The 288,358-nt window shown below is 41.8% G+C and overlaps 1 protein-coding gene across 1 annotated transcript; it reads left to right on the top strand.

Moving 5' to 3' along the window:
• Positions 1-88,586: 88,586 nt before the first annotated feature.
• Positions 88,587-279,825, top strand: LOC134205960 (protein serrate). The gene is made up of 18 exons (XM_062681658.1): positions 88,587-88,640; positions 136,597-136,714; positions 136,822-137,102; positions 199,167-199,221; positions 199,572-199,677; positions 199,789-199,937; positions 200,541-200,601; positions 234,795-234,928; positions 244,148-244,633; positions 256,808-256,921; positions 256,997-257,221; positions 257,482-257,609; positions 267,925-268,075; positions 276,214-276,351; positions 276,430-276,891; positions 276,953-277,308; positions 277,376-277,585; positions 277,663-279,825. Exons 1-18 carry the CDS (start codon positions 88,587-88,589, stop codon positions 278,515-278,517), a joined length of 4,083 nt encoding a protein of 1,360 aa, XP_062537642.1. The 3' UTR covers positions 278,518-279,825.
• The last annotated feature ends 8,533 nt before the right edge of the window (positions 279,826-288,358 follow it).

The raw sequence follows: 288,358 nt of genomic DNA, 5'->3' as shown, positions 1-288,358 counted from the left end.
GGGCCTGCGCAAACCTCCTGTCTCGTCGGAGGGCCGTCGTGTCAGGGCTGTTTAGCGTCCCACCTAACACCAGGACTTGGGCTTGTGCGCTTTGAGCGGCACACGGTCGCTTTGGTGGGGCCTACTTGCGGATACATGCAGCTTTTTATAGAGGTTTAACAGGGCCCACTGTCAAACCCCACCACATCCTAGGCAAGCCCCACAACTCGCAGATGGCCTGGGGAGGGATCGTCAAGCCCTTGGACAACAGGAGCTTGACTCAAAACCCGCCTACACAATCAAAATTCAAAACAGAACCAAATTTTTCTCGGAAAACAGTACACGAAAATGAACACACCCAACAAAAACCCCATTATTCGAACAAACAAAACAATCAGAACCATCAAACGAAATCGGAAAATACTGTTGAACCAATGGACACGAAATCAACAAACTCTAGACTAACTCTGAATAGACGTATAATCCACAACAACGAAACTTACATAAACCCAGATACAGAAGACGATCAACAGGAATCAGAGTCTGAGTCAGAAACTGAAATAGATACAAATTTTCAACTAGTAACATCAAAACCTCAAGTAACCTGAACTTTCTGCCCTACTTAGAATGTTTTAACAAAGAAAATATGAAAAAAAATCCGGCTACTCATTGGTACGGGACCTAATAAAAATCTAATCAAACCAGGGCTTCTTAGAAACCGCAAAGAAACTTCTGAAACAAGAATCAAGAACGTTACAGGATGTCATATAGTCAATAAGAAAGGAAAATACAATCTTCTTGGATTAGGTATCCCAGCTCAAACTTATTACGAACTTAATTTCCATGACTTTTTTGATGGATTATTGGGATCTGAATTTCTCGCCAAAACAAAGTCGGAAATAAATTATCAAAAAGGAACTATAACTATTTCAGGCATAGAAACATTATTCAAAAAGTACTACCCAAACAAAATACAAAATTTCTACCACGCCATAACCTTACCCACTCAAAATAACTCACTCAAAATTTTTCAAAATTGTCCGACAGTATCACAATATGCCCAGGTCTCTATAAAGCTTCGGATAATAAAACTACTGTACGAGTAACAACGAACAGTAACGAGTCTCCTAACCTTGGAACCGAGAATTTGAAACTTCATGTGAACAATTTCGAAACATTAAGCTCAATCCCTACAAATAAACACGAAGCGCTCTCTGTTGATGCCATTAATAACCTCATTAGATCCAATCATTTATCCAAGTTTGAAAGAGACCAACTAACTCAATTGATCTTACAACACAAACAGACCTTGTTGAAATCTGATGAAAAACTTACTTCTACAACAGCAATCAAACACAAAATCCTTACTCATAACAATCAGCCAGTCTATTCAAAGTCATACAGATATCCTCATGCACTAAAAAGATGTAGAAGAACAGATCGCAGAAATGCTAGATCATGGCATAATTCAAAATTCCATCAGTCCATACTCCTCCCCGTTTGGGTTGTCCCAAAGAAAATGGACGCATCGAGAAAACGTAAAGTAAGAGTGGTAATCGACTATCGTAAACTCAATGAGAAAACGATAGACGACAAGTATCCGATTCCTCAAATCGAAGAAATATTGGACAGTCTTGGCAAATCTGCCTATTTCACAACACTTGATTTGAAATCAGGTTTCCACCAGATTGAGATGGATCCTGACCATATGGAAAAAACAGCATTCTCAACAGCACAGGGTCACTTCGAATTTACCCGTATGCCGTTTGGCCTTAAGAATGCTCCCGCAACCTTCCAGCGGGTGATGAACAATGTACTATCTGGTTATATCGGAGTCATTTGCTACGTATACCTGGACGATATCATTGTCATGGGATACAATCTTCAAAATCATTTTGAAAATTTATCCAAAATATTAGCTCGTCTTTCTGAATTTAATCTGAAGATTCAGTTAGATAAGTGCGAATTCCTCAAGCGAGAAACAGAATTCCTTGGGCATATTATCACACGACTTGGCGAGCGTGGGGCGTATCCGAGGATGGAGAGATGCGGCCTCGAACCGTGTATTGTGGCGTCAAATTGTTGATTCAGTGTTATCTGTTTAGATGTTAACTAAATAAATGAATGAAATGAATTATCACACCTGAGGGAGTTAAACCCAATTCAGAGAAAGTGAAAAAAATCCAGGAATGGCCTATCCCCAGAAACCAAAAGGAAATCAAACAGTTCCTTGGACTGACAGGGTACTATGGGAGATTTATCAAAGACTACTCCAAAATAACAAAACCTCTTTCTAAGTGTCTTAAATTAGAAAGCACGGTTGACATAGAAAACGTAGAGTATCAAAACGCATTCAAAAAATTAAAAGAAATTATCGCGTCAGATCAAATTTTAACGTACCCCGATTTCGAATTACCATTCATCCTCACCACAGACGCAAGCAACTATGCACTCGGTGCTGTATTATCACAAATACAGGACAAAGTGGAGAAACCAATAGCCTTTGCTAGTCGGACGTTAAATAAAACCGAAATAAATTATTCAACAACCGAAAAGGAAGCACTTGCAATCATGTGGGCAGTGGATAAATTTAAACCCTATCTACATGGAAACAAATTTCAATTGGTAACGGACCACAAACCGTTAACATTTATACAAACAGCTACCAAAAATTCAAAGTACTTTGCTGGCGCCTCGAATTGGGTACATACGACTTCGATATTTCGTATAAGCCTGGAAAAGCGAATGTTGTCGCTGATGCTTTAAGTCGAAAAACCGAAGATAACGATAACATCCTGGAGGTACATGCTAATACATCCCATGATAACAATCTATCCGATGACGATACTGTCCATTCAGCAGTATCATTAGATGATTTTTTTATACACTTCACAGAGAGATCGATATATAATTATAGAAACCAAATTATATTTAGAACAACAAATTTTAATAGTATTCTTACCGAGCACCCTTTCGAAAATTTCCGAAAAATAACTATTTGTTCCCCACAACATTCATTCGAATCCATAACCAATAACCTAAAAACATATACAAATGGAAAACAGACAGCAATTCTCGCTCCAGAGAATATGCTACAACTAATTCAGGACGTCTATAGAGAAAATTTTTCACTTCGTAATTACCCAAAACTTGGTAGAGGATGTTGCCCTAGAAATAGGACAAGATATGATCATTAAAAGGAACACGAACGGGCTCATCGTGAAATTTCTGAAGTAGAAAATCAAATTGAACGTTCGTATTTTTTCCCCAGAATGGCAATGAAAATTCGAAAATTTTTAAATTCTTGTCCAATTTGCGCTCAACATAAGTATGAACGCAAACCCTATAACATTAAGATTTCACCTCGTCCGATTGAGAATGGACCATTCCATAGAGTACACATGGATATCTTTAGTATGAACAAGTTTTACTTTTTGTCCCTTATATGCGCCTTTTCGAAACACCTACAGCTTATACAAATTGATTCTAGGAACCTAACTGACGTTAAAAATGCACTCTCACAATATTTCAGAACGTTCAGATCACCCAAGAAAATTATTTGCGATCATGAAGCTTCGTTTACTAGTATCCAACTTCGAGATTTTTTGGCCAACTTTGGTACAAACATCGAATTTGCATCCTCTTCAGAGTCAAATGGTCAGATAGAGAAAGCGCATAGCACAATAATTGAATTGTACAATACAAATAAACACAGATTCAACGAAATTTCCTCCCCAGAAATAGTCCAAATAATGACTTCTCTTTACGACACGATACATTCTGCAACAGCCTTCACTCCTAACGAAGTTATCTTCAATCAGAGAAACTCTATTAACCCAGATGAAATTGCAGTAGTTACAAATCGAATCTTTGAAAAAGTGTCGAAAAACCTTCAAAAAACCGCTAACAAAATGCAAAAATATAACCAATCTAAAGAGGAACCTCCACAAGTGAACGAAAATAGTAAAGTTTACATAAAACGAAATACAAGAAAAAGCTAGATCCGAGATTCTCAGAAACAAAATGTATGAAAAATATGGAACGAACTTTTATAAACCCAAGGAATGTTAAAAGAAATAAAAATAAAATGAAACGTATAAGAAACACAAACTAATCTATTACCTTTCTTTTTTCAGGAAAACCCTTTCACGGAAAACTCTTGGATACCTATCAACTAATAATAATAAAAACAACATTTTTTTTTGAAAATCCTCTAATACAAAAACCCTCTGCTCTTTTCATCCGCAGCTAAACCAATTAGGAGAACTACATATCACATTCTCATATTCTATTAACATAATTCGTAAAAACACGAACTGAAAGTCAAAACTTTAGAAGAAAAATGTATTTGAAAATTATCTTAACAACCTTACTATTGAATTATATACATTGCCAAAAATTGGAAATATCAAACTTAAACGATCAACCATTATTAACAATTTTAGCAGGAAAATGTAGGATACAAACAGGTACAATTACCATAATTCATCCTATCAATATAACCGATATTGAACTTACTGTAAATCTTTTGACTAATGTAGTTTACCAAAAAACTAATAATTACCTAACTCAGATTGCAAAACACAAAATTAAGGAACTTTATTCCAACCTAGTAGAAATTAGGCCTAGGGATCACCGTGGACGAAGAAGTATCGAGTCGATTGGCACTGCATGGAAATGGATAGGTGGTAGCCCGGACGCCACCGACCTCAGAATAATCAACCAAACGATGAACGAGCTAATCATCAACAATAATCAACAATACAGAGTGAATGAGCAAATTGGCAACCGATTACAGGCAATCACGAAAACCATCAACGAGATTATAGAAAATAAAAGCAAAAACAAAATTTTACTCGACGAAATGGATACTATAGCAACCATCATGAAGATAGACATTATAAACAAACTTCTAGAACATATTGCAGAAGCCATCACACTATCAAAAATGTCATTATTGAGAGATGGAAACAACTATCATACAAGGAGCTATGCATAACCTGATCTTAAGTCAACATCCGGAAGAGGATGCCTTGGAAACAAAGAACAATTTAACGATAGCTAACAGGAAGAAAATTGATCACGTCTATCTCATGCAATTCAGTAACAAATTATGGGATTGGAGTCTTCTCGGAGAAATCTCCATATCAATGATACTGACCATTACAATATCAATTTTTGCTTTTCTAAATTAAAGGAAATCTTTTTTTAAAGTCTTATCTAAACTATCAAGGAAAAAGAAAGCCAAGATGCCATCACCTACAAACAACACGCAGAACCAGGACGCGTGAGGACACAAATTTTTCACCCCCCGGAGGAGTTACGTTGGCACCAATTACCAATGTGCTGACCCAGAACTTAAGCTTGACAACAACGTACACCACGCAACCAGTGGAAGGATGCCGCGTCAGCAAGTGGATCGAATGACCATCGACCATCGAACTTCGGACTCTTTGGAGTCAGCAGATTTAGAATAGGCTGTGAGGTTTCGAGGTCTATACGATCGTTAATTAATTCAGTTCAGTTCATGTACGCGTAGTGTTAAGATCGATGAAAGTGTTTTAAATAAAATTATTCTTTGAACTAAATCGATCCACGACTCGTTAATGGCGCTACCGTGCGGTGTTCAGTGTAAAAGTTTAGAGTGAACAAACAGTGCTTAGGAAAGAAGTGCAATTTTCCATAAAGTGTACTCCGATTATTCACAAGGAAAAAGAATTCCTGGAAGACATCATCGAACAAACAGTCAACACCCGATCGACTTGTGGGTACCGCCGCCGTTTCACTGGAAAACTCTAGACGAAAGAAACCTAACAAAACCGCGAGGAATTAATTTATGCTTTAAACTTTTCTTCTTACTCACGTCCTCGAGAGGCACTATTAGATAGACCTTTCGAGTAGTGCTTGTGATAAAAACATTTTCCCGTTTTATTCACGAACAAACCCTTTGCGATTACTCAAGAGGTGTCACATTGTAATTGACCACCGCACTACAAGATAGACGGTTCCCGGAAAAATTATTTCGAACCACTACAAGATAGAGTTCGTTTCTTTTCAATACCCCACATACTCTGCTGTGTCAAAGCGTATTTGGTCAAAATTCATGCCAAAATGCAAAACTTTAAGAGAGACACGAAAGTTACTCGGTGATCCAACCAACCGTCGAAAGCGTCAACATGAAAGAGCAACATCAAACACAGGTGAACCACTTAGAAATTCTCGCCCAGCAGATGCAAACGATGATGCAGGCGATAACGGATCTCACCGCAAAAGAAACCATGTAGCTATGCATCACATTTGAATGACGGTTCATCGACCAGCCGTAGTACCAACGCTAGTAATACGAGAACAGCGATCCGTTTAGAATCCCTGACCCCATAACAATGCTTCCATCTTTCAACGATAATAAAAAGCAATTGGAAACCGCCGAAAAAACCACTTGACAACTTCCAACCTCTGGTCTCACCAGAAATTGTTGAAATCTGTCTAACTGCGGTTAGTAATAAAATTGAAGGATATGCCAAGGATGTTTTATGCACCAGCACCAACGACAATCCCAGCACATTTAAAGACATAAAGGATATATTGATTGCGGCCTTAGGGAACAAACAGGACTCTTCCACTTAAAATTGCCAGCTTTAGCACAATACAATGGATGGCAGTACACCCAGGTTTTTTTTCGCGGTTGGAACTCATTAATTTTTCGCTAAATCTGAACTTTCACAGCTTTTCAAATGCCCATTGATTTTATTTTTCGTGAATTTTTCGTGGGTTTAACTCATTGTTTCACTTACGCTGAAGGTCTTAAACCAAACTGTGTAAAAAAACTTGGGTGTATATCTAAACACTACCAGCGAACAAATCAATTATTCCAAAGTATAAAAGCTCTAGCTAAACAAAGGGTTAAATTTATTGATGAGTATTGCTTAGCGGCTTATGTCAGCAGCCTACAGAAACCGTATTTTAGATAGTCCAGGCTGCGGAACCTAAGAACATAGAAAGCGCATACGCTTTCCTATGCAAATTCTCTTCGTATGAGTCCAACAGAAACTTGACTCAAAACCTATCTACACAATCAAAATCCAAAACTGATCCAAATTTTTCTCGGAAAATAGGACATGAAAATGAACACACCCAACAAAAACCTCAATATTCGACACAAAACAATCAGAAGCATCGACCGAAATCGGAAAACACTGTTGAACATCCATTGGTCCACGAAATCAACAAACTCAAGACTAACTCTGAATAGACGTATAATCATTTTCATTCGAACCATGTATCGTCTATTAGGGAAGTGTTGTCGGGCCTTGATCTCGAGTACATGTCCCTGGTCCACAAAATTCTGAAAGTTGCTGATGTAAGACTGTAATCATTGTCTGCCCATTCCCTTGACATGTGCACTTTACGATCCAATCATATTTAGAAATAAGTGATTGAAATTCAAAAGATTCCCAAAAACTTACTAGGGTATCCAGGATTCATAATATATGAAAGTTCAAAACAACTCGAAACATTTCGGGCTCAAGAATTTTCCTTGAAATCCTCCTAGAAGCTCCCCTGAGAACTTTTAAATTCCTCCGGAAAATTATCCACAAATTCCTCTGAAAATCGTTCGAAAAGCCTTCTCATATATTTGTAACTTCTCCTTATATATTTCGCTCTATAATTTCACTTGTATCTTCAAGAAAATCCTACGGAAATTCATCTAGGAACATCTCCGGGCATATGTACCTCCAGCAACTCTTTCTTTAATTCCTCCAGGATAACTTCCAGGATTTTTTCCAGGAATATATCCATAAATTCAATTGCGAAATCCTCTAGGATTTCATTCTGGAATTTTTTCCCCAATTACTTCAGAATATCGTTGAAGAATTCCTCTAGAAATTTCCTTAGGAATTTCTCCAGGAATTCGTCTAAGTATTTCACGGAAATCCTTCCAGATATTTTCCCGGGACTTCCTACAGGTACTTCTCCTGGAATTACTTTAGGAATTTCTCCGGGAATTTTTCCGCGGAATTGTCCTAAAATTCTTCCTGGACTTCAATCGGAATTTACTTCATAATTTCATTTGGAAATTAATTTGAGAGTTCCTCCAGGATATTTTCGAAGAGTTTTTCCTGTAATTTCTTAGAACAAACCTCCGGGAATTCATCTGGAAATTTCTTCAGCAATTCATTTGGGACTTTCAGGATCTCAACTGGGAATTTCAGCATTAACTCCTCCTGGTATTTTTCGGGAATTTCTTCAGATATATCTTCAGAAATTCTTTCATGAACTTCTCCAAGAATTATTTCAGGACTTCTTTGTGATAATTCCTGTGGAAGTGCTTGTGGTTCCTCCGGGAGCTCCTCCAGGAGTTTTTCCAAGAGTTCCTCAGGGAATCCCTCCAGGAATTTCACAGGGAATTCCTGGTTGATATTTGGCAGGAATTTCACGGGAAATGGGATTTCGGAAGTACCTTCAGAAATTCAACTCCGATATTCCTCCGACTTTTCCCTTAAAAACTTCTACAGGAGCTCCACCAGTGGTTCCTCCGGGAATTCATTCAGGCTTTCTCTGCGGCAGGTCCTTTAAGATATTTTCCAGAAGTTCTCCTGGAATTCTTACGGAAGTTCACTTGGGAGTTCATTCAGGAGTTCTTACGAGACTTCCTCCTGGATTTCTTCGGGAAATTCTTCCTGTAGTTCTACCAGAAATTCCTCCAGCAGTTCCACAGGCAGTTCCTCCGAAAATTTCTCTGATAATTTCTCCATGAATTCCTCCAGAAATTCCTCCGGGAATTACCCCGGGAGGTCCTTCTCAGAGGAACACCCGGAGGAACTGCCGGCGAAACTCCAGGAGAAATGCTCATAGAAACTGCCGGTGTATCTCCCAGAGGAATTCTCATAGGAACTGCCGGAGGAGCTCTCGTAAGAACTCCAGGGGGAATTTCAGGAGGAACTCCTAGAAGAATTCCTAGAGGACCTCCCGGAGGAACTCCCAGAGAAACTATCGGAAGAACTTCGGGAGGAATTTCCAGCTAAATTTCTGAAGAAAGCCTGAATGATTTCCTGGAAGAGCTACTGGTGGAACTCCCGGAGCATTTCCCGGATGAATTGCCGGTGGAAATCCCCGAAGAACTCTTGGAGGAATTCTCGAAGGAACCTCCTGGAGGAATTTCTGAAGGAACTCCCGGGAGAATTTTCAAAGGAACCCCCGAAGGAATTGACAGTGAAACTACCAGAAGAATTCTCGGAAAAAAAATCTTGTAGAATTAATCTAATGTATCGTATGTAGCTGGACCATCATCATCATCAGAGGACCCCCCGGAGAATTCCTTGAGGAGCACCCAGAGAAATTCTCGGAGGAGCTTCTGGAGGAATTTTTATATAAATTCCTGAAAAAGCCTAAATGAATTCCAGAAAGAAAGCCTGAATGAATTCCTGAAATTCTGGAGAAATTCCCGGATGAATTTTCAGAGTAATCCCCGTAGGATCTGCCGATAGAACTAACGAACTAATTCTCGGAGGAAATCCTGTAGGAATTCTTGGAGGAACTGCCGGTGGAACTCCTGGAAGAATTCCCGGAGGAATTTTCAGAGAAACTCCTGGAGGATCTCCCAGTGGAAATCTTGAAGTTTCCACCGGAATTCTTTCAGGATTTCTTTGGGAATTAATCTAGGAATTTCTCCAAAATTCCATTGTTGATTTCATTTTCGATTCCTGGAAAAATTCTTTGAAATTTTCACAAGAAACTTATAGCACTTATAAAAGAGTTCGTAGAGGATTTAATGGTGGAATTTTCGGATCAATTCCCGGCGAAATTGATGGTGGAATTCCTGAAAGCATTGCCGAAGAAGTTGCCTGATAGAATATCAATAGGTAGGTGAAGGTTTATGCTACCTGTTATGGCGTTAGTTTGCGTTGGAATTCTATCAGATTCGTCATATCGACCTTTGAATCCTTGTTTACAACAGCAGATAAGTCGTTTTAAAATTTTTGTCTTGAATGTATGATTTGCGATTTGTTGACATCTTATCTTTGTTAGGGGTCATTGTAATCTAATTGTTCATTTTTATCGAGAAAATCTTGGATCATCCACCCAAAAAAGATAAAAGAAAAAAATAATGCCACCCGATACTGGATCGTGCGAAAAACTTCTTCCAGGTCACACGACCTGTTCTGGCCACTGACTGCAACCAACGCAACGTGATTCCACACCGAAAGCATTTGCATAATATTTCAATATTTCATCACAATATTTCATCGCGCTTGCTTTCGGTTCATCCATCGAATAATCGGAACGATGGCCAAGTCCGGTCGATCGTTACTGCCGCAGCTGCTAAGAGTTCACTAGCTCACACCATTTTTGGACCCCATATGGATACACAACTTTATTTACGATTTCCCGCACCAGGAATCTGCTCCACCACGGCACGGCGAGGAAAGTAACGGAATCCTAGGATTCGCACCGTACCAGGCACAGGCGGCTGAAGGAAGAGGACGAGTGCGGTATTGTGATTTGTATTTCGCACCTAAAACAGTTAGCACCCCACTGTGTGGATGCACGGTGGCGAGTCGTCGTTTGCCAATCCCGGAGGGGGTTTCGTTTAGTATTTCAAGTTTTGTCCGACAGTGGGTCATCGCCGAATGTTCCGTATGCGATGGAAACACGACCACTAGAAAGTGGGCGTTGTTTATAGTTGGAAAACAGAAACTTTCCTACTAATGGCACACTAATCATTTCTTAGTTTTTTTTTATAGGGGAGGAATGCCGTCACATCGGTGTTAGAAATATGGTGGGTGTATTGTTTGTTAGTTCTTTCGAAACTGCAACCGCCCAATATTTTATGGCATATAATCGTTGTAATGCGCAAATATTATACTTCTGGAAAATATGGCTCAATAATCGAATTGTTTATGACTTCGAAACAATAAATCTAGACCAACATTTGAAAAGGGCGTAACAGCCAAAATTTATTATTTCTGATTTCTTGGTCCACATAAATAGCTATATATGCAGACTGCCTCATTTGTGGTTAGCTTCCCTTCTGCTATGGTAGTCCATCGTTCAATAGAGTAACTTCAAACATGTTTATTATACAACGCCCTGTAATGAGAACACTGATTCTAAATCACTCAAAGTGAAACTGCGAAAAACCTGTAAACATGATTTTTAGAAATCAGTTGAACCAATCTTGCATCATCGCCGGTCATGTTGTAAAGTTGTTCAAAATCGACACGCTTGTAAACCAATAACTGCACAAATAGCGACAACCCAGGTGGACCTGAAGAAGATCGAACGGACGACAACAGCAACTGCTCGCATCTATTGGGTGTCCTCCAACAAGTGCCATTAAGATGATCGAAATGCTTCATTTAGTTGAACAAGTCCTACTTGGATGGAATGTGACGGGGAAAAACTTTCCCACTCGCCTGTTTCCAGCAAGCCATGAGATATGGATTCATCAGCGAACGAAATCCAATGCCTACTTAGAACACAGCCACGTCTCTAATTTCGACTGAAATACGTCAAAAGTCGCGTGCAATTTTCCTGTTAACCGATCCCCGTCTTCGTGACTATCACTCGCTTGCTGCCGACAAAATCAGTTTATTAACCTGCCATATAAGGCACGGCAGGGGGCGCCTCACGTCTTGATTTGCTAGAGCCACTTGCGGGTCATTACCCGCTCGACCTTTTCAGTTCCCGTGGACGCGGATCGGCCTCTTTAAATCTAATTAACCGGAAAAATTTGCCATTCATCAGTCCGGATTTCATATTGTAATGCCCGACCAAGCGACGAGTGCGGCGTCGAGTACGAGAATCGAGAATCGGAATTTAACCTTCATTAGGCACGTTGTAACTCTCGTCCGGGCTCCCTGTCGGACGGTGGCATCACTTTTCGGGATGGATTTATCTCCGACGACAGATCAGAATGGTCTCATTTAACTGACAATCACTGCTCTCCGGGCGCGGAACGCGTACGGATCGACGGAACATATTGGGTGCTATCCGCCGCGTCCGAATAGAAGAACTAGAGGAAGCGATTCTCGTCCTGATGGGCGACGACGACGCCGAGGCGCAATCAGTCCTAAATTGCACCCAAAGCGCTTAATTATGTGAATATTGCACATGATGTTGGCTTCCACAAAGTAGCAAAGCACGCCGCACCGATCTTGTCAAGTCCACCGAGGCGCTGAGGCTCCTAACGGTAGTTGCTCTTCCGTTGCTGTGGCTGCTTCTGCCGGGCAGGCTGACGTTCCTCCATTCCAGAAAGATGCAAAACGACTTCGAGAATCGGGATGAAATGGTGTACGGCGTTGGACTTTTCGACTATTTGCGGGCTCCATCTCGCATTCGGGACGCTACACAAACGCAGTTGGTTTGAGCGTGCCATGAGGATGGTATTCATCAAAGGCGCTTGAAGTGGGATATTTAGGAGGAGTGCCAAACTCCGTTGTTTTTACAATTTTGTGTTAGTTTAAAACCATTTTGATATTCTTAGTAGTATAAGTATCTTGTACAAAGTTCCTAAACTTTTATCGGCAGACTCATACACTTCTCCTCATAAACTGAATTCTGGCATCTAATTTAGAAGTTCGTTTCTCAACCCTGAAGCTTAAATTTTAAAAGAAAGTTCGATTCTAGGATTCCGGCATTCTCAACAGAATTCCAGAAAGCCGATTTACTAAATTATTTTTGGAATCCCTAAATGAAAAAGCATTCTTCTGAAATTTGTATGGCAAAAGTGATTTAAAGTAGACCTGTGCGCCGTCGTCAGTCATTTTCTCACGCCGCTACCCCCATTAAAAATAAATTGTCCCGCCGCTGCATGAAAAATATCCACGCCGTCGAATATTTTCTACCACGCCGATGGCTATTGAAGCAGGTTAATGTATCACGTACATTTTATTTTAAAAATTATTTTTGCTGGTAAGTTCATCCTATCGGAAATACAAATTTTAATTGAAATCATATTACATTTATATACTTCCTAGTATTTACCTACCAGCAACTGTAACTAGCATTGAGCTTTTTTTGTCTTTCCTCGTACTACAAAGTTGTACTGAAAGTCTATTATTTCACTCCGAATACGATTTTTTTTATAACAGCCTAGAAGACCCATAGGGAAGGGGGTAAAATGCCTAGCTAAGCAAACACTGCTTTATTGTCTCATTTGAACCGCTATTCATGGGTACATTATGCAACAGTAAAACCGGATAGCTAGTTGATGCCATTCAAAAATTGTCAAAAATTTCAATCATATTGATAATTTTCATATTTCAAAAAAGTGGTGATATTTTGTTGCCGGAAAACTCATGAGGCAAAACCCCTTTTAGCTGGTAACTACTAGGGAACAAAGTACCATGCGTCGGCGAATCAGCAGTCTGGTATGGATAGTGCGTGGAGACGCAAGTACATTGTAGGTTAGCGCCACTAGGGCGTTTTGCCTCGCCAAAATGTTAGATGTTTCTCCAAAATGTGGAAATTTTCGGTTTTTCCGACCTTCCCATACACTATTTTGAAACTTTTTTCGCCTAACCTACATAATTTTAGATATAGTTTTGTTACGGCCATCTTAATGACGGTAAATATGACGGAAACCACAAAAGGCGTTTTGCATCGGGGGGCGTTTTGGGGCCTCCTAGTGTTATATATCAATCGACTAAGCTCGACAAGCTGAGCGAATGTTCGTCTATCATTCTAGAGGACTATCCGTCAAAAAACCTAAATAATCCTCACGTATATTTCTGGAGGAATTCACGGGGAAATTTTGTAATAATTTCTATGAAATTTGTGGACCCCACGAATTGTAGGAATTCCGGGAAAAAATTATTGAAGGAATTCCAGGAGAAGCTTCCCGAAGAATTCTTGGAGGAACTTCCCAACTTATTCCTATTCCAGAGCACCTATCAAAGCAATTCATGAAGGAACTACCGGATGAATTTTTGGAGGAACCTCCAAAGCAATTTTTGGAGAAAGAACTTCGGGAAGGAATTCCTAGAAACTCCTGGAGGAACTTCCGAATAAATTCTTGAAGAATCTTCTTCAGTAATACCTGGAAGAATTTTAATAGAACCATTTTAGGAATCCTGGGAGGAATTCTTGGAGAAATTTTCTGATGGTATCCTGGAGGACATATTCAATTAATTTTTGGGAGAACTTTCCTGCCGTAATCTGGCAAAGTGATGGATACGCCGTTTTCCAAAAAGTGTGTTAACGAGTAATAATTGGGTAAGTATGCCCTGAGCTATGCTGAGCCTGAGACTCCCTGAACCAATGGCTTCAGGGTCAGTACGCTCACCTCAAGCTACTCGCGGGCAGAGAACTCTCGCAATCAAAATGTAGGAAAACCACAGAGCTTCACAATGCGACACTTTATTTCCTCCACTCTTTCACTTTCTTAAGTCTAGCTAACCTGTCTTCCTCGGGGCCCCTCTTCCTGGCAGCACTCCACCACTTCACTTCTTCCTTCTTCAACTCCTGTCCTTCCTCGTCCTCTGCCTAGCTCTCCTTCCGTCCTTCCTTGTCTTTAATCTTCGATGCAAGGGCATTCACGCCGGCGACGGCGGCTTTCTTCCTCTTCGGTACTTCCTTCGCCCTTCAACGGCCTACGTAGCGTCGGTGGCTGACACCTTCCTCCTTCTGTTGCCGACGACTCGGCTCGCTGCGGCTTACCGGTGGTAACGCCGGGGTGGCTTGGGGATCTCCCTCGCTCCTTGCCGCGGTCCAAAACGACCAATAAGATGGCCGAACGGCTATCGGCGGAACAATGCCGAATCAGGCCGACAATGGAACCTGGGTACGATGGCGGTTCTCGATGGGGTTTAACCAAGGATTAAACCATAAAAACGGCGGGGTTCTGGGAAGGAGAAAATGCTGGGATCAGCTTCTGTCTCCGGAAGCAGCCACTTTAAGTTACCTGACGTCCTCTACGCCTGGTCTTCTTCCACAAACTCTCTCACTTCAACTTCTTCTAATTTGGTGCTTTCGCTAGCTTTAAAAACTTATTCCGTTCACTTCGAATTGCGTTGGATAAGTGACGGTTTCAGGCTTGTTTCCTGCATTCTAGGGTCATGACCTCCTTTTTCAGGTCAGTCACCTCGCATCATTCCATCAACCCAATTACGCCACCCCTTCATGGCTGCTCGACGATGGTGCTTCTGGCCCTCTGGTGTTGGGTTGGAGGACTATGGTGAGTGGTTGGCTGCAGTCTTCTAGGGTGGTGGAGGCTAATCACGCCCTGCTCTACTGCAGTCGCTACTGTACATGGAAAACCTACCTATAAAGACGAGTTTTACCTGCCATTCACAAACAATTCACGCATAACACTAAAATTCCACGAATTTCTCGGCAACACTCATCACATAACATAACCAACACTTACAAACGAGTAGTACTCATCGTACTCTTTAACAGAAAAAAATGGAAAACATGTAGGTTGTAAAATGACGCATACGTCACTTTTTCAGATTCCGGCAGTGTCGGAAGAATGTCTGAAAGGATTCGCATAGGATCTCCTCGGGAAACTTTCGTATGAGCTTTTAAAGGAGCTTCTAGAAGAATTTCCGAAGCAATCCTTGGAAGAACTTCCGGAGGAATTCCTGGAGGAACTTCCGGAGGAATTCCTGGAGAAACTTACGGAGGAATTCCTGGAGGAACTTCCGGAGGAATTCCTGGAGAAACTCCTGGAGGAACTTCCAGAGGAATTCCTGGAGGAATTCCTGGAGGAATTCCTGGAGGAACTCCTGGAGGAACTTCCGGAGGAATTCCTGGAGGAACTTCCGGAGGAATTCCTGGAGGAACTTCCGGAGGAATTCCTGGAGGAACTTCCGGAGGAATTCCTGGAGGAACTTCCGGAGGAATTCCTGGAGGAACTTCCGGAGGAATTCCTGGAGGAACTTCCGGAGGAATTCCTGGAGGAACTTCCGGAGGAATTCCTGGAGGAACTTCCGGAGGAATTCCTGGAGGAACTTCCGGAGGAATTCCTGGAGGAACTTCCGGAGGAACTTCCGGAGGAATTCCTGGAAGAACTTCCGGAGGAATTCCTGGAAGAACTTCCGGAGGAATTCCTGGAAGAACTTCCGGAGGAATTCCTGGAAGAACTTCCGGAGGAATTCCTGGAGGAACTTCCGGAGGAATTCCTGGAGGAACTTCCGGAGGAATTCCTGGAGGAACTTCCGGAGGAATTCCTGGAGGAACTTCCGGAGGAATTCCTGGAGGAACTTCCGGAGGAATTCCTGGAGGAACTTCCGGAGGAATTCCTGGAGGAACTTCGGAGGAATTCCTGGAGGAACTTCAGAGGAATTCCTAGAGGATTTTCCGGAGGAATTCCTGGAGGAACTTCCGGAGGAACTCCTGAAGGAACTTCCGGAGGAACTCCCGGAAGAGCTTTCGGTGGAATTCATGGAGGAACTTCCGGAGGAATTCCTGGAGGAACTTCCGGAGGAATTCCTGGAGGAACTTCCGGAGGAATTCCTGAAGGAATTTCCGGAGGAATTCCTGAAGGAATTTCCGGAGGAATTCCTGAAGGAATTTCCGGAGGAATTCCTGGAGGAACTTCCGGAGGAATTCCTGGAGGAACTTCCGGAGGAATTCCTGGGGGAACTTCCGGAGGAATTCCAGGGGAACTTCCGGAGGAATTCCTGGGGAACTTCCGGAGGAATTCCTGGGGAACTTCCGGAGGAATTTCTGGGGAACTTCCGGAGGAATTCCTGGGGGAACTTCCGGAGGAATTCCTGGGGGAACTTCCGGAGGAATTCCTGGGGAACTTCCGGAGGAATTCCTGGGGAACTTCGGAGGAATTCCTGGGGAACTTCGGAGGAATTCCTGGGAACTTCCGGAGGAATTCCTGGGAACTTCGGAGGAATTCCTGGGGAACTTCGGAGGAATTCCTGGGAACTTCCGGAGGAATTCCTGGGGAACTTCCGGAGGAATTCCTGGGGAACTTCCGGAGGAATTCCTGGGGAACTTCCTGAGGAATTCCTGGGGAACTTCCGGAGGAATTCCTGGTGAACTTCCGGAGGAATTCCTGGGGAACTTCCGGAGGAATTCCTGGGAACTTCGGAGGAATTCCTGGGGAACTTCGGAGGAATTCCTGGGGAACTTCGGAGGAATTCTGGGGAACTTCCGGAGGAATTCCTGGGGAACTTCAGAGGAATTCCTGGGAACTTCGGAGGAATTCCTGGGGAACTTCAGAGGAATTCCTGGGAACTTCGGAGGAATTCCTGGGGAACTTCCGGAGGAATTCCTGGGGAACTTCCGGAGGAATTCCTGGGGAACTTCGGAGGAATTCCTGGGAACTTCCGGAGGAATTTCTGGAGGAACTTCCGGAAAAATTCCTGGGGAACTTTCGGAGGAATTCCTGGGGAACTTTCGGAGGAATTCCTGGGGAACTTCCGGAGGAATTCCTGGGAACTTCGGAGGAATTCCTGGGGAACTTCCGGAGGAATTCCTGGGGAACTTCCGGAGGAATTCCTGGGAACTTCCGGAGAAATTCCTGGAGGAACTTCGGAGGAATTCCTGGAGGAACTTCGGAGGAATTCCTGGGGAACTTCCGGAGGAATTCCTGGGGGAACTTCCGGAGGAATTCCTGGGGGAACTTCCGGAGGAATTCCTGAGGGAACTTCCGGAGGAATTCCTGAGGGAACTTCCGGAGGAATTCCTGGGGGAACTTCCGGAGGAATTCCTGGGGGAACTTCCGGAGGAATTCCTGGAGGAGCTTCCGGAGGAAATTCCGGAGGAATTCCTGGAGGAGCTTCCGGAGGAATTCCTGGAGGATCTTCCGGAGGAATTCCTGCAGGAGCTTCCAGAGGAATTCCTGGAGAAACTTCCGAAGGGATACCTGGAGGAACTTCCGGACGAATTCCCGAAAGAACTTCCAAATACCAGGCCAGTTTGTCCCAGATGAAAAATGACCGCATATGAGTTCCTTCTCCCTTGATAATGGGATTCATATGCAGTCATTTTCATGATGGGACAAGTAGGCTCGATGTTTGTTCCTCATTTTCTTTATTTGATAATTTTTCACATGGGACTAATATACGACCATAGGCAGTAAATTTCAGAGCAAGTATTTCCTTTACAATTCGTCGAGACTAATTAGAAATTAAGTTCTCGGCTAGAGACTTTTTGTAAGTAAATGATGCGCTTTCTTACTGAGGCCTAGTAGGTGAGCTGAAAAGATACATGGCAGTCAATCCCGAACACAAGTTAAGCTGCGCAGGCTGCTGAGCAAAGATGTGCTGTGCTCCCGGGTCAAGAGAAAAGTCCAGACTGCCTGAAATTCGGTGGAAGGGAGGTCTTGAATCCTCAAAAGGGGTACATCTTCCAAGGGCCACGACAAACCATGAGACGAACCACGAGCAATAGATAAAGCTGTTTTCGTCAAGGATAACGTTAAGAGCTACGCCGAAGTGTTGAAGACCATGAGAAGTGAGGATCAACTCTCTGATATAGGGGAGGATGCCGAATGCTTCGTAGATAGAGGAGGTCCAGAATGATGTGCGTCAGGAAAAAGATAACCCTATGCAGAAGACTGCCAAAGTCGCATGGTTGATACTGTAAAGAATCCACAATTCGTCCACTGAGCAGTAACCATGCTCATACTCCTTCAGACCTGCTTAAATGTTTCAAATTTGATCATAAATGTTATTACGGATGAAAAGAAAAATTTGGATGGCTCCGCGGAAATAACGCGCAGAAGGCAATCCCCGCATGGAACAAATCATACATAGTGTGCGTTGAATTGAACATGATATCAAATCAACTGTCATAAAACCAAATAAGTTGAATAGCGTGTTTACACGTGTACCTACTTATGTAAATATGGAAGGACCCTTTTCCATGTCAGTAAACCTGAAATGTAGAACTGGTTCCTAATATGTAGTGGCTCAGTACTAAAGCCAGTTAATCGAAGAAATATCTTTCAAATTAAGAAGAATGTCATGCAGTTTCACGTCCTAAAACACTCATTTTGTTGAATATGATTGGTGTTATCGGTGGCTTATTGAGGCCGTCGTGACGGGTCTGTTAAGACTCCACCATGATTTGGGTCAGTGTGCTTCGAGCGGCAAACGATCGCTCTGGTAGGTCCTGCTGCTGATACATGCAGCTTTTACCAGAACCCTCTGTCTAGACCCCACCACATCCTAGGCAAGTTCCACAGCTCACAGTGGCTAAGGGAGGGGTTGTTGAGACTCTTGAGCATAGCCCTTGTCCATATTTTTCTTCAGATTGAATGAAATATAGAAATGTCATAAATATAAATAAAACGTCGACAACTTTGCATTAGTTGTCTTTGATCATTAGCCCGGAAAATATTCATTGGAGGTGCTTTGAATTTTCCAGGATTCCAAATGTTTCTTGCAATGCGTAATACACATGTAAGAATCTGATCGTTGCTATTTCTGTCGGAGGTGTGGTGCAGAAGGCAACTGCTTGATCTGTGCCAATGACACATACCACATACACCTCATCGGTGGACAGAAGGGCTCGGGCATGTAAGTAATACAGTTTGAGCTAACAGCAAAAATATGCTGCAACAGTTGGTCAATGAAAATAGGACCGAGGTTGCCTTGCTGTCAAATCGGATTCCTGCTAGCAACGACAGCTGGATAGCCGACAGGTCAAACAGGGTGGCCTTAGGTGTTTGCGTTCGGTATTCAACCCAGGAAATTTTATCGGTTCCAATTGTAACGGCCTATTAAACTGCCGTAATCTGGAAAAGTGACGTAACAGCCATTTTACAACATGCATGTTATCAAATATACTATATTAACAATATGATTCACTCTCACGAAATTTTGGAGACACCACATGTGGCGCCAACTCGCGTCCGAAAGGATCGATACACACGTAAATCGAACTACCCAAGATATGACGATCGTTTTACACACTTCAAAATGTCATCATGAAAAAATAGGGATGCTTGATGTTTTTTTTGCAACCTTAATCGATTCTGTTTAATCGAATGCAACCGGGACATCAAGTGTTGTAGCCGGCGTGTGGAAGGCATAATTTTGTGGAAATGTATTATACCTTTGATATAGCTCGTTGAACTGTATCCGGCGGGACCATGCCGGTGCACCTACTCGCTCTCTGTTTCGCACACCATGTTGCTGTTTGCTCATTTGACTGCAACACTTTTATCAAATGTACTATTGTCGCGCTAATCTTTTCCTAGAATGCTGCGGCGGTCTTACACTCGCAGGCTCGGAAGCAGGAAGCCGCAGTAGTCTATTTTATCTCGAGATGCATAATATATTAACAATATGATTCACTCTCACGAAATTCTGGCGACCCCACATGTGGCGCCACGATACACGATACACGTTATAATTAAACTACCCAACATATGACGATCGTTATGCACACACACTTACGGAGCCGAATTTATTGAATTCAACATTTGGCAAGCAAACATTACCGCTAGGCAATGGTTAAACTCACTGGTATTTTTTAACAGCAAGGAAGTGACCCTGATCAATTTACTTATGTTTTGTAACACTTTTTGAATTTAAATGTAAATTAACAAAATTCGTAGAGATTTAGAGATTTATAGATTTATAGATGGAATTCCGACATTCAAGACTTAAGGATTTTTTAAAACGTAACGATTTTTATCACATTTTCAAGGATGATGTGATCAAAATATTTTACCTACTTGTGAGATGAGCATTAGGGTGGTTCAAAAAATTGATTTTGATCCACAGTGCTCATCTGATTCTTTACCATGTTCTGAGTTTCCCCTGAAAATTTGAGCTCATTTGGATTAAAACTGATTTAGCACAAGCCGTTTCAAGTTTGCATGCAAATTAGTATGGAGAAAATTATTTTTTCGTTGTACTGTTAATGAAGTTTCCCCATCAAGCGCAGGTTAAAAGAAAACCTACATAGCTAAAAGGAATACTCAACAGCTTTCACTCAGTGTAAACCGCATCTTAATTAATCGTTCCAATAATTCATGATTAGACAATGTTTTCACCACGTAAAACACTTTTTTGGTAGTTGATTTGCATTATAAATATATTAGGGAGAAATATCAATATATTCAAGGGAGATTATATATTGCTGTTACAATTATTTTAAATTGATATTTGAAAACCATCCCTAGAGCGGAATAAAACTTGTAATGTTGCTTGGGATATCACCGCATGGCTAAGGAAGGCTTTTATATTACTATGGTAGATTATTGTTTGGGGCCCTCCTTAGCCGTGCGGTAAGACGCGCGGCTACAAAGCAAGACCATGCTGAGGGTGGCTGGGTTCGATTCCCGGTGCCGGTCTAGGCAATTTTCGGATTGGAAATTGTCTCGACTTCCTTGGGCATAAAAGTATCATCGTGTTAGCCTCATGATATACGAATGCAAAAATGGTAACTTGGCTTAGAAACCTCGCAGTTAATAACTGTGGAAGTGCTTAATGAAAACTAAGCTGCGAGGCGGCTCTGTCCCAGTGTGGGGATGTAATGCCAATAAGAAGAAGGTAGATTATTGTTTAGCATGATCAATCGTTTTGAATAATTTTATGACACCAGTTAAACTTATTCATTCGCATAACAAGTTTCAATTTTGGCAGGTGTTTAGAAAGAATTGGGTATATATGAAAAAAAGATATCGAACCAGTGCATAATCTCCATCCAAGCGTTTCTCAGCTATTTTCAGAGGATTTCATACATTTATCGAGTTTGGCTTCGTTATGCTCTTTGACGCTTGAGCTTCAGTAAACAAGTTATTTAGACTATAACTTGGTAATAATCGATTCCTCCTTAATTTTTTATATGATGATTGGAAGAATAAAATCGAGGAAACTCATTTAGTAGTGACGTGGTAAATAATTGACTGTTTTACAACTAAAAGGTTCCGTTTAAGGGAGGAAAAAAAGTTGTTTGGGACCCTCGGTAGATTTTTTTCAAATAGTCACAAAGCGAAAGCCTACAGGATCAAACACAATGGACACGTTTGCGTGCGTTTTGACAGTTTTCCCATGTGTTTGGCCCATAAGAGCTATATTTTCACGTAGTGAAAGTATTAGCGATGCTCATTTTTTTTGTCACACACCGCGTTGAATTATCTTGATTTTATTAAATCAATGATGATTTCGTTTCAAATTAACTCGCCATGCATAATCCCATTTTTGAGAATTCCTAAATTGTTATCAATTTGTGAATATGATTTGACAGAGAGAAACGTACTTTTGTGAACAAACTGCCCGATATGAGAGTCTGATATAAATACAATTCAAACATAATTACGTTTGTGGTACAATCTCTCTATATAAAAATGAGTTTGCATTTCCTTTGAGGCAATATAACTCACGAACGGGTTGACCGATTTGTACGGGTTTTTCATTAATCGATTCGTCTTGAGGACTGCTGTGTTATAAAATATCACTAAATTTTGAGGAGAAAGTTGAGAAATTGTGAAAATACAATTTTGATGCGAGTTGTAAGGAAACCCAATACGATCGCGCTGAAAATGATCTAGAGTGCGGCGCTGAATGAACTCAACAATTGACAGTAAGAATGCAAAATATAGTTGACTCTGTAAATCTCGATGTTCTATATCTCGATATCTCTCCCTATGTCGATGGTTTCCTTGGTCCCTTCAATCTACATACATTTTGGCTTTCTACATCTCGATAACTTCCCTATCTTGAAATCTTTCTATCCCGATGTGTAGTAATAGTATTTTGTTCTGGATTCACTCTCCCTATGTCGATATGTTCAAATTTTTAGGCTACTAGACCATATTTGGACGATAACAATACAGATCAACAATCAGCAATGATATTTGTTTTGTTGTCGTTTTTCATAGCAACAAGCTGTTTTGGATCTAGTACCCATTTAAATTTTCCTTCCATTCCTCGATCTCTCCCTATCTCGATGGTCCCTTCAATATCGAGATGTGGAGAGCGACTGTAGTATAATCCCGAGCAAGGTCGGGTACGTTCAACTAGTTTTTCTTGCGAAAGTATCGAAAAATAATCTATTAAATCCCAAAAAATATCTGATATTGGATACGAAATCGAGAAAGCACAATAAAATAGGCGTAATTAAGTTTAGCCGAAATATCTCACCGTAATGCTACGTTTTGAAAGGGCAAGTGAATTGAACAGCTTAGTTTAATGCAATTTACTTGCCAAGAGTTGAACATGTTCAACTTACTGTCCGTTCAAGTGAGTTGAGCGAAGGTGTTTGGACGCGTTTAATCCAAGCGACTTGTTCAATTCACTTTCCATGTCTAAATGTAGCCAAATAATCATACCCATTATGATAAGCGTAACATAACAAAACGCAATCGGATGAGTGTCATCTTCATGGCTTTCCACTAAAGATACATATTCATTCAATCAATGGTGGGCAGCAAAAAGTTTTCAATTCATAATAAGTTGCAACGCAGGTGTTAAGTTCCAGTAGGAATTTAGGACACCGAAGAGGAAGAAGAATGATGCATTGGAATAATATCGATAATATTCAGAAAGAATTAATCAAATTTCTTGCTGAAGAAAATGATAGAAATGTTTACAGTGGAACAATCATTTTAATGTTTGCGGAACGGCTTTCACAGTTTGAACGATTGAAGCAAAGGTGTAGTTTGTCTGCTTTGCACTGCTTCATCGAAATATTTACAGTAGTGTTTGCATTTAACAAAGTCGATATTTTGCATTTAACAAAGTCTATCATCGATTTATTGAAAAATGTATGGACATCCCCACACTGTAAAATGTCATCGAACAACTGTATGACTACTCACCGGAAGATGGCAGGAGGGTTTTCCAGCACAAGCTAGAAAAAACATGTTTAGATTCCTCTTTGCTCGCTAGATGATGTTGTTATCACCGGCAAATTGTTCGCCATTTCGTTGTATGGAAAAACTCGAAGTGAACCATATTGTTAATATAATATATTTGATGTTATCCATTTTTCTGTTAAAGAGCTCGATGAGTAGTACTCGTTAACACCATTTTTGGAAAATGGCGTATACGTCACTTTTTCAGATTACGGCAGTATACTGCCGCTAACCGCAAGTCGAGCACATCTGTATATGGAGGCCCATATGCAGATGTGCTCGACTTGCGGTTAGCGGCAGTATACCGGCAGCTGGCGCTGCAGTAGTGTTAGACACGTACAGGGAGGAAGGAGAGCTCGAGGATTCATTGCGTCGTCTTCTAGACAGCCGGCGAGGCTGTAGTGTTGTAAACATCGTGGATGGTAGCTTGAGGGTTCGTTTAGGTGTCTTCCTGGCTCCTCAGAATAGACAGCCGACGAGACTAAGGTGTGGGAAAGGTGAAAGGTAGCACGGTGTAAAAAATGGATTATTATCGAAGTTTCATGTACCTCTGATTTTTTTTCGCCGAAAGTTTAGCATGGGCATTAGAAATGAGCCACGGCGTGTTTCGAAATATTTCATCGGCGATTTAAAAAAAATGTGATTTTTTTTGTTTTCTTCTCCAATAGTCGCTATAAAAAGTCAATTGATAACTCAGCAATGAATAAATCACGAAAATTAGCCCTCAAAATTGAAAATTTGCACATTTGTAACATTTTCTTATAAAATCCAAATTTTAAAACGGATCAGAAATGTTGAGAAATAATTTATTTCTGTATTTTAAACGTTTTAGAAGTATTTTGTGAGTTTTTTTTTTATTTTTGCATGAATCGCAATCTTTTTCCAGCAATTGTCATCTATTTCCAGCCCTTATCCAGTTCTCTGCTCAATGTTATATTTGCATTTTTTTTTTCTTCCAATCATTCGTACTAGATAGCCAGCCCATTGTTCGTCGGTCATATTCTATTGGATTTATAATATTTCCTCTTCATACACTGTCTCATTGTGGTACACATCACATTTTGCTTGAAAACCACAATAGCTGCTCATGATTTCCATGCTTCATGTCTGAAAATGGCTTCCGGATAAACTAAAGTTTTACATAGAGCAAATTGCATTTCTGTATGTATGTCACGGAAGCTAAGCTTTTTACACTCTCGACAGTCTCATATTTGATTCATTTCATATCTGCGGGGGTCATTCATGCCTTTTTGGGCAGTAAACTGGTTACTTACGTCTTAGAAGACCATTTTCGAAGTAGCAATACGCCTTTCAACTTTGCGGGAAACATCTCTGTGGTAGTTGCGGATTGTGTTAAAATAATAATCGAAGATACGAATCGGAAGCATGAATTATTTAAATAAGATTTGAATCGCAAAATCGAAGCAATCGGCGTTCGAATAGTAGGCGCCCATTAGCACACAAATATGAGCTCGATTGACAGAACGAAACAAAGAAAGAGACGATACTAATCCGAATATTTGGTACATCGCCTATGTATCACTAGTGCTACTCGTTCTGTCAGAACATACTTGTGAACAACTACCACAATCTCAAGTAATAATTATGGCTTTGTAATGTTCATAGCGATTTACTCTTCAATTTACTATGAAACCATTATTAGTACAACGATATTACAAGGGATCATTGCCTCACTTCACAAACATTCCAAGGTAAACAATTCCCTCAACACCTCCAATGACCTACATATCCTCTTATTCTATTTCTATCCGTAACAATCTAATTCGTATTGGTAGGTAATGGTTATGTCTATTCTTACCGTTTCAATCTTCAGTAAGACAAAAGAATACACTATTCTTCTGCGATAGTTTCCAATGACCTCGATTTTGTTTGCAAAACCCAATACGTTAGCTCTACTAAGACGATGTAAATGATTGCGTGTAGAGACGGAGACAAGGAGAGAGATAAGTTTTGTGTTGTTTATGCTGAGGTTTATGTTGAGGTTTATGCTCTGTGGGGCAGACCACCGCGCACCGGTCGTATTCCGATTTGGCGGACTTCTTAGAGACTTGCACTGATATTGACTCTTTCTTCGAACGAAACTAAGAAAATGCAGGAGGAATGTTCACTCATTCGAGTAAGGAAACACAATTAAAACTTAATATTGATAAGTAAGTATGTTTTACTTGCCAACTGGCGGTAAATTAAATTAAATTCAACCAATTCAAAAATTCAATCAAAACATATTTCAGAGCGACTAAAATGCACGGAATGGAGAAAAGCAAACATGAAAATGTAATAGAAAGTTTTTCACGTACCTGTCACCGGCGTTCCGTATTGCGATTTAACGCGCAGCGATGAAGACCAGCCATGTGCGATATGGCCGATCTAAAGATGCGGAAAGAGTGGCGGCTGGAGCGCTTCCGGTTTCGATCGGATAGAGTATTGTGGCATGTGGCCTGAATTTCTCCTGGACGATCGGCTCCGGCAAATAGAGGCACACGTACCCAAGCGACCCAGTCTCGCGTACTTATCCGGTGAGAAGAGGCAAAAGAGAAATGAGAAATGAAAAGTGAGAAAAGGGAAGTTAGTAGTGATAAGTGGGGAGTGAGAAGTGCGAAGTGAGAGGTGAGATGCTTGGATAGGTTATGGGATATGATATGACAATTCAATTGTGACTGCCTTGTTGTTTTTCTTGTCGGTCGCTCTGAAGAGGTAGTCGCCAAAATAGTGTTCCAAAACTTGATATTTACTCTTTCGATTATGCATTATTTATTATTCTCTTATCAAGGGACTAACAAGAAAAATTGTATACTAAAGATAACATGACATCTAGAAAAAAAATAACAATACATTTTCACAACTTTTGAACATAATTTATATAAGGTTTGCAGTTCAATTTAAGTTGGTTTTGTGCCGTTTATTACTAAATATCAATTCTCTAAACCAGCAACACGGTCAAACTAACAAAAAACTGCCCTACGGAGAACGCGCTGCAGCCGCCGATCGAATTAATCGATTGTTATTTTCATCCAATCAACAACCGGTACGATTGTAAAAGAAAATCGGTACGATTTGTAATGACGGCTTGGCACATCCTATCCTAGGTAAGAAGTAAGAAGTTTAGACGTAACAAGTGAAACGTGAGAAATGAGATGTGAGAAGTGAGAGGTAATAAGAGAGAAGTAACAAAAAAGGGAGAAAGAAAAATTAATAAGTGAAAAGTAAGAAGTGAAAAATGAGAAACGAGAAATTAAAAAAAAATTGAGTAGGGAGAGGTACGAAGTGGAGAATGAAGAAATGAGAAGTGAGAAGTGCGGAAGTGAGATGTAAGAAGTTAGAAATAGAAAGTGAGAAGTGACAAGTGACAAGAGACAAGTCAAAAGAGAGTTGTGAGAAGTAAGAAGTTCTTGAAAGAGTAAGAGAAGTGAGAAGTGGGAAGTGCAAAGGGTCGACTTGAGAGATCTCCATCCTGAACGATGTCCAGCTCAGTACTGGTAGTTTTCGTGACTGTCATGTGAAAGCGAAAACAGTTGCATTTTCATTTTCAAGAGACCAAATGAAAATGTAGCCATCACCCGGTCACCTGTCACATTACAAGCAGTCATAATGTTGCTTTGTTTTGAAATCTTAATATCTAGATAGTTTCAATAGATCTGTGCAAATAACAACTACCTAGTCGATGAAACTAACATTACTGAAGAAGAAACAGCTTGTTTACAATAGTTTGATGTGCTTTCATGAAAGAAAAATCCGTGAAAATTTGGCAGAATTCCTTTTATTGTTTATGTTTTCTATGAAAGCGGGAGAGAATAAAATGTAAATATCGCGTGACCTCTCTCAATGAAAATGAAAATCTCAGTACTGGTCCCAGCTATCGCTTTAAGGTCTGAGGGAAGCTCTCTCGCTGTAGCTGTATTTTTTTCAACTAAAATGTCTATAACTCGAAATTGAGAAGGAATTTCGCTTATCCCAGCTGACATCCTTACTGAAGTTTATCAAGGAATGAATAATTTGAATTAGGCTCTAAATACTAAACAATTGTACAACAGAAATTTTTGCTTCTCAGTACCTCTTTCCAATGATTTGGGGCGCAAAGGAACCGAATTTTGCAAAACGCAACTGAAAAAAGATTTGAAATTTTCCAACGATCATAAAATATTGAAGGAAAGTCTTTTTACTTCATCCAAGCTTTACAAATTCCATACGAAAATTACCATTTTGGGAGTGCAGCCAACAGCATATTTTCTCGTGGCGCATGGCAGGAAAGGAGTGATGAGAGTCATCTATTTTGTAGCTAGCGTGACATTAGAAAATAGCGTATTTACATTTGCAAGCACGAAGTTACTAAATATATAAATTGAAATCAGTTATAGGGAAGGGACGAGACAAATAAAACAAGTAAGACAAATAAGACAAATAAACCAAATAATTATTTCCTGATATTCCTCCAGCTATAGGTCCAGGAATACTTCCGGATATTCCTCCCGGAATTCTCCAGATATTACATCGGGAATTCTAATGGATTTTTCTTCAGATATTTCTTTGGATACCTAGGTAACCATAAGCAATTAAATAAGCCGTAAGCGTGACTATCACGGCAATCACAGAGCTAACAAGCTCAATGCTGGCTCTATAAAAGCCACATATATAGCCGAAAAGGCTTAATAAAATACTAATATTTAACTAGGTATTGTTCCGAATATATATCCAGAGATTCCTCCGAATAATCCTCCAGATAGTCCTTCGGATATTCCTCAAGGAATTTGTTCGGATATTTCTCCAGGAATTTCTTTTAATATTCATGCACAAATTCCTCCGGATATATCTCCGGGAATTCTTCCTAATACTTCTCCAGATATACCTTTGGATATATCTCAAGGAATTCCTTCGGATATTCCTCTTGAAATTCCTCTGGATATTCCTCCAGGAAAATCTTTAGATATTCCTACATACATTCCTCCGGATATATCTCCAGGAATTCGTCCGGTTCTTCCTGTCGCGACCGGCCGTATTCTGGACAGTCCATTGTTGACTGTCCATTTTTGCGGTGCAGGTGGATTTGAATCCACAGAGAGAGCGAGGCCGCACCGGACCTGGAATGCCGTCTCTTATCGTTGCTGTCGGGTTTGAATCCACAGAGAGAGAGAGCGAAGCCGCACCAGACCTGAAATGCCGTCTTTTATCGGTGCTGCCGGGTTTGTATCCACAGAGAGAGCGAGGCCGCACCGGGCCCGGAATGCCGTCTCTTTAGGATGCTGTCGGGTTTGAACCCACAGAGAGAGCGAGGCCGCACCGGACCTGGAATGCCGTCTCTTGTCGTTACTTCCGGGTTTGAATCCACAGAGAGAGCGAGGCTGCACTGGACCTGGAATGCCGTCTCTTATCGTTGCTGTCGGGTTTGTATCCACAGAGAGAGCGAGGCCGCACCGGACCTGGAATGCCGTCTCTTAAGGGTGCTGTCGGGTTTGAATCCACAGAGAGAGCGAGGCCGCACCGGACCTGGAATGCCGTCTCTTAAGGGTGCTGTCGGGTTTTAATCCCCAGAGAGAGCGAGGCCGCACCGGACCTGGAATGCCGTCTCTTATCGGTGCTGCCGGGTTTGTATCCACAGAGAGAGCGAGGCCGCACCGGACCTGGAATGCCGTCTCTTGTACCAGTTTTCCTGACTGGTAAGTGCTTACTGCTTCGTTGCTGGCTGTTGGCTGCTTCTGTCTGCCTACGCGTCCGTCGAAAAGGGAACGAAGTACGGCAAGCGCACTTGTATTTATACGCCTTGTCTGCCAAATTTTGACAGCTTGTGTGCGTGAACGGAAATGTAAACAAACGTAAGAAAAAAACAGTTTTGATTCAATCAATTTTGTTATTTTACGAGTTTTTAATCAACAATGGTAAGTAGTGAGTGCAAGAATAATTCATAAATTATCAAAATATTGCATCATATCAACCATAGAAATAGTGTGAAATAGATTTTCGTCACAACAAAATGTACCACTTTTTTACCTCAAATGTAACCGTTTTGTGACGATAAATTATTAATGAAAAATTAATTGAAAATAATCTATTGAAGCATAGAACATCTCCTTACATTAGTTGTATATGGTGTGAAAGTTGTTTGGTGAAAAATTGTTATGAATCGAGAAGAAACTGTATCGTTTTTATTCATTGATTGTAGGAGTCAAACCTCGACTGCGGAACATATGAGGTACCCGTGCAGCTAACTCACATTTTCGATTTTGCTGCTGGCGGAAGTCGCCTAGTCCATGAGGGGGAAAGAGTGTATAACGCTGGCCATTTATTAATTGTTGGAGTGGAACAAATATAAGAGGATGGAGTAAGCATTTTTGCAACATGTTTGCAGTCATCTTCACCTAGCTCTGCACCACACGTGATCAAGATCCGGACAAATGAATCGCAAGTGCAATGGACTTTTTCTTGCACTTGTAAATCCGGGAAGGGAAAGTGCAAACATCAAATGGCCATACTATACCATTTGTTGAAGTGAGTATTCATCCAATTTGTATTTTATGTATATAATAATTCGATTTTTCGTCAAAAAGGGATGCAACAGTTCCTCTGCTTACAGTAACCGATTTACAACAAAAATGGGGCAAAATTGCCGCTCAAACCGCATCGGACATGTATAGAGCTAAGCGGCTGAAAGATCTGTGTTTCAGTGAAAGATCGGGCTCAGCAATGCAGGATAGTTTAAACGTATCTGAAGTTGAAGAACCATTTGAAAACAGCAAACCGATCAAAAACACCAAGTATCAGCAATACATGGTGTCGGAAATAGAACAATCGCAAATTCTGCAACAATTTGTAAAAAGTAAGTGCTAAGTGTAAAATTAAGCACTTATTGAAATATAGAGTAGTATCAACTATAAACGGTATGTTATTTTCACGTTTGTTACAGGTTTTCCGAACAGGGATATGAACTGGGATATGAACTCTGTGGCAGACCTTCAGTTCAAGACGATATCAACCCAGAAACGGAAACAAACATTGATTTACAATGTATTGAAGTTTCAACACGCAAGTTGTCTTTAAATTCGTCATGCTCAATCATATCGTTCGAAGATTTTTCTATGCAAACTCTGAAACTATTCGTTCAAGAGCTATTTCGGCCTGAATTTGATCTTACCTATAAATATTTTGTTGGTCCTTTAGAAACAAACCTTTCAACTTATCATGAAATGAAAATATGCGTTTCCGCGAAAGAATCCACCGACATTTGCTTAAGGACGGTTTCACAAAACTCGGATGAATGGCTTGAGGAACGCAGTTTACGCATAACGGCTTCAAACGCATACTCACTCTTCACTTACTATGCGACCGAAAAGGAGAAGTCTAAAGATTGGAAACGCAAAGTTGTGAGTATGATAATGCCAGAAAACCTTAAGACAGCAGCCATTGAACATGGACGACGTTGCGAGCAAATGGCGATCGAATCCTACATAGCTCAAACCGGATACTCTGTAGAGCGATGTGGATTTGTTATTCCACCACAAATACCATGGATTGGATGTTCTCCTGATGGTGTGATAATTAGCGAACGAAAAATCATCGAAGTGAAATGTCCATTGGCAGGGAAAACATCTAGTACCGACGATTTCTTGGGGGATTTACCGTATCTGACCAAATCATCTAAGCAACTCCGAAGAAGACACCAGTATTTTGCACAAATACAAATAAATATGTTTGTGCTTCAGTGTACCAAAGCCGATTTCATCATATATTCAGAGTTTGAGGTTAAATGTTTTATATCAACGATTGATTTGGAAGAAGAGTACGTGTACGAACTTTTGAACGCTCTCAAAGAAGTTTATTTCAACATTTACTTGAAATACCTGTATACACTTAAAAACTGAGGACATTTTGGAAATAAATCTATCTTGTTATTCTGTAATTTAAAATATATATTTATTTATAATTAAGGACCCTGGTTTTCAACTTCTGTGACAATCTCGAGAATATGATCTGTGATTTTGAATTGAAGTACTTTCAAAATTCATTTTTTTTTAAATTTTCGCTTTTGATTAAAATTTATTATTGGCAATAATTGGACTGGACATATTCACAATGGCACAAGCGATGATCATAAGATCGTCGAGAATCGGCAAAAATCGAATATCAATTTTATTGTTGAAAAACGAAAAAATTCGAATTCGTTGAATAGCTCTTTCGACGTGGACTCGAGCTGCAGCAATAGATACATTTTGTGCTGCTTCCACTTTGCTCAGCTGTGTCTGGGGTGCTCTCAGGAATGGAGGACGTACCAATTTCACATTTCGTCGTTTACATTGTTCATCTATCATGAATCCTTTGTCGGTCATCACTGCTTCGTCTGGAGCTAAGCGATCCAACACTTCTTCTTCTATGACGATCTGCTTATCAGCGGATTTTCCTCCATATCCAGAACTTACGTACGAAATACTTCCACCGGGCGTAACACCAATCAAATATTTAGCTGTTTCACGTGACTTGTAATGAGAGTAAGTATTTATGCGACAATGCAAGCATTTGGGCTTCGTGATTGGCAGTTCGGTGCAATCAAGAACTACAACCACATCTTCGAATTTTGGCTTGAAGTAATGAGGAATGTTTTTTGCAATTTGTTCCGTAGTAGGCCAGTATATCAAAGCCTTCAAGGCTGCGGACAAAATTGGAACCGTACGGTGAAAGCAAGCAGATACGGTTTGTACATGGATACGAAACAGCACCGATATACACCGAAAAGATAAATTAGTTTTAAGCTTAACAAATACAATGAGAATTTTTCGCTTAACTTTTCAAAAGGACCTAAGTAACATTTTTTTCATGATTTAATTTGAATATTGCAATCAATAGCTTTCATGTTGTTTCTGTTAATTGCGCTATTCAAATTAATTCATGAAAAAAATGTTACTTAGGTCCTTTTGAAAAGTTAAGCGAGATTTCTTCTTCAATTGTCAATGTAGAATTCTTTTTTCTTTTAAAGTCCTTCAATGTACTTATAACAGTGCCGATGAAATGCAACATGGACTTCGATTGCAATCCTGTCCAAGCAACCAGTTCATCTTCATCCTCATCAAAAGAGATGGCACATGACCGTTTCATTTGACGTTTCTCGATGTCGGTTGTATCAACCTGAATCCCGGCATCCATAAAAGTGGGCACCGAATACTGGAACGTCTCAATATTTTCGAAATCCTTCTTGTGACAATCCTTTTGGAGCGATCGATTTTCAGCCCTCTCGGCGCGACGCTTTATGCTTGCTTCCTTGGAAGCTGATACGTGGGGTAAACTCGAATCTGGAACAGCAGATGGTTTCAGTATCAGGCGGTCGGTTTGTCGATTAACGGCTATAATAAAGAAGGATGAAAATGAATATATTTCATGTTATATTAGGCTGATTATAAACATTATACTTACTTGGCGAAATAAAGTTTTTAATGCTGAAATGAAGACTGCAAACACGAGTCGTCTTAGTCGGTTCATACTTCAAACTGAGGTTCTTCGTCCAAACGCGATATCGCTTTTCATCACTTTTCGGGGGAAAAGCATGAAAAGATATTCCCGGCTTGTATCGCTGCTTGCGACCCGGAGCACAGCAAATTGTCCGGTTACGAAAAACTGGTGCTGTTTCTTGAGTGTGCTTCGCTTTCCCGGCATCTACACTGTTAACCTCCAAATTTCCAGGAAAAACACTCTTTCAGTGTTCATTTTGGCCTCTGTAATAGGTACAAACGAAAAAATGATTATGGTATTTATTCTTTCTGTCCAATTCTATCACTAGAGTTATTAAACATAACGTATCATCGATAATAGAATAAAAAATGCTTTATCTAAAGTAGACAGTTTTTTGTGGTACTGAAACATACCCAAATTGGAAAGGTTTTTCTATGCACAAATCGAATAAATAGAACAAGTTTCTACTTACCGGCAGTAAATTTACTATTCAGATAATCGATATCACCTCAAAAATCCACAAGATCGAGTTGAATTTACTGAAAATAAATCAAATTCAAACGCTACGAAAATAACTTTGTTTGTTTACTTTTTCGTCACGCACATTCCAAACTAAAGTAGGTGGCGACACCGTACCTTCGTAGTCGCGAATTTTGTTTTGACATTTGCACAAATAGAATTGGGCGTCATTGATATGTTGGTTTTCGATATTTTTGAAAATGAGAACGCGGAGAGAGTATATTTTTGAAAATTTATGATTTATTCGTGCATGTTTTGATTTATAATTTATTCCAGCGTCCACGTCCATTTCTGCAGGAATTCTTCCAGATTTTCGTCCAATATTCCTCCGAATAAAGATCCCTCCTTAGCCGTGTGGTAAGACGCGCGGCTACAAAGCAAGACCATGCTGAGGGTGGCTGGGTTCGATTCCCGGTGCCGATCTAGGCAATTTTCGGGTTGGAAATTGTCTCGACTTCCCTGGGCATAAAAGTATCATCGTGTTAACCTCATGATATACGAATGCAAAAATGGTAACTTGGCTTAGAAACCTCGCAGTTAATAACTGTGGAAGTGCTTAATGAACACTAAGCTGCGAGGCGGCTCTGTCCCAGTGTGGGGATGTAATGCCAATAAGAAGAAGAAGGAACATCCAGGAATTCCTTCAGTAATTTCTCCAGGAATTCCTTTCAATAATCCTCCACCAATCCCTCCAGAACTTCTGGATATTCCTCCAGGAATGCATCCGCATATTTCTCTAGGAATTCCACTGAATATTCTCCAGCAATCATGGAAGAATATCCAAAGGAATTTGTGGAGGAATATCCGGAAGAGTGCCTGTAGGAATATCTGGAGGATTTCCTGAAGAAGTATCTGAAGGTATTCCTGAGGAATCTATATACATAAAAATGAATTTCTGTCTGTCTGACTTGGAAACTACTAAACCGATCGGCGTGAAAAATTGTATGCAGGGGTTTTTGAGTCCGGGGAAGGTTCTTAAGATGGTGCAAGATCCCTCCCCCTATTGGAAAGGAGGGCTCCCATACAAATGAAACAGAAGTGATTGCATAACTCGAGAACTAATAAGAGAATAAATCAATTTCAGGCGAAACGAAGTTCGTTGGGTCTGCTAGTATAAAATAAAATCCTTAAGGAAAATACGGATGAATTCTCAAAGGAATACACGGAAGAACATTCAAAAGAATTTCTGAAGGAATATCCGGACACATTTCTAGAGGAATATCTGGTAGAATCCTTGGAGGAATGTTCGGAGGAATTCCTGAAAAAGAATCCGAGAGGATTCCTGAAGAAATATCCGGAACTCCTGGAGGAATATCCGTAGTATTCTTTAAGGTAGGAATATCCAGAGGAATTCCTGGCAATCCATACGAAAGAAATTTGTCTTATTTCAAATATTTGTTCCGATTGTCTTATGATATTTTAAACTATACTTTCACATGTTTTTCTCTACTCAAACCTATATGAATTTAGCAACTATAAAAATAAAAATGTAGCGTCTTCGAAAAAATATTGCCCTCTTCCTACCGATGCAAGAAGCATTTTTTGCCCTCCTCGTAAATGGAGATGTAATGAAAAGGCTGTAATTTTATTCCGAGAACGAACTTTTGCCTTGATAGGAGAGACGACTATTATATACTAATTGACTTAATTCGAGGAATTGAGCCGATATCTGTATGTGTGTGTGTATGAATGGGCTTAAAAAAGCTCAGTTTTTAGTTACTCTTATGTTCAATTGACTTGCTTGTAACAAGTTGTAAGGACTGTTCAGTTTATTGAGAGGACACTTTCACATGACGATATAAAACAGACATATTGGTCAATTTTGATACAGTTTGCTTTATCGTATATAATAATACACTGTCAATCAACTGTAATTTTTGAAAAGAGATAAAGCAGGTAAAATCCAACATCCAATGGCGCCTATTGTCAAAGCTTCTCGAATTTCGCGTAAACATAAGTTCCACAACACATTTTTTTATAAGCAAATTTGACAGTTGTAATAAAAAATGCAAATCCCGTTTTCAACAAAATCATAAAGAAGATCAGAAAGAAAAACACTGTCATTGATTTGTCGATATCCAGAAACATTAGAGCCTGTGGCAGCCCGAAAACGGAATATAAACGGTTTTAGCTGTTAAAAATCCAATAAATTGAGATTGTTATAAATATCGCAAATTTCTGAGTTAGAAATGTTTCGTTGATAATTGGATTTCATGTCTAGAAGGGCAGCTAATATATTCAACGAAACAAAACAGATTTGTAAAAAGATTGGTGGTTTAAAAAAACATCGACAGTACAATGTGTCCTCTTTATAAAGTGAACAGTCCTTATTCAATAAGACATTCTGTACTTCTATTGAAAATGAGCCGCAGCTATGGGCTCAGAAATTTTGATCAATATTTGAATATTGATTCAGCTAAACGATTAAAGCTTGGTAAACGAAGCTTCAAATTGTTCAACCTCAAATTCAGCTTTGTCGTACCCCAGCCAATCCGTCATCCAATATACCAAACTACATACCATCCTTAGTCGTATATGAGGATGTGCAACATGCGATTCTCCGGGTTTGGATACCCTCTCCTAGCAAACCGCATATGAACGTGCGGACAAAACGTCTTGATCGGCTTCTTTCAACTCGGGAGACGGCGCGTTCATTCGCTCATCTTCGCAGTCGTGATGATGACGGCCGGCGATGGTTCTTGCACCCTCCTTCCTTCCCACAACTTGCATCAAAAGGAAGTCTATTGAATTGGAATAGCTTTGCCGAACCGAAAACATAACCAGTACGAATCCGGATGGGAGTATTTACTTCTGCGCCGGTGCATAAAGAGGGTAGGTACTTACCAGAAATTTATTATTCCAATTCATTTGATTTAAATTTCATATTTATAACTAGTTTAACTACTTCCAATAGTGCTTCTGGTGGTGCAGTGGTGACGATGGTAGCGGGCGGGGCCATGGGATGGTAGCAAACGGGAATTCACGTGGACGTGTTTCTGGATGACTGGGAAAGGATTCACTCGAGCTGGATGATTGGCTCACGACTTCTGGTGGCGGTTTCTTCTCGCCATCCCGTTTCCAGAGCGATGCTGTTTAGCATGCCGCTTTATGCGGGTTTCAGGCAGTGTGACAGGAAGCCTAAGTTACTCATCATCGTACCGTAGAGACGATTTAATGAGACTGAAAATTATGGAATTAGACGACGGGAGGAGTAATTATGATTCACATTTTCTCTTTTCGCTCGTTGCAGTGTGCCACGGCTTCTTGACGCTGAACTGAAATGAGCAATCGTCATGGCATGCTGGGATGCAGTTGGATGGAAATGGAGTCGATCAGTTCAATGAGATCGCTTGCGCCATACAAAGTAGGGCTGTATTCAGCACGAAAGGGGAAATTTGTCAGTTAATCAACCGTTCACATGGCTCATTAGATGACACGAAGCATTTTACGCACCTGACTCCGAAAAAGGAAAGACCGAAAGAGGCACAAAAACTTCCGAGTCATTTCGTACAATGAAGAGAAGAGAATCCCACAGCCAGCCAGCATCACTATGGTGGCAACGTCCTTCCTGATCGGTATGCCGGGGGCGATGATCATTATGATTGTAGGCACAGAGGCAGATCCTTGTGACTTTGGGCTCCCGAGGCGTGTTTTAAAACTGCCTTCTGGAGGGTATAATAATTGAGTCTTCTTCCTTCTCGGGACTTTTTCTTTGATCTGGAAAGATTCGTGCGATTTGGAGATGGTCGCCGTGCTTTTTTTTTTGGTAGCATCATCATTATCGTTCAAATTTTCTCCGAGTCCTCCTCATGAGAAAATTAGTTTCTTTTGTGGTTTATCGTTACTCTTTCCTTACACTTGAATCGAGAGCCGGTGCCGGTGATGTATAGGGTTATTTTTCCAATTCATTGCCGGGGAACACTGGTCTGTTCTTTCTACTATTCGAAAAAGCGCTCTTCGGGGGTTTTTGTTCTGACAAGATGAGAGCAGATAGGAAGAAAATTAAAATTCGAAACGCTTATTACGATTAATTGGGAAGATTTCAGGGTCTGGAATCTAACCTTGGTTCGTTTGCTCCCGGGGTCCGCTGTTGACATCGCGCGAGCTTCTTTTCAAAGTACCGCTCATCAACATTCAGATCACTGCAAAGTGGAACGATCCTAGGAAAATTGCAACACAACCGCAACCTCTTCAACTTGGTCGCTGTCGTCGTCGCTCGTCATCGTTTCAATCACAGTTGGCCGCGCCGATCGCATCTATGAGCAAAACAGGTCGCCACGGCGCGGCAGTAGATGTAGTAGGCGGTGTCTATATCAAACTCTCTCAAACAGAACCCGGGCAACTATAAGCTGGAACAAAAGTGCCGTTCCAAAGGGCAAAATCGGTTTATGAAAGTAATTGCATATTTGCTCATATTTTGCTTCGTTCCTTCTTTCCGCTTCGCTCGTTACATTTTAATCTAGATAAAGAACCATTGCACCGTTTTTGTGTGCATGTATCGGCCCGGGTCCAATCTTCCCCTTTGAGCAAGAGCGTTCCCGAGCGAGGTGCGAAAACTTCCCTTTCCTCTTAGCGACAGAGGAAAAATCAATTTCAGCCTGCCTCGATCCTTGACTAATTTCCAATCGTAAACCTTGATTCGGCGCGAGGCCACCAGTCGATCGCAGCAAACCGATCAAACAACACGAAAGCACTTTACCGCCTACTTGGACTCCGACCGTGTGCCCCATCACCCGACAGGACCTTATGGGTGGACTTGGCTCAGTCTCGCACTCTCTTCATGCCATTATTTATTTACGGCAGTCCAAGGAGTCGAACGAGATATGAAATTTACGATTTCATTAAATTTTAATTAACTTTTTTTCCACAGACCTCCTGAGCGGAGGTTGGAGAATTGAACGTTCCTACTTCCATCGGACGATCGCTCAAGCGAACTCAACTGTCGAATTACAACCGATGACAGTTGGATTTTTCACTCTGTCTAGGCGCTGTGAGCTCGTCGATAGAGAGACAACCTGTAAATTACTCAAATTACCGATTCTTCTTCGGTTGTTGCGCCGGGGAATTACACTACCGAGGTACATGACTTTCGCGTGGTCACTGATCGGAATAATTAGTTTTCTATCATTGCTGCTGCCATACGATGCACGATTCTGAAGGCTCAGACCCAATGTAGTTGGCGATGCCGCACAACAAATTGCAATAACCTTTTAATCATCGGACCGATGTTGGCCGGAATTCACACGATGTTAGAGGGATGAGAAATTCTGTTGGTTTGTCAGATTTTTCGTGCCGCAAATGACCCTTCCCGTCAAAAATTTCATTTCGCTTTACTGTTTGTTATTTAAGGTCAACTTTTCCAAAAAAAACTATATTTTTGAATCCTTTCATCATTTTTAAAATAAAAATAAAAATAAATAAAAAATGAAGCATGTGCAAACCGAAATTGCTTCCTGAAGAAATGTTATTGAAAATAATCCTGGTAGATTCTCCTGAGAAATTCGTGAAGTAATTTTGGGAGCAATCCTTGGGGATATATTTTTTTTAATTGATTAATTGAAGAAATTGAAGGAAATTGATAGCAAATTTTGAAGCAATTTCCGGAAAAAAAATCTTGGGGCATATTTTCAAATTTTTAGTGGAACTTCCAAAGAATTTCCTACAGAAATTTCGACGGAAATTCCGGAAAAAAACATCCTGGATGAATTTCTGAATAAATTTCTGGGAGAATTTTCAAAATTTATGAAACATTTCCGGAAAAAAATCCGGATGAAATTGTTGAAAATATGCTTGAAGGAATTTCGAAGATATTTCGGAAAGAAAGACCGTGGGAGCTACTGGAATTCCCTGGTAAGAACTTTTGAAGGATCTGATTTATTGTATTACCGATGTTGTTCACATAATTGTCATCATCATCATCTGAAAACTCTGATTCCGACATGATCGTCTTCTCTGTTTCTTAGATGAGGAATTCCTCAGACGAGAACGTCCTGGACTGCGAGGTACAGCCCTGACAACAGATGGATGGACCAGTTTGGCAAGCAAACGGTATTTCAATGTCAACCTTCACTCGCGGATGGTGTACCAACTTGGGACACTTCTCATTCACGAATCGTTTCTGGTGGACAAGATAAAGCAAACCGCGGAACGGCTCTTAATAAGTTTTGCCATTGAAGATAATTTTGTAACCGCAGCTACAAATGCATGTTTGCATTGGGTTGGATTTGAATTGGATTTGGATTGGATTTGGATTGGATTTGGATTGGATTTGGATTGGATTTGGATTGGATTTGGATTGGATTTGGATTGGATTTGAATTGGATTTGGATTTGATTTGGATTGGATTGGGATGGGTTTTGGATTGGTTTGAATTGGATTTGATTTGGATTGGTTTGAACTGGTTTTGGATTGGTTTGGATTGGTTTGGTTTGAATTTGATTGGATTGGTTTGATTGGTTTGGATTGGTTGGTTGGTTTGGATTGGTTTGGATTGGTTTGGATTGGTTTGGATTGGTTTGGTTGGTTTGGATTGGTTTGGATTGGTTTGGATTGGTTGGATTGGTTTGGATTGGTTTGGATTGGTTTGGATTGGTTTGGATTGGTTTGGATTGGTTTGGATTGGTTTGGTTGGTTTGGATTGGTTTGGATTGGTTTGGTTGGTTTGGTTGGTTTGGATTGGTTTGGTTGGTTTGGATTGGTTTGGATTGGTTTGGATTGGTTTGGTTGGTTGGATTGGTTTGGATTGGTTTGGATTTGGTTGGTTTGGATTGGTTTGGATTGGATTTGGATTGGTTGGTTTGGATTTGGTTTGGATTGGTTTGGTTGGTTTGGATTGGTTTGGTTGGATTGGTTTGGTTGGTTTGGTTGGTTTGGATTGGTTTGGTTGGTTTGGATTGGTTTGGATTGGTTTGGTTGGTTTGGATTGGTTTGGATTGGTTTGGTTGGTTTGGATTGGTTTGGATTGGTTTGGATTGGTTTGGATTGGTTTGGATTGGTTTGGATTGGTTTGGTTGGTTTGGATTGGTTTGGATTGGTTTGGTTGGTTTGGATTGGTTTGGATTGGTTTGGTTGGTTTGGATTGGTTTGGATTGGTTTGGATTGGTTTGGATTGGTTTGGATTGGTTTGGATTGGTTTGGATTGGTTTGGATTGGTTTGGTTGGTTTGGATTGGTTTGGATTGGTTGGATTGGTTTGGATTGGTTTGGATTGGTTTGGATTGGTTTGGATTGGTTTGGATTGGTTTGGATTGGTTTGGATTGGTTTGGATTGGTTGGATTGGTTTGGATTGGTTTGGATTGGTTTGGATTGGTTTGGATTGGTTTGGATTGGTTTGGATTGGTTTGGATTGGTTTGGATTGGTTTGGATTGGTTTGGATTGGTTTGGATTGGTTTGGATTGGTTTGGATTGGTTTGGTTGGATTGGTTTGGATTGGTTTGGATTGGTTTGGATTGGTTTGGATTGGTTTGGATTGGTTTGGATTGGTTTGGATTGGTTTGGTTGGTTTGGATTGGTTTGGATTGGTTTGGATTGGTTTGGTTGGTTTGGATTGGTTTGGATTGGTTTGGATTGGTTTGGATTGGTTTGGTTGGTTTGGATTGGTTTGGATTGGTTTGGATTGGTTTGGATTGGTTTGGATTGGTTTGGTTGGTTTGGTTGGTTTGGATTGGTTTGGATTGGTTTGGATTGGTTTGGATTGGTTTGGATTGGTTTGGATTGGTTTGGATTGGTTTGGATTGGATTTGGATTGGTTTGGATTGGTTTGGATTGGTTTGGATTGGTTTGGATTGGTTTGGATTGGTTTGGATTGGTTTGGTTGGTTTGGATTGGTTTGGATTGGTTTGGATTGGTTTTGGATTGGTTTGGATTGGTTTGGATTGGTTTGGATTGGTTTGGTTGGTTTGGATTGGATTTGGATTGGTTTGGTTGGTTTGGATTGGTTTGGATTGGTTTGGTTGGTTTGGATTGGTTTGGATTGGTTTGGTTGGTTTGGATTGGTTTGGTTGGTTTGGATTGGTTTGGATTGGGTTTGGATTGGGTTTGGATTGGTTTGGTTGGTTTGGATTGGTTTGGATTGGTTTGGTTTGGTTGGTTTGGATTGGTTTGGATTGGTTTGGTTGGTTTGGTTTGGATTGGTTTGGTTGGTTTGGGTTGGTTTGGTTGGATTTGGGTTGGTTTGGATTGATTTGGATTGATTTTGGTTTGGATTGGTTTGGATTGGTTGGATTGGTTTGGATTGGTTTGGATTGGTTTGGTTGGTTTGGATTGGTTTGGATTGGTTTGGATTGGTTTGGATTGGTTTGGTTTGGTTGGTTGGTTTGGATTGGTTTGGATTGGTTTGGATTGGTTTGGATTGGTTTGGATTGGTTTGGATTGGGTTTGGATTGGTTTGGATTGGTTTGGATTGGTTTGGCTTGGATTTTGATTGGTTTGGATTGGTTTGGTTGGTTTGGATTGTGTTTGGATTGGTTTGGATTGGTTTGGGTTGGTTTGGATTGGTTTGGATTGGTTTGGATTGGGTTTGGATTGGGTTTGGATTGGTTTGGATTGGTTTGGATTGGTTTGGATTGGTTTGGATTGGTTTGGATTGGTTTGGGATTGGTTTGGGTTGGTTGGATTGGTTTGGATTGGGTTTGGATTGGGTTTGGATTGGTTTGGATTGGTTTGGATTGGTTTGGATTGGTTTGGATTGGTTTGGATTGGTTTGGTTGTGTTGGATTGGGGTTTGGATTGGATTTGGATTGGATTTGGATTGGATTTGGATTGGATTGGATTGGATTTGGATTGGATTTGGATTGGATTTGGATTGGATTTGGATTGGATTTGGATTGGATTGGATTTGGATTGGATTGGGTTTGGGTTGGGTTTGGATTGGGTTTGGGTTGGGTTTGGATTGGGTTTGGATTGGGTTTGGATTGGGTTTGGATTTTGGATTGGTTTGGATTGGTTTGGATTGGTTTGGATTGGTTTGGTTGGTTTGGATTGGTTTGGATTGGTTTGGATTGGTTTGGATTGGTTTGGATTGGTTTGGATTGGTTTGGATTGGTTTGGATTGGTTTGGATTGGTTTGGATTGGTTTGGATTGGTTTGGATTGGATTTGGTTGGTTTGGATTGGTTTGGATTGGTTTGGATTGGTTTGGATTGGTTTGGATTGGTTTGGTTGGTTTGGTTTGGATTGGTTTGGATTGGTTTGGATTGGTTTGGATTGGTTTGGATTGGTTTGGATTGGTTTGGATTGGTTTGGATTGGTTTGGATTGGTTTGGATTGGTTTGGTTGGTTTGGTTGGTTGGTTTGGTTTGGTTGGTTTGGTTGGTTTGGATTGGTTTGGTTGGTTTGGATTGGTTTGGATTGGTTTGGATTGGTTTGGTTGGTTTGGATTGGTTTGGATTGGTTTGGATTGGTTTGGATTGGTTTGGATTGGGTTTGGATTGGTTTGGATTGGTTTGGATTGGTTTGGATTGGTTTGGATTGGATTTGGATTGGTTTGGATTGGTTTGGATTGGTTTGGATTGGTTTGGATTGGTTTGGATTGGGTTTGGTTCGTTTGGTTGGTTTGGGTTGGTTTGGGATTGGTTTGGATTGGTTTGGATTGGTTTGGATTGGTTTGGTTGGTTTGGATTGGTTTGGATTGGTTTGGATTGGTTTGGTTGGTTTGGATTGGTTTGGATTGGTTTGGATTGGATTGGTTTGGATTGGTTTGGATTGGTTTGGATTGGTTTGGTTGGTTGGATTGGTTGGTTTGGTTGGTTTTGATTGGTTGGTTGGATTGGTTTGGATTGGTTTGGATTGGATTTGGTTGGTTTGGTTGGTTTGGATTGGTTTGGATTGGTTGGATTGGTTTGGATTGGTTTGGATTGGATTTGGATTGGTTTGGATTGGTTTGGTTGGTTTGGATTGGTTGGATTGGTTTGGATTGGTTTTGGATTGGTTTGGATTGGTTTGGATTGGTTTGGATTGGTTTGGATTGGTTGGATTGGTTTGGATTGGTTTGGATTGGATTGGTTTGGATTGGTTTGGATTGGATTTGGATTGGTTTGGATTGGTTTGGATTGGGTTTGGATTGGTTTGGATTGGTTTGGATTGGTTTGGATTGGGTTTGGATTGGTTTGGTTGGGTTTGGATTGGTTTGGATTGGTTTGGATTGGTTTGGATTGGTTTGGTTGGTTTGGATTGGTTGGATTGGTTTGGATTGGTTTGGATTGGTTTGGATTGGTTTGGTTGGTTTGGATTGGTTTGGATTGGTTTGGATTGGTTTGGATTGGTTGGTTTGGATTGGTTTGGATTGGTTTGGATTGGTTTGGATTGGTTTGGATTGGTTTGGTTGGTTTGGATTGGTTTGGTTGGTTTGGTTGGTTTGGATTGGTTTGGATTGGTTTGGATTGGTTTGGATTGGTTTGGTTGGTTTGGATTGGTTTGGATTGGTTTGGATTGGTTTGGATTGGTTTGGATTGGTTTGGATTGGTTTGGATTGGTTTGGTTGGTTTGGATTGGTTTGGATTGGGTTTGGATTGGTTTGGTTGGTTTGGTTGGTTTGGATTGGTTTGGATTGGTTTGGATTGGTTTGGATTGGTTTGGTTGGTTTGGATTGGTTTGGATTGGTTTGGATTGGTTTGGATTGGTTTGGATTGGTTTGGATTGGTTTGGATTGGTTTGGATTGGTTTGGATTGGGTTTGGATTGGTTTGGATTGGTTTGGATTGGTTTGGATTGGTTTGGATTGGTTTGGATTGGTTTGGATTGGTTTGGTTGGTTTGGTTGGTTTGGATTGGTTTGGATTGGTTTGGATTGGTTTGGTTGGTTTGGATTGGTTTGGATTGGTTTGATTGGTTTGGATTGGTTTGGTTGGTTTGGATTGGTTTGGATTGGTTTGGATTGGTTTGGATTGGTTTGGATTGGTTTGGATTGGTTTGGATTGGTTTGGATTGGTTTGGATTGGTTTGGATTGGTTTGGATTGGTTTGGATTGGTTTGGTTGGTTTGATTGGTTTGGATTGGTTTGGATTGGTTTGGATTGGTTTGGATTGGTTTGGATTGGTTTGGTTGGTTTGGATTGGTTTGGATTGGTTTGGATTGGTTTGGATTGGTTTGATTGGTTTGGATTGGTTTGGTTGGTTTGGATTGGTTTGGATTGGATTTGGATTGGTTTGGTTGGTTTGGATTGGTTTGGATTGGTTTGGATTGGTTTGGATTGGTTTGGTTGGTTTGGATTGGTTTGGATTGGTTTGGTTGGTTTGGATTGGTTTGGATTGGTTTGGATTGGTTTGGATTGGTTTGGATTGGATTTGATTGGATTTGGGTTGGATTTGGATTGAATTTGGATTGGATTTGGATTGGATTTGGATTTTATTTGGATTGGATTTGGATTGGATTTGGAGAGTACGGACCGGAACCATCGACGAAGACCACCGCGACGAAAACGGACTAGCGATTGAAAACTCGGTTCGTGGAACTGCAAATATCTCAACTTCATCAGGGATCAATGGTGCGAACGTTTAGAGGTAATCATACCATCTACCAGAGCTGCGGCAACACACATGAGCTGGGAACAGCTTTCATAGTGATGGGTGATATGCAAAGGCGCGTGATCGGGTGGTGGCCGATCAATGAAAGAATGTGCAGGTTGAGGATCAAAGGCCGGTTCTTCACCTTCAGCATAATCAACGTCCATAGCCCACACTCCGGAAGCACTGATGATGATAAGGACGCATTCTACGCGCAGCTGGAACGTGAGTACGACAGCTGCCCAAGCCACGACGTCAAAATCATCATAGGAGATTCGAACGCTCAGGTTGGCCAAGAGGAGGAGTTTAGACCGACTATTGGGAAGTTCAGCGCTCACCGGCTGACGAACGAAAACGGCCTACGACTAATTGATTTCGCCGCCGCAAAGGCTTCGTGCCGCGAGCCGAAATGTGCCGGGATAAGGATGAGAGCATCTTGACGGACGAACGTGTGGTGATCGAAAGGTGGAAGCAGCACTACGATGAACATTTGAATGGCGCTGAAAGTACTGGTAATGAAAGACAAGGCAGCGGAAGAGATGACTACATCAGTTCAGCGGACGATGGGAAGTTAAGGATGCCATCCAACAGCTAAAGACCAATAAAGCAGCTGGCAAGGATGGTATCGGAGCTGAGCTTATCAAGATGGGCCCGGAAAAGCTAGCCACTTGCCTGCACAAACTGATAGTCAGAATCTGGAAAACTGAACAGCTACCGGAGGAGTTGAAGGAAGGGGTTCACATTTATAAGAAAGGCGACAAGCTGGAGTGTGAGAACTTTCGAGCGATCACCATCCTTAATGGACTTAAAAGCACTCGGAGTATTCGAGAGACGGGTGCTTAGGACCGTATTTGACGGTGTGTGGCGGCGAAAAATGAACCATGAGCTCGCCCAACTCTAGGGCGAATCCAGTATCCAGAAGGTAGCTAAAGCCGGAAGGGTACGATGGGCAGGACATGTTGCAAGAATGCCGGACAGCAACCCTGCAAAGATGGTGTTCGCTTCCAATCCAGCAGGTACGAGACGGCGTGGAGCGCAGCGAGCGAGATGAGCAGACCAGGTGCAAATGGCGAGCGTGGGGAGTATTCGAGGATGGAGCGATGCGGCTTTGAACCGTGTATTGTGGCGTCAAATTGTTGATTCAGTGTTATCTGTTTAGATGTAGACTAAACAAATGAATGAATGAATTATCATCGGACTCGGCAAAATTATCCTACTTCAAAACTTGCCAAATTAGTTTCAACTGGATATAGTGATGATGGAAATTTTTTCTCTACCGTTACGCTGCTTTCATCCGAGAGCGAGATGTAAGCAATAATTATGCAAAGTAGCAACAATTCTAGGGGATAGATTTGGTGATCCTTGCTTCCGAGTAATTTCGTCATTGCATTAGATTCGGGTCCATTGCTTCCACGTCTACCAAGTAGGTATCAACACGGTTCAAATCGCAGCAATCCACCTGCTTTCCCACCAAATCATCGACTACGCCAGCTACGATCTTCACAACGGCGACGACAAGCAGGATTTGTGCAATGTCAGCACTTACTTGAGCTGTTTTCTTAGCTTTCAAGTACCATGTTCCGAATGCGCAACCAAAGCGCGTTTGTGTGCTCGATGTATGAAATTTATGCACTCACTTTTTTTTCTGCTGCGTTACGGATGGATAAAGCGACGAGATTGTGCAGAGTACGGTACAGTGCAGTGGGACCGCGATGCGAACACAGGTAAAGAGAGCGAGCTCCTCGTCCCGGGATCGCCCAGGAGAAACATTTTTACATGCATTTACTGTCTCGTTTGCTCGCGATTTTCACGTTATTGCACGCGTTGTCCACCAGGTAGAGTCGGCCCGTCCGTACACTGGGACAGAACTCATGATATGTAGTTTGGATGTGCGGTCATCTACTCTTTCTTCCCCTGTTCACTATTTGTTCTTCGTTTAAAAAGAGCTTCAACTTCTTAAAATCTAACGCATTGAAATCAACCATATCTTCTGCTGAGGTTATTGTAAAAGCTTTGAATGTCCAAGAAGATTTGTCCAGTGAAAATTTGTTTTGAAACCATTGTGCACTCTGTGGGTTAACGATAGTGGTGCGGGGGGTGACGCAGTTAGTCTTACAAATATGTAGCTGCATTAACGTTTAAATTTACATTTGCCAGCTTAGTCAGGGCCCGAGGGGCTTTTTCGGGTTCGCTCATCGCCCCGCGGGAGGACAGCCGAGCCAACTCCAATTTGAAAAGTGCTCGTTATAAAATTATTATTATTAACTGCTGGTAAAAGGACATTAATGGCTTCATAGCGGCAGAATTAATTTGCATACATTTGTACGAATGATCGTCCAATTTGCTTCCATGCTTGCATTTGCTGCAACCGGCGACGCGTCTGACCCGATAGAGGGCAGCTGCATTCTCCAAGATCGTGCCTACCCATCATCATCATATCGCGTACAAACTTCTGACATCGAATGGTAATAAAAGTTAGACACCACCAGCTTCCATGCTTTCAATTCAGTCGTTAAAAAAAAGACGTTAGATACGGACAGGTTCGTTGCACCTTTGACACGCACCTGACTCACGTATGGTGTGCCAATGCTGTTGAATGTGTTTCGTGATAACTTAAACCTAGTTGGAATATATTTATTACTTGTTGAAATAAATTCACGACAAAACACTTCAAGTTCGTTCTCAATACTTCTGCACAACGATCAGAAAAAAGCACTTTCATTTTTAAGGTTTTGACTGTCTTTTGACTATGGTGTGTCTCGTCGTGGTGGGCCGAGCTGATAGGCCTACTTGACCTAATAAAGCTCTAAATACCGCAACCGATCAAAGCAATCCGAGGGAGTAATGGTTCCTCCTCCTGCTCGAGAAGCAGTTGATTAATTTGCATTTTACGCTTCGATTTAGCAAAGTACACACGGCGAAGTCACTCACTCATTTGACTCCTTTCGGGGTGTTTGAATGATTGATTGATTGATTCGAAAAATGTCAATTTCCTTTCACTGCGACGCGACGCAGCGATCAGCGGAGGTCGCAAACTGATTTCGGAATTCGGGTGTCTGAGCGATCACACAATTACCAATTGTAACGGTGGTTCGGGGCGTGTAAATTTTAATTTTCAACCGAACAAAGTGCGTTTGAAAAATTGCCTCGACGAATTTGGGTTTTTCGTTCATTGAATCGCTTTGGAACATCAGAATTTTTGTTCTGACTTGACTCGACTGGGATTGAATTGTGCTCCGTCATGGACGCGCAGGTTCGGGACCGTTCTTGAAACCAGGGGGACCTGCAAGTCATGTACACAAAGGGGTCTAATAGGTACTTGCCGGTAATAAGTGGCTTCTTTTGGATGAGGGGGAGAAAAAAGAATTCTTGCGGTGATCCGAAGTCAATAGCTATCGATTTTATAGACAACGTTCGGCATGTAGCATTCTTCCACCCAAGTCCAAGTCGGTAATTGAAGTAGAACGTCGTCGTCATCGGCGGCGAATGGGACGCATGTTTTAATTGGGAAAATTAGTCGGACAATGTTCTGGTTGCTGCGCCAGTAGCGCTGGAACGAAAAAGCGCTCGATCGGTTTATGGGAATGAAGCAAAGCCCGATTTCATGATTGAGGGCATATTCATCACGATAGAACTACGCAGTTAGGATTTGGCGCCAAATGTTAGTAAGGGTCATTCCAATTACTTACATAGAAAACTTTTCCTGGAACGGGATTCTCGTTCTCGTATATCGTACAAACTTCCATGGAAATACCGAAGAATTTTCCGAATATTGGCTCGATCGACCATTGCGTTCTGAAAATATTTCAAAATAAAACATTGCTTTTTGCCCCGGAAAAAATCAAAATCGATTTTTTTTAGTAATTTCTGCAATACAGTCAAATAAGCGCAAACAGATTGTTTAACGATTTATTATAGTGAATTTTCAATTAATGTGCGACCAAATCCCACACTGTATAGAAAGTTTATGTTTTGTGTTATTTATAAGTCGTAGGGTTATGATTAATAATTTAAAAAAAGTTTCCCAGCTATCTTGTACAACCCTCAATATCAATCCGCCGTTTATTCTGCATCTGATTCGTCAAATTTTAGAAATGAAAAAACGGATTATAAACTCACAATCTTTTTACCTTTCCCAAAACGGTGTAGATATTTAAATTATCACCTACTTGGGAACCATTGTTCTGCTCCATCCAATGATTGTTTGTATCTAGCAACACAGCACATATTTATTTTTACTAACAAACTTGCAATAGTGTAACGGTACCAATATAGGAGGTATTAGTGGATCCAAAAAAGATTTTTTTTTAATTGATAATTATGGGAAATTTAGAAGTGAGAAGAGAAAAGTTAGAAGTGAAAAATGAGAAGTGATAAGTAAGGAGTGAGACATGAGAAATGAGAAGTAAGAATAATATAGAAGTGAGGTTTAGAAGTGAGAAGTGAAAAGCGAGAAATTAGAAGTTAGAAGTGAAGTGAGAGAAGTAAGGAGTGAGACATGAATTGTGTTAATTGAGAAGCAAGAAGTGAAAAATGAAGAGTGAGAACTGAGAAGTGAAGTGAAAGAAGTGAGAAGAAAGAAAAAAGAAGCGAGACGTGAAAAGTCTGAAGTGAAACGTAAGATGTGAGAATTGAAAATTGTTAAAATATTTTTTTTCGTTTGCCTTCTTCCTTTTTTTCTTGAGTAGTTCTCGCTGAGACCGCCACTACTTGCACAAGGTTCTCAAAATGCCTTAAATTATGTTCATTCGAAAGCTTTCGGCGACTATATGAAGGATCAGAGTAAAATTACTCAGAACCCTCGATAGTAATACACGTCCCTCAGATGGACCCCTCGATAATTAAACACGACGTCACTTTTATGGACCCCTCGATTTTTGTCACTTCTTGACTCACCAAAATTGTCATAACTCCAACATTTCTCAACCGATCTTAGAGGTCAGCATATCGTTGGAAAGAAGAAGAGTGTGGCCTCAATTTGGAAAACGGAGATAGTCATATTTAAATTAGTCGCCCACTTGGATTTATCTTGAAAACAATTTTTTGTTATGTTCGCAACCATATATTTTGAATATTAATACATCGTTAGAAATCTTAGCCAATTTTGTGCTTCGTGTCCAAAAATATCAGGTGTATGTTTTTTTCTTTCAACAGTTATGTAGGGGAAACTGGACACACGTGATCCCCGGGGACACATGAACCCCCCCACTGTTTTCTCAATAACTAATCACATTTTTATACCACTGATTGGTGTAAACAGATTCGTTAGACAGATAATTGAATCTGAGTAACATTTGATGTTAGTTCCTGTATGTATATGGCTTTTAGAAAGGTTTCAAATGTTTTCAGTTCGAAACCTTTTTGAAAATTAACGAAAATTCTTTAAAAAAAACCTCAAAAGCCAATTCCAGAGAGGGAAATAAAGTTTTATTAACAAATGGTGAAAAGGCTCAAAAACTTGCTCAGCAGTTCGAGAGTGCCCATAATTTTAGTCTAGGTCTCACTAGTCCTATTGAAAAAAGAGGTGTGCGCTGGTCCGATTTTCGTCGGCGGCGGCGTTTGTCAAAATTTTGGCCGGCGGCGGCGGCGTTTTCGGCGTCACGCCGAAAGCCATTTTAGCCGGCGGCGGCGGCGTGAATCGGCGTGGCGATTTTCGTGACGTTTTTCTAAGAATTTTTTTTTGCATTTTTCGGAATATTTTCAAGACATTAAAAGAAGAATCTTTTGAATTTCGCATGAAAAATCTAATGAACTTCTCCAGAAAATTTTTTACAAAATTTGGAAAATGTTTTCGAGCAGTCTTTGTAATTCCCAAATAAAATTGTTTGGAGTTTCAGCAGAAAAATCGTCGCAATTTACATAAGAAACTTCAGAATTTTCACAAAAAAATGTTTTTAACTTCTACAGGAAAAACTTCAGAAATTTACAAAAAGTTCCTGTTGAGTATTCTTCAAATTTTTCACAGAAAATTCTTGATAATTGTAGGAGAGTGCGGTTGGTAGAATGGGTGTTTAACCGTTGGCTTTCTCAGTCTAGAATAATAAAGACGGCTAGTTTGGCATGGCCAACAATAAAACAGTAATTTCTTAAGAATTTCCGCGGGAGACTCTAAGGAGTTTTCAAGAAAAAATCTCTGGAATGTTCACGAGAAATTGTCCGTAAGTTAAACGGAAACTTCTTTGGAACTTCCATGGAGGATTGTTCAAAATGTCTCAACGAAAAATTGTTCGAAATTATTGGATTTCTACGGGAAATTCTCTGTACATTAGACGTTCGATAACTGAAAGTAATTTAACTGCAATGCAGTATTTCGATAGTTACATCAGTTTTGCAGTTATCGGATAGCTGAGCTTCAAAATGATATCATATTCGATGATAGCTGTGTAGCGCTGAACAATCAGGTGCACTTCTTTTCTGACGTCGTCTGACCAGTACTGGAATTAGTCGTGATCGTCATAAGACAGAGAGCAAAACGCCTTTTTCTATTTCAGGCGACCAAATGAAAAAATAGTGGGTTCTTTGATCAAATTGGCATGAAAGGCAGTCATGAAATGGTGTTGTGCTTTATTTTAAAATTAAAATTTCTAAATTATTTTAAGATATATACGAAGAATAGTAACTAGTCAATAAATTAATAATGTTCCTTCAATTCCCCAGGGTGGAAGTGGTAATAAACACAAAAATAAACATATCTTGCACATTCTCATGCCCTGTCACGGGACAAATATTTTTTGAGATTTTTGTAGCATGACCTTCATCCTTCACGTTTCTAAAGATATTGAAAGGGGCAGATATGTAAACATCGCGTGACATCTCTCATTGAAAATGAGAAATTCCAGTACTGCGTCTGACAATTGTTCGCCGTCTAGAATTCGTCGCAGTTATCGAACGACTCGTGTATTGTCCATAAGAAATTCTTGGAAAATCCCATTGGCCGCAAGCGACAGACGGCCGAACTGGTAATTTGGCCCAAATAGTCATTTGCCCTAACAGGTCGTTAGGCCGAATAGGTCATCAGCCCAAAAATGCTGTTTGGCCGAAATGGTCGTTTGGCAGAATGGAATATTTGTCCGAAAATATAGTTTAGGCCAACAGGTTATACGGTCAAATGTCAATAACTGAACGGGTAATTTAATCCAAAATATACATCCATTTGGCCTAATGATATTTACGTTGAAAAGGCTAATTGTCAAACGACCGTTGAACGAAAATTCGTAACCTCTCTACTTTTTGAGTTGATACTGGCCTTTAAGCCAAAAGACATCTAACCAAATCCCATTAAGCCGAATTGAACGTTTATCCGAAACTGTTATCAGGTCAAACATGGTTTGGACATAAATGTAGTTTGACCGAAAACGACATACAGCCGAATTGGATATTCAGACGAACTGGTAATTTGGTCGAAAAAAATCGTTTAACCGAATAGATCATTTGACCGAAAATTCCGTTTGGTAGGAATGGTAATTTGGACCGAAAATGTCCTTTCTGCAAAACAACCCTTCCGGCCGAACGGCATTTTTTGTCAAATTTGTTGACAAAATAATCAATTTACCCGAGCAACACTTTTCAAAGAAGGTTGAAGAAAATACATTTTTGGGCCAAATGGCTCTTTCTACAAAATGACATTTTTTACCAAACGGCATTTTTGGTCAAATGACCTATAATGGGTCAAACGCCCAAACCAAGCTATCGGCCAAACTACATTTTACGGTCAAGCCAGTTTTGACCTGATAACAGTTTCCGTGAAACGTTTAGTTTTGCTAAATGGTCCTGGTTAGATGTCTTTTGGCCTAAAGGCCAGTATCGACTTAAAAATAGAGAGGCCACGGAATTTTGTTCAATGGTCAATAGACAAAAAGACCATTTCGCCAAACAAATGGCCATTTCTGACCATATTACCCGTTCAGTACGAGGTTCAGTCATTGAAATTTGGCCGTATTACCCGTTGGACCAAATGACTTTTTCGGTCAAATGGACCATTCTGTCAAAACAGTATTTCTACAAAATGGCATTTTTGGCCAACGATCATTTCGGCCGGACAACCTGTTAGGGCAAACGGCTTTTTCGGCCAAATTGCCAGTTCGGCCGTCTGTCGCTTTCGGTCAATGGAACTTACCAAGAATTTATAATCGAAAATAGAAAGAATTTTCTGAAAGAATCCAAAAAAACTTATAAATTCCGAGCAGTTTTTTCGATGTTTTAAAGTTGGCTATGCCAAATTAGCCGTTTAGTGATGAACTTCTCTCTGCGAAAAAAAACACTGTAATAAAGAATAAAAAAACTAACCGTCTTATATAATCTAGATTGGGGAAGTCAACGTAAAGCATCTCTTTTACCAGTCACAATTTTCTATGTGAATTTAAAAAAATACTCACCAGAAACTCAATAGGAACATTCCGTGGATATCCCGAATATTTTTCTATAGAAATTTGGAACAACTTCCCGTGAAAACTCTGAAGAGATTCTCATGTAAATCCCAAACAACTTTCCTTGGTAATTCCAAAGAGTTCTCGATACTTGAAAGTAGTTTCCGTGGAAAATCTGAGAATAATTTTCAAAAAAATATTCTGGAAAAACTGAAGATCTTTAATTAAAATTTGGAGGTGAAATTCAAAAAATTCTCCCGGTATTGTCTTGAAAATATCCAAAATAACTAATTCAGCTGAACGACACTTTCGACCGAATGTCCTTTTCGACCAAACGACTATTTCGGCCGAAGGACATATTCACGATTTTTTCAGCCAAAGGAACTGTTCGACCAACCCAAGTAGCACAAGCAACATCTTCCTAAAAGCACCTTGTCTCTATTCAGTTGCATTAGAGGCATTGGAAAAAATCAAAGCACGAAAACGTTCGAATTGTGATCAATGTTTCATTGACATTGCAATACAGTACGCGTTTGACATTTAACAACAAACAAACAAAACTTCATAATCTTACACTAATAAAATTCCACACATTTTTATTGGCAAAAATCTAAAGAAATTTACAAATCAATTTTATGTGTGCGTTAATAACCACCCGCCATAGGAAAATTCACATAAAGGTTATTAGTTAATAATGGTGGCCAAATACATTACTGAGGTATAAGTTGATAGCAAGTGATCTTTCTTTAGATGGAGAACTACTATTAAAAAATAAAAAGATTGTTATACCAAGAACTCTACAGACTCGCGTCCTAAGACTGGCCGTAGATGCAATGAAGAAGCTACTACGAGAAAAAGTGTGGTGGTTACGCATCGATGTAATGGTGGATGAATTCGTCAAAGCATGTAACGGCTGACTACTGGTCTCAAATCCAATAACTGAATCGATGGTTAGAACACCGCTACCAGCAGGTCCATGGCAAAAACTAGTTTTGAATTTTACAGAAGTTTCTAATGGTATTCATCTTTTAGTTGTCATTGTTTATTTCTCCAGATTTCCCAAAATCAAAATAATGACATTCATAACTGCCAAAGCAACTATGTTCAAATTACGTACTATTTTTGCTCGATTTGGATTTCCCAATGAGCTTGTATGTGACAACGGCCATCCATTCGGATCGGACGAGGTCAATAACTTTTGCAAGGCATCTGGGATAGAAATCAAACACTCGCCCCATTTCAGAATGGATTGGTCGAACGCTATAACCGAACACTCCTCAAATCAGTCAAAATAAGTGTGGCCCAAGGACGAGACTGGAAGAACGATTTAACTAATTTTTTGTTGGCTTGCCGAAATACACCACAATCTACTACAAATGAAACTCCAGCAAAATTAATGTTCGGCCGTAAGCTGAAGGATAAACTACCCCGAGCATCAACACATACCGAAGAAAAATACGTAAAGCTCGGAGAAACAAACCACGCAAGGAAGGAGAAGGGAAGAATCTATGGAGACAATCGACGACGAGCGAAACATTCAGCAATTGACGTGGGAGACCATGTAGTGGTGAAGAACTTTGTGAACCGTAACAAGTTAACATCTACTTTTGATCCACAACCTTACTTACGGATAAAAATGGATCCCGCCTCACCGTGGAAAATCTAAAAACCAACATTGAATAAGACAGACATATGAATCATACAAAACGGTTAACCTGTAGCAGCCCATTCTTCAAGCTTGAACAACCTGCAATAGTTTTTGATGAACTTGTCACACAGCAGGAAACGACACCGGTGAAGGAACCACACCAGGTAGAAATCAAGTCCCGTGAGGAACCATCTACTAGACCAGTAAGAAGCTCGAAAATGCGTGAAACAAGGAAGCCCCAATACTTGAATGATTACTTGGTATATAAATGTAATAAAATTAATTAGTATATAAATTGTTACAATTTGAAACTATTAAAGGAAAGGAGAGATGTAGTAGGCGTATAATAAAGATTCATTCGAAGGTACTACTTGACAACCGACGGTTGTGTTTTATTAGAAGTGAGAAAGCCCCCCCTCTACACGGGTAATGAAGGTATTTTCTACATACTTATCAGAAAACTTTCTAAGAGCTCTTTAGCCTTTTTGGTTAATTTATTTAACAAATGTTTTCGATTGGCATACTTTTCAAAAAAAAGTTGCCAAAGTTGTTCCAATTTTGAAGCCGGCCAAAAATCCAGCTGAGGTTTCTAGTCTAGTCGCCCAATTAGTTTGCTTTCTACAATAAGCAAATTGTTTGAAAAGATTATTTTAAATAGAATGATGGTTCATATTAATGACAATTCTATTTTTGCTGATGAGCAATTTGGTTTTCGCCATGGGCATTCAACCAAGTTTAATTCAAATTTTCGGATTTAATAATTCAACAATCTTGGTATTGATGATAATAAATGTAGAGTAATTTTCGCCGAAATACCGATCATATTCGCTGTCCAAACCTCCAGTTCCGAGGCTCCAATTGCGTCCGATAATTGCCATTAATAAAACTATTTGTCCTTAATAATACTGTCTCTCTTGCGTTTATTACAATTAAAGATTTGGTTTTATTAAGAGCATTGGATATTGTATTCATTGAGCAACGTTTAAAAGTCAGGATTGTGGAATAAAATTCAAGCTGTACAAATGAAAAAGGTAAATTTACATTGATTGTTTGAATTAATTTGGGATCAACCGGGGAGTAATTATTTACAGCGTTCATTTCTTTCAAAGTTCATTTCCATCCACTTTATCAATGTTTTAGCGCTGACCACCCACCAAAGTGAAGATATCGAACAGAACGATGCTAGATTTCACCTTTAGGATCCAATCACCGCCGTTAACATTATGTTTTAATTTTGCAAATTTAAAACAAATTCACGAAATACAAAAAATGACTCTACAGAATTACAAAATATCGATCCAACAGAAAATATGAAATTGGTGAATGGAATCAATGGGACTATCTTACTGTTGTAGAAATGCATTATCAAAAGGTTGAACAAGCAATTGACAATGCTCTTGCGAATATTGAGGTATGTGGTAGATAACTAATATGTGGTTTAATAAGAATATAAGACAGATTCGATTAGCAAGAAAGCTAAAATTGAACGTCAAACACAGATAGTTTGTGATGGTTTGTGATACAAAATACCTCACACTCCCCTACTGAACAAACAAAGCAACACTAATCGTAAACACCATAATTACATTAGCTTTATTTCCTCTTCATTCGCGAATTATCGGGCTGCTGCGATTTACGAGCGACACGACCCAAACCCCTCCGCCTACCCACCAACAACTCGTTCAATCGCCTGCTATGACTTCCAGGACCTCTCCGTTGTCGCCGAAGTCGTCGCTGCCCGTCACATCTTATCTATTGTGCCATTTTACAACTAAATATTTTCCCCCATGTGCGCTTCATATGCATTAATATTCCGTGCCGAACCTTGGAGAATCGTCGGGAATCGGGACAACCACGCTGTGCCGCGCCGGTGTGGACGTGGACTCTGCGAAGCCGGTAAAGCGACACGTCCGAATGCGATCCCGAGAGCCGTATGAATGAAAGTATCTGCCCGTTCGGTTCCTGATAAAACATCCGAGATTGGGTCGCTTCGCGAATTGGGAATGCGCTCCCGCGCGCTCGCTCGCATCACAGTTCTTGGCCACCGAGCAGCGAGAATGAGGTCCACCAGGAGTAGGAATTCCTTCGATCGGTCGGCCGGGAAAAGAAATGGAGTGAAATGTTCGTAACACAACACGATTCATATCGGATTTTCATCACGATTCACGTGTTACATGTGGTGAATATTTTATTTTTTTCCGAACGTATCAAGTAGAAGCTGAGTCGAGTGAGGTCAGGCGCAGGATGCATGTAGCACCGATTGGTCGTTCTTTGGCGGGGTGCATCCCATGCAACGAAATTCGGGATCCATTCGGCGAGGAAAAAGATCCACGTCTTTCTCCTGCTTCGGGTACCACTGGGCTATGTAAAGTTTTTTTTGCCAGGTTATTTCGTTTGGGTTCCGAAGCGCTGTTATTGTGTTATGCACTTGTCTTATCTTCTTCTGTCTCTCAAAACGAGCAGGAAACATACACGCGAACCAACTTAGGAGGCCTGGAGAATCTCGACTTGTTGACGTTTCGATTGGCGGAGAACGTTTACTGCGAGGAGGGCAAGGCTCATCTAAAATGCAGTGCGCGCTTCTTTTCCGTCTCTCGAAATCACGGAAATGTGGAAATTTAGCTGAAACCGCTGCTTCTGACTGGTTTTTCGTTTGTTTTTGCGATGCAGAAAGGCGCGGAGGGGGAAAATGGCGAGACAGGCGCCAATATGTGACGAAGCCAGTAGGGAGTACAGTTATCGGTGGCCGAGGTCAACACGAACTCGGTACGCGGATGGTGTCGGAAATTGCTCATCGCGATTATTCTGCGCTAGAACGTGCCTCCAGGTGCCAGATTAAAGCGTCGGTGTGAAATTTTGGACGAGATTAGAATTGAAGCGAACCCTGGGAAAGCGAGAGATGCCTTTGACCCCGAAGTTGTTCTCGCTTGAGCCGATCCCCCGGCATCGAAGTACGCTCTGCATTGGGAATGAAGTTCTACCTCGCGAATGACAGCTGTGCGGAGACCGGATGCAGTTGCCAGTTTTTATTCCCGGTTGATCTTGTTTGACGCCGTAAGTTCTTGCGATGATTTGGTTTCCTTTTTATTGCAATTTGGAATGCACTCGCCGAGATAAGTGCTGGGTTGCTTTTTACCCTTTATCCAATGTATTCGCGATCGGGGTTCGATTGCGATCTGCTGTTCTTGAATCGACTCGTTCTGAACCAATGCACGATGGGAAGAAGAATCCTAGTGACGCGAGGACGCATTAATTATTTATCATATCATATTATTACTGTTTTTTCATCGTTCCCCGGTTCGTATACCTACTCGTAATGCAATAGCTCGAGAGTGGATCAAGGTCTATGCACTGCTGCGATTGGTTGTTGGCGACCAGAGCAGCGTAATGATGGCTAATTAATGGGGTTCGTTTAATCGACTTATCGATGGGGCTTTTGAAGGCCGGGAACTGATCATCTGAGACTTCGTAGTGAATACCGAGAACTTGCATACTGAATATTCCATTTCTTGGAAGTGGAACTGAACTTATTGGTGTGAAGTTTTAAAAGCAGTGTGAGGTAAAAGTTACTTTACTCTCCTACTGAACATTCTGAGCTCCATATTCTTGATTATGCAGACCAATAGGACGAAGAACCATTGAAGGGACCTTATTTAGCCCAGCGATAAGATTTGATGATCGGTTTAAAAAAATCGCGTTGGGCTTGCTTGACTTTCTGGGGCAAATCTGATCACGAAATAAACCAAATTATGCCAGACAAGAGGGAAAAATATCACAAAAAACTGTAGACATATATTTAATCAATTTTATGTGTTGAAGATACTATTTTGGAGCATTCCAGTTCAACCAAAATATCCGTGAGTAAGGGTAGGGTCTGTTCACAAATTACGTAACGCTTCTGGGGGGAGGAGGGAGGTCCAACTTGCGTTATACTTTGTTACACTAAAAGGTGGGGGAGGGGTGGGTACTACAAAATGTTACGCATAACGCGAATGATTTTTTTTTTGAATATTTTTTTAATCACTGATTGAAGTAATTCCAGTTTATCGTTATCGTATATTATTAGACATAACGGGCTTGGTGGTCATATGGCTACCGCTTCTGCCTCATACGCAGGAGGTCGTGGGTTCAATCCCAGGCCTGTTCCATTCCTCCTACTTTGTATCTTTCATATATTTCTCATGTTCTAGCAATCGCTAGAACTGTAAATGGGTTTTCATACCGTTTCCATCTTCTATCCCTATACCTACAACTTGATTAGTTCTAGCAGGTTACTTTTAGAATTCGAAATAAGCGAAAAAGTTCGTTTCGGCATCCAATTAGAATACTACACCACCCTTTCATAACTATCACATTGGCAACCCGTTAACCAAGACGAACCTCTGCCATGAAACCTTAACCCCAAGATTCCAATAAAATTCCGCAGGAACTCGTGGCGAGTGCAGAGGTGTTCTCGGCTTGCAGTGGGCGAGTGACTGCATCATCAATTCCTTCCCGTCCCCGATGACCGTGAGGACGCGGCCAGCGCCGTTATCGACTATCCAAAATACCAGAGCTCTCGGACTGTGCACATTGGGGTTGGAGAGCAAATCCCATGCTTCCATCCATTGGTTCCCTGTGCAATTGCGATTGTTCTGGTCGATCACGGAGTAGCAACTACGAAATGCACGGTCATCATGCTCATGCTCATCGTATATTATTAGACATTATCGAAATCAAGCATGCTGACATAGCGGGACTGATATCCGTAAAAATACCAAGCGAATATTGTATTACTCGACACCACAGTTCCGCAAAACTATGTAAATGGTTATGATCGCAAATTCTATTTTCGTTTCTACTAGCTGCATTTTTGATCATGTGCCGTCCCTATTCTAACAGTTTTCAAAAAATACCAAAAATCTGCCTTTAAAATTTTCATAGTTACGCGTTATATGGGGGAGGGAGGGGGTACCAAAAATGTTACTTTTTGTTACGAGGGGGAGGGAGGGGGTCAAAAACTTGGATTTTTGCGTTACGTAATTTGTGAACAGACCCTAATGTGCACATAAAAATACTCAAAGTGCATCCTACTCAGTTCAAAGATATCAAATGACTTATGGGAAATTTGTCTGCGTGTCCCATTGTGACATTCTAGAATGCGCGAAATATTCTGAAGTTCGGCTCGTAAGACTTCGCAACAACGGCCTGCAATATGTTTTCGGCAGCTATCAAAACCCTTCCCAACAGATCCTTGGATACCTGCCAAGAAACGTTATACCGATCTTTCTGCATTTTAATACACACGCAAAAAAAAGCGTTCTTGAATTCGTGAACTATCGAGTTCACGGTGTATTTTTTCATGAACAACAGTCACGGATTCAGGAATACATTTACGTTTTTTGGAACGTTCTGTAAAACGTGACTGGTGTTCCCGAATCCGTGACTGTTGTTCATGAAAAAATACACCGTGAACTCGTTAGTTCACGAATTCATGAACACTGTTTTTGCGTGCACTGAAGACCATCCAAAACATTCTTGAGTTCAGGTCGTCAGATCTACAATCAAGAAGAAGCGTAGTGCCCCATAATTACATTCTAGAATGCGTGGAATATTCTGAAGTTCAGCTAGTAAGACCTACGCAACAACGGCCTCCAAAATGATTTCGACAGCTATCAAAACCCTTCCTAACAGATCGTTGGATACCTGCCATGAAACGGTATACCGATCTTTCTGCATTTCAATACACTGAAGGCCATCCAATAATTTTAGGAAGAAAATCACTTTTTCAATAAATCGAATTCACGTATTGCGACAGCAAGGCGCGATGGCAGACCGAAATAGTTCTACTTAATTCGCTTTTCGATCGAGGGAATGGACACAAGCCTCACCCAAGATGAATAATTCATTTTCGGTGCAAAACATAAACAAACCGGCTGGCTCTCCCATACTAAAATCCAAGATGGCTGAATCGTGAATTTGGCAGATTGGCAGATTGGATTCATCTTGGCCTCACCATCAGTGTGCCCAACGAGTTCAGCAACATTCTCCACCCCGTGAGCTTCTCCAGTTCCCGGATCGCTACCTTTGTTCATTGTCTCCATTGGTGCCAGTTTAACCGCCGGCCTTGAAACTATCCCGTTGGCAGTGAGCGCTTTTGCTCTTCTGACCTGATCGTTGAATCCTTTAGTCGTTTCCAGAATGCGTCCTCTTGTCCAGCTATTCCTAATGTTTTCGTCGATAATTACAACTAGATCTCCCGGCTCAAGGGGCTTGACTTTCTCGAGCCACTTCGTGCGTCGGGTAAGCATAGGAAGATACTCTAGCACCCACCTATTCCTGGATTTGTCCACTGTCCTTTGGACCGCCTTGTAGATGTCTCGAAGACCACTGTTTTCGTCTATTAATGCTATCTCCGGCTGATTAACACCGTTGGACCCGTACAGCAAAAAGTGGTTAGGGGTCAGGGCCTCAGCGTCTGCATCATCGAGTGGTACGTATGTTAGTGGACGTGAATTGATTACTCCTTCCGCTTCCAGTAATATCGTCTCAAGCACTTCATCGCTGGGGTGTGTCTTAGTAGTAGTAAAATTATTCTTTATTTATAACATTTTTTGTTCTACAATTATTTTTAACATGTACAGTGATCGGCCGGCTTGGCCCTCCAACTTCAATTTCAATTATTGTTATTATTATAGAGTTTTGGCACTTCCTCAGCAAGCGTGCTGGGAATTTTCACCTACCCCGGGCAATCTGAATGCCAAAGGGGATTAGGCTCTGTGGATCTCATTCGCCGGTTGACTTAAAATCCTATAATAAACGTTTGCACCGGATGTATTAGTTATGGTGGTTCAGGAATCTTCTTACGATGCTGCAAGTTCCAAGAACCACTGTCTTTTGGATGCTATGGAGGTTATGAGATAGTTCCAGCTCTCCTAAGGATCTCAGAAGAGATTTCAGGACGATTCCGGTTGCTGAGATAACAACCGGAATTATACGCACGTCCTCCAGGTGCCACATCTGCTTCAACTCCTCCGCCAAGTCGTGGTACTTCGTTATCTTGTTGGAGAATGTTGTTTGGACATTATGGTCTAGCGGTACAGCAATGTCGATGAGGGTTACCCGCTTCATCCTTTTGTCGTAGACCACAATATCGGGCCGATTGGCACGAATGAGGACATCCGTTATGATCTCGCGATCCCAGTACAGCTTCACGAAACTATTTTCCAGAACCGGGACAGGCACATATTTGTAGTAGGCGACAAACTGGTTAACCAAGTTGTGATTTAAAGCAAGCTGTTGGTGCACAATCTTGGCTACTTCGTTATGACGACCGAGATAGGCTGAATCAGCTAAGGCTGAACACCCGGACACGATATGTTCGATCGTCTCTCCTACTGAATTGCACGGTCCTCCACGTTTTCGTGCAATATATAGTGCCGATAGTTCTTCGTCGCAATTACCCGGTCTTGGATGGCAACCATGAATCCTTCTGTTTCCGAGAAGAGTTCACCCCGCACCAGCCACGTATTCGACGACGCTTTGTCGATATATTCCAGCTCCAGTTGATGGGGTGCGTCCCATGTAACTCCTTCTGCTTCCACGATGCGATCATCTCGTCGACAGATTTGATGTCGCAATTCAGCTGATAGTCCTCCTGTGCCAGATGCAGGGCACTGAATCCGTGGTCAGCTTCACACACAGCGCGATAGATTTCGTGGCGGTTCTGGCTTTCCACGAAGTATCTTCGCAACTGCTAGATCTGGGAAACACATAGTGTTTGTATATCGGTGACGCCTCTTCCTCCTACTGTACGTGGCAGGGTGACTCTCTCAATGGACGATTTTGGATGGCGCATGCGATGCTTAGTGAACGCCACTCGTACTGCTCGTTCTAACGCCTCCAAGTCAGTCTTGGTCCACTTCACCACCCCGAAACTGTATGTCAACAAGGGCACAGCAAACGTGTTTATCGCCTTCACCTTGTTGCCGACCGACAAGAGGCTCTTCAAAATACCGTTGACACGATGCAAGAACTTTTCCTGCAGTTCTTTCTTGATCGTCGTATGGCGAATTCCTTTCAGTTGCAGGAAACCTAGGAACTTGTACGTTTCGCCTTCAACCATGTTTCGAATCTCCTCCTGTTCGTTGACGCGGAAACTGTCGGCATCCACCAGGTGACCCCGGTGTAGATGTATAGGTCGACATTTATCGATACCAAACTCCATCCGGATGTCGTTGCTGAATACCGTTACAAGCCGCAGAAATTGGTGCAGCTTCTCCACAGATTCCGCAAACAGCTTCAAGTCGTCCATAAAGAAGGTGTGGGTAATGTTTGTACTCCTTTCCCCACCCTTCAAATGATAGCCATAGTTGTGTTGGTTGAGTGCTCTGCTAAGAGGGTTCATGGCAAGGCAAAACCATAGAGGACTAAAGGTATCGCCTTGGAATATGCCCCTCCTGATGCTGAGAGTCCTGGACCGTAACACCTTTTCTCCGTCGGTAATGTGTAGGGATGTGCTCCACATCCCCATAGCGTGCTGCATTAGCCTGATGACGTTACCGTCTATCTTATACAACTGCAGTACCTTAAGAAGGTACGAGTGAGGTACTGAGTCGTATGCCTTTTTATAGTCGATATACGCCATGCTCAGGTTTCTTTGCTTGTGGGTGGCCTGCCCAACAACGACTGCATCAATGATGACCTGATCCTTGCAGCCTCGTGTGTTGGGTCGACAACCTATTTGATCCTCGGTCATTAGGTTGTTGACGTCGTAATGGTTCTGCTCCCTCCTCGCTATTACCGATGACAGCACTGTGTACAGACTCGAAAGGCACGTTATTGGTCTGTACTTGGCTGGGTTCAAAGTGTTCCGGTCCTTCGGTAGAAGATAAGTGACACCTCTAGTGATGAATTTGGGTAGCTGCCCGGGGTTATTTAGTACCGTGTTGAAGCATTCCGCCATCCGCCATCCGCCCATGAACCGTTGTGAGTTTATTATACCAGAAATTATGCACAAAATCGGGTCCTGGTGCAGCCCAATTCCTGGTATACCGGGTAACTTCGCGTATGTCTTGGGCGGTCACGTTGATAGCGGTCATGTCTCCAATTCCACCACAATATTGCTCTTCTTCTGCCATCCACACCCCATCGCCGTTGTGTATGACGGGGTTCTCCCATAGATTGGACCAAAAATGCGTGACTTCTCCAATCTCCGGAAGGCCCTCGCCAAAGTCGGCTTTGTCGTTTCGGATGTGGTTGTAGAACTCCCTTTCGTTGATGTTGAACATTCGATTTTGCTCCTTCCTCTTCGAACATTCTCCATAACGTCGCAGTCGTTTAGCAAGAGCACCCAACCGCTGTACATGGGTGTCGAGGATCTCAGTTATGTTCGCCTCGGTGAGATCACGGAGTTCTGTGGGTTTCACAATTTCAGCAACATTCGAACTAGCCTCGTTGATCGATTCCCCTGATCGTACTGTGTTAATCGACCAATCTTTGACCGCACCCAAGCAGCACGCGCAACATCTTTCAAATAGGTGTTTGTTCCTAATAAATTGCATTGAAGACACTGGCAATACATCGAGTCACATTACAGCCACTTTCCAGTTTCAGTAAATCACAATGTTTCATTTCCGTTTAAGTGGCGTCGCAATATTTTACCCATCTGACTTCTTGGGTGGTTTAAAATTCGATGTGTTTCATATCAGAAACAAAACAGATAAGTTGCAGAATTAATAACACTTCGGTTCATTGCTGTTACGACAATGTTTCTGATATGTTGCAAAACACTTTGTTCCGTATAAGGTACAAAGAAGTTACAAATCACTTTATTGTTTACGTAGTGCACTTGTAACAGAATCTCCAAATATGATTGTTGGTGTGATGGTTATAGTAGAAGGTTGCAACTCTTAAGGTCCATGGTTCGATTCCCGGTGGGTTTTTGTGTTTTTATTTTCATTGTAGCCGCAAGATGTTGCAAATAGGCTCCACCTCTTGCGCTTTTTGTGTCACAAAGGAGTTCCAAATACGACGCGTTGTGCATAAGTCAGACCTTTAGTAAGTCACATCACAGTTGTTGTTACTCACTGAGAAACAAGAGGTGTTGCTTGGGCAGTGTGGCGATGCGGGTCTCCAGACGTCGCATCCACGTGGGTTTTCGTGCTTTGGGGCGTGCGCGTCCATCTTTCTCACCTTGTGGACGCGTTCGCAATCCCAACGTTCTTACAACAGCCACTGCAGCCGAATACACAATAAATTGCAGCTCCTCAAGGTTCTCCACAGTTTCCAAGTACTGTGGCAAAATATCCTGGTTAAGGATGCTTACTGTACTCTTCAACCGATAGGAGTACTGCAACTTGGGTATCCGGAGTCTGGACATGGGGTCTGTCCCACGGAACTGTGTAACTGCTGTGCCCATATGATTAGCTAGTTCGTCCTTCAATTGCTGTCGTTGCAATTCCACTGTTGATCCTGGAGCGGTTGGTGCAATCGAATCGCAACGGTTACTTGCGATTGATGCATCCAACCCAACAGAACTCCTTCTCGCCGTATCGTTCGATCTTGCCTCCTCCTCCTCTCCTAATTCCCTCTGAACTTCCCGCTTGATGAACTCTACGTCTTCTGGAGTCAGCATATTATGTGACATAATAGCTCTCTGGCGTGTGTACAACTTGTTCTGGTCAAGCTGGGGTGCAAACCGAGGGAACCTCTCATTGAACATCTCCAGCATCGCCGGTCTGCCGGACATATCCGTCTCCATCCTGGTGCAAACGTAGTAGCAACGGATCACGTACTGATTCATCTCCCTTGTCCACATGATCCGTTGCCGTCGGCGGCCCGCTAACGTGAGTGATTGACGTCGATCAACCACAGCAACATCAGCAGGTGCAGCATTGCCTTGGTGATTTCTTCTGCTGCCGTTTCTGTTTTGCCTTGTCGGCACGGGCTGAGCCCGATGACTAGAGGGTCGCTGTTGCACCTCTCCTTCCTCTAGCCGCTGGCCGCTCGCTCTGTCCCCCGTCCCAGGACCAGCTCCAGTAGGGGCTCCCTCCTCGGGCAATCGCATGGGTGGTATTCTTCTTGAGCGTAACTCCATATCTGGGTGTGCTTTCATTCCCGGAAGCTACAGGTTCTGTAAAGATGTTTAATTCTGTACAGTGCCAAATAGCTAGGTTCAAGCGCCAGTGCTCGCCCGAGGGTGGTTTTTCATTGGTGCTTAGGAATTGGGCCTTCAGCTCCCACCTACTCGAAATGGTGGTTTTTCATGGACGCCCAGGGTATTTCACCTGAGCTCCCACCTACTTATTATTATTATTATTATTATTATGTTTTTACTTAATTTTTAAAATATAATGTATCATGACGGCCTTCAGGAGGCGCTAGTGTGTTTTTTTAAATTTGATAACCTAACTACTATGTACACTAATATTTACAATAAAAATTTGATAACCTAGATTGAAACTAGCGCCCTAAGTGCTTCTTGGTCCGAGTGCAAGCAACGGACCCTAAACTTTTGTTTACACTCACCAAAGCGTTCATGTAAGGTTTTTATTCCGGCCAGACGGTGGACGGTGGATGTTCTTGTCCTGGGAGGGGTGTTGAGGATCATCCTCAGGAATTTGTTTTGGACCCGTTGAAGTTTGAGGTGGTGGGTTTTAGCGCAGCTCTCCCAGACCGGCATGCCATATTCGATCACAGGGAGGATGATTTGCTTGCTTGATTTGCGTTCAACCTGTTGCCTGAAAATAAGCTTGCTGTCGAGGGTCAAGCCAAGGTAGTCGGCCTCATTGGCCCATTCCACAGTCGTGCCATTGAGGATGATTTTACAGTCCCCAGGCGGAACAAGTTTAGGGGATTTGGAGTGGGGGAAAATGATGACCTGGGTCTTCGCCGCGTTGATACAGATCTTCCAGCTGGTGAGGTACTCTGTCAGGGCATCCAGGCCTCGTTGGAGTTTTGCCACTAGCGCTCTGATCACTCTACCGTTGTAGACGATGGATGTGTCATCTGCAAACAGAGACAGAATGCCGCCTTCTGGAAGTTCTGGCATGTCGGAGGTGAACAGATTGAAAAGCAGGGGTCCGAGGATACTGCCCTAGGGACGCCTGCGACGATGTTGTGCGCATTGGAACCCGCTCCGCTGATTGAGACCCGGAATGTCCTTGCCGACAGGTAATTGTTGATGATTTTCACCAGTTAGCTGGGTAGATTGTAGCGTTGTAGTTTGTACACCAGGCTATCATGCCATACATTGTCAAATGCCTTCTCGACATCAGCGAGGTAAGGCCGGCAGCAGATGTTTTCGAGACATACTTGTTCCGTCTGAGGACGTTGGTAACTCGGGTCAGTTGGTCTACAGTTGACCGACCGCGTCGGAAACCAAACTGTTCCTCGAGCAAGATGTTGAGATTTTCGGCAGACTCAAGTAACCGATGATGAATAGCTTTTTCGAATAGCTTGGATAACCCTGAGAGAAGGCTGATGGAACGATAACTTTTGAGGTAGGAAGGATCCTTCCCAGGCTTACGGATGGGGATGACTTTCGCTGACTTCCAGGACGATGGAAAGTAGCTGAGCCGGAGACACTTATTAAAGATCAGCGAGAGGTGCTCAAAGAACGGAGCACTCATGTGTTTGAGCTCGAGATTCAGGATGCTGTCGAAGCCCGGGGCCTTCATGTTCTTCGACGATTTGATATAGGCCGTCAATTCTTCAGCTGAGATCTCCAACTCCTCCGAGAAGTCGTTGGGAATCAAATGGATGTTGTTAGCATGCTCGTTGACGGCTGCTTCGTGTGGACTGACGATGTTCTGCCCAAGATTGTGTGAGCTGACGAAGTGACGACCTATTTCAGCGACCTTTTCTGCAGGAGTTATCAAGCGATCCTTAGAGCCATTATTGTCTAGTGGGATCAAAGGTGGAATGGGCCGAGGCTTGGATTTTATAATTTTGGTCATTTGGTCAGAACGGCTTAGCATAATCTGGGAGAGTGCGGATCTTATTCGAGAAATCGTTATTTTTGAGGTCCACCATTCTGGCCTTGATAATTTTTGTGATTCGATTGCAGCATGCCTTAAGCTCAGGCAGTCCAGTACGCTGAAACTGCCTGCGAGTGACATTCCGCAATCGAATCAAATCTTTGGTGAGTATATCGATGTTTAAGGAGTTGTTTACCTGCCGAGCCGTCGGGACATGCTGTTCTCTGGCCACCGAGATTGCTTCTTCGATGGCGCACAGCTGGCGGTCGATACTTTCCGGCGTTTCCGGACGCACCTCGTAATCGACGGTGTTGTCGACGCACTGCTGGAACCGCTGCCAGTTCACTCGATGGTAGTTTCGCCTTGTTAGCTCGTGCCGATTCATCGAGGAGCCCACTTCCGCCACCACCGGATAGTGGTCCGAGCTAAGCTCTTGAAAGACGACCGGCTGGGAGACGTGATTGTGCATGTTCGTGATGTAGATGTCAAGCGTAGCATGGGCCCCGGACCGAGTCAACCGGGTAGGGCTGTCAGGGCTCAGGATGGTGTAATGGCCCTTTAGTTCGTCGTTGAACCAGACGACTCCGTTCCGGTTGGAGACGGTGTTTCCCCACGATGGAGCTTGTTCGATCGAACCTCACCAGTCTAAAACCCGGAATTGTTGCACTTACCTCGGGCTTCGGGTGGGTTTCGGTGATGAAAGCCGCATCAATCTCCTTCTCCTGAAGGAAATCGCTGAGCTCGATGATTTTGCTCTTTAGTGAGCAAGCGTTCCAATTGACCAGACCCACCCTAGCAGCCATTTTCAATGACGAACATGCCCAGGGTGAAGATCTGGTCGAAGCGAGTTTTGCAACCGCGTAGTCGCGTTGCCAGTTGGGTGAAAATCGGAACTAGCTGCTCCGATGTGTAGAGCGGTGGGTCGCCCTCGGCCGGAAGGGGCTCATTATCCTGACGACGGAATCCAGGGGGATTCCCGGGGGCCATTCACTGGTGGATGGAAGCGGGGGCCATTCACTGGTGGATGGTGTTGGAGCCAGGGTTGCCATTATGCCAGATATATCTGGCACTGCCAGACTTTTTGGCAGCAAAAAGAGAAAAAGAGACACTACCCACAATGCCAGACTTTTCAAATTTCAGACAGATTTTTTAAAATTATGACCTGCATAAACATTTTCAAACATTTCTAATGAGTCATTCAGTTATTACTTTCATTTTCATTCAATAACTGAAATTCATATTTATTAATGGCAACAGTTGAATTGTTAGCATAAACATGCCGTATGTATGTATTGTATACGTTCGCTGCACAGGACAGCTTCACTTCTCAAGAACCAAAATTATCACCCCATTAGTTTAACCTTTCTAGTGGATTTAAAAACGCCCAAAGATGATTTAAAAACATTGTAGTTTGGTAATGAAATGAGTTAAGCCTTTTACATTTTTCAACTTTTCCTAACTTTTCGAAACAAAATTATTTTTACTTCCAGCGACGTCTAGGAATCCCTAATAGCACAGATCCGACTGCAGCAACCTTTATGTGACCAGAATCGGTTAAATTATGAATCACAGAAACTCGTCTAAGCTACAGCAAAAACAGTTATACCACGTTATACACAGTGCATTAGCAATTTAAAAATGACCACAACTTCATCTCGCTTCCAAAAACTTATTTTTGAATCAATTTCAATCTTTTATAATCAAAGTTATGGTTTCCGCGGATGTTGCAGTTTGACCATGCTAGTTCCAAGAAATCAATTTTGAAGGTATCTTAAAATTCCATTTTTTGGCCTAATATCTTGCTTTTTGAGTTCTGAAAATGCTTACAATGATCCCAAAAAATGTAATCCTTGTCTGATTCCATGGCTTTCTACATTTCCTGTTTATTCGTCGATTCGGCGTCCTTCTGCAAGATCCGAAACATCATTAAACTCTTTTTTTAAAGTCCTGATTGGCAACCGGAGGTCCTACGGAATATTCGGGACATACGTATTAGTGAACAGTTCTTAAAACTCATCCGTCTTTGAATAACGTATGATTTTCGTGACCGTTCTCATGAATTTGAGGGGCCACCGGAATTCCTGCGGAAAATCCGGAACCTTCGTAAATGTGGTCAATTCATGATACTCAGAGCGCAATATTGTTCAATTTTTATTATCGTACTCTGAGTAACAAATGATTGTCGTAACCCCTTCTCATGGACTTGTTACGCTTCGGAAGATCAAAATCCTCTGCTATTATGGACAATTCTTAAAAAAATATTCAATTTTCATCTATCTTTATCAAAATTGTTTTGAAATACCTTTGGCTTACGGGTACCGTAGACCGTTTTAAATCTGAATACTTTTCAATTTGAGCTCCGTTTGATAGTTAATCGATAAAAATTTAAAAAAAATAAAATTAACAATTAAAAATGGCTTAAACGTCATTTGTTGTTACTTAGAAATTTTATTATTTTCAGATATTTCAGAGCGCAGATTTCATTCAATTCTATTTAAATTTTCTGAATTGCCTAAAATGGTATGATTTTAGGAATCTAATTTTTATGGATATCAAATAGTTTCAACAAATACTGGAGGTGGAAGAAGATATTCTTTTTAAGAATAAATTTTGAAAAACATACAGCAAGAGCAAAAAGAGGGTAAAACAGATTTTTTTAAATATTGGTACAAATAATTAGATCACATTTTTAGTTAGAATCTCTTATTTGAAAAAAATATACAGGCGAATTTCTTCGCCAGATTTTGCCAGATTTTTAATTTATAGCATGCCAGACTTTTCCCAAAAAGTACTGGCAACCCTGGTTGGAGCTTGAACTGATGCTGCAGCAGCCGCCAGCCGTTTGTGTGGCTGCAAAGGTGGAAGAATTGGTATCGCTCGCCGGGATGGCCGGAAAGTTCACCTCGTTGAGAGCAGGAACTCGGTTCTTTTTCGGCAGGGACCTGGTGGAGGCCTTCTTCCTGATTTCCAAAAACGCCGCCCGCTTTGGACAGTCCTTGGTTGTAGCCCGATGCTTGTCGCCACAGTTGGCGCATTTGGGATCAGCAACCTCCATCTTGTCGCACTCATCGGTCGGATGGAGCTCGCCACATTTGTTGCAGCGCGGCTTCATGCGGCAGTTCCTGGTACCGTGCCCGAAATTGAAGCAGTTGGTGCACTGCGTGACGTCGCGGTGCACTGGCCGATATCGCTCCCAGTCAACGACGGTGTAATTTATAACGCCAACCAGCTTTAGGTCCTTCCATATGATGGAGCCTTGCTCCAGGTGGACCAGGTAAAGCTGGTCGCGATATCTCCTCGTCTTGTCGTGACGAGCGATCTTGTGCACGGTCACCGGTTTCAATCCGCAACTTTCGAGCTCAGCTTTTAGCCCCTCTTCCTTCATGTCGTGGAGTCCTCGCAGCAAAGCCTTTAGCGGCTTCGTGCCGGGGTGGTCATGAGTGTAGTACTCATACTTGTGGACCTCGAGGAACTCCACGACGGATTGATGATGGTCCTTATTTGCCGGCATTACTTTCATGCCCTCGCTGCAGAGCCGAAAAGTACATTTCAGCCCTTTAGCGATCAGCTGGCAAACTTTTGGGCGCAAATCCGGCGGATCGCCCTTCACAAACACGGGCGGGCACTTCTCCTTCCGCTCCGGTTGAACCTGCGGCAGCTGCGATTGCTGCTTCTTCCTCTTTTTCGGCGGATTGCCGGCATCATCAAGTGGCAACGGAGAGAACACGTTGCTCTGCAAAAGCTGCTTGGAGGGGTTACCCGCGCCTCCAAGAGCAGTGCGCTTAGGCACTTTTCCAGCGACCGAATCGGCCACCGAGTCTCCCATGACGGGTCCGGGAGAAAATAACGCCAACGCGACGAAGCGAAAACGTAAACAGCGAACGAATGAGAAAAAACACTTGGAATAAATGCGCGAGCATAAACACGTCCGTACGTGCTGCTGTCTCGAACTGGAATGGGGCGTGTCTTACAATCGGAAATCACTTTTATAGCTGTTCTCACGGATCTGACCAATCGCTCCCACGGCCCACCCATATGTGGCTTTACGGATTTCGTGACCCTGCAGCACACACCCACTTCCTTGGGGAGAACGTATTTTTCGCATTTTGTCAATGGCCCGATGCACGAAAGCGACAGCTTTGACAAGCCGAATCCAATTGGAATAGACCGGTCATCGGACCGGATAGTCTGCATACCGTATTGAACGACAACGGCCAATGATGTATAAACTTTGCAGCCTCCCGCGGAATGGTAGTCCGAAGCACTTTCTTCCCCCGCAAGAATATCCACAAGGCCACATGGAAATCACCTAATCAAGTAACGGAAAACCAAATCGACCACGTTCTAATCGACGATAAATTCTTCTCCGACATAACGAACGTACGCACTTACCGCAGTGCGAATATTGAATCCGACCACTTCCTCGTTGCAGTATATCTGCGCTCAAATTTCTTGACGGTGATCAACACGCGTCGGAGTCGTCCGCCGCGGTTAAACATTGGGTGGCTACAAGACGGTAGACTAGCCTAAGACTACGCGCAGCAGCTGGAAGTGGCACTCCCAACGGAAGAGCATCTAGGCGCAGCATCTCTTGAAGATGGCTGGAGAGATATTCGATCCGCCATTGGAAGCACCGCAACCGCTGCACTAGGTACGGTGGCTCCGGATCAGAGAAACGACAGGTATGACGGCGAATGTGAGCATTTAGTTGAGGAGAAGAATGCAGCATGGGCGAGATTGCTGCAACACCGCACGAGGGCGAACGAGGCACGATACAAACGGGCGCGGAACAGACAAAACTCGATTTTCCGGAGGAAAAAGCGCCAGCAGGAAGATCGAGACCGTGAAGAGACGGAGGAACTGTACCGCGCTAATAACACACGAAAGTTCTATGAGAAGTTGAACCGTTCACGTAAAGGCCACGTACCACAGCCTGATATGTGTAAGGACATAAACGGGAACCTTCTTACAAACGAGCGTGAGGTGATCCAAAGGTGGCGGCAGCACTACGAAGAGCACCTGAATGGCGATATGGCAGACAACGGTGGCGGTATGGTAATGAACCTAGGAGCACGCGCGCAGGACATGCGACTTCCGGCTCCGAATCTCCAGGAAATCCAGGAGGAGATCGGCCGGCTGAAAAACAACAAAGCCCCTGGAGTTGACCATCTACCAGGAGAGCTGTTTAAACACGTTGGTGAGGCACTGGCTAGAGCGCTGCACTGGGTGATTACCAAGGTTTGGGAGGATGAGGTTCTGCCGCAGGAGTGGATGGAAGGTGTCGTGTGTCCCATCTACAAAAAGGGCGATAAGCTGGATTGTAGCAACTACAGCGCAATCACATTGCTGAACGCCGCCTACAAGGTACTCTCCCAAATGTTATGCCGCCGACTAACACCAATTACAAGAGAGTTCGTGGGGCAGTACCAGGCGGGATTTATGGGTGAACGCTCTACCACAGACCAGGTGTTCGCCATACGTCAGGTATTGCAGAAATGCCGCGAATACAACGTGCCCACACATCATCTATTTATCGACTTCAAAGTCGCATATGATACAATCGATCGGGACCAGCTATGGCAGCTAATGCACGAAAACGGATTTCCGGATAAACTGATATGGTTGATCAAGGCGACGATGGATCGGGTGATGTGCGTAGTTCGGGTTTCAGGGGCATTCTCGAGTCCCCTCGAAACGCGTAGAGGGTTACGGCAAGGTGATGGTCTTTCGTGTCTGCTATTCAACATCGCTTTGGAGGGAGTAATACGAAGGGCAGGGATTGACACAAGTGGTACGATTTTCACGAAGTCCGTCCAGTTATTTGGTTTCGCCGACGACATTGATATCATGGCACGTAGCTTTGAGAGGATGGAGGAAGCCTACATCAGACTGAAAAGCGAAGCTAAACGGATTGGACTAGTCATCAACACGTCGAAGACGAAGTACATGATAGGAAGAGGCTCAAGAGAGGTCAATGTAAGCCACCCACCACGAGTCTCTATCGGTGGTGACGAAATCGAGGTGGTTGAAGAATTCGTGTACTTGGGCTCACTGGTGACTGCCGAAAATGACACCAGCAGAGAAATTCGGAGGCGCATAGTGGCTGGAAATCGTACGTACTTTGGACTCCGTAAGACGCTCCGATCGAATAGAGTTCGCCGCCGTACCAAACTGACTATCTACAAAACGCTTATAAGACCGGTAGTTCTCTACGGACACGAGACCTGGACGATGCTCGTGGAGGACCAACGCGCACTGGGAGTTTTCGAAAGGAAAGTGTTGCGTACCATCTATGGTGGGTTGCAGATGGCGGACGGTACGTGGAGGAGGCGAATGAACCACGAGTTGCATCAGCTGTTGGGAGAACCATCCATCGTTCACACCGCGAAAATCGGAAGACTGCGGTGGGCCGGGCACGTAGCCAGAATGTCGGACAGTAATCCGGTGAAAATGGTTCTCGACAACGATCCGACGGGAACAAGAAGGTGAGATGCACAGCGGGCAAGGTGGATCGATCAGGTGGAGGACGACTTGCAGACCCTCCGCAGACTGCGTGGTTGGCGAAGTGCAGCCATGAACCGAGCTGAATGGAGAAGTCTTTTATGTGCAGCACAGGCCACTCCGGCCTTAGTCTGATGATAAATAAATAAATGTCCATGTGGGGGGAGAAGGTATCCTAAGCTTACTGAAAGCTGTCCACCTGGCATATGGACAGCCCCTAGCCTTTACTCGTACTTAGTACGTGAAAGGCAAAAATACTTCGAAAAAAAATTCCTTTTGCCTCCTCAATATAAAATAAATTTTATATTTGTATCGGCCTAAGAAGAGTTTCAATCTAACGTATTGTAACGAAGAAATATCAATTTTCAAAAAGGTGTGGCATCTCATCCGGATTTACCCTATGTCCTAAAATTGTGCTGGAATGTTTACATTTTTATCAGTAAACATCATTTAGCACTGTAATAAAAATATAGCATTTTGTCAATTTTAGGAGAAGTTATTCAAATATTTCGAGGGTCCCAACACATAAACCGTCCTATAGAACTAGTAAGGATGTCAGTCCGAAAAATAAGCCACATAATGATAATTTGCCTAGGGGTTCTATAGTGAAAAATTCGATAGAACAAAACTAATTTGGCACTCGGTAAAACAGGGAGAACAAGTCTTACAAAGGATCCCAAATAAACGGAAGCTAAACAATTATATGGATTTTAAGGAGTCAGCTTGACTTAGAGTGACTACACACACTCCATGATTGACCAGAAGAAGCCATCAACCAAACCGCAGCTATCATCCAAGAGTTTTTAAAACCAACGAGCAATGAGCGATCATCGCGTCCTATGCTTCAATTTACTCCTGTATCACATCCCACTTCACACACTCCTTCCTAATTTCACAACATGACGCAAAAATTACACTTGCCACTTGCTCGAGTTGAAATAAAAACCTTCTTCCACTGCAGCACTGGCTGTTAGCCGCGTGGAGTTGCTCGCTCCCATAACCGCAGATGGTGTTGCACACTTTGCCAGAGGGGACGACATCGCGAGATCGAACAGGCACGAAACGAGACAGCAAGAACGCATAAGAACGATTCCGGAATTAAACCCACACTACGAACGCCGTACGTATGACCTAGAAACATAAATATTTGTTCCTCTCGGCCCTTGCACCATCCGACCGACCGACCGACCCCTCCCGTCGTTCCGTGCTCCTTTGATCTCCTGCCACAGGGATTACTGCGGGCAAACAATTTTATTAGTTGCATACGGTTACAATTTCCTTTTTCTGGCCCTTCGATGCTGAAGTGGTTATTTGACTTGGCAGGAGGGTGCGCGGGAAGCACAAAAGGATATGAATTATGTTCCGGTTTGGCGTAATCAAGTGGTCTTTTGTTAGCGCAGCGGCTCATCCGATAATGAATGACGAGCTCGATTGCACATGTCGAATTTTCCGGCTGCTACCGTTTTCCGGATTATGACTGCGACGCGCCGCAAACCGCGATGAGTAGCGGATAGTTTTTAATTAGGGTGCGTATTCGATTGGGCAAGTGGAGGCTAAGCAATGACAAGTGAACAAGTGTGCAGATGTAGACGATGTTTAGATTGAGCATTCGTTCGTTACTGATGACATATGGCTTGAGTGCTGCTGTCGTACGCCTTCGTGATGAGTGACACGACATTAGCGATGGAACCTTCAAGTGCAAATCTGTTCTATTATAAACGAATTCGTTCGGATATTCAATGCACTGCGATGAATCAGCCCCAACAATTAAAATAGTGTTTCATCATTGTTTCGTTCGATTTCTATGTCACAATCGTGGTTGACATTTTCCCCCGGCAGAGGTCGGGCGTAGGATCCGTCAAGCACACCCAATAAATAAAATTAGCGCGACGTGATTTATTAACGTTGCCGAAGCCTAAAACAAAACCCGACGACGAGAGAGCACATCACAGTCGCCCACGGGCCGCAGCAATTAGCGGCCCCAATCGGAGGGAAAAATAGGCGAACAACCCACACGGGCTCCTCCCGGGTGCCCTCCAACATCGAACAAACAGATTCCGCCTAGATAAATTGATGCTAAATTTTTGTGACTAGTTGCCGCAATAAAAATCACGCATATAACCTCGTAAACCCATATAACGATAAAACTGTTCTTCGCGGCCACGGAGCGAGCTTTTTCGTTCCCTCGAGCTAAGCCAGCCGCGTTTATGGTGTCGTAAGAGTTGATGTCGTTTTACGACCTTTTGCCAAGACGAGGACTCCAGGATAACATCGCATGGGTTCAAGAAAAAAAAACTAATCCGCACAGGCGGACTGTGCCGAAGTAATTTTCTTCCGTCTGGCTGCTCCTCCGGTAGGAAGGATCTACGGCCAGACAGACAGAAAGACAGACACATCTTGAGGAGGATGTTTCTCAGACTTTTGAGGTCTGTGCCCGGAATATCATCGAGCGTGTATGTGCGCTGCTGGGCGATTAGAGCTCGATCACGCAAAGTTTATCTCCCCTCGGGGGCCTAAACGAAAACAGTTGCTCAGAAATGAACGGTTATTAGAATGGTCTCGGGGTATGTTTAGGAGTCTACTACTCACTGGATGGTCGGAGATTGAAAGGATGAATGAAAGTCCGTCATCATCATCGTGGTTGGCCATGCTTGCTCACGGAGGCGAGGGACGAAATGCATGCAAATGTCTACTTGGATGTGTGAATGGACGGGTCCTGTTCGGTTTGGGATCGAAAGTGAGTTCGTGGTGGTATTTAAGTAAAAGGATTCGCTACCGTTCAAGGCCGGTTAGATGGAGCAGGTTGTTTGCCTTTTGAGTTTTGGTGTTGGTTTTGAAGCTGACGAAACTAAGTCGTTGGATTTCGGGGAGTAAATTAATTTGAATGTTTTTCCGAGACAAGTCAATAACTAGTAGGATTATGTTCTACGAAATGTTGTTAAAGGAGATGTGTGTCAGTATAATAAGTTTTATCATATAGCATTCAAATTTTTAAGCAGTGAAATTTTATTTGCTCGATTTCTTAGGATCTATCATATAACGGAGAGGGGTGGGGGCGTGGATAAAATTTTGATGTAACTCTGAATAAACCAATCAGTGTTGCCAAGGATCACATCGAGTTTCTACACGCTACCTATGTTTCAACTCTTATTCTGCTCACTCCGCAGGGTCCGAAGTTTGGTCGTCGATGGTCGGTCGCTGCATCCGTTAACCGTCTCCGTGTTCCGGTTGTCGTAAAGCATGTCTTCTGCGTTAGCACTTTCTTGTAGCGGTGTTAACGTAATTATTGTTTCTTAGCCCATTCCCGGCCTAACATGTGTACGACTGCTTTATTTAATTGATATTTAAGACAAGAAGCAGTTTTTTCTAAATTTTGTGGGCCGTGTAATACTGCAATGGGGTTCAATTCTGCTTAAAAATAGCTATTTTTGCTAAACATCGTTTGAAAAAGCTTTTATTTGATTTAAATTAACGAGTTGTAGCACGCGTTTCAGTCATAGCGATTGCTTTTCCGGCATTCACGATTGCTTCAATTCAATTTCCGGCATACACGATTCCCACTCAATCTCTCAACATCTTAATTTCTCATTCTCTCTCGGGACGGTAGAAAATGCGACGTAAACAAAAATATGCAAGTTCCACGGCAACGTGATGCCAGATAGTATTAATAATAATAATTTTTATTTGGTTGAGAAGATATATTCACTCATCCAGATTCCTTACAAATAACAAAGTAATATGGCATAAAGCGCAGAGCTATTGGACATCATCCGGAACAAAACCACTATAGCTGTGGAGGCACGTTTGCAGGCGTAGTTGACGTTGAAAGCATTCCTCACGTCGAGAGTCTCTACTGCACAATAGCGAACTCCCCTCCTCTTACGCTGGATAGCTATCTCCGCGGATTTGGTAACCGACAAGATAGCGTGTATGGTCGACTTACCCTTTCGGAAGCCAAACTGGTTACTCGATAGACCATCCGCACCCTCTGTCCGTATCAACAACCTGTTGAGGATGATCTTCTAGAGCACCTTCCCCGCCGTATCAAGCAGGCATAGTGGTCTATATGCCGACGGATCCCCCGGTGGTTTTTCCGCCTTTGGCAATAGGACCAAGCTCTGCCTTTTCCATGCTTCAGGAAAGACTCCCTCGTTCAGGCATCTCTGCATGACAGATCTGAACATCTCGGGAGCCTCAGCAATAGCCGCTTTGATGGCCTGGTTCGGAATACCATCCGGTCCTGGTGCCTTACCTACACTAAGGGACTGTGTAATCCCCGAAAGTTCCGCCACAGTTACTCTTCCCTTGTCGACCACCCTGGCCCCTGGCAGCTCCACAAAGTGAGCCCAGGGACTTGGGTCATGACGTGGGAAGAGCCCCGCGATGATCCTTTCCAGCATCTCTGGAGACCGCTCTCATTACGACCCTATAGGCGTCACCTCATGGATTCGCGTTGGCACTTTGACGCAGGCCCTAGAAGCAGGCTTTTTGCTTGATCTAATCTCAGTCTTCAGAGCGACTCTAGCAGCCACGAAAGCCACCCGTCGTTCAACACGCTCCTCTTCTGTGAGTGCTCTCTGCATTCGCCTCCGTGCCCGTAGGCAGGCGCGGCGCAGGCTAGCAATTGCTTGAGTCCACCAGTAAAGCCGGTGGCCTCCCATTCCTAGGGTGGACTTTCCAGGGCATGGTGGCATCGCATGCACGCGAGAGTACTGTTACCAGCTGCTCGATGCTCAGATCGAAAGTATTGTGCTTGCAGCGCAGCGCTTCCTTAAACACTTCGTTGTCAAAGTACGATGTCTTCCACATACGAGGGCTAGGCCTCGCCCTTCTTCCGTCCGCTGAATGCTGGTCGTATAGTCGATACTGTAGCGAACCGCCAAGTAGTCGCTGTGAGACCCTCCAGTTCGAACTACTCGTTTAGCCAGGGCTCCAGAACATAACGTCGATAATCGACTCGGCCCCGTTCCAGCTGTAGGTACTTTTGGTACCGATATTGGCCAAGTCCACATCCAACATGGCCATTGATTCCAGCTGGATCTGCCCCCGTTGATTCGTGGAACGGCTTCTCCATTCCACGACCCAATCGTTGAAGTCCCCCACTATCACCACCGGCCTACGCCCCATCAAGTTAGCCGTCAAATAATTCAGCATACGACCGAACTGCTCGATCGACCATCGAGGAGGCGCATAGCAGCTGCAGAAGAAGACCCCGTTGATTTTGGCAATGACGAAGCCCTCGTGTGTCGAAGACACCAACTCTTGGACTGGGTATTTCCCCGTTGTCCATATCGCCGCCATTTTAGACCCATCGGTGACCCAATTACCGTTCCTGGCGGGTACCCGATAAGGATCTGCTATGATGCCGTTATCCGTCTCCCATTCAGCAACTGTCTCACAGCAGTTGCTGGGCTGCATCACTGTGGTTCAGCTTTGGCTGCGTTACCGGCACTGTGATTTTTCAGCACGCTTAAACGCCGGGCACTTCGAACCCTCCCTGGGGTGCTTGCTGTTGGATCAAATCAAATAATTGGGAGGGTTCGTGCAGCACTGTGCCTTATGTCCCTCCAATCCGCAGCGTCAGCAGAGATTGCTTCTGTCTGGGCCTTTGCAGTTCCATCTCTTGTACCCCGGTTCCAGGCACTTGAAGCGAACTTCGAGTTGCTCGTATATGCCCACAGGGCACACCGACCATCCCACCTTGACCCTCCCACTTGACTACCTTGGAGGCGTTCGCTGGAGATAGCCGAACCAATGCTACCTGAGCGCCTCCACTCCACACTGTCGCCGCAGTGCCGTGACTAGCTCTTCGACTTTGGTGATCTCGTCTAGGTCTTTGCGAGACGCCCCGCTTCAGCTCGAGGATCATCTCGCCCGTCCGGGTAAGTCTTATTTGACGTACGTCGGCGCCGAGTTCACTGAGCTTGACGTCACTCCTCATAGCCTTCAAGACGTCCGAGTACTTAGCCTAGTCCGTCTTGATGACTAGGGCATCGCCCCTGGAGCGATTGGTGCTTACCCTAAACTTCTTGCTACCCTCATTCGGCTGGGCCTTCTTTTCGGTCCTTGACGTCTTCGGTTTCCTCTTGTTCTTGACCAGAGTCCAGGAAGCGTCATCCCCCCCTGGTCTGAGAGCTCTCAGCCTGCCGTAACCCCTCACCACCGTCTTTCCTGGGTGGACGGACCTTTCCAGGTCCTTCTTCTCCCGGTTTTGGAGGTACCTGGCCGGGGTTCAGCTTCCCAGCCGCACTACCCTTGTTCGGGGTAGTAGCCCTCCGCGTTTTGGAGCGGCCCTCAGGGAGCTCCGCCCCTGGAGACTGTCTCCCCCGTTGTTGTGTCTGCTCCGTTGGAGCAGTCACCCCCGACATGCCCGCGAATACTTGAGCCTCAGTTTGGGTAGATTTTGGAACCACCGTCTTCACGGGCATGCCCTCGGTCGATTCGACCTTCATCCTCCGACCTCCATCGCGTTTACGGTTCATCGCCCTCGTGAGAGCTGGCCAAGCCGTCTCGGAGGAAATCAAAGCTCCAAGTGAACAAGAACGAGAACGTAGCTCCTTCCAAAACGGCCTCATTTCAGAGCCCAGCCGTTTTCACAGAAAAAAGGGATTTTCGTACCGCGCAGAAAATCAAAATTTTGAAATAAAATACCGTTTCACTGCTACTGACGGCAACGTCAGCCACTCGATGATTTGAGTCGTCATCCAAACGAAAGATTTTTTCCAGCGTCTTCTTTCAACAAGCGCTATCGCTGATATCAACTGCAAGTTTCTGCCGTGTCCAAGGGGCTATTTTACGCACTTTGAAGCAAACTGATCGGCTCGTTCAGAATGGTGGATCTGAAAAAAAAATAGTTTATTTATCAATCCACAATGCGCCTTTCCAATCACTCATAACCCGGGCAGAAGCCATGAACAGAATAACAAAACATGATGTGGACTTGATTGATATAAGAGATAAAATAACAGGCAACAACATCAAAAATTTGCACCAAAATATCATTTAAATATGCTGTAGTACAGCGGTTCTCAACCTGTTTCTTGATAGGTACCCCTTTGAACTTTTACATTAATTTAGGTACCCTCTTTCAGTTTAAAGATCAAGCTTCCTATAAGACGTTGATGACCTTTGAGGGCTTTCAAGCTTTTTGAAAGTAAGCTTCCGTGCTTCGTGAGGAGAGCCTTCCGAGCCTGTTGAAGGGAGGCTTCAGAACCTCTTGAAAGGAAGCTTCTTCGTCTTCTTCAAAAAAGAATTCCGATCCTCTTGAAGGGAGGCTTCAGAGTCTTTTGAAAGGACGTACCCGAGCCTTTTGACAGGACGTTTCCGAGCCTCTTGAAAGGAGGCCGCCGAGCCTTTTAAAAGGAGGCTTTCAAGCCTTTTCAAAGAAGACTTTCAAGCCTCTTGAAAGGAGGCTTCCAAGCCTCTAGAAAGAAGGTTTCCAAGCCTCTAGAAAGGAGGTTTCCAAGCCTCTAGAAAAGAGGCTTTCAAGTATCTAGAAAGAAGGTTTCCAAGCCTCTAGGAAAGAGGCTTCCGAGCCTCTACAAAGGAGGCTTTCAATCTTTTTTTTTTTTAATAAAGGTTTCCGACCCTGTTGAGAAAAGGCTACCGAGCTTTTTGAAAATTGGCTTCCAAGCCTCTTGAAAGGAGGCTTCCGAGCCTCTTGAAAGGAGGCTTCCAAGCCTCTAGAAAGAAGGTTTCCAAGCCTCTAGAAATGAGGCTTCCAAGCCTCTATAAAGGAGGCTTCCAAGCCTCTAGAAAGGTTTCCAAGCCTCTAGAATAGAGTCTTTCAAGCCTCTACAAAGAAGGCTTCCAAATTGAGAAGAGGCTTCCGAGCTTTTTGAAAATAGGCTTCCAAGCCTCTTGAAAATAGGCTTCTGTGCTTTCTGATATGAGGCTTCCGAGCCTCTTGAAAAGAAGCTTCCAAGGCTCTAGAAAAGAAGGCTTCCAAATCTCTTGAAAGGAGACTTCCAAGCCCCTAGAAAGAAGGCTTCCAAATTATAAAAAAAAATGTCCGACCCCCTTGAAAGGAGCCTTCCGAGCCTCTTGAAGGGAGGCTTCCGAGCCTCTTGAAAGGAGGCTTCCAAGCCTCTTGAAAGGACGCTTTCGAGCCTTTTGAAAGGAGGCTTTCGAGCCTCTTGAAAGAGGCTTTCGAGCCTCTTGAAAGGAGGCTTTCGAGTCCCTTGAAGGAGGCTTTCGAGCCTCTTGAAAGGAGGCTTCCCAGCCTCTTGAAAGGAGGCTTCCGAGCCTCTCGAAAGGAGGCTTCCGAGCCTCTTGAAAGGAGGCTTCCGAGCCTCTTGAAAGGAGCCTTCTGAGCCTCTTGAAGGGAGGCCTGAGCCTCTTGAAAGGAGGCTTCCAAGCCTCTTGAAAGGACGCTTGAGGCCTTTTGAAAGGAGGCTTCTGAGCCTCTTGAAAGGAGGCTTCTGAGCCTCTTGAAAGGAGGCTTCTGAGCCTCTTGAAAGGAGGCTTCTGAGCCTCTTGAAAGGAGGCTTCTGAGCCTCTTGAAAGGAGGCCTGAGCCTCTTGAAAGGGAGACTCTGAGCCTCATGAAAGGAGGCTTCTGAGCCTCTTGAAAGGAGGCCTGGAGCCTCTTGAAAGGAGACTTCCGAGCCGCATGAAAGGAGGCTTCTGAGCCTCTTGAAAGGAGGCTTTGAGCCTCTTGAAAGGAGGCTCTGAGCCTCTTGAAAGGAGGCTTGAGCCTCTTGAAAGGAGGCCTGAGCCTCTTGAAAGGAGGCTTCCTGAGCCTCTTGAAAGGAGGCTTCCGAGCTCTTGAAAGGAGGCTTCCAAGCCTCTTGAAAGGAGGCTTCCAAGCCTCTTGAAAGGAGGCTTCCGAGCCTCTTGAAAGGAGGCTTCTGAGCCTCTTGAAAGGAGGCTCTGAGCCTCTTGAAAGGAGGCTTGAGCCTCTTGAAAGGAGGCCTGAGCCTCTTGAAAGGAGGCCTGAGCCTCTTGAAAGGAGGCTCTGAGCCTCTTGAAAGGAGGCCTGAGCCTCTTGAAAGGAGGCCTGAGCCTCTTGAAAGGAGGCTTCTGAGCCTCTTGAAAGGAGGCTTCTGAGCCTCTTGAAAGGAGGCTTCCTGAGCCTCTTGAAAGGAGGCTTCTGAGCCTCTTGAAAGGAGGCCTGAGCCTCTTGAAAGGAGGCTTCTGAGCCTCTTGAAAGGAGGCCTGAGCCTCTTGAAAGGAGGCTTCTGAGCCTCTTGAAAGGAGGCTCTGAGCCTCTTGAAAGGAGGCCTGAGCCTCTTGAAAGGAGGCTTCCTGAGCCTCTTGAAAGGAGGCCTGAGCCTCTTGAAAGGAGGCTTCTGAGCCTCTTGAAAGGAGGCCTGAGCCTCTTGAAAGGAGGCTTGAGCCTCTTGAAAGGAGGCCTGAGCCTCTTGAAAGGAGGCTCTGAGCCTCTTGAAAGGAGGCTTCTGAGCCTCTTGAAAGGAGGCTTCTGAGCCTCTTGAAAGGAGGCTTCTGAGCCTCTTGAAAGGAGGCCTGAGCCTCTTGAAAGGAGGCCTGAGCCCTCTTGAAGAAAGTAGGCTTCTGAGCCTCTTGAAAGGAGGCTCTGAGCCTCTTGAAAGGAGGCTTCCTGAGCCTCTTGAAAGGAGGCTTCTGAGCCTCTTGAAAGGAGGTTTCCTAGCCTTTTGAAAGGAGGCTTCCAAGCGTCTTGAAAGGAGTCTTCCGAGCCTCTTGAAAGAAAGCTTCTAAGCCTCTTGAAAGTAGGCTTCCGAGCCTCTTGAAAGGTGGCTTTCAAGCCTCTAGAAAGGAGGCTTCCAAACTTTTAAAAAAAGGTTTCCGAACCTCTTGAAAGGAGGCTTTTGAGCCTCTTAGAAGGAGGCTTCCGAGCCTGTTGAAATTAGGCTTCCGCGCCGTTTGAAAGGAGGCTTCCGAGTCTCCTAAAAGGAGGCCACTTGTAAGGAGACTTCCAAGCTTCCGAGCCTCTAGAGCGGAGGCTTCCTAGTGTCTTGAGAGGAGGCTTTCGAGAGAAGGTTTTCGAATTATAGAAGCCTTTTGAAATAAGTTTTCGGAGCCTCTCAAAAGGAAGCATGCGAGTTTCTTGAAAAAAGGCTTTCAATCCTTTATCAATGAAGCTGCTTAGCTTTTCGGTGAAGCTTTCATGCCTCCCAAATAGAGGTTTACAAACCTCTAGATTCTAGATTTTAGTCACTAAACTTGTTGTCCTTTAGTTCTTTTGGTGCATAGTCCTTTATACATTATGCTGGTTGTAGTGGGCATGATTCAATAGATTTTGATTTACAGATCGCCATACATATGACGTACAATACAAAGTTTTGGAATCTAAAAATACATAATTATCAAAACTGTATCAACAAGTTTCATTGGAAACGTAAAACGGATATTATGCTTTTTGGTTCAAGGTACCCCTTGGGGCTGGCAAAGGTACCCCTAGGGGTACATGTAGCCCAGGTTGAGAACCGCTGCTATAGAAGAACAAACCAATGGCGCATGATATTGATCACTACTTACAAACAGCATAACCCGATCTTCTCGTGATATTTTAGTGCAAAATATAGATATTGTCGTCTGATCTTTTATCTCTTATAAATCATGTCATGTCTATATCACATTTTGATATCTAATCAACATTTGATATCATTGAGCTATTTTCGTCTACTCGGGAACTACCAAACGTTAGTCTGAACCTAGCGTAAAAATTTCACTTAACGGCTGCTGTTGCCTGACAGTCACTCGATGATTTTCCGCTCAGTCACCACCATTTAGAATACATTTACAGTACAGCCACTGATGTCGCAGGACCGCAACCGACGCCATTTGTGCAATCAACCCTTTGGGGTGATTCAATTATGACGTCCACCACTTTTTGAGATTTTTAGATCCCTCCTTCTGTGTTAGGTTCTTGCGTATACCGAGAGTATGCACTGGCACAATATCTTAAACTCCAATAAATTAGGGACGTCATTTTTAAACGGCCACTTTTTTCTAATAAAATTTTAGTCCTGAAAAGAACAGATTTTTATTTCACGATGGGTCACTAAGGGAACGTCCACAAATTACGTAACGCTTAGAGGGAGAAGGGGGGTTCAGTGAAGTGTGACGACCCTTACAAAAATTTCATATGCTTCATACAAAAAGTGTGATATGCGTTACGTAATTAATGGATCTTCCCTAACAGTAACCAAACGATGGTCCGAACATTATTGCGAGGAAATTTTTGAAGTTCTGCTGCTGTTGGCGACGGCCTCTCGATGATCCACTTTTTGCTGCGACTGATGCTACCTGCGTCATGATTGCAACAGTACTGTGCGGCCCTCGTGCCCACTCTCCGTGAAATCCTAATTGAATTGGGGATTAGAGCCCATTCCGTAAGTTGCACGATTTTGATGTCATATTGCATATTGCATCAAATTTCTTGATGCCATAACAAGCAAATAAGTTTTACTTATTTGTTCGTATCTTTTCGAAAAAGAAAGCCAAAAGGGAATAATAATTTAGTGTCTTTACCAAGGTCTACATTGCTTGTTTCCTCAGACAAATTATGGTAACTGACTCTTATCATTCTTTGTGTCGCTAAACTAACAAGGGGTATTGCACATTAGATTAGAGCAAGATTACTTCTATTGTATAATATCTTTTTGTTGGAAGTGGTGAAATCCTTTCCGGATTCTGATTGGAAACATGAAATTCCCAAATAAAAAGATGGAAAGAATCCATTATTTGGCGGCAATCAGTGAACAACCTGTGGAACGAGCTCTTCCACAAAAACATTAAATCCCTTTCGCTAACAGCCTTTGCTCCTACAGCGTAAAAGGATCAACGAAGTGTGTGAAACGAGAAACGTGATTTGCTGAGAGGCATTTCACACGCTCCATACTACTTGTGCATGGTGGGCCAGATTGCAACGCATCATCATCACAGCCAGCTATCGGTCGGTATATTCCATTCCATTCCATTCACAGGTCCTGACGACGAGCGTACGGCGACGGACGGACGTTCCACTCAGCACATCCACAAACCAGCTGAGATCCGGCACTGCGGTCTCGGAAGAGCATGCGTGCTGCTAAGCTTATGGATAGTCCACTTGGCGCGGCAACAAGTCCGTAAGCCAAATTGCGCAACTCTCTTTCGTTCGATTCGAACAATATCCACACATGCGCGAGCGCAGTGCACCTTCACTCACCCCGGGGGTACTCGCCTTTTCTCTCACTCCTGAGGCGCTTGTCTCTCGGGAGCAACCATCACCCCGCGTCAGCCGGCAGCGAAAGCAAACAGATTATGCTTCTGCTTTGTATCTAAATTCTAGAACATGTCGCCGCGGTCGGAAGGGTGAGCGCTCGCAGCATAAACGACTCCGCCCCTTGGCGATCTCTCACCGCCAGCTCAGCGCACAGCCGGGCACCGGCTCTCATTGAGTGGAATCGCGGGCTCTGCGCGGAGGAACAAACGAACGGACCCAGCCAGCAGCATTGCCGCGGGTCGTTTGGAGAAACAGTTCACGTTTCAACGCTGTTCGGTTAGTATCGCGCGTGTTTATGCTCCGCGGCGTTTTCCTCTGGCGACTTTAGTGTGCTTGCGGGTGCAGCAACAGCATTGACCCCGTCACCCTAGCATTGGGCGACGCTCGACGTTCGAGGAAGGCGGTGAGAGCGCCACAGTTGACGGAACGAGTGTGTGTGACAATAATCGTAATCATAATCATAGCAGGCTAATTTATTGGATATCTTCCGAGCCGCTCGCCAGTCGGGGGTATTGTGCGTTTGTATTGTTGTTTGGCGCGCGCGCGGTTTCGGCGAGGAAGAGTGCAACGGCGTTCCTTATCTCGTGATTTCCGTTATTAAATTACACTGCAGCCGCCTAGTGCCTCGTGTGGCCAAGTCCAACGACAACAACAACAGTAGTTGGTGTGTATAGTTGATGTGTGAGAAGAGCAATGCAATCGAATTAAATTGTTACTCTTTTTTTCTGGTCGGGGCGAGCAGACGAAAGGAAGAAAAGTGCCGTCGGCGATCGGCGTTCAGGTGATCGCGCTTTTTGGATTGTCCTCCTGCCATCAGCGCAGCGCAGCAGAAGAAGAGCGCCCCGTAATGACCATGTGTGATAAGTGATTGGTACGGTCACAACCTGCTGCAATAAGTGTCCCGCAAAAATTACAGTGTTTTGTGCGTTGATTGGAAAAGTCAATCGACGCAGGAGGAGAAAAAGTGATTCTGGGGATGCTAAAAGTCGTTGATTGTTTTGGGCGTGATCAGATGTGCAACAGAGAAGGTGTAGCAGAAAATGATAATAAATTTCGTGGAACCGCTCATTAGTGGCCAAGTGACGACAGTTTGCTGACAACGGCACACGATCGCGCAAGTGCTGTTCTCTGGGAGGAATTTTTGAAGAATTGCGAATTGAAAATCAGGGCAATGATTGCGGCGTTCCCACCGCGATCGCCACCGTTTCCATCATCGTCGTTGCCATCTGCTATTGTTCGAATTTAGTTCTGTGTGACGGAAGAGTACACAAACCTGTCCATGAATCGCAAGAACCGGCACAAGAAGAGGCGGAAGAGTATCGAGAAGAATGCGGCACATTAGAAGCATAATCAGAGGCCGTAGGAAAACGGGCGATCAGTAGCAGGGTGTGGGCCCAGTGTCAAGAGCAAAAGGGTAGCGAACAAGTGATGAATACAATTCGGTTCGGAACAGCAAACAGAGCAAGTGGAAAAAAGTGGCAGCGGAACTGAATTAGGGCGGCGACGACGATAACGACAACAACGAAAACAACGACTACTGCCCTGCTGCTCAGCGAGACTGGGTTTAGTGCAAATCTCGGCGGAAGCAGCAGGACCGAGCAGGAGGCAGTAGCTGCGGAATCGGATCGAATCGGTTGGGGGAAAGGAAGAACGGGGGAAAACGGTAGTTGTGCATGTGCATCGGGAGCAAGGGCAGCATGAGCAGAATGGCCAACACATGGGCCTGCGTCTTCGTCGTACTTACGTCTGTGATCTCAATGGTGAGTTGTATTTGTCAATTGCAGCTAGCGTACGTTAGGCTGAACTTATTGTCAACTTGTTGACTTTTGTATTTGGTATTTTCTGATGGGGCATTGGGCGGTGTGATGCAACCGTTTCAGTTCTAGATATTATTTGATATGCTTCATTTGATTAGATTCAGAATACTCCTGCTTTATTTTGTGTTGATCTATTCTGATTTTTTTCAAATGTTTTAATATTAATCCTTTCTTCTTTACCCAGTTTAAAGAAACAAGATCTTGTATTATTTTTCTCATATTTACATAAAAATCCTGCGCAGCTCGGGGTATACAAAGGGCTTCGTCGCTATGAGTCTCTGAATCTGTCACTGCTATGGTGTCCTGCTAAGTTCCAATCTGTCTTCTACTAATGGAATATATTCGATCTAACGGAAAAAAGATGCATCAAGTGTCTCATTGAGAATCTAAAAAACAAAGAAGTATCTTGAATTGTATTCGGCATATTTGGTCTTATTCGCCAATTTAACTTTCCAAGTTTTGGAATTGTTTTTTTTTTTAAAGAATGTACAGAAGTTCTGTGACGATTATCATTAGTTCGAGTTGTTATCAAGTACAGAGTACTGAGGGTCGTGGGTTCGAGTCCCATCGAAGGGAAAGTGGTTACCTCCAATACATTTTTCAAATCGATATCTTCCACATAATATTTCAAACACATTGAAGCGTTGTGAAGTTATGGAAAAAACAAACGCAAAACATATTAGACAAGAACATCGGTTCTCGACACTTGTCAATAATTTTTCGAGTGTCCCACTTTGTTGAATATGTTTTATGCATCCAAGTTGTCTGATATGGCAAAATCAAACTCAAAACAAATATGACAAGAATATCTCAACACTCGTCGATAAATTTTCGAGTGTCCCACATTGTAGTGGGACTATGCGCTTATTCACGTAATAATTGCTTCATCGAATCATGAATCTTTAAGTTTGGATATCTCGAAAGGCGTTCAGATATACAGACCCCAGCTTTCTCATGATACTTCACATTTCTTCACTTTTTGTGACATTGTGACACTTTTTTACGCGGATTTTGAAATCTAGTTTCCTGTAAATTTTTTTACGTCGATTAAAGGGTCTAGCCTGTTTTTTCACGTGGAGTAATAGATTTGCGTGGTTATAAGCAATTTAAAAATTGAAAAATTGCCAAAATGTTGCCAAAATCGAATAGTTTTGTTGCCAAAATCGAATGTCGGTTAAATCGAATGGAATCTGTAATTAGGATTGAAAAATACTTTCTGTAGAAGAACCGAAGGATTTTCATATCTAGATCCATGTATGGCATTTGGTGCTGTTATTTAACTGCATTCGGATCCATGCGTATTCGAGTTTCGTCTGCACAGTGCGAGATCATGGAGAGCTGCAATCCCTTCGAATTCCTTAATGCCCACCATTAGTAGTAATTGATATCAAAACCAAGGTATTTCATCTCCTAAATACACACTCCTTTTCGATTCTTTTTAGGATAAGCAAAAAAGTATTGAATTTTGTAACGTAAAAAGAAAAATTACATCGAAAAAAAAATTCGAGTGTCCCATCTTGCAGTGCATTGCATTTCAAACATATTGAAGCGTTGTAAAGTCATGGAAAAAACAAACGCAAAATGTATTAGACAAGATCATCGGTTCTCAACACTTGTCAATAATTTTTCGAGTGTCCCACTTTTTTGCATATGTCGGCTTGAATATATTTTGTAGCATAGTCTTCTGCATCTTATGGCTTAATCATGTTGCTACATACTCCATCAGTTGGCGAATCATTTGGTTCAGGTAACTAAAAAAACACAAGCCATATTTCGATTTAATCGTAAACGTTTGAAGTTTTAGACACATTTGAAGATAGTGAGACTCAAGCCAAATCGAAAATCAACTGATACGAACATTTAACGTTTTTCTGAAGCTGTTTTGATTGAAGAATAAGAACAAAAGAACTATCGCAGACTGTGCGCAGTCCATGAAGAGATATAATTCCTTCAATTGACTTCATGATAAATATTTGAATTCAAGATTACGGTGATATTTCGCGTGTATACAGACGCTTATATATACGTTTCGCTTTAGGATTCGCAAAGACGTTTTCAAATCTGAAAAGTAAACAGCAAAGCTTTAACGAAGAAATATTTAATCGGGTGTCCCACTTAATGGAAAATGGTGTACTAAATTTAATTCCAAAGTCAGATGCCAATTGCCAAGCATGCCAATTTCCAGCGATTACAATTGAGGAGTACTATGAGAGATGAAACTGTTAACTAATAGAACACGATTAGTAAGGGATTCATCGTTACCAATGTACCCACAAATTGCGAATTTGATCAACAACATCTACGAACAATTGTGATTGCGTACTTAATTGACCACGATTCTGCACGAAAGTCTCAAAGAACTACAAATCCACAATCGTAAAATCTCTGACAATGGTGATATAAAATGTCATCAAACTACAGATTCGTTGGTGAGGCATGGAAAGAGTTCAATAATTTTCCGCACGATGGGACAGCCAAACATTGCATTTGAGTATTGTCTCAAGAGACCCCGATAGCCAATTCTGACGATTCAACAATGGTAAGAAATAAAAGGCATGCTGGGTTAGTAACTGACCGTAAATATGTTGATTAACAAAGGAACCAGAGAAACTTCATCGAATTTGGAACGATTGAAATAAAATGTGTTTTACTATTCTTTGTTTCTGGATCTGGGTTTTGGGTCTTCCTTTCAATGAATATCGAGATCAAGCGATTGTTGAAATGATAGAAATCAAGGGTCGTAAATATTGATGAGGAACAAGTTTCACTCGCCACTCTTTTAATTATTGATGAAAATTCTCGCAACACCTTTGCGCTTTCCCGCTTACCGAAAATACTAAAAGTTAGGTGTAGATTGGGTGTTTATGGCGCTTACTAGCGAATCTGGTGCAGAAATAGAAGCAAAATTATGCCAAAACATAGTTTGTAAAACGTGTTCTGCCAATTTGTGAGGTTTTCTTATTTGATTATTAACTATTTAGATTAGCAACAGTCAAATCAGCAATAAAATATCAATTTTGTTGCAATATTCAAGTAAATGAATCAAGTATTTCTCTCTAATTTCTCTCACATAAACAGTCGAATGTTTGGCCTTGTGATGCCAAATTCATTGTTGCCCTTTTGGATGTTGTCTCCGGTCTTTATTGTTCAGTCCTTTACATGTCAACAATTTTAATTGAAATTTCATTTGAAAACCACGTCAAACCCTATCTCGTTAAAGTCATTTTTGATCAGAATATTGGATATGATTAAATGAAAATCAAGTAATTCTTTTGAAACTCGGCTGATGAACGAGAGGTGTTGAGATGTTGAAATCCGTTACTCCAAATTCAACTGATGAAAGCCAGGTAAAAAAAATGTGCAGCGAAAGACAAAATAACGATAATGCAATTTTTACATCAGCCACATTTTAACGATAAAGCTTCGCTTTAACACTTTGGATCAACCCAAAAATGGAGCTTATCTTTGATTACGAAACAAATTACCCGATTCCCGTTCCTTTTGGTAACAACACGGCAATACCTTGGCACTTACTCTGCCAAGTTTTACAGTCGCTCTCCTTAATCAGTGAAAGTAGTTTTCGAGTGCAAATTCATTGTCCTCGTGCACTGGATGGAACAATCTCCTCGGTGCCGTTAACCGCCCGCTGTTTCTCCTTTAGGGTTCCAAATTACTTAAAACGACCCGCCAAACCCACCGACCTTAATGGCCGCATCAGACGTAAAAATAATCATCAAAAATATGACTCAATCCGCCACCCCGAAAACGAGTGCACTGTGCAACAATGCACCCATTCCCAAAAGTGAAAGCCCTAGTTTTTCGGATCCGGCGATTCTCGCGTGATTTTACTACACTTGGACCGACCGGCGACAATCCCTTTCCGCGCGGCGCGCAGCGAATGGCGCACCGCAAAATTCGAGCGCATTCACCTGACAACGACAATTTGCGCGCTTAATCACATAACGTCCCGATGGACCCCCATTCGACAGCAAACAAAAAGCAAAAATCACATCACCTACTTAACTATTGGTTCACGTTGTCGCGTGACGTGACACACAGCCGAAATTGGGTCACCCTGTTGGCGCAACCCGCAAAACAGTTATAATCTCAGCAGGCGACGACACCCCTGGGCCTGGAACCGGCCGCATGCAACAAAGCACACAAAAATTCTTCATAAAGTCCCGCATTTTACGATTTTCCTCCTGCTCTGCTGCAGCGGCAAGTGGCAGCAGTCAGTGGCGGACGGCCAATTTTAATGAGTTTCATTTCAATCCGCCATCAATTTTAACTGGATTAATTTTTATCTGCCCAGAAAGAGACCGGGGAGACTGCGTTCCCAAGCCACCGGCGTCGTCGTCGTCGTCGTCATCGCACGGAGACCAGCTCATGCGATCTTACCTTTTTTTGTCGATGGTTGCTGCGTTTGTGGCCGTTCGTTGTTGATCTGCCATTTGGCAAACTTCTTTCAATGCTTTTTTTTCTCTTCGGCTCAAGTTGAACACAACTTGTGCGGAGATGTGTTTAATTTTGTTTTGTGCTGCTGGCGTGTTTGCGTTGTGCCTACATGCGAGACGGACGCGCCGGGAAGATGATAATGAAATCAGCGGACCTTAGCCTCCCCTAACGTGGAATGTTCTTGCGCTTTCCAAAAAGCCGATTGATGGCGGATGACGGGGAGAGGGACGTTTTGGTGCAGCATCCACGATGCAGGGCTGGAAACGAGCAACCTTTTGAACATGGAAACATGTTCCATTTAGGTCACAGATTCAACTACTCTCTAGGTCTTTGATAAAAATGATATAACAATCACTGTACAATAATTGGCTGATTTCTTTCCGTATTGCATTTCAAGTTTCATTCAAGTTTAAACTGCTTACTGATATGCACAAGCGCTGATGCATACATATTCCTTAGATTAAAGATTTTTTTTAATTTCTGAGATTTTGAACCTTTACGAAGCAAAATTAAAATATTTGTTCACATTTTGTGGAAGTTACAAAACCACTGACGCACAGAAATAGTTTTAGCTTTTAAAGCAGATTAAACAGTATTTGAAACAAAATGACAAACTAATGAATTGCGTCTGTAGAGCTTTTCAACACAAACCATGATGTGCTCAACAAATACCTTGCGTAGTTGGAAAGCTGGTGAAGCTTTAAAAGTTCTTTTATATAGGATTCAGTTGGTCACTTACTTCCCAGTATACCGCCATCAGGGGTGACAATGGGTATGGGGGGTAAGAATGGGTCATCGTTCTCATCGATAGTCTGGAGGTCGGATAACAAAATCGTTTAAAAAGGTCTCTTACATTTTAGTTTTCTTGTCCTCAGATACATTAAATATATTCTTCAAGCATTCTAAGTAGTTGAAACAGAGACCCTCTATTGCTAAGACTATGAACCATTTCACATCCTTTTATTTCTAGTAAAAATTGAACTCGCTGGAATATGGATAATGCTTTACTTATATTCAGAAGAGCGACACATTGAACAAAAAACGGCACACGGTGCATTTCACCCAGAGGAATAACAAATATTTATATACGTTTTACCTCCATCAGTTCTAATAGAACTTAACCATTTCAGCACAGGTAAATTTCGGAAGACGTGCTTCCTGATTTCTATCCGTGAATGCCGCTTGTTTCAAATATCAGTTAGAACTGATAGAGCATTTCTTTGATCCCTGGTCGCTAACGCTGCTATCAGTATCGCTTTAAATGCATGTAATTATGGTGATTCTGAACAACTCTGCTTGGGTAAGGTCCAGAGCCGTAGCGTAGACTGCCATCGCCCTTGGCGAAATCATGATTTGGCGCCCTTCTCTTACAAATGAAAACAAGATTGCAAAAATTAAACATTGACATGCATTTTGAAATTCACTAAAAGTAAGATTAAAAGGTTTAGTGGGTTGAAGGTGCTTTGAATATCTTTCAAGACTACGAAGACTACCTGAGGTTCATCTGAATTGCAAAATGTGCTCCTGAGATATTTTCAATTTGGTGATACTTATTTGATTATTTCAAAAAAAATATATATATATAAGGGTCCTTCCAGAGCCGTGCTGCTATTAACCTATTTGGATCAAGTAAGATTAAACTTTGGAGTGGGTCTTTCGATCACTGGACCCAGTTGAAACAAATTAAATCAAACTCTAACGTGGGTTGGTTGATCGATGTTCAAAATCGTTATCGGACAAATCGCTATCAAAACTGGTATAGGTTGGTCGATGGTTTGAAGTAACTAATGGGTCAATAACTGTGTAGTGTGTAGATTGGTTGAGGGTCGAGATCGTCAACGGATCTACTCTGATCAAAGACAATTTAACTCTGAACTGTGTTTGTCGATGGTTTGGAGCTTTTCCTGTACATATTTGGGTCGATTAAATTCAGCTCTGCAGTGGGTTGGTCAATCGTCGGAATCGCCGTCCACCTCAGGACCAATCTACATTTGGTTATAATTGGAAGGAAAGAAATAGCAACGAAAAACGAGCAAATTTGTGAAATATACAAAAAGATCCATACAACTACTTGTGGATATAAGAACAAAAAGGACTTCTAAATTTGGTCAATCGGTTTATTATGGATGTAATCCTTTTAAATATCCATTTGTAAAAAACTGAATAAATTCACTGAAATGAATTTGAGTGTAAATTATCCTCACTGCTATCAAACATTATGGTTTCGAAAATCCATCGGTGCCCCTAATATGTAATTGCAAAATTTTTTAAATAATCTGATTCTCACAATGTTGGTATCAAAATCCATGCATTCCAAATAATCTGTTCTATATGAATTTTTTTTTCTTCATTCAACTGACCTCTTGTAGCCGGTTTCGGAAGTATTTGAGAAAGCGGAATAGCAGTCAAAACTAAAACCAATCCATACAACATGTTGATGTGGAAATAAAGCAATATTTTTTACTTGCTCTAGATTATTCAATATATCGCTACCATTGTACCAACCAAGTCAGTTGAGTTATTCAATGGTCCGAAACTAAATAAACAAGTCTTTTTCTTATAGCGTAATTCTTTATTTTGGCGCCCCATAAAGACCGGGGCCCTTGGCGGGGGTCAACCTGGCCAACCGCACGCTACGGCGCACAGTGGCGGTCCCCCATACAAATGCAGGACAAAACCTAATATGTTGCTCCAATCTCTCACCAAAAAGTAATTATGGGACGCTATATTCATTTTGAGGTTAAAATTGGTGTCCAACCTATACTATGCTATTTGAGTATTTCTGGAGGCGCGAGCCTTAAGGTCTGAAGCATTAACAGCGTCCTCATTCTAACATTGAAGCAGTCAATCTCCAGCCCTGGGCAACTATGAGCAAATCACCACACTAACCACAGGAAAGTAGACCAAAAATAGGTTTTAATACATGATACCAGATCGTTCCCAATCGTTTCCGAAAAAACTTTTGTCAAATTTTCTTTTTCCAAACAAATTTGTTCAGGAGATGCTTTACAGCATTAGTTTCAACAAGCCACCAAAAATTAAATGTACATGCTATAAGCTCACTAGTACGGTAATATGGTTGAATGAGGTGTCACTCATGTATCCGCAAACGGGTTCGATTCTGAGCATTCCTCGCCTTAAAAAAAGCAATATGTTCGATTTACGGAAATCAGGTCCTCAAAGGTTATTTTCCGCTCGTATTTTTGAAAACCTTAACATTCTTTAATGGCACAAAACTAGACTGAACTCATCTGTTAAATAAGTCTGATGGATTTCATTCCAGTGTAAACGGAAGTTACATACTCCGTCCTCAATGCCATACCATTTGAAACCAAATCGTAACGCACTGAATGCGTTACATATAAATAATATGTGAAATCATGAACTAAATAAATGAAATCAATTCTCGAACTCACCACAACAAAGCGATCAAAACCGATGGAGGTTCGAAAAAGAATTGTAAATAAAGTAGTATTGAGGAGTTATAACGCTCAAACCTATGGTTCTTCTTGGTAGATGATTTTCGTTTGCGAACCGCATTAATCAGTTTATTGAAACTTATTTCAAATCAAAAGGAAATTCGTACGATTTATTAAAACATTTCCTATGCAAAATATAAAATCGATGATCCTATATTCATAATTGTAATATGCTTTATTTGGATCTTATTTAATGACATAAAGTTTCGTGGTGGAACATTGAACATGATAGGGAAACTTGAATGAAACACCTGAGAGTAAGAGATATTGTTCGTCAACTTTCTGAAGGTGGCTTGGAGGCTTTTCAATCGGTCGATCTTGGCCGACAGTATTATCTAGGAAAACAAGCTTCCTTGATTCAATAAATTGAAAATCTATGGACTCACCCATTTGTACAAAACAACTTGAAGGCATGGATAGAGAAAATCTGCAAATTGAAAAGAAAACTGTGCACATCGCCTTCTATAAAAAGTTCGATTTCGAAGAGATCCTATTTTATACAGAACTAGCTTTATTTGCCCGGCCTTGCACGGAACTGCTAGTTTGATTCATAGTTTATTTTTGCTATAATCGAAGAATAATAAAACCAATTGATAATTGGTAATAGGGTAATTGTGGTTTTTTAATAATACTTCATCATTTGATTAAAAGAAGGTAGACTTTGCTTTCAAAAACATTGACTACGCTTAACAAATGCTTATCATATTCTTAACAAATTCATATCATATTATAAATCATATTCCCGCTAAAAAGTTGTTATCTCACCAATTTGTCACATTAGTTTCAGGAACATGTAATTTTCGGTGACTTATAATTTTCGAGGAAAAGAAATTTTTGGGGAAATGTTATTTCCGGAGAATTTTTGTATATAGAGAAATGCTACAATATCGAAAAACCTCACATAAACCAAAGAGTGGGGACTATAAATTATGCCTAACGTTATTATGATTGACGTACTTATGCATAAGGTCGCACTCTACACCACCTCTTAAATAAAGAAAAAAAACACTACAACACCCCCTCTATAATTGTCAGCTAAGGTTAGAGAATATGTATCCCAATATTGGTGAAAATCGGTCTACTGGTTCAGAAGGAAGGAGTATATAAGTACATAAGAGTGCACTGAATTTTTCGTTTTCCAAAGAATATTCCTCCCCTCACACAATGTGTGTTCCAAATTCGGTTGACATCGGTCAAGGGATTTAGGATTGACCCAAAGCATAGTATGAAAATTTGGGATCCGTCCGGGTCGAATGCAATTTGTTACGAAGGAATCGGTTAAGAAATGTGGTTTTTACAGCCAGTTAAAATTTTTGAAAAACATGCAGTACGCGGATAAAAATGAACCATTGGATCAATAGTATGAACAATTGATTTACCATATAATGTACAGTATACAACAGAATATATTGTTTTTTGATGGTTAGTATTGATTTAATTCGTTAGTATTGATTTATGGTGTACATCAACAGATTGTTCGTAATCCTAATGATGATTTAAAACTAATATGGTCACTACAATAATAACTAATTAACAAAACAGTAAAGTCACAACGAAAAATAAAATTGTCATGGGACTTAAATACACTTATCTAGCATATGCGCGTCAGCTACTACGACGAAAAACATTTACAAAACTACGGCGAAGCGCATCTCTTGGCAAGTGGTAGTCAAATACTGATGCCACCCTATTAAAAACTCCCTGTAGCCCGTTCAGTGCGTTGCCCAAACCATAGTTGGTGCGGCGAAGGGGAAGTCTCAACATTATGCTATTCCGCAATGGCCGATGTTGCACGTTAATGTTAATTTGTTGCAGAATATCTGGACAATCGATTCTTCCCTGTATAATATCAGTGACGGTCAGTGCTCTGCTTAAGTCCCTACGGATACGCAACGGAAGAAGGTCGATCAGCTGGCAGCGGTCCTCGTAACTAGGGAGGTGAAATGGATCTCTCCATGGTAGTTTGCGCAATGCAAATCGAACAAAGCAGCGTTGTATTGATTCGATGCGCTCCGATCCGTTGTTGTAGTAAGGACACAAGACCGCCGAGCAGTATGCCAACGTCGACCGGACGAGAGAGCAGTAGATTGCCTTCAAGCAATGTACGTCGGTGAAATTTTTCGCCACCCTGAACACAAAGCCAAGCGTTCTGTCCGCTTTATCGACGACAAAGGATATGTGCTGGGTAAATCTAAGTTGCGAATCCAGAAGTACCGTCAACTGGGGGGAAGATGATCATTGAGGTGAAGATGATCATTTGATGTGTCAGTCAAAAGTGCCAAATTTTTTTATGAAACGGTAGTCAACAATATTCTCCGTTCAAGTAATGTTACCGCTAGGTAGAAATCCGAGTTTTTCGATTATAATCATGAAAATGTATTTTGTGGAAGAAAGTGAGAGATAGTCATAAATGACGCTATTTTCGTTTCAAATATTGACTTCGTAGACTTCTTTGCGTAGTAAATTCAACATTCTTACAAATAACCTAGTGTATTTTGACTACTAGGTTATAATCATTTTAGTAGAGCTGTCTTGACCAACTTCACCCCAAACCAGATTACTCAAAAAATGTGTGATAATTTAATTTATTTTAATAAATGCGAACGCATTTCAGAAAACTAAAGTTGTTGATTATTGCAACGTATAGCAGTACATGTTTTGAAAATATTTGTTTCGATTTAAAATGTAAACACACATTGTTATTGCATGTTTTGTCCTAAAAATGATCATCTTCCCCCCAGTTGACGGTACTCCCAAATCTTTCACGCAATGCACTCGGTTGATGGCTCCTTCTTTCGTGAAAAAGTAATTATCGAACATTCCGTCTGGTTGACCACAAGCCGATTCAGAGGACATCAGTTGGCAAATACAGTATTCTGATTTTGGAGGGATTGGCAATTAGCTATTGAGCAGATACGAAAAAATATCTTAAGATCGTCCGCAAACGATAACCGTGGTCCATCGATGGCTTGGTGAACATCGTTGAAGTAAAGCAGGGAAATTAATGACCCCAGGTGGCTGCCCTGCGGTATACCAGACGAAGCGCAGAAACTATCTGAGCGACAATCGCCCAAAGCAACCACCAGCTGACGTCCGGTCAGATATGATCGAAACCAATCGAGAAGATTTTTCACCGACTCCAAGTCTGTGAAGCTTGGCGATTGCAATTTTATGGCTCAGCTTATCGAATGCTGCAGAAAGATCCGTGTAAATCACGTCCGATTGAGTGCGTGCAATCATGCTATTCGTGACGTACGACGTTGTGCACAACAAGTTAGTAGTTGTTGAACGGCCAGCTGTAAAACCATGTTGGCCAGCGCAACGATATTGTTTGCAGTGGGCATTCAGCAGGTCAATGACAACCATTTCAAAAAGCTTCGCTATTGCACTAACCGATGTGATACCCCGATAATTGTTCACATCACGCTTGCTCCCCTTTTTGTAGACCGGAAACATATCTGCAGTCTTCCAGCAAGATGGGAATGTGCCGCTGGATAGAGAGTTGGAATAACAGGAGAAGGGTTCAAGCAAACAGGTAATATTCTTTTTGAGAATCATCGATGGAACACCGTCAGGACCAGGCTTAGATGATGTCTTAAGGTTAGACATCGCTTTTGAAATGGCTTCGACATTCACCTCGATATCACCGAGCGATTGATTCGCTAATCGGATGTTGCTGGCAGCGGTGGTCAAGGCATCAACAGGACTTCAAACACACTGGCGAATTTAGCTGAGAAAAGGTTGCATATAGGACCTTGTTGAGTGCTTGCAGATTCACTATTGAATACCATGGACGATGGAAATCCAGTCTCTTTGCGATGTTCATTTACGTAGCTCCAAAAGGACTTTGGGTGAGATCTTAGTCGTCACTGTATCCCTCTTTGGTAGCGTAGGAAATGATAACGACTGATCTGCTTATAATCGTTGTTGAGCCTGACATAGTAGAATTTGAGTGGCAACGTACGGTGTTTCGTGTAACTTCTGAGTGCAGCTTTCTTGCACCTTTTCAGCGACCGGAGAGCATTCGTCATCCACGGGATCCGAGAGTCTGATCGAACGGACTTTTTTGGGACATGCCTGTCGATGATGTACACCATGATGTGAGAAAAAGTTTCTGCAGCAGAATTAATGTCCACTGGATCGAGAATGTGTTCCCAATCCATATTTGATAGCACTTCAGTAATACTGCGATGGTCCGCCTTATGGAAATCGTACGACACCACGGCTGGGGGATTGAAGAAATCACGCATAATATTATCTTCGACGGCAATCACTAGAGGGCGGTGATGAGCAACATCCTTAACTAAGGGTGCAGGAGCCAAACAGATGGAAGGTGCCGTGGTACGACCACTCACGAAGCAGAGGTCCAGAGAGCGATTATTCTCGTTAACCTCGCCATTGATTTGAGATAGCGTTGCGATACTGTAGTTATCCAGCAGTTTAACGGCACCTGCGTGGAACGTGGAGCTTTCAAGATCCGGACGGAAGAAGCCGCTGTGAATGGGAGTCCATGTAATGCTAGTAAGGTTGAAGTCGCCCAAAATCACAACCTCATCACAAGGCGCGGCCATATCTGAAGCACAAGATACAGATCGGCAGTGTGTGTCAATGAGATCCAAGTCGCGAGTCCGATCCGGAGGGATGTACACAGCACAGAGGAATAGTTGCCTGTCACCAAGCTGAATAACAACCCATACTTGCTCAACGGTGTTCCAAGAATCGTCCTCAACAATTTTTGCTTTCAAGCTGGAGTTAACTGCAACAAGTACGCCACCTCCGGTAGTTTTCCTGCTATTGTCCGTGTTGCGATCACAGCGAAAAACTTCGTAGCTGGCTCCAAAAACGTAGATCGGAATAGTTCGAGAATCAAGCCAGGTTTCAGTAAACACTATGACGTCGTAGTTATGATCCAGAACAGCTTGTCGATATTCGTCAGAAGGCCTTTAATTCCTCCAACGTTCTGGTAGTAGATGGAGATGTCCGACTGCATTTGGCGAGGAGCGAATGAAGCACTGCGAATCGGAACACTATCAGGCAGAGAAAGATTCATTGGCTTGCCGTTATAAGGAGTTCGGACCACCCCACTTCCTGACCCAAGCACAGGACCGAGACGTCTGCTGGTCGCTGGCAGGAATGGCACGACTGAGTTGGGAGGATTAGGAACTTCCTCAGAGCTTGCGGCATAAGTGCGTCCCGGGAGCGTACTGGATGTAGATGCAAGGTGTGCGATATCATATCTCGGTTGAGCTGACGGATAATCGTGTTCTTCGGCGTATTCAAGTTGTTGGACGACCCTCTCCCTACTTCCGTTGGCAGCACCGGAGCGACTGTGATGAGCGGATATGGCAAGAGGCTTGACTGAGTCGTAGAAGTTGAGGGCTCCTTTGAGACTCTCTGCGGCGCGTTCCGGATTCCCAGAGGTATGCCAAATAGGGTAATCGGCACGTAAATTTGTCGAGCGCAGGATACTGAAAAGTGGATCGGCATCAGACGTCGGAGAAACGAAAACTTGTTTGTACTTGCCTGTCGTCGGATGCTGGAAGATCTCCGATCTGCAGCTAGCGTCAGGACCAGGACGACAGAGGTGAGCGCAGGCAGCAGAAGGCAGAACTGAGCTAGAGGAGTCGGGGGCTTCCATAATGCTTTCCACAATGTGTCCCGGTTGCGAAGATATCGAGGGGTTGATAGTAGCCTCAAATGTAAAAAATGTTCTGGTCGGAGCTGCATCACTACTGGATCTGCCGCTTGAAGGTACAGTGGAATTGAAAGTTGCGCTGGAACACGGGAGCGGATCAGGCGAATAAATATTGTCACGGATTGCATACTTGCCTGAGAAAGGTGGTTGGGAGACCCCTACCCCAAACTCGACAGCAGAGCCAAAACGACTCTGATGGCAGGAAACAGTGCGATTGTGCAGGCAGGAAGCAGCTAGCGGTACTGAACCGAGTGGTTCGGGGTCTCCCATAGGGCAACAGGCAGTGCGTTCTGGCGTACAGGAACGGAGAGAATGGATCAATTCATAGTGCGATATTACAGGTAACAGGTTGCGCCGGAGGCTGTTAGCATTTTGCAGATCAAATCTACTCCAGACGCAGGAGTCGAAAATGGCAATGTACCAATTTCGTCGGAGATCATGCTCGTAGGAACGACCGGACGGGGAACTCCCGGAACAGAATTCCCTTAGGCCAAGTATCGGTATTTAATGCCATTTCGCGGAACCTTGGATCGATTCCGATTTTGTACGAGATAAAGGTCATACGACTCGTGTCGGCTCCTAGTCGTACCAGCGGGACGGCCTTAACAGTATCTGCATGGTTGAATAACATCTTACTCTAATGTAACATAATGTGTTTAAGTTTTAAGTTCAATTGAATTTTATTGCCATCTAACAACCATACACTATCCTTTAACTCGTCTAATACTCAGTCAACAAAAATAGAGAGTAAGAGAGACTCCCTCACGACCGATAGCCGATGGTCAACCAGTACAGCTGTAGAAAGAGTGGATAGCGAAATTCAATTGAACTTAAAACTGCTATTTACAACTAACACAATTCCTAACATTCCGGCCAGCTTGAAACAGGATCCGGTTCGAGGGACCAAATGATCACTATAATCGCCGTGCCGTCACTCAAAGGACTTGCTTCGCTTATTTTATAAGCCTCGAAAAGTTCCGCGAATTCAAAGCAATCGAAAATGCCAACAACTGAATGGCAGCCACCACCGATGACCAGCGCGCGCGTTTGGTCAGATTGCTTTTTATTGCACTGCGGGAATCGCTATCTGGTTTGAAATGCCTTCGATCCGGCTCAAAGGACCAAATCTCGCTTAAGTTTTGAAAAGTACCTAAGTAACATTTTTTTCATGAATTAATTTGAGTACTGCAATCAACATACCAATATGAAAGCTTTTGATTGCAGTATTCAAATTAATTCATGAAAAAAATGTTGCTTAGGTCCTTTTGAAAAGTTAAGCGAGAAATAGATGTACTGTACGGTGATGATGACGGAACGAATAACAGAATTGGATGTTGTGGTCCACGATAATAACGCAAGGATCGAAATGGCGCTACAGCCGGATGGGTTGACGTTGATGATCCGAGGGGGAAAACTTGACGCAGGGTTCCGTTGATGACGCACTGGTCCGGAATAACGCTACGGCCGGGAAGGTCGACGCTGACGGTCCAATTTTTTTTTTGTTTACTAGTCTTTGATTTAAAAGTCGTACAGACAGATATCATTACTAACTAATCTTATTTCTAAACATACATTTTGACAAATTAAAATCGAAATTAAAAGACACTTCGTTGAAACGTCGACAACAGACATCTAACGGATTATTCTGCCCAAATAGAGTGCGATGCATAGGTAAGCGAAGAAAATCGGTTTGGCGAGTTGTTCTGGTGGGGACGTTCAAATTAATGCTGTTCAAAAGCATCGGGCAATCTACGTTGTTACACAGTATGTCGAACAAAAACAGGAGTTGTTGCAATGTTCTCCTGCTAGTCAAAGTCGGCAAATTAATAAGAATGCAACAATTTTCATAGGGTGGCAGTCGAACAGGGTCATTCCACGGCAGCAAGCAAAGAGCAAATCGAATAAAGTTGCGTTGTATTCGTTCGATGCGCTCGATTTGCACCGCATGATAAGGCGCCCATACGAGCACACCATATTCTAGTACGCTACGTACCAGAGCACAGTAGAGCGTCTTTAGACAGTAAACATCTTCAAACTGCTGGGTATTCCGATTGATAAAACCAAGCACTGCGTACGCCTTGGCGGTCGTTGAAGCTATCTGCTGGGTAAAGTTTAGCTTATCATCCAGCAGAACGCCGAGATCCTTGATGGTGTTTACACGGTCGATGCTTTCTGTTGATACCCTATAGTCAAAGATGGTTGTACTCCTTGTTCGATTGAAAGTGATGACATTGCATTTGCGGATATTAACTTCCATCCCATTTAGCGTGCACCAGTTGAGCAGAGCATCGATATCGGCTTGGATGGCACAGCATTCAACCAATGATGAAATGATTCGATAAAATTTCAAATCGTCTGCAAACATGGATCCTGCTTAATATTCTCTTCAGTGCGACGAATGTGGCAGCTAAAGCATTGCGCATGTAAAGAATTGTATTCGCTTTCTATGACACGCAGCTCAACTTTTTGCTGTTCATTCCTCGAACGAAAGTACCTTTTCCGGGCCTTGCGTAGACGATTTCGAAGATGTTGTAGCTCGTTGTTCCACCACGGCTGCATTGTACGCAAAGCTCGACGACCCTTTTTCAGCGGAACAGCATTTTGAAGAATTTCATGTAGTCGATGATAAAAATTATCAACCGCGTTGTTGATGCTGCAGCCCGTCAGATAGCGAACAGCGGCAATCGTTGCATTTAGCAAAGCAAAATCACATTTTCTAAAACCGAAATTGAATGAATTCAAACCATCCAAGTCGTAACGTTTGCTTTCTGTTTCATATTTGAAAGCAATTGGCTTGTGGTGTTCGTCAGATTTGCGCTACGGCCGGATGGTGACGCATATGGTTCAGTGACTATACTTTCAATTGTTTTTGATTCGTTTACCAACAGAAGATTTTATCATTCAATCAGCTTCGAAAAAAAATTTGAACTGCATATTAACAATATTTTGAGCACCAGTGCCAGTTTCTGCAATCTGCATTATTGTACCGCTTATTAAAAAAATCTGCTCCTCCGCTTATTAATCGTAACGAAAAATATGCACCAGATATTCGCCTTAGGAAAATATACCTCTCTTTGATATGAAACCTCGAACTAGCACTACTACGGTTCTGGAAGCTGGAGGCCGTTGATTCTAATCCATTTTTCCGCTACCACTCGCGATTCGTTCTTTCTTTTGATGTTTCTGAAGAAGATCATGCCATTGAACTGTTTCACGACCTGCAGGACGAGCAATCCGTTTCCGTTCTTGGAACCAGAGTCCGACTTTCCACGCTACAAGGTGCAGCTTCCGTTTCCTGTTATCGTCGTATCCAAGCTTTTTATGCAGCATATACGGGCCTTGTACACCGACGAAGGACATTCCTACGAGTGGGATCGTCCAGTCCACATCTCCGTGCTGAGTGGAAAGCCTACCACAGGACGCTCGAAGTGCTGTTAAATATCTGGATTCCAAGGTGTGTATTCCTGGCCAACTACATTTCTTCTCCGATGCATCGAAAAAGGCCTACGGTACTATCGATGTAAATTCCTGGAGACACGTAGCCGGAGTCTGCAATCCAGTTGACGTTCTTTCCAGAGGTCTCAGCCCCACCTTGTAAGCTGTTCACTTTGGTGGAATGATCCACCATGGCTCTTAGGGTGGTTCAAAAAATCGATTTTGCTCCACAACGCTCATTTTATTCTGTATCATGTTCTGAGTGTCCTCCGAAAATTTGAGCTCATTTGGATTAAAACTGATTTAGCACAAGCTGTTTCAAGTTTGCATGCAAATTAGTATGGGGAAATTTATTTTTTCATTACACTGATTATGGCGCTTCCTCATTAAGCGCAGGTTAAAAGAAAACCTACATAGCTAGGTGGAATACTCAAGGGCTTTCACTCAGTGAAAACCGCATCTTAATTAATCGTTCCAATAATTAGTAAAGGTGGCCTTGGTGAAGAGTTTTGTGGACGAAAACGTCAACGCTCCAGGAATGTCAGTTTTTAAGAAACTTCAGCTGGGATTCGAGATTTGATATCAATTGATCTGAATCCGTATATGAAGTATAGAATTCATACTCTCTCTCGTCGATTATGATTGTGAAGAACTCCTGATCATGACCAAAATTATAATAAATGAGTGTCTTATGAGTGTCCTATGATGGCATTGGCAATGAGGGATTTGATTTTATCGATTGACTTTTTGCAGTACTAGTAAATATTGAATTCTGATCATCATGTGACTGCAAAAAAGGCGGTGGCTGAAAAAACGACAATTTTAAGAATTTAAGAGTATGAACCCTTCTATTCAGGTGAATCTGGTTAAGATCTAAGTGGGTTTCTGGTGTTGTTCAGCCTTTGGTGAGCTTATAAGATCTTGACAAAAATTAAGGGACTACGAAAAAAGTTTCCATTTTCTACTGCTACTTACGGAAGCTCAGTAAGTCAATAGGATTTTTTTCACGTTCCCACTCAGAAAAAAAGTCTTACTATACAACAATAGATACGTTGCATTTTAAAACATACGCCACTTCTCCAATTTTGGGCAGTTCAGAGATGCAGAGAAGCTGAACCAGGAAAAGATTATACGAATCCTTGTTGGATTCCTAAGAACGGCCTTTTCCGTTTTGTTCCATCAACATTTTGGACAGCATCGATCACTACCAGCCCTGCGCAAAAAAAGTTGCCCCAAACGCGGCTCACCGGCTCGCACGTCCAGTTTCTATGTATATTTTTATTTTCATTTTTTCGTTTCTGTAACCCAGAAGAAAAAATGCAAGAGAAGTAGAGAGACAGACGGGGAGAAGCAAAAACGAAGATTCTAATTAAGATAAAATTGAAGGTAAAAGGAAAAGATTTCTGTTGAGTCTGTGCGCGCGAAGCTTCGTTGACCGACCGGCGGCTTGCTTGCTGCTGCGTGTTGTGTTCCCCATTTTTGTCTGGGTGGGGAGGGGGCTATGTTTGTGTGCAAGATGGACTTTCGTTGCGCGGAGTAGCCCAATGGGACTCGATTGGGAACTGCCTTCGGAGAGGAAACCGAGATCGATTTTATTTTTCGGATGGAAGTCAAGACGTGGATTTGTATTTGTGTGACGGACGAGGTGCCGATGTGCAAGGGGAGATGGTGAGACGGGGTTGGCTCTGCACGCGGAGGTTGAACGCGCACGTAATGATTCAACGAATTTTCTGATCGACCAAGTTGAGATTTTTTAATAAAATCATCTTTATATGAGCGCGCACTCTTGGATCGGCTATTATTGGCCTGCTTGGATCGCGTTGTTCTTTCGGCACACTCAACGCGAAATTTGTGGATGATTCAATCGAAGAAGCTTGAGAATCTTCACCCCTTTGCCGGGAAGCGTTTGGGCATCACTTGGTTGGAATCCGCTTCGTTTCGTTTCAACGTTCTTCTTTCGGCTGTCCAGGGTTTCGTTGTGTGTAGCGACTTCCTTTTTCCATGCCTTTCGACGCAGCCATAATTCGTTAATTCAGGTTTTGATTCTATTAAACAATAAATAGAAAACAAAATTCTCGCGCGTTCGCGCTTCAGAAGAACCGAGCCAGTCACGGTAGGATTTATGACCGAGCGCTTGTAAAACATTGGAATTCGGTTCGGGGGCAGTGATTCTTCCAAAATCCGATCATGTCGGCTTGTTCTTTTGAAACGAATCAAAGTAGGCATAATCCGTGCTCGAGCGAGCGCTCCGACGCCTGCTCCTATCATTATCAGGGTCCCATTGTTCGGCTCACGCGCTCTCTCCGCATGAATTCGGTGTCCAGTTGATAATCAATTACCGACCCCGTTTAGCACCCCGAATAGAGCCCTCCCTATAATCAACCTCTCATTTCTCTTGAGCGCGATTTTATAGCTTCAAAATTGCTCATCAAATCACACCGCGCTCTGCCTAAGCCCATCATCGCTAACGAGAAAGACGGTCACTTAGTCGGTTGGTAATAGTCAAACATCGCACAAAAAAGCGGCACAATGGTGCCACCGCACCCGCCTCAGTCGCGCCGCCGCACACCGGGAAGAGAAACAAAAGATTCCAAACCACTTTGCACAGCGCGCCGTCGTCTCCGCCGAGGTTGCCCCATTCATTATGCCTCTTTTGGGGTGCCAATCTGCGTCACCGCTAATCAGAGGCACTTCTTCACCGAAGTGCGATCGAGTGCGAAGACCACCTGGCTGCGGACATTCACGCGCAAAATCGCGGTTCGGCTATTATCGATAAGCGTTTGGATTTCAATCGTCGTCGGCAGCTCGTTAAATGTGGTTTTCTTCCCCCCTCCGTTAATGCGGTGGTTGGCGATCGTGAGAAGTTCGACAAATGCTAATTGCTGAATCGGGAACGTTTATGGCTTTGCGGGGGCAAAACGATCGCTGCAGTAGCCTGTGGCGTGAATTTCGGCACCCAGGACACAGTAAGCCGTGACATTTATTAGGGTCGAAGAGCAGCGACCACGCAGCTATTAGTGAACATATTTTTTAAATCACCTGGTTGTGATGCTATTCTTTCTCAGTGCCAAGATACAGTTCATTATGACAAGATTTTCAAACGCCACAGCCAATTGGAAACAATCCATTGCATAGCGGCGGACTTTTATATTTTCAATATCTTTTTTGGAGAAACGTTTTTTGTCAACATTAAAATTTAAACAAACACAAACCTAGAGTTAATTTATAGAGTTAAATGTACCTGTTTTCGGATCATTCGACGCACCAATTTACTTATAATTTTTTATGATAACGAAGTGTCGGCAGCCATTGTTATTGAGATATCATAATAAAAAATTTCATTTTTATGCATTTTAGTGGCAAAACGTTGAATTTTCGATGATGACACGGCCAGCTCGACTATAACTCCGTGCTGCATTGCTATCAATAAATGATATGCTAACTAGATGGCATGGTTTGCTACGTTGCTACGAATGAATGAATCGAGTGGGTGGAAAGCGAAGATTTATGCAAAGCAGGCGATGGCCTTTTCACTATCGTCTCAATCTCATATTTCCAAGTCCTCCGATCCTTGAACGAAACCAAAAGAAGATAGCCAAAGATGTTCAAGCGCTTATCGGTTTCAAATGGGAAATTTCCTACCGCTGGTCGGGCTTATCCAAGCGCTCATCACGCAACTCCATATCGAGTCCCATCAGTAGCGATCGTCTTAGCAGAGGAACTCTTTCACTGCGGCGAGACCTCCTGTTACTCGGCACAAGTCTAGAGCGCGATTAAAACAAAATAAAACAGGAAACTATGTGATAAACGTTTTGTGATTCGTTTTTATTCCCCGACAGAGAGTGTTTATATTTGTCGAGTTTGGCCTCCTTAGTCAGCTGACAAATTATGTCTAATCACACACATTTGCAGCTCCGGCGTCCGTTGATAACAGAGAGGGGGGTCGATCCACTTCAGAGTGGCAAGTGCAAATTTTGATTTATTGCAGCACCAGCTACGAACCCCTGAAGATGTGTTCACTTACAGATTATTGCAAGCCACCGAACGGCAGGTACAGGTAGATGGGTTCTCCTTCGAAGATTGCCGCTGCTTTGGGCTGTGGGTCGTAAATTGTTAATCCGCAATACACGCTGCGGCAGTGGCTGGGCTGACTACGGCACTTGTGTATGAAGCTCCGCGAACGAACGTAAGCACATAACCTAGACAGAGAGCCGGTTCCAGTTGCGCGATCGGGGCTTAACTGTTCCGGGGTGATCCGTGGGGTTAGACGCTTCCAGGCCCTGAGAAAAAGTTGCGTTGCGTGTACACGGTGGGTCATTCATCGCATCGGTTGCCTCGTACCGGTTATCCGGACCAGCTAAAGGGATTCTGACCTGTTTCCGCGAGTAGGAAAACAAACACCGAACCGCGACGGCAGTCGCCATATTGCAAACAGCTCAGCTATCACAGGCATCGGAGGGCGCAAACATTTCTCCCGAGTGACAGCTCCAGTTCCGCGGATCAAAGTAGGCGCGCATATTGAACAACGATGATGGGCAAAAAGCATGACAGATTTATGCACATGCAAAAAGTCAACAAACAGCAATCGTAAGGGGAACGACACTTGCTTGTAATGTGCACCGCTCGATCGAAACTGGTTTGTCATCTGATGATGATGATGACGACGACGACGACGGTGATGATCCGACGACAAGCTCGATGGACGACGCGAGGACGAGAAGAGCAAAACAAACCGCAACCGCTGACGTTTAATTGTTGTTCGTTCCTTCCTGGCCTGTCTGTGCTTGTTGATCGTCGTCACATATGTCGTCTTCGTCCGAGTCGCGGTATGGGGCTCTATCATGGTTGCGGTAAGACCGCTTCCTCCGCCCCACCCTGTGATCGTCATCTCCCTTTTATGAGACGAACTAGAACAGATTGCGCGGAAACGGCGGGTCGAGCATTGGGTGCGAGACGCGACGGGACCAGAACAGGTTTATCCACCTCGCCACACGGTGAGATGATCGATTCAGAGCCTTTTTTCTCACGTGCTGTTGGGCCTGGCGAGGAGCGGGCTCGATTCTATCGATCGTTTAATTCGAGCGTCCCAGACGACGACAACGACGATCAATGGCGAATCTGACAGCTACACAGATAGCGCCACAATCGCGCGCAGCTGTTTGTCGCCCGCCATGTTCGACGAGTAGCTTGTCCGTTGTCATGGTGACGATGGGAACGGAGACCCACTTTTACGACGGTTGCTGTGATTTGATCGATTGATGATGGGTCTCATTGCGAGCGGGTTTTGTCGCCTTTAACCTCGGTGAAGAATGGATTTTTATTTTCGACTGAACTTTATTGCCGCCGATAAATTTTGGGTCTTCTCACGAAGAACCGATTGGCAGGTTGTTGATCTTCCCTGTGATAGCACTGCGCGGTTCCGAGAACTCACGGTCAATTGGGCCCGACCCGGTCGAGCGAACCGACTTTGTGTGAGAACGTGTGGGAAAGACCCTCCGCGAGGTGATTAGTATTCCGAGCCGGTCCGCGAAAAGACCCGTCTCATTAGAGCTGCAATTCAAGTTCAATAGAAAAAATGTCTCGCGCGATATACGACCGCAGCTCTTACTCGGATCGCGACACAATGTCATTTGCATTTAAATTGTTACTTCACACTTGCAACTAGGAATTTGTAAGCAGTAGTTGGTCCCCACAGCGGGTGCTCCTACGACGACAACCGAAGACACGATTTCCCAATTGAACTTCGATTTTGTGTTTTTTTTTCGGGGGGGCCGTAAATTTTCATTTCACGCCGTGCCATTCGTTTCGGACACTCGTTTTCTTTGTACACGATAATTGTCGGAAATTGGGCATGTCTGGAAGTGACGAGGTGATTTAAATTCTGGCACACCTGATTTGAATAATTTTGAAACCAGTGGCGTCGTCGCCTCAGGAATGTTGCTCGCCTACTACGATAGTTTTGCGGGATTCGAAACCATGCACGTATCACTCGAAACTTTTTGTTTGACTCACATTACCAAATTCAACAATGAGCAATGTTTCCGGCCCTAAGATGATGCCTCAGAGCAATTTCTCACGAACCGACTTGTGCGAAAATACCATCGCGATGATTCGCGGTGGCATCAGACATCTTTCAAGATCGTTATCGCACCACACCGCACCAGTCGATACAGATTCGAAGTGCGGTCGCCTCCCGGCAGCAAACACCGCCATCCATCCGTGTGAAAATTTGTGGTCTCATTATGAAACTCCGGAGACCATCGTCGGCGGTAAATTCGTCGAAAATTGAATTAAATCGACCATAAATTCCCGACCAACGACGACGGTGTGACCACATCAACCCAATTAACGCGCATACTTCGATGTCCAAATATTGATTTTAACCATTTTCTAAGCGTCGCGCCACCACCAACCGCACCGCAAGCCGATCGATGGACCGCGCGCCGGAACTGATCGAATGCGGAGCATCGCCGATCGTTGAACGACGATCGCACAGTGAATAATTTCCTAATTAGCAAGATCGCCAAGTTGGTAGCAGCGCTCGATCGACCCCGGATCAATTTTAACGATCCCGATCACTGCGGTCTGTCTGGTTTGCGGTGACGACAAACGACGCCGTAGTCAAATGTGAATCTCGAACTCCTCTATCGACGAAGGAGAAAGACTCTGCTTGTTGGCTGGCGGCCAATTAACAACGGTGGTGGACCACACCACCGCACACCGGTCCGCGAGGAGATGCATGCGTTTCGTTCGCATCCGAGAGCGACGGTCAAGAATTTCCTGGAAGCGATGACATCACCACCATCAATACGCCGGTCGCCACCATCGTCGACGAGGAGGTAGCCCCATGGGAACGAAATATGGGTGCTGTGAACTGCACAAAGGACGTAGAAATTGCTTCAGTTCCATCATACAAGATTGAGATTAGGATTTGTAGACAATAACAATTTCCAGATTTTGCGGTATAATTACATTAGGCACAATAACAATCAACATAATATTATATTTTGCACAAAAACATTTATAAAAACACGTTTCAGTTTCGCCAGAATTTTCTTAGAAAATCCAGAATCCATAGAAATCCGGAAGAGCTTTTCTTGGAAGTTTAAAAACTTTTCAATTTTATTCGCGATCATAAAAAAATATTTCTTTATCGCTTATTTTGTATGCTTTATTAAATTATTGCCACTGGAATGTTGGAAGTTTTCCTTCAGAAATTCTGATTTTTTTTGTTGAGATCGCATTACGCCATGGTTGCTTTTGAATTTGTTTGTTTCAACAAAGTTAAAAAATTGATTTAGAAGGTGTCTTCAATCCGCTTTCTGGGAGAAAAACGTTTTAGATATCTCGAGTGTTTTTCATCTACGCGTTTGTTAATTTACGAAGTGTGCGTAACTGCTTATGCATTATGTATACGGAGATGTGTTTGAATAAAAAATTGCAATCGTGTATCAGTGAAATAAGCGTCAATGCGAAGTTGCTTTGTAAATTATGTTGGTAAGATGGTCCCAGTTTGTTTGTACTTTAATTTAACTTCAAATACCAAATATGCGCTGGAATTCAAAGTCTAAAAATGTGTTTATCCAATTGATAATGGTAGTATAAACAGACGGAATATCCGGAAAAATATATAAAGCTCTTTTAGTGGAATGTATTCAACCGTCTAAGACGAGTTTAGTACTTTCCATTTAATTCCACTACGTTTTGTTATCTTTGCAGACACGTATTTCGACCGCAACTGTGTGGTCGTCTTCAGTGCCAAGTCGAGTCAAGTACGAGACACTGAAGACGACCACACAGTTCCGGTCGAAACACGTATCGGCAAAGATAACGAAAATTAACTGGTGGAATTAAATGGAAATACTTAATTCGTCTTGGTCGGTTGAGACGGAATTTTTTATAATTAAAATTTACCTCAGATTGGTAATGAAATACCAGGAGCACTAGGACTAAATCCGATTTTATTGAAATTCTTAAAAATTTACCAACACTTGGAGTAATTTATCGTAGAACAGAGCAACTAGAGTTTTACCTTTTTGTTGTCGAATGAATCCAATGTATTGGCTTCACTAAAAGTTTCGAACATGGAGAATTTATTCGGATCTTGGAGAAAATCATTCTCTGAACTCAAACAATTCGCTTCTAGGAACAAGGAAAATGTTCTAATCGGAATTCAGACAATTTGTTTCTCAGAACTCACATAATTTGCTTCCCGCAACTCGGACAATTCACACATCGAATAACTCCTTATTGCAAATTGGATAGCTCCTTATCGGAATGCGGTAAAAAAATTTTCGTTACTCAGATGATTTGCAACTCGCACACGTAATATGATTTGCTTCTCAGAACGCTGAAATATGTCATTGGAATGAAAAGAAAATCTTTTTTAGAACTTTGAAAATTTATATTTCGCAAAAATTTGCTTTTCGAACGGTTTGCTTCTATGAGAAGAATTCCTGGTCAGAGCGCTGAAAATTTCTTCACGGAACTTGGGCAATGGGCTTCAATAGCTCCTTATCGGAACGCGTTCCGGAACTCGGGCAATATGCTTAGATTTCTCATCGTAACGCAGAGACAATCTTCTTAGATCTCGAATAATGTGAATTTCGGAATACGGGCAAATACCATCTCCAACTCGGACAATAAACGGATAGTTCATTATCAGAATGCAGAGAATTACTTATAGGAACTCGGGGCTCGAAAAATTTACATCTCGGAATTTGGAAATTTTGCCCGGAACAAGGAGAAAATCATTATCGAAACTCAGACAATTTACTTCTCGGCACTCGGACAATCTAAATATCGGAACCCAACGATACGCATTTCGGAACTCGAACAATTTGCATCTCGAAATAAGATCAATCAGCAAACCGGAACGTTGCATTTCGGAACACGGATAATTTGCTTCCCGGCGAATTTCTTTTCGGAACGCGCAGAAAGCTCTTTTCGGATCTCTTCTTTTTGCTACTCGGAGCTTGCGTAATTTGTTTCTTGTCTCAATTTAATTATTGGAACGTTCTTCACGGGACACGGAGATCTTTTTCTTGGAACGCGGAAAAAGTCTTTCTATTAACTCGGAGAGTTTGCTTCTCGTAACTCGGAGATATTGGAACACGGAGAAATTTTCCTCATAACTTGGTGAGAGCCTGTTCAGATCTATGACAATCTACTTCTCGAGGGTGCGTAGATTTTAGTTCCCAGAACATGGATAATTCCTTATTAGGAAACGAATAGATCATTATCGGAATGAGGAGAAAATTCTTCTTGGAACTCGGTCAACTTGTTTCTACAAATACAGACAATTTTCTTCTCGGAACTTGGATAATTTGCCTCTCGGAACTCGTCTTCTTCTTCTCTACTCATTGGCATAATATCTCCCACTGGGTCATTGCCGTTTCGCAGTTTTCCACAGTTAAGCACAGTACAGCACTTCCACAGTTATTAATTACGAGGTTTCTAAACCGAGAACTCATTTATTTTCATTCGTATATCATGAGGCTAGCACGATGCCCAGGGAATTTCCAACCGGAAGATTTTCTAGATCAGACCGTCTCATTGTCCCAAACCCTAAGCAGTCCGTCCGACTCCACAATGTTGAACTTGCTTTCGTCCGTGAATATTACGTTCTGCCAGAACCGATTTTGCCTGACCCTGTATTTTTAAGCGTACTTCTGCTCCATATTGTTGGCAGATCCTACAGCTTCTTTCGTGCAATGCAACTGAGATTTCTTTCAATATAAATAAGGTATTGGACGGTTTGCAGACTGAGCTCAATATTCCTAAACTGTGACAAGCTGTCAGCAAGTTATGGTATTGGTTGATTTCGCGGAAAATAATGCGGTTATGACGACCAGTTTGCATCGGCTTGCAACCTCTTCGGGAAGCAGTTTTAAGTTATTTGGATTTCTCAACTATGTTTCGGTCGTCATTTTTCAAATCTGATCAATTTTCATCGATCTCCATTGACATTTTGCTATGCTATCACCAAATTTTGTTTGAAAATCTCAATAATGAATTTACAGTAATTTTAATTACTTAAGAAAAACTTTCATCTAGCACGAGTCTAGCATCGAGTACTAACAAACAAAAGGGACTATTTAGGCGTCGAGTAAATTAGAGATGCAACAATTCTGGTCAAGTTACATTTTTAGAGTGATTGTTTATATGCCCATACAGTGAGCATTCTAATTATAGAATTGTTCATTCCCAGCCGAATGATCGAGGACTATTTAAATATAGAAATGTCATAAATATAAATATAAACAAAACATCGAAAATTTCGCAACAGCTGCTTTGATCATTTTAAAATATACAAATATTCATTGGCCGCGCTTTGAATTATCCTGGATTTCATTTTTTTTTCTTGCAATGCGTTATATAGAGAGATATTAAAAAAAATGCTTCTTCTGCTTCTAAGAAAACTTTTTGCATCGACCAGAAGCCTTTGGGTACGATTCACGATGTTATAGGCAGATCGTTTGTCCGCTACAATTATTTTTTTTTTGCGGTTTATGTTTGAAACACTTCTCACTTATCGACATATTAATTAAAAATTTTCTCATACACCGAAAACGCTTTATTTTAAATTCCAAACAATGCCAACGATTTCAATTTCAAACAATACCCAAAATGCATCATAATGGAGCATTTCAAAGCAATTTTCGTTGTCGGACAATTATGATGTGCTCGATCTAAACGCCAACCGAGAAAGATCGTTTTTGCCTTTCTCGTATACTAAGTATACGTAAAGGCTATAATTTCACTCCAAACCAAACTTTTGATAGAAGGCTCGGAGACCCATAGTGTTATATACCAATCGACTCAGCTCGACGAATTGAGGTGATGTCTGTTTGTGTGTATGTATGTATGTGTGTGTGTGTGTATGTGTGTATGTGTACAAATTTTGTAGACACACTTTTTGGAACTTAGCATTACCCGATTTACTCGCAACAAGTTGCATTCGACGAGGAATGCGCTCCCATTGTTTCCTATTGAAAATTGGCCTGATCGGACATTGCATTTCGGAATTTTGTAAAAATCAATATTTTTCCCAAGGGGTTCCCCCTTGGAAAAAAAATTTCAAAATCGAAAAAAAAATTTTTTTTCAAGAATGGTAGGAATGCATAGTAATTAATGCAAAAACATGCAAAATGATGTAAATATGCGATCTATCCCCCTAAAGTGCTTTTTTGACCTTTCCCATGTGATTTTTTCAGTACATTTTACGATGCACGAGAAAGGCATCATCGCCGCTAGGTGGATTAATCTGGGTTTTTTACAATAATTGTGAAATGTTTCAGATAAATATCCATGTAACAAGTGCTTAGAATATGAATCTGTTCGGGATTTGAATCAAAATGGTAGTCTTGTTCTGGAATTGAAGTACTCGAATTGTGTTTCAAAATGATCTGATACTTTAGTCCTAGAATTCTAGCACTGATTTTTGAAAAAACGTTCGACGGTTCGTAATCTGATGAGCTTTATAGTATGAAGAAGCGGCTGAAACTAAAATCCGCGAACCTCGACTTCTTTCAGGCCTTCGATCTTTATGTTTACGCCAACTTGAGAACAGATGAAATCCTATATGGTAAGGGTTCAGCCAAACCGCACCAAGCGGCTTTTTGACTGACTTGTGGTATTTTATTCGCAAAAGGAAAACGTACATTTGTTGTAGGATATCGTCAGCTATGGCGTTGAACGTTGCCCGATGTGATTTGTGATTTATTGAATTTGTTACAAGAAACCTATGGCAAAAAAATTGGAAATTTTTCTTTGGCGCTTGATGTGATTTGGCAGAATCCCAACCATATGACTTTCATTTCTCGAACGCAAAAAGTGCTTTGGTTTGAACTTTCAATACGCTGAACATGAACAAGAGTGATCGGTGAAAAGTCAATCGGTCGAAAGCCATTTGGCCAAATGCCACTTGTTTGAATTACATTTAGGCCAAAAGACACCTAGCCGAATTTAATCTTTGGCTGAAACGGTTGTGATGATGATGATGATGACACTACCATCTATTGTAGCAAGGCACCTGCCGATAGCACTGGCCATATCTGACAAACGATTTGATCATGATTTTACTATTGTATGTATTTCATCAAACTCCTGTATGAAGGGCCAAAAATGGGTGGGATCTTTGGCTGAAACGGTTGTTAGGCCGAAAACTGTTTGGCTGAAAACATCATTTAAGCGAAAGTTACATAACGGCCGATCGATCGTTTCGCTGAAAAAGAGGTTTTGTCGAACATGTCTATTGGCCGAAAATGTCGTTTGGCTGAAGTTGTCTTTGACAGTAGGGGAGACTGGTGAGACTTGATCTGTCGTAATCTGAAAAAGTGACGTATGCTCCAAATTACAACATTTCAGTTTTCCATTTTTCTGTTAAAGAGCTCGATGAGTATTACCCATTAACAACATTTTTGGAAAATGGCATATACGCCATTTTGTCAAATAACGGCAGTGATCTCCTCTTCTTGTTTCTGATGTAATTTTAATTAACTTACGCGGTTTTCGCACAGACTCTCTAACCAAGTAACATTGAGAGTTACCACTCTATAATTGGTTTATAAAAATTATAAAATTAACCAATAGAACCCACTATTACATGAAAGCCTTTTGATGACTATTATAAGAGTAAAATATGACCAAGTGGATCACTCTTGAAAAGTACTATAAAGCTTTTATAATAATACTAGCTGACCCACCGAACCTAATCTCGCCCAAATTCAATTAGTTTGCACAAACATTTATATTTGTATTGAGAGGGGGTAGGGGACTCAAACCACCACAGAAATATTTCTTGCCTTCAAAGCCTCCTCATTAGGGTGGCTCAAATTAGTATGGGAAAAACTTTTTTCAATTTTTTTGATGGGCCGCCCTCTTCTTCAGTTTTATTTGATGCCCTGAAGCTCTGAACAAAATTTCAGCCAAATCGGTCAACGTTTGGGCGGTGCTAAACTCGTTGGAAGTTTATATGCAAAAATGTATGCAGAAACATCCGAGAACAGTGAATTGTAGTTGGACGGCTTTCCAGCTTACTTGCAAAACGGACCTATATGGCCTCCACTTTGTACAATTATTCGCTATGATATACGATCTTGTGTTTGCTGGGATGAAACTTACGATGAAGAACTATGATTCTCTTTCAGATATTGAAGAATTTAATACTGAATGTTATGCAGATAACCGCGAGAAGATTAGAGTTTGCCCAGCTTAGTTATTAGCATTTCTCTGAAGTGGGGTTTGAGCAAATTTCGTTTTTTTAACCTTTGAAAAGGAATAAATTTACCCCTACAACACTCCAGTAAAATGCTAATATCTTTGCCTAACAAACTCCAATCTTCTCGCGGTTTTCAGCATAATATTCTGTATTTAATTCTACAAGAACTGAATGAGTATCATGGTTCTTGATCATAAATTGTGCCGTCATTGTTCTCGGATGTTTCTGCATACATTTTTGCATATAAACTTCCAACGAGTTTAGCACTGCCTAAACATTGACCGATTTGGCTGAAATTTTGACCAGAGCTTCAGGGCATCAAATAGAACTGAAGAACAGGGCGGCCCATTAAAGAATTTGAAAAAGTGTTTTTTGAGCCACCCTACTCCACATGACAAATTTGGCTCCATTTGCTTCATTAGTTCCCGAGGTATGCAGAAATTTGTGTATCATTTGCATGGCACCATTGACAAGATAATGGGTGGGTGGTGAAGAATAGGAGTGTCACTAAACAGTAAGAAACTACGTTGCACTTCTATCATGACCAGCTGCTGTCAGTTCCTGAACTATAATACAAATAATAACAAAATGGATCGTTCAATAAAATTATGATGAGGATGACGTACAAATAATATTCTTTCATGTTTTTCGATGTACTGTAATCAAAATAAATGGTGAAAGTTAGTGAAAAACTAGAATCAAACAACATGCGCTGGCAAAACAATGTAATGGGAAATACTTTTTCTCCTATACATAAAAATGAGTTTACATTTCCTTTGAGGTAATATAACTCACGAACGGATGGGCCGATTTGCAAGATTTCCTCACTAATCGATTCGTCTTGGAATCAGCTGCGTACAATAACCGGAGCATGATGGGGAGCCCACCCGGAAGATCTGACAAAGCTTTATCGTACAATAATTCTGTCGGTCATTGAATACGGTACTTTTTGTTTCCAATCCGCCGAGAAAACACACATATTGAAGCTCTAGCGTATTTAATATCGTTGTCTCCGTATCGTGTTAGACTGTATGAACTCGACTTTTTCAATGAGTTGGGAGGTACTTGCAGGAGTACTTTCTTCATCAGATCGTTTCGCGTAATTGTCGTCCAGGTTCCACATTCGGTGTGAGGTTTTAAACCCATTGGTAATTGAGAATTTAGAGAAGCTAATCGAACGAGGGGCCCTCCTTAGCCGTGCGGTAAGACGCGCGGCTACAAAGCAAGACCATGCTGAGGGTGGCTGGGTTCGATTTCCGGTGCCAGTCTAGGCAATTTTCGGATTGGAAATTGTCTCGACTTCTCTGGGCATAAAAGTATCGTCGTGTTAGCCTCATGATATACGAATGCAAAAATGGTAACTTGGCTTAGAAACCTCGCAGTTAATAACTGTGGAAGTGCTTAGTGAACACTAAGCTGTGAGGCGGCAATGTCCCAGTGGGGGATGTAATGCCAATGAAGAAGAAGAAGTAATCGAACGAAACTTCCAATCCAATCCATATCAATTGTGACAAAAGGTTTTTTTTACCGACGGGTCAAAAACAAATGAATCCACTGGTTTGGTATCTTTAATGATTTTCATAGAGCCGCCCGTACACTTCAAAACCCTTGTTCCGTATATGTCGCTGAATTAGCGGCAATACACTACGCATTAGAGCGAATTGCCTCTCTTCCCTCTGATCAATACTTCATTTTCACGGATAGTCTCAGCTCTCTTGAGGCTATCCGTTCAATGAGGCCGGTACAGCACTCGCCATATTTCCTGAGTGAAATACAAACTATGTTGAGTGCTCTATCGAATCGCTTTTATACTATAACCTTGGTATGGGTCCCTTCTCATTGCTCAATTCCAGGTAATGAGAAAGCGGATTCACTAGCCAAGGTTGGCGCTATGGAAGGCGATATTTATGAGCGCAAAATCGCCTTTAATGAATTTTTCACAATTGCTCGTCAACACGCTCTGGTCAGTTGGCAACAAAAATGGGATGGAGGAGATTTGGGGAGATTATTCTCCCACAGGTATCGAAGAAACCCTGGTTCAAGGGATTGGCAATTAGTCGAGATTTTATCAAGGTAATGTGTCGACTAATGTCCAATCACTACTCTTAAACGCGCATTCCTATCGAATAGGGCTCGCAGACAGCAATCAATGCGACTGCGGTGCAGGTTACCAAGACATCAACCACGTTGTCTGGAGTTGTCCGAAATACGATGTTGCCAGGTTCGGGCCCGAGGGAAACCAGATAAGGAAGACCTAAGAGATGTGCTAGGTAAGCTTGATCTGGATTACATGGACCTTGTGTAAAATTCCTATAAAAAACATCAAAACATCATCTTTGTCTGATCCCCCTATCTGTCGAAAGGCCATGTCCACCTCGTCCCCACCCGCTTCGCTCGGAAAAATCGTTTGTTTGTATCTTTACAGTTTGTCCTCTATCTACACATCGACAATCAGCAGTAAGAAAACCGCAACAACGCTACCTAGGCCCTATCCCATCCTGTTTTTTTTTTTTCCTTAACCTCGACTAAGCCGCGAGTTGCCGCGATAAAATAAGAAGCAAATCATGATTGTTGTTAAAAATCAAAGATATGGCAGCACCGTTATGCCTAATGGCGCTTGAGCCTCGAAATAAAGACAATTATAAAAAATAACTATTCTTATTGGGGTAATTCATTTGACCACATTATAGCCAAAAATTGAGGCTTTTTTCGAACGTTCAAAAAAGGATTTATTACGCTCTTCAGCACGACCATAGATCTGTTTATAAAGTGATTAGGCATTTGACGTTTGAAGCTTTTCAACAGATTTATGAGAGGTTAATTGATAGCAATAAGAGCGCTAATAAGACTGAGCAACTAGCTATGATGATTGCTGTCATAAATTCGCAATAAGAATCGAATAATCCAAGAAGCATCCCAGCCAACACAAAGTCGCATATGATAGCTGGTGTTCCCTGACTTTTGAAATATTTTTTCTCAAAAATATGCAGATTTTGGTCAGCTCATGCCATCTTAGAATTTGAGAAGACTTGATTCCCTTTCTATAATATCTACCCAATAAATATTTTTTCGAGCCAATTCCTTATCAAATTTGCTAAATTTACGAAAAATTGACCGTCTGAGAACAAATTTCTTTTTTTTTTCGAATTTGTTTGGTTGTATATGAGGGATCAAGTGCCTCCATATTGAGGGAACAACTTATTATCCAAGTATCCTAACATGTGATGGAGTGTTGACATTTTTATTAGTACAGATTATTTAGTGTACTTATGGCTTTGTGCTGTGGAAAAATGACAGCATTTGGTCATTGTTGGGAGAAGCTGCTCAAATTTTGCGTTGGTACTAAATATTTTTTTAGGAGGGTCAAAACACAACCCGTCCTGCAGAATGAATACGGTTGTTAATCCAAAAAAATAACTCATCACATAACGATTATTTGTCTAAAGGATCTATATCAAACACCACGCTAGAACTAAACTATTTCGGTTCTCGGTAATACATAGGGGCGTCACCTTTCCCCACTTTTTCCTACGTTGGCTAGAAATGGTATATGGCCGAAAATGCCGTTTGGTCGAAATAGTCGTTTGGCAGAAAAGGCCATTTGGTTAAAAATGTCATATGATCGGCCGAAAATGTCATTCGGCTAAACAGATCAAATGGCCGGAAATGTCATTTGGACGAACAATAGTGAATGTGAAAAGTGCAAAGTGAAACGTGACAATTGAGAAATGATAGGTTTGACGTCTCCCTTCTAATTTCTTACGTCTCACAGTGATATTTTTCAGCTCTCATTTCTTACTTCTCCCTTGACACTTTTCAAAGTCATAATTGTTCGACCAAACGACATTTTCCATGTGAACCGTTCACGGTCTGTCTTTTGATTCGTTCGGTCAAATGACATTTTCAGACAAATTGCTCTTTCTATCAAACGACCATTTCAGTCAACCGGCATTTTCGGCTGAATGACCTATTCGGCCAAATTGCCAATTCTATTATTTTTCGACCGTAGTTTAATGATTCGGCAATGGCTTTCAGTCTTGACAAAATCGAAACACTGTTATTTAATTTTAATTTTATCCAATGTTTTGATCCGTTTGGAATCTTCCTCAAGGACCTAATTTTTACAGGTTTATCATCAACTGTGGTTCTGGTGAACCATTGATTGTCACGAAGGCAGGATTTCCCCAGTTAAAAGAGATCGGTTCGATCACCGCGATTTTGGTAAAATCCCTTCTGCTTACCTATCGTTCTTCGGTATTCAGTACCTTGCACTGCCTTGAGCAATTTTTGGTGTTGAACTTAATCTAGAATAAAAAAACACCTTAATAAAGAATAATAAAAAAAAAGCAATGGTGATTGATCTAATTCAGTGATCCCCAGCATGCTTCCTATCAAAGGCCGCACAAAATTTCGAACTATTGAAACGGGCGCAGTATATTTCCAACATTTGTTTTCGGAAGTCCATATTGATTACATATAGGGTACGATGGGCAGGGCATGTTGCAAGAATGCCGGACAGCAAACCTGCAAAGATGGTGTTCGCTTCCGATCCGGCAGGTACGAGACGGCGTGGAGCGCAGCGAGCGAGGTGGGCAGACCAGGTGCAAAACGACTTGGCGAGTGTGGGGCGCATTCGAGGATGGAGAGATGCGGCCTCGAACCATGTATTGTGGCGTCAAATTGTTGAATCAGTGTTATCTGTTTAGATGTAAACTAAAGAAATGAATGAATGGTTATTACAGAATATTGTATGTTTCAACTAAATATTTTATTCCTGTGAATCTTTTTCAAATAAAATATGTACTTGTAAGAACAATTCGTTCTGCAGGTTTTATCGCCGTAGCTGACTTTTATTCTATACCTAGTAGCGGATTACGACTAGCATCCACACAAGATTCTGAGCAAAATTCATTCGAGATTCTAAACAAAATCCGTTTGGAATTCTGAACAGAATCGTTTTGGAATTCTAAACAGAGTCCGTTTGAAACTCTGAGAAGAATCCGTTCGGTACTCTGGACAGAATCCGTTCGGAATTTTAAACTGAATCCGTTAATAATTCTAAAGAGTATCCGTTCGTGATTCTGAACAGAACTCCAGTCGAGATTAGAAGCAGTACCCTTCCGGAATTTGTTAGAAATTTTATTTGAGATTCTGATCATAAACCGTTTGGATTTCTGAACAGAATCCGATTGAAGGTTTTGAACAGAATCTGTTTGTGACTCTAAAAAGAATTCGAATGGTATTTTGAACAGAATCTAAAGTTTATAGTCATCGTTTTTTCTGGAAGTAAAAATTCAACAAAATTTGAGTTCAATTTCGCTAAAAATTAACCTATTTTGAAAAATAAAAGCATTCCTATCACGGAGCAGTGTACGACAATATTGTTTTTACCAGTAGTTCAACCTTTAGTTGCTTTAAATCTGCGAATAAATACAAATCTGCTATTATCATAACCCGGGTGATAACATCGCAGTATAATTGTTGTCGGCCTACATAACATCTACAGTTATGAATTTCATGAATCAAAATGATAAAACTTCCCGAGATACCGTAATATTGAGAATGAGAAAAAGCTTTCCCTGTCATATAATGATTATCAATGGGCGACATGTAGTGTATCCTCATGAATCCTTGGCGGTCCGCAGGAAAACACTTGAAAGGCTGCATGCGGTCCGCGGGCCGCACTTTGGGGATCGCTTTAGTTTGGTCGGTAAAATTGTTTCCCTGAAGAAGGTCCCAAACGGAGCGAAATGTTGGACACAATAAAATAACAATGTTTTGATTTTGTCAAGACTGAAAAGCCATCTGAAATGACTTATTCAGTCAATCGATTTTAACGACCAAATGACTTGTTTGGCCAAACGAAATTTTCAATCAAATAACCAGTTCGATAGAACGACATTTTCGGCCGTATGTCTATTTCGGCCAGGTGAGTTTAGGACTAATGGTTTGTTCGCCCAAATTACATATTCGGCCGAACTACTTTCAACCTAGTGGCCATCGGCCGAATGATTTTCGGCCAGAGGACCCTTCCCCGTTTTAAAGGTGCTACGCGAACGAATGGTGTCATAATTTTCATTACTCTAGTAGCTTGACACTGAACAGAGGGAACTCACTGGCGCAGAATTGTCAAAATGCTGATCGCTTGCATGCTTCAACCAAGATAAATTTCTAGATTATGAACTTCTATTGCGACCAAAGTTTACTTAAATAAAGATAAAAAAGGCGTTGAATTTACGCGACTTGATTCGGTAGGAAAGACCGGTTAGCCAATCGGATCAGATTTAACTCCTTGTAGTTACTTGTCCTATGACGAGTTTGTACCATCCCATTTAATTCTACCACTTGATTGTACCTTGACAGATACGTATTTCGACCTCAATAGTAAGGTCGTATTCAGTGTCTCGTACTTGACTCCCTTGTAGTTAGTTTTTTGTTGTCTATTGAAGTTCGTTTGATGATCCTCTTATGTTTGAAAATTCGTCAACAACGTGTCGGAACTGTTTCGCTTATGAAGTTTTCACGTATTGACAATTGTGAGTCGCAAATTACTCTACTTGGATGAATTTCGCTTGAAGCCCAGCATAATATCTTTCGGTCAGATGATAATTCTATGACAAAACATATGGCGAAGGGTATCGAATAATCGGAATATTCTGGACACGTTATGGCATTTAGTAACAATATTATGAAGTGATCAGCTTTATGGACTTGAATTTCTGTGTGTCCAATAGGAATACCGAGGAAGACTTCTTTCACTAATTTATTTTAGTTGAGATTTCAATATTTTAGCAGCAATATGCTTTAGAATGCCAGAACGAAAAAAAAAGATCTTCTTCAGGTCTTCGGTGAGGAAGAATATCTGTGAAATAATGTGATTGGATACATAATTATATTTGTTGTCTATGTTCGACGTCTGATTGTCATGAAAGTTCTTAAAGAACGATTACAGTTGTTCACAGCCTTCACTTGTCACGCCCAAGTGATTCCAAATATAGCCGCCTGGTTTCGCTCAACCACGGCCGATCAGTACCGTTCGCTAATCGGTGCCACCAACCCGTCCCCGAAGCCATTCACCATGACGTAACGGAATGAGTCTGAACTTCTCGTGAACCTCATTCATCACCGAGCTGCAACCGGGAGCTCCGACTTACCGTCCTCCGTCGCGTCGTGTGTGGCGTGGATCCGAACCAATTCTCAGCGGCGGCGGCGGCGGCAGCACCCAGCGACTCATATGGTCCGCCACGCCACCGCGCAGTACCGCCGTTTAATCCGCTCGATCGGCTTACTTTTGCTTTATTGACTCTTGAAAAATCACACATACTTAAAGCGCATATACCTGTAAGTTAATTAATAATAAATAAATAACTGTTTGTTTATTTAAATTGCGTTACTGTGGTCATCGTCGGAGCGTATAGCAGAAACCGGTTCCCGAGCCGGGGCCGCCATCGCCACAGCACTGGGTCTCAAACCTGTGCTGCGCGGATGACGATGTCGACGACGACGACGGTGGGAATTTCTGGCGTTGCGCGCGACACGTTCGATCAAGTTTTCGCTCTCACACCCAAGCTCCAAAGCTGAATCGAAGGACGCTAGTGAAGGCGGACGAAGATCAATAGCTGCGGGGCAATTGCACTTGTGCACCTTTCCGCAAATTCAATTTGCATATCCACGATCAACCTGCGCCTGCGCAGGCAAAACTATATCAAACGATCTGAATCATAGTAACCCAGTTGCAGTTTTCACCCCGCAGATGATACAAATTGGCGTGGACAGCCCCCTAATCATAAAACAAAAAGCTCCGCTGTAAATTGACCGTTCTTCACATCGTAAATCGGTGCGCTATTCAGTTTTAATTAGTGCCGTGAATATAAATTTGATGCTCGTCGCAATTTTGTAATCCGCACTCTACTGCTTTGGGCCGGCCGCCGTGCGGCGTTTTATGATGGGCGATTTCCGGGGGCAAATTTATGAACACGTTCCGCCCCTGCCGTTTTGTCCCTCGTGGCCGAATGAGCGAATTCCCACGGACATGATCCGGAACGCTTTATTGCGGGTGATGACAGCGTAAATTGCACTGCGCTGGAGGTTTCCACAATTCGAGCAACGGGATCAGTCGTTATAAATAGCGTTGCTGCCTCTGTGGTGAGAGGCACGTGCTGATAAGGGCACTTGCTCGAGTTGTATATCATCTGAAGGAGAAGTTTGCAGCTTGACCCACTGTACCCAAACTCAAACAGTGAAGAAACTGAGGAATTTCATGGACGGTGACAGATTTGACAATAAATTGACAGAAATGACAGAGACGACGGCCGGCGGACTCCGCGCGATTCATTCACATTCACAGTCGCGTGATCACTCGAAAAATCACACCTACGCAGCCTTCCATCCGTCGGGCCCATTACAACGGCTTACATTGTTGTTGCGCGCGGCGTTTATTACCCAGAGAAAAGCACAATAAATTCCACAGTCGGACTGTGATTTTCACAGTTTTATATCACCTTTGTTTTGGTTCTCGTCGGCGTATTGGTGGTCAAATGCGAAGCATTCGTCCAATGTGCGGCTGCCGTTCCTTCGTTGCCATGAGTAACGACTACGAGCAATAACGACAACTCTATTGCCACCGCCTGCTAAGACCTCCGCGTTTGGAACCCCGTAAATTGCCACCGAGTAAAACGAAATTACTGAAAGCGCTTTCTGACGAGTGGGACTGTACCGGTCTGACCGCGTGTACCGTCCCGGTCCAGAGCGCGGTGGTCATTTCCCACAATGGCAATTAAAGTGAATCGAAGGAGCGAAAATTAAGAACTGGTCGGACGGCAGAGCCCGTTCATAACGCGACAATAAAGTAAAGCAAGCGTTAAATTACTTCTCTCCTCTTGCGTCGTCTGTCTGGTTTCAGACCAGACGGGCAATGCTGTTGCTGCTTCTGCTGCAGCAGGTCCATAAACCAGAAGAAATTCTCAAAGAAGGGAACTTGCTTCGTCGTCGTCGTCGGACTCGGAAGAAGTCCCGCAGTGTCACACAAATTACGAATTCTCCTGGAAATGAGCTATGACCATTTGGAGAGTTCTGAGCGGTGCTCAATTGTTGCGCAGTGAAGCGCGACCAAATGGTTCCACCGATTCCACAGGCCACCTTGATTTGTGATGGGGACCCACGGAGGGGCCGCAAGGTGGCCCCCACGAGCCCCGTACTTGTGTGAAACGAATACAGCGTACAAGGAGGAGGATATCACATTCCTCTGGTCGTAGTCGTCGCCTCGTGTGAGGACGCTGCGCTGTTGTCATGGCGACGATCGCTTTTGCGATGTCTGTTGCGCGACCCAACTGTCTTCTATTGTGGGCCAATTGCAAAAAGAACATGTCTAAAATTGGTTTAAAGTTGTTTTTTTTGTATTAATTTTACATTTGAAACCATGATCCTAATCCAATACAAATCCAAACCAAATCCAATCTTAATCCAATCTAATCCAAATCCAATCGAAATCCAATCTAAATCCAAATCCAATTCAAATCCAATCCAAATCCAATCCAAATCCAATCCAAATCCAATCCAATCCAAATCCAATCCACATCCAAATCCAATCCAAATCCAATCCAAATCTAATCCAAACCAATCCAAATCCAATCCAAATTCAATCCAAATCCAATCCAATCCAATTCCAATCCAAATCCAATCCAAATCCACTATCAAATCCAATGCAAATCCAATCCAAATCTAATCCAAATCAATCAAATCAATCAAATCCAATCCAAACCAATCCAAATCCAATCCAAATCAATCCAAATCCAATCAAATCAATCCAAATCAATCAAATCAATCAAATCCAATCCAAATCAATCCAAATCAATCCAAATCAATCCAAATCAATCCAAATCAATCCAAATCAATCCAAATCCAACCAAATCCAATCCAATCCAATCCAAATCCAATCCAAATCCAATCCAAACCCATCCACAATCAAATCAAAACCAAACCAAAACCAATCCAAATCCAATCCAAATCCAATCCCAAATTACGGTAAATCAATCAAAACCAATCCAAACCAACCAAACCAATCCAAACCAATCCCAAACCAAACCAACCAAACCAACCAAACCAATCCCAAACCAATCCAAACCAAATCAATCCAAACCAATCAAAACCAACCAAACCAATCCAAACCAACCAAATCAATCCAAACCAACCAAACCAATCCAAACCAACCAAACCAATCCAAACCAACCAAACCAATCAAACCAACCAAACCAATCCAAACCAATCCAAACCAAACCAATCCAACCAACCAAACCAATCCAAACCAATCCAAACCAATCCAAACCAATCCAAACCAATCCAAACCAATCCAACCAATCCAAACCAATCCAAATCCAATCCAAACCAATCCAAACCAACCAAACCAATCCAAACCAATCCAAATCCAATCCAAACCAATCCAAATCCAACCAAATCCAATCCAACCAATCCAACCAATCCAAACCAATCCAAACCAATCCAACCAATCCAACCAACCAAACCAATCCAAACCAATCCAAACCAATCCAAACCAATCCAATCCAAACCAATCCAAACCAACCCAAACCAATCCAAACCAATCCAAATCCAATCCAACCAAACCAATCCCAACCAAACCAATCCAACCAATCCAAACCAAATCCAATCCAAACCAATCCAAATCCAACCAAACCAACCAAACCAATCCAAATCCAATCCAAACCAATCCAAACCAATCCAAACCAACCAAACCAATCCAACCAATCCAAACCAACCAAATCCAACCAAACCAATCCAAACCAATCCAAACCAACCAAACCAACCAAACCAACCAAACCAATCCAAACCAACCAAACCAATCCAACCAATCCCAAATCCAATCCAAACCAATCCAAATCCAATCCAACCAACCAATCAAACCAACCAAATCCAATCCAAACCAATCCAAACCAACCAAACCAATCCAAACCAACCAAACCAATCCAAACCAAACCAACCAAACCAACCAAACCAATCCAAATCCAATCCCAAACCAATCCCAAACCAACCAAACCAATCCAAACCAACCAAACCAATCCAAACCAATCCAAACCAACCAAACCAACCAAACCAATCCAAACCAACCAAACCAATCCAAAACCAATCCAACCAATCCAAACCAACCAAACCAATCCAAACCAATCCAAACCAACCAAACCAATCCAAACCATCAATCCAACCAATCCAAACCAATCCAAACCAATCAAACCAATCCAAACCAACCAAATCCAATCCAAACCAATCCAAACCAACCAAATCAATCAAACCAATCCAAACCAATCCAAACCAATCCAAACCAACCAAACCAACCAAATCAAACCAAACCAACCAATCCAAACCAACCAAACCAAACCAATCCAAACCAATCCAAACCAATCCAAACCAATCCAAACCAACCAAACCAATCCAAACGCAATCCAAACCAACCAAACCAAACCAAACCAATCCAACCAAACCAACCAAACCAACCAAACCAATCCAAACCAACCAAACCAACCAAACCAACCAAACCAACCAAACCAATCCAAACCAACCAAACCAATCCAAACCAACCCAAACCAATCCAAACCAACCAAACCAATCCAAACCAATCCAAACCAATCCAAACCAATCCAAACCAATCCAAACCAACCAAACCAACCAAACCAATCCAAACCAATCCAAACCAACCATCCAACAACCAAACCAATCCAAACCAACCAAACCAATCCAACCAATCCAACCAACCAACCAATCCAATCCACCAACCAACCAAACCAATCCAACCACAATCCAAACCAATCCAACCAAACCAAACCAAATCCAATCCAACCAACCAAACCAACCAAACCAATCCAAACCAATCCAAACCAACCAAAATCCAATCCAAACCAACCAAACCAAACCAAACCAAACCAATCCAAACCAACCAAACCAATCCAAATCCAATCCAACCAATCCAAACCAACCAAACCAATCCAAACCAACCAAACCAATCCAAATCCAACCAAATCCAAACCAACCCAAACCAACCAATCCAACCAACCAACCAACCAACCAACCAACCAACCAATCCAAACCAATCCCAAACCAATCCAAACCAACCAAACCAACCAAACCAACCAAACCAATCCAACCAATCCAACCAAACCAATCCAAACCAATCCAAACCAATCCAAACCAATCCAAACCAATCCAAACCAATCCAAACCAATCCAAACCAACCAATCCAACCAACCAACCAACCAACCAATCCAACCAACCAATCCAAACCAATCCAAACAACCAAACCAACCAACCAACCAAACCAACCAAACCAATCCAAACCAATCAAACCAATCCAAACCAATCCAAACCAACCAAACCAATCCAAACCAAACCAACCAACCAAACCAATCCCAAACCAATCCAAATCCAATCCAAACCAATCCAAACCAATCCAAACCAATCCAAACCAACCAAACCAATCCAAACCAATCCAAACCAATCCAAACCAAACCAATCCAAACCAACCAATCCAACCAACCAACCAAACCAATCCAAACCAACCAAACCAATCCAAACCAACCAAACCAACCAAACCAACCAAACCAACCAAACCCAACCCAAACCAACCAACCAAACCAATCCAACCAACCAAACCAAAACCAACCAAACCAATCCAAACCAACCAAACCAACCAAACCAACCAAACCAACCAAACCAACCAAACCAACCAAACCAATCCAAACCAACCAAACCAATCCAACCAATCCAAACCAACCAAACCAATCCAAACCAATCCAAACCAATCCAAACCAATCCAAACCAAACCAACCAAACCAATCCAACCAACCAAACCAATCACCAAACCAATCCAAACCAAACCAACCAAACCAACCAAACCAACCAATCCAAACCAACCAACCAACCAAACCAATTCAAACCAACCAAACCAACCAAACCAATCCAAACCAACCAAACCCAATCCAAACCAATCCAACCAACCAAACCAATCCAAACCAATCCAAACCAACCAATCCCAAACCAACCAAACCAACCAATCCAAACCAAATCCAAACCAACCCAAACCAATCCAAACCAACCAAACCAACCAACCAACCAAACCAATCCAAATCCAATCCAAACCAATCCAAACCCAACCCAAACCAACCAACCAACCAAACCAACCAAACCAATCCAAACCAATCCAAACCAATCCAAACCAACCAAACCAAACCAACCAAACCAAACCAAACCAACCAAACCAACCAAACCAATCCCAAACCAACCAAACCAATCCAAACCAACCAAACCAATCCAAACCAATCCAAACCAATCCAAACCAACCAAACCAACCAAACCAATCCAAACCAATCCAAACCAATCCAAATCCAATCCAAACCAACCAAAACCAATCCAAACCAACCAAACCAACCAACCAATCCAACCAAACCAATCCAAACCAACCCAAACCAATCCAAACCAATCCAAACCAACCAAATCCAATCCAACCTAATCCAACCAATCCAACCAACCAACCAAACCAACCAAACCAATCCAAACCAATCCAACCAAACCAACCAAACCCAATCCAAACCAATCCAAACCAACCAAACCAACCAAACCAACCAAACCAACCAAACCAATCCAAACCAATCCAAACCAACCAAACCAACCAAACCAATCCAAACCAATCCAAACCAATCCAAACCAACCAAACCAATCCAAACCAACCAAACCAACCAAATCCAATCCAAACCAACCAAACCAATCCAAACCAAACCAAACCAATCCAAACCAACCAAACCAATCCAAACCAATCCAAACCAACCAAACCAATCCAAACCAATCCAACCAACCAAACCAATCCAAACCAATCCAAATCCAACCAAATCCAATCCAAATCCAATCCAAATCCAATCCAAATCCAATCCAAATCCAATCCAAATCCAATCCAAATCCAATCCAAATCCAATCCAAATCCTATCCAAATCCAATCCAAATCCAATCCAAATTCAATCCAAATTCAATCCAAATTCAATGTGACGTCTCACTTCTCACTCCTCATGAGAAGCGCGAAGTGAGTAGGGAGACCTATTCGGCCTAATGACATTTTCGGCCAAATGACTCTTTCGGTTAAATGACCCTTTCGGACAATTAACCCTTTCGGTCAAACGACCTTTTCGGCTAAATGACCCTTTGTCAAGACTGAAAAGCCATCTCCGAATCAAAAATGACCCTTTAGGCCAAATGACCCTTTCGGTCTAATGACCCTTTTGGCCAAACGACCCTTGTGGCCAAATGACTCTTTCCGGCAAACGACCTTTTCGGCCAAACGACCTTTTCGGCCAAATGACCCTTTCGGCCAAATGATCCTTTCGGCCTAATGACCCTTTCAGCCAAACGACCCTTTCGACCAAACGACCCTTTCGGCCAAATGACTTTCGGCCAGATGGGTTTCGGCCTAATAATTTTCTCGACCTAGTGGCACTCGGTCAAATGGCTTTAGGCCGAATGGGTTTCAGCCAAACGAACCTTCCCCTCCAAATCCAATCTATATTTAATCCAAAACAAACTGAAATCTATCCGATTTTTGTCCTCCCAAAACTCCCATATTGCAACTGACTGGCCCTGGTCAGGGGTAAAACATGTTCACATGAAACGATGGGGCGAACACGAGCAGTTGTGATGAGAACGAGACAGAGCCGCCGCGCTCGGTACGTGGTTCGGTACTGCGAGCGCGACGACCAAAACCGCCCTTTTCGCCTTGGAGCACTCGATCAAGTTACCTGCGGGGCAAGCGGGCGACCCGGGCCCGTCCAAATTTTAGCAACTTTTTCGTTAATCCAGCGGGTGGATGTGCGTTCCCGCTGACCGGAGTTGCGGTGGTGCGGTGCAGTGACAATAAAAGAGATTTGTGTAATCGCTCGGCTGCGGAGAATCGAGTTTCACTGTGTGTAAGAGTGCGATTTTCGTTGTCATCGGCCGCCAATCCCACCGTATGTTCGGGTGGTGTCGGTCGTGGACTCGACGCGACTCGTGAAGGATCGAATTTCGCTTTATTGCACACTGTTCGGCCTGTGGTTGGAGACTTGGAGAGTTCTGTGGCAGCGCGTCTCCTAATTGGAGATTTATAAACAACAACAGTTTTTGTCTAATTTGGGAGCTTTCTAAAATTTGGGGAAGATGATGCGCGACTGCCATTAGCCGGATCGAAGCAGGCTATTCGCGCAATCAAGGGGGGGGGGGGGCTGTTGGCCGCACTCATCGTGCTGTGCTGAGTGAGTGCATGCGATTCGGGAATCGGTTGTCAATCGTAGAAACATCTCGGGAAACGATTGAGCAATAAAATTCATCAATCGTGGACGTTGTGAATAGAGAGCCGACAGACGACAAGGCGAGATACCTATTTCTATGTGAATAGAAGCGTCATTAAAGAAAGTGTGGGTGTTGCCGAGCGACAAGGCATTTTGGGATTTTTTTTAATGACTTCTCATACATCATTTGGTGGCTGGCATGCATGGCGAGACGAGTGATGGATGAGCGTGTGAGGGAGGGTGGTTGTGGAACTCCAACTGAGATCGACTGTTACCGATAAGGAAGCAAACATCATCGCGTCGGATACATTCCAAACGGGTTGTTGGTGGTATTGAGATTACTTTTATAATTTGTCAACTTCTCTTGAAGCAGCAAATTCTTGGTGCGCTCGTATTCATTCGATTTAATTAATCTTTCGCTTTTTTTGTGTGACCATATTTGAGAGATGCCAATTAGAGATTATCATTGAAGAAGTGTTTTATTTTGGGAAAAGCTGCGAAAATATATTTAAAGCGTAGAAGGTTCCAGGAAACATTGAAACTGAAGTGCTTCTATTTTTCTGATGCTGGAAGACAAGCGTTCCGAGTCAAACTTTTTTTATCCCAATTCTGGATAATTCTTTAGTGTGTTAGCTTTTTGGAATTCGAATAATTTAAATTGGATAAATTTCTTGGAGCTTGAATTGAATAACAAAAGGCGTTATGAGTAACTTAAAGTTGATAGCCATGATCTGTCATTTGATAGAGTTGTGCAACTTTTGCCATTTTAAATTCATTTCCAAACTCATTAATGCATAGATGCAAAAGATGACGGATTGCTTTTCACCATAATAGACAACAATCCGTCGAATCGTCACGATAATGTATTCAGTCTCAATGTTCGCTCCCTCATCAATCACCATTTTGGTCTCTGTTGCGTAATGCCGCCCAGCCATATACTCCGAAAAACGAAACATCTCCGCGTCTTCTGCATACTAAATTCGTCCTCAATTGGCCATATCCTGAAGCGCCCTCTAATCCATCAAAATCCAGTCGAGCGGGTTGACCCTCGCATCGTAGCAACCCTGTTTTGGTCCACTCTCAGAAGAGCCCAATTGAAAACATATTTGCAAATGCCTACTGCCTGCCCAGCGCGAGCGCCACAAAGCTCCGGGCTTCACCCAAAATGGTCATCAGGCGGCGCGCCGCCTCGTGGCGTGAGAGCAAACAAATCTCGATCGATCCCGCAGCCGTCCAAATTGGCCGCTCCAAGTTTGGCTGCAAACCTCCCATCGACAACCGAACAAATGAGCGGCGAAACAATATCCGAAACTGAAAGCGAAAACCACTCACTCGCTGTGAAGCTCTTAATTTGAATAATGAAATCATCACACCTCATCGTTATTACCATCATCCTGAGTGTATGTGTGGTTCTTGACCGTCGTCGGTTGGTCCGATCGAATTGCCGCTGCGGGCATGGGAAGATTTTACCCAATCAATGATCGCTGCTGCGAGCCGCCTCCGTCGCTGCCGCCGCCGCCGCGGAGGCTCTCTTAACCTTGACTAATTGATACTCTTGTGTCGCTCGACGACGCGACTGCATATGAAGGACCATCATCGTTGTCATCGGGCGGCTAAATGCTTCTGAATTTTTAAATTGCCCGCGGCGGGGCCAAATTTGCGCCCGAAATGCTAAAATAATGACCTGGCGTCGTAACAAGCTGCAGCCGGCCTTGAAGGGATGCGACAAAACAAACCGCCGCAACGAGATGAAAAGGGCGGATCGATCGATCGAAACCTTAATAAATTTGTTTTTTTGGCTCGCGCTCGAGGACCGTGAAGAAATGATGATGTTGTCGCACTTAAGTACAGGTTTCGAACCGACGACGACCGGAGATCACGACGAGATGACACAAATTTTCTCCACGCTACCGCACCGGGCCGCCGCCGCTATGGTGGCGAAACAATGAAGAACACAAACCTTACGCACACAAACATTCACGCACGAGTGCGACAGTGCGGGGCTGATTAAGGGTAATGTCCGTAATTATTGGTTAATTAATTGCGGCGTAATAAATAATGATTTTCTTGAAGTGGTGGACCTTTCGAGCGATACCAATCTTGATGGCCGTCGCATAAATAAATAATCACCGCTTTTCGTAGCGAGAGAAATGCGGGAATTTTGACGTTTTGGGGTGAAGATGAAAAATAATAATCAATTTTTCTCCTGGGAGAGTGTCTTTTCCCCTTTCTCCTGCCTTTAATCGTCAGACGTTAGCGTATCGACTAATCGGGGTTTTCTTGTTTTGTTTGTTTTCAGGTTTCCTCGTCGGGCTTCTTCGAGATGCAAATTCTGGAGATAGCCAACACCAACAGCCATCTACTGTCCGGATACTGCTGCGGTCTGCCGGCGGCGAAGCAGCGAATGCAAACGACCGGTAATCCGAGCGCTTCGGACCCCTTTCTCGAAGCATCAACAGCAGCAGGCGGCTGTGGTTAATTCTAACCTCACATTTGTTATTTTTGTTTTCTGCTTCGACTATAGGATGTCCGGCATGTGCAACCGCGTTCAGGCTGTGCCTGAAGGAGTACCAGGGCACGACCTCGAGCAGTGGCCAGCAGCAGCTGAAGGCGCAGAAGCAGCAAGGCGGCAGCAGCGCGGCGGAAGCCCTGCTGCTGGCCGACGAACCGCAAACGACTGCGTCATCGGCCATGTACGGGTGTGCGTTCGGGAACGCCAGCACGCCGACCCTCGGCGGGTCAAGCTTCGTCCTGTCCGACTCGGAAGTCGGTCGGGTCACGCTACCCTTCACGTTCCGGTGGACGGTGAGTCATTGTTTTTGTTTTTATGCGGCTAGACGGGGTCAATGACTTTGTTTTGATTCAGGGTTTTCTTCTTGTTTTTGCGGCTATGACTGTTATTATGTCGTTTATGGGTGAAGAGGGTTAGTGACCAAGACTATATGCCCCATGGTTCATATTAACTGATTGTGGTGTTACGTTGGTCTCCTGGATTTTTACGAAAAAGAATAATCATAGATGTTGTTGATCTTATATTATTGAAATCAATTGCCCTTTGCGGTCAGTGTTGCCAAATGTGAACTACTTTCTAACAATTCGCAGTTACCGTCTAAGATTCCGTGCAGCAACCGATTGTTCTCAGCTCATCCGACAGATGTTCTCCGATGCTCGCGTCGTTACACTGCACCATCAGATCCCTTCCCAACTAAACTCCCAGCATCGCACGTCCCACGAGAAACCAACCCACTATGGGGGATCCCCATACAAGCGAGCGGTCAAAAATAAAATTGGACTTTTCAAGTGATTTTCCACTTTGCTTTAGCTGTGTATGGTCGAAATAGCATGAATATATAATTTCTAACACCCCCCCCCCTTTAGGGATCGTCTATGAATTACGTAATATTTTTTTTCATAAATTCGATTAACGTGACAAAGCAATCCAATTTAGGAAGTTTAATTTTATATGTTTTCTTGAGGAGAAGGAAGGGGTTGTACAAAAACTAAGTACAGCAATTTATGGACATCATGAACCCTCCCCCTTCTCCATCCTCATTTGTGGACTGTCGTCTATATATTTTTGTATATTTTTGCGGAAGGTAATCATTTTTGTGGGAAGAAAGTAACAAAACGCCTCCCCTACCAATAAATCTAATAACTTTTCATTGCTCTAAATCTGAAGTTGGCGGCGAGAGAACCGAATTAATGTTAAAAGACATTAATTTCATGACATTCAGTGATATTTTTTTTGTTCTTACTCTCATGCCTCACAATTTGTATTTAGAACAATCTGTTTGACAAAGTACTAGGTTCTGAAGGATCCTAAAGCATTGAGTGTTAATCAAAGAATCAGAAGTCAAGAACGAGAAAAGTACGAGACACTGAAGACGACCTAACAGGTCGAAATACGTATATGTAGAACTAATACGAGTTGGAGTAAGAAAATGGAATAGAACTAAACTCGTCTTATGACAGTGAAAACATTCCACTAAAATATAGTTAAACAATTTTCTTAAAGAATTAGACCTGGAAATAACTTTTGAAAAAGGGTATTAGCAAATTAGAAATCGCAATCCCATGACATTTGTACAAGTTATTCAAAAAATAAATGAGAATAATATATTCTCAAAAATGTGAACATTCATTCATTCCACAATGCTCCATTGTTCCGAAAAGCAAATTTCTTTCAATTTGAATAACAACACTATTTAAATTATTTTTGATTTGTTTTCATGATTTCTACAAGTTATATATAGCATCATTCTTTTTCTGTGTGAAGGTTTAAATCTTTAATGATATTTTCTTCAATTCCATCAACGATGGAAGATGACATGAATTCATCTAAAGTATCAGAGGATAAAGAACTTTTAAAAATCTTCAAATATTACAAAATTACGCATGGCATAAGAATAACTAAGTGAATTTTTTTTCCAATGTCTCCTCGTTATCCAAATCGAGCTTAAAATAGATCTGATTCATGTAAGGCACGAAGAAAAATGTCAACATTTGCCTCTCTTGATCATTTTCTTGCATTATGAGTTCTAAATTTCTTCTTTTTTATATTGACTTTCCGCTGGTTGTTCAGCCAGTGAACCTCAAAGTGTAGATGAGTGAATAAATATTTCCCTACCTTTAGCCAGACATTCATGAACACTAGCAAGAATTTCATACTCTCCGTACTAACTAAGATATTGTTCGTCTTTACTTTTGCAATAAACATGTCGGGAATTATTGATTCCATGAGATTTATAAATATTTACATACTATGAAACCTCATATTTAGTTCTCCATCAGTAGCTAATGAATAGCTCAGAAAAATAGGTTTAGGGAAATGACTCAAACCACTCAAGCCCCAAACGCAATTCAGCGGAATGGCGACGGAACCAGTAAAATTTGACAGGAAATATATAAATTCCGTTACCGTTACCGTTGTGCTGCATTGTATTGGGGTTTTATTCATTCACTCCTTTGAAAAGTTAAAAAATTGTTATAAATAAAGTCGAAGTTATTACCAATACATGTATTTTGACCATACCCTTTGAGCCCATAGTTCAGTCTGGCCCATTTTCAATAGGAAACGATGGGACTAGATTTCCCGTCGAATGAAACTTGTTGCGAGAAAATCGTACACAAATAAGCGTCTAAATGGCGATTTGCGCACATACATACAGACGCGCATGCACACACATACAGACATCACCTCAATTCTTCGAGCTGAGTTAGTTGATATATACCACTACGGATCTCCGGGCCTTCTATCAAACATTCGTTTTGGAATGAGCATTAACCTTGGAGTACGAGAGAGGCAAAACACAGTAAAAAAATAAATGAAAAAAAATCAAAGTGATTTAACTCTGTTAATTGCAAATACTGGCAAGAAATTATTTCGGGAAATTTTAGTCGAAGCTTCGTCCTTGATGTGCATCATAAAAGAACCCGGGGATTTCTGAGGAAAAAAAGTTCTTCACTATCAAAGTTGAAAATAGCGTCGTTTTTGGAAAAAAATATTGTTTCCGCATTTTTTTCATTTTTTTTTCACAATGCACAGTGTTGCTTTTTGTCGATTTCGTGCGCTTTTTTAATAGCATCGTTTCTGTTGATTTTTTCGCTGTAGTTTGTTTGGAGGAAACGTTAGATATCATAAAGGGCTTTTTTTGAGAAAATCTGTGAAATGATTAATCCACCTAAAAGTGAGATAAAATTTTACTTTTTCACCTAAACCGTATATGCGCCTAGTGTCTTCGAGAAAGTTGTAGCGGATGGTATTTTAGGCCACTTTGCCAAAAATCATGTATCTGTGACTTATACTTTACTAGATATGTGACATTTACCGTGGAAGGCCCCTAAAATCAGTTTTTGAGCATAACTTTTTTATATGTTTCAGGCACTTTTACACCCTTCTACAAAGTTGTTTGGCTAATAAAAATACACGTTTCTGTAGAACATTGCGAAGCTCTATCTCTTAAAATTGATAAGTTATTTGAGAAAATATGTTTTTCTAGGGGTATTTGAGAATCGTATAACTTGGTCCGGCGCAAAATGGCGCAGACAACTTTTTAGTTCTCTGAAGCTGCTGTATGTTGACTCTTGCCTAGCGATTGAAGCTTGTGTTTACACGAAATTACAAACGAGTTATACAGATTTTAAATTTTCTTGTTTTTGGCCTTACTCGTACACTAAGATTATGTATAGGCTATAGGATCGCACTAAAACCAATATTTGATGGTGGCCCATAAGCCCATAGTTTTATATAGAAATTCGATAAACTGAGCTGATGTCTGTATGTGTGTATGAGTGTATGTGTGTATGTGTAGACATTTAAAAGACACCTTTTTGCCTTTCTCGTACACTAAGTGCAAAACTAAAAGACTTTTTATTAAGACTAGATATACACATAGTGTCTTCGGGAAAGCTGTAGCGGATAGTATTTTGAGCCATATTGCCAAAGACACCCCATGTCTTACTATTATACTTTAAAAAATATGTGACTTTTTCAATGGAGGATCCCTAAAATCACATTTTTTATCATAACTTTTTTTCTATTTTTCCAAGACTTTTCCAGCCTTCTACAAAGTTATTTGTCAAACAAAACTACACGTTTTTGTGGAACATTGCGAAGCGCTATCTCTTAATGCTTAAAAGTTATAATGAAAAAGGTGTTTTTGCAGGGGTGTTCGAAAATCAAATAGCCTGTTCCGGCGCAAAATGGCCCACAAACTTTTTAGGATTCAGAAACTACTGTTCTTCTACTTTTCTCTAGTGATGGAAACTTATGTTTACACGAAATTACACGTGTGTTATATAGATTTCAAACTTCCTCTATAAATCTCTGCTTTTTTAATTAATTCTGTATAAGGAGGAATCGCTTCTCAATATTTTGTAAAATGATTGTTCGCAATTGAATACACAAATATGATTAAATGTTTTTGAGCGTGTATCAAGCTGTCAAAAACGTTGAAATGTACATCACAGTTCGGTGTGTTCGGTGAAATTTTTCGAGTTACATGTGAAAGTGAATTATCCGTTAAACGAAATTTGAAAATGGCAGTTTCGCTTACTTCAGGTATTAGGGACCAATAAGTCACATATTCTTTAAAGTATAATAGTTAGACATGGGGTGTCTTTGGCAATATGGCTCAAAATACTATCCGCTACAGCTTTCCCGAAGACACTATGTGTATATCTAGTCTTAATAAAAAAGTCTTTTAGTTTTGCACTTAGTGTACGAGAAAGGCAAAAAGGTGTCTTTTAAATGTCTACACATACACACATACACTCATACACACATACAGACATCAGCTCAGTTTATCGAATTTCTATATAAAACTATGGGCTTATGGGCCACCATCAAATATTGGTTTTTAGTGCGATCCTATAGCCTATACATAATCTTAGTGTCCGAGTAAGGCCAAAAACAAGAAAATTTAAAATCTATATAACTCGTTTGTAATTTCGTGTAAACACAAGCTTCAATCGCTAGGCAAGAGTCAACATACAGCAGCTTCAGAGAACTAAAAAGTTGTCTGCGCCATTTTGCGCCGGACCAAGTTATACGATTCTCTAATACCCCTAGAAAAACATATTTTCTCAAATAACTTATCAATTTTAAGAGATAGAGCTTCGCAATGTTCTACAAAACGTGTATTTTTATTAGCCAAACAACTTTGTAGAAGGGTGTAAAAGTGCCTGAAACATATAAAAAAGTTATGCTCAAAAAACTGATTTTAGGGCCTTCCACGGTAAATGTCACATATCTAGTAAAGTATAAGTCACAGATACATGATTTTTGGCAAAGTGGCCTAAATACCATCCGCTACAACTTTCTCGAAGACACTAGGCGCATATACGGTTTAGGTGAAAAGTAAAATTTTTATCTCACTTTAGGTGGATTAATCATTTCAAAGATTTTCTCAAAAAAAAGCCCTTTATGATATCTAACGTTTCCTCCAAACAAACTACAGCGAAAAAATCAACAGAAACGATGCTATTAAAAAGCGCACGAAATCGACAAAAAGCAACACTGTGCAATGTAACCATTAGTTTTTGCATACCATTTTAAAGCTTATACAATTACCTTTGTAATGATGTATTAACATTAAAGAAAAAACATTAAGAAAATATTTCAATAAATAGTTGAAAGTAAAATATTTTTTCAGGAAATTTGTTAACTTTTTACCCATTTCTGACTTTGACACCTTATATCTTTGGAACTAGTGCACCTAGAGACTTCAAATTCAGAATTTCTCTTAATTAGAGTATTGACAATGGAGAGAAAATATTTTAAAATAATTCGGAAGACATGACATTTTCGATTAATGACCGCCCGAAATCCTATAGTGCAACCGAACCGTCTGAAAAATGGTGTGAATCAAACTTTTCGTGTAAAGAGGCGCTTTTAATTCTCGGCTCCTTCGTGTTCTCGTGCACCGTTCCGTTCGATCAGCAGCGCTCCATGGCAACGTCCTATGCAACCAGCCGCGTCCGGACCATCTCATGGCTTGCTGTTCGTGCTCTGCATCGCGTCAGGCCAGCCACTGACAACAACCGGGGAATAAAGAGATGAAATATAAAATATAGTTGCATAAAGGAAAAATTTTACGCTGCCGTTCAGATTCAAAACACCATCATCATCATCAGCCTCATCGTTGTTGTGCTCCCCTTTTTCTTCCATTTGTCGTGGAAATCGGCTCTACTGAATGGCCACAATTTCACGTCAAATGCAATTTATTTATAGAAGACTTGTAAAAAATTCAAATACTAATCTATTTAGTTAAACAAGATTGAACAATGCTTGTCTCTGTACGTTTGTAATCAATGCAATATTTTGACCACGATCAACTGCATTGTTCAAAGTTTTGGTCGAAAATTTGAACGGGACGACATCACCCCAAGGTGAATCAATCGCGCCTTTTTGCTTCCCAACTGCACCGCCGCCGCTGAGGTCCGATATGATCTACTTCACCTTCCCCCTCGGCACGGTATCGGTATCCACGGGATTGGAAAATTAGTTCGCGTCGCGCCACTTTGTTGGTTGCTTAGAGACGGACGGACGCGAACACGCGATGCAGAATTTAATTCACTTTGGTGCCGCATGGCCTCGCTCGGCACTGCCCCCTCCGGGATGGATTCCGTTTCGAAATTAATAAGGTCCCGTCTGGTCCTACCTTCCGGCGAGGGTGGGAAGCTGGCTGTGGCATATCGGCGGCGGTCGTCGGTGGTAGCTTCTCGTGCCGATGAGTCGAAATTGATTGCAACGCTGCGCTGCGCGCGGTCTCTGTCCCGGGGAGGCCGGAGCTGAGGCGAATTAATTTTGCACAAAAGGGCTTTTTCGAAATTCGAATCATCTGGGGGGAGGGTTAACGGAAAGTTCAAGCCATTTAGTGTGTTGCGGGTCTGATAAAGTGGTTGGTAGAGACTATTTCAAAATTTATTAAAGTACTAAGCCGGGAAGGCGAAGGGACTTCGAAGTGGTTCGCTCGGTGACTCCTCAGTTCCAGGGGTCAACTGTGTTGGTTTTGTGATGGATGTGATTATCTAGGAATGAAGCAACTGGAGTAATGGCGTGATCGACTTTTAGGAAAGTTGGCAGTTGATCTTTGAACTGGCTTGTGGGTGGGTGAGAGTTTTCCCAGCTTTGTACCAAACTAAACTCGTAGAACTCATTCGAAAGAGGTTTCCGAGGTGACAGCGATAAGAGATTTCTTTTCGTTTATATTGGTTTAATATTCCAAGAAGACGCATCTAGTCTACAAAATTTGAGCTACAAACCAAATAAACTTTTTCCAATAGTCTTGATTTTTTTCCAGTGCTGGTTCTAATCGATAATTTTCGACTGGAACTGGAATCGGAAGCTATTCCCAAAGGAATATGAAGCAAAAACGAAGGAAACCGAAGAAAGCGATTTCGATTGGAATCTAGAGCAACTTGGACTGAAATCAAAAGCGTTTCTAACTGGAAGCGGAGGCGACTGAGATCGGAAGTCATTGGGAATTAAACTGGAAGCTTTTCTAAAAAGAACAGGAACCAAGCTCCCACGAAATCGTAAAAAAAATTCGACAAAAATCACTTGAATGAAATGCGATTTCGATTGGAATCGAAAACGAATCTGCCTTTAATCTGACTGGAATTCACTGGAATCACTTCGAATTCCTGAAGCTTTTTCGACTGGAATCGGAAGCGATTTTGATTGGAATCGGAAGCGATTCCGACTGGTATCAGATGAGATTCCGATTGGAATCGTATGTGATTCCGATTTTGATCGAAAGCTGTTCCAACTGGAATCGGAAATAATTAGAAATAAGCAATTCTGATTGGAATCGTTAGCAATGTGGACTAGAATCGGAAGCGACTCTGACTAACAAAAATTGGAAGATATTGGAGAATATAATCCAATGCAATTCCGATTCCGATTGGAATTGGATAGGAACGACCGTTTAGTCGAAAATCATTCGGCTGAATGCCAGTTGGCCGAAGGCCACTAGACCGAAAGATGTAGGGCGAATATATCGTTTGGCAGAACAGACCAATAGGCCGAAAGTCATCTGGCCGAATTACGACTGGAATTGAAAGCAATTCCGATTAGAACCGGAAGCGATTTGGGCAGGAATTGTAAGCGATTCCTAACGAAGGAATTTTATCTAACATTGGAAGCAATTGCGACTGGAATCGAGTGCGAATCTGACTGGAACCAGAAGCATTTCCAAATGGAAACATAATAGATAACAAATCGGAAAAAAAATTCGTCTGGAAATGAAAGCGATTTCGAGTGGAATCGGAAGCGATTCCGACTGGAATTGGAAGCGATTCCGACTGAGATCTGAAGTGATTTGGAATGGAAACGGAAGCTTTCCTGAATAAAATAGGGACCAAATTTATACGAAATCGTCTGGAATGAAATGCAATTTCGACTGAAATCGAAAGCGTTCCGACTGGAATTCCGATTGGAATCTGAAGCTATTTCGACTGGAATCGGAAGCGATTCCGACTGGAATTGGATGAGATTCCGGATGGAATCAGTGTGATTGTGACTGGATTCGTATGCGATTCCGATTTTGTTTGGAAGCAGCTCCAACTGGAATCGGAAGCGATTACAAATAAATTTATATGCAATTCATTTCGTTCATTTCATGCGATTCCGATTGGAATCGTGAGGAATTCCGACTGGGATCGGAATCGATTCCGACTGAAATTGGGAGCGATTCCGACTGGAAACTGAAAACGATTTAGACTAAATTCGAAGGCGAATCCGACTTAATTCGAAGACGATTTCAAATGGAATAGAAAGCAATTCTGACTAGAATTAGAGGCGATTGCAACTGGAATCGGAAGCGATTCTGACTGGTATCGCAAATGAATCTGACATTTCGACTGGAGTCGGAAGTTTTTCCGACTGGAATCGGAAGCCATTCCAACTGGAATCGGAAGCAATTCCGACTGGAATCGAAAGCGATTTCGACTGGAATTGAAAGCAATTCTGACTGAAATTGGAAGCGATTCCGATTGGAATTGGATGGGAAGTGCCATTTGGTCGAAGGCCACTAGGTCGAAAGTTGTTAAGCCAAATATATCATTTGGCCAAACAGACCAATAGGCTGTAAGTTATTTGGCCGAAAGGGCCATTTGACCGAAAATGCCGTTTGGCCGAAAAGGTCGTTTAGCACAGCTGTTCTAAACCTGTTTTGTGAGAGGTACCCCTTCGAATTTTTGCATTATTTAAAGTACTTCCATTTTTGCTGCAAATAAAAATAATAAATATATGGAAAATGGACCTGGGAAATAATGGCATATTAGCTGACATTTTCATTGTTCTGATATACTTTCCAATTCGAACAGGATTTTTGTGACTATTAAAGGCTTTCAAGCCTCTTGTAAGTAGGCTGCTACGCCTCTTGAAAAGATGCTTCCTAGCTTCTTGAAGGGAAGTTTCTTGAAAGGAGGCTTCCGGGCCTCTTGAAAGGAGGCTTCCGAGCCTCTCGAAAGGAAGCTTCCGAGCCTTTTGAAAGGAAGCTTCCGAGCCTCTTGAAAGGAGGCTTCCGAGCCCCTTGAAAGGGGGCTTCCGAGCCCCTTGAAAGGGGGCTTCCGAGCCCCTTGAAAGGGGGCTTCCGAACCTCTTGAAGGGAGGCTTCCGGGCCTCTTGAAAGAAGGTTTCTGAGCCTCATGAAAGTAGGCTTCCGAGCCTCTTGAAAGGAGGCTTCCGGGCCTCTTGAAAGGAGGCTTCCGGGCCTCTTGAAAGGAAGCTTCCGGGCCTCCTGAAAGAAGGCTTTCGGGCCTCTTGGAAGAAGCCTTCCGGGCCTTTTGAAAGGAGGCTTCTGGGCCTCATGAAAGTAGGCTTCTGGGCCTCTTGAAAGGAGGCTTCCGGGCCTCTTGAAAGAAGGTTTCCGAGCCTCATGAAAGTAGGCTTCCGAGCCTCTTGAAAGGAGGCTTCCGAGCCTCTTGAAAGGAGGCTTCCGAGCCTCTTGAAAGAAGGCTTCCGAGCCTCTTGAAAGGAGGCTTCCGAGCCTCTTGAAAGGATGCTTCCGGGCCTCTTGGAAGGAGGCTTCCGGGCCTCTTGGAAGGAGGCTTCCGGGCCTCTTGAAAGAAGGCTTCCGGGCCTTTTGGAAGGAGGCTTCCGGGCCTCTTGGAAGGAGGCTTCCGGGCCTCTTGGAAGGAGGCTTCCGGGCCTCTTGGAAGGAGGCTTCCGGGCCTCTTGGAAGGAGGCTTCCGGGCCTCTTGGAAGGAGGCTTCCGGGCCTCTTGGAAGGAGGCTTCCGGGCCTCTTGGAAGGAGGCTTTCGGGCCTCTTGGAAGGAGGCTTTCGGGCCTCTTGGAAGGAGGCTTTCGGGCCTCTTGGAAGGAGGCTTCCGGGCCTCTTGGAAGGAGGCTTCCGGGCCTCTTGGAAGAATGCTTCCGGGCCTCTTGGAAGGAGGCTTCCGGGCCTCTTGAAAGGAGCCTTACGGGCCTCTTGGAAGGAGGCTCACGGGCCTCTTGAAAGGACGCTTCTGGGCTTTTTGAAAGGAGACTTCCGGGCCTCTTGAAAGGAGGCTTCCGAGTCTCTTGAAAGGAGACCTCTTGAAAACCTCTTGAAAGTAGGCTTCCGAGCCTCATTGAAGGAGGCTTCCGAGCCTCTTGAAAGGAGGCTTCCGGGCCTCTTGGAAAGAGGCTTCCGGGCCTCTTGGAAGGAGGCTTCCGGGCCTCTTGGAAGGAGGCTTCCGGGCCTCTTGGAAGGAGGCTTCCGGGCCTCTTGGAAGGAGGCTTCCGGGCCTCTTGGAAGGAGGCTTCCGGGCCTCTTGGAAGGAGGCTTCCGGGCCTCTTGGTAGGAGGCTTCCGGGCCTTTCGGAAGGAGGCTTCCGGGCCTCTTGGAAGGAGGCTTCCGGGCCTCTTGGAAGGAGGCTTCCGGGCCTCTTGGAAGGAGGCTTCCGGGCCTCTTGGAAGGAGGCTTCCGGGCCTCTTGGAAGGAGGCTTCCGGGCCTCTTGGAAGGAGGCTTCCGGGCCTCTTGGAAGGAGGCTCCCGGGCCTCTTGGAAGGAGGCTCCCGGGCCTCTTGGAAGGAGGCTCCCGGACCTCTTGGAAGGAGGCTCCCGGACCTCTTGGAAGGAGGCTCCCGGGCCTCTTGGAAGGAGGCTTCCGGGCCTCTTGGAAGGAGGCTTCCGGGACTCTTGGAAGGAGGCTTCCGGGACTCTTGGAAGGGGGCTTCCGGGCCTCTTGGAAGGACGCTTCCGGGTCTCTTGGAAGGAGGCTTCCGGGCCTCTTGGAAGGAAGCTCTCGGGCCTCTTGGAAGGAGGCTTCCGGGCCTCTTGAAAGGAGGCTTCCGGGCCTCTTGAAAGGAGGCTTCCGGGCCTCTTGAAAGGAGGCTTCCGGGCCTCTTGAAAGGAGGCTTCCGGGCCTCTTGAAGAAGGCTTCTTCAAAGGAGGCTTCCGAGCCTCTTGAAAGGAGGCTTCCGAGCCTCTTGAAAGGAGGCTTCCGAGCCTCTTGAAAGGAGGCTTCCGAGCCTCTTGAAAGAAGGCTTCTTCAAAGGAGGCTTCCGGGCCTCTTGAAAGGAGGCTTCCGAGCCTCTTGAAAGGAGGCTTCCGAGCCTCTTGGAAGGAGGCTTCCGAGCCTCTTGGAAGATGGCCTCTTCAAAGGAGGCTTCCGGGCCTCTTGAAAGGAGGCTTCCGAGCCTTTTGAAAGGAGGCTTCTGAGCCTCTTGAAAGGAGGCTTCCTGAGCCTCTTGAAAGGAGGCTTCCTGAGCCTCTTAAAGGAGGCTTCCGAGCCTCTTGAAACGAGGCTTCCTGGCCTCTTGAAACGAGGCTTCTGGGCCTCTTGAAAGGAGGCTTCCGGGCCTCTTGAAAGGAGGCTTCAGGGGCCTCTTGAAAGGAGGCTTCAGGGCCTCTTGAAAGGAGGCTTCCAGGCCTTTGAAAGCAGGCTTCTGTGCCTCTTGAAAGGAGGCTTCCGGGCCTCTTGACAGGAGGCTTCCTGGCCTCTTGAAAGGAGGCTTCCGGGCCTCTTGAAAGGAGGCTTCCGGGCCTCTTGAAAGGAGGCTTCCGGGCCTCTTGAAAGGAGGCTTCCAGGCCTCTTGAAAGGAGGCTTCCGGGCCTCTTGAAAGAAGGCTTCCGGGCCTTTTGAAAATAGGCTTCCGGGCTTCTTGAAAGGAGGCTTCCAGGTTTCTTGAAAGGAGGCTTCCATGCCTCTTGAAAGGAGGCTTCTGGGCATCTTGAAAGGAGGCTTCCGGGTCTCATGAAAGGAGATTTTTGGTTCTCTTGAAAGGAGGCTTTCGGGCCTCTTGAAAGGAGGCTTCCTAGCCTCTTGAAAGGAGGCTTGAGCCTCTTGAAGGAGGCTTCTGAGCCTCTTGAAGGAGGCTTCCGGAGCCTCTTGAAGGAGGCTCCACGGCCTCTTGAAAGGAGGCTTCCGAGCCTCTTGAAAGGAGGCTTCCGAGCCTCTTGAAAGGAGGCTTTCGAAGCCTCTTGAAAGGAGGCTTTCGAAGCCTCTTGAAAGGAGGCTTCCGAGCCTCTTGAAAGGAGGCTTCCGAGCCTCTTGAAAGGAGGCTTCCGAGCCTCTTGAAAGGAGGCTTCCGAGCCTCTTGAAAGGAGGCTTCCGAGCCTCTTGAAAGGAGGCTTCCGCGCCTCTTGAAAGGAGGCTTCCGCGCCTCTTGAAAGGAGGCTTCCGCGCCTCTTGAAAGGAGGCTTCCGCGCCTCTTGAAAGGAGGCTTCCGAGCCTCTTGAAAGGAGGCTTCCCCGCCTCTTGAAAGGAGGCTTCCGAGCCTCTTGAAAGGAGGCTTCCGAGCCTCTTGAAAGGAGGCTTCCGAGCCTCTTGAAAGGAGGCTGTGAAAAGTGAGAAGTTTGAAATGAGAAGTGAGAAATAAGAAGTGATAAATGAGAAGTGAAAAATGATGAGTTAGAATCAAAAAGAAAGACATTTCACTTCTCACTGCTCACTCCTCATTTCTCACTACTCACTTTTCACAGAGAGATTAGGAGTGAGATATTCTCCCTCCTCTTTCCTTATTTCTCACTTTTCATTTCTGACATGTCACTGTGAGAAGTGAGGAGTGAGACGTCTCACTTTTAATTTCCTGCTTCTCATTTTCCATTTTTCACTTCTCACCGTGGAAAGTGAGAAGTGCGAAGTGCGAAGGAAGATGCCGCATTTTTACATCATTTCTTACTTTTTATTCCTAACTTTTCACAATGAGAAGTGAGAAATGATGATTGAAAAGTGAGAAATAAGACATCAAATGACCTATTTGACTGAACGACTTACTCAGCCGAATCAGCTATTCGGTCAAATAACCTATTCGGCCAAAGGACTTTTCGACTAAACCTGTTTATCCAAATGATTTATTCGGCCAAATGTCCCATTCGACCAAACAGGCCGTAGACCTGTTCAACAAATGATTTTCTCCCAAAAGGTTTTCGGCCTAGTGACAGTCGGCCAAATAGCTTTCTGCCGAATGCGTTTCAGCCAAATGTCCCTTTCTCGGAATCGGAAGCAATTTTGATTGGCATCGGAATTAATTCCAATTGGTATCGGAAGGGATAACAAATAAATTTTTGAGCGATTCAAATGGACAAAGCGACTGGAATAGGAAGCAATTCCGACTGAAATCGAAGGCGAATCTGATATTAGGACTGAAATCGTAATTGAAGCGAAGTGATTCTGACCGAGAACAGAAGCGCTTCCGACTAGACTCGGAAGCGATTCGTTTGGAATTCTAAAAGGAATCGATATGATGGACATAGGTACCGGAATCTGCAATGATTCCGACTGGACTGCAATTTAGATGTGCGTTCAACCGAAATCGGGAATGATTACGACTGCAAGTAATTCTGATTGGAATAGAATTGATATCATTATTGACCGCCACAGAAAGCGAATGCGATGCATATTTTCATCCAGAATCAGATATATATTTTTGTTATAATTCCGTTTGTTTGAATTCGAAATCGATGAGCAGCGAATCATAAAATTGAAAAAAAAAATATCAAATGAAGTGAAGTTTGATTGATTTTGTTTGTGGACTGAACTCAAGAATCAATAGCAATATAAAACGGAAACAATTCACAATACGAAGCATTTTTTTTTTGGAATGAGAACTACAATGGCACAGTTCCTTCTTCCACTATTTTCTCATGGCTTTGTGTCCTACTGGAAGCTGTCTTTGAGGCGAGAAGATTCTCAGCTAAATCAGCGAAATGATTTACTAATTCCGTCCAGAAAGCATCGGCGAAATTGATCACTTCCAGCGGGAACCCTTCCGTTTGCGTCAATTGAAACTGGTGGACGTTCAGGAATTCGAAACCATCCGACAACAGAACAGTTTTGCGTCATGCGAGTCGCCTTCAGAGGAAAAGCGCAATACCCCAATGATTATTAGCGATTGTTATTCGATGTTTTGACAATCGGATCATCTCTCGGAATGGTTTATTGTTATGGCTGCGACACAGCATTAATTACACAATCGTGCGACCGTATGGCGATTGCCGCTTCTCCAACCAATCGGCATTAGCATTCGTATTCAGTCGTAAAACTCTTCCAAAACCTAATAGAAATGATAGATAGCATCGCCAAAAAGTTTCAACCCGAGATAGCGAAAGAGAAAAGTGTGTCAGAGGCCACAACATAAACACAAACGGGCAGCGGATTGTCGAGCTGCTGGCCTCATCCAAAGCCATCGGAGCAGATCGAACGTTTTTTTTTCGTTTTCGGCGGACGAATCCCGTTGAAATGTCCGAACAAGTCAAAACTCCGATCGCCGATGATGACCTATGAGAAAAAGGCGAGTAGACGAGTCACGAACCGGTTTGTTTTCGCGATCAGTTTTCGCTCGTTTTGGGCTCATCCTTCCTGGAGACTCCGCGGCAGCCGAAGCGATTAATCACCGAGTTTTTTTTTCTCATTCTTCACTCCTGCGTGAACATTTATAACGCCCGATCTAACGGATGGGATTTTTATTGAAATTTTCTCCCAAAAATGGCAGAATTTTAAGTCTTTGTCGTAAAATTATACAAACAGAAAACTTATCCGCATAATTGGATTTTGCGATTTTATCGCCACCGTTCGTGGATCGAAATTTGTTGTCGCCCGATCGATGACAGCGTATAGTAGGCCATGCAAATTTTGCGATGGCTTTAATTTTGCCCATCCGAGAGAAAGTGATTTAGGGATGCACTTTTTTTTCTCGCGCGATTCGCTGCACATATCTTGTCATATCAGATAAAGCCCCGATAAAAATATTCATTCCCATGGAAGCTTGTCTGGCGGCGTAACCGACTCGAATGGGGCGACGGCTTGGGTTGCTTTGCTACGACAGCTGTCACTCTTCACCTCCTAAGCGCTGTTGGCAGTCGACTTCCAATACATTATGTTCGCTGTTTGAAAATCGAAGTCGCTACTCGCGAGGATCAAGTTTGTTTTTCAATTCCTGATGTAGTACTGCGCGTTTTCAACCAAGTGCACTACTCGCGATGCAGTTGTGACATCGGAAAGTAGAAGGAAACACAAACTGCGCGAGTTGCGGCTTCCAATTGCAAGCATAATACCGATCAATATACTAACCGTCGCGCGATTTGCCGCTCGCTTCGTTCGTCAACTTGCGAGAGGTTAATTGACTTCAATTGCCCATTAGCCAATGACATCGCTTCGATTTGCGCGGGGGAAAAATCTCCTGAGAGCCGATCAATTAGAAGTATTTCGTCATCATGTTAGTCGAACCCGGGAGAATTTTAATGAGCATTTTTCCCACTTTCGCGTTTCGGCAGTGCGACATCGAGGGAAAACAGGAATTCGGAATATTTCAGCTTCGCTTTCGGGAGCTTTGCGAATTGAGCAAAGTCGCCTCCGTTCTTCATTCGATTCATTCAGTCGTCGGTCATCGTAGTACCCTTCTCTAACGCGGCGTGGCGCGACAGTCCGAACAGGATGTCGCAAGGCCGGAAAAATTTGACCCCCGATTACACCGCGCGCTGATCACAGGGCCCTTGCTAAAGACTCGGTAATCGGGCAAAGAGGAGGCACAGACGAAAACTCGAATCGAAAAAAAATGAATTCATTTGGGTTTCGCCTGCTGAGGAATTTTAATGAGGCGAAAAGTTTTTTTTCTTCATTCTTCCTTTCTACTGGCGTTCTTTCACCAAGCCATGAGAACCTGCGTCTCCAGAAACGAATGCTGACCGCGTGAAAGGATAAGCCAGAGCTAGAGAGAGGGTTAGTGAGGACCAGGACGGTATCGGAACAAAAAGCAGCATTTGTTTCGGTGGTTAGGAGTACATAAATATGCACACGCGGAAGGCTAACCGAAAAACCGGCGACCATCACCTCCATATTTTTTTACCAGTCGGTAAGCAAAGGAAGCAAATACGAAATCAGCTTCCTCCCTTTCACTCTCCATCTTCCTCCGAACCATGCTTGGCGGCCCCCGCTCATGGAACTGAATGCGGTCCAACTTTGCGGTTACTGCGCTCTTAAACACCCATTCTATGGAAATGAAGTTGCAATTTGCAAAATGCCCTCGAAAAGGGATCCCTCGAGTCGAGTCCGGCGACGACGGGTGCCGCAGGGCCGTTAAAAAGTCGTATCAATATCAATAAAAATCTTATTAAAAACTATTTGGGGACCCATTGTTTCGCTCGTCGAGCCGGAGAGGAAACAGCAAGTGCAACAATAAAACTGCAATCCGGTGCCCAAGGGCCGGCAACGACGATGACGACAATGGAATTGAATTGTTAGCAGGCGTGAATTTGGCGCGATCTTGTCTTCCAGCTGGAGTTGTTTGGCGGAAACGTGGCTGAAATTCGGGAGGGCGAAGGGTTGACTTGGCAGTGTTGTTAGTAGGCCATGCCGCGGTTTGTCGGTTGCTGCAATCGTGGGAAGCAATGATTGATGTACGGCCGTTGTTTTGTCAGTTATGAAGGGGCGGATGTGCCTCGATCGATTCTATACGGACCAGAGAACCTTGTTACGGAGCTTCTTGGATAATTACGCTTGGGATGCTCGACCGTAACGTCTGTAAGGTCTCTTTCGTCAGCGCAACCGCGACCGCAATCACCCTAGTCGCTGCTCCAGAAAATCCTTTCGTACGTCAGTCAATCCGTCACACTCGGAGAGTCAGCCGTCGTCGATTGCCAATTCGTCGACAGATGGACGGACACGGACAGGGTCGACAACCAGCGCGAAAGACTTTGAGCTTCGCAGCGAGGCAGCCGAGTTGGGTCTTGTTTCTTTTATTTCGATATAGGAGCATGTATTGGATTTGGCGACCCCCTTCGCCTAATTAAAGTTCCAACAGCTGAATGCGACTCGATAAAAATCAGGTGACAGCTCCCTCTGGTGGACGGCCAACTGATGGTGTCTAGGAAGAGAGCGGCGAAACACGGTGGGGTTTCGAAAAATTCAAATTAAAGCTCCAGCGTCGAAATGGCCTCACGCGCGCGCTTTGCGTTGTTGATTCTGGAGCAGGAGAGGCGGAGTGATTGACGTGTGAGATATGAGCATGAGAGAGTTGATGAGTGGTGACCGGGGACGGCCTTAGATGGGTGAACACTAGATTGACCTGCTTGCAGGGGGTGGAATGTTTCCGGGAAGAGCTTACTGTGGCGACTGATGAAGTGCTGCCTGTTTTACGGTTTCTTAGCTAACATGGAACCTATTGAGGGACAAAAGTGGAATTCCCATTTGAATCCGACAAAAGATTCCATCCGGAATCCTATGTGGATTTCATCCGGAATCCAGTGTGGATTACATCCGGAATCCAATGTGGATTCCATTCGGAATCCAGAGTGGATTCCATCCGGAATCCAGTGTGGATTCCATCCAGAATCCAGTGTGGATTCCATCCGGAATACTGTGTGGATTCCATCCGGAATCCAGTGTAGATTCCATCCGGAATCCAGTGTAGATTCCATCCGTAAGCAAGTGTGGATTTGATCTGGGAACCATTGTGGAATCTGTCTGGAATCCAGTGTGGATACAATCTGGAATCAAGTATGGATTCCATCCGGAATCAGTGGATTCCATCTGGAATCCGAAGTGGGTTCTATCCGGAATCCAGTGTGGATAACATCCAGAATTCAGTGCGGAATCCATCCGGAATCTAGTGTGGATTCTATCAGGAATCCTGTGTGGATTCCATCTGGAATCCAGTGTGAATTCTATCCGGAATCCAGTATGGACTCTATCCGGAATCCAGTGTGGATTCCATTCGGAATCCAGTGTGGATTCCATTCGGAATCCAGAGTGGATTCCATCCGGAATCCAGTGTGGATAACATCCGGAATATAGTGTGGATTCTATCCGGAAGCCTGTGTGGATTCCATCTGGAATGCAGTGTGGATTCCATCCGGAATCCAGTGTGGATTCCATCGGCAATTCAGTGTGAATAACATCCGGAATCCAATGTGGATTCCATTCGAATTCAGTGTGGATTCAATCCAGTGTGGATTCCATCTGGAATCCGAAGTGGATTCCATCCGGAATCCAGTGTGGATAACATCCGGAATTCAGTGTGGAATCCATCCGGAATCCAGTGTGGATTCCCTCCGGAATCCAATGTGGATTCCATCCAGAATCCAGTGTAGATTCCATCCGGATTCCAGTGTGGATAACATCGGGAATCCAGTATGGATTCTTTCCTGAATCCTGTGTGGATTCCATCTGGAGTCCAATGTGTATTCCATCCGGAATCCAGTGTGGATTCCATCCGGAATCCAGTGTGGATTCCATCTGGAATCCAGTGTGGATTCCATCTGGAATCCAGTGTGGATTCCATCCGGAATCCAGTGTGGATTCCATCCGGAATCCAGTGTGGATTCCATCCGGAATCCAGTGTGGATTCCATCCGGAATCCAGTGTGGATTCCATCCGGAATCCAGTGTGGATTCCATCCGGAATCCAGTGTGGATTCCATCCGGAATCCAGTGTGGATTCCATCCGTAAGCAAGTGTGGATTCCATCCGGAATCCAGTGTGGATTCCATCCGGAATCCAGTGTGGATTCCATCCGGAATCCAGTGTGGATTCCATCTGGAATTCAGTATGGATTCCATCCGGAATCCAATGTGGATTTCATCCGGAATCCAGTGTGGATTTCATCCAGAATCCAGTGTGAATTCCATCCGGAATCCAGTGTGGATTTCATCCGGAATCCAGTGTGGATTACATCCGGAATCCAATGTGGATTCCATCCAGAATCCAGTGTGGATTCCTTCCGGAATCCAATATGGACTTCATCTAAAATCCATTGTGAATTTAATAACAAAATCCAATGTGAATTACATGCGAGATCCAATGTGGATTGCATCTGGAATAAATTGTGGAATTCATCCGGAATAAAATGTGGAATCCATCCGGAACTCAATGTGGATACCATCCGGAATCCAATGTGGATGACATCCTTAATACCAATGTGGATTCTATCCAGAATCCAATGTGGAATGCATCCGGAATACTATGAGGATTCCATCTGGAGTCCAATGTGGATTCCATCTGGAATACAATGTGGATTTCATCCGGAATCCAATGTGTATATCATCCGGAATCCTATGAGGATTCCATGCGGAGTCCAATGTGGATTCTATCCGGAATCCAATGTAGATTCCATTCGGAATCCAATGTGGATTCCATCCGGAAACCAATGTGGATTCCTTCCGGAATCCAATGTGGATTCCTTCCGGAATCCAATGTGGATTCCATCCGGAATCCAGTGTGGATTCCATCCGGAATCCAGTGTGGATTCCATCCGGAATCCAGTGTGGATTCCATCCGGAATCCAGTGTGGATTCCATCCGGAATCCAGTGTGGATTCCATCCGGAATCCAGTGTGGATTCCATCCGGAATCCAGTGTGGATTCCATCCGGAATTCAGTGTGGATTCCATCCGGAATCCAGTGTGGATTCCATCCGGAATCCAGTGTGGATTCCATCCGGAATCCAGTGTGGATTCCATCTGGAATCCAGTGTGGATTCCATCCGGAATCCAGTGTGGATTCCATCCGGAATCCAGTGTGGATTCCATCCGGAATCCAGTGTGGATTCCATCCGGAATCCAGTGTGGATTCCATCCGGAATCCAGAGTGGATTCCATCCGGAATCCAGAGTGGATTCCATCCGGAATCCAGTGTGGATTCCATCCGGAATCCAGTGTGGATTCCATCCGGAATCCAGTGTGGATTTCATCCGGAATCCAGTGTGGATTCCATCCGGAATCCAGTGTGGATTACATCCGGAATCCAGTGTGGATTCCATCCGGAATCCAGTGTGGATTCAATCCGGAATCCAGTGTGGATGCCTTCCGGAATCCAGTGTGGATTCCATCCGGAATCCAGTGTGGATTCCATCCGGAATCCAGTGTGGATTCCATCCGGAATCCAGAGTGGATTCCATTCGGAATCCAGTGTGGATTCCATCCGAAATACAATGTGGATTCCATCCGGGGGCCAATGTGGATTCCATCTGGAGTCCAATGTGGATTACATCTGAAGTCCAATATGGATTCCATTTGGAATCCAATGTGGATTCCATCCGGAATCCAATGTGGATTCCATCCGGAATCCAATGTGGATTCCATCCGGAATCCAATGTGGATTCCATCCGGAATCCAATGTGGATTCCATCCGGAATCCAATGTGGACTCTATCCGGAATCCAATGTGGATTCCATCCGGAATCCAATGTGGATTCCATCCGGGATCCAATGTGGAATTCACCAGGAATCCAATGTGGAATTCATCCAGAATTCAATGTGGATTCTATCCGGAATCCAATGTGGATTCCATCTGAAAACCAATGTGGATTCCATCCGGAATCCAATGTGGATTCCATCCGGAATCCAATGTGGATTTCATCCAGAATCCAATGTAAGTTCCATCCGAAAACCAGTGTGGATTCCATCTGGAATCAAATGTGGATTATATCTGAAATCCAAAATGGATTCCATTTGGAATCCAATGTAGATTCCATTCGGAATCCCATGTGGGTTCCATCCGGAATCCAATGTGGATTCCATCCGCAATCTAATTTTGGATACCATTCGGAATCCAATGTGGATTCCTTCCGGAATTCAATGTGGATTCAATCCGAAAACCAATGTGGATTGCTTCCGGAATCCAATGCGGATTCCATCTGAAATCCAATGTGGATTCCATCTGGAATGCAATGTGAATTCCATCTGGAATCCAATGTGGATTCTATCTGGAATCCAATATGGATTCCATCTGGAGTCCAATGTGGATTCCATCTGGAGTCCAATGTGGAATCCATCTGGAGTCCAATGTGGATTCCATCTGGAATACAACGTGGATTCCATCCGGAATCCAATGTGGATTCCATCCGGAATCCAATGTGGATTCCATCCGGAATCCAATGTGGATTCCATCCGGAATCCAATGTGGATTCCATCCGGAATCCAATGTGGATTCCATCCGGAATCCAATGTGGATTCCATCCGGAATCCAATGTGGATTCCATCCGGAATCCAATGTGGATTCCATCCGGAATCCAATGTGGATTCTATCCGGAATCCAATGTGGATTCTATCCGGAATCCAATGTGGATTCTATCCGGAATCCAATGTGGATTCTATCCGGAATCCAATGTGGATTCTATCCGGAATCCAATGTGGATTCAATCCGGAATCCAAAGTAGATTAGATTCGGGATCCAATATGGATTTCTTTCAGAATCCAATGTAAGTTCCATCCGAAAACCAATGTGGATTCCATCCGGAATCCAACGTGGATTCCATCCGGAATCCAATGTGGATTCTATCCGGAATCCAATGTGGATTCTATCCGATAACCAATGTGGATTCCATCCGGAATCAAATGTGGATTCCCTTCGGAATCAAATGTGGATTCCATCCGAAATCCAATGTGAATTTCATTCAAAATCCAATGTGGATTTAATCCGGAATCCAAAAAAGTTTCTATTGACAATGCAATGATAGACGAAGTGAATTCAAATTAATTTGGAAACATTCAGGATTCTATTTGATTTCCATTGATTGATTTTCCATTGATTTTCCATGCATTCCAAATTGGATTCGACTTGGACTTTGAGAACTATAGCGTGATTAAGCCAAACTGGCTCGGCCAGTGATTCCCAATGTGATCCAAATTGAACCTCGTGTGATCCAAATTGAATTCACGCTCCTAATGAAGAATCCATCTTTTTATCCAATCAAACAACTTCAACGCTCACTCATTCAAACAAACGACGAACCTTTACCGCTTGAAATTGTTGATATGCCAAACGTTGCAAAATTACATTCTCCCTGTCCGAAGAACTTATGCGACGTTAATTCAGCATTGCCAAGTTTCGTTCTGTGTGTCGACGCGTCGTGTCTCTTATTTCCCTGCCATTCGCAGCGGGCGAACCAAAAACTGTAATAACTGAATCACGAAAATCCACTTCACCGAGAAACCAATATTAAAGAGCCACTTTTGGATCAATAACATTCATCCCGGATCGCAGTCGTCTCGGCGAGATGCTTGTTACCGTGGTTACCATCGCGCAGACAATGAAAGCGACAAAAAAGTGAACGAGGAGGGAAATGAATGCTCCTTTGCGATCATTTGCCTCCCTTCACTTGGGCCCCGTCAGTGCTCTTCTATTACCTGCATTGCATTATTTCTTCCATTATTTATGATTTTCATAAAGTGGATTACGCGCGCGATCATCGCGCGATGCCGAACGGATTCCCATAGCGACAGGGTGACCAGTCTCAATCATCTGATCTGATGAAAGACTAATGAACAGTTTTAGAGACTGAAATTGGGTACTTTTTCACACGAGTGAAGGGTTCCTAAGTTCTGGCACTTCGGAGTTCAAGTAACCCTGACACAGGACGGAACCATTGCGGGAAAGATGCTTTGGATAAATCATCGATTCCGTTCATGTCGCAGTCGTTGTTGCCACCATCACCCCCACTGTCTTCGTCTCAGCTTGGCTGAGCAGCCCGGAGTGGCAAGACGCAGGTATTGGTAAATGCCCCGGCAAGCGGAAGGAAGGAAAATCGATATTTTACAAATGTATAAAGTAACCTCTGAGCCGCGAACTCGGTGAACGCTTTCTTTCGCCTCGTCCTACTCGGCCTACTAAGTGACGGGGCAGGGTTGCCAAAAATATCACAGCAAGATTTTTTTTTATAAAAATCATTGTCACGGCATTCTGTGTTCCCGATTATGATGTTTAAAAAAAATCGAATTGAATAGGAATAAAATCGTCTGGCATCGTTGGCGATGACAACCGCCACATGAAGACGATCGCGGCAGTCTTCCTCTCGCACATAAAATGATTTCACAAAAATACAAAATTTATTGCCGCGTGTGTTCGCGGTACGCGCGCGCCCGCACGGTGCTGCAGCAGCCAGCCAGCGGTGTCGTTCGGTTCGGAGCCGTCCGGGCGGAGCTCGGCGGTCAGCCTGGTTCAGCAGTGCAGTGTTTGCTTCTGATGCTGCAGCAGTTCCGTTGCAATCCGATCCCGATGGGGGGTCGCACGATAACCAGAAGAAGTCGAAGGGAACGGAACGACGGTGGATGATGCATTTGATCGAGTCTCGATTCAGGTATTATTACATCTGTTGTGCTGCGCCGTTGCCGCCACCGCCGAGGTGCACTGCTCCGGATCGGAGTATAATTGTCCGCGAGCCACCGCGCGCAGAAAACTCGAATTAGAAGTGCACCGATGAGGAAAAGTATAATTTTATCACATCGCGGCGAGATATAATTGCGGCCAGACGCCAGCCCGACGTACTCCGGTGGCGGCCAAGGGAGGCTGAAAGAATGTAAACCACCAGAGATAAATTAAAGATGAACTTTCTTCGCCGGCCGAAGGAGACTTAGAAATGAAATCACGAACCGATCAACAGCCGCGCTCGCTCGCAGTTGATTCAACACGGCTGACGATTGGCTGCCCGGCGACGAGCTGAAGGAAGAGAAATATGATAATTGCTTTCCATCAGGTCCAGATCAGGCGCGCTGCTGTTGATCGGAGTGTGGACCAAACGGGCGGCGCGAAAATATGCTGCTGCGAGCCTTGTTGGTGCCGTACCTTTTCTACGACGACGTGAGCTGCGCAGAAGCATGGCGATGGATGCTCCATTATCGATGGATAGGCCAATACAAAGTGACACTTGTAAGGCTCTTTGATTGCACTCCGATAGAGCTGCGATGAGGCGTGCGTTGACTGGTAAAAAAAATGAAGAAAACAATGCAAAATCCGGTTGGAATCGAAGACCAATTTCAATTGGAGGCTGGCTTTGACGAAATAATTTCGCAAAATCTATTTTTTCAGTTTTATTCGAAATTTCATTTTATTTGTCGTGAAATAAAAAAAAGTCATTATTAACAAAGACATTTGTTGGAATGGACATTTGGTCGAATGGACAATTAGTCGAAAAGACATTTAGTTGAATGCTAAAGTAAGTCGAATGTTGAAAGCGAATTTCTGTCGGTAAAAAGTTATTTAGTAAAATGGATAATTAGTCAATAGATTTCTGGATAAATTTTAATAAATAATCCACAAGATACTTGGATGAACTGATGAGAGGAATTCAGTGGACGTGAGGTAGTTCAATAAGCAGCGGAAGGAACCCTTGGGTACTATTGAAAAATTAAAAACCTACAGAAATAACAAAACATTAGGGGAAATCGCCAAACGTTGAACGACTAAAATGCTAGCCTTTTGTTGAACACACTGATGATGAAATACCGTCTATTTTATTTTTTGGAACAAGCTGAAAAAATCCTTAGTTTTGTTTAGCAATGTTATTTATTTTGTTAATACTTCATCGTAGTCGGCTTTGGGACATTTCACATTTTGACCAAATGGTCATCTAATGTCTTTCCGACCAAATGACATTTGAAGAAATATCATTCAACTAAATATCTTTTGACCAGGTTGTATAAATGCATCGTAGTCGGTCAGAAAGCTTCGCCAAAATCATTATCTTGTCGAATCCATCCATAAATATGTAACTTTTTGAAACACCGGAATAAATAATTTATTTTTAATTATTATTGACTAAAGTTCCTTTCTTTCAAATAGTCATTCGACGGAACGTCATTCGACTAAATGTTCCAAGATAATTTATTCAAAAACCCGTTTTCGACCAAATGTCCGTTCGATCAAATATCCTTTCGACCAAACGTCATACGACCAAGTTTTCGAAGATTCTTTATTCTGACATCTGATTTCGATTGATTGTGCTTTCGACTAAACGTCATTTGACCAAATGTCATACGTCTCTAATGGATTAAAAAATCATTTTCGACAAAACATCCCTTCGACAAAATGTCTATTCAACGAAATGTCCTTTCGCAAAAATGTCATTCGACACGAATTCCTAACGGAATCCACATTAGACAAACAATTAATCTACGTTGGATTCCCAATGGAATCCATGTTGGATTCCTACTGGAATGCACATTGGACTCCAAATGGAATTCTCTTCGTAGTCACAAAGGAATCCATATCGGATTCTTAATGGTATCCACATTGGATTCCTAAAGGATTCCACATTGGATTCTCAATGTTATCCACATTAGATTCTCAATAGAATCAACATTGGAATTCCCAATAGAATTTATTTTGGATTCCCAATGGAATCTACATTGGATTCCTAATGGAATCCAAATTGCATTCCAAAAGGAATCCACATTGGATACCAAATAGAATCCACATTGGATTCTAAATAGAATCCACATTGGATTCCCAATGGAATCCACATTCGATTCTCAATGAAATCCAATTTGGATTTCCAATGGAATCCACATTGAGTTCTCGATGAAATCCTAATGCAATCCACATTGGATTTCCAATGGAATTCACATTGAATTCCCAATTCGACCACTACTGGACCACGACCAACGGAATCCACATTGGGTTCATAACGGAATCGACATTGGATTCCCAACGGAATCCACATTGGATTCCCAACAGAATCCATATTGGATTCCCAACAGAATCCATATTGGATTCCCAACGGAATCCACTTTGGATTCCCAACCCCTATTAACACACATGTTGTACACCAGTTAAAGTTACTCCAATGCAACCAAATTTGGTCACATTTAAGTTGCTGCAACCAAATCAGCGTGAGTTGTGCTACTAGGGACGGAATCCACATTGGATTCCCAACGGCATCTACATTGGATTCTCAACGGAATCCACATTGGATTCCCAACAGAATCCACATTGGATTTCCAACGGAATCCACATTGGATTCCCAACGGAATCCACATTGGATTCCCAATGGAATCCACATTGGATTCCCGACGGAATCCACATTGGATTCCCAACGGAATCCACATTGAATTCCCAACGGAATCCACATTGGATTCCCAACGGAATCCACATTGGATTCCCAACGGAATCCACATTGGATTCCCAACGGAATCCACATTGGATTCCCAACGGAATCCACATTGGATTCCCAAAGGAATCCACATTGGATTCCCAACGTAATACACATTGGTGTCTCAATGGAATCCACATTGGATTCCCAATGGAATCCATATTGGATTCCCAAAGGAATCCACATTGGATTCCCAATTGAATCCACATTGGATTCCCAATTGAATCCACATTGGATTCCGAATTGAATCCACATTGGATTCCGAATTGAATCCACATTGGATTCCCAATGGAATCTACATTAGATTCTCAATGGAATCCACATTGGATTCTCAATGGAATCCAAATGCATCCACATTTGATTGCCAATGAAATCCACACTGGATTCAGAATGGAATCCACATTTAATTGCCAATAGAATCCACATTGGATTCCCAATGGAATCCACATTGGATTCTAAATGGAATCCACATTGTATTCCTAATAGAATCCACATTGCATTCCCAATGGTATCCACATTGGATTCCCAATGGAATATACATTGGAATCCCAACGGAATCCACATTGGATTCCCAACGGAATCGACATTGGATTCCCAACGGAATCCACATTGGATTCCTGTCTCATTAAATTGGATTCATTTGATTGGATTCCTACAACATTGGATTCCCAACGGAATCCACATTGGATTCCCAACGGAATCCACATTGGATTCCCAACGGAATCCACATTGGATTCCCAAAGGAATCCACATTGGATTCCCAACGGAATCCACATTGGATTTCCAATGGAATCCACATTGGATTCACAATGGAATCCACATTGGATTCCCAATGGAATCCACATTGGATTCCCAATGGAATCCACATTGGATTCCCAATGGAATCCACATTGGATTCCCAATGGAATCCACATTGGATTCCCAATGGAATCCACATTGGATTCCCAATGGAATCCACATTGGATTCCCAATGGAATCCACATTGGATTCCCAATGGAATCCACATTGGATTCCCAATGGAATCCACATTGGATTCCCAATGGAATCCACATTGGATTCCCAATGGAATCCACATTGGATTCCCAATGGAATCCACATTGGATTCCCAATGGAATCCACATTGGATTTCCAATGGAATCCACATTGGATTCCCAATGGAATCCACATTGGATTTTCAATGGAATCCACATTGGATTCCCAATGGAATCCACATTGGATTCCCAATGGAATCCACATTGGATTCCCAATGGAATCCACATTGGATTCCCAATGGAATCCACATTGGATTCTCAATGGAATCCACATTGGATTCCCAATGGAATCCACATTGGATTCCCAATGGAATCCACATTGGATTCCCAATGGAATCCACATTGGATTCCCAATGGAATCCACATTGGATTCCCAATGGAATCTACATTGGATTCCCAATGGAATCCTCATTGGATTCCCAATGCAATCCACATTGGATTCCCAATGGAATCCGCATTGGAATCCCAATGGAATCAACATTATATTCCCAATGGAATCCACGTTGGATTCCCAGTGCAATCCTTATTAGATTTCAAATGGAATTCACATTGGATTCTCAATAGAATCCACATTCGATTCCTAATGGAATCCACATTGGATTCCCAATGAAATCCACATTGGATTCCCAATGAAATCCACATCGGATTCCCAGAGGAATACACATTAGATTCCCAATGGAATCCACATTGGATTCTCAATGGAATCCACATTGGATTCCGAATTGAATCCACATTGAATTCCTAATGGAATCCATGTTAGATTCCTAAAGGAATCTACATTGGATTCCCAATGTAATCCAAATGAATCCACATTTGATTGCCAATGAAATCCACATTGGATTCCCAAAAAAATTCACATTTAATTCCCAATGGAATCCACATTGGATTCCAAATGGAATCCACATTGGTTTCCAAATGGAATCCACATTGGATTCCCAATGGAATCTACATTGGATTCCTAATGGAATTTACATTGCATTCCAAATAGAATCCACATTAGCTTCCAAATGGAATCCACATTGGATTCTGAATGGAATCCACATTGGATTCCCAATGGAATCCACATTGGATTCCCAATGGAATCCACATTGGATTCCCAATGAAATCCACATTGGATTCCCAATGGAATCCACATTGGATTCCCAATGGAATCCACATTGGATTCCCAATGGAATCCACATTGGATTCCCAATGGAATCCACATTGGATTCCCAATGGAATCCACATTGGATTCCCAATGGAATCCACATTGGATTCCCAACGGAATCCACATTGGATTCCCAACGGAATCCACATTGGATTCCCAACGGAATCCACATTGGATTCCCAACGGAATCCACATTGGATTCCCAACGGAATCCACATTGGATTCCCAACGGAATCCACATTGGATTCCCAACGGAATCCACATTGGATTCCCAACGGAATCCACATTGGATTCCCAACGGAATCCACATTGGATTCCCAACGGAATCCACATTGGATTCCCAACGGAATCCACATTGGATTCCCAACGGAATCCACATTGGATTCCCAAAAGAATTCACATTTATTTGCCAATGGAATCTACATTGGATTCCCAATGGAATCCATATTGTATTCCCACTGAAATCCACTTTGGATTCACACTGAAATCCACATTGGATTCCCAATGGCATTCACATTTGATTCCCAATGGAATCCACATTGGATTTCCAATGGAATCCACATTGGATTCCCAATGGAATCCACATTGGATTCCCAATGAAATCTACATTGGATTCCCAATGGAATTCACATTGGAGTCCCAATGGAATCTACATTGGATTCCTAATAGACTCCACATTGGATTCATAATGGAATCCACATTGGATTCATAATGGAATCCATTCCCAATGGAATTCACATTTGATTCCCAATAGAATTCACATTTGATTCCCAATGGAATCCACATTGTATTGGTAATGAAATCCACATTGAATTCCCAACGGAATCCACATTGGATTCCCAACGGAATCCACATTGGATTCTCAACGGAATCCATATTGGATTCCCAACGGAATCCACATTGGATTCCCAACGGAATCCACATTGGATTCCCAACGGAATCCACATTGGATTCCACACTGGATTCCCAACGGAATCCACACCGGATTCCACACTGGATTCCCAACGGAATCCACACTGGATTCCTAACGAAATCCACACTGGATTCCAAACGGAATCCACATTGGATTCCGAACGGAATCCACATTGGATTCCGAACGGAATCCACATTGGATTCCCAACGGAATCCACATTGGATTCCCAACGGAATCCACATTGGATTCCCAACGGAATCCACATTGGATTCCCAACGGAATCCACATTGGATTCCCAACGGAATCCACATTGAATTCCAAACGGAATCCACATTGGATTCCCAACGGAATCCACATTGGATTCCCAAAAGTATTCACATTTAATTGCCAATGGAATCTACATTGGATTCCCAATGGAATCCACATTGTATTCCCACTGAAATCCACATTGGATTCCCACTGAAATCCACATTGGATTCCCAACGGAATCCACATTGGATTCCCAACGGAATCAACTTTGAATTCCCAATGGAATCCACATTGGATTCCCAATGGAATCCACATTGGATTCCCAATGGAATCCACATTGGATTCCCAATGAAATCCACATTGGATTCCCAATTAAATCCACATTGGAGTCCCAATGGAATCTACATTGGATTCCTAATAGACTCCACATTGGATTCATAATGGAATTCACATTGGATTCATAATGGAATCCATTCACAATGGAATTCACATTTGATTCCCAATGGAATCACATTGGATTCGCAATGGAATCACATTGGATTTCAATGGAATCCACATTGGATTTCCAATGGAATCCACATTGGATTATCAATAGAATCCACATTGGATTCCCAATGAAATCCACATTGTCTTCCTAATGGGATCCACATTGGATTCGAAATGAAATTCACATTGGATTCCCAATGGAATCCACATTGGATTCCCAGTGGAATCTATATTGGATTCCCAATGGAATCCACATTGGATTCCCAACGGAATCCACATTGGATTCCCAATGGAAACAACATTGGATTCCCAACGGAAACCACATTGGATTCACAATGGAATCCACATTGGATTTTCAACGGATTCCCAATGGAATCCATTTAAGAACCCAATGGAATCCACATTGGATTTCCAATGGAATTCACATTGGATTCCCAATGGAATCCACATTGAATTCCAAATGGAATTCTCAATAGAATCCGCATGGATTTTTAATGAAATCCACATGGATTTTCAATGAAATCCACATTGGATTTTCAATGGAATCCACATTGGATTTCCAATGGAATCCACAAATGATTCCCAATGGAATCCAAATTGGATTCGTGCTTGCGTATTTTATCCTAAGCGAATTTCATTTGCTATCCGTTGGTTATTGATTGAGATTGAGTAAAAACGCCTCTCAGACTTATCCGGATCTGATTTGAACAGAATGCATCTCCTCAGTTTGTGAACGCTGTCACAGTCCCTTTCAAATTCCAAACAAATGTGTCTCGGAATCTCTATGATGGTTATCCGTTCGGAATTCCTTTGCGATTACGATTAAAATTGCACTTGGATTACAAGAAAAACTTGAATAAATTTTCATTTTGAATTCTATCCTATTCTGTTCCATTATCAAGAATTCCTTCCTGTGAATTTTATGGCAATGCAGAGGAGAACACGGTCTTCAAATAGCAGAAGTCACCTTCTTATGTTTGTTATTTTTGCCAACCGACTGTAAGGACGTAGCCGTTACTCCGCTCTTTCACACACCAAGAATCTCAAACAGGGGCCCACCGGCAATGGACATTCAATTCTCAACCTTAAACAACTGTGACAAGCAGTGGAGCTACCAACGCTAGACGAAGTAAGAAGTAAGCTGTTCGAGAGCTAAAGAACGGTAAGGCCGCTTGGAAGGACGGAATTCTGGACAAGCTTCTAAAAGTTGGGAGTGACCGGCTGGACAAAAAAAAAGCACTAAGGGATTGGAATGATTTGAGAGGGAGAAGAAATGCCTTCGAGTTGGCTTGATGGCCTCATATGTCCTATCTACAAGAAATGGCACAGACTTGATTGTGCTAACTGTCGAGGTATAACACTCTTCTATACCGCCTATAAGGTAATCTTTTGAAATCTGTTCAGCAGACTGCGTCCGATTGCGGAGACTTTCATCGGTGAATATCAAAGCGGTTTTCCAGAAAGACGATCAATACCGGACCAGATGTTTACTCTGCGACAAATCCTTGATAAATTTCGGGAATAAAACTTGGGGACTAATAAACTATTTGTAGATTTCAAGGCAGCGTAGACTCAGTAAAATGGAACGAACTGTGTCATATAATGGTAGAACATGGCTTTCCGGCAAAACTTATTAGGCTGATTCGACGACGGATAGAAAACGAGCGTCAGTATATCTGACGAGGCGTCCAACTCGTTGGTGACCTTAGATGTTATAAAGCAGGGCGATGTGCTCTCTAATCTGCTATTCAGCATAACTCTGGAAGGTGCAATATGATGATCTGGTGTGCGAAGAAACGGAAGCATGGACGTTAAAAGATTCAGACTAACAAGTTCTCAGAGTGTTGGAGCGAAGAATACTGCTAAATACTTGGGACGTGGTGGAAAATGGTGATTTGCATGAATCACGAGTTGTACAAGTGTACAAAAATACAAACATAGCGGCACACTAGGAGTTGACTTTCTGAAATCAGTGTGGAGAAAGGCATCTAAGGTTTAAAAATAAAAATTGATGGTCGTAGTAGCGAACACCTTCCTACATAACTGATACCAAATAGCTTCTCGTGAAAAGTTCCTTCTTTTGAGAAAACCCACGTTAGTTGTCTTTCGCCATTCACATTTCTGGCAGTTGACTCATGCTGGACTAGCCATTTGCGCATGCGTATACCTACCTAAGTGCCTGGATGCTAACAGTGGCGGGTGGGAAACCAGTCACTGTTAGTAATTCATTGTAATAAGAGACCTTAGTTGAAATCCATTTAGAATTCATATGTGATTTTAATCGAATTTCCACTCAAATAAGAAACAGGATAACATTCAAAATTCATCTCAATTTCATTCTATTCAACACAGATTCCAGTTGTAATTCAACTCAACATAAAATTTGTTCTGAATTTAAAGTTTCATAGTAGTTTATTGCTCATCAGTCGGAAGCTCAGTTGGAAGACCATATGCTGCAACACCCTGTGGGCTTCAGTTTATGTACTTTTTGATTTGTTTTCCAATTGCCATTGTTCTGACCCACGACTTGTTGCAATCTTGCTTGTAATATTGTTGGAATCGTTTTCTTGGGCTTCTCACTCGGATATCATCATTTTCAATTCAAATCTAATTTGAATTGCAGTCAATTTATACGAATCGTGAGGAATGAACATAAATCCTGGATGCTCCAAGAGACCAAATTGGACCAACACCAAATTTGATTCTTTGTTAGACACGTTCCAAGACATTCAAATTCTCAGTCCGTTCAATTCGTACCAAAAACAAAATCAACGCATGCTCGGATTAATCATCTCCAACGAAAACATTCCAACTCCTTCCCACTTCACACGGCCTACTTGTTACAATTTCAACCCCCTTTCCGAAGCACTTCTCATTCCCTGAGAAGCTCGCGAAGAAGCCGGTCCCACTCGATCCCAACGAAACGTAAACAAACTCAAGTTCTACCACGAGCGGCCAACTCCCGAAATCGGTTCCTGCGGGGCCATTTCCATACGAACGAACCTGAATGGTGCCCATTCAGGCAGGGGCCCTGCTGGAGAGCCCGCGCCAAGTGGGAGGCTTACCTCAAGGGTTCTCTCAGCCACTTCACATCCGATAGCCTTCGAGGTGTTCTGACGATGCACGTGATGTGCGATGGCGGTCGATCGGTTTCGAACTTGATCCCGTTCTCGGAAATTAAATCGTGGGAAACAGACACACGCATTGGCGTATTAATATTTTTTTGTGTGTGTTTCGGTTCCTAGACGCTTGTCAAAACACGTCAACGGGGGGTGGCGGTTCACCGAAATTCGTTAGCGGCTTGCTGCAATCCGCGCTCTCGCGCGCACATGACGACGGTAACGGAAATCCGAGGGGCAGCGATCCAACACGAGAAGCCACTTGTCCCATCGCAGTCCGAGCGCGTTGATGAATAATGAATTAAACGTACTTAATCGAGCATTCACATTATTCTCTTTTTTTTCGGATTCCCCTCGCGGGATCGCGCGTGTGAACTCTCCCCCGGCTATGATGATCGCGCGAAGTGAATTGAATCCTACGGTCATAATTTTGCACCATCATCATCAACATGATCGCTCGGCGGTCTTCATCGCGTCGACAGCGACGTCGATTCCTCCGCCGTTCGCCACCGTTGTCGGACGAGTCATTTCAGAGTCCGAACGGAGGGCATTTTGTGGGGGAATTTGTTATTGTTGTTACACTTTCAATGGAACCAACGAATGACAGGCCCTGTCCGGGAGCGAGTGACGCGACAGCAAAAGCCCCCGGTAAGAAGAGAGTATGAATAACAAATGAGCTGCCGTTGGGCTTCTGGATTTCGGCTATTATTGAATTTCTGATTGGGATGTTTTGAGGGTCACTGACTGGGATCGGGGCATCGTCTGTCGTGTATTCTAACCTACAAATTTTCTCAGGCCACGTCAATCTCGTTTAATCGGTTCGGGTGAGGGAGGGACGTGGAGGAGACACCGAATGCGAGCCAGCAGTAATATCTTGACCGCCCAATCGCCGGAGTGTGAATTAATTGAAGTGAAATCTAAACCCTGTGATGAGCGGCCCGTACCATGCATTTGTCTGGCAGTGGTGGGTGAGGGCTAAGCTACACTATCCGTACGGGGTGTTAATGCTGCCCGAGTGAGTGCTCAGGGCTTTCAAATAAATCAACAAATTGACGAACTAGCGAGCGATAAAAATCTTCTCCTTTCAATTCTTTCGACATATGGAGTCGTCACGCGCGGGTCCGAATGCAAGCGAATCCAGTCGAGCGGACAGCTTATGATCATAAAAATTCATTCATAATTTCCTGAATACACACATTCTTCTCCCTGTTGGACGAAGACGCGACGGCGAGAAAGGCTGGGGAGCAGATACATCGGAAGGGGTCAATCGTTTTGTGCCCGTACGGAGCTGTCATTTTCGTTTACCCACTTCGCGCAGCAGCCCTGCGCGGGCTGTCCGCACGGAAAATGGCGATTAGCACGTCGTCGTCGTCGTCGTCATCGGTTCGCGTCGTGCCACTTCCTCGCCGGGAATTAGAGCCCCCACAGCAACACTCAACGGTCAGTGCGTGGCTGCTGTGGGGGCCAATAAATTTAATAGTTTTGACGGGCTTTTAGTTAATTTTTTTACCTTGTTTTGGCGTCTAGTTCTTTTGGGTCGCACGTGTCCAAAATTCCGTCCGGATGATGATGAGGGGACATCCGTCTGCCTCTTGATGTCATATTTGGTGGTTTCCTAAATATAAGATGTTCGCCCTTTTAGGGTGCGCACGAGTAGAAAGTAACATGAAATGAAATTAACATTCAGGGTCTTTGTGGGTTAAGATTTGGCATTTATTTATGAATGATAATCTCAAATGAAAGATGATTGTATGTGATAGAAATGCAGCTGAGTACGTTGATTAGATGATCCGACTTGCATTTGATTGGGGTTTAAATTTAAACCAGCATTTCTATAAGTACTCGATCAGGATTTGAGTGATCAATAGCTGAGAATTACTTCAGCTGGAATTATCCCTTCCGGATTTGTTGACCAATAATTGAGATTCCAATTGGAGTCCAAGTGGTTCCGCTGCGATGTAATGGCAAATATGACTGAAACTGTGAGAGATTTTAATCAATATCCAAATGAAATCCTTTCTGAAATTTTTATGCGGTTTATATTTAATGCCCAATGGATCACTCGAGTGGAATCTTGAGATATGGGATTCAATTACTTTTTGAATCTGGTTGTAATTTTGACTGAAATTCGTCTAAAACCGATTGGTTGCTCGACTGAAATACGAATGTGTTTTTGACTGAAATCCGAATGCGATTTCAACAAGAATCATATTGAGCATAAGAGCATGAGCATTATGACCGCACAATTCGTAGTTGCTACTCCGTGATTGACTGAACTTGCGAAATTGTACAGAGAACACAATGAATGGGGAGCTCAAATATTTAAAGTCTATAACGGCGCCGGCCACGTTCTTACGGTCATATAGGAATGGAAGGATTATTAGTTCGACTCTCGTTGCTACAAGAGACCGAGTATACCTCTGCATCTCCACGATTGTCTTGGGATATGATATCGTTTTAGTTACAAAGGATAATTTATCTGGATTCACTTTGGTAAGCGATGCGATCTACGGGATGAAGAATAACGCTAATACGAGTTAAAAGTTAAAACAAGCATGCCCGGTTGCATATAAAAACTGAGGAGATTCGCGTTTTGGCCAACCGCACGAAGCGCAGCACTCTGTACTCACTTGCTCAATGGCTACAGCAAACTAGTTTGTATATCAGCCATGATTAGAATTTGTAATGGCGTTACCGACTGGATTTGCTTCACTTATTCAAATTTTGGCTTTCTCAGTCTGTTGAATTAAGAACGATTAATTGTATACGTTCCCGACGTTTCGGCCGATTGGATAGACGATAGACCTTACGACCCTTGAGAAAGGCCAAAACCAATCGGCCGAAACGTCGGGAGCGTATACAATTAATCGTTCTTAATTCAACAGACTGAGAAACCTGTCATAAGACGAGTTTGAACAATCCCATTGAATTCCACCACTTAATTGTATCCTGACAGATACGTATTTCGACCTCAACAGTAAGGCCGTCTTCAGTGTCTTGTACTTGACTCGACCAAGTCGAGTCAAGTACAAGACACTGAAGACGGCCTTACTGTTGAGGTCGAAATACGTATCTGTCAGATACAATTAAGTGGTGGAATCAATGGATTGTTCAAACTCGTCTTTATGACAGGTGAAAACATTCCACTAAAAAGCTCAAAATAATTTTCTTATCAGACTGAGAAAGCCAAAATTTGAATAAGCTACAGCAAACTATTGAAGAACGCGCGCGACATGCGCATGAGCCACCGAACACAAGATAGATATTTTATTTCTTTCCCGACGACTAAAACACGCACTGCACTTACTTGTTCAATGGCTACTCTTATCACCGGACGCGCAACGCAGAACACAATATTTCGAGAGATCGCGCGATCGTTCTGCTGTCCGAAACAAGAGAAAACACGCACTGAACTGATTAACTTTATTACCGGCCGCACATTCGTTATCAACAAGAATCAGATTGAATTTTTATTTGGAGTCGTAATGGACATCTGACATGAATACTATTATAATTTAAATCCAAAATAGATCCTTACAATTGAAATAGGAACCCAACTGTGATTCGTTTGAGATTCTGATATTGTTTGGAATCATATTGAAAATTGGGGGATGGGTCATTTGGCAGAATAGGTCATTTAGCCGGAAAAATCATTTTGTCGAATAGGACATTTGGCTGAATATGTCCGAATAGGTCATTTTAAAAGTGACAAATGAGATGTGAAAGTGAGAAGTGAGACGTCTCATTACTCACTGCTTACTGCTCACTTTTTATAGTGAGAAGATTTCTCACTGTAAAAAGTGAGAAATGCGAAATGAGTAGTGATACGTCTCACTTCTCACTTTTCACAGTGAGATGTGAAAAATATGGTCTGAGAAGTGAGTAGTGGGACGTCTCTCATTTCTCACTGTGAAAAGTAAGTAGTGCTCACTACTCACTTTTCACAGTGGGAAGTTTGAGATGAGGAATGAGAAGTGAGACGTCTAACTTCATACTTCTCACCCCTTATTTCTCAATTATGAGATGTAAGATGTCAGATGACACATTCTGCCAAACGACCTGTTCGGCTAAATGACCTTTTCGGCTAAATGGCTACTCAGCCAAATGACCTTTTCAACCAAATGACCTATTCAGCTATATGAACATTTTGGCCTAATGGTCCGTTCGGCCAAACATTATTTTCGGCCAAACAACTTTCGGCTCAGTGGTCTACGGCCAAATGGGATTCGCCCGAACGATATTCGGCCAAACGGCCCTTCCTCGCTAATTTCTTCTTACGACTAAACATGACTGGGCTTTCGTTTGCAACCCTTAAATCTTAATTGGATCGTGATTGGAATCTGTGTGAGAAATTGCCTGAATTATAGTGGAATTCCGGATGGAAACAACAAATGTAAGATTTAAACTGAAGTATCATCTTTAATTTGATTAACTGGAGTCGTAAAATCCGAGAAAGATTTATTTAGGAGGGAACGATTTTAGAGAATAATGCAACTGGGGTTTTTATTGGACATAATAAATGCAGCTCAAGTTTTCTCACCGATTAGCTCGCGCGATGATTCCAATCATTTAAAATTTCATCGAACCAACTCAAGAAAATATATAATAAAAAAAGACAGAATCACCTCCTTCGACCAGTGGTCGCACAGACTGATCATTTAACATCTAGCATGAGACAACATATAGGACATTCACACAATACCCAGTGGACCAGTGGAGAACTTTTCGCTTTACGAATAGTTTCGCCTTACCGGGGCGGGAATCGAACCCACACTCCTCAGCACATGCGTCTAGACGATTGACGTCGCTAACGGCACGGCCACGAAGCCCACAATTTGAGGTCTGCATCTACAGTGTCGGACAAAACTACAAGACCAGCGGCCGTTTTTATACAAAATGAACAACTTTGGAGGGCTGTTTCTCGGCTTAGCTGCCCGGGGGAAATTACCTGAATTTGCCTCAGCCGAGGATACCCATCTTTCGGACCATGGTCCTCGGACTTACAGACCTCTGATAGGACAAACAAAAAGGACCACCACTTTAGTTTAATTCTTTAGGGTCATAACGTGATGATTGAGCCATGGAATAAGTTTATTGTCTTGATTTTCAGTTTTTAAGATTCTGGAAAATCGGCCAAAATTTTAGCTCGATTAGGCAACTACAAGCCGAGAAAAGGCCCTCCAAATTTGGTCATTTAGTATAAAAAATTACCCCTGGTTTTATAGATTTGTCCGACCCGGTAATTCAGTTGATCTTTCCTCAATCAAGCTGCCGTTAATCCGACATTGTAATATCTAACAATGTAACTTCATGATCAGCGAGTTCATTTGATCAAAAATGTCTGATAGGTGAGCGAGACGTTTTTGCCATCTTTTTTCATTAAGATTGACAACTTATCCCTGACTTTTCAAGAAAATTTCAATATCATCCTTCGACTAAAAAACGCGATGAAAAGCATTACCTTATGATAACCAACGAACGGCAGTGTAAAAAAGGATGACTTCGTGATCTGCATTCATTTGTTTGAAGCGTTCCTTAAACAAACGAGTGTTGAGAGCTCTAGATTTAATATAGCTTACGATTCTATTAACAATATCCAGGTTTTTTTTTGCAATGTTTGCGGTAGGATCTTATAAGCAAGAGCATTTCGGTGAACACCTTTGACGTGTGCATTCTTCTGTGAAATCCAAATGTTGTCTCAAGCATTACTGGTACAAACTTCCCCAACTTCCCACAGCAGGTCTCTTAAAAAAACCCATTCTGAGTAAAACAAATAAATTGATATTTCTACAAAATAAAATGTTATAGCAAAAGGGTTTATGATACTCAAACCACAAAAAGCGTGAATTTGTAGCACATGTCTAACGGCCCCCTTGATACGGTCTCTCGGACCCCAGGGGGTCGCGGACCACCGCACAGTGTGCAAATTCGAGCCAAAAAACGGACGCAATTCAACCACGGTATGTACATATCTGGAGATTACCTTAAAAAAATCACAAAAATCCAAAGAATCTGATGGTGCCGACCCCTTTGCCGTTAGAATACTGGAAGTGTCCTATTTTGTCCAATTTCCCCTACAAATAGACGATTTTGCTAATGCATATGTTCACATCAATCGGAAAGACAGGGAAAACTAGCATTTTATAGGGGGTATTAGACAAAATGAGACACTTATCCGTGTTCAAAAATATATGGGAGGCCTATTATGATATTTCCATAACACAAGTCAAGGTTTTCCCTGTCTTTCCGATTGATGTGAACATATGCATTAGCAAAATCGTCTATTTGTAGGGGAAATTGGACAAAATAGGACACTTCCAGTATTCTAACGGCAAAGGGGTCGGCACCATCAGATTCTTTGGATTTTTATGATTTTTTTAAGGTAATCTCCAGATATGTACATACCGTGGTTGAATTGCGTCCGTTTTTTGGCTCGAATTTGCACACTGTGCACCGGTTGGGAAACACTGGCCTAACGGGTCGTTTGACCGAATGTTATTTGGACGAATACTGTTTGAATTTTAAGTCTCACGTCTCACTTCTCACCTGAAATGAGAGAAAAAAGAAGTTAGAAGTGATGAGTGAGAATAGAGGCGTCTCCCTTGTCACGTTTCTCTTCTCACTTCTTGCAGCGAGAAGTGACAAGTGAGCGATGAGAAGTGAAAAGTGAGAAGCCTCACTTCACACTCCTCGTCTCATACTTCTCACTGTAAAAAGTGAGTACATAGTGCGAACCCGAGCAGCACAAGTCAGACAAAATTGATTACAGCAACTTGATTGTGACTAAATCCTGTCATACACAGTAAGAGGTGAGAGATGCGGAATGAGAAGTGAGTAGTGAGACGTCTTACTACTCACTTCTCACTCCTTATTTCTCATATCTCACTGGGAGAACTGAGAAGTGAGAAGATAGTAGTGAGACGTCTCCCTTCTCACTCCTCATTCCTCACTTCTCACTGTAGAAAAAGGGTAGTACGAAGTAAGAAATGAGATGTCTCACTGGTCTGGATTTTGGCAAGGTAGATTAAGAGTTGCTCTGCGGCGATCTTCAAAATGTTGATTGGGACTGTTTAAATGCGAGTCAGAATGTTAATGAAATGGCGAGTAAATTCTGTTTCATCGTTCAACAATGGTTGCAAGCAAATGCTCCTGCTCAATGGCACCCAAAATCACCTGCTTGGAGTACCTCATTACTAAGAAAGTTGAAAAGGGAAAGAAATGCCAGTCAGCGAAAGCATCGTGCCCGACGGACTCTCTAGAGCAAAGTAATACGTGCTAGTAATACTTACCGCAGCTTGAACTCGGAATTATATAAGGCCCACGTTATGAGAGTGCAAACCAATCTCAAACGTAATCCCAAAAGCTTTTGGAAGTTCGTTAACAGTAAAAGGAAAAACTCATCTATTCCAAAGAATGTGGTGTATGACAACGCTGAAGCGAAAACAATGTTGCGGAATGTTGTGAGCTCTTCGCTAGATTTTTTGAATCCGTATTCAATCAAAGCTCTGCTACCGATGCCGAAGCTGAATCCGTCTCGCTAGAAGTTCCTTTGGACGTGATTAGCCTAACAAACAACATTCGTGGTCACCCCCACAATCGTCATCGCAGCCGCCAAGAAGCTAGAAAGCTCTCTGTCTCCGGGTACAGATGGGATTCCATCTGTTTTATTCTGTCGCTGTTCCACTGTTTTTGCCGAGCCTCTTGTTTCTATTTTCTCCCGCTCACTCGATGATGGCGTCTTTACGGAGATTTGGAAGCAATCCTTATGTTTCCTGTCTTCAAAAGTGGTGACAGAAGGGAAGTCAGAAACTACAGGGGGATAACTAGCTTATCAGCAGATCAGCACGGTTTTATGCCAGGAGGGTCGGTCTCTACGAACTTGTTGGTTTTTACTAACACCTGCGTGAATGCCATGGAAAGCAAGGCTCAAGTTGGGACACGGCAGGTATTTCCGTCCATCGTCGTAGGGGCTAAAACCAACGTAAGCAACGTACATTTGCTAGAACTCCACTATAGCAGTGCACGAGCTCGAGCGGTTAGTTTTCGGGAAAAACAGTCATCACAATTTGAAAAATAAAACACTTGAACAGTTCTGATATGACTTGCTTACTCCAAGTCCAAAATCCGACTCTCTTCTTTATTTACAAAAACGTTATTTATAATTACTGGCTATTGTTTACAATTTTTCTCTCATTTTCAATAATGTTGCAGAATGTTGCATGCTACCTACATTTACTCTCATGTGACATTCTGCTCCGAGAGCATTCGTACTCTCTAAATAAACAATTATTTAACAATTGAGTCAGCTACCATTTCTAGGCCAGCTTATTCGCCAAGTTTTGCTTATACTTAAATATCCGTTGTTTATTTTCAACAGCAGTTTGCTATTTGATAAACATAAATGGACAGGTTCCAACCTGTCCAATCTTTCCTTTTGTTCGTTTATATGACATACTTTAAATATAGAAGAAAAATGATGATTATTGCATGGCGTTTAGGGTCGCTACATCTCTTCCAACCCACTGAGCTTGAAATTAGAATTGTAAATTATCATTTCAAATGGATAGTTGATGGTTTCGTTTCAAAACTTTACGGTTCTCCTGAAGCTATAGTTCAAACATATTCATGAAATATTCAAAAGTTGTCCTCTGATCATTAAAAATTACAAATTTTCAAACAGTGTACATCTTTGAAATTCCTTGATACTATTTTCGTGCAATTTTCCGATTCCTCAAATTAATTTTGCTATATTTTTTTTGTAATATTTTCGCTTAATCCCTCTACACTTCCTCGAGAGTGTCTTACCTGATGATGCCTTCTTAACTCGCCTAGCGTCTGCTTGCTGATGCTCGTTTCTTCATCATATCTCGTGTAGATCACTTGGTCGGTTTCAGATTCCGAGTGCAGGGTATACTCCTGGTATGTTGCTTGGTTGTTTGAACTTGTAACGTAATATTGGATCTCCGTGGTGAAGTTTTTGATATATGATGTCTATCGTTTGCTGGGTGCGTAAAATTTGATCGTACCGTTCACTAGTAATAATTTGACGTGCCATCTCCGAATGTATATGTTGCTTTCCTCTGGTTGTAGTTCATGAATTTACTGCTTGCCTTATAGCAAAAATGTGTAGCTATTATAGTGTATCTCCAATAGTTTTCAGTTGATTCTCCGTTGATACGTAAGTTGTGGTGAATTGCCGTGTATACGCTGCTCAGTTTTGTTGTGAGACATTCGCATCTTTTGTTGTGTGATGCAAATTAGTTGTTATTGATAAAATTTTGCTCGTTTGATATTTCGCCTTGGGTTGATCCTCTTCATAACTTGTCTTCTATCGTGGGAGTTTAGTCTTCATGGTTTTTCTGTTTCGGCTTATCTCGGAGTTATTGTGTTATTTCGCCTGGTTAAATCTTCTTTCATATCGCCTTGTATAATTCACCTTTTCCTAATGTTCCTCCGAAAATTTCTACTCCTGATGTTCCTCCAAAGATTTCGTCGCATTGAATCCGTCTTGATACCCCCACACTCTTTATCTTCAACCTTCCGTATGACCTGTCGTTCTGGTGATACCAATTAACTCTGGTATGTATTTCTCGATACACGATGTCTTCCTTCGTTCGATTCTCGATGTCTTCCTTCGCCATCGGATGTTGTCTGTTCGTCTTCGCTGGATGTTCTTTCGCCCGTTTGCCTCTCGAGTAAGTTATTGTGCACATTTACATTTGGAAAATAATTGTGAACTATTTTACTGTCTTTTACTACTCTACACTGTTTTTGTTTTTTTTTGATTACCGGATAATGATTACATCTTCAGTGCTATGTTACTATTTTTATGAATTTGATTCTACTTATTGGGCCTTGCCTCCTTTTGAATTTATCGTTCGATAATAAAAAAAATAATTGATTGTATTACTTCATCTGATTATGTTATTCTCGCTGAATTATCCCCCGGGAAAAAGAAATGAGTTGAAGCAAAGAATGTATTCTGCAGGTTTTTGTACAGATATAATTAAAGATAATATAATTTTCTGCAAAATACTTTCTGCCACATATTCCATATTATACCTTATTGGTTTTTTGTTTAGGTTGGCCTTGATGGTTAATTGCTGCAACTGCTCCCCTCCACCGTTTCTGGCTTTTGGCGTGTTTCTGAAATGAGACTTAGACCTCGTGTTTAGTTTATATTTCATATTTAGGCAATAATTTAACATAAAGCATATTTGAACAAAAAGCAAAATTCTCAGATTATTATTTTTGGTTAATTTAACAGTAACTCAGCTTGTTTGTAATACCTCGATACTTATAATAATATCAACCATTTCAAAATTCTCTTTCTTTTCACGAGTCTTACTATAGTAATTTAAAAAATGTTATTTAGTATAACCATGATTACCTTCCCATTTATTTGTTTTACCTTTTTTTCAATTCTCAAATTTTTCAATTGTCTAATGCCCTTTTTTTTAATTCAATTTGATATTGATTTTCCCTAGATTTCACTTAGATTCGCTCCACTTTGAATTTTTTTTTATCCCCATTTTAACCACATTGTCTCTTCTCACATATTTAATGATTTTCGTTTTGTTCATTTTCTCAGTCACTATTTGTTACATATTTAATCAATCATTCATTCAACAAGTTCCATATTCACACATTCCGAGGACGTCTCCTCTTCTCCATTCAAATAACTGTTCACCTTCATACTATCAAGCACTCAAACATAATTTTTAATTTGTTGTCATACTCTGTCACATATTCCTTCTTTATGATATGTTTAATACAAGAGATTCCATCGCGCAAATCTCTCTCGGTACCCAAAACTAGTTTCTCATACTCATATTAATTAGTTTTAAAAAAATCACTTTCATTCTAGAATCATATTTTTACATTTCCGTTATACTTACAAACTTTACGAATTTCCATCGATTATAATTAATTTAGCTTTTTCCATATTACATATATATTTTTTTAACTTTACTTGTTGTCTTCTCATACCTGTATTCAACTTTTAGTTCCTCATAATTCTTTTTTTTTTAGCATATGTCTACCATATAATAATTTTGATATTTATATTACCTGATTTATCTTCAAGTTGATCTCATATTCTTACATATATTATTATCTGTTTCATTCTGGATGGCCATCCATTATCTTTTTAAAATGCTTTCTCACTTATCATCAGTTGTAAATACGTTTGTAATAAATCATTCTGTTTAAATTACTGTTTTATCTTTGCATTTTAATTTTTCTCGCAACGAATCAATTAAACTTTTCATAGAAATTCTTTTCCCATACCATTTTATATTTCAGCTGTTCAACAATATATATTTTATATCCCATTACATGTTACCTTTTTATTTTTCCTTATTATCCCTCTTTCATATTTTCCCATAGTTGTTCTGTTTTAGACCCCAGCAGGTTACCCATTTTCATCCGTATTGGATTTATCATTATTTTTTTTGTGTTCTCCCATAATGCCCCTGTTTTAGACCCCAGCGGGTGTCCCATTTATATTCTCGTTCGTGTTAATGTTTTGTATTTTCCCATAATTTTCCCCATAGATTTTATAAGCTTTAATAGAAGTAATAGTTGATTCGTGTTACACAGCTTTCAAGAAATGCTGTTGTTATACTTGTAAATTTAGGTTCGTTAAATTTAAATAATAATGCGTTGACTATACTGTTTATGCTAGTTACCTTCTTCATCCGTACATATAATATACGCCTTAAAAATGAAAACGTATAAATCATTTCATTCTTTGTACTTATTTCAGTTGAATTTATTGACTATTTTGTATACTATTTGAATGAATGTTTTTTTCATCATGCTTGCTAATATTTTAGTTTGTCTATAATTATAATAGTTATGTGCTTAACTAGATTTCATATTGTTTTAAATTTATTATATTTATATTTATTTGCTAAATCGTACTTATTGATTGTATAAATAACTTATATAATGTAAATTAAAATGTAAAAGATATCAAAAATAGTCTTAGTCAATATATTATGTATAGAACTTAAATCAATACTTATTCTAACTAAGTTTAAAACTTATTTTAAATAACTATGTTCTATCTATTTACATTACTTATGCTAATCCTTATAATGATAATCCTTAAACTTACTATGTAGACTCACCATGCTCGATACTAAGCTTTACTTTTCAGTCGTTGTATTTCTTTAGTCTGTTATTATGCACTTTTTCAAGTCTTTTTCCGTTTTTGATTATTGTAGTTTGTGCACTTGGAAGACTAACTACTTCATATGGACCTCTCCATAAAGATTGCAATTTCTGTCCTGTACCTGTGGGGTTGGCTTTCACTAAAACCATATCTCCCCACATTGGTTGCCAATCTTTAGCTGTTTTGTCGAAATATTCCTTCCGTTTCTCCTTCGATACTATCAAGTTTTCTCTAGCCGTGTCGTGAATATATTTTAGAGTGACTTTCAATTCGTTGGAATAGTCTCCATAGGTAAATTCCATATCTCTCATTCTGTATATTGAATTAGGAATTCTTGCTTTTCTGCCATAGAGTAATTCGAAAGGCGTGAAACCAGTCGATGAATTAATTGTAGTGTTATACTGGAATGTAAAATGGGGTAAAAGCCTATCCCAGGTTTGTGGATCTCCTCCTATAAATTGGCGTAAGTAAATTTTTAATTCTCTGTTGGATCGTTCCACAAGATTTGCCTGAGGATGATATGCTGTTGTAGTTATCTTTTTATTTTTAAAACTCTACAAACATTTTTCATGAGATTGCTCACGAAATTTGCACCTTGATCTGTTACTAGTTCCTTGGGTGTTCCAAATTTACAAATAAAGTTATCTACGAAAGTTTTCGCTACAGTTTCGCTTTCTTGATTTTCCATTGCCGCAACTGTTAGATATCTGGTTAAGTCATCCTGTATGACCAGGCCATATTTGTTGCCATTATTAGATTGAGGTAGTACTACAATATCCATAAATATTTTATCGAATGGTTCAGTAGATGTAGTGGTAATCTTCATTGGAATTTTGTTTGAGGCACTAATTTTGTTCTTTTGGCAAGAGTCACACTGCTTGACATAGTTTTCAATATCTTTTCGCATATTTTCCCATATGAACATTGGGCTTATCCGCTGAAACATACGTTTACCCCCAACATGTCCCCCCAATGGGCAGTCGTGAAATTCCTTAAGTACTGTATCTCTTTCTTCATGTGGCACCCACATCCTCTCTTTGTTTGGGGCAAACAACGTGAATTTCTTATTTAATTTTTCTGCAATAAATCGTAGCATGTTTGCATATATAGGAGCTTGGAGGTTTCTAAACGAAATTATTTGAATATTTTCCTTCATTTGCGAATACTGGATGTTTGCTAAATCCATTCGTCAATTCCTGAAATAATATTTTCGGGTCTTCTTTTTGATTGCTTGGTTCCGTTCAATATAATGCCCCACATTTTGTGATCTGGTATTGAAAATATGTGTCCATTCAAATAATCTTTCAGGCCATGAGGCAGCTTAGCCAATTCGCTCAACTCTTTGTATGCTGATCTGCTTTTAAGAATAACAAACGTTGCATCAATTTTATTTTCTGGAATTCTTTCTTTAGAAAAGTTCAAAAATTTGAAATCAATTTTACCATCTCGTTCAGCGTTTTCAAATTCTTCGTATACATTCTCATGACATTGATCGTCATCTATGTTGAAGCTTAAATCAATGTTATCCAGTCCATCCATATCTGCGCTCCAATTTTACTCGTTTTCCATTGAAGGCTTTTGTGTTTGCATTGTCATGATTGGTCTTTTCCTTTTTTGCTGTTGTATTTGCCTTCTTTGTCGTCTGGGAACGACTGCAATATGGTTTGGGCTACTTTTCCTTCTCATTATCCGGCTGCTGCAGTCTAGATAAGAAGTCCGCTACAACGTTATCCTTTCCTAGTTTGTATCGAATATAAATTTCCAATCCCTGCAATTACAACCTTAGTCTGGTCAAGGGTGGAGAGGTTTCCTTCAAGTGCCATAGCGAAATCAGTGGTCTATGATCAGTGTAGACTATAAACCGCTGTTGATAAATATAATGTTTAAAATAGTTTACCGCCCATACGATTGCAAGTAATTCCTTCTCAATTGTATGATATTTACGTTCAGCGCCAACAAGACTCCTACTGGCGAATGCAATAGGTCTGTTTATAGATTTTTCATTTGAAAGTACTGCTCCGATCGCATAATCACTAGCGTCTGTAGTTAAAACAAATGTATCATTGTAATTCGGCCTTACTAATAAGGTATCTGAAGTTAGAAAGTTTTTCAGTTTTGAAAATGCTTGTTGGCATTCGTTGGTCCAATTAAACTTTACGTTTTCCTGAGTAAATCATTTAATGGTTTTTCGTATTTCGGCTATTCTTGGTATGAATTTTCCATAGAAATTAACTGTTCCTAGAAACGAACGAACATCTTTTACTGTTTTTGGTGTTGGCATTTTTGAATTGCTGTTATATTGTCCGTTACAGGATGAATTCCGCTTTTATTCACGATGTGTCCCAAAAATTTTAATTCTGTCCTTAAAATTTGGCATTTTGATGTTTTATTTTTCAAATTATGCTTACGAAGAGCCCCAATACCTTTGACAAGTTTTTGTTGTGTTCTTCAATTGTACTTCCTGAAACTATTATGTCATCTAAATAAACGAATGCTTTTATGCCTCTTAGTTCGTATAACACAGTGTTCATCAATCTTTGAAATGTTGATGGGCTATTTCTGAGTCCCATAGGCATTCTCGTAAATTCGAAATGTCCTGTTGGGGTGGAGAAAGCTGTTTTTGGAGCGTCTTTCGGATGAATAGCAACCTGATAAAATCCTGATTTCAAATCGATTGTTGAAAAGTATTTGCTATCACCAAGGCTATCTAAAATTTCGTCAATTATAGAATTGGGTATACAAAAGGTTTTGTGATAAGATTTAGAGCTCTGAAGTCTACTACAATGCGATATTTCTTATTGCCGTCTGTATCCAAGTCTTTCTTCGGAATACACAAGACTGGAGCATTCCATGGACTTTTTACTCGGTCTAATGATCCTTGCCGCTCCATTTCCTCTATCTCTTTATTGATTTGAATTTTGGGTTTCTCTGGGAATCGATATTGTCGTTTGTTGATTGGAACATTAGTTGTAGTCTCGATCTCATGAACAGCCGCATTAGTTACTGTAAGGTGATCTCCTTGGAGAAAAACACATCTTGGTAATTAACCATAATTTGGGCCATTGTATTAAAATCATCTGTTTTCAAATGTTTCATTTCTAGTAATTTCATTAATTCACTTGTTCTAATATTTCCGTGCAATTGTTCATGATATGTTGTTTTCTACAAGGCTGCAATCCAGTTTTGATCTAAATTTTCGAACCCATAAATTTCCTCGGATGGTTCATCTACCATAGCCTCTGATGTAAAAACTTCTCCCATTTTTCTGTTAAGTTTGGCAAGGTCGTCATTTACAATAGTATTCATAAAGTATTCTTCTTCGTCTGTGTATATATCATCTGGATCTGGCTCCTCTGGTTCTTCTTCATTTTCATCAACATGTTTCTTTAAACTGTCTTGGTCTTCAATATCCCTTAAGACGTAGTCTACTATGTTCCATCGTATTCGATTATTTAGCCATATATGGCTTCTTAGCCTCTGCATTAGTTTTGAAAATTCCAATTTTAAAATTATCTTCAATGGCATGAACGTGTTTTTGATAAAATTCGCTCCAATTATTGCTGGGACGGTCAGATTTTTAACCACATAAAATTTTGTGGGAAATATTTTCTCTCAATCTTCAAATGTATCCAAATAGATCCTATTGATAAAATCGAATTTTAGTTACTCCTTGAACTGTCATTTGATCTTTCGTATTCATGGCTGTTGCCCCTACTCTGATTGCTCTTTTGGCACTGATTATATTCATTTGAGCCCCAGTGTCTAAAAGTTCTTCTGTTAATTCGTTTTGCTTTCCAATTGTGGCAAGTTCCAAACAGAATCGATGATCGTAGAGTAAATTCTATGGGGTATCTAATACCTTCATTTTCATTTCGTTTAATTCCTGGTTTTCTTGAACCTTAAGCGAATAATTGTCTTCAAGTTGGTTGGTTGGTTCCTGTTTGTCATCATTATTTTCTGCAAAACAATTTAAATCCGTATGTTGTTTCATATAAGTATCCTTAGGAAATTGACCTGTATCAATAGTTTGATTATTTATTCGACATCTTTTGTCAATAATATGTTCAGCTTCTTTAAATGCAAAATCTTCGTTATCTGTTGTCTCTGTTTGACAAGCCATGTCACTAAATAATACGTAATTCCGATTACTTGTGTTTCCTTCACTTATTTTTCCAGCTAATGAGTTGACGCCATTTGTTCTCCTTTTTGATTTATTTTTAGTAGTGTTCATAATAATATCTGGTTTGCGCAAAATGATATACGCAAATTGCTGATCAATATATAATGTATGTTGCTTAAGAAATTCTGCTCCTATAATTCCCGGTACACATAATTCTTTTATTAAATGGAATTTAATTTTATATTGCGAATTCCCCATTATCACGTTTATTTCTACTGATCCTAATGTTAACGTTTGCGTTGAATTGAATCCAGTCATATTCAATTTGTCGGACAAATTTACTTCAGTTTGCCCCATATTAGCAGCTACGTCCCATCTCATTAAGTTACAACAAGCACCAGTATCTATCAAAAACTTCATTTTACGATTGGGATTGCCCATTGCTTTGAGGGCCAATAAAATTGATTATCGCTCGTACGTATAATTGGCACCCTTTCTTGTGTCGGAATACAAATATTAAGCTTGTGCATACCTGTAGAGGAGTTTTCTTCCATCTTATTTGAATGTGCATTATTGAATTTTTCCTATAAACTTTAAATTTATTGTTATTATTATCCACATTATTATATTTAGCAATATTAGTGTTATAGCGTCTAATTGGTTTATTATCTATTTGTCAGGGTGTTCGGACGCAATATTCGAAACCCCATTGATCAGTTTTTTTGTTTCGTGTTAGATGTAGTCCTTTGAGCATATGCGTGTAAAAATCATTTTGACATTCTTCACCATTCAAGTTTTTCTATGTCCCTCGTTAGAGATTTGATTGAGATTGTCTTCCAAAGCCTTGTTCAATATTTCCACTCTTACGTTGATCTCTTCAATTTCATTTCTATCGTCCCACTCGTTTTTTAACCAGATGAGTAACTCTGGAAATGATTTTTCTCTCTGGAATATTCCTGCATGGGCTAGATCCTTGTTTCGAAGTCCCCCTAAGAAGTGTTTTCGCAAAGATGATAACCCAAACGGCCCTTCATTTTCTATCCATTTATACAATTCTTCTCCTCTCGCTTTATATTCATCAAACGATTCGTTTGGTTTCTGTAAAAGTGTTTCAATATCTTTCATGAGGGCACTAATGCTTTTCTGAAACTTAAATTCTCGTTGTAAATTAGCTTTCACTTCTGTCCAAGTAGGGGCAATTAAATTCGAAATTCTTCGAAGAGCCTTACCTTTCAATTTCATCCATATAACATTCAAAAGCGGAGTTTGATCGTGTCCTTCTAACTGAGATGCAAATAATTCCAATTGTAAAATGAATGGTTCCAGCTCTTCTGGATTTCCATCATATACGGGTATACATTGGAGTGCTGTTATTTGTGAAAACTCCATTTTACCTTCCGTTTTGTACCAGACCAAAGTATTTAATCAAGAATCAATTAATTGTGACATTGAGGTGTTAAATTGAATAAACTTGTTTGTAAGAACACAAATCCTGCGAACGCATATTGCTGGCAATTACTGTACTGCTGTTGCATACATTATTTCATTCAAATTAAAAGCTCCCGTACGTAGACGTGTAATCATATCCAATGCATTGCATTGGAAACGCGTCCATTACCGTGCGCCTATCTGCTCGTCCGCGGTTTGGACGACTAATTGCCGACGCATCAAAATGTACTCAGTCCGTTCGCAGGTCGTTCGTTCAGTTCGTTCGCGGGTCGTATTGAAAAAAGTGCCGAGAGAGTTACCGAAAAAAGTGTGTCATCCAGTGTCCAGTGTAGAACATCGTCGTGGAAGGTAAATATATAGTGGTAAAATAATTTATTTTAGGTGAACATATGTGAATGCCATGGGTATCTTAATTTTAGTTTTCACCGGAAAATCCATCAAGACGTCTTCGAGTTATGCGAAAACGAACAGAGACCATTTAATCGTGGACAAATTCTAGTGCTTTACCGCAGTGTTTCCTGTTGTGCGGTAACCAAGTATCGGTGATAGGTGAGTATAACACCTCTGTATCGTGTAAATAATTTCACCTTTCAATTTTAGGACTTAATACCAACTTTTAATCGGATACTCGGATACTTAGTAGTAAATAATTTGTTGAGGATACTTGTATTATGGTATTTATAAATAAAAATGTTTTATTATTACATGTAAATGCTTCGAAAAGCCCGAAATTCATGTACTCACCTATACCACATTTTTTTTTTACTGCTCCGATGCTCCAGGGAAGTTAATTAATTTGTCCGAGTTTTTTGTTCATTATGGCTGATTTTTTTGTCCTTGTTCGCACATTTAAAGTTTTTATTCTGATGTGCACAATCATAGTTTCTTCACTTTTTACACATTTTGGATGTGAATTTCATTTCACTAAGTGTCTTTTGAACTTTTTCACTTTGAAATTCAACCATCTTCTCGATTTTTTATAACTACTACACAGTTCGAAACGGCGTTTCCATTGCCAAATTCTAGCGGTTACCGCTGTCACCAATTGCACGAACTCGAGCGGTTAGTTTTCTGGAAAAACAGTCATCACAATTTGAAAAATAAAACACTTGAACAGTTCTGATATGACTTGCTTACTCCAAGTCCAAAATCCGACTCTCTTCTTTATTTACAAAAACGTTATTTATAATTACTGGCTATTGTTTACAATTTTTCTCTCATTTTCAATAATGTTGCAGAATGTTGCATGCTACCTACATTTACTCTCATGTGACATTCTGCTCCGAGAGCATTCGTACTCTCTAAATAAACAATTATTTAACAATTGAGTCAGCTACCATTTCTAGGCCAGCTTATTCGCCAAGTTTTGCTTATACTTAAATATCCGTTGTTTATTTTCAACAGCGGTTGCTATTTGATAAACATAAATGGACAGGTTCCAACCTGTCCAATCTTTCCTTTTGTTCGTTTATATGACATACTTTAAATATAGAAGAAAAATGATGATTATTGCATGGCGTTTAGGGTCGCTACAGCAGAACGTTTCTCCTGAGCTTACGATTTGGTACGTATGAGTTTTACAAAAAAGCGTCTCTTTTATTGATTTTCGAGACTATGACGAACAGACGAAAATACCTGCCTTGTCCCTAGATGTTATCTACACCGACTTAAAAGCCTTTGATAAAATCGACCACAGCATGCTGCTGACCAAACTTTTTCGTCTCGGTAGCTCCACAAAGTTTTCATCATGGTTGAGCTCTTACCTAACTGGAAGGAAACTACGAGTGAAAATTGATTCCTGTGTTTCATCGTCCTTCTGCAGTTCTTCTGGTGTACCCCAGGGAAGCAACTTGGGACCATTGTTGTTCACGTTATTCTTCAACGATGTCGCTGCAAAACTTGGACTGGATTGCAAAATCATTTATGCTGACGATCTGAAAATTTATTTGGTGATTCGATCGGCCAACGATTGTCGCCGATTACAAAGTTTGCTGGATATCTTTGTTGCCTGGTGTCATCGGAACCGACTTATTATCAGTGTTCCGAAATGTTCCGTGATGACGTTCCATCGATTGAAGGAGCCAATATTGTTCGATTACCGGATAGACGGCACGATACTTGAAAGAGTTGAGATGGTTTCCGATCTTGGAGTCAGGCTGGATCCAAAGCTGACATTCAACTCTCATTATACTGCGATAATTTCCAAAGCAAATCGTCAGCTTGGCCTCATTGCTAAAATTGCCAAAGATTTTACCGATCCATATTGCTTCAAGTCTCTGTATTGTGCGCTTGTAAGCAATATTCGTTGCCAAGGTACTGAACAACGAAATTGATTCTCCGCAGTTGCTTGCGCTACTGGACTTCCGCGCAATTCTACGTCCTCTCCGGCAACGATCATTGCTACAGGACCGATTCCATAGAACAGCATTCGGCTACAATGAGCCGCTATCGTCGATGATCCGGACATTCACGGTAAACGAAGATCACTAGGATTTCGATCAAACAACCACTCGCTTCAAAAATAAGATCTGTCGTTCGTCATTGTTGTAGGAGTAATTGTTCGTGTGGTATTGCAAAAAATGTATGTTTTTTTTCTCATTCATAAGACATTGTTGTCAGATGGATCAGTACTAAATAAATAAATAAATAAATAAAACACCCATTCTACTAGCCGCACCTAGCACTAGCACTAGCCGCATACAATTGTGAAGAATTTCCTGTGTAAATTTCAAAAAATATTCAACAGAAACTCAGGAACTTTCAGAACTACTCACTTTCTACAGTGAGAAGTGGGAAATAAGTAATGAGAAGTGAGACGTTTCAGTTTTCACACCTGATTACTCACTTTTCAAATGACCTATGTGGCCGAATAACCTGTTCGGTCAAATGACTTTATGTCTTATTCGGCAAAATGTCCTATTTGGCCAAATGTTCTATTCGGCCATATGTCCTATTCGACCAAACGTCCTCTTAGTCCAAATGTTCTATTCGGCCAAATGACCTACTCGACCAAATGTTCTATTCTGCCAAATATCCTGTTCGACTAATTGTCCTTTTCGGCCAAATTTCCCATTCGACTGAATGTCCTATTCGGCCAAATGTCCTATACGGCCAAATGTCTTATTCGACCAAATGTCCTATTCGACCAAATGTCCTATTCGACCAAATGTCATATTCGGCCAAATGTCCTATTCGACCAAATGTCGTATTTGGGCAAATGTCCTATTTGGACAAATTTCCTATTCGGCCAAATGTCCTATTCGACTAAATTTCCTGTTCGGCCAAATGTCCTATTCGGCCAAATGTCCTATTCGACCAAATGTCCTATTTGGCCAAATGTCCTATTTGGACAAATTTCCTATTCGGTCAAATAGACAAATTATTATATTTGGACAAATGTCCTATTCGGCCAAATGTCCTATTCGACTAAAAGTCGTATTCGACTAAATGTCCTATTCGGCCAAATGTCCTATTGGAATCTGAATGTAATGCGACTGAAATTAGATCCTTATGGCCCCCGAATATGTGTACTGTTGGTTTACAACTGAAAATTGACTATGTTCAGAGTAGGATTCCGACTTATATACCGACTGTAGTCTGTATGGGAATATGGTTGTGGGAGTGGAACCTCAACCTGACTTTAGGTGCACTGTTTGATATGAAATGTACTTGCCGGATGGCTCTACACACGATCATTATGCTTTGCCGTTTGTTTGTGAGATGAAAAACGGACATAAAAATGGGACCGGAAGCTTTGTCCGTCACGATGCACCACCTCAGCTATACACCAGATCCATTTGTTACAAGCCACAACTAAACGTAAATCATCCCATATTTCACAGACTAATCGTGCAATTGACTTTCATCTCAAAACCATCTAACCATAGGCATCGCTTCCCATGGTTAAGGTCTGACGGAACTGCTCCACGTTTAGCAGCAACTGCACAGACACACACGCTGCAATTAGACGCGAGATTGATGCTGGACTAATTATTGGCACCGTTTCCGCCACTTTATTGGCGTACTCCCGCAGTTTAGGCTCCGTGAATACGCTACGATCGAGCGCCCCGTAAAGATTCACCTTTTTATGGCACCCCACCCGGTTTCATTTACCCATTTTTCATATCCACCCAGCCTCCTGAGTCGTCTATTTGCCTGCCATCCCGTCCGCCGCGCTGAGCGTCTTCGTCATGGTCGTCATCGTCGCGCGCGGAAGAAAAATGGTAATTGCGAGAAAAGTAAAACACCAGCAGCCACGCAAACTGCATTTAAAACGTAGCTCGATACGCCTCCGCGCTGTGTGCATAAATGAGTGGAAGAATCGCAAGTTATGGCAGATCGTAGGAAAGGAAGCACCGTGTATTAAGACGCGATTTTTGCAACCCTGCGATGACAGCCAGAAAATGACAACCGAGTGGGGAAGGGGGTGTAGTGGAATAAAAGGCGTCCGACGAGGGAGGCAGAGTGATATTCATTTGAAAAATGATAGCTTCCAATCCCTCATTTCACCCGTTAGGCGCGTTCGGGGGCGCAAATCAACGATGTATCCAGAGCAATTACAAGCGATTCACGACTTTTGCCTCGTTTATTATTGGTTCGACCCGCTGGATGATGGACGCCCCCTCACTTGATTCTCAGTATGCGGGAAGATGCAAAATTCATATATCCAGCATTTCTTCCGCAGCAGCATTTCTGCCGAAGCCGACCGTTGTTGGTGCACTGCAGGTTGCAGGTCGTTCGCATGCAAATCCTTCGTAAATCGACTGCGTTTGCAGTAGTAGCTTCTGCCCATCATCATCGTCAACGTCACAGCAACGATCGCTCGTTGCCATAGAATCGCGTGTGGGTACCAAAACAAACGGCCTACTACTGCTTCACTCTTGCATCTGAGCAACGTAAACATTTTACGGTTGACGTGCTTGCAGAATTTCAAGCAGCAATGCCAAGATATGGGCAAAAGGTGCGCAGGAAGTATTAATTACCTAACCTCAATCGAAAATATGATACTGCAGCACATGTACAGCAGGCGACGACGTTCTCGGGTTGAGTTCCCTCTGATGGTAACACAGTGGAAGACACGGGACGATCCAGAAGTTTGAAAATTGCCCCAAAGTGATCGCCTCCTGCCCTTTAGCCTGCGGTCGTCGCCCGAACGATCCAGATCAAGATCCCGAACTAACGATCGATTGAGCGTGCAGTTGCCTTCCCCCCCCCCCCTCACATCGTTTGATGATGAGATGAGTCAGTTTCAACGCTGCTGGCAGCAGCAAGGAGCCAAAGCAGCAGCTGAACACGCCTCATCACTCATTCCGGTGTGCGGACGTAGGTGCAGCAGCGTGGTGAATACGTAATGATCCTTACCGGATCGATCGTGAGAACTTTGCGCACCGAATGCTTTCGCCGTGGCGTTCCTCCTGCGTCGATCGGTCGCCGTCGTCGTCGTCATCGTCCATCTGTTGTGAGATGGCGAGACGAAGGATAATTGGTCAATTCGAATGTGGTCGGCAGTGCACTGAGTTTGTGATGCGATTTTCGGAAGGAAGGAACTCTACGAATGTCGGGTTTGAACATCGATAGGTCAGCCCGTTTGATATGAATATGGATGAATGGATGTCATTGCTGACGAATTGAAGATGGCAACTCGTGACTATTTCAGTATGATGTAGATTTCTAATGTTTAAGGATCAACTCAAACTGGTCCGACACTCAGCATCTTGTCGAAATTGACCTGGCATATGGAAAACAACATTTAAAAAGGGCGTAACAGCCAAATTAATATCGTTCCAGTTTTTTGTCCTTGTACACCATTTTGTTTGAAAACGACGAATTGGAATTATTGCATTTTGGTTGTTTCGCTCTTTTCGAATGTTGGTCCAGAAATTTAATTTTGACAAAGATGAAGATTTAACTTGCATTGAGTTTGGAAAGGATTCAGATTGGATTTGGATTGGATTCGTAGTGGATTTTCATAGGATTGAATTGAGATTACATTTGGATTGGACAAAGTTTTAATTTGGTTTAGATTCGGATGAGATTTGGACTGCATTTGGATTGGATTTGGATTGGATTTGAATTGGATTTGGATTGGATTTGGATTGGATTTGGATTGGATTTGGATTGGATTTGGATTGGATTTGGATTGGATTTGGATTGGATTTGGATTGGATTTGGATTGGATTTGGATTGGATTTGGATTGGTTTGGATTGGTTTGGTTGGTTTGGTTGGTTTGGATTGGTTTGGTTGGTTTGGATTGGTTTGGATTGGTTTGGATTGGTTTGGTTGGTTTGGATTGGTTTGGATTGGTTTGGATTGGTTTGGATTGGTTTGGATTGGTTTGGATTGGTTTGGATTGGTTTGGATTGGTTGGTTGGTTGGTTGGTTTGGTTGGTTTGGATTGGTTTGGATTGGTTTGGATTGGTTTGGATTGGTTTGGATTGGTTTGGATTGGTTTGGATTGGTTTGGTTGGTTTGGATTGGTTTGGTTTGGATTGGTTTGGTTGGTTTGGATTGGTTTGGATTGGTTTGGATTGGTTTGGATTGGTTTGGTTGGTTTGGATTGGTTTGGATTGGTTTGGATTGGTTTGGTTGGTTTGGTTGGTTTGGATTGGTTTGGTTGGTTTGGATTGGTTTGGATTGGTTTGGATTGGTTTGGATTGGTTTGGATTGGTTTGGATTGGTTTGGATTGGTTTGGATTGGTTTGGTTGGTTTGGATTGGTTTGGATTGGTTTGGATTGGTTTGGATTGGTTTGGATTGGTTTGGATTGGTTTGGATTGGTTTGGATTGGTTTGGATTGGTTTGGATTGGTTTGGATTGGTTTGGATTGGTTTGGATTGGTTTGGATTGGTTTGGATTGGTTTGGTTGGTTTGGATTGGTTTGGATTGGTTTGGATTGGTTTGGATTGGTTTGGTTGGTTTGGATTGGTTTGGATTGGTTTGGATTGGTTTGGATTGGACTTGGTTTGGATTGGTTTGGTTGGTTTGGATTGGTTTGGTTGGTTTGGATTGGTTTGGTTGGTTTGGTTGGTTTGGATTGGTTTGGATTGGTTTGGATTGGTTTGGATTGGTTTGGATTGGTTTGGTTGGTTTGGATTGGTTGGTTTGGATTGGTTTGGATTGGTTTGGATTGGTTTGGATTGGTTTGGTTGGTTTGGGATTGGTTTGGATTGGTTTGGATTGGTTTGGATTGGTTTGGATTGGTTTGGATTGGTTTGGTTGGTTTGGATTGGTTTGGATTGGTTGGTTGGATTGGTTTGGTTGGTTTGGTTGGTTTGGTTGGTTTGGATTGGTTTGGTTGGTTTGGTTGGTTTGGATTGGTTTGGATTGGTTTGGATTGGTTTGGATTGGTTTGGTTGGTTTGGTTTGGATTGGTTTGGATTGGTTTGGATTGGTTTGGATTGGTTTGGATTGGTTTGGATTGGTTTGGATTGGTTTGGATTGGTTTGGATTGGTTTGGATTGGTTTGGATTGGTTTGGATTGGTTTGGATTGGTTTGGTTGGTTTGGTTGGTTTGGATTGGTTTGGATTGGTTTGGATTGGTTTGGATTGGTTTGGATTGGTTTGGTTGGTTTGGATTGGTTTGGATTGGTTTGGATTGGTTTGGATTGGTTTGGATTGGTTTGGTTGGATCTGGTTGGATCTGGATTGGTTTGGATTGGTTTGGTTGGTTTGGTTGGTTTGGATTGGTTTGGATTGGTTTGGATTGGTTTGGATTGGTTTGGTTGGTTTGGATTGGTTTGGATTGGTTTGGATTGGTTGTGATTGGTTTGGTTGGTTTGGATTGGTTTGGATTGGTTTGGTTGGTTTGGATTGGTTGGTTTGGATTGGTTTGGATTGGTTTGGATTGGTTTGGTTGGTTTGGATTGGTTTGGATTGGTTTGGATTGGTTTGGTTGGTTTGGATTGGTTTGGATTGGTTTGGTTTGGTTGGTTTGGATTGGTTTGGATTGGTTTGGATTGGTTTGGATTGGTTTGGATTGGTTTGGATTGGTTTGGATTGGTTTGGATTGGTTTGGTTGGTTTGGTTGGTTTGGTTTGGTTTGGTTGGTTTGGATTGGTTTGGATTGGTTTGGTTGGTTTGGATTGGTTTGGATTGGTTTGGTTGGTTTGGATTGGTTTGGATTGGTTTGGTTGGTTTGGATTGGTTTGGATTGGTTTGGATTGGTTTGGATTGGTTTGGTTGGTTTGGATTGGTTTGGATTGGTTTGGATTGGTTTGGTTGGTTTGGATTGGTTTGGATTGGTTTGGATTGGTTTGGATTGGTTTGGATTGGTTTGGATTGGTTTGGATTGGTTTGGATTGGTTTGGTTTGGATTGGTTTGGATTGGTTTGGATTGGTTTGGTTGGTTTGGATTGGTTTGGATTGGTTTGGATTGGTTTGGTTGGTTTGGATTGGTTTGGATTGGTTTGGTTGGTTTGGATTGGTTTGGATTGGTTTGGTTGGTTTGGATTGGTTTGGATTGGTTGGATTGGTTTGGATTGGTTTGGTTGGTTTGGATTGGTTTGGATTGGTTTGGATTGGTTTGGATTGGTTTGGATTGGTTTGGATTGGTTTGGTTGGTTTGGTTGGTTTGGATTGGTTTGGATTGGTTTGGATTGGTTTGGTTGGTTTGGATTGGTTTGGATTGGTTTGGTTGGTTTGGTTGGTTTGGATTGGTTTGGTTGGTTTGGATTGGTTTGGTTGGTTGGATTGGTTTGGATTGGTTTGGTTGGTTTGGATTGGTTTGGTTGGTTTGGATTGGTTTGGTTGGTTTGGATTGGTTTGGATTGGTTTGGTTGGTTTGGATTGGTTTGGTTGGATTGGTTTGGTTTGGATTGGTTTGGATTGGTTTGGTTGGTTTGGATTGGTTTGGATTGGTTTGGTTGGTTTGGATTGGTTTGGATTGGTTTGGATTGGTTGGTTTGGTTGGTTGGATTGGTTGGGATTGGTTTGGATTGGTTTGGATTGGTTTGGATTGGTTTGGATTGGTTTGGTTGGTTTGGATTGGTTTGGTTGGTTTGGTTGGTTGGTTTGGTTGGTTTGGATTGGTTTGGATTGGTTTGGATTGGTTTGGTTGGTTTGGTTGGTTTGGTTGGTTTGGATTTGGTTGGTTGGATTGGTTTGGTTTGGTTTGGATTGGTTTGGATTGGTTTGGATTGGATTGGTTGGTTGGATTGGTTTGGATTGGTTTGGTTGGTTTGGATTGGTTTGGATTGGTTTGGTTGGTTGGATTTGGTTTGGTTTGGTTGGTTTGGTTTGGTTGGTTTGGATTGGTTTGGTTGGTTGGTTGGTTTGGTTGGTTTGGATTGGTTTGGATTGGTTTGGATTGGTTTGGATTGGTTTGGATTGGTTTGGATTGGATTTGGTTGGTTGGTTTGGATTGGTTTGGTTGGTTTGGATTGGTTGGATTGGTTTGGTTGGTTTGGATTGGTTTGGATTGGTTTGGATTGGTTTGGTTGGTTTGGATTGGTTTGGATTGGTTTGGATTGGTTGGTTTGGATTGGTTTGGATTGGTTTGGTTGGTTTGGATTGGTTTGGATTGGTTTGGATTGGTTTGGTTGGTTTGGATTGGTTTGGGTTGGTTTGGTTGGTTTGGATTGGTTTGGATTGGTTTGGATTGGTTTGGATTGGTTTGGTTGGTTTGGATTGGTTTGGATTGGTTTGGTTGGTTTGGATTGGTTTGGTTGGTTTGGTTGGTTGGTTTGGATTGGTTTGGATTGGTTTGGATTGGTTTGGATTGGTTTGGATTGGTTTGGATTGGTTTGGTTGGTTTGGATTGGTTTGGATTGGTTTGGATTGGTTTGGATTGGTTTGGATTGGTTTGGATTGGTTTGGATTGGTTTGGTTGGTTTGGATTGGTTTGGTTGGTTTGGATTGGTTTGGATTGGTTTGGTTGGTTTGGATTGGTTTGGATTGGTTTGGATTGGTTTGGATTGGTTTGGATTGGTTTGGATTGGTTTGGGATTGGTTTGGATTGGTTTGGTTGGGTTTGGATTGGTTTGGGTTGGTTTGGATTGGATTTGGATTGGTTTGGATTGGTTTGGATTGGTTTGGATTGGTTTGGATTGGTTTGGATTGGTTTGGATTGGTTTGGATTGGTTTGGATTGGTTTGGATTGGTTTGGATTGGTTTGGATTGGTTGGATTGGTTGGATTGGTTTGGATTGGTTTGGATTGGTTTGGATTGGTTTGGATTGGATTTGGATTGGTTTGGATTGGATTTGGATTGGTTGGTTTGGATTGGTTTGATTGGTTTGGATTGGATTTGGATTGGATTTGGATTGGATTTGGATTTGGATTGTATTTGGATTGGATTTGGATTGGATTTGGATTGGATTTGGATTTGGATTGAATTGGATGTGGATTGGATTTGGATTTGGTTGGTTTGGATTTGGATTTTTTTGGATTTAGATGGAATTTGATTTGGATTTGGTTTTGATTTGGGTTAAATTAGGATTTTATTTATTTTTAATTTGAATTGTATTTGAGTTTGGATTTGTTTTGGACTTTATTTGGATAGGATTTAGGTTGGGCCTGAATTTGGTTCTCTTTGAATTTCTTCTTTTAATTTCTTCTTATAATTTCTTCGATAGTGATTTCATTTTTTTCGTAAGAGTCCCCTCAAATGTCCCACTAGAGCTAGTTCTTCCAGCTTTCACTAGCGAAATCGTGCATTCAATTCAAACTGGAAGAAACAAGAACAAGCTAAAAAGTATTTACTGCAGCCATTAATTAACGCTCCGTTTGCTTCGTCGTTTGGAAAGAAGATGGAACCTAAAAAAATGCCAAGTGGGACATTTGCATAAGCCAATAGAGAACTGCAGATCTTATCGCTTTTGGCAATCTTTTTGGTGGATTTGCGCAGATTTCTTTTTCAATTTCGTCTTACCGCTGTTATTTGAGGACGGTATTTGCTAAATTTCGGCTCATAAATTACCTCATGTCTCCTCTTTTGCCGCCATTTTTCACCACTTCTGCTGCACCCAAATGAAGCTCGGCAACACAGTAGGCTGCGCACTGCGGCGAACCGATTAATCTGTGACATCTAAACAAAAGAATCCAATTTTTCGACTGCCAAATTCGTATACGGAAATTCGTCGGATTAGGTCCGTTATCTGATAATTTTTCACCAATGTAGGCCAATGCGGACGCGCTGATGACGCTAATTCTGCGCTGACATTGTTTGAATGTCGGATTTCACGATGGCCCCTCATTAATTCATCCGGGAGCACTTCGTGGGTGGTTCTCAACTTCCGAACACAATGGGGAAATTAATTAACTACCCAACGCGAACCACTCGCGGGCCGCTTTTTGCGTTACACTTGTATTGAATTTTAATTAATTGCTCTTGTTCCTAAACTTAAGTAAGTGTTTTGTTTTCCCTTCTTTCCACCTTTTATTTTCCCAGAAATCGTTCACGCTCATTCTGCAAGCCCTGGACATGTACAACGAGTCCTATCCAAGTGAGTATATTCGCTCGATCATCATAAGCGTCGTCGCCCGAGCCTAGCAGGCAGCTCCGACAAGCATCGACTCCGACTGGCAGGGGTGTGAAAAAACACATGCTCTCGTTTCGTCAGACAAGCGAATTTCCGAATCGCGAAAAATCGCACCACTCTGGGGCCGATTTCGTGAGTTGCAATTCGTCATTTTCGCTCCACGGTTGCTTTCGAGAAGCACGCGTTAACGGCAAAATTAGCATAACGATCTTGTTACAGCCGCGCTGCCTCGTTCGGCGATGATGCTCTAATTTGTATGCCGCTGTTCTGAACAACACGGACGCTAATTAAAATTTTCCTCCATCCACCAACAGTTGCAGACCGTTTGATCGAGGAGACCTCGTTCTCCGGTGTCATTCTACCCTCGCACGAATGGAATACATTAGATCACACGGGGAAGAACGCCCGGATCACGTATCGGTAAGTTTCGTCCCGAAAGGGAGCATGCGAGAATGCAAGCTACCCTGCGCATTTTTCGGGTTAATTTAATTTCTGCTCTTTCCCCCTCGCGATTTCTCCGCAATGAAACAGGGTTCGGGTGCAGTGTGCCGACAACTACTACAACACGACCTGTACGACGTTCTGCCGGCCCCGGAACGACCAGTTTGGGCACTATACCTGCGGCGAGCAGGGCAACAAGGTGTGCCTACCGGGCTGGCAGGGCGCCAACTGTGAGAAAGGTAGGCCCATTCCATAACAACAATAACAAACTGACGTTTTCCACGGACGGCGGTGATCGATTGGTGGTAGGCCGCATCAAACAGCGCGTGATCGGTCGGTTAGTAGCGATCTGGTGCACGGACGAGCCCGATGATCGCGCATGTGACTTATGACAGGAGAAAGCCGCTGCTGCGCGGCACTCCGGGTTGTCCGGCTTATGTAAAATCAGTCAGAAACAAAGGCGCCATACAGTGCCGCCGCTATCGCTTCTAAACGTCTAACGGTTTGATTGACCTCGGCGGTTTTTACTGCCTCCAATTTCCCAATTTTATTGCTTCGTCTGTGCTCTGCTATACGGCGGCAATGCGGCAGATTTTGCGTAAGCGTTAACTGCCACTGCGAGTCGGTCAAAGGTCTTCTGCCATTGAGTGCCGAGCTATAAGCTTGTGAGCAGTGTTGCCGGATATTTACTTTGATATTATCAACAGTGACACTAATCACACGAACAAAAGAGCCTACAACGAATCGATCGATCGCAGACCGCGGCGCGACATTTTTATGATTCCAACCAACTAACATGAACTTTCTCTTTTGTTTTTCTCCTCCTCCGAACAATAAAACAGCAATCTGCAAGCCGGGATGTGACCAAATACACGGCAAATGTGACCAGCCCGGGGGATGCGAGTAAGTACACGAAAAACCATTATCTAAATTTAATTAGCCTTGTAACGGTGTGCGGCGATGTTGTTTTTCGGAAAACAATCGCAACCGCTCTCAGCAACGTGACAACAACCATTAGAAAAATCCGAACAACTCCGCCTCAGTCGGGATCCGTCCGACCAATCGCGGTAGGCCGCGCGCGCGATTCGGTAGCCAACCGATCGCGACTGAAACGAGGAACGGAAAACAAGCCATAAACAATCGCGCCTGCTATGTTCGGTCGTGATCTGGAGCGCTATTGGAAAATATTTTGTCCCCCTCATTGTCCCCGACACCGCACTCACCTTCCGCAAAACCAATCTGTCTAATTAGCTCTTTCTTCTATTTTACGACCTCGCGTTGCACATTTTTGCATCTCTCGAATCACATCGTCGTCGTTTACAGTTCGTCTGCTCGTGTTTAGCGTTTTGAATTCGCACAAACCGACAGACGTCGGCGGCGTCGCCGACGACTGGGGCTTCCGTGCCGTGAGTCGAATCGAACCAATCCGTGACTTGGAGGCCCCTCCCCCTCGATACGAACCCGGGAGGACGAACCCCGTTAGATGGTTTGGGGTCCTGCAGTCGGGCCTGTTTGGTCGATGGGGGACGCTGGACTGAGGGTCGGAGTACCATAAATAACAACCACTTTTCCTACTGTTTGTGGTTGGTTGGGTTTTTGTTTTGCCGCGCACCCGCCGTGTTCAAACATTCACAAAACAGTACCACATATATTAGTAGAAACAAATAGCATTGTAACATTACATGGCGTTTGATGTTGTTTTGGCGATGGTACCCTGGGGGAGGGCTTCGGCTGCGGGGTTTATTCCAGGAAGAAGAATGGGAGTAATTTATCACGACTTTAATGATCGCAGTAGACAATGGAGGTTGGGTCGTGGTACAATTTTTGTTTGACGGTGACGTTTGCCGGCGCAGGAAAAATCATGGCTTGCTACGGTGTGGGGCGCGTTTATGGGAGAACTTTTCTAGCTGGATTGAGCAAGATGACTTGGTAGCGGAATGGCAATACAAGATCCTATATGATGGCACATAAATAGCAGAAATGGAGTCAGTCCAGTCAGAATCTTACACGGCATCATACCTATGTATATGAGTTGCTGTTCATCAGGCTAAAAATAATCTAAATAAATTTCCCAGATATCTGGAGAAAATGAGAATCCTCGAAGGTGGTTCAAAGGCTATCAGAAAAAAAAACTTCCAGCAGAAAATTTCAGTCAATGTAGCAGTCTCGCTACTCGTGTCCAGTTTCCTGTTGGGAAAGCAATTTCATTCGAACTTGTCCGGTATTTTTTGGAAAGAATGTCAGTTAGCTTAGAAGGCCTATTTCCCAAAAACAATTTTGAACAATTCCTCGGATCTTCCATGAGATTTTTTTCAAAATTATTGCGAGAGATTCTTCAGCATTTTCATGGGAAATTGTTTGGAATTTTCAATCGCAGTGCTTTGGAATTTCCGAAGAGAAATTACTACGCCAAGTCACGCAACCGGTATGTACGCCTGAATATCTTCGAGGAAGCCCTAATTGAGCCTTTCTCGCTAGAGAGACCTACGGTTATCCTGCTTTTGGCTTGTTTGAGCAGTGATCACACTAGAGACAACTCCCACAGGAAGTACTTTGAATACCTCCAACTGTCCCGGAAGAGAAACGAAGTCCAATTCAACGGTTTACAACTACAATGTAAACGGTTGACAGAAGAGAATTCCACAGTTTCGGTTACTGCTAGCCAAAAGTGATTATCACGTACTCGTCGAGTATTAATTGTAGTTGAATGTCATTTTCCGTGCGAGAATTTTGCGGTTAACCTTCTTCTAAGCAGGCACAATGGTTTATACTCTGGTCATGCGAACGCCTTGTAGAATCTCGTAAGTCACGCTTCAGAGACTATCCATTCCACACTAAATTCCATTCGAAACCCAAACTGGATCCAATTTGGAATCCACACTGAACTCTGGATTCCAGTCTGAATCTACTCTGGATTCCATTCCGAAATCCACTCTGAATTCCACTCGGAATCCACTCAGGATTCCACTTGCAATCCACTCTGGATTCCACTCGGAATCCACTCTGGATTCCACTCGGAATCCACTCCGAATTCCATTCGGAATCCACTCGGAATCTACTCTGGATTCCACTCGGAATCCACTCGGAATCCACTCTGGATTCTACTCGGAATCCACTCTGGATTACAATCGGAATCCACTCTGGATTACAATCGGAATCCACTCTGGATTACAATCGGAATCCACTCTGGATTCCACTCGGAATCCACTCTGGATTCCATCCGGAATCCACTCTGGATTCCACTCGGAATCCACTTTGGATTCCACTCGGAATCCACTCTGGATTCCACTCGGAATCCAATCTGGATTCCACTCGGAATCCAATCTGGATTCCACTCGGAATCCAATCTGGATTCCACTCGGAATCCAATCTGGATTCCACTCGGAATCCTATCTGAATTCCACTAGGAATCCACTCTGGATTCCATTCGGAATCCACTCTGGATTCCACTCAAAATCCACTCTGGATTCCATTCGGACTTCACTCTGGATTCCATTCGGAATCCACTCTGGATTCCATTCGGAATCCACTCTGGATTTCATTCGGAATCCACTCTGGATTCCATTCGGAATCCACTCTGGATTCCATTCGGAATCCACTCTGGATTCCATTCGGAATCCACTCTGGATTCCATTCGGAATCCACTCTGGATTCCATCCGGAATCCACTCTGGATTCCATTCAGAATCCTCTGAATTCCATTCGGAATCCTCTGGATTCCATTCAGGAATCCACTCTGAATTCCATTCGGAATCCACTCTGGATTCCATTCGGAATCCACTCTGGATTCCATTCGGAATCCATGCTGGATTCCATTCGGAATCCCTCTGGATTCCATTCGGAATCCTCTGGATTCCATTCGGAATCCACGCTGGATTCCATTCAGAATCCTCTGGATTCCATTCAGGAATCCACTCTGGATTCCATTCGGAATCCTCTGGATTCCATTCGGAATCCACTCTGGATTCCATTCGGAATCCACTCTGGATTCCATTCAGAATCCACTCTGGATTCCATTCGGAATCCACTCTGGATTCCATTCCGGAATCCACTCTGGATTCCATTCGGAATCCACTCTGGATTCCATTCAGAATCTACTCTGGATTCCATTCGGAATCCACTCTGGATTCCATTCGGAATCCATACTGGATTCCATTCGAAATCCATTCTGAATTTCATTCGGAATCCATTCTGGATTCCATTCGGAATCCACTCTGGATTCCATTCAGAAATCCACTCTGAATTCCACTCAGAATCCACTCAATATTCCACTCGGAATCCACTTGGAATCCACTCTGGATTCCACTCGGAATCCACTCTAGATCCACCTCGGAATCCACTCTGGATTCAAATCGGAATCCACTCTGGTTTCAAATCGGAATCCACTCTGGATTCCACTCAGAATTCACTCTGGATTCCTTTCGGAATCCATTCTGGATTCCATTCGCAATTCACTTTGGATTCCACTTGGAATTCACTTTGGATTCCACTCGGAATTCACTCTGGATTCCACTCGGAATCCACTCTGAATTCCATTCAGAATCCACTCTGGATTCCATTCGGAATCCACTCCGGATTCCATTCGGAATCCACTCCGGATTCCATTCGGAATCCACTCCGGATTCCATTCGGAATCCACTCTGATTCCATCCGGAATCCTCTGGATTCCATCAGGAATCCACTCTGGATTCCATCCGGAATCCTCTGATTCCATCGGAATCCACTCTGGATTCCATCCGGAATCCACTCTGGATTCCATCCGAATCCACTCTGGATTCCATCCGGAATCCTCTGGATTCCATCTGGAATACAGTCTGGATTCCATCCAGAATCCACTCTAGATTCCACTCGGAATCCACTCTGGATTCCACTCGGAATCCACCCTGGATTCCACTCGGAATCCAATCTGGATTCCACTCGGAATCCACTCTGGATTCCACTCGGAATCCACTCTGGATTCCACTCGGAATCCACTCTGGATTCCACTCGGAATCCACTCTGGATTCCACTCGGAATCCACTCTGGATTCCATTCGGAATCCACTCTGGATTCCATTCGGAATCCACTCTGGATTCCATTCGGAAACCCAAACTGATTCCAATTTGGAATCACACTGAACTCATTCAGAGCAAACTAGATCCAATTTGGAATTCACTGAACTCCACTCTGGAATTTCCAGTCTGAATCCCACTCTGGATTCCACTCAGAATCACTCTGAATCCACTCCTCAAAATCCACTCTGGATTCACTGCAATCCACTCCGGATTCCACTCGGAATCCTCTAACGGATTCCACTCGGAATCCACTCTGGATTCCACTCGGCATCCACCTGGATTCTACTCAGAATCCACTCTGGATTCCATTCAGAATCCACTCTGGATTCTATCAGAATCCACTCTGGATTCCATTCGGAATCCACTCTGGATTCCATTCAGAATCCTCTGGTTTCCACTCGGAATCCACTCTGAATTCCACTTGGAATCCACTCTGGATTCCACTCGGAATCCACTCTGGATTCCACTCGGAATCCACTCTGGATTCCACTCGGAATCCACTATGGATTCCACTCGGAATCCACTCTGGAATCCACTCGGAATCCACTCTGGATTTCACTCGGAATCCAATTTGGATTCTACTCGGAATCCAATCTGAATTCCACAATCTAAATTCCACTCGGAATCCAATCTGGATTCCACTCGGAATCCACTCTGAATTCCACTTGGAATCTACTCTGGATTCCACTCGGAATCCACTCTGGATTCCATTCGGAATCCACTCTGGATTCCACTCGGAATCCACTCTGGATTCCACTCGGAATCCACTCTGGATTCCACTCGGAATCCACTCTGGATTCCACTCGGAATCCACTCTGGATTCCACTCGGAATCCACTCTGGATTCCATTCGGAATCCACTCTGGATTCCATTCGGAATCCACTCTGGATTCCATTCGGAATCCACTCTGGATTCCATTCGGAATCCACTCTGGATTCCATTCGGAATCCACTCTGGATTCCACTCGGAATCCACTCTGGATTCCACTCGGAATCCCTCTGGATTCCATTCGGAATCCACTCTGGATTCCATTCGGAATCCTCTGGATTCCATTCGGAATCCACTCTGGATTCCATTCAGAATCCACTCTGGATTCCATTCGGAATCCACTCTGATTCCATTCGGGAATCCACTCTGGATTCCATTCGGAATCCTCTGAATTCCATTCGGAATCACTCTGGATTCCATTCGGAATCCACTCCGAATTCCATTCGGAATCCACTCCGGATTCCATTCGGAATCCACTCTGATTCCATTCAGGAATCCACTCTGGATTCCATTCAGGAATCCACTCTGAATTCCATTCAGAATCCTCTGAATTCCATTCGGAATCCACTCTGATTCCATTCAGGAATCCACTCTGGATTCCATTCGGAATCCACTCTGGATTCCATTCAGATCCACTCTGAATTCCATTCGGAATCCACTCTGGATTCCAGTCTGAATCTACTCTGGATTCCATTCAGAAATCCACTCTGAATTCCACTCAGAATCCACTCAATATTCCACTCGGAATCCAATCTGCATTCCACTCAGAATCACTCTGGATTCCATTCGGAATCCACTCTGGATTCCATTCAGAATCCACTCTGATTCCATTCAGGAATTCACTCTGAATTCTATTCAGAATCTACTCTGTATTCTATTCAGAATCCACTCTGGCTTCTATTCAGAATCCACTTTGGATTCCATTCAGGATCCACTCTGGATTCCATTCGGATAACACTCTGGATTCTATTCGGATTCCACTCTGGATTCCATTCGGACTATACTCTGGATTCCATTCGGATTCCACTCTGGATACCATTCGGAATCCACTCTGGATTCCATTCGGAATCCACTCTGGATTCCATTCGGAATCCACTCTGGATTCCATTCGGAATCCACTCTGGATTCCATTCGGAATCCACTCTGGATTCCATTCGGAATCCACTCTGGATTCCATTCGGAATCCACTCTGAATTCCATTCGGAATCCACTCTGAATTCCATTCGGAATCCACTCTGAATTCCATTCGGAATCCACTCTGAATTCCATTCGGAATCTTATTTGGATTCCATTCGAAATCCACTCTGGATTCCATTCGGAATCCACTCTGGATTCCATTCGGAATCCACTCTGGATTCCATTCGGAATCCACTCTGGATTCCACTCGGAATCCACTCTGGATTCCACTCGGAATCCACTCTGGATTCCACTCGGAATCCACTCTGGATTCCACTCGGAATCCACTCTGGATTCCACTCGGAATCCACTCTGGATTCCACTCGGAATCCACTCTGGATTCCATTCGATATCCAATCTGGATTCCATCCGGAATCCACTCTGGATTCCATTCGGAATCCACTCTGGATTCCATTCGGAATCCACTCTGGATTCCATTCGGAATCCACTCTGGATTCCATTCGGAATCCACTCTGGAATTCCATTCAGAATCCACTCTGGATTCCATTCGGAATCCTCTGAATTCCATTCGGAATCCACTCTGGATTCATTCGGAATCCACTCTGAATTCCATTCAGAATCCACTCTGGATTCCATTCGGAATCCTCTGGATTCCATTCAGAATCCACTCTGAATTCCATTCAGAATCCTCTGAATTCCATTCAGAATCCACTCTGGATTCCATTCAGAATCCTCTGAATTCCATTCGGAATCCTCTGAATTCCATTCGGAATCCACTCTGAATTCCATTCGGAATCCATTCTGAATTCCATTCAGAATCACTCTGGATTCCATAACCACTCTGGATACCATTCGGAATCCACTTTGGATTCCATTCGGAATCCACTCTGAATTCCATTCGGAATCCACTCTGGATTCCATTCGGAATCTTATTTGGATTCCATTCGGAATCCACTCTGGATTCCATTCGGAATCCACTCTGGATTCCATTCGGAATCCACTCTGGTTCCATTCGGAATCCACTCTGGAATCACTCTGGATTCCACTCGGAATCCACTCTGATTCCTCAGAATCCCTCTGTTCCACTCGGAATCCACTCTGTTCTCACTTCACTCTGCAATTCTTCCACTCAGAATCCACTCTGGATTCCACTCGGAATCACTCTGGATTCCACTTGGAATTCACTCTGGATTCACTCGGAATCACTCTGGATTCCATTCCGGAATCCACCCTGGATTCCACTCGGAATCCAATCTGGATTCCATTCGGTATCCACTCTGGATTCCACTCGGATTCCACTCTGGATTCCACTCGGAATCCACTCTGAACTCCACTCGGAATCCACTCTGGATTCGGGGATTCTCTTGGATTCACTCAGAATTTACTCTGGATTCCTCAGGAATCCACTTTGGATTCCACTCGGAATTTACTCTGGATTCCGCTCAACCGCTGGATTCCGCTCGGAATCCATTCTGGATTCCACTCGGAATCCACTCTGGATTCCACTCGGAATCCACTCTGGATTCCACTCGGAATCCACTCTGGATTCCACTCGGAATCCACTCTGGATTCCACTCGGAATCCACTCTGGATTCCACTCGGAATCCTCTCTGAATTCCACTCGAAATCCACTCTAGATTCCATTCGGAATCCACTCTGGATTCCACTCGGAATCCACTCTGGATTCCACTCGAAATCCACTCTGGATTCCACTCGGAATCCACTCTGGATTCCACTCGGAATCCACTCTGGATTCCACTCGGAATCCACTCTGGATTCCTTCGTAATCTACTCTGGATTCACTCAGAATCCATTCTGAATTCCACTCGGAATCCCTCTGGATTGCCACTCGGAATCTACTCTGTATTCCACTCAGAATCCGCTCTGCTTTCCACTCAGGAACCCACTTTTGGATTCGACTTGGAATCCACTCTGGATTCCACATAGAATCCACTCTGAATTCCACTTGGAATCCACTCTGGATTCCACTCAGATTCCACTCAGGATCAACTTGGAATCCACTCTGGATTCCACTCAGAATCCACTCAGAATCCATTCAGATCCACTCTTTATTCCATGAAATCCACTCTGAATTCATCTCGGAATCCACTCTGGATGCCACTCGGAATCTACTCTGTATTCACTCAGAATCCACTTGCACTTTGCATTCCACTCAGAATCCACTCTGGATTCCTCAGATTCCACTCTGATTCCTCTGGATTCCACTCAGAATCACTCTGATTCCACTCAGAATCTACTCTGGATTCCACTCAGGAATCCAATCTGGATTCCGCTCGGAATCCACTCTCGATTCCTCGGAATCCACTCTGGATTCCATTCGAATCACTCTGGATTCCATTCAGAATCCACTCTGGATTCCATTCAGAATCCACTCTGGATTCCATTCGGAATCCACTCTGAATTCCATTCGGAATCCTCTGGATTCCATTCGGAATCCACTCTGAATTCCATTCGGAATCCTCTGGATTCCATTCAGAATCCACTCTGAATTCCATTCGGAATCCACTCTGGATTCCATTCGGAATCCACTCTGAATTCCATTCGGAATCCACTTTGGATTCCATTCGGAATCCACTTTGAATTCCATTCGGAATCCACTTTGGATTCCATTCGGAATCCACTTTGGATTCCATTCGGAATCCACTCTGAATTCCATTCAAATCCACTCTGAATTCCATTCGGAATCCACTTTGGATTCCATTCGGAATCCACTTTGGATTCCATTCGGAATCCACTTTGGATTCCATTCGGAATCCACTTTGGATTCCATTCGGAATCCACTTTGGATTCCATTCGGAATCCACTTTGGATTCCATTCGGAATCCACTCTGGATTCCATTCGGAATCCACTCTGGATTCCATTCGGAATCCACTCTGGATTCCATTCGGAATCCACTCTGGATTCCATTCGGAATCCACTCTGAATTCCATTCGGAATCCACTCTGGATTCCATTCAGGAATCCACTCTGAATTCCATTCGGAATCCACTCTGGATTCCATTCAGAATCCTCTGGATTCCATTCGGAATCCACTCTGGATTCCATTCGGAATCCACTCTGGAATCCATTCTGAATCCTCTGGATTCCATTCAGAATCACTCTGGATTCCATTCGGAATGCACTCTGGATTCCATTCGGAATCCACTCTGAATTCCATTCGGAATCCACTCTGGATTCCATTCGGAATCCACTCTGGATTCCAATCGGAATCCACTCTGGATTCCAATCGGAATCCACTCTGAATGCCATTTTGAATCCACTTTGGATTCCATTCGATATTCACTTTGGATTCTATTCGGAATCCATTCCAGATTCCATTTGGAATCTACTTTGGATTTCATTCGAAATTCACTCTGGGAATCCACTCTTAATTCCATTCGGAATCCACTCTGAATTCCATTCGGAATCCACTCTGAATTCCATTCGGAATCCACTTTGGATTCCATTCGCTTTGAATTCCATTCGGAATCCACTTTGGATTCCATTCGGAATCCACTTTGGATTCCATTCGGAATCCACTTTGGATTCCATTCGGAATCCACTCTGAATTCCATTCGGAATCCACTCTGGATTCATTCAGAATCCACTCTGATTCCATTCGGAATCCACTCTGGATTCCATTCAGAATCCACTCTGGATTCCATTCGGAATCCACTCTGGATTCCATTCAGGAATCCTCTGAATTCCATTCAGAATCCACTCTGAATTCCATTCGGAATCCACACTGGATTTCATTCGGAATCCTCTCTGGAATCCACTCGGAATCCACTCTGGATTCAATTCGGAATCCACTCTGGATTCCACTTGGAATCCACTCTGGATTCCACTTTGAATCCACTCTGGATTCCACTCTGAATCCACTCTGGATTCCACTTGGATTCTTCTCTGGATTCTACTCTGGATTCTACTCGGAATCCACTCTGGATTCCACTCGGAATCCACTCTGGATTCCACTCGGAATCCACTATGGGTTCCACTTGTATTCCAATATAGGTTTCACTCGGAATCCACTCTGGATACCACTCGAAATCCACTCTGGATACCACTTGCAATCCACTCTGGATTCCATTCGGAATCCACTCTGGATTCCACTCGGAATGCATTTTGGATTCCACTCGGAATCCACTCTGGATTCCACTCGGAATCCACTCTGGATTTCACTCGGAATCCACTCTGGATTCCACTCGGAATCCACTCTGGATTCCACTCGGAATCCACTCTGGATTCCACTCGGAATTTACTCTGGAATCCACTCGGAATCCACTATGGGTTCCACTCGGAATTTACTCTGGATTCCGCTCGGCTAGGATTTTCCGCTGGATTCGGCTAGGAATTCATTCTGGATTCCACTCAGAATCCACTCTGAATTCCAATCGGAATCCACTTTGGATTCCACTCGGACGCCACTCTTGATTCCACTCGGAAGCAACTCTGGTTTCCACTCAGAATCAACTCAGGATTTCCACTATGGATTCCACTCGGAATCCACTCTTAATTCCACTCGGAATCAACTCTGGAATCCACTCGGAATCTACTCTGGATTCCAATCGGAATCCATTCCATGCGGAATCCACTCTTAATTCCATTCAAAATCCACTCTGGATTCCATTAGTAATCCACTCTGGATTTCATTCGGAATCCACTCTGGATTCCATTCGGAATCCACTCTGGATTTTATTCGTAATCTACTCTGGATTCCACTCGGAATCCATTCTGGATTCCACTCGGAATCCACTCTGGATGCCACTCGGAATCTACTCTGTATTCCACTCAGAATCCGCTCTGCTTTCCACTCGGAACCCACTTTGGATTCCACTTGAAATCCACTCTGGATTCCACATAGAATCCACTCTGAATTCCACTTGGAATCCACTCTGGATTCCACTCGGATTCCACTCGGGATCAACTTGGAATCCACTCTGGATTCCACTCGGAATCCACTCGGAATCCATTCGGAATCCACTCTTTATTCCACGCGAAATCCACTCTGAATTCCTCTCGGAATCCACTCTGGATGCCACTCGGAATCTACTCTGTATTCCACTCAGAATCCACTTTGCATTCCACTCGAAATCCACTCGGAATCCACTCGGAATCCACTCTGGATTCCACTCGAAATCCACTCTGGATTCCACTCGGAATCCACTCTGGATTCCACTCGGAATCCACTCTGGATTCCACTCGGAATCCACTCTGGATTCCACTCGGAATCCACTCTGGATTCCACTCGGAATCCACTCTGGATTCCACTCGGAATCCACTCTGGATTCCACTCGGAATCCACTCTGGATTCCACTCGGAATCCACTCTGGATTCCACTCGGAATCCACTCTGGATTCCACTCGGAATCCACTCGGAATCCACTCTGGATTCCACTCGGAATCCACTCTGGATTCCACTCGGAATCCACTCTGGATTCCACTCGGAATCCACTTTGGATGCTATTCAGAATTCAGTCTGAATTCCATTTGGAATCCACTTAAAATTGTATTCAGAATCCACATTAGATTCCTTTCGGAATTCAGTTTGGATTCCATTTGATATCCACTTTATATTCGGAATCCGTTCAGAATCCACATTTGATTCCATTCGGAATCCTCTTTGGATTGCGTTCAGTATCCACTTTGGATTTCGTTGGGAATCTATTTGGAGTCCGTTTTTAATACACTTTGGATTCCGTGTTGGATTCGGACTGCACTCTGGATTTCTTTCTGACTACATTCTTGATATTTTTCTTCGGGAAGCATCCTATTTTCCAAACAGATTTTTTTTTTAAGTTTTCGGAAAAAAACTCATTGAGATTCCTAAAGAAATTTAGTTCGCATTGTCACGTTTTCTTTCTATTTTTAAGCAAAGTTCTCCCGACTTTTTAATATTACTCAGGTTCCGTTAATTTTGACCCAAATTTTGGATTTCTTTTTGTTCAAAACTGGTGAGAGTAAGAGATCTGATATTGTTAAAGAAATGTCAATAAGTCGTTATTTTCTCAATTTTGATTCAAAGTTGAAAAGTCCAAAATTTGGGTCAAAATTAACTAAACCTCTTCTTAACTAAATTGCAACCGATAGTAAAATGTTGATACAATGGAAATTAGGAAACATTCTATACTTTAACCTCTTTGTTTTCAAACGTGCTCAACTTGTTTAACATTGGCGCTTGCTGCTCGAAGCTGCCGTTAATCGCAATCCCCCTGTGCGTCTGCGTGAAAAGGTCTCTGCCCTGTGCAAACAATCATCCATCTTTTCGATCAGTTCGACCAACAGCAATCACAGTTGCCATGCTTCCTTATCGGTTGAAACTATGGCCTACTGCTCGCCAGCGAACGGAATTCTTCACCCCGCGCGATCGTTCGAACGGGAAGCTTCAAGGTCTACCTCCGCCGACCCGGTCTGCTCTTTCGGTTGATCCACTGCTTTTTTTTCGAAGCTCACCGGTAACTAATTGAAAATTAATGGTAAATTACATAGGAGTAATCAAATCTATTAGATAGCAACCATGATTTTAACGTGCTAACCCTTTTTTTTAACATCGCTGCCTCTCGTTCCCGCGCCCGAGACTTCTGCTTCTGCTGCGGGATTAGCTCGGGGTGGCGGGATTAGGCACCCGGGAACAACGGGCTGCCCAAAAACAGAAACAGGTTCCACCGGATTTTTTCCCGTCTCGTTTCGGTTCTTGTTGATGAGCCCGCGCGCGGAGAAACGCGCACATCAACAATAACAAAAAGAGTGTGAGAAGCACGGTCTTCAAAATCAAAATAATAGCACAACTGCAGCAGAACCCATCAATCGAGGTTCAAACAGAAACGAGAGGACGAGACAAGATGAAGAGAGAGTCAGTCCAGCAGAAAGCAACACAAAACACAACGATAATGACCTTAACTAATGATAAACAGCAGGATGGCACGCGGGGGGATTCGGAGGGAAGGATGAAGAGCGATTAGGTAGATGAGGCAGAGGTTTTTTTTCTTCTCGTGGAGTTAGGGCAGCTCAAGTGAGTAGCAACTTCGAAATTGGGGAGACGAACGAAATCAAATTAAAACAATGTTACGCCGGTTTCGGTACGGATTTTGTGACGTGTCAGAACCAAGTCCATCCAGCGTAATTAATTTTTCCGATCAATTTTTCGGAACTGAATTGGGGAAATTGTGGAGCAGGAGAATGTGAAGGTGAGCCCGCGGCTCATGCAAATATGGCGTGAAGAGTCTTTGGATCAAAACAAAAGAAAAGCAAGCCACGACCGACACCGTACTGACGAAGGGTGGTTGCGGCAGCAGCGGCGGCGATGCGCAACAGAACATCGGACACGTTTTCCACCTCATTATTTCGTAGAAAACACATGCAAAGCTTTCCGAGTCAATAGCTTCTGGAACCTGTTAACAGAAAGTGGCCCGCGTGCGCGGTGGAGAGTGGCAGCCGGGGACGAACGCGACAACAACGGCATGCCGGCCGAAGCGAGATCGTATGGGGCGAATACTTCGGCAGACAATTAAAATAGCTGAGGCCGTGTCTATCAACCATTAGCATTTTCACGAGGAAGAAGATGCAAATTTCGCCACTACTTGCGTCCTGCTAAATCGTTCGAGCATTCGAGGGGTCTTTGCGTTCATTTATCATTGCCGTCGTCTTTCGGTCGGTGAACGAAGCGACAATCGAAGTCGGGTTGCGTTGACGAAATTTGGTTCGCAATTAGAGTTTTCGCAGACGGCAGGATCGGGGCAAGGGTCTTTCACATGACCTCCTCACGGTGATGGCGGCGCGCAGAGAGGGTGTCGCCATAAGTCACCTCCCGGTCGAGGGAAAAGTGTTAAGGTTGCTCCATGGCCCGAGAGAGAGGTTCGCCACGAACGGCAGATAAAATAATTAAGGTATTTTGCTGGTTTGTGCCTGCTGTAACACGATCAATTTTCTCGCTTCCATTTTGGTCGGAGAGGGGCGATTCAGGCGAGCAGATAGCCCCGTTGTGTTGTAGCCTATTTGGTGTTTCTTTTAATTAACTGCGTGATTTTAATTGTGACTCTGTTCTCTTCCTCGTCCCGTGATTCGCTTCTTCCAGGGGGATTTTGGCGAGGGGAAGTGCAAAGCAGGAGATCGCAATTTAAAGATTGGGCGAGAGACCCTTACCGAACGGGGCAACTCCGGTTTCTGCTGCATAGGTTCTTCTGCTGCAGAGGTTGGTTGAGCCTGGAGCGGGGCAGCCACAACAACGAGGTGAACAAATGAAATATGGTTGTTGCAACTCGATTTCTGTGTTGTTTCGGTTTCAATTGAAGTAGGTCCCGTCGATCCATAGAAAACCTCCTCGGGCCGGTCGGTAGGCAATTTAAATTGTTCGATTAATTAAGATTCTATACAAAACGATGTCCTCTGTGTATTGAGAGGCGGGGAATAGAAGAAATTACCACTGCTACGATCGAGTTGGAGTTCGGAACCAGAGTCGATTCGAGATGGAGCTTGTTTTCTTTTTGGTACAAAGTTCACAGCTGGTCATAAGCTGAACATCAACGAAAACGTGATGAGGCTGGAGCAGTGTGCTCTCTAACTGTTTTCTCTAAATCTGGGGAGCCATGTCTAGGCGTTTGTCAGGTCCGAAAGGGGCACAGTCGTGGCACTGCATAATGGGACAAGGTTTCGCAATTTATAATTCGATTTCCTCTCGTTTGAAAGCATCGCAGCAATCGACGACACTATCGGGAACTTTGAATCCACCCACAACAAAGTAGGCGCCAACCTAAACACAGCGACTCAGACACAGGGCCTTCTTTGATGGTCATCGCTTTTATGCTCTTTTAACTGAGTGGGCTCCCCTTCATCCTCCTAATAAAGATGTTCAAAGCTCACTTTAATGTCCACTTTTCGATGAACGCGAGGAAAGAAAAGAAATCTGGCTGTTATCTCATAATTTTACGAGCTGTTTTACCTCCACCCGCTCCGGCGGGATTATAGGCCCGTTTGATTTTTCCCTAATACTTTTAATAGCTGTATTAAATTTTATTAGGGAGCAATCATTTCAGTGCTTTCTTCTCTCATTTCCTACCGTTCCGTACCGGTTGCCATGCGCATTTCTATCGCCCCTGCTTCGGCCTTGTCCACGTCCATCGAGTACCGTTAGGCGTCCGCTCCGCCAAACTTCATCAGCAACTTGCGAAGAGAAAAATTCTTGACCACTGATCACATTTTCCGGATACGGTTAATCTAAACTCCCATCGTTTGCAGCCCCGTCACCATACAAAGTAGGCGTTTGCTCGGCAGAGGATCCCAAGGCCTCCTTCGACCACTCTCTTGCAGCTTCCTTTCGATTTAATTAACAGTGCAACTTTATTATTTTCCTCCTTCGCCAAACGCCTAATCCAGGTGGCAAAAACAGGATCGGCAAACATTTTTTTTTTCTAACCAAACGAATGAATAATTTTGTCTTTCCATATTTTAGCCCTCGCTGACGATCGCGACTTGAACGTGACTCGGCTCTTGGCTGCGGCCATCGGTAATTAAGTTCACCTCTTTGTTTCTCATCGAACGATGCTGAAGGTAATTTCTTGCCAGCTTTTTACCAACTCCTCGCGCGGACGACCAGGGCAGGGCAGGACCGGAGGTAAAACCATTAACATCCGCGCGAGAAATGGAAAACGAAGCAGCTAATAATAAGTAATGATATGTTTATATTTGTACTCCCTTTTCACCGAGACTCGGACGCGACTCGCGCGGTTAACAAAACGCTGTTGTCGGTGCACTGCGCTGCCTCCGTGGTTAAAAAGTGCATTACATCGCTCACTCGATGTAGTTGCGCGCGGCCGTTGTCGTCATCCCGCGAAACGAAAGCGGCACCTCTAGGAACGACGACGACAGTCATTATTATTACATCGCAGTTGCCATGGCGTGCAGCAGCAGCGGACACAAGAACATTGTTGAACACAGCAGGCCACACGATTTGCGGCCGAAGATAATTCAATTAATTCCGAACCGAGCCAGTTGTGGCAGCGTTCGTCGGTCTTGGCTCACTCACTCGGACCCACTCATCATCGCGGGCACGCAACAAGCTTCGGAAGATGGTCAAAATTTTCCCGCCGTGTGCAGCTCATGCTTGGTGGAACGCGACGCCGCGCCGTCAAATGGTCGCGTTGAAAAAAGGTGTCGCTCCAATTCGGGATCTTAATTGACATCTCCCGGAGCTATTAGGAGCCTAGAGTGAGTGAGCGCTGTCACATTGCAACGGCGTTCAAAACTCGCGATCCGATCCGTGTGAATGTTGTGGACTATATTGATCACAATCGTCCGCCGAATCAACGCGACGGCCGATCGGTTCCAATTCGGGATCGGACGGTGGCGTTTGCTACTGCTGCTTAGGGCCCGTCATCGCATAATTATCGGCCGCCATGGATCGATGGTCCGCTGCGCCACTGCCAGGCACTCTCGGGCAGTCCTTTTACGACATAATTAATTAATTTAATGAATTGAAGCCACGAACTATTTCCCTCCGTGTCTGTGGAGTGCGCAGTTCATTAAGGGAGCGATGAGACAATGTTGGACCGTGCGGCGCAGAGCGGTCAAATCAAATCGAGGAGAGCAAGCGGTGATGGATTGGGAATCGAAATACTTTCACACCCCAAATGACGGCGACGCCGTCGCGCACTGATGGATTCCAAAGACATTTAAGCCGTATTTTCGTCCATTAACTCACGTCAATCAATAATGGCGCGATCGAATGTCGATCGTTCGTTCGTCATCGGTGGCATGCGGTTTGTCAACTGTCCCGATCTGGCCCGGCGACGATGATTGCCAAGGGAATGATTACCTACTTAACGACCACCACCATTGATAGCCTTCTTAGGCGATCAGAAGTGCCCAGTGCTCGGATGGGCGGTGAAGGATTTTCCAAATTGAGCTCTTTCTAATTAAACTCTCTTGATTGTCTCGAGGTGATTCGAGTTGATTAGAAGATCAGTGAAAATGCCGAAGTGACTACTATTATGGAATCACTTGTCATGAGACGAGTTAGTACTGTCCCATTTAATTCCACCACTCGATTGTAACTTTACAGAAACGTATTTCGACCTCAACAGTAAGGCCGTCTCATGTGTCTCGTACTTGAGTCTGTTTATTGGATGATGCGTTTTGTAATTTAGTTTCATGGTTTCTAGTTATTGATCATTAACAAGCTAAGAATAAAGTTCCAGCACCATTCAAGCAATTCATAATCAGCGAAATTACACTGTACACTATCCTAGAGGAAGGGCTTGCAAATATCGCCTTGATTCTTTCCAACACGGCACATTTTAAATATTCGGAAATCACAAAATTTTGTTTCTCAAATTTTCCTGTATTTTAAGTTCGTTATAAAGTCATGAAAACCTTGTTGTTTTGAATAGGAGATCATTGTGAAATGGAGGTTTTGTACGGTTTTGGCGAACATTACCCAACAAATTTAAAACCAGTTTTTTCAGCCGTCCATACATCCACCGTAGTGTTTCCATATTGGTTGGTTTACTATTCGGAAACATCAAGTCTGTACTCAACGCGCTATGAGCCGAACACTTATGAGACTCCTGTAGCCTCATAATATTTCCACATTTTATGAACCACAGACTTAGGGGCCCTCCTTAGCCGTGCGGTAAGACGCCCGGCTACAAAGCAAGACCATGCTGAGGGTGGCTAGGTTCGATTCCCGGTGCCGGTCTAGACAATTTTCGGATTGGAAATTGTCTCGACTTCCCTGGGCATAAAAGTATCATCGTGCCAGCCTCATGATATACGAATGCACAAATGGTAACCTGGCTTAGAAACCTCGCAGTTAATAACTGTGGAAGTGCTTAATGAACACTAAGCTGCGAGGCGGCTCTGTCCCAGTGTGGGGATGTAATGCCAATAAGAAGAAGAAGAAGAAGAACCACAGACTACGTTCGCACTTCCAAATCTTTTAAAGAAGGCTGAGATTTTTTCTGGTTCCCAAGAAAAATTTGGTACTTTCTTTTTGCCATGTCTGTCAAGCGGCTAGCTCATTTGCACTAAGATTTAATCACACTTTTTCAGGACCTTGGTACACTATGTAAACTTTTTCAGGACCTTGTGTACACTATGTTTTTCGATAAGACTTCAATGGCTGAATTGAACGGGAATAGTCATTTGACCGACTGCCACTAGACTGACTAACACGAAAGTCATCTAGCCGAATTCTATTTGTCCGAAACGGTCTTTTGGCACAAGTTTGGCTGAATGCGACATATGGCCAGAAGGGACATACGTTCAGTTGGCCGAAAGTGTCGATTGGCCGAGCAGGTCATATGACCGAAAGTGTTGTTTGGAATTGAAATGAAAAGTAAGAAGTGAGAGAGTGAAAAGTGAGAAGTGAGAAATTAAAAATGAGAAGTAAGCAATGATAAGAGAAGATTGATTAATTACGTTTCGCAAAAAAAGCCATTTTCACACCTCCCCCCCCCTTTATCACACTTTTTGTATGAAGCATCTGAAATTTTTTATGGATTGTCACACTTGAGGAAACCCACGTCTACCCTCTAAGCGTTACGTAATTGATGGATGTTCCCTAAGTGAGAAGTTAGAAATAAGACGTCTCACTTGACATTTTCTATCGAAGAGCCAACCGACCATTTCGGCTAAACGGCATTTTCGGCCAAATGACCTACTCGTCCAAACGATTTTTTTTGCTGAATGATCGTTCACTTTCGGCTAGTTATTCTTTCGTCCAGATGCAGTTCTTGAGCTTCAAATTCCTTGGCTTAGATCGCCAAACTTTTTCTCCAAGGCTTTCTTGTTTTCAATCAGCGAGTTCGCGATTGAACGTGTTTCTGTTTTGGGCGGTCGGAATATGAATAAATTCGTTCGCGGTTGAACGTATTTCATATCGGACGTGGATCCGGGTTTTAGTTCTATTTTTTTGCGGTCGAAAATAAATAAATTCGCGATTTCGTGATTGCACGTGTTTCATATGGTCGGGGTTTAGCCAAACCGCACCAGGCGCCTTTTTGACTGACTTGTAATATTTTGTGCGCAAAAGGAAAACGAAAAGTATTTCATGCCAATTCATTTATTGTAGGATATTCTCAGTTATGGCGTTGAACGATGCAATTTGTGATTCATTGAATCTGTTACACGTAAACTTTGGCAATAATATTGAAAATTTTACATTGGCGCTTGGTGTGACTTGACCACGACCATATCTGACGTAAATTCGAGTTTTTAGTTCTGTTTTGTGCGAATGGAAATTAAATTAGTTCGAGCTTGGATGATGATACACACACGGACCCTGATCCGAATTTTTAGTTCTGCTTTGTGCAGTTGGAAAATAAATAAATTAGTTCGCGATTGAACGTATTTCATATCGGACGCCCGATGCGGGTTTTCAGTTCCGTTTTGTAGCGAAAGCAGCGCTCGAGCTCGAAAGCAGGTTGTGTTGGCTTTCACAGAAGATGGGTGAAAGTTAACTACTTTCGGAATCTCTCCGTCTACGCCAGTCGATGCTTCGTGATTCCAGAATTCGTATGATCATTCATTCTGTCCATCGAAGCTGATAACTTTTGGAATAGTGGCAACTTAAGATCGGCTATCTAGGCGTCCAATGACGATCTGTGGATTGACATTTCGGGCATTTCCACAGTCGTTTTTCCGTCGTACAAAACTCCTCTCGACCTTGTCAATATGGTCTCACCGGTGGTCCGTCGATTGCGTCAATATAGGGCACGCCAAAGCATCTTTGATTTATAGCATCCCAGAATGTTGGAAGCAGTCAACTCGATTATTCAAAGCAACCTGCGGCCCCACCATAGGAGGGGGGAAGGGTCGTTTTGCTGAAACCCATTCGTTCGAATACCATTAGGCCGAAACCCATCTGACCGAAAATCATTTGGCCGAACGAGTCATCCGGCCGAATAGGCCATTTGGCCAAATAGGTCATTTGACCGAATAGGACATTTGGTCGAAAAGTACATTTGGGTAAATTGGACATTTGGCCAAATATGACATTTGGCGAATAGGACATTTGGCCGAGTAACACATTTGGCCGAATATATCATTTCTCACTGCTATCTGTGAAAAGTGAGAAGTGAGTAGTGAGACGTCTCACTTCTTACTTCGCTACTCACTTTTTACATTGAGAAGTGAGAAATGAGGAGTGAGACATCTCACTTCTCACTTCTCACTGTAAAAAGTGAGAAGCGCGAAGTGAATAGTGAGACGTCCCACTACTCACTTCCCGCTTCTCACTCTTTACAGCGAGAGATGAGAAATGAGGAGTGAGAAGTAAGACGTCTCCCAACTAACTTCAAATTTTTTACTGCACACTATAAAAAGCGAGTAGAATGATGTCTCACTTCGCACTTCTCACTTTTCACAGTGAGAAGTGGGGAATAATGATTAAGGTACCCCAGGGCAAGTGGGACCTAAAAAAACGCTAGTTCAACAAAATTGTTAACGCATACTTAGAAAACAGGGTATTTCAGGACATCAACCAAGGATACATAATTATATGCTTCCGTTGCTGAAGAGTAGGCGTGTTGTAAGCCATTTATTAAATTTCGAAAAATATCGGAAGTGACATAAATAAATTTACCTGTGGGACCCACTTACCCCTTCAAACGGGGCAAGTGGGACCTATTCTGCTTTAAACTGTCGAACGAAACTAATTTGAAGAATGTAGATATAATGTTCATGTAATTTCTGAATCGTAGTATTTCAGATTCTGGATGGAGGTTTATTGCTTGTCAGACTTTTGATTTTGCAAAAAGAAAGGGATTTCAAGTTTAGCAGATATAAAAACAAGACAACATCCGGTTTGTTGTCTGGCTTTCCATTCGCTTACTTTCTTACCAAATGTGTTTGATAGAAAGGATAAGCAAATCTTTGTTCACTTTTCGAATGAATGTTTCTCTGTTTAGAACACAAATTATTACATAAATTAGAACTTTAAAGGGAACGTTTTTATTCAGGCTATGCGCAGTGTTGTAAATTTTTAAAAGATCGAAATGGCCAATTTATGTCTTAAGAACTTTATTTATCTGAAAATCTGTCAATCTGATGCAAAGTTTAAAAATAACAAAACACAAGACAAAACCTGTTAATCTATTGTTAAATGAATATATTGTTTGCACTGTAAACGGAAAATTTCGCATAGTTATAACCATTGCTCTTTTCCATGGGGGAGATAATTTTCAGAAAGTAAATTACACATTTAGTAAATCAACTGTATACTACTTCTAAACAACGAAACCAACGATATCAACTGCATTTGATTCAGATCCATATAATACATGAGTGTCGAAGTTATTTTTCACTAGTCAACAATCTAAAAACAGGTAAACTGGCTCTATCGAAAATGTTGTTCAAATATGTCCCACTTGCCCCATGTATGTTAAAAATCAAGGGCAAGTGAAAATTGCAGATTTTGGTTTTAATCAAAACTTTTAAATCGTTTTCGGTGTCACACAATTATTTCATTGCTCAAAGTATTCGCTTTCCACATCAATGATTAATTTGAAAACGACTATTTAGTTGAGAATCCATTGAATGAAAATAAAAGTAATAGCTTTTGCCAGTAGTAGTCATGATTAAACAATACCATTAGTATATGGTTCCGCAAATGGTTTTGATTCCAAATATTTTTGTGTGAGGTGAATTCAGGTCAATTGCTTCATCTTTCTAGAACATTGTAACCATTTAAAATGTTCACCGATTAATCGGCAGCCATGCCATATAGTACCCACTTACCCTGTATTTTCACTTGCCCCGGGGTACCTTAATTTTATTAAATTCGGCCAAATGACGTATTCAGCCAAATGATCTGTTTGGTCAAATAACCTATTCGGCCAAATATCTTGTTCGATCAAATGACCTATTCGGCTATATGACCCTTTCGGCCTAGTAGTCTGTTCAGCCAAATGGTATATTCGGCCAAACAACTTCCGGCCTAGTGGCCTTCGTCCAAATGGCGTTCGGCTGAGAGAGAAAAAAAAAGATATACATGCATATTAAAACTTTGGAGGATCGCGCTTTGGACGATCGGAACGCCCGATGGTTACTGCAAACTGGAAGGTCACACTTGTCTCTACCGAAGCAAGGCGCAATACAAGCTCATGACCCGCCGAGGGAAATGTCATATCGATGTCATGGGACTAACTTGCTAATAACTTTTCTCACAAGTCATTTACAATTATGTTTTCCATATAAACATGTAGAACCCGAACACTTTATCTAACAGGTAATTTCTCTAAATATGATATTGACGGCGTGAGAGCCGAATTAGTGTCAAATGACAATAATGTCATGACATTATGTGACATTTTTTTAACCTCGCTATCATGGCCCACATTTTGTATTTAGAACATTGATCTGTTCGACAAAGTTCTAGGATGTTAATCAAACAATCCGAACTGTAAATGACTTTGGGAAAAAGTTATTAGAAAATTAGTAATAGCAATGCCATGACATTGTTTGACATTTCCCATCATTGCCGCCGAATACCAAATAGATATTTTTTCATCTCTTCGCGACGAATAACCTTAGAATAAAAAACATGGCTTGTCGAAAAAATGGAAAATGATTTAAAATAATCCAGAGTAGTATTTTACAAAGATTGCTGAAGAAAACAAAGCACAACCGAAAATAACGATAGTGAATAGATATAGTGAAGCAGATAAATAAGAGTATCCGCCAACAAGAACTGATATTGATCGGCTAGAAGATTGCAATATAAAAAGGAGGATGAAACAAAGACCGATGGCAGTGTGTGACAGGAAGCCGAAATATAATGTAAAAGAAGACGAAGAAGGGTTAAGTAGGGGTGTGTCCGAAGTAAAGTACTTAGCTAAAGCTGAGAACCAGTGGTGGAAATACTCGCTTCACGAGTAAGAAAAGAGTGTAATTGGGCCTACAAAAAATGCCACACTCGCGCGAACCTACTGCCTGCATTTTTCTGGTGCTTGCTTTGTTCGCGTGTACGGGCAGTGCAAAGTAAAAAAGCAGAGCAGTATTTTGTTCGGGAGTAAAAATTACGGTCGCGAGTATTTCGTATACAATGGATAAATTTCACTTGTGATAAACACAATAACTATAAACAAAGGTGTTCTTGCTCGAACACCTCGAACATCCGTGGTAAACATGTTCCGAAGTTGTTTTATGACATTTTGCAAATTGACCCGAATGACTCGCGAAGCTTCACGAACATTTTTCGGGGTTCGTTTTTCTGTTTTCTCTGCGAGTAGTAGGTAGGCAAGAAAAAGGCAAAACAAATGTTCACGAGTATTTTGCATTGCCTACTCCTCGTTTTGTGAGCAAGGTTCACAGATTTCCACCACTGCTGAGAACATAACCAAGCAAAGTCTGTGCAGCGAATATCGAGAGTTCCCTAATTGGACTGAACTGGTGGCCGAGTTCTAGAATTTTAAACACCGGACACTCCTATCAATAAGAACCGCAAGCAGCGGCATGAAGACACAAAAGAGGGGAATAGTTCCAGGGCTATGATAACGCGGTCAACAAGATTTTTAGATAGTTGGTGTTCCTGCCAGCAGATCACCGGAGATTTGTTATAATTTCCGAACTACAGGAACGTTGAAAGTATGGAAACGGAAGGTTAAGAAGTCTGTTCCAAATCATCACAAGGTCATGAAATAAACAGCGGGGCTCATCCGCAGGCACAGAGACCACAAAGGAAGGATTGGAGAGACAATCCTTCCAGGAGCAGACCGGATTGGAGAAATCGAAATTCTGGTGTGTATCTGGGTACCAGGAATGTTAACCATCCTCACCAGAACCGGCCGAAACAAATATGCCGAAGCCTGAAATCTTCACAGTACAACCTGAATACTGAAAGGAATTGATGAATACTGGGATCCAAAACGAACGATGTGCTTGAACTCCAGAGGAAATTATTATCATTCCACGCGCGTGTTTGAAAAAAAAAGGAACGTGTGGCTTGTGCAATCAAACTAAAAGCGATCCATGTTAGAAATCGTTGATATTGTGCTACAAAGTCTCCAACTCACAATACAAATAGAGGAAGATAATCGATCGTTCAGAAAGGTAGTTTTCACGTAGAGGAGTGGAAATGATTACAGCAAGAGCTTTGCCACTAGGGGTGAAGGGATATGTGAATCTACTAATGGTAGACCAGGATTCTCACGACCGGAAAAATTCATAAATAAACTGATGGGCTTCGTACCACAATGCGATTTGGATGACATTTGGGGTTGTTTAGAGCCTAGGTTCCCGGGGGCAGCAGGGACAGCAGGGACAGCATGGACCATGTCCAAGGGCTTGACGACCCCACCCAGCTGTCTGCGTGTCAGGGAGAACTGCCTAGGGCGTGGTGGGATTTAGCAGTGGGCTCTGCTAAAATCCCTCCCAAAAACTCCCTGAAGTGCCCGTAATCAGACTCTATCAAAGCGACTGTGCCGCTTCAAAGCACAAGCCCAGGGAGTGCCAATTGGCATGGGGGTGTCCCTACTTCGGTAGGGTAGCGCGTGAGCTGCTTCGGCAGGGAGTGAGTGATCTGGTTGTGCTGAGGCAGGAGTGTCATAGCGTGTCTCCGCCGCTATTGTCACCTCAAAGCGCAGCAGAAGTCTGAGTATGGACTGCACATGCTAAGGTAAGAGTGTCGTAGCGTAGTATCGTTGATTCGTCCCTACATACCGCTATCGACACCTCGAGGCATGGCAGTGGAGTGTTAGAGTGAGTTGGGGAGTGTCCTTACCTCGGGAGGGTAGCGCGTGAGCTGCTTCGGCAGGGAGTGAGCGATCTGGTTGTGCTGAGGCAGCAGTGTCATAGCGTGTCGCCGCTATTGTCACCTCGAAGTGCAGCAGAAGTCTGCGTATGGACTGCACATGCTGCGGTAGGAGGCGAGGTATCCCATCGACACCTCGAGGCCTTGCAGTGGAGTGTTAGAGTGAGCACCCGAAAAGGGTCACATGGAGCGAATGGTCTTTGGAGAAGCTGCTTCGGCGGCAGGGTAGCAGTGGGTTGTACCCACACACCTACAGTTGTGCACATGTGGTGCATGGGAGTGTCCCTGCTTCGGCAGGGTAGCGTGTGGTCTGCTTCGGCAGTGGTGTGATTGATCTGCTCGTGCTGAGGCAGGAGTGTCGTAGCGTAATATCTGTAGGCCCAGGCAGTTACCGCTATTGACACCTCGAGGCATGGCAGCGGAGCGTCCGGGAGAGCATCCAAGTAAGACTCAAATGGAGTGAATGGTGTGCGAGCACCCAAGTCAGTCTCGCGTGGGACGAGTGCCTGTGTGAGCGATAATGAGCGAGTACGCTTAGTACTGCCGTCCCCCCAGAAGTAGTACTGCGAGGTAGTTCCTGGGGGAAACGATGGTGTGGGCTCCAGTCGGTATTACCGGTATGGTCGAGTCCGACACTCCAGTACACTTCCGTGTGGTAGTTTGGCAACTACAATGCACGTGTACTGGGTTAGTGTGTAAATGCATTCCCCCTTGTAAAAAAAAAAAAAAAAGAAAAAAAAAGAGCCTAGGTTCCGAGGTAAGACGGGAACGCAGATGTTGGTTAGACCAAGAATTGTTGCCGTATGGTATCCTAAGGGAGGACATGTCCTCCTTTTTCATTAAAAATCCATTTGTTGCACTCGTTTTCGTTTCTGCTTTCTAATCTGGAATGGGCGACAGGAAATAGTTTTCATGTAGGAATAGTTTTCATGAAGACATCTCAGTCTTAAAAACTATTAAATGGTTATCTTATGAATACATGAACCGATGTTATTTAAATGCTGATAATAGTCTATGTCAGTAAAATTGTCATTTTTGCTTTTGAATCTTTTTAAGACATGCTTTGGGCTGAACAACGTCTATTGCTGAAATGGCAACATATCAGAACGAATGAATCATCAGCGCAAAACATCAGGCCCATATATTAACTGCCAAATGTCAAGTCAAGTGCCCTGCGGTGTTTTGCTAGTGCGTTTGAATCATATTATTCCGTACGTCAAACAAGACCAAAAATGTCAAAAAAGCATTTTCTTCTATTTTTTGAATTTCAAATTAAACAATGTTCTTTTCGACTTTTGAGTCGGAAGAAAAACTGACGTGTTCAGGATGATTAACTTCATCGGTTCCTGTAAGAAAATCGAATATCGATTCCTCATTTTAGGACCCAATTGCCTTTTGAACGCATCTTACGATCTGTTCATTGAATATGTGAGGCGAAGTATAGCCACCATGCCATACCATCAGAATGGAATAGAAATATCTAAAACTAATCTGAACAGTTTTGAGTTTATTCAGTTGAGAACTTTGTGGTCATACAGTTAACGGTATCAATTGCATTCACATTCCTTAAATTGTGATTCTCAATGGTATTCAAGAAAAAAAAATCTCTAGTCTACCAAGCATCTTGTGTTCGGTCCTACATAATAGAAAAAAAAATGTAACAAATATAATATTCTTAATAATATTGGAAACTAAAATCGATCAATGTTTTTTATGTCCTCCTTTTTCACTACGATTCGGGTGAATTGTCCTGCTTTGGTCACCCTATGTTTTTTGGAGACCCCTATGCATCAAGTACTATGGTCTTTGGAGGATGATACCTAATGAAACGTGGGAAGAAAAGGGCTTAATCAGATAGGCAATCCATAGATGCGCAGTTGATGGAAGTATAAGATAACTTAATGATTGACCATAGCTATAAGCGGTGAATGCATTTGTGACAGAAATTCACTAAGCAGTACTTGCATGTAAGAGGGAATTTGTAAGACCCTATCTATGAAGTACTTAAGGTAAGGAAAGTCAGGGTAAGGCAAACATTTTTGTTTGTTTGTTTTGTCAAATTGACGGCTGGGACCAATGGAATCCATCTCGCCAGGCACACACCTAATCGACAGTACATCTCTGGCGATCCAAAACAAATACAACCAAAACTTGGTTGCAATTCCGACCAATTCAGAGGGTGTACTACCAGTTCCAAGCATCATCGTTGGCTGTTTGTTCGGAATTTTATCACCAACCAACCGTACCTAACAAGATTTAGCTCCTGCCTAATGAAGGATTGATGCCAGTACGCATGTAACACTTGGGAGTGTACAAACTCGAATTGATAAATTTTGCGAAATTGGTCCGGATCTTGGTAATTAAGTTTTTCTAAAACAGGGCTTCCCAACGGACGTCCCGCGGGTCGGATGCGGCCCTTGGCTCCATTTTGTGTGACTCGCGGCGTGTAAGCAAAAATACTTCATAACCGGCCCTGAATCTGGGCAACCATGGAGTCGAATAATGCAGCACAGGCTAGTCTTGCTGATGAGATTTTGGCAATACGGGTGAAACCTTTCCAGGACGTAAAACTTGTTAGGAAATGCATATCGGCTGTTGGTGATATCGTGTGGTCTAAAGAAAAAGCCCCCTTCAGTAGGGCTGGTAGCGATCAATGCTGCTCAAAAAAGTGACTTTAGTGACCAACGTCGACGAACTACGTTGACCAACTAGTGACTTTCGTTTGCAGAAAAAGTGACCAGATAGTGTGTTTCAGTCAGTGTCAAGAGACACTCACGACCTCAAAACTTAAGTAAGATTTGAATCAAGACAAAATATTGTACGATTCGAATCATTCCAATGACTCATCTTAGGATTTTTTTTTGTATTTTCGTCACAATTTAGTTTTCGTTAAATGAGTGAAACGAAGCGAGTTTGCATGAAAAACTCAAGCTTCTTTAAAATTGCAAACGAGTTTACTCGCACCTAAGAACTTGATGAATAAGATTAAGAATGATTTTACCAATAACACTTGTTATTGTAGAAAAAATGATCAAAATTAACTTTTATATGGAGTTAACAAGCAGGCAGTGATTTACAAATTTTAACACAAAATTTTGTTTTTTATTTAAACAACAATGCAGGTTCTACACTATTGTGGGAGACATTTTTTTGTATGACTTCTTCCTACGACCTCTGTCTGTGTGTGTGTGTTTGTGTGTGTCTTATGGAAGAAAGCTGTCTGTAATAAAGTCAGCTTTAGCCCGGGAGTTAGAAGGTGTTAGCTCTACTGCAGCTCCAGTGACCCATTTCAGACTGCCTGGTCACTCACGTCCAGTCCGAGGTCACTTTCACTTGCAATAAGCCTCGCCTGTTTATGCTACCATTATCAATTGGATAATGGATCCATAAACTAATTTCCGAATTTTTAAATCCAGCACGTATTTAGTTTTGGAATTATATAAAAACATATTGAAACAATCTCACCAAATTGATCCATGAACTGAGGAAGAGAAGACCACAACTAGTATCCACGAAAAATCACTACTCTTCCAGCGCTATTCCAAGCAATTCTTTATTGGTCCATATCTTCCTGGTATTATCACACATTCATACATATTTTCACCAAACACATCCCCGTATTCAAACTACAGGTGTTAGACAAAAACGTTAAGATAGGCAAAAATTAGTCAAAGTTCAAATCAGCATAACTTTACGTAGACTGATCCGATTTTGGTCAAACTGTGGCCATCGGACGCGGAAACTCTTCTAGTGTACTGGCCATATGAGAAACTTCTGATTTGTCCTTGGCCACCGGTGGTGTTCCGGGGTTTCCGAGGGTATGTTAAAAATGCATTTTTTCTGCTGCTTGTCATTTTATATGACGTTTACTGCCATCATGTTTTATGCTTTCCCCAGAAACTAGAACTAATATGCTGACCAATGCTGGCTGCAGATCGAAAATCCGTTAGGTATACGCAGAGATATGGCCATTTTCGTGAAAACGATACGGGATTGGCCATACACCCTGAACAAATGTCACTTTCGCAGAACTTCCGGAACCTGTTACAAATTGGCCAAAGAGTTTTACAGTCCTCAAAATATATCTCTATTAAAGATCCTATATTCATCGTCTTGGGAAAACATGAATTTTGACACCCATATATGCATGGTTCCAGATGGTGCCAAAACTGGCCCCTACTGGAAGGCCCAAGGAACCTGCTATAAGAGTGGCAGTGGACACTATCATTCTGGAAATGTTTCTGTAATCATTGTCTCGCAAAACCATGAAGTCAGATACTCATATTTGCATAATTCCGATCTGTTATCATTTCATCATGTTACCGGTACCGTTTTCACGGAAATGGCCGTATAACTGTGTAGTTTAGATGGATTCTCGATTTACAGCCACCATTGGCCAGCATATTAGTTCTAGTTTTCGGAAAAAGCATAAAACATGATGAAAGTTAACGCCAAATAAAATGACAAGTAGTGGAAAAAATGCATCTTGAACATACCCTCGAAAAACCCGGAACATTTCCGGTGGACAAGGACCAATCTCAGGTTTTGTAGGGGGGCAGTATACTAGAAGAGTGTCCGCTTCTGATGGTCCTGGTTTTATCAAAATCGGATTATTATACGCAAAGTTATGCTGATTTGAATTTCGACTAATTTTTACCTATCTCAACCTTTTTGTCTAACCCCTGTACACAAACGATTTCGCACGCTCAAATAAGAATACACTTGAGTAAAAGTCACCAAACTCGTAAATCAGATAACTTAAACTTTTTTCTTCTAGTACATATGTAAAATATATACATCAGCCGAATCTCTTTCTTGCGAAAACGAATAAAAACCGTGACAGCAAATTTAAAAGCAACCGTCCGCGCGCATGGCTTGCTGCGATCCACTTCTTCCTACGACCTCCACAGATAAAAATATGTTGTGATTTTAAATGTATTTTCATGCACATATTTGGAGCATGCAAATAAACGTAATATACAATTGATCTTACTGTTCTTTTAAATAGAAATAAATTTAAACTGTGCTTGCTTGTAAAATTCAGTCAATTTCAATTGAATATCGAATGTTAATTCGTTTTTTTTTTATTATTCCTTTCTTTATTTGTACAGGCACTCTGTGTTACTTAACCGCTACTGTGCCGAGATCTACTGTGATATTCTGCTGTACAGAATCCACACAGATTCTATTTTAGATTTCCACTACTCATTATCGTTGTCGTTGCCAGTCCATCTCATTGTGTCCGTTTGTCCATGTCGTGTATCCAATGATCGTTGTATTGTCCGATTGCCATTTATCCGGGTAACGTTGGAGAAATGCATCCGAGAAGAACAAGTTGTAAGTCGTCATCAGGCAGCCGTGACGGTAAGGCGCGTACCCTACAAACGCCACCGTATGGACTGCGGATCCGGCGACTGCCAAGGGTTTGTGGAGCGACTGGGAATCGAACCAATGACTATCCGCTTGTAAGGCGAACGTGTAACTAACTACGCTACGGAACCCCACATGTTAATTCGTTGGTTTGGATGAGCTGCAATTTTACACGTCGTTGAATTTTCAAAACTATTTGCTGTGTCTGTATGTGAAAATGCCTTTTTCTGATTGAAAATTATGAAATTATTTACTAGATATCGAGTTAATTAAACTCACAAAGCTTATAAATCTAAAATAGGACCCTCTGTTTGCTTGAAAAACTTTTAAATATTGAAAAAAATGTTGAAATTTAAAAAAAATGACTGTTTCCAGAAATAGCATTGTGAAATCATGATATATATTATGAACATTAATGGACAAATGAACAGCGAGAGTAGAACCTAACAAATTAAAATATATTTTTCGAGATTTAAAGATTGAAGTAAGATGCAGAGGAAAATTTGAATCTCCTCTAAAACGAAATCAGAGGTTTTTTTTATACTTAATCAGCGTATGTTGGTAGACAATAATTTCTAAATGAGAGACAAATATGGTTACCATAGCACAGATTCTTGCCGGAGGCCATAGAATTATTTTTAAACCTAAATAGCTTGTTCAGGCTTCTAAAATTTGTTAAAAAGAAGCTTCAAACGGATACATCCATCAGTTCATTATAAAGAAACTTCATCGACGAAAACCCAAATCGTTACACTATTTGAAATTATTATTTCATGCTAGAATGATGTACCTCACGAAATTTGGATGTATATAAAGCCCTAACTTTTAATTTTGATCAAAATATTTAAGAATACGGGAAAAAGTGACTTTAGTGACTGGAGAGACTTTTTAGTGACTTACGCGAAAAAAGTGACCGAGTCACTAATAAGTGACCCGCTACGAGGCCTGCAATGAAGGAAACGACTATCGGTATCGGCCTGGGAAAGCTGTTAAGACATGTATGAAAAAGGTTGAACTCTTCTTTGAAAACTGATGGAACTCCGGCAATGACGGGAAAGAACGCTGGCGTTGTGACACTTAAAAATTAAAGCAAATTCAATGCCAAAGTTACATGATCTTGTACGGATAAGTAGCTTGACTTTTATTGTACATGTGACCAAATAGCTCAATGACTTGAACATTAAGCTGCAAGTCAGGGATCAACCCGTCGAACTTTCATTATCCAGCATGCAAACTATTGAATCAAAATTGAAACAATTTAGCTAACCGGTAGAAAACAGTTCCTTCAAATTTGTTGAATATACTGGTAAACTCGAAGCCTTTCGACCGTAAAGTTCAAGCCTATTTGCTAATTTTTGAGAACATAGTTCTTCAACACAGTTCACTGATGTAAATAATGCACCTGGAATAGAATCAAATGAAGATAATTGACCTGAAATGCTACAACGAGTTCAAATCTAAATTTCAGAAAGACATATCTCTTGTAGGATATTGTCTCTCTTCAGAAGTACGTATATGTGTGAACAACTCTTGTTTAATATGAAAACCTTAAAAAATAATTGTTGATCTGCTGGCAAAATTCGATCAAGGATAGTGAAATCAATATGCGTCGAGTATGGAAAAGAAGTCAACAATTCCATGTCCTGTAACGTAAATAGATAAAAAAGCACACAAAAAGACTGTTCAAACGCAACAATATCGTGTTTATTTTTTCTTCGAAAAAACGGAATACCATTATGGAAATAATGTATTTTGCTTTGGTTATTTTAAAAATGTATAAAAAATATGTACCGAATATTTTCTAGCCCACCAGTAAGAGGTTAATCTGAAAATTGTCTCCTGGCTTGAAAAGGTTGAACAGGCCTGACTCTAAAATATCTGATTTTGGGTTCAGCATTATGTCGCTGTGCGAGTTGAGTACACCCATTTGTCCAACCTCGGCATTGTGGAAGCAAATTTCCTTCAACCATGTCAATCATGAAGGGCATTACCAGAAGACTAGCAAAATTTGCATGACTTTTTCAAACGCATTGGCTTTGAATCCGCAGCAACGGGGATGGAAAACAGGCCTCCACTATCCAGCGACCATGCAACTATCCAGCGCATTTTTTCACACAAATACAAGGAAACTTTCATGACATTTAACACAACATTCGACACCGCAATAAATCGAAAGCGCGATGTCTTCCGCCTTACGTCATCGTTCTACGTAATCCAACGCTCTCGAGACGACGATCTACACCAAATAATAGCACACTAACAACTCACCACCGCACCGGGAAGGTAGCTGCGACGAGTCCAACCACCAAGGAAGAGAAGGGTCATAAATTGTGTCCACCTCGTGTCATGTCGTCTTCGACCCTTTTGTTTTGTAGGCTCCACACATAGAAGACAATAACTTCTAACAATTGTAAAATAAATTTATGGTTTATCAAATTGTCATCGACTAACTTCGTTACTATTGGTTGAATTTCTCTTCCTCTGCGTTCGTCCGTACCGAAACCAATGTTCCCGATCGACGGAATGCAACTGAACCTAATTGAAGTTAGAGTAGCCCGCAAAGTGGGTGAATTGTTCAGCTGAGGGCCGCGCGCGGTAGAATTAACAATAAATAAACACTTAATCATACATAATTGAATGAATAAAACATTGTTTAAAAAAATAATTCTGCAATAAATCTCCACGCTCATCCGCACAGCCGCAGTTGCGTGGACGTAGCCAAGGCGCAGACGTGGAACGTCCGTCGGGGGAAGAGATAGAGAGACAACAATCCGAGCAGGCGGCGAACCCAACCGAGCAAGAGCGATCGGCCGGGGCTGACTCAGGCCTCTGATGGGGGATAACGAGATGCCAACGGGAAAAGCAAACATAGGTTTATTGTTATTGTTGTTTTGTTTATGCATGGATTGCTTTTCTTCGTTCTGTTTTTTCGAATCTCCGGCGTTCCCCTCCGTCGTGACCGTCCCCGTGATAATCTTAGAGAAGTTAATTGGAAATTTTAGGATTTGCGTGACAAAACTTTGGTTGCGTTTGTTTCCTTTTGTTGGGGTCACAAAAGTAAACAGTGCTTCCATTGTTGGCTTGTTTTTGACAACTGTGGCGCGGGTCCTATTCCGAAAGGTTGAATCGGTTCGAATCTATGATGAGGGCGAGGAAAATAGCGATGTCTCGTGGAATCTCGGAATCGTATCACAATCAGCAACAACAGCAACAAAATCAGAAGTTGCCGCCGCGGTGACCGCGCGCGGCGGTCAATATTTGACAAGTCATTACCGCGGGCGTTTCCTTTGTTTCGTTTCGGCCAGCACCATCCTCATGATTGCTCACCGTCGACGACCGCCTTTTGATCGGTCCATTCGGTAAACAATAGCGCGGATCTTCTCGAGTTGTTGTGAGTGCGCGCGAGCGGTTCAATCCGAACCGAGGACGAAGGGCGAATTTGAATAAATTCTTCCCACGCTACAAAGCCGAATCCTGAACCGATGCTGCCGTGGCCTTGCGCATACTTCAGATAGCCAGACTTCTGCTGCATTCCGATTGAATCAGCATCCAAATTTAACAATCTTCCATTAGGAGGCTCTCTAATTAGCCACAAGGTTTTCTGCCGATCGAAGCAGCCGCGATGCTTCCAGAACATCAATGCCTACTACTTTGTGTTGACAATGTTACGGTTGTGGGGGCAACCGAAAAAGACAGATGGCGGCTTCAGTCGTCGGCAGGTACTCGAGTCCGAAAACAGTGACACTTCAGCGCTTCCAGAAGTGGCACTTCACCTTGCGACCGTGTTTGTGTCGTGCGATAGTGTTTCACTCTCACTTGCGTCGCGTCACGTGACACGTGATCGAGCATATCTATGAGTGAGCCAAGCAAGCGTCAAAACACACTTGACTCGTTCGAGTGTGCCCCTCTCGAGTTTTGAATAGAAGTTTGGAGTTTTTGTTTTCGCGTTAGCGCTGATCAATGATTTGTCTTTCCTTTCGGAATACTAATTGTCGTACTTTTTGTTTCGTGTGTTTACTTTCAGATGCCGCCCCGGATGGCGGGGGCCGCTGTGCAACGAGTGCATGGTCTACCCGGGCTGTCGCCACGGCTACTGCAACGGTAGCGCCTGGCAATGCATCTGTGATACCAACTGGGGCGGAATCCTGTGCGATCAAGGTAGGTCCTCATTGTTGAATATCTGTAATGATCAAAAGTATACTTATAGCTAAGGCTGCTTTATTCGAAGCTTGCTTCAAATTACGACTGAAACTGAAATGTCAACTTGACAGTATCGTAAAAATAGCGCATCAATTAAGTCACAACCGCAACAACCGCTTTGAACGACTGGAAAAATGTAAACCGATTGCTAATTAACAGATTAATAAGATTCAATTTTGGCATAATAAAAAGATACCTATTGCAATTCAAAAGCTTTTTCGCCGCGGCCGCGTAACCAACCTCCATCATCGATGGCGGTACGGTGTAGCTTTGCATTCGTTTTTGCCTCACATTTTGCGGTTCTCTCCGTTTCATTGATTTCAATTCGCTCGCCGCAATCGCCGCGGTGTTAAGTAGACCCTCCGCTGCATAATTTATTAATCGCAAACTCATTAAACTTGGAGGAAAAAATTGGATCAATTTCGAATGGCTTCTGGCGCTGCCATGGTGGGATCCTGTGTGCGATTTTTTTTTTCATTTCGGTAATGTTGCGGCGGTGAATGGCTGCGCTGGGGCACACCCCGCCGCCAACTGTGATTGAACCGAAACAATTAAAACCAGTGATAGCAGCAGTGGGCTCTGGCGAAAGTCAGGGCTGGGTAGTCTTTATGTCAAATTTATCCAGCCCTGATCAAAAAATGAAATTGAAACTGTTCGTCGAATATAATCCGCCGATTCCTGACATTATTCGCACATGTCAGACACGTTTCAAAGAAGCATATTGGCATCCCTGGTTTGTTACAGTAGTCATGTGTGGAACGAGGCAATTACGGCTATTATTCCGCCATAGCAAAACAAAAGAAGGGAAATTAAGCGATTGGGCAACCGCTTAATTTCGATAAATCGATTAATTAGTTTTTGATTTTCATTTCGTTAACTGGCTCCGCAAGGTTTATCGTTTAATTTTATCTCAGTTTCTGAAATTAAGCGAAACATTTTTTTTTTATTTCGGTGAAGGGAAAAGGCAAATAAAATTTGATACAGATTGCGAATAAAAACGGAAAGGAAGGAGATTAATTGCGGTGCAGCTAGAGATATGTAACCCTAACCCTACCGCGCGCCGATGATTCTTTTCAACGACGGAGCAGTGAGAAGGGCGGCTGAAGCGGGTCAAACTTTTGTCATCCCATGTCTACCGCAGCATGCCACAGCGCGCAGACAGTTTACCTCAAGACCAGGCAGGGGAGTGTCGGTTACACGAACCATAAATCACGCACCAGCAGTGTTCCGCACATGTCACAATCCTTTTATTGCCCCCCTCGCAGAACGCAGAGGGCTCTCAAGTGCTCAAGTGTAAGTGATACACCCCTCGGTTAGGGTCAAAGCATGCGCCACGACAAACGCAACGGAGCGAGAGCTGTCATTCTGACGGCCGGCGGGTGACGTGATGGCTTTTCCGCTTCGTGTGTCGGTGTGCGTTATGGCTCTTTGCGCATCGTCGTCGATCGGGCGCAGAAGTCGAACGGAACACAATGGGAAATCGTTAAAAATTTCATCGTTAAGTCATTAATCGCGGTAATAATGGCGTAAGATTTGTATCGATTGATCGCTTTTTCTCATTTTGATTCATGACACACGGTTGTATGCAACGCATCTTACTCGCCATAAGAGGGCTGGTGTAAGGAGGGGTTCGAAACACGCGGGACAAGGAAATTAACGCCGATTATTATTGCCGAGTGGATTACAGCGCGCGCGATCGCGATCATCCGGGCTTGAGCTCAGATTGGAGGAGTCTTTTTTTGGCGAGCGTCGACTGTGTGGAGTCGATTAGCGCTGGTAAGGGCACTCTTGATTGTTATTAAATAAATTTTGATCGTAACGAACCCGCCGATATGGTATTTTGGGCCTCGGTGCGGTACATCCGGAGAAATTTAATGGGATGCATTCGATTTTTATTTATCTGGCGGATACACTCATGAATTGCCCATTGTGCCCCCATTGTCAGCGGTGCAGAGGTTAATTGTTGGGCCTCCCAAATGTTGGGGCAGCTCATTTAGTTTGATGCACAGTTGGTCGAACTCGGTTGAATTTGCTGAACGCCTTGTTCGTTCGCTGCGTGGAGCAATTCCTGACCCAACGAATACCTTCCCCAAAATTTTACTCTGCGATACTGATGAAGAAAACGCTTTGTCAATGGGTTCACCCAATTGGATTGACTTTAGTTGGGCTGCCGTGTGATGTCAAATGTGTTGATTGGAATAGATGTTCTCGTTTGAAAAAGAAAATTAGCTTGATGGAAAAGAACATGGCTAGCTTTTTTCGAGCCTTGATTCTAAGAATACAAGTAGAGAACGTTCGTCTAAGGCTTCTGCTAGATGAGAAGAACAGCTAAGAAACACCCACCCGGAGCCTGGATGCTCTTTCAGCTGAACCGACTCTATCTACCTTATAGAGCTCCAATTCCCTATCCAGCACTTCGTTTTGAGCCACGCCCGATGGAAGTGAACCTACAGAACTCTGCTGCCTCCGTCTCCCGGCCACAGCAAAACATCTCCTAAAAATTCCCAATCGAATTGGAAACTAGGGAAAATTACGGCCAAATTTGAGCATAATTAGTTATAGAAAACCCCCCTGACAATAATAGAACAAAACCTGCCAAAGCCGTCATATCCCCTATGCCAGATAGAGTCGGAAGCGAATTCAACCGGAAGCGTATCCAATCGGAAGCGAACCCAAATGAAATCGGAAGCGATTCCAAAAGGAAACGGTTTCGATTATAAACGGAATCAGAAGCGATTATAGAAACGAAATCGGAAGAGATTCCAAATGGAATCGGAAGCGAGTATAAAAGATTTTGAAAACGATTTCAAATGTAATACAAAACGATTTCAAATAAAATAAGATGCGATTTCAAATGGATTCGAATGCGATTCCAAATCAGAAGCGATTCCGGATGGAATTGGATACAATTCCGAATGGAATTAAAGAGATTCTAAAAAGAATTGAAGCAATTCTGAATAAGATCGAAGGCGATTCCAAATGGAATCGGAAGCGATTCCAAATGGAATCGGATGCGACCCCGAATGGAATCGGAAGCGATTTCAAATGAAATCGGAAGTGATTCCAAATGAAATCGAATAAGTGAGAAATGAGACATGGGAAGTCTATAAATCCTGCTTCCTTTCTCCTTCTTCCTTCTTTAGCCTTTCTTCTTCTTCCTTCTTTCTCTTCATTCTTCGTTCTTCCTTCACATTTTTTTTTTCTTTTTCCTTCTTCCATTGTTCTTCTTCCTTCTTCTTTCTTCCTGTTTATTTTTTCTTTCATTCTTCTTTTTTATTCCTTAATCCTTTTACTCTTCTTTTTTATTCCTTAATCCTTTTACTCTTCTTTTTCCTTCTTTCTCTTTTTTTACTTCTTCCATTTTCCTTTATCTTTCCCTTTCCTTCCTCATTCCTTCTTCTGCGTTCTTCCATCTTCTTTCTTCATTCTACATTTTTCCTGCTTCCGTTTTCCTTTCTTCTTTCTTCCTTCTCCATTCTTTCTTCATTCTGCTGCTTTGTTTTTTATCCCTTCTTCCTTTTGTGTCTTTCCTTTGTCCGTCTTTCTTCTTCCTTCTTTTTTCTTATTTTGTCTTCCTTATTCCTTTTTACTTCTTCCATCTTCCTTTATCTTTCCCTTTTCTTCCTTATTCCTTCTTCTGCGTCCTTCCATATTCTTTCTTCATTCTACATTTTTCCTTCTTCCTTTTTTCCCTTCTTTCTTCTTGTTTCACCATTCTTTCTTCTTCCTGCTACCTTGTTTTTTGTCCCTTCTTCCTTTTGTGTCTTTCCTTTGTCCGACTGCCTTCTTTCTTCTTCATTCTTTCTTTTTCTATCATTTTTTTCTTCTTCCTTTTTTCTCTTTATTCTTTCTTTTGCCTTCTTTTTTTCTTCTTTTCCTTCTTCTTCCTTCTTGCTCCCTCTTTTTTCATCTCTCTTCTTTTTCCTTCGTTATTCCTTTTTTATCATCTTTCTTCTTTCTTCCATCTTCGTTTTTCCTCCTTTCTTCTTGTTTTGCCCTTCTTTCCACTACTCAATTCTTACATCTAATGTCTCGCTGCTCACTTCTCAATACTCATTACTTACTTCGGAGAAGGGTCGTTTGGCCGAAACCCATTCGGCCGAAAGCCATTTGGCCGATTTCCACTAGGCCGAACAAACCATTATGTCAATTGGCTAAACAAACCGTTAGGTCAATTGGCCGGAAATGTCATTTGGCCGAGTGGGTAATTTTGCCGATTGGGTCATTCGACCAAACTAGTCATTTAGCCGAACAAGTAATTTGGCTGAAAAAGTCATTTAACCGAACAAGTCATTTAGCAGAACAAATCATTTGGCCGAACAAGTCGTTTGGCTGAATATTTTATTTGGCCGAATAGGTCATTTAGCTGAACAAGTCATTCGGCCGAATATTTGACGTCTCACTTCTCACTATTCAATAATAATTTCTCACTTCTAACAGCAAAACTAAGAAACAGAGAGTTAAAAATAATGAGTAAAAAGAGAGGTGTCTCTCTTCTCACTTCGCTCTTTCGACTTCTCACAATGAGCAGTGCGAAATGATTAGTGATAAGTGAGACGTCTCATTTCTAACTTCTCACTAATAATTTGAGAAAAGTGAGAAGACGGTTCACAGTGAGAAATGATAAGTGAGAAGTGAGAAGCCGCTTTTCTCCCTTCGTGCTAATAATTTCTCACTTCTCACTTCGCACTACTCACTTTTCACAATTTCTCACTTCTGACTGTGAAAAATTAGAAATGTGAAGTGAGAAGTGAGACGTCTCACTTCTCACTCCTCATTTCTCACTTAACACTCCTCACTGTGAAAAGAAGAGTTCTTACTCTTCGCAGTGAGAAGTGAGAAATGATGATGGAAAGGTGGGAAGTGAGACATCAATGGCCCTGTTCGGCTAAATCAGCGGTTCTCAACCTGGGGTACATGTACCCCTGGGGGTACCTTCGCCGGACACAGGGGGTACCTCGGACAAAAATGCGTAATGGCGGATGAATTACAATTTTAATCAAAACCTGGAAGGGTTCTTCCAAGTGACCCGGAAGCCTTATTTCAAGAGGTTCGGAAACCTTCTTCCAAGAGGCCTGGAATTTCCTTCTTTCTTTTCTCCCTCTTTTGAAACCCTCGGAAAGTTTTTTTTTTCAAAGTCTCTAAAGGCTCCTTCAACAGGCTTCAAAGCCTCCTTTTAAAAGTCTGGAAGGCCTAAAAACCTTCTTTCAATGGGTCTGGAAGCTCTGTTTTCAAGAGGCTCGCAAGCTTTATCTTCAAACTTTTTTTCTCCCTCTTTTAAAAGCTTCTAAATGGTCTTTTCAAGAGTTTCGGAAGGCTCCTATCAACAGGCTCAAAAGCCTCCTTTTAAAAGGCTCGGAAACCTACAGGCTTGTGGCTTGTGAGCCTCTTTTTAAAAGGCCCGAAAGCCTCATCTCAAGAGGCTCGGAAGCCTCCTTTCAAAAAGTTCGTCGGAAACCTACTGTCAAGAGGCTCATAAGCCTGCTGCCAAGAGGCTCGTAGGCCTCTTTTCAAGAGGCTCGTAAGCTTTTTTTCAAGAGGCTCGTAAGCTTCTTTTCAAGAGGCTCGGAAGGCCCCCATCAACAGGACCAAAAGCCTCCTTTTAAAAGGCTCGGAAATCGTAGGAAGCTCGATGTATGAACTTAATTTTAATTTGGAAGTTTCACGGAAAATTAAAATATCAGAAAATTTTTTGAGATATATTCCATTAGTTTCCAGGTCCATTTTCCATATATCTTATGAGTTAAGCTTATTTTTATTAACAGCAAAAAAACAAAGGGGGTACCTCAATTAATGGAAAAGTTCGAAGGGGTACCTCTCAAGAAAAAGGTTGAGAACCGCTGGGCTAAATGATCCATTTGGTCGAATGATCCATTTGGTCAAATGACCTATTCGGTCAAATGACCTATTCGGTCAAATGACCTATTCGGTCAAATGACCTGTTCGGTCAAATGACCTATCCGGTCAAATGACATATTCGGTCAAATGACCTATTCGGTCAAATGACCTATTCGGTCAAATGACCTATTCGGTCAAATGACCTATTCGGTCAAATGACCTATTCGTTCAAATGACCTATTCGGTCAAATGACCTATTCGGTCAAATGACCTATTCGATCAAATGACCTATTCGGTCATATGACCTATTCGGTCAAATGACCTATTCGGTCAAATGGCCTATTCGGTCAAATGACCTATTCGGTCAAATGACCTATTCGGTCAAATGACCTATTCGGTCAAATGACCTATTCGGTCAAATGACCTATTCGGTCAAATGACCTATTCGGTCAAATGACCTATTCGGTCAAATGACCTATTCGGTCAAATGACCTATTCGGTCAAATGACCTATTCGGTCAAATGACCTATTCGGTCAAATGACTTATTCGGTCAAATGACCTATTCGGTCAAGTGACCTATTCGGTCAAATGGCCTATTCGGTCATATGACCTATTCGGTCAAATGACCTATTTGGTCAAATGACATATTCGGTCATATGACCTATTCGGTCAAATGACCTATTCGTCCAAATAACCTATTCGCTCAAATGACCTATTCGGCTAAATGAACAATTCTTTCAAATGACCTATTCGGTCAAATGACCTATTCGGTCAATTGAACTATTCGGTCAAATGACCTATTCGGTCAAATGACCTATTCGGTCAAATGACCTATTCGGTCAAATGACCTATTCGGTCAAATGACCTATTCGGTCAAATGACCTATTCGGTCAAATGACCTATTCGGTCAAATGACCTGTTCGGTCAAATGACCTATTCGGTCAAATGACCTATTCGGTCAAATGACCTATTCGGTCAAATGACCTATTCGGTCAAATGACCTATTCGGTCAAATGACCTATTCGGTCAAATGACCTATTCGGTCAAATTACCTATTCGGTCAAATGACCTATTCGGTCAAATGACCTTTTCGGTCAAATGACCTATTCGGTCAAATGACCTATTCGGTCAAATGACCTATTCGGTCAAATGACCTATTCGGTCAAATGGCCTATTCGGTCAAATGACCTGTTCGGTCAAATGACCTGTTCGGTCAAATGACCTGTTCGGTCAAATGACTTATTCGGCCAAACATTTTTCGGTCTAGTGGCCTTCGACCAAGTGACATTCGGCCGGATGATTTTCGGCTAGACGGTCCTAAACGGTTTGATGCAATTCCAATCGCAATCGAATGGGATTTCAAACGAAATCGGATGGGATTCCAAAAAAAATGAAAGCGATTCCAAATGGAATCAAATGCGATTCCAAATGGAGTCGGGTGCGATTTGAATCGAAATCGGATGTGATTCCAATCGGAATCGGATGCTATTCTAAACGAATTCAGATGTGATTCCAAACGGAATCGGACGCGATTCCAAACAGAATCGGACGCGATACAAAACGGAATCGGAATCGATTCCAAATAAAATCGGATGCTATTCCAAATGGAGTCGGATGCAATTTTAAAATGGAGTCGGATGCGATTTCAAATGGAACCGAAAGCGATCCTGAAAGGAATTCAAAGCGATCCCAAAAGGAATCGGAATTCTTTTCCCCTGTTGAAAACGTTCTTCTCTTCAGATCCTGCTATCTCGCTATCTACAGTTTTGTTTCTAGCCTTTGAGAGTAAGAACAACACTCCCAGAACCTCTCATTATATTCATAGCTCTACCTTCTTTTAACTTTTGTTCCGGCATGATCATGAACAAAGTGGTGAATCGTCGTCTACGCGAAACGTTGGAAGCTAACGGAAGACTGGCTTTTCGACAACATACGTTTTGGTCAGGTTTTAGAAAAAGTACGTACTTTGTGTGACTTGGGGATGTCCTCCAGAATGCCTTCGAGCATGGTAAATATACCGACTTAGTTTCTCTTGACATGTCGAAAGCGTTCAAAAACACCTGGACGCACTGTAGTTCTTTGGTGGGACGCCAGCAGTCAAGAGATTCTTCCCCTGGTTTAAGGGGCGCCCACAAGAAGAGTGATGTTATTTGTTTCGGATTCACTAGAAAAATTGTGTTATTGTGGATACGATGGATCATATTTATGCGTGATGGGACGTCCGCATTAACGAGTTTCTTTCTCAGAGTTGGTGAGACACCAGCAGGAAGAGTGCTGCTTCGAATAGATCAAACCTTTGTATAGTGGGACGCCAGCAATCAAGCATTTCTTTGCGATGATGTGACGCCCACATGTTATTGTGGAGGCGGATGTTTCACATTTCTGCCTAGTAGGACGCCCACATTCAAGAGTTTCTTCCTCTGTGTTGGTGGGACGCCCGTATGTAAGGGTTTCTTCCTCTACGTTAATCGCTTACAAAAAGTATGGGTTTAAACGTTTGAATTCATTGAGAATAGATATCCGCCCTTAACTAAAGCTGTTTGTTAATACTTTTACGGGTTCCAGTTTATTAATACTGATAGTTTGACAATTAATTGTAAGTGATGAACTTCCATCACTAAAAAAATCACTCTAATAAGGAATAAAAAAAAAACAATTAATTGTAACCGTTAATTTCTTTACGAGTCGAGACGTACTCAGCATGAGAGTGTCTTGAGGGTGCTCTTCTACAAAAATGTACTCAAATATTTTTAAGTGGAAGGATTGTGCAATTTTAAATGCAATTTTGATTGAAACTTGGGCATAAATTGGGTAATTTTTTATTGACGCTCGGTGTTATTAAGCTAAACCCCGACCACACAGAAACACAATAGTCGATCTGAAGCGCTATCATTCTTCCGAATTCAGTGCATGCCCTTCTTTTACATGCGTGCGCACTTCGTTTCGAAAATCTGTTGTCTATTTTCCCACATGTCAGCCAACTAATCTATGTATAACCACAATCGTATCATTTCTAATGTAATTCAATTAATAAAAAATCCACTCGAAGGGTGCGCAAACTGGCGTGATTAACCCCTCTCGGTAAAAAAGCACTGTCGAACAGGAGGGTTCTCTTACAAGTGCACTCATGGAAAGCACCTATCTCTGCTTCACCATTGATACCCCTCTCAAATTAACTCCGAGTGCGCAGCACGCGTATAATTGCACGTGTCTGTCGGCTTTGACTGCAGTGAATAGTTTCCCGAAAAATTTGAACAAGTGTCCACTCGAGCATCCGGCACCCATTCACCAACTGTTTCCTACAACTGATTTTCTCTTCTTCTCCCCTTCTCCCGCAGATCTCAACTACTGTGGAACGCACGAGCCGTGCATGCACGGCGGAACCTGTGAGAACACCGCCCCGGACCAGTACCGGTGCACCTGTGCCGAGGGCCTGTCGGGGACGCGCTGCGAGATCGTGGAGCATCCGTGCGCTCCGCAGCCGTGCCGGAACGGAGGCACCTGCACCCTGACCGGAAGCGCCCTGATGGGACGGTCGGACGACAAACGGCTGGGATCGGCGGAAGCGACGAGCGCGGCTCCCATCATTGTGCGGGGGATGCGCGGGATGAGTTCGATGGGGAAACCATTTGGGAGGAGTAATGGCGGTGGGGCGAATGGGGCTGGGACAGGAGCCGCCTCGACGGGCGGTGGGGGTGTGGGCGCGATTGGGGGAGGCGTGGGCGATTCCTCGTCGAGCAAGGAGCTATTGTTGCTGCCGCAGCCGATCAAAGATTTCATCTGTAGCTGCGCGCCCGGATGGACCGGGCCGACCTGCGAGATAAGTGAGTATTCAGAATCGGTTGGGAAGGTGGAACCATTAATTATCTATGCGTCGTTGTTCGGGTTTGGGATTTTCTCACTTTTGATGCGTCCCTCCGGCCCCGAGTAGGAGGCGATGTGAGTCCAGTGAAAAGGAGGCTAACTGTAAGCTAATTATTCCAAATTGCTAGTTCCAACAAGGGGACCGGTTTATGCGTGGTACAGAGCGAGGGGGCAGCCATCAGCTTTTTGGGCATACACACGCTTATTATTTAATCGTTTTTGATTATTGTTTAAACGTTACTGACTTCCTCCATTGTTGGGGAGTTCAAGCATAGATAAATTCTTTAACGAACGTCTTTTTCTACCGGCTCTCGCGAGAGTGATGGAAGAATAAAGTGGATTTATTAGAGATTTCACGGCTTACTTTGGCTTCGGTTGGTCGCCTCGCTTGTCGTTTTTTTTTCTTCGGAAGGAGCTGCTCACGGCCTGCTGCCAGTCGTCGTAGGCATAGTTTGCGATTAGCTTGCGTGCTTTTCCTCGCTAGAAATGGGCGACCGGCGAAGGAAAACGAGTAATAATTGTGAACTTTCTTTCACCAAATCTAATCGAATCTTTTCAAGCGAAAGGGTGAACAGACAACAACGGCGTCCGACGTTCGGAACGTGTGGGAGATTCTCGGAAAGTTGCATTCATCATTCGGAATGCGGAGAAATATGCCTTTTGAGTAGAAACTCGCTTTGTGAGGCTGCTGAAGAAATTGTATTTTGGAAAGACATATTTGTCAATACGGCGTGAATAGTTGTCAACGAGTTTGAAAAATGAACGCTTCTTCAATTTGTCCGGATTATCGTGAATAACAAACAGCGCTATTATGGATCGCGTGAAAATAAGCTCATCTAACGTGAAGGATGGTTCCTCTAAAGAACCAACGCGGATTATGACGGTTTTGCGGGATGAAAACGCGATAAATTGAACTAAGCAACGCTATGATGATGATGATGGTTGCCTTTATTCGGCATTTGGGTGGTTCGAAATAACCACAGCGAATTGATTAGTGTGGCGAACGCGATCGGAGCCAGAACTAGAACCATCGATCGATGCTCGGCCAGTAATTATCCGGTTAGCCATGGTCATCGTCCGCGAGATACGGTTTTCAGTTGGCGCCGCTGCCGCGGTTTCTGGACGGTGTGGTTGGGAATTTTGGAAATCGATCATTTGTCCGTCCGGAGAGCATTCCAACGAACTCTGGTTGATAGATTCGGCTGACAGTGCTGAGATGGTGTCAGCTTTTTCTGCGCAATCACTTGTTTAAAGTAGCTGAAGTTGCCAATTGAAGACGTAATTATTATCAGTCGAAGTTCTAGTCTTATTTACTCATTCCAATTCATGTAGTTCTGTTCGACAGAAGACTCATTTTAAATTTCATTCCTAGTCGCGACTGAAGTTTCAGTAACGAGGTTATTCCTAGATCAGATCTTAGTCAAGTCCCAATACAAGTTCAATTCCCAGTTCCAGTCCCAATCCCAGTCGCAGTCCCGGATCTAAACCAAGTCCGAGTCCCATTCACAAATCCCAATAACAGTCTTAGTCCTAGTCTCAGGGCCAATCTTAATCCTATTTCCACCCTCAGTTTCTATCTTAGTCTTTTTGCTTCAGTGCGTTTCAGTGGACATTAGATCCGGTTGCATCTGTTGAAAGAAAATCAAATCATCGAGTGGAGCATCTTTGATGTCTTCTACAACATTTTACTGCGAAAGCTAGATCAAACTACAATGCGTATGTGAGAGGCAGACAGAGCATTAGTGATTAATCATAGATTTAATCATGATTAATGAATAATGGGTTATTTATTCATTATTCATGAAGCATAATCACCCAAAAATTAAATTTAATCATTAATCACTAATCATTAATCAGAGACATTTACATTTAATCATTAATCATTAATCATATTCATAATTTTGTAGCGTTTAATCATTAATCGTTAATCTCAATCACAATATTTATCGTGTTATTCATTAATCATTAATCATAATCATACCTTTGAAAGTGCCTTTAAAAAATGGCTGAATCTAAAATCTGGAAATGTTTTCGTTGTACGTAATATTTCTTATTTTTACAGTGGGTGTGATTTCTGATTATTGATCACTATGCAAATACTTAGATTTGATTAATCATAAGTATTAATCGTTAATCATAAGTATATTTAATCATTAATCATTAATATACATATTGTGTCGATATTTACTCATAATCGTTAATCGTTATTCATTCTCGAAACTTTTTATTCATTAATCATTGTCAAAAAGGTATTCAATCGTTAATCTTAATCTTAATCATTAATCATTGTCGACAACTGATTAATCATCAATCATATTCTTTAATCATAGGGTTAAATGATTTAATCATAACAAATTTAATCATTCATTGGAAGCTTTATTCATTAACGCTCTGGAGGCAGAACATCGATGCAAGGAATTCCCGGAGTACAAACGGTCATAGAATCCATCAAAAATGGATCTCCATCGAAATCCATCGAACTGTAATCCTGGAGCATAGTTCATAAAACTACAGAGTTGACCGTTCATCATTTGAGCTGAATAATACAAGCGCCACAACCAAGATATGAGGTTTTATCTGGGAACCCAGCTCGGATAACTTCAAATTCAAGGTTCCAACGTGCAATCAATCTGTTATTTGTAATCCGTAATATTATTCCACGAATTCTAACTTTCCCACAAGTCTTAATAATTCCACTGTCCCACGAGTTCTAATCGTCTCGCGAGTTCTAGCTGTCCCACGAACTCTAACTGTCGCATGATTTTTAACGCTCTCACGAGTTCTAGTTGCCTCACGAGTTTTACCTGTCCCACGAGCTCTAACTTCCACATGAGTTCTAATTGTCCCACGAGCTCTAACCCTAGCAGCACACATATGTTTCACATAAATTACTAATATGTGAAATAATGTTTGTCTGATTTGTTCTGATCGGGAAGTGAGTTCTAACTGACCCACGAGCTTTATTTCTGCCACGAGTTCTTCCTGTCCCACTAGTTCTAACTGTCCCACGAGTTATAGTTGTCTCTCAAGTTCTAATTGAATCATTTGATTTTTTGGACGAGGATTCAGATTATATAAAAGTCTCCTTTTTTTGGCCAAAAATATCACATATGCAGTCAATTCTTCATTGAATTCTAATTGTCCCACGAATGCCAATTGTTCTAAGAATTCTAATTGCCCAATAAATCGGGTTCTAATTATCTCACAAGGTCTAATTATCAGCCAGTTATAATCGTCCCACAAGATCTGAATGTCCCACGAATGATAGCTGTGCCACGAGCTCTAATTGTAAGAAATCTCTTAATTTTAATATTTCATAATTGATCACAAACCACAAAATCAGAAACCATGGGATCTAAAAAATTTAAGATCTTAGAATTTAAAAATGAAATTATCAAAAGTATCAATCATTCAGAAATTTAAAAAAAGAGAACTTGAAAATTTTAAAATCTTAATACTTGAGAATTCAAATCTGAAGTCTGAAATCTCAAAACATTTAAATCGGAAAAATATAAATTTAGCCTAGAAAGCAAAAGATTTTTAAATAAAAAAATCCAAACATATAATAACCATTTTTTTCAAATTTAAAAAATCTAAAGATCTAAAATGGCGTAATCCAAAAATTTCAAAACCGATGGATCTTAGATCTTGAAACTTGAATATCGTAGAATAAAGATCAAATGTTAGTGAAGTAAATTATCATAAAATTCAGAAATCAAAAAAATATCAAATTTCAAAATCTAAAAAATTAGGATCCTAGGATTTTAAATTGAAAAAATATGAAAAATTTTAAAATTCAGAAATTTCAAACTCTAAAATAAAAAAATTGAAATTAAAAATTTTTGAAGCCTATAAATTTTGGAATGAAAAAAATCTGAATATTCAGTAGAGAAATTTCATAACAAAAAAGCTAAAGAAGTACAAAAATCTAAAAATTCAAAAATTCTAAAAATCTAAAAATCTAAAAATCTAAAAATCTAAAAATCTAAAAATCTAAAAATCTAAAAATCTAAAAATCTAAAAATCTAAAAACTTAAAAATGGTAAAATTGTAAAAACTAACTAAAAATCTTAAGTATAGTAATTTCATAACAAAAAAAAGCTAAAGAAGAACAAAAATCTAAAAATCTAAAAAATTAAAAACCTAAACATTTGAAAAACTAAAGATAGAAAAATCTAAAAATATAAAAATCTAAAAATCTAAAAATTTAAAAATCTGCGAATTTAAAAGTCTAAAAATTTAAAAATCTAAAAATTTGAAAATCTAAAAATCTAATAATCTAAAATCTAAAATATAAAATCTAAAATCTAAAAATCTAAAATACTAAAAATCTAAAAATCTAAAAATCTAAAATTCTAAAAATCTAAAAATCCAAAAATCTAAAAAACCAAAAATCTAAAAATCTATAAATTCAAAAATCTAAAAATCTAAAAATCTAAAAAACTAAAAAACTAAAAATCTAAAAATCTAAAAATTTGAAAATCTAAAAATCTAAAAATCTAAAAATCTGAAAATCTAAAATCTAAAAATCTAAAAATCTAAAAATCTAAAAATCTAAAAATCTAAAAATCTAAAAATCTAAAAATCTAAAAATCTAAAAATCTAAAAATCTAAAAATTTAAAAATCTAAAAATCTAAAAATCTAAAAATCTAAAAATCTAAAAATCTAAAATCTAAAAATCTAAAAATCTAAAAATCTAAAAATCTAAAAATCTAAAAATCTAAAAATCTAAAAATCTAAAAATCTTAAAACCTTCGAAAAATCTAAAAATTTGAAAATCTAAAAATTTGAAAATTATGATCTAAAAATCTAAAGATCGAAAAATCTTAAAATCTAAAAATCTAAAAATTTGAAAATCTTAAGATCTAAAAATCTAGAAATCTAAAAATTTTAAAATCTAATGAGCTAAACATCTACAAATCTTAAAATCTAGAAATCTAAAAATTTTAAAATCCAATAATCTAAAAATCTAAAAATCTAAAAATCCAAAAATCTAAAAATCCAAAAATCTAAAAATCAAAAAATCAAAAGATCTAAAAATATAAAATTCTAAAAATCTAAAAATCTAATAATCTATGATCTAAAATTCTAAAAAATCTTAAAATTTAAAAATCTTAGAGTCTAAAAATTTGAAAATCTAAAAATCTAAAATTTGAAAGAACTAAGAATCTAAAAATTTGAAACCTTTAAAATATAAAAATTTAAAAATCTAGAAATCTGAAAATCTAAAAATCTAAAAATCTAGAAATCTAAAAATTTTAAAATCTAAAAATCTAAAAATCTAAAAATCTAAAAATCTAAAAATCTAAAAATCTAAAAATTTAAAAATTTAAAAATCTAAAAATCTAAAAATCTTAAAATCTAAAAATCCAAAAATCCAAAAATCTAAAAATCTAAAAATCTAAAAATCAAAATATTTAAAAATTTGAAAATCTCAAAATCTAAAAATATAAAAATCTGAATATCTAAAACTCTCAAAATCTCAAAATCTCAAAACCGAAAAATCTAAAAATTTGAAAATCTTATGATCTAAAAATCTAAAGATCTAAAAATCTAAAGATCTAAAAATCTAAAAATTTGAAAACCTTAAAATCTAAAAAACTAGAAATCTAAAAATTTTAAAATCTAATGAGCTAAACATCTACAAATCTTAAAATCTAGAAATCTAAAAATTTTAAAATCCAATAATCTAAAAATCTAAAAATCTAAAAATCCAAAAATCTAAAAATCAAAAAATCAAGAAATCTAAAAATCTAAAAATCTAAAAATCTAAGAATCTAAAAATCTTAAAATCTAAAAATCTAAAAATCTAATAATCTATGATCTAAAATTTTAAAAAAATCTAAAAATTTAAAAATCTAGAATCCAAAAATTTGAAAATCTAAAAATCTAAAAATTAAAAGATTCAAAAATCTAAAAAATTAAAAATCTAAAAATTTAAAAATCAAAAAAATCTAAAAATCCAAAAATTAAAAATCTAAAAATCTAAAAATCTAGAGATCTAAAAATCTAAAAATCTAAAAATCTGAAAATCTAAAAATCTTAAAATGTAAAAATTAAAAAATCTCAATATCTCAAAATCTAAAAATTTAAAAATTTCCAACCTAAAAACCTCAAAAACCTTAAATCTAAAATTCTTAACCAAATAAAACCCAAAAACCTGATAAACAGAAAATCTGAAAACCTTAAATTAAAAAATTCAAAAAATCTTAAAGTCAAGAAATCTAAAAATTTAAAAATCTAAAATTTAAAATATAAAAATATTAAAATCTTCAAATATTAAAATCTTTAAATCTTAAAATCTTAAAATCATAAAATCACATAATTTAACAATCTTAAAATTTAAAATCTAAAAATCTCAAAATCTAAAGATCTATCTAAAAATCTAAAAATCTAAAAATCTAAAAATCTAAAAATCTAAAAATCTAAAAATCTAAAAATCTTAAAATCTAAAAATCTAAAAATCTAAAAATCTAAAAATCTAAAAATCTAAAAATCCAAAAATCTATAAATCTATAAATCTAAAAATCCTAAAATCTAAAAATCTGAAAATTTTAAAAAATCTAATTAAAATATAAAAATCTAAAAGTCTAAAACCCTAAAACATAAAATCTAAAAATCTTAAAATCTAAAAATCTAAAAATCTAAGTATTTAAAAATCTAAAATCAAATAATCTGAAAATCTAAAAATCTAAAAATACTAAAATCTGAAAATTTACAAATTTGAAAATCTAAAAATCTAAAAATCTAAAAATCTAAATATTTAAATCTAAAAATCTAAATATTTAAAAATTTTAAAATCTACAAATCTACAAATCTGAAAATCTAAAAATCTAAAAATCTAAAAATCTAAAAATCTAAAAATCCAAAGATCTAAAAATCTAAAAATCTAAAAATCCAAAAATCTGAAAATTTAAAAATATAAGAATCTGAAAATCTGAAAATCTAAAAATCTAAAAATCTAAAAATCTAAAAATTTGAAAATCTTATGATCTAAAAATCTAAAGATCTAAAAATCTAAAGATCTAAAAATCTAAAAATTTGAAAATCTTAAAATCTTCAAATCTAGAAATCTAAAAATTTTAAAATCTAATGAGCTAAACATCTACAAATCTTAAAATCTAGAAATCTAAAATTTTAAAATCCAATAATCTAAAATCTAAAAATCCAAAAATCTAAAAATCAAAAAATCAAAAAATCTAAAAATATAAAATTATAAAAATCTAAAAATCTTAAAATCTAAAAATCTAAAAATCTAATAATCTATGATCTAAAATTAAAAAAAAATCTTAGAGTCTAAAAATTTGAAAATCTAAAAATCTAAAAATTTAAAAATCTAAAAATCTAAAAATTTAAAACCTAAAAATTTAAAAATCTAAGAATGTAAAAATCTAAAAATCTAAATATTTAAAAATCTAGAAATCTAAAAATCTAGAAATCTAAAAATCTAGAAATCTAAAAATCTAAAAATCTAAAAATCTCAAAATCTAAAAATCTAAAAATCTAAAAACCAAAAAATCAAAAAATCTAAAAATCTAAAAATCCAAATATCAAAAAATCTAAAAATCTAAAAATCTTTAAATCTAAAAATCGAAAAAATCTAAAAATCTAAAAATGTAAAAATCCAAAAATCTAAAAAATCCAAAAATTTAAAAATTTAAAAATTTAAAGATTTAAAGATCTAAATTTTTAAAAATCTTAAAATCTAAAGATCTTAAAATCTAAAAATTTTAAAATCTCAAAATCTCAAAATCTAAAAATTTAAAAATTTAAAATCTAAAAATCTGAAAATCCTTAAATCTAAAATTCTTAAAATATTAAAATCTAAAAATCTAAGAATCAGAAAATCTGAAAACCTTAAATTAAAAAATTCAAAAAATCTTAAAGTCAAGAAATCAAAAAATGTAAAAATCTAAAAATTTAAAAATATAAAAATATTAAAATCTTAAAATATTAAAATCTTAAAATCTTAAAATCTTAAAATCTTAAAATCATAAAATCTTAAAATTTGAAAATCTAAAAATCTAACAATCTAAAAATCTAAAAATCTAAAAATCTAAAAATCTGAAAATCTAAAAATCTAAAAATCTAAAAATCTAAAAATCTATAAATCTATAAATCTAAAAATCCTAAAATCTAAAAATCTGAAAATCTTAAAAAATCTAATTAAAATATAAAAATCTAAAAGTCTAAAACCCTAAAACATAAAATCTAAAAATCTAAAAATCTAAGTATTTAAAAATCAAATAATCTGAAAATCTAAAATCTAAAAATCTAAAAATCTAAAATCTAAAAATCTAAAAATCTAAAAATCTGAAAATTTAAACATTCAAAAATCTAAAATCTAAAAATCTATAAATCTAAAAATTTAAAAATTTAAGATCTGAAAATCTAAAAATCTAAAAATCTAAAAATCTGAAAATTCAAAAAACTAAGAATCTAAAAATGTAAAAATCTAAAAATCCAAAATCTAAAAATCTAAAAATCTAAAAATCTAAAAATCTAAAAATCTAAAATCTAAAAATCTAAAAATCTAAAAATCTAAAATCTAAAAATCTTAAAATCTTAAAATCTAAAATCTAAAAATCTAAAAATCTAAAAATCTAAAAATCTAAAAGTCTGAAGATCTAAAAATCTAAAAAATCTAAAATCTAAAAATCTAAAAATCTAAAATCTAAAAACTAAAATCTAAAAATCTTAAAATCTAAAATCTAAAAATCTAAAATCTAAAAATCTAAAAAAAATCTAAAATTCTAAAATTTAAAAATCTAAAAATCTAAAAATCTGAAAATCCAAAAAAAAAATTAAAAATTTGAAAATCTAAAGAACTTTAAAATTCAAAAATCTAAAAATCTAAAATCCTAAAATCTAAATATCTAAAATCTTAAAATCTAAAAATCAAAAATCTAAAAATCTAACATTCTAAAAATACAAAATATAGAAATCTAAAAATCATAAAATCTAAAAATCTAAAAATTTAAAGGTCTAAAAATTCAAAAATCTGAAAATCTTTAAATCTAAAAATCTTAAAATGTAAAAATTTCAAAATCTCAAAATCTCAAAATCTAAAAATTTAAAATTTAAAATCTAAAAATCTGAAAATCCTTAAATCTAAAATTCTTAAAATATTGAGATCTAAAATCTAAGAATTAGAAAATTTGAAAACCTTAAAATCAAATAATCAAATAATCTAAAAGTCAAGAAATCTAAAATTTAAAATCTAAAAATTTAAAAATATGAAAATCTTAAAATCTTAAAATTTAAAATCTTAAAATCTTAAAATCTTAAAATCTTAAAATCTTAAAATCTTAAAATCTTAAAATCATAAAATCTAAAAATTTAACAATCTTAAACTTTACAAATGTAATTTTTTGCAATTCCTGATCAAAATATCTGGTTTACAGTTTGTCTTTGAGTGATAGAACGGCCTACTTTTCCATACCAACGAAATGGGTGCTTTAATGAACATTATGCAACTCAAATGGGTTGCATAATATTCATTAAAGCACTCATTTGGATGCTATAATGAAAAACCAACATCAGAACAGTAGTTACATGAATACATTTTGCTGAATTAGCTTCGGTAAGTGCTCAAATAGTGTATTCTATGCGCCCCGTAATAAATTAAATAGTTTGGTGGACATGACATCAAAAATTTCCAAAGTCAAGTACATCTATCGCTTCACGGCTTATCGAACTATGCAATGTGGCACGGTAACATGGAATCTGATTGTTCTCCGCAGCAACATAATTTATTGGCAATAATGATCATGTGAAGTAAATTAGACTGTACAATTTTGGTACAGATTTATCAAATTCAAGTCCATTTTTAGTCATTGTAAAAATAGCGTAGGTAACTCGTTGCAAAACTCGATTTTTCAGCACTAGTAGTATTTATCCAACTCGGCAAGCCTCGTTGGATAAACGTACAACTCGTGCAGAAAAAAATCATCTTTTTCGAACTAGTTGCACAAACTACTATTTTCTATAAGAATCTGGAAATTTAAGAATCTTGAAATTTAAGAACCAAAAATCTTAAAATTTAAGAATCTATAAATCTAAATCTAAATCTAAAAAAATAGTAATCTGAAAATCTAAAAATCTTTAATTCTAAAAATCTTAAAATCTAAAATCTAAATATCCTCAGATCTTAAAATCTAAAATTCTAAAAATATTAATATCTTCAAATCCAAAAATCTTAAAGTCTAAAATTTAAAATAAAAAAAAACTAAAAATCAAAATCTAAAAATCCTAGAATTTGAAATTTAAAAATATAAATATCTAAAAATCTAAAAATCTAAGAATTGAAAAATCTAAAATTTTAAAAATCTGAAAATCTAAAAATGTGAAAATCTACAAATTTATAATTCAAAATTATGTTAGGATCTACTAAAAATTCTTTAAATAAATAGGTAACGACGGCTTTGGCAGGTTTTGTTCTATTATTGTCAGGGGGGTTTTTGGTGACTAATTATGCTTAAATTTGGCCCAAACTTTCTTAGCATATCAAAGAATATTGTGGCCAAATTTAATAAAATTCGGTCGACAAAACCCCCTGCAAATAATAGAACAAAACCTGCCAAAGCTGTCTGTTCCCTACGATATTTTATTTTTAGATTCTAGTAGAAATTGTAATATCAAAAAATTAAAAATTCTCAATATCTAGAAATTTAAAATATGGGGAAGGGTCGTTTGACCGGAACCCATTCAGCCGAAATACATTTGGCCGAACAGACCATTAGGCCGAAAGTCATTTGGCCGAAAGGGTCGTTTGGCCAAAAGTCAATTGGCCAGGATCATTTGGTCGAAAAGGTTGTTTGACCGAAAGGGTCATTTGGTCAAAAGGGTCGTTTGATCGAAATGGTCATTCGGCCGAAAGGGTCATTTGGCTGAAAGGGTAATTTGGACGAAAGGGTCATTTGGCCGAAAGGGTCGTTTGGCCGGAAGGGCCATTTGGCCGAAAGAATCGTTTGACCGAAATGGTCAATGCGAAGCGGGTAGTGAGACGTCTCACAATTCTCTTACCACTACTGACTTTTTAAAGTGAGAAGTGAGAAATGAGTAGTCAGAAGTGAGACGTCTCGCCTCTCAATCTTACTTTCTCACTATTCAAATGACCTATTCGGCCAAACGACCCTTTCGGCCAAATGAACCTTTCGGTTCAATGACCCTTTCGGCCAAATGACACTTTCGCCCAAATTTCCCCTTCGGCATAATGACATGTTCGGCCAAATGATTCTTTCGGCCAAATGACCCTTTCGGTCTAATCATCCTTTCGGTCAAATGCCCCTTTCGGCCAAACGACCATTTCATCCAAATGACCCTTTCGGCCGAATGACCGTTTCGGGCAAATAACCCTTCCGGCCAAATGGGTTTCGGCCAAACGACCCTTCCCCCTAGCTTCCCCCATTTTCGTCAATGGCTAACCGGCTTCCTTTAGGGATCAGGACTATCCGTATTTCGAGCGCCCATGTTAAATATTACTCTGGAGCGGAATTTCCGAAGAGTGTCCCGTGGAAATTCCGAAGAATCACGAAGGATTCCAAAGTTTTCTCGTGGATTCAAATGGAACTGAAAACTTTGATCGCGTGAACATTTTTAAGAACTTGCTATTAAAAATCGGAAGCACTTTTCAAACAGAATACGAGAAAGGCAAAAACATTAAGACATTAGAGGTTTTTGTATTACCGTTTTGCCGAAGTGGGACACTCATAAAACGTGTCATTTGTTTCAGATGTTTCCAAACTCATATTAAAAAAAATCGGAAAGATATGGGCGAACCCAGCTCTATCGTAAAATCGATCTGAAATGCATTTAAATATTGAATATTGAATTCAATTTATTTATATATGGTAGGACTAAACCTAGTAGGGACACGGCAGGTATTTCCGTCCATCGTCGTAGGGGCTAAAACCAACGAAAGCAACGTACATTTGCTAAAACTCCACTATAGCAGAACGTTTCTCCTGAGCTTACGATTTGGTACGTATGAGTTTTACAAAAAAGCGTCTCTTTTATTGGGTTTCGAGACTATGACGAACAGACGAAAATACCTGCCGTGTCCCTACTTAATGCTTTTGTTATGCATCAATTTTTGGTAATTTTACTGACATAGAATTTTCATTATTTCCAGACATTGACGAGTGCGCGGAAGGACCCTGTCATAATGGTGGCACCTGCATCGACATGGTCGGGAAGTTTCGCTGCGAATGCCCGCCCCAATGGACGGGAGAGACGTGCAGTTTCGGTAAGTAATATGCCGCTCCTCGCGATTATCCCTTCGCATAAACGCTCCTAACCTTATCTTCCGTTTCACGCGCAGACGTAGACGAGTGCGAAACGAACGTCGCCTCGGGCCTGGGCCCGTGCATCAACGCCGAATCCTGCCGGAACTTGCCCGGATCGTTCCAGTGCAGCTGCCTGGAGGGATGGGGTGGCCCAACGTGCGCCCAGAATCTGGACGACTGCGTGGGCCGGTGCAAGAACGGCGCTACCTGTATCGATCTGGTCAACGACTACCACTGTGCGTGCGCCGTCGGCTACACCGGTGAGTATTCCTCGAGCCCGCTGTTTACATCAATTCCTACCGATCCATCATCAAACGGATCAATTGAAACATCGTCGTCGGTCATTTGATCGGTCGCTCATTGATACGCACGACCACGGTCGACCGACTGACCGATCGATTGACCGACGACGGCGGCGACCTCACGCGCAGCGCAACCGCCGCCGGTCGAAGTAGGCCACGACAAAATTTACTAACCCTCTTTCTTCGCTTGCATTCGTCTCCCTGGGCAACAACAACAGGTCGTGACTGCAGCACCGATATCAACGAGTGCGCCAACTTCCCCTGCCGCAATGGGGGCGAGTGCGTCGATCTGATCGGCAACTTCAAGTGCATCTGCCCGCTCGGCTACTCCGGGACGCTGTGTGAGGTAAGTTTTCGCTTTATTCAAATATTGTCCCGCGTAAATATGTGCGCCGTTTTGGGGGCTTTCTTTCCCGCTGGGGTCGCGCTCCGGGGCTGATGTATTATTAACAGTTATTAATAGTTTCGTCATTTTCCCGTTTTCTTTTTTCCACTTCGGGGTCTCTCTCTCTCTAATCTCTTTCCAAGTATGACAGCTGTGTCTGATTAGTGGCATCGCGTGGAGGGGGCGGATCAGGGGACAAGCAACCGGTGACTATTAATCTAAATAAATTCGGTTGGATGTTTTCGATTCTGTTTTCTGTTTGCGGGCTTAAGACGCTTAAAATGCTTCGGAGAATTGGGCTTCTTGGGCAGTCACGGCGCAGCGGCAGCCGTTTTTAATCGGTGTACAATGAGCTGAGAAGTTGGAATTGTGATCCGGGGAATGTTGGGCATCGGGCGTGTTGACATCTAAATCAGCTCGCGAGTCATTGAATCGAATCGTTCCGTTTGTTATTTCGGTGGGTTCGCTTCTAACCACGCGCGTTTAAATCTTTCCTCTGTGGATGGAGTTGGACAACGAAGAAGACTGGACAATCTCTCATTTGTTTGTATTGAAGAATGTCAAAACGGTCAAAACTAAGCAAAGCGAAAAGATTTTTACTGACAAATGTTTACAATAAAGGCTTTCTGAAACAAGAAATAGAGCGCTTTTTACTCGCAAATCCATTTTAATTATTATTTGAAACGTTTTTCGAAGCAATCCATGTTTTCTGAGTAAGCTCCGTCACGCAATTTCCTCTCTGGATTTTCCCTGCACAGACTTTTCCATGACAACGTCGAAAAGGTCGAAGCAATGCCATCATACGTAACCCATAAATTTTCACTAATTAATGAGACCGTGTGAATGCGCGCGAAGAGAAAGGCCGCCCTGAACCAAGTTGTCTCCCTTGAAAAAAACAGTGCAGTATCCGGCAGAAGCAAGATTGAATCTTTCTTAAATTTTCAAGCCAATTCGTTGATTTTGGGGTTTCCTTAAGCTCTGTGTCAGAACCAAACCCACCGTGAGATAATGATGGGAAGGGTGAAAGGAAAACAAAACAAAAAAACGGATGCATCAAAGCAACCCCGCTTGTTCGCGATTCTTTGTCCGAGATTTGCACCGATTGCTGTGCGGCGAAGATTCCGCGCGGGTGCAAACAAAAACTGGACACACGGAGAGAAAAACAGATCTCATGAATATAAATTCGCGGCTTAAAACCGCAGGGATTTGCGAGCGCGGTGCGCGGAGAACGCGGTTATGAGCCTGCTGGTTATTAATTCGCATTTGGAAGGGAAAATAAACAGGAAAACCTGTTTGGTTTTGCACTCATTTCACCTGTGACCACCGCCGCGGCCGTTCGTACGTCAGCTTCAGCGGTGCCGTCAACAAAACGAGGGAGGAAAGGCGTCGGGAAGACGGCGGCAAACCGAAACTGACGCTGTTGGACAGCAGTGGCAGTAGTAAAAGGCACTTAACATGAGGGCGCTGCTGGCTGCCGTTTTGTGCAGGGCTGCAGTGCTGCGAGAGTTCAAACCGTTTGAAATGTTGACTGGAGTGACGTTTCAAGATTTAATATATTGTTCGCATTTTTATCATCTTTGTGCTCGGGTTGTTGTCGAGTTGCAGTTGCAGCGGTACTTGTTTCGCACTCTTCAGTGCGGCGCAATGCAATCGCTAAAACCTGCTGCGTTGCGGCCGCCGAGAACTGTTCGCCAGTCCCACTGGGACCGATTGCTCAAAAAGATTAATCAAATCTGCAATTCGATAAAATGTTCCTCAACAAGTGTGCTTTATAGAGGGAGGTCCACTGTTTTGAACTTCTGAACTAGTGGGTGACAAACGGTTCAGAATTTATTCGCGCGAACATTCGATTGTGATGACCTACATTCCATAAGGCCAAAAACACGAATATAAAACCCAATCAAACGGCACGCTAATAATGATGATGACTGGAGCCAAATTATGCTGGGTGATAAATCACCCCGAACCCGATGCGCGAAGGAGACATTTTCTCCCAAATGGGTTGACAACGATCGACGGACGACATGACACCCACGCGCGCGCCCCCTTGTTGCGAAGGCGCAGATCATCTTCCCGACCGACCATCGTCGTTAGGTTAATGATCTGTAGAAACGTGTCCAACGGTGACGACCTACAAAAGACGGTGCCTCTGTGACCGGAACAATACGCCCTCTCCTCCTCGCGCGACCGGAGTGGGCCGTAGAAAAAGGCGCTCTCCATTGTCAGCGATGAGTGATGTCCCTTTCTGATGGACCCCGCCACGGTAGAGTTTGTTCTTTTTTGCATGATAATAGGCAGCCGTAATTGCGTGATTTTTTATCCGGGATGCAGTCAACAAAAGCGCGACAAGTTCTCGAAATAGGTGACAAATAGGTCTCACTTTGTTGCCGATGTTTCGGTCCTTCGACTGACGACAATTGATTGGTTGCGTATTATGAGTAATGACGGCTGTTGTCGGCGGCGTTTAGAAAGAGAAAAATCTCGACTGGTTCGGTTAGATTGGAAGCGATGAGGGGGAGAAAAAACATGTCGTTCATCTCCATCATGTTGGTAACTGTCATTTGAGGAATTTCAATATTTCTGTCATCAAAGCCAGAAGAAATAATAAACTCTCTACATTCAATGTCAGTCAATTGATCATTATCAATCCAATCCAAATCCCAGTCCAATCCAAATCCAATCCAAATCCAATCCAAATCCAATCCAAATCCAATCCAAATCCAATCCAAATCCAAATCCAATCCAAATCCAATCCAAACCAATTCAAACCAATCCAAACCAATCCAATCCAATCCAATCCAATCCAATTCCAACCAAATCCAATCCAACCAATCCAAACCAATCCAAACCAATCTAACCAATCCAAATTCAATTCAAATTCAATCCAAACCAATCTAAACCAATCCAAACCAATCCAAACCAATCCAAACCAATCCAAACCAATCCATATCCAATCCAAACCAATCCAAATCAAATCCAAACAACCAAATCAAACCAAACCAATCCAAACCAATCCAAACCAATCCAAACCAATCCAAACCAATCCAAATCCAAATCCAAACCAATCCAAACCAATCCAAGTCCAATCCAAACCAATCCAAACCAATCCAAAACAACCAAACCAACCAAACCAATCCAAACCAAACCAAACCAATCCAAACCAATCCAACCAACCAACCAATCCAAACCAACCAAACCAACCCAAATCCAATCCAACCAATCCAACCAATCCAAACCAATCCAAATCCAATCCAAACCAATCCAAACCAATCCAAATCCAATCCAAACCAATCCAAACCAAATCCAAACCAATCCAAACCAAATCCAAACCAACCAAACCAAACAACCAATCCAAATCCAAACCAATCCAAACCAATCCCAAACCAATCCAAACCAATCCAAACCAATCCAAACCAATCCAAACCAATCCAAACCAATCCAAACCAATCCAAACCAATCCAAACCAATCCAAACCAATCCAAACCAACCAAACCAATCCAAACCAACCAAACCAATCCAACCAATCCCAAACCAATCCAAACCAATCCAAACCAACCAAACCAATCCAAACCAACCAAACCAATCCAAACCAATCCAACCAATCCAAACCAACCAAACCAATCCAAACCAATCCAAACCAATCCAAACCAACCAAATCCAATCCAAACCAATCCAAACCAATCCAAACCAATCCAAACCAATCCAAACCAATCCAAACCAATCCAACCAATCCAAACCAATCCAAACCAATCCAAACCAATCCAAACCAATCCAAACCAATCCAAACCAATCCAACCAATCCAAACCAACCAAACCAATCCAAACCAATCCAAACCAACCAAACCAATCCAAACCAATCCAAACCAATCCAACCAACCAAACCAATCCAAACCAACCAAACCAATCCAAACCAATCCAAACCAATCCAACCAATTCCAACCAAACCAATCCAATCCAAACCAAACCAACCAAACCAACCAACCAATCCAAACCAACCAACCATTCCAAATCCAATCCAATTCAAATCCAATCCAATCCAATTCAAATCCAATCCAAATCCAATCCAATTCAAATCAATCCAACCAAATCCAACCGGATTGATTGACATGATTGATTGATGATTGATCTGACCAATCTGACATGGATTGACTGACTGATCCTGACTGACCAGATCTGACCAATCAAATCCAACTGACCTGATTGACCTGACCTGACTGATTGAATTTGATCGACTGACTGATCCAAACCAACCAATCCAAACCAATCCAAACCAATCCAAATCCAAACCAATCCAAACCAACCAAACCAATCCAAACCAACCAAACCAATCCAAACCAATCCAAACCAATCCAAACCAATCCAAACCAATCCAAACCAATCCAAACCAAACCAAACCAACCAAAACCAATCCAAACCAATTAACCAACCAAACCAAACCAAACCAAACCAATCCAAACCAATCCAAACCAATCCAAACCAATCCAAACCAATTCAAACCAATCCAAACCAATCCAAACCAATCCAAACCAATCCAAATCCAATCCAAACCAATCCAAACCAATCCAAACCAAATCCAAACCAATCCAAACCAATCCAAACCAATCCAAACCAATCCAAACCAACCAAACCAATCCAAACCAATCCAAACCAATCCAAACCAATCCAAACCAACCAAACCAATCCAAACCAATCCAAACCAATCCAAACCAATCCAAACCAACCAAACCAATCCAAACCAATCCAAACCAATCCAAACCAACCAAACCAATCCAAACCAATCCAAACCAATCCAAACCAATCCAAACCAATCCAAACCAACCCAAACCAACCAAACCAATCCAAACCAACCAAACCAACCAAACCAATCCAAACCAATCCAAACCAATCCAAACCAATCCAAACCAATCCAAACCAACCAAACCAACCAAACCAATCCAAACCAATCCAAACCAATCCAAACCAATCCAAACCAATCCAAACCAATCCAAACCAATCCAAACCAATCCAAACCAATCCAAACCAATCCAAACCAATCCAAACCAATCCAAACCAATCCAAACCAATCCAAACCAATCCAAACCAACCAAACCAACCAAACCAATCCAAACCAATCCAAACCAATCCAAACCAATCCAAACCAACCAAACCAATCCAAACCAATCCAAACCAATCCAAACCAATCCAAACCAACCAAACCAAACCAAACCAACCAAACCAACCAAACCAATCCAAACCAATCCAAACCAATCCAAACCAACCAAACCAATCCAAACCAATCCAAACCAATCCAAACCAACCAAACCAATCCAAACCAACCAAACCAACCAAACCAATCCAAACCAATCCAAACCAATCCAAACCAATCCAAACCAATCCAAACCAACCAAACCAACCAAACCAACCCAAACCAATCCAAACCAACCAAACCAATCCAAACCAATCCAAACCAATCCAAACCAATCCAAACCAATCCAAACCAATCCAAACCAATCCAAACCAACCAAACCAACCAAACCAATCCAAACCAATCCAAACCAATCCAAACCAATCCAAACCAATCCAAACCAATCCAAACCAACCAAACCAACCAAACCAATCCAAACCAATCCAAACCAACCAAACCAATCCAAACCAACCAAACCAACCAAACCAATCCAAACCAATCCAAACCAACCAAACCAATCCAAACCAATCCAAACCAATCCAAACCAATCCAAACCAATCCAAACCAATCCAAACCAATCCAAACCAATCCAAACCAATCCAAACCAATCCAAACCAATCCAAACCAATCCAAACCAATCCAAACCAATCCAAACCAATCCAAACCAATCCAAACCAATCCAAACCAATCCAAACCAATCCAAACCAATCCAAACCAACCAAACCAATCCAAACCAACCAAACCAATCCAAACCAAACCAAACCAATCCAAACCAATCCAAACCAATCCAAACCAATCCAAACCAATCCAAACCAATCCAAACCAACCAAACCAATCCAAACCAATCCAAACCAATCCAAACCAATCCAAACCAATCCAATCCAAACCAATCCAAACCAACCAAACCAATCCAAACCAATCCAAACCAATCCAAACCAATCCAAACCAATCCAAACCAATCCAAACCAATCCAAACCAATCCAAACCAATCCAAACCAATCCAAACCAACCAAACCAATCCAAACCAATCCAAACCAACCAAACCAATCCAAACCAATCCAAACCAACCAAATCCAATCCAAACCAATCCAAACCAATCCAAACCAATCCAAACCAACCAAACCAATCCAAACCAATCCAAACCAATCCAAACCAACCAATCCGAACCAATCCAAACCAATCCAAACCAAACCAATCCAAACCAGTCCAAACGCAATCCAAACCAATCCAAACCAATCCAAACCAACCAAACCAATCCAAACCAATCCAAACCAATCCAAACCAATCCAAACCAAACCAAACCAATCCAAACCAATCCAAACCAATCCAAACCAATCCAAACCAACCAAACCAATCCAAACCAATCCAAACCAATCCAAACCAATCCAAACCAATCCAAACCAATCCAAACCAATCCAAACCAATCCATCCAACCAAACCAATCCAAACCAATCCAAACCAATCCAAACCAACCAAACCAACCAAACCAATCCAAATCCAACCAAACCAATCCAAACCAATCCAAACCAATCCAAACCAATCCAAACCAATCCAAACCAATCCAAACCAATCCAAACCAATCCAAACCAATCCAAACCAATCCAAACCAATCCAACCAATCCAAACCAACCAAACCAACCAAACCAATCCAAACCAATCCAAACCAACCAAACCAATCCAAACCAATCCAAACCAACCAAACCAATCCAAACCAATCCAAACCAATCCAAACCAACCAAACCAATCCAAACCAATCCAAACCAATCCAAACCAATCCAAACCAACCAAACCAATCCAAACCAATCCAAACCAACCAAACCAATCCAAACCAATCCAAACCAATCCAAACCAATCCAAACCAATCCAAACCAATCCAAACCAATCCAAACCAATCCAAACCAATCCAAACCAATCCAAACCAATCCAAACCAATCCAAACCAATCCAAACCAATCCAAACCAATCCAAACCAATCCAAACCAATCCAAACCAATCCAAACCAACCAAACCAATCCAAACCAATCCAAACCAACCAAACCAATCCAAACCAATCCAAACCAATCCAAACCAATCCAAACCAATCCAAACCAATCCAAACCAATCCAAACCAATCCAAACCAATCCAAACCAATCCAAACCAATCCAAACCAATCCAAACCAATCCAAACCAATCCAAACCAATCCAAACCAATCCAACCAATCCAAACCAATCCAAACCAATCCAAACCAACCAATCCAAACCAATTCAAACGCAATCCAACCAATCCAAACCAATCCAAACCAATCCAAACCAATCCAAACCAATCCAAACCAATCCAAACCAATCCAATCCAAACCAATCCAAACCAATCCAAACCAATCCATATCCAATCCAAACCAATCCAAACCAATCCAAACCAATCCAAATCCAATCCAAACCAATCCAAACCAATCCAAACCAATCCAAACCAAACCAGTCCAAACCAATCCAAACCAATCCAACCCAATCCAAACCAAACCAATCCAAACCCATCTGATTCCAACCAAATCCAAACCAACCAAACCAATCCAAACCAATCCAAACCAATCCAAACCAATCCAACCAATCCAAACCAATCCAAACCAATCCAAACCAACCAAACCAATCCAAACCAATCCAAACCAATCCAAACCAACCAAACCAATCCAAACCAATCCAAACCAATCCAACCAATCCAAACCAACCAAACCAATCCAAACCAATCCAACCAATCCAAACCAATCAAACCAAATCAAACCAAACCAATCCAAACCAATCCAAACCAATCCAACCAATCCAAACCAATCCAAACCAATCCAACCAATCCAAACCAACCAAACCAATCCAAACCAATCCAAACCAATCCAAACCAATACAAACCCAATCCAAACCAATCCAATCCAATCCAATCCAAATTCAATCCAAATCCAATCCAAATCTAATTCATATCCAATTCAAATCCAATCCAAATCCAATCCAAATCAAATTCAAATTCAATCTAAATTCAATCCAAATCCAATCCAAATTCAATCCAAACTCAGTCCAAATCCAATCAAAATCCAATCCAATTCCAATCCAAATCCAAATCCAATCCAAATCCAATCCAAATCCAATCCAAATCCCATCTGATTCCAATCCAAATACTTACCAAATCCAATCCAAATCCAAATCCAATCCAAATCCAATCCAAATCCAATCCAAATCCAATCCAAATCCAATCCAAATCCAATCCAAATCCAATCCAAATCCAATCCAAATCCAATCCAATCCAAATCCAAATCCAATCCAAATCCAATCCAAATCCAATCCAAATCCAATCCAAATCCAATCCAAATCCAATCCAAATCCAATCCAAATCAAGTGGATTTTGGATTAGTTTTGAAGTAGATTTGGATTTGATTAGCTTTGCATTTGGATTGATTTTGGAATTTGTTTCGAATGGATTTGGATTGGATTTTTCAAATTTGAATTTATTTTGTTCATTTTCGCGTTTAAGCTGCTCTTTTGTTATTTTTAATTGTATTTGTATTGGATTGCAATTGGACTTTTAGTCAACCCTCAAGCTAGCCAATGCGTATGGGTTCTTTGTAAGAAATGTATTTAAGGTGAAACTGTCCAGAATCCAGAAATTTTTCTTCGCATTTTCAGAGGCACCTGTCTCAATAAAGAAGCATTGAATAACTGTCATCTTTTTATTTTAGCTTTGCTATGTCGTAGTAAGCGTGGAATTAAAAGTTGACAGTTGTTCGTTGCTTCAGTATTGAAATCGCGAGGTGCCCTTGAAATCGCGAGGTGGATTAATATTAGAAAAGAAGCTCAAAAAGTTTATTAGAAACATGGTCAAACCTCGCATTGTTAACTCAGTCGAATCGTTCATAGGATTTAAAATTTCGCCTAGCATTTGATTCAGACAAATTAGCCATCGAATCGGAAGCCTTTGTCTGTCCAAATAAAGCGCTGACTCAACCGCAGTCTCTGCGGCAATGCCACGCGTGCACCCCCGAATGACTCTGTTTGAGCATCAATAGACACAATCAATTCCAAATGATTTCACTATGAAGTGTCAAATTTCCTCACATCCCACTCAAGTCGGCAGTCGCGCACGTATTGCTTCATCCACCGTGGACAGGGAGGAAAGCTCTCGATTTATCACGTCCGAGCTCTCCATTGACACCCGAGCCTAAGCCGAACTTTCGGTGACCAAATTTACGACATTACCCGAGAAGCTGCCCGACAACGGGATTATTAGCCTCATCTATGGAGTAGGCAGTAGGCCATGCCGTTTTCTTCTGTTTCCTCCGCCGGCCGCCGATCCCGATCGAGGGCGCCTACTCGGATCTGTCGCCGAACAGTTCGAAATGATTTTTCTATGTAAATTATTTCGCTGCTGTCTCGATAGATGTCGTTCTTCTTGGATTTGATTTTTTGCTATTATCATCATCGCCCGCGAGTCGCGACTGTCGTATTAGGAACGGACTTTCCTTGAGCGATTGACTGACAACCCGCGGGGTCAGGGAATTCCGAGAAGAGCTCGGTGGATTATCATAACAATGTCGGTTCAGGTTCCGAGTCGCTCCTTGCACATGTGCGCGCAAGCACAAATGGGAAGATCGGAAGCCGTCAGAGCGCACAGGTCCATTTTTATCGCGCGCATGTCAACTTTTCGGGTACGGTGGATAAAGCTATTAAATTGAAATTTTTACGTCACATTTTCGATGGATTCTGACTGACGACGACCATCGCTAATAGGATTAGACCCCTTTCGAAGTGGCGGCTGCGGCAGGGACCTCCACCGAACGGACTGGTAGCGCTCGGTTGTAAAGCGTGAGAACACGAGTTATGACACTTTTTCGGTCGGATTGGACAACTTTCTTTGCGCGTGGTGTGTTTGCCTTTCGGCTAAACAAGGTGTCAAAATATGAAGCAGAGCCGTCTGGGAAAGCCGCCGGTCCCGTCGGATTTTGTTTTAATTGAAACGATTCGAAGCGGGCCCCAGCTGTCATGTCGGGGATTGTCAGCGATACAGTTCGGGATCAAAGCAGGCGCGAAAGTGAGAAAATTTTGAGTTGGTTTTGACGTTTCGTTTCGCTTCTTTTCTGGTGTTTACTTTTTCAGGAGGCGAAAGATCACTGCACCTCGTCGCCGTGCATCGAAGGACGGTGCCTGAACACCCCCGGAGGGTACTACTGCCATTGTCCGCCGGGCCGAGCCGGCAAGCACTGCGAATTCCTGCGGATGCCGTGCGATTCCCCACCCTGCTTTAACGGTAAGTCAAGTGGCCTATAAATAAAATACTGCGTGCACCGAGTTGTCGGTTGGTTGGTTCTATATTTGGAGTTTGGTTCGAACTGGGGCACGGACGGTCGAAAAAGGAAACGAACAAGTTTTTCCTTCGGGAGTTGGAGCGAATCCCGGGAGGACGATCCGTACGTGTAAATTGAATTGGATGCATATTTGCAGGTGGGAGACGACGACGACGCCATAAAGGAGGTCAATTAAGGGTCTGTCACTGTCGATCCCATCGATGAAATGAGGGATTGTTCAGATTCAACCGAATATGGGGAGGAGAAGGTGAAATAAATAAAGGCGAATTGTTTGTATTCTGTTTAAGATTTAGAATTTAGATTTAAAATTTATTTTGACGTATTTGAAAGCAAATTCTGTGGATTTGTTTGGTCAAGCAATTTATAATAACTTCAGTTTTTAAAATGATTTGCATAACGGCTCAGTTGTGCACTTCACCATCGTTTCCCCTGTGATGGCTCATAGATCACTTGAACCAGCTGCGGCGATGCGACAGCGAGGGTTGATCCATCTAGCGGTGGCGGTGCGGCATCGGGCGTTTGTGTATACCCACTTTAACTCCGCCGCACACAGCGGGGATCGTAAAATAGTTTTGAAATCCTTTCGCTGCCCATACACACAACCAACATATTTATTACTTTTTCTTCCAACTCGGTGCTCCGCCGCATTCTCAATTATCGAGTCGATTTCGAAAACGAAAACACAATTAGAGTTGCCGCCCCGGGAGATCTATCCGCCGTTGGCCCTCTCGACCGGGAGATCCAATCCAAGAGATCTCCCTCGGTTTGTTGTCATGTTCCAGTCGCGGCTCGGTTGGGCTTGGCATGGCAGGGAACAAATTACAACTCATGTTCTGGTGAGCGATACCGCGGTGCTATCATAGTGGATCATCATCGTTATTCAAGCAGATCGCAGCGAGTTCTTGTTACAGCGTCATCGCCGTGATTAAGAGATGAGCGATCGATCCGTCTCTCCCGGAAGAACAGCGGGTGTAGACAGAGATCCTTGTAGTTGGACCCCTCGTCCCGTGCCACACAAAGTGAAAGTCTTCTTCAGTGTGGCAACGGAGGCCTACTTAGATTGGACCCTCGTTGTAGTCCAATCGATGGAGATCTTGGTGTGATCGACAGCTGCGCGCTGTGACTCCGGATCGCAACACGGTAATGATCGCGCGCGCCTTATTGTTTTCAATAAGTCCACCGCTCGCCCTGCCCGGGCCCGCCACTGGAATTCCAGAAGTCGAGAAGTATCGCGCGGCTTTGATTGTATAATATTAAGTTGTATGTCAAAACTGCCAATTTGCGCAGTCCTCACGCGATCCTCGCGCGGCCCGTTCGTGCCAAGTGGGGTTGAGAGCGCGGAAAATCGAACGCGGATCGATTTCCCATAAGGGCCGCCGTTCCTCGCCGTCGTCGTTGTCACATGTTAGCGCGCGCGATGATGATGAGGTGTGACAGCTCTGCTCCCGTCGTGTACCGACCAGAGGGCGAACCAAATGGAAGCGTGTAAACGAATGCTCCCGGCATTGGCCGACCCACGCTGATTGGGTGGCTCAGAGATCGTCACGTCGTCGTCGGTCGGGTCGGTCTTACGCATGTGGGAAAACGGCCTATCAGCCGAGAAATGGGACCTCTTGATAGAATAAATTGAGTCCATTTCATGACCCATGATCGACGTCGACAGTGTGAAATTGAACGGGAACCCGAGCGCTACAAAGAAGGTTATGACAGCTAATTTACTCGTTCGCATAAGGCGTGTCAAATGTTTGCTTCATTTGCGGGTGCTACAGCTCAGAAGCGAATATGGTGAAATCGAAAAGAGTTGCAGTGGAACCCATAAGCTGCGATGTTTGATACATTATCTCTATACACTGAAGTTGTTTTTTTACGCGGGAGATACGTTCCGCGTAATACCAGAAACGTCTTGGCCATCCAAGAAATTCCTGGAGTAAGGCCTTTTGATCAACACGCGTGACCAAAGGTCTGTCGACCTGTTTCAAATATGGTGCATGCTCCTTGTGCTACATAGAATAGAATGTGTACGAAGAATAACAGTCCCGTTGTATCTTCTATTTGGCGTTATGGTTTCATGGTAGTAAGGAAAAAGAGTTAAAAATGTAACGATAAATCCTTCAAATCAAGATACGATTTTCAAACGGTTCTCAATCGCTAGCGAATTTTTATCACTTGATTATTTAAAAGTAAGATCGCGGGTGAGTTCAATCATCCCCGATTTTTTTCAAAATTTGATTTTTCCCATCCCTGATCCAAGGAAGGAAAAGGCCTTGGTTGTGGCACCTTTGTCGACCTTCTCGCTTCCCCAGGGTGGCTGATAAAAGCGTTCTGTTCTTGTCCTACGACTCGAACAGCGTGGCGGTGCACCAGCAAGTTCTGTGTCAGTTCCTTACTAACTGTTTTCCGCTTGCGAACTCGATCATGTTATCGAGTTGCTCGACAACCACCCGCATTCCGGGTTGTGGCCTAAATATTGTACCCAAATCGCGAAGTATAGTCTAGATTATAGACACTATAGGTTCCATAGACGAGCTGAGGCGAAGACGAGTGTAGCCAAACGAACTCTCAATTAGTGTAGCCAAACGAGCATGACGTCACGATTGCAATCCAAGCAATGGAATGTGTGACGTCAAATTCGCGTGGTACACTTCTCCCTTCTCACATCTCAGATCTTCAACTCATTTTTCTCTTCATTCATCTCACTGCTCACTATTCACTTCTCGATTCTCACTTCTCAACTCTTTGTTTCTCAATTCTTACACCTCACATCCCACACCTCACTTCTCCCTACTAAATTATCTCTTTTTGCTTCTCAATTCTCACATCTCACATGTTGCTTTTTATTTCTCACTCCTTACTTCTCACTTCTCACATCTTGTATTGAATTTCTCACTTCTCAATATCACCTCTCATTTGTCGCTTCTCGTATCGAATTTCTCCTTTCTAACTTCTAAATCTCACTCCTTACTTGTAGCTTCTCATTTCTCGGCTCTCACTTAACACTTCTTGTTTTTCACTTCTCACTATTCACTTATCGCCTCTCACTTCTCACTTCTCGCTTCTCATTTCTCACTTCATACTCCCCACTTCTAACTTCACCCTTCTTGCCTTCACTATTTACATCGTATTGCTTTTCATTTCTCGCTTCTCACTTCTCACATTTCACTTCTCACAACTCACTTCTCTCCATTCACCTCTTGCTTCTTACTTCTCGCTTCTCACATCGTACATCTCACTTCTCGCATTGAATTTCTCACTTCTCAATATCACTTCTCGTTTGTCGCTTCCCACTTATCGGCTCTCGCTTATCACTTCTTGTTTCTCACTTCTCGCTTTTCACATCTTGCATCTCACTTCTCATATCGATTTTTTTCACTTCTCACTTCTTAATCTCACTTCTCATTTATAACTTCTCATTTCTTGGCTCTCACTTATCACTTCTCGTTTCTCTCTTCTAACTTTTCACATCTCACATCTTTATCTCATTTCTCACTTCTCACTATTCGCTCCTTATCTCTCACTTCTTATTTCCCGCTTCTCACTTCTTATTTCTCATTTCTACCTTCTTATTTCTCACTTCTTACACCTCACTCCTCACATCTCACTTCTCATTTCTTCCTGTCTATTTCTCACTTCTAACTTTTCCCATGTTACTTCTCATCCTTCATTTTTTTTCTCCTTTCGCTTCTCATTTCTCGTTTCACACCTCTCGTTTCTCACTTCTCAGTTCTCACTTCTCACAATTCACTTCTGACCCCTCACTTCTCACTTTACACTACTTACTTCTCACTTCTCATTTTCCACTTCGTACTTCTCACTTCTCACATATTTAATCTCATTTATCGTATCTAATTTCTCATTTGTTACTTCCCACTTCTCATTCTCATTTATCACTTTTCGCTTCTCACTTCTCACTTAATACTTTGCGCTTGTCACTTCTCCCTTCTCACATCTCACATTTCTATTTCATTACTCACTTCTCACTATTCACTTCTCGCCCTTCTTTTGTCACTTCTCACTTCTCACTTCACACTCCTCACTTCTTCCTTCTTGCTTCTCACATCTTACTTCTAATTTCTCACCTATCACTTCTCACATCTCACATATTATTTCCCACTTCTCACTTTTCACATATCACTTCTTAATTCTCACTAGTCACCTCTCACATGTCACTTCGCACTACTCACTTCTCACTTCTCACTTCTTACTTCTTACTTTTTACTTCTCACTTCCTCACTTCACAGTTCTTACTTCTCGCTTCTCACTTTTTCCCTCTTGCTTCTCACTTATCACGTCTCACATATTCCTCATTTCTCATTTCTCATTTATCCCTTCTCACTTCTCTTTCGGCCAAATGACCTTCGGGACTGACGGCCTTTGCTCTAAGATCAAGCATCGACCCTCCATTAAATACTTTAAGTGTTTTCCTTTGAAACAGACTTAGAATATTTTTTCGACAACCGACGTTTTTTTGACATTGAAAAATTTTGTCGATTTCAACGTCTATTTAAAAATCTCAAACTACAGATTTTAAAATTAAAAACAATCAAAGATTTAAAAATTTAAAAATTTAAAAATCTAAAAAATTAGAAATTTAAAAATTTAAAAATTTAAAAATTTAAAACTTTAAAAATTAAAAAATTTAAAAATTTGAAAATTTTGAAATTTAAATATTTAAAAATATAAAAATTTTAAGAAGATTTTGATGAAAATTTAAAAATTTTAGAAGTGAAATTTTAGAATTTTTCGTATATGAAGTGAGAAATGAGAAGCGAGAAGTGAGAGGCGATAAGTGAATAGTAAGAAGTGAAAAATATCAAAATTTAAAAATTTTAAAATTTAAAATTTTAAAGATTTAAAAAATTAAAAATTAAAAAATCAAAAATTAAAAAATTAAAAAAATTAAAAATTCAAATATTTAAAAACTTAAAAAAATAAAAATTTTAAAATTTAAAGATTTAAAAATTTAAAAATTTAAAAATTTAAAAATTTAATAATTTAAAGATTTAAAAACTTAAAAATTTAAAAATTTAAAGATTTAAAAATTTAAAGATTTAAAAATTTAAAAATTTAAAAATTTAAAATTTAAAAATTTAAAATTTAAAATTTAATAATTTTAAAATTAAAATTTAAAACCTAAAAATTTAAAAATTTAAAAATTTGAAAATTGAAAATTTAAAAATTTAAAAATTAAAAATTTAAGAATTTAAAAGTTTAAAATTTTAAATTTAAAGTTTTAAATTTTAAAATTTAAAATTAAAAATTTAAAAATCTAAAAATTTAAAACTTTAAAAATCTAAAAATTTAAAAATTTAAAAACTTAAAAATTTAAAAGTTTGAAGATTTAAAAATTTAAAAATTTAAAGAAGAATTTTATGAAAATTTAAAAATTTTAGAAGTGGGAAGTATGAAGTGAGAAATGAGAAGCAAGAAGTGAAAAATTTTAAAATTTTAAAACTTAAAAATTTGAAAATTTTAAATTTAAAGATTTTAAAATTTAAAAATTTTAAAATTTTAAAATTCAAGAATTTAAAAATTTAAAGATCTAAAAAGTTAAAAATTTAAAAATTTAAAAATTTAAAAATTTAAAATTTAAAAATTTTAAATTAAAAAAAATTAAAGCTCAAAAATTTAAAAATTTAGAAAATTTAAAAATTCAAAATTTTAAATATTTAAAAATTTAAAAATTAAAAAGTTTAAGAATTTAAAAATTTTAAAATTTAAAGATTTTAAATTTTAAAATTTCAAAAATTTCAAAATTTCAAAATTAAAAAAATTAAAAATTTAAAAATTTAAAAATTTAAAAATTTAAAAATTTAAAAATTTAAAAATTTAAAAATTTAAAAATTTAAAAATTTAGAAAATTAAAAATTTTAAAATTACAAAATTTCAAACTTTAAAAATTTAAAAATTTGAAGATTTCAAAATTTAAAAATTCAAAAATTTAAAATGTAAAATTTTTAATATTTCAAATCTTAAAAATTTAAAATTTTTTTAAAATTTCAAAATTTAAAAGTTTAAAAATTTGAAATTTGAAAATTAAAAATTTAAAAATTGAACCTGATTGAATTTAACCTGCTCATCCAAATAGTTGAAAAAAATTTAACAATTTAAAAATTTAAAAATTTAAAAACGTAAAAATTCAAAAATTTAAAAATGATTTATTCAGCCAAATGATCTTTTCTGCCAAATGTCATATTTAGCCAAGTGACCTATTCGAGCAAATGACCTATTCGGGCAAATGACCTATTCGGCCAAGTGACCTTTTCAGCCAAATTACCTATTCGACTATATGACCCTTTCGGCAGAATGACTTTCGGCTCAATGGTCTCTTCGGCCAAATGTAATATTTGACCAAACATTTGACCAGTCAAATGACTTCCGGCCAAACGATGTTCGGCCAAACGGCTTTTCACCGATCAAAATGTAACAAACTTATCATAAGACCAAATATAACTTATCATCATAAGACCATATAACCTGCTGTTAATCTGCTAACATACAATATACAATATTCGAATTTAGTCACAATGTGCCGCTGAATCGCGTTTTTCATGACGGCATTTCGGGTACTTTGAGTTCCTAAAAGCTCAGGAAAATATTATCCAGCCTGTACGATCTTGCATTGTTGTTTGGCCAAATCTTCCACATCACAGAATCATAATTTGACTCAACAAATTATTCGAAATAAAAAAGCGGGTTTATAAATTGAAAAGTTTTATAAAAATTAGAAATGCAACTGATTTGCACGGCTAGCTGTCATCGTAATGCATCGCAATTATTGCCCAAAGGAACCATTCGCTCGGCCATTATTCACCTGCTCAACCAAGGAAACCGCTATTGACCGCGAAAGAAAGGGGGCACTTCAATGGTCATTTTTCCACCAATTTATCTCATCTCACTAACCGCATTCGTCGTTTGCATCTTCATTCGCTCTACGTCGCGTCGCCGCGCGATCTAGTTAGCACCGAAAATGGATTGCTTGGATCCCCGCCGGCTGATGATTATTTGCTCACCGGCTCATCGCTCATTTGCCTCCTGCGCTGCGGTTATTCAAATGATCCGTTCCCTTCCAGCCGGAGAGGTTTCGTCTCACTACTCCTGCTCCTCCGATTACGGTGTAAAACTAATGACATTATGACGATTAGTCTTACTCGTGATTGTTTTTTTTTTCTCATTCGCTCTCCACACTGTATGATGATAAATCGCTTACAACTTATTCTCGCCGAGGAAGGGAACAGCGCAAATTTATATTTGTCATGTCTCATTATTACTCTCACAACACTCGCGCCGTGAAATGAATGAAGAAACAACTTTGTAGCACTTTTTTTCACACCCTGCCGAACCGAACCGACTCGACTCGTCTGAGAAGTTGTCGATGGGACCTTTTCGAGCTTGACGGTAATGATTGCCCGCGGAGGGGAAGCGGGGGTCTCACTCTAAGAAATTATCCTATTTATTCAAGTAAATTGAAAAATTAAACACTTTTCTATTTAACGATGTTTGATTTCTTCGAAGAGAACGAGAGGTGGGAAAACAAAAGAATGACTCCATGCTTCTATGGGTCCGCATGCAACTGCTCAAACAAAGCAAGAAGCTTTGGAATGAAAAGAGATTCTTCGCTTCCTCTGCTGGTCTATACGAGTATAATTACTACTAAATGAAGAATATTTCATACGGTGAAGACAAATCTTACAATCTCTTGTTGGACTGCGTGATAAAGACGTGATGAAGTTATCTTGCAGAAGAAGACATTGCCGCCGTCGCGCTCATAATTGCATTGTTTGAACAACCTTTTTCCTCCCAGTCCCAACGGCGTTTAATTACACGAAAAAACGGCCACTGACTAGAATTTGTTTCCGTGTTCCATAATGAAGCCATTTTGCAATTAATCAACGCTCCATGCCATCAATTAGCCGCTCCTGGGAACGCTGTTTGACAGTTCGGTCAGGGTTGCCACTTCTGCATGGCAGTGCATAGAACCGAACCATCGCAACCGTTGCCATGGTGACAAATAAATAATGAAATTATCAAACCACATTTTCTCACCACTTGTTTCGACTGCTCACCTTGCTCACCTCCGCAGATGGCTGTACGATGACGAACGAAACCTCCGGCTCGTCGGCGATGACCCCGTGCAGCGGTCGTGGGAAATGCGAATCCAGTGCACTGGGCTCGAGCTGCGTCTGTCAGACCGGTTTCACGGGGCCCTTCTGTCAGCACAGTAAGTGTTTGCTTTAGGATTTCGGGGAAGGACGGCCGTTCTAACTCATGTTTTGTCTCTCCTGTGCCACCATTACAGATGTCAACGAGTGCTTTTCGAATCCGTGCAAAAACAGTGGGATTTGCATCGACGGGGATGCGGATTACACGTGCGAGTGTCCCCCAGGCTGGACGGGGAAGAACTGCGCAGACCGTGCGGTGCAGTGCCTTCCCGGACAATGCCTGAATGGTGGGTCCTGCATCTTGTCGCCAATTTCCAGCATATCGCAGTGTAGATGTTCGCTCGGATGGGGTGGCCCGTTCTGTAGCGAGCCGGTCGACCAGTGCCAAGGTCAGCCGTGCCACAATGGTGGAACGTGCGAGTCCGGCCCCGGGTGGTTCCGATGCCTTTGCGCGCGGGGTTTCTCCGGTCCGGATTGTCGAATCAACGTGAACGAGTGTTCCCCACAGCCTTGTCTTGGGGGAGCCACCTGCAAGGACGGAATCGGAGGATTCACGTGCCTTTGCCCCGTTGGACGAAGAGGCGTTCGTTGCGAAATTTGTAAGTATTTAGCACCTAATTCTATTGGGCAATGTTAACTGAAGTATTCTGTCATCTACAGTGCTTTCGGATCCCTCGTCAGTGTGTTCAAACACGACAACCAACTCGCCGTACGACCCCTTGGTGACAAGTGACTCGCCAACTCCTGCTACGATTATCGATGAGGGCAACTGCAACTCATGTGTCTGTGTCAACGGAAAGCCTCGCTGTTCGAACATGTGGTGCGGGCTGCGGAACTGCTTGAACAAGAACCTTTCGAACAGTGCCTGTGAAAGTCATCAAGTTTGTGTGCCTGCTGCGCAGGAGAGTTGCTTGGCGCCACCATGCACACCTCGTGGAGACTGTCGGACATTCGAGCCATCACGGAGGGTTGCTCCTCCACGAATTCCAGCGCCCATTGATTGCTGGCCAAATCAGGTAAGATCAAGTAACTCAGGCATTCAAACTCGACAAAAATTAACACAAAACTAACTTTCTTAATTAGGCCACCCTCGGAACGCACTGTGCTCGAATTTCAATCCTACTGGAGCTGAATCGACTGTCACGAGGCACTTCCGTCGATGGAATGTGCCACCTTCTGCGACTGCAGCTAGGCGAAAAACTGATCAAGAGTCCCTCAATCGACGTTACGGTGTTTGTCGTGGTGATGTGCGATCTCAAAACCGGCACCAACGATACAATCGAAGTAACTCTGGTAAGTTCCGTTGCTCGCGTTATAATCAGTACTTGTTCTAACCATACCCTCTCTTCCGTTTTTTCTTCCTTCTACAGTCAACTCCTACAGATACCAGCAACAGTGCCTCCAGCCCTCTTACGGAAGCGGTCCGGCTTCTGGCGGAGATCCTTTCGCGCCAACAGGGCGTCCAGAACGACTCCTTCCAGCTGGACGTGGCCGAAGCTGCCCCACTAACATCTATCCTGGAAGTCAAGGTAGAAACCGCTCTGATCAACGAAACTACCGCCGGATCGAACTACCTGATTGCCGTCGGGTTCGGCATTGCCATAGTGGCGCTGTGCGTGGGGGCATTCGTAGCGCTTGTCTGGCGGCAGAAACTCCAGAGCCACAGCGGTTCCGGAACGAATCTGACTCCTCACATGGACCTGTCGCGGAGTCACGAGGAGGAGAAGAGCAACAATCTTCAGAACGAGGAAAACTTCCGGAGGTACGCCAACCCCCTGAAGGGCAGTGCCAGCTCGTTACGAGGTGCCATGGAGTTAAGTCTCAACCCGGCGCCGGAGATCAACCAAATTGCCGGCCCGAGTGTCGTCCATCGCTCACAGCAGCTTTATCCCAGCTGTGGCAACGATTCCGAGTTCGAGAAAGACTCCGACAAGCAGAAAACGGCTAACCGGAACTCGCACATTCTGCTGCACAAAACGCAAAATTCCGACATCACCAAGAACATCGTCAGCTCCATCGAGAGCCAACACAAAGACTTTGGCAAGCGAAGCATCAACGAGCACACGGCGCCTAGCAGCATCGTGGTTCCGCCTTCCACGCCCAGCAGTGCCTCAGTAGTGCCCGCGAACGGTGGCGCAGTAGTGGTAAGTAGCGTAGCAACGGCACCCAGCAGTACGGCGCCGATTGCTACGATCGATTCCGATGTTCTCACTGTACATGTGTAAGTGTGGCGCCCAGTGCCTGCTAGATAAGGTCGATTTATTTTTCGAAACGCTCTTAATTCTCTCATTAGTTGAGCAATACGGAAAAGTGAGATTCTCATTTTTTTATAAATAGGACTTATTTTATTCTGTAGAATTTTTAAAGTATTTATTTGTCTTCCCCCTCACTCATACACTTTCACAACACGAACCGTAGACTTGATTGTTGACATTATAGTGCTTGCATTGTGTAAATATAGGAAATACGAAGTTGACGATACGCGAACTGTAGGCCGAGTGCATTTTCCGTACTTTGAAAAGCAGAAGAATGCGACATTTGAAGTCGCAGAACGTGTACAGTTTTATGTAATGTGATATTAAATAAGAAGAAGCAATATAATTCTTTAGGTTGAACGAAGGGAATGACTGTGAATAAGCGAAATCCAGAAATAACAATATTTATAGCACAAGCAACTTATACTTAAAATGGAAACAAACTCGATTAGTTGGGCGCCAACTGTATCCATCGAAATGATTTTAAAGCAACGCATAAACGATCAGCGCATTCACAACCACAAACACTAATTTAACTCGAAACACATAGTCGCTAAGAATCTCAGAACGAATAGAAAATGTGAAGTTTATACTAAATAAAATAGTTCCTTGTTTAGTTACGATCGTTTTAGTCTAAATATTCTTGAAAAGTTTAAAAACGAAAGGAAAACGCAGAACATTCTTGTACAGAGTTTAATGATTAAGTTTTCTTCAGTAGCCAGAGATTTTCTATTTTGAGCACCTAAGTAGCAGATAAACGATAGCCAGAACGTACTCAAGCCCATTAGCGAAGCGAATTGTAGATAGCGAAAGGAAGCAACGTGAGCCCTATTGACAGATCACATGCGGCGGACGCAATCTGACTGTGATTGAGATCAATATTTTCATTTTAACACTTTGAACGACGTTCGACCGAATCGAACGCCGTCGCAAACAATAGCTGAACGAATTCCGATCAAAGGGTGGCGTATTGTGCCACCGCATGTAAATAACACACTGTAAAAAGATGCATTTTTAAGAGTTAGAATATTTTTTTATTTGTTTACACATCCAAGCCACGCTAGAAAAAAGATCGAAGCAGAAGAATAAAAAAATCATCGGATCTGAATGTCAGATACTATTTAGGGAGCAGATTATTTTCTCTCATTCCAGTACATGGTACTTAATAAAAGGAAGCTCATTCCACAATATTACAGCAGCAGAGTGCTGAAGAAAAATCCCGTGAATTGTGAAAAGAAAAGGAGAGCAATAAAAATTATATTTCTTGAAAATGAAGAAGACTGTTTTTATTTTAGCTCTAAATTCCTTCAATCGCTAAACGCTTGCTGGTAAGTAGTGTGGCGATGGTGTGGTCGTTTAGCTGATTGCGGTTGCCGTTTTTTCTCAGCCTTCGCCTTGTCTCAATCTTTCTTTTCCCATCTGGCTTCCCGTTCGTGATTGTTGGTTGGTGAGTATTTTTTTCCCTCGTGCGTCCTGCTGCAGTCTTTCTCCGAGTTGGAAATTTCTCGGAATTGGCAACCTGTTTGGCGCTACAAGCTGGTGGTTCGTCGGACGGTTGTTGACTTGGCGGTTAGTTGGAGGCAGTGCGATTTACCCGTCGTGCAATGCTTGAATGTTGGTTTGGGTTGAGTTAAAGATTGTGTCTGTACCAAGGTCTTCAACATTATCACTCCTATTACAATATTGTTCAAATGTAAAAAAAAAACAATTATAAACTTTTAAATTGGATTTCTAAACGATTCTGTTCCCAATACCATTTCGATTTTTGTCCTAGATGGGGATCTTCACGGGGTAAGAATCGACGCACGTGGCATAGTATATCAATGAGCAACATACAACGTGCACATTTATGGAATAACTTTACAAGAATTGTGTAAGCTTCAAGCAATACCATTTAAAATGTGATGTAATAAAACTCAATCAGTTGTTGTTTTTGACGTAGGACTACGTCTGTCTTTTCTATGTTGGGTACACTTTGCAATTACGAAAATCGGAGACGGTCACAGCCTTTTCTAGAAGGAATGCCAATATTTTTGGACCATTCGATCAAGGATGAGTCAACGCTTCATTGTATTGTTCTAAAAATACAGATTTTTAACTATTTCTTATTGAAAATAGTCAAATAATTTAGAAATAGTAAAACAAGCATCGCAAGTACAGACATCAAAATCAAACATCTTGCGGGTTTGGAGCGGAGTGGAAACAGAAGCACGATGGCACTGACAGCATTTTCAACGGAAAACCATCGCATTGATGGTGGTCGTCGGCGTCGGTGGTCATCGTACTGAAAAGTCATCGAATTGGGTTTCAGTTAGTTATTGGAAAGGCACAAGGGGAAAGAAAATTGGTTCTTCTCAGGACCAGTATTTTCTGGAAAGAAAACGTTGATTGCAAAATGGACTGTTTCGGTGGCATCGGCGTTTGGCGTGGTAGCTTGATTGCTGTGAGTGATTCCATCCGTTCAAATGAATTTTTTGCATCATATCCCTTCCGTTGAGCGCTTGTGATTCTGCTACCGAAGGGTAACTTGTGCCGTCGCCAAACGTTTAACCTTCTTCGGATATGTAAGTGTTTGGTTTTGTTAATTGTGTGTATCGAAGAAATTTTGTATTTCAATAATCGTAAATGTGTATGACAGGATGTTTTTGAGTGAGTTTGAATGTTTTTCCCCAGCAGAGGCCCACTTGGCATACAAGAAGATAGCCACTAAGAGCAACCACCTTAACTGCTACCAACCACACACCAAGCTTCTTCAACCCACCACCAGGAGCCGCAGGATACGGAGTTGGGAGCGGCCATGATGGGTTGCACAATTGGGTGGCACGAAAAAGGGATGGAAACTTTGGAAAGTCGATGACCGGAGATGGGGTCATGAACCTTGGGGCTGATTGGTCTGGGACAAGTCGTTCACTTACCCGGCAGTTGTGAACAAGACTAGATGTGCGAAGCGCTAATTAGAAGTCTAAATACAAACAGTTTTAAGTTACCAGATTGTGAGCAGAAGGAGGAAAATCAGGTAACCGCCCAACCCCATCTCCAGGCAACTTGCGGAATGCCTGTATTGTGATCGTTTTTGTGATACGTGATTTCCGTTTCAATCAAATTAGGACCCCGTTGTTCCACCGTGGTGTCGCTATTCCGACCGCTGTATCTACGATACGGCCCCAGTTCCCGGGGAGTCCTTGTGTCGTCCTAGAACCCCTTCGCCGGGTAGATTCCGGCACCGTTAATCGCCGAAGACCGATCCGTCAACATATCGGTAGTCTAGGACGCGCAGCTGGATCGTCAACTATCCGCCGACGAACCCTTGGTGCCACCCACGACGCGGAACGTGACCAGACGTGGTCGAAGCCATCCGTAGTGACAGAGAGAGCAGAAACGCGGAGAAGGAGAGGAAGTGGTTGTGGAGTGAAGGAAGGGGCCCGCCTTGTAAGGTTAGCTAGTGGATAAGGAAGTGGGAGGAAAGTTAGAAGGAGTGTAGCCAATAAAAGCGTGAAAATAGTTGAAAAGTGCTGGTAGGTTTTGCTTTATTCAAGTGCGAAGATTCCCTGTCCCGCGGTAATCTTACGAGAGTGTGCCGACCCTGGGCAGTTGATTCGGGGAGTCTCGGAAGTGCTCCCGGTTGGCTAGACCGGCAATTACAGATATTAGAAAAAACTTACGAATAAGATGTTAGGGTCATATTGACCCAGAAATGTAAATGCTTATAAAACAGTCAAATTATAATCGAACTACAAAGTTTATATACCGTTCGAAAGATAAACTCATCAATTTTGTGGCTAGGTGGTGATATGCTGGTTCTGGAGACAATGGCCACCGGGAAACGACTTTAACGGGGACCTTGTCGGTCATATAAGGGGAGCATAAAAATCGCTCCATATATGCCTTTCGTTGGCTAATTCTTCATAGATTCTCTTAAAACGGTAATGTATGGTCCTTGAGAGGGCTTCCGACGGAAGTGGCCACTCCTCTCCTGGTACATGCTAGGAGCCCCTGGGATCCCGTAGGAGGGACATTTCCGTATTAGCAATAAAATATGCCGGGCAGCGACTCTTTCGCCATGATTTTTCACAGAATAGATGATTATGCGCTTGAAATCGATAAGTGACCACATTGGCCACTCTTGGAACCAATGAAATGCCCACAGGGAACCCGTAGATGGTGACATTTCCATTTTTATACCGAAATGAATAAAAGACCACATTTTCCATTTTGGAAACTATGAAGTACCACCGTGGAGCTCATAGGAGAGGACATTTCCGTCCTTACTCTCACTCACTTAAAATCGATTAGCGACCATATTGGCCACTGTTGAAACCTATGAGGTCCTTCCGATATTTTTATCTTTCCAAGACATGCCGTGTAGCGGCTCTTTCACTTTTCCATCAAATAGTTGGTTATGCTCTTGAAATCTAATATCAACCCGGTGGAACCCCAGGCCCAGTTTCGGTAATTGTGGAGTGCCGCGAAGAATCCATTGAAAGTGTCTCTGCACACAAAATCTCACTCACTTTTTAGGAACTTTTCTTCAACCGATTTGCTCGCATTAAATAGCATTCGATGCAAAATCCTGCCCTATTGTTTCCTATCGGTCCAGATCGGACTATGGGCTCCGAAGTTATGGCCAAAATACTAATTTCAGCACCTGCATGGGAAAATCACTTTTCTGGCACTTATGCTCATCCGATTGGCTTGCAATAAGTTGCGTTCAGCAGGAAATTTTAGAATGCAAATAAACAAATATGAAAAATAAGTGCTATCTACCTATTAGTGTTATATTAGACTTTTCTTATATATTTCTCAACCCTTTTGAACGAACGATAAAGACACCATCACCACTAAGTAGATTAATCTTGTTTTTTTTCTATCAAATAGGTCATTCATTCTAAGCTTAATATCTACAACCTACAAGGTACCCGCAGGAGTCTCACAGAAGGAGAGATTTTCTTTTTTTATATCAAAATGCGATCGGTGAAAACCTCAAACTTCTATGAGTCGATATTTAAGGGACCATCGACTAATGGTAATATCGAGATGTGGAATAGAAAATCCTTGGAGAGCTGTTCGAAGGAACCATCACAGTAGCCCAGAAACTATTTTTTAATTTGACTCAGTACTCAATTTCAAATGAAGAACAATTTCAAGCGCATAACTAACTTTTTGAAGACTTGTGGCCAGGGTAGACAATGTGATCTAGATCGATTTCAAACGCATAACCCAAGATGAATACACAGCTAGGTGTTTCAATGTGCTCAATTTATGGACGAGAAAAAGGCGGCGGTGAAAAATTCATTTTCGGTGCAAAACATAAACAAACCGGCTGGCTCTCCCATACTAAAATCCAAGATGGCTGAATCGTGAATTTGGCAGATTTTAACACCTAGTGGTGTATTCATCTTGGCATAACCATCTATATGTTGGAAAACAAGGTGATAGAGCTGCCGCAAGCGGCACAGTACATTTGATAATCATGAAAATGTCCTCTCCTACGGGTTCGCAGGTCACCTCAAAGGTTCCAAGCAAGAGTAGACAATATCACTAATCAACTCCAAGCACATGACCATCTGTTTGGTAGAAAATAACAAAGAAAGAGCCACCGCACGGCATATTTTGGTTTTAAAATGGAAATGTACTCTTCTACGGGCTCCCGGGGCACCTCATAGGTTCTAAGGGTGGACAATATGTCAATAATCGATTTCGAGGGCACCTATTTGGAGAAAAATCACGACGAAAGAGCCGTCGCATGACATATGTTGGTGTAAAAATGGAAATGTCTTATTCTACGTGTTCTCCGAGGGAACCTCATAGGTTCCAAATGTAGCCAATGTGGTCACTTATCGATTTCGAGCGCACGACCATCTGTTTGGTGGGTGCACCTCATAGGTTGCAGGAGTGGAAAGAGCCGCCGCACGGCATATTTTGGTGATAAAACGGAAATGTCCTCTTTTACGGGTTTCTCGAGGGCACCTCATAGGCTCCAAGAGTGGCCAATGTGGTCAATTATCGATTTCAAGCGCATAATCATCTATTTTATGGAAAATCATGACGAAAGAGCCGCCGCACGGCATATTTTGGCGTTAAAATGGAAATGTACTCTTCTACGGGATCCCGGGGGGCACCTCATAGGTTCTAAGGGTGGAAAATATGTCAATAATCAATTTCGAGGGCACCTATTTGGAGGAAAACCACGACGAAAGAGCCGCCGCATAACATATGTTGGTGTAAAAATGGAAATGTCTTATTCTACCGTCGTGCGGGGCTTCTTTTTGACTCAGGGGCTACTTTGGATTTTTGGTTTTTGGAAAACCAAATGAAAAAATATCAAATTTGAAACAAAAGTTGCCATTCAACTGTCAACAAGACATCCGAATGTTGATAATGACATTTTGATAGTAACTCACGTTGTTATTCTGGTTTCAAAATGTCCAAAGTAGCCCCCGATTTGTCAAAAGAAGCCCCGCACGACGGTACGTGTTCTCCGAGGGAACCTCATAGGTTCCAAATGTAGCCAATGTGGTCACTTATCGATTTCGAGCGCACGACAATCCATTTTGTGGAAAATCATGACGAAAGAGCCACCGCACGGCATATTTTGGTGCTAAAACGGAGATGTCCTCTTTTACGGGTTCCCCGAGGGCACCTCATAGGCTCCAAGTGTCGCCAATTTGGTCAATTATCGATTTCAAGCGCATAATTATCTATTTTGTAGAAAATCATGACGAAAGTGCCGCCGCACGGCAAATTGTGGTGCTAAAACGGAAATGTCCCCTCCTGCGGGTTCCCCGGGAGCACCTTGCATGTAGCAGGAGTGGCCACTTTCGTCGGAAGCCCTCTCATGGACCATACATTACCGTTTTAAGAGAATCTATGTAGAGTTAGCCTTCGAAAGGCATATATGGAGCGATTGACCTTCTTTTGTATAAAGACTGTATCAAAAATTAGTTATCCCATTGTTTTATTCGAATAAAATTGTATGAATTTTGAAAATTTATTAAAAAAATTCTAGCAATACATGTTAACTCTGTTACTTTTACGAGAAAATATAATTTAGAATAATTATTGCACTTATTCCAACATTTTTCCAAGCCTTTTTCCCACAGTCTCAAATCGGAATAAAATTGCTTCGATTTATCCAGTTTTTCACGCTACCCATAAATCAACTATGGTAATTATATTTTGACATATGATGTATACAGAATTTATAGCTCAATCATAGTAGCCTTGAATTTATTACAAACGAATGTCAAAAAATTTCACTTTATTACGAGGCCCAAAACGAATCTAAACAATACCCGAGATCGTCGAGAAAACTACTTTTCATGTATATGTTTATACATTCAAAATCTTTCCATGATTTTAGACGATTTATTCATTCGATGTTTTACCCAGTTATTGCTGACGGTTTTTTTTAGTGGAAACTAATGCCAGAAATTCTTTCAAAATATAGATAATTCTTTGAAATGTGTATGTCCAAGAATCCTTTGAGGTTTCCAGTACTCGTTTACAAACTTACGGTATAATTTATGTAATCACGCAATTTGGCAAATTTAAGGATTCCTAAAAGCTTACTAGTTTGCAGGCGGGCGGACACACTAAGTTCGCTCTATCCTTCATTCATTCATTTCATTTATTTAGTTAACATCTAAACAGATAACACTGAATCAACAATTTGACGCCACAATGCACGGTTCGAGGCCGCATCTCTCCATCCTCGGATACGCCCCACGCTCGCCAAGTCGTTCTGCACCTGGTCTGCCCATCTCGCTCGCTACGTTCCACGCCGTTTCGTACCTGCCGGATGGGAAGCGAACACCATCTTTGCAAGGTTGCTGTCCGGCATTCTTGCAACATGTCCTGCCCATCGTACCCTTCCGGCTTTAGCTACCTTCTGGATACTGGGTTCGCCGTAGAGTTGGGCGAGCTCATGGTTCATTCTTCGCCGCCACACACCGTCTTCTTGCACACCGCCAAAGGTGGTCCTAAGCACCCGTCTCTCGAATACTCCGAGTGCTTGCAAGTCCTCCTCGAGCATTGTCCATGTTTCATGTCCGTAGAGGACAACCGGTCTTATAAGCGTCTTGTACATGACACATTTGGTGCGGTGGCGAATCTTTTTTGACCGTAGTTTCTTCTGGAGCCCGTAGTAGGCCCGACTTCCACAGATGATGCGCCTTCGTATTTCACGACTAACGTTGTTGTCAGCCGTTAGCAAGGATCCGAGGTAGACGAATTCCTCGACCACCTCGAAGGTATCCCCGTCTATCGTAACACTGCTTCCCAGGCGGGCCCTGTCGCGCTCGGTTCCGCCCACAAGCATGTACTTTGTCTTTGACGCATTCACCACCAGTCCAACTTTTGTTGCTTCACGTTTCAGGCGGGTGTACAGTTCTGCCACCTTTGCAAATGTTCGGCCGACAATGTCCATATCATCCGCGAAGCAAATAAATTGACTGGATCTGTTGAAAATCGTACCCCGGCTGTTACACCCGGCTCTCCGCATGACACCTTCTAGCGCAATGTTGAACAACAGGCACGAAAGTCCATCACCTTGTCTTAGTCCCCGGCGCGATTCGAACGAATTGGAGTGTTCGCCCGAAATCTTCACACAGTTTTGCACACCATCCACCGTTGCTTTGATCAGTCTGGTAAGCTTCCCAGGGAAGCTGTTCTCGTCCATAATTTTCCATAGCTCTACGCGGTCTATACTGTCGTATGCCGCCTTAAAATCAACGAACAGATGGTGCGTTGGGACCTGGTATTCACGGCATTTTTGAAGGATTTGCCGTACAGTAAAGATCTGGTCCGTTATCGAGCGGCCGTCAACGAAGCCGGCTTGATAACTTCCCACGAACTCATTCACTAATGGTGACAGACGACGGAAGATGATCTGGGATATCACTTTGTAGGCGGCATTAAGGATGGTGATCGCTCGAAAGTTCTCACACTCCAGTTTGTCGCCTTTCTTGTAGATGGGGCATATAACCCCTTCCTTCCACTCCTCCGGTAGCTGTTCGGTTTCCCAGATTCTGACTATCAGTTTGTGCAGGCAAGTGGCCAGCTTTTCCGGGCCCATCTTGATGAGCTCAGCTCCGATACCATCCTTACCAGCTGCTTTATTGCTCTTTAGCTGTTGAATGGCATCCTTAACTTCCCTCAAGGTGGGGACTGGTTGGCTTCCATCGTCCGCTGAACTGACGTAGTCATCTCCTCCGCTGCCTTGACTTTCACTGCCTGTACTCTCAGCGCCATTCAGATGTTCCTCGTAGTGCTGCTTCCACCTTTCGATCACCACACGTTCGTCCGTCAAGATGCTCCCATCCTTATCCCGGCACATTTCGGCTCGCGGCACGAAGCCTTTGCGGGATGCGTTGAGCTTCTGATAGAACTTGCGTGTAGCTTGAGAACGGCACAGCTGTTCCATCTCCTCGCACTCCGCTTTTTCCAGGCGGCGTTTCTTCTCCTGAAAAAGACGGGTCTGCTGTCTCCGCTTCCGTCTATAACGTTCCACGTTCTGCCGGGTACCTTGCTGCAGCGCGACCGCCCGCGCTGCGTCCTTCTCCTCCAGAATCTGTCTGCACTCTTCGTCGAACCAATCGTTCCGTCGACTTCGACCCATATACCCGACGTTGTTCTCCGCTGCGTCGTTAATGGCTGCTTTGACTGTATTCCAGCAGTCCTCAAGAGGGGCACCATCGAGCTCACCCTCTTCCGGCAACGCTGCCTCGAGATGCTGCGCGTATGCAGTTGAGACATCAGGTTGGTTCAGTCGCTCTAGGTCGTACCGCGGCGGTCGTCGGTACCGAACATTGTT

The sequence above is a fragment of the Armigeres subalbatus genome, chromosome 1 (assembly GCF_024139115.2).
Source record: "Armigeres subalbatus isolate Guangzhou_Male chromosome 1, GZ_Asu_2, whole genome shotgun sequence".
Lineage (NCBI taxonomy): Eukaryota > Metazoa > Arthropoda > Insecta > Diptera > Culicidae > Armigeres > Armigeres subalbatus.
Note: the sequence above shows the minus strand (reverse complement) of the source record. Positions and strands in the feature narration are given on the sequence as shown.

What these genes read in the sequence shown, in the direction of transcription:
- LOC134205960 (XM_062681658.1), top strand. Translation starts at nt 88,587, where the DNA reads ATGGCCAACACATGGGCCTGCGTCTTCGTCGTACTTACGTCTGTGATC. An exon ending in TTCCCCACCCTGCTTTAACG is followed by an intron (nt 268,076 to 276,213) that starts GTAAGTCAAGTG and finishes TCACCTCCGCAG; the next exon opens with ATGGCTGTACGATGACGAAC. An exon ending in AGGCGTTCGTTGCGAAATTT is followed by an intron (nt 276,892 to 276,952) that starts GTAAGTATTTAG and finishes TGTCATCTACAG; the next exon opens with TGCTTTCGGATCCCTCGTCA.